At 37.6% G+C, this 288,358-nt stretch overlaps 1 protein-coding gene across 1 annotated transcript; it reads right to left on the reverse strand.

The window, feature by feature from the left end:
* Positions 1-37,929: 37,929 nt before the first annotated feature.
* LOC785503 (AP-2 complex subunit mu-like) lies at positions 37,930-236,825 on the reverse strand. The gene is given in 4 exon segments (XM_024986818.2): positions 37,930-39,322; positions 39,325-39,373; positions 236,594-236,719; positions 236,814-236,825. Coding segments are annotated over 4 exon segments (1,107 nt in total). The 3' UTR covers positions 37,930-38,402.
* Between the last annotated feature and the right edge of the window lie 51,533 nt (positions 236,826-288,358).

Consider the following 288,358-nt stretch of genomic DNA (forward strand, 5'->3'; position numbering starts at 1 on the left):
TGCTGTTTTTTTTTTTTTTCTTTTAGGCCTTGCCTCAATGCTTGCAGGATCTCATTTCCTCTGACCAGAAATTGCATGTGGATCATGGCAGTGGAAGCCTGGAATCCTTACCACTAGACTATCAGGGAACTTCAAAGATGCTCTCGCTTAACTGAGAGAATAATTTATAGCAGAAATTCTTTTTCTTTTTTTTTAATTCATGCTTTTTTTTTTTTTGGCTGCACTGCACAGTGTATGGGGTCTTAGTTTCCAGACAAGTGTTGGAACGCATGCCCCCAGCAGTGGAAGTGCAGAATCTTAACCACTAGGCCACCAGGGAAGTCCCTCAGAAACATGCATTTTTAATGTTGAGATTTAGTACAACATAATTCCAGCTATTATGCCAAAGAAGGATTCTGTTTCTTCTTTCTAAAGTCCTTTAGTACTACTTTATATGGCCCAGATCACCACAGTATGAGTATAAAACTTGCCCAAGGAGAAGTGCCTTCTTATTTTTAGTTTTTCTACTCCCCCCCACCCCCCCTCTTTCTTTTGATTCACTTTTGTCTTTATGGCGAAGGCAGAGAGGCAGATCTATTATTTCTAGGCAGGAGCTTTGCCCACAGCGGGCATGAGAGTGAATGTTCAAAGGCAGGGACAACCTGTGCTGTATGAGCATGACAGTCACCTTCAACTCTGAGTGCTTAATAAGGAGGACACAACTAGGAACATATCAAAAAACAGTCATTTGATAACTGAATATAAATGGCATTGATGGGATACTGGTTATAAAGACAGCAAAACCAGAACAATGTTGTTAGAAGTAGTAATTCAGGCTACATGAATGGCTGCTTTCTGGTCCCCTTGGAGCTCCTGAGGAGTTTAAGTGTCCACAGCGATAACTGTGTCTGTGGCCTGACCAAGATGACCTTAACACTCCCTGCAAGTTGGCTAAACTTCAAGCAGATTTCTTCTTGACTCCAGTCCCTGACATCCCTTTTCTTAGAACATTTACTTTAAACCTGTCATTGTAAACCCTTTCTCTACTCCTTTGAAATGCATATAAATCTTCTTCCAGGCTCTTGCCAGTTTTACGATCCAGGACTGAGTTTCTCAAGAAGCCTGGGAGCCATCTCTTTGAAACATATTCATTGAGGAAGATTGCACCCCTGTGTTCCTCTTTCTGTGGGAGGGTAGGGGCTTTAAAAAGAGGTACTTGCCTTGTTCCAAGTTGTAAAACAACATTATCTCCTGTCATGAAGATAAGAGAAAGTTTACTTTTCCTTTGGGAAAGCTGTTTCAGAATTGGGGAATATAGAGCTGAGAGTTCCCCGGATGCTACTATAACTGGCAGAAAAAGACATCCAGGTGAAAAAGACTTACTCTGGAAAAATACCTGTGGGATAAAGAGAACCAGACCCCCTGACAGTGCACATGCACACACATTTAGGAAAGTGGGGTAATTGCAACAGAGGCTGCTACCTGGAATAGACTCTCTTGTCTAGGAGTGCTCCAAACTGAAGAATAACCTGGAACTCCTTTTGGACAAATATACTGAACAACCTTTAATACACACCATTGGCTCTTCACCCAAAGAAGAAATCTCCACCTTTCACTCTATTTATTAAATCTTCTTGTTGGAGCACAGGGAAGTCTAGTGGAACCTCTTACACATCTGCCTTGGCCTCTCTGACACCTCAAGTCCAGGAATTTTGTCTTGTATTCCTCTGATACTGCATTGCAGAAATTTTTTGTTCTTCTGTCATTCACCTTGCCACACACTTCTCAGTCTTTACTTATTTCTTTTTGCAATAAAAGCAGTCTCTTCACTCTTCTTTATGTTGTAATTTCTATCAGTTCAGTTCAGTTCAGTTCAGTCACTCACTCGTGTCTGACTCTTTTCAACCCCATGGACTGCAGCACACCAGGCCTCCCTGTCCATCACCAACTCCCAGAGTTTACTCAAACTCATGTCCATTGAGTCTGTGATGCCATCCAACCATCTCATCCTCTGCCATCCCCTTCTCCTCCTGCCTTCAATCTTTCCCAGCATCAGGGTCTTTTCAAATGAGTCAGTTCATCGCATTAAGTGGCCAAAGTATTGGAGTTTCAGCTTCAACATCAGTCTTTCCAATAAATATTTAGGACTGATCTCCTTTAGGATGGACTGGTTGGATTTCCTTGCTGTACAAGGGACTCTCAAGAGTCTTATTCTCCAACACCACAGTTTAAAATCATCAATTCTTCAGCACTCAGCTTTCTTTATAGTCCAACTCTCATATCCATCCTGACTATTGGAAAAACCACAGCCTTGACTAAATGAACTGTTGTTGGCAAAATAATGTTTCTGCTTTTTAATATGCTGTCCAGGTTGGTCATAACTTTTCTTCCAAGGAACAAGCATCTTTTAATTTCATGACTGTCATCACCATCTGCAATGATACTGGATCCCCCCAAATAAGGTCTGTCACTGTTTCCAATTATTCACCATCTATTTGCCATGAAGTGATGGGACCAGATGCCACGACATTAGTTTTCTGAATGATGAGCTTTAAGCCAACTTTTTACTCTCCTCTTTCACTTTTATCAAGAGGCTCTTTAGTTCTTCTTCACTTTCTACCATAAGTGTGGTGTCATCTGCGTGTCTGAGTTTACTGATATTTCTCCCCAAAAATCTTTATTCCAGCTTATGGTACATCCGATCCAGAATTTTTTATAATGTACTCTGTATATAAGTTAAATAACCAGGGTGACAATATACCGCCTTGATGTACTCCTTTCCCGATTTGGAACCAATCTTTTATTTCATGTCTGGTTCTAACTGTTGCTTCTTGACCTGCATACATATTTCTCAGGAGGCACATAAGGTGTTCTGGTGTTCCCATCTCTTTCAGAATTTTCCACAGTTTATTGTGATCCACACAGTCAAAGTCTTTGGTGTAGTCAATAAAGCAGAAATAGATGTTTTTCTGGAACTCTCTTGCTTTTTCAATGAGCTAACAGATGTTGGCAATTTGATCTCTGGTTCCTCTGCCTTTTCTAAATCCAGCTTGAACATCTGGAAGTTCACAGTTCATGTAGTGTTGAAGCCTAGCTTGGAGAATTTTGAGCATTACTTTGCTAGTGTGTGAGATGAGTGCAGCTGGAAATGCACTGACTTTTCCAGTCCTGTGGCCACTACTGAGTTTTCCAAATTTGCTGGCACATTGAGCTCAGCAGTTTCACAGCATCATCTTTAGGATTTGAAATAGCTCAACTGGAATACCATCACGTTCACTAGATTTGTTCATAGTGACGCTTCCTAAGGCCCACTTAACTTCACATTCCAGGATGTCTGGCTCTAGGTGAGTGATCACACCATTGTGAATATATGGGTCATAAAGATGTTTTTTGTATAGTTCTTCTGTGTATTCTTGCCACCTCTTCTTAATATCTTCTGCTTCCCTTAGGTCCATACCATTTCTATCCTTTATTGTGCCCATCATTACATGAAAAGTTCCCTTGGTATCTCTATTTTCTTGAAGAGTTATCTAGTCTTTACCATTCTATTGTTTTCCTCTATTTTTCTGCATTGCTTATTGAGGAAGGCTTTTTTATATCTCCTACTATTCTTTGGAACTCTGTATTCAAATGGGTATATCCTTCTTTTTCCCCTTTGTCTTCTGCTTCTCTTCTTTTCATAGTTATTTGTACAGCCTTCTCAGACAACCATTTTGCCTTTTTTGCATTTCTTTTTCTTGGGGATGGTTTTGATCACTGCCTCCTGTACAATATCATGGACATGTCCATAGTTCTTCAGGCAGTGTCTGTCAGATCTAATCCCTTGAATCTATTTGTCACTTTCACTGTATACTTGTAAGGGATTTGATTTAGGTCTTACCTGAATGGTCTAGTGGTTTTTCCTACTTTCTTCAATTTAAGTCTGAATTTGGCAAAAAGGAGTTCAGGTTCTGAGCCACAGTCAGCTCCTGGTCTTGTTTTTTCTGACTGTATAGAGCTTTTCCTTCTTTGGCTGCAAAGAATATAATCAATCTGATTTCAGTACTGACCATCTGGTGATGTCCATGTGTATAGTGTTCTGTGTTGTTGGGAAAGGGTGTTTGCTATGACCAGTGCATTTTCTTGGCAAAACTCTATTAGTCTTTGCCCTGCTTTGTTCTCTATTCCACGGCCAACTTTGCCTCTTACTGGAATTCCAGTCCTCTATAATGAAAAGGACATCTTTTTGGGATGTTAGTTCTAGAAGGTCTTATAAGTCTTCATATAGCCATTCAACTTCAGCTTCTTCATCATTACTGGTTGGGTCATAGACTTGGATTACTGTGATATTGAATGGTTTGCCTTGGAAACAAACAGAAATCATTCTGTCCTTTTTGAGATTGCCTCCATATACTGCATTTTGAACTCTTTTGTTGCCTATGATGGCTATTCCATTTCTTCTAAGGGATTCTTGCCCAGAGTAGTAATTATAATGGTCATCTGAGTTAAATTCACCCATCCTAGTCCATTTTATTTTGCTGATTCCTGAAATGTCGATGTTCACTCTTGCCATCTCCTGTTTGACCATTTCCAATTTGCCTTGATTCATGGACCTAACGTTCCAGGTTCCTATGCAATATTGTTCTTTGTAGCTTCGGACTTTACTTCCATCACCAGTCACATCCACAGCTGGATGTCGGTTTTGCTTTGGCTCCATGTCTTCATTCTTTCTGGAGTCATTTCTCCACTGATCTCCAGTAGCATATTGGGCACCTACCGACCTGGGGAGTTCATCTTTCAGTGTCTTATCTTTTTGCTTTTTCATGGGGTTCTCAAGGCAAGAATATTGAAGTGGTTTGTCATTCCCTTCTCCAGTGGACCACATTTTGTCTGAAATCTCCACCATGACCCGTCCATCTTGTGTGGCTCTACACATCATGGCTCATAGTTTCATTGAGTTAAACAAGGCTGTGGTCCATGTGATCAGATTGGTTAGTTTTCAGTGATTGTTGTTTTCAGTATGGCTGCCTTCTGATGGAGAAGGATAAGAGATTTATTGAAGTTTCCTGATGGGAGAGACTGACTAAGGGGGAAACTGGGTCTTGTTCTGATGGGCGGAGCCACACTCAGAAAATCTTTAATCCAATTTTCTGTTGGAGGGTGGGGCTGTGTTCCCTCCCTGCTATTTGATTTAAGGCCAAACTATGGTGGAGATAATAAAGATAATGGGGACCTCCTTCAAAAGGTCCCAGGCATTCACTGTTACACTCAGTGCCCCCAACCCTGCAGCAGGCCAGTGCCGACTCATGCCTCCACCAGAGACTCCTGGACACTCACAGACAAGTCTGAGTCAGTCTCTTGTGGGGTCACTGCTCCTTTCTCTTGGGTCCTGGTACACACAAGGTTCCGTTTGTGGCCTCCAAGAGTCTGTTTCCCCAGTCCTGTGTAATTTCTGGCGGTTCTCTGGTGAGGTTAATGGTGACCTCCTCCTAGAGGGCTTATGCCATACCCAAGTCTACTGCACCCAGAGCCCCTGCCCCTGCAGCAGTCCACTGCTGACCCGTACCTCTTCAGGAGACATTCAAACACAGTTCTGTCTCAGTCTCTGTGGGGCTCTGGGTCCTGGTGTGCACAAATGTATGTTTGAGCCCTCTGAGCATCTCTGGTAGTTATAAGGTTTGATTCTAAATGGGATTTTGCACCTCCTGCTTTCTTTGAGTGACTTTTCCTTTGCCCTTGGGGTATCTCCTCAAAGTCGCAAAGCTGCCCCTCCAGTGTCTTCCATCTTGCTGGGGCTTCTCAGCCCTTGGATGTGGGGTATCTCCTCACAGTCACCACTCCTGAACCACACAACCACTGTTCCAGTGCCGTGCAGCAGCCACGCAGTAATTTCTATGACTATCTTCAAATTAACTATCTTGGAAAGATGCAAAGAGAGAGGAGAGACAGAAAAGAGGAAGGGGAGGAAGAATAGGCATGAGGCTGAAGTTATAAACAGACCAAAGCTTCAGATGATACCAGAGGTAGAAAGGTAAATGGGGAAGGGAGATACACACAGACTAGTGCAGGTGAGCAAGAACAAAAGCACAGACAAGGAGAATGCTAGTTCCGGAAGATGTCAGAGGCATAGTTCAATACCAGCCATCGTCAACTGGCCCCATGAGGTTTGTTAGTATTTAGACAGATTTATTGAAACTACACCTTCTTTCTTCAGTGAAAATGTAAGAGATTTGTTTTGTTTTGGACTAATCAAATCTTTGTCTCTAGTTTTTACAAGATGATTAAAAAGAGTCGAGATTCAGTCTTCAGTACTATCACGTTCAAAATTGGCAACTAAATATGTTTATTTTATGCAATACCCAGTCACAAATAGGAAAACTTCCTAATCTTACAAAGATTCACCTTCCTAAAGCCTTCCTGGCTTTTCTCCAGGATGGCATCTGCGTATGTGGAGGACAAGAAGAGTATTTTCACATTTAGAGTGGATGCTAACATTCTGATTGGTTGTGGTTGGCAAAGCTAGTTTCCAAAGCTGGCCTGAGGGGATGGTCCTTGCCCACCCTGTTGTCTCTTGTCTGATAACATTTGAGATTGAGGCATGCATCTTTCTGACTTAATCTGGTATCTTGAGTAGAGCTCAGAACTCAGAATTAATTGCTTCCTGGCTAGCTAGTGCCTGCCTCAGGTCTTGCTCACTAAATAATTCAGTTTTCACTTGGATACATGGTATCATTTAATGAAGCATCCAGTTGGATATGAAAAATGTTGCTTAATTTCGTATTCTTTGTTCAGGATTTTACTGAGTACCACAGGAACTGTGAGATTAATGAAAAAGAGTTTCTAGAGATGCAATATAAACTTTAGAAGGGATAGTTATTTCTAAGTCAGGAACCTAATTCAATTTACATGGGCACCTGAGGTTGCAAAAGAGAAAGTGTTACAAAGCTACAGCTAGAGACTTTAGGCATAGATTTTTCTTTTTTTATAGTCAGACTGCAGGGATTATCCATCTTTAGCTGCTTGTCTTTAGTGACTTAACATCTAGCCTTCATTTTTCTTAGCTATAGAATAAGTGTAATTTTAGTGCCAATTTCATAAGGTTGTAATGAGGATTACGTTATGTACAGCACTATTTTTGGTGGGAATATAGATTGGTGCAGCCATTATGAAAAGCAGTATGGAAGGTCCTCAAAAACAACAATAACAACAACAACAAAAAACAGATCTACCATGTATGCCTGTGTGCTAAGTCATTCCAGTCATCTGACTCTTTGCAACCCCATGCACTGTAGCCCACCAGGCTTCTCTGTCATGGGATTCTCCAGGCAAGAATACTGGAATGGGTTGCCATGCCCTCCTCCAGGGAATCTTCCTGACCCATGGATTAAACTAATATCTCTTATGTCTCCTGCATTGACAGACAAGTTCTTTATCACCAGTGCCAGCTGGGAAGCCCAGAACTACCATATGATCCAGGAATGTCTGGTTATTCATCAAAAGAATACAAAAAACTAATTTGAAAATCTCTCTCTCTCTCTCTCTCTCTCTCTCTCTCTATATATATATATATATATATATATATATACCCATATGTTTGTTACATTATTTATAATAGCCAAGATATGGAAGAAATCTGTCCATCAATAGATGAATGAATCAAGAAGATGTGGTACATATATCTATACAATATACATATGACTTAATATAATAGGATATCATTCAGCTATGAAAAAGAATGAAATCTTTCTATTTTCAATGACATGGATGATCCTAGAGGATATAATTCTAAAATAGTGAAATAAACCAGACAGAGAAAGACAAATATTACATGATTTCACTTGTATACACAATCTAAGAAAACAAACAACTGACTAAACATAACAAAACAGAAACAGACTCATAGATTCAGAAAAATGGTGATCACCAGAGAGGAGGAGGGTGAGGGTGGGAGAAACTGGTGAAGGGAATTAAAAGGTACAAAATTCCAGTTATAGCAAGTAAATCACAGGATATAATGTGCAACATAGTAAATATAATCAATAGTATTGCAGTAATTTCGTATAGTGACAGATTGTGGTGATCATTTTATCATGGTGATCATTTCATAGTATGTGTAAGTGTCATATCACTATGTTGTACTAGAACTTATATATGTCAACAATACTTCAAATAAAAATGAAAAAAAGATATGTATAGCAATTAGCGCCTGTTGTATTGGGAGTTATTGTTAGCTACCAAAACCATGATCTTCATCCCTGTCATTGTTACTACCTTTATTAGTATGTCTCAGCCATCAGCTGAAGGATAAAGAGCTCACAAGGATTTTCATAGTTCGACTTTCTGTGCATCCAGAGTGGTCCCATATGATTTGGTCTGGGCATTTACTTTGTGAGACCCAAATAATTAAACTAACTTTTGAAAACAGGTAGGCATTTGTTCAGAATCGTCGATGTAAAAATTAGACCCCCTCACTCTTACTGAGGTAAAATAGTTCTTTAATATCTGTCCTCATGAAGAGACGGAGAATTCAGGGCAACAATACTCGACTCAGAATGAGAAGTTGCAAATCTGAGACTCATCCTGCATCCTGTTCATGGAGCAATTTCCAGAACTTTCCTGAAACTATATTTATTTTTCAGTGAAATGACTGCCTTGCCTGCCAGACAATCAAGTGAGATAATATATTATTATGCATTTTACAACATAAAGTTCTATAAGGATTGTCAATATTCATTTAAAAATTATTCATGAAAGGCTTACTCTGTTAAACGAGCTATTTTTATGATTTTTTTTCTTCTTCGCCATAATTCCAAATTGTTAATCTTGGCTATTTGCTTGTGATGAAAGTAGGCAATAAAATATTGAGAGAAAAAAGACCCTATATTTTGAAAAGCTATGGACACATTTTTATTAACCAAAGAAATAAATTTATTACAGGAATTTATCAGCAAACCTCGTGAAGCACAGAAAACCACCTTTAAATCAGTTTTTTCATTCCTCAGTCCTAAATCTAGAGTGCACAGGAACACAAACAGGCAAAATAGGTTCCTCAGAGCTTGTTCTGTCCTAAGGGGGAATGCAAATTTGTTCTGATTTGTTTGTACTTTTCCTGGAAATCTGCATATAATGAATGTCTTAATAGTGTACCAAAGGACTCCAAGGGCCAGTCACAATAGCAGTGCTGCTATACTAAATTTTGCTTGTTTCTTTCTTGATATGTGATTTATTTAGAATCTTCGTTTTATTAAGTGATAGATTTTCTTTTATGTTGAATCTACAAGTCTTTAGCATAAAATAAAGAATAACATATATTCATTATGTACTGCAGTCATGTTTGTATTACAGAGAGCAGACTCTTAAGACATTGTATCTTAGACTGCATACACACCGTTATTATATAGCATTTGAAATACATAACTCAGTAGTTTTAAAGCTCCATGATGCTCAGGATTATTCTTCCCATATACAATTTTGCCATCTACAGTATCCTGATCAGAATCTGTATATCCAAGACTGCAGTAAGATGAGGAGTTACAATAACATATGAAGATGCTATGCATTTTTTCATTTATCTGAAAATTAAGACACATTATGAGGATTTAAAATTTTCTGGATAGTAAAGATATTTTTATAATGTAACATTATTATCAAATAATACACGGAAGTAGTTTTAAAAATTAAATTGTTTTATATAGTTTATTTTATATATATATATATATATTATTATTATGGTTTGTCTCAGGATATTGCATACAGTTCCCTGTGCTATATAGTAGAACTTTGTTGTTTATCCATTCTACATGTAATAGTTTGCACCTGCCAACCCTAAATTCCTAGTCCATTCCTCTCACATTCCCTCTCTCCCTTGGTAACTATAAGTCTGTTCTCTATGTCTGCTAGTCTGTTTCTGCTTCTAAATTAGCTGCGGGTGGTTATTTCCATGGAGCAGGAATCAAGTACTGGAAGGGGGATTTTAGGGGGAGAAGGAATCTTTCTTTCTTAAAAAATAAACTAAATTGTTTTATATAGTTTATTTTTTAAGAAATAAAGGTTCCTTCTCCCCCCAAAATCCCCCTGCCAGTGTTTGATTCCTGTTCCATGGGAATAACCACCCGCAGCTAATTTAGGTCTAGTTTAGTGGTAATTTAGTTCTCCTGTTTGTCCATATTCTTATATAATATACTTGTACTATTTAGCAGATTTTTATTCAAATGCAGTTACTTTCTACTAAGCCTGGACTGTATTCAGTTATTGATATCATCTCTTAACTTCACATTTTATGTTTTAGGTATAATAACTGTTTTCCATCGTTCAGATTTTCACTTTTAAGATATCTAAATTTTCCTTTTAGGCTATTTCATGCATCACTGGATGTTTCTTACAATTATGTTTATTATTGAAGGTTTTTCTTTTCTTATTCTGAATTGGTTCTGATTATTTCTAATTCCCCTTTTTTGTTCATTTGGGTCTCTGCATTTGATGCCAGCTTTTCTCAATTATCTGGCAATTCTTGATTATCTAATATATTAAGAATGAAGCACTGAAAAGCTGATTGGAACCTCTCAATATATGTAAAGCATTTCCCAGTGACAGGTGGCACTGCAATTTGAAAGATCTGTCAGAAAACTTTTGGACAATGTCTGATTTTCAAAACTGACAGTCTTTTGCCCTTGAGATGGTAAATTCCTCTGAGAATTCTCCAGTCTCATGCTTAAGAGGGGTAAACTTGCCAACATCCTGAGAGCAATATCAAGAAAGGACCTTTAGTCTCATGGATTGGAACATAGTCCTTTAGTAAATCTTGTGTTTCAGTGTCACTGCCAGTTGCTAGCAATACCTGTTGTCCCTGGATTCAGTTTCTTGGGTTCAATATTTCAGTAAGCTGCCAGTCTTCTGCTGGGATGAGGATAGGTTGTTTCTTTGCTGTGTGGATTGATAGAAAGGGATCTGTTAGGCTGCTGCTGCTGCTAAGTCGCTTCAGTCGTGTCCAACTCCGTGCGACCCCAGAGACGGCAGCCCACCAGGCTCCCCCGTCCCGGGATTCTCCAGGCAAAAACACTGGAGTGGGTTGCCATTTCCTTCTCCAATGCATGAAAGTGAAAAGTGAAAGTGAAGCCGCTCAGTCGTGTCTGACTCTTAGCGACCCCATGGACTGCAGCCTACCAGGCTCCTCCGCCCATGGGATTTCCAGGCAAGAGTTCTGTTAGGCTAAGTGTTTTCAATTCCATTGGCACTTTCAGAGCTATTTGGTGTGGATTATTGTTAACCCTTCTGGATTGCTCTGGTAAGGCGTCCTGTGACAGAGTTTTTCTTCACTCTCAGCTTTGGCTTCAGATTTTTTTTTTTTTTCTCCTGGTGGCTCAGCTGGTAAAGAATCTGCTGTAACCTGGGGGACTTGGGTTCAGTCCCTGGGTTGGGAATATCCCCTGGAAAAGGGAATGTCTACCCATCCCAGTATTCTGGCCTGGAAAATTACATGGGATGAATAGTCCATGGGGTTGCAAAGAAACAGACAGGACTGAGCAACTTTCACTTTTATACTTTTATTTTTCTAAGTCGGCTAACTCCTTTCCATTTCCTTCTCAGCTTCAATAACACTGCTTTGGTTGTTCTTCTTAACATTTTCATCATGAATTTAAGGGAGTTTAGATGGCAATATGAGTAAACAAGTGTTTAATAGGTCATGTTTAAACAAAAGTTCACAGCATCCTTTTTTTCATGGGATCTAAGCAAGATCATTCAGGAGGATTGTGGAAGGAAGAAATTTTCAAAAAATTTACCAGTTACATGGCAGAACTTTTGATAGTTATTTCCCATTTGAAGCATCAATTCACTATTCAATCTACCTTACTTTAATCTCCAAATATTCATATTCTGGAGAAAACTTTAGTCATGTCACTGATAGGCAGTGAATCATTATTTCTTACTGTTTTCAGAAGCTTAAAAAGTAATCTGCTCTTTCTATTCACATCACCAGATTGTTTTAGGCAATCCAAAGCATGATACTAATTATCAAGTTATTGTCTATGGACTCCAAGGGTTTTTGTTTAACTAACTTGAAGATGTATTTAAGGGATTTCCATTTCACTTGTGCTTTGACTATTTCCCCCTTTCCTAGATTATAAAGCTAGTAATCTCCTGAACCAGAAAATAAAGACTGTATTTATCTACTAATTTAAAAAGCTACTGGGAATCCCAAAGATAGAATCAAATAAAAACTTGTAGATATCATTTTTCAACTCCCATACTAAAGGAAAGATACTAAAGTTGAAGAAAAGGTAGAAGAAAGAGAAAGAAAGAAGGGAGATCAAGTTAGAAAAGCCTGAGGCCGGCAATCAGAGAGCCCCTCGGGAGTCCTATTTGCTGCTGCCTAGTGAGGACTGCTGTGGAGAGCAGCCAGAGAGCACCGACCTGCGGTGACACAGATCTGTGGGCCATGAACAGCCCCACTTGAGTGGCTTAGGGCACCCGAGAGACTCCTGAAACTGAGCTTGAGACATGGGCCAACGCACTGTAATGGATCATTCTAGACAGATAAAGTCTCTATGTAGAATTAAATTATTCTTTTCTTCTTCTTTCTGAAGAGAAAGTTGAAAAAAATGTCTTGGTTATTTTCTTACAGTAACAGATTTCAAAACTGTAGTTCATGGATTTTTACATCGGAATCATCAGTTGTGATTGTTATAATACACACCCCTCAGCCCCACCTCAGCAGAATCCTTAGAGGTAGGGCCAAGGGGTCTGTGTCTTAAAGAAATGCCTTAGGCTGGTGTTGTGCAGGCTAGAAGCCTCTACTATGATAATCTCTATTTTGAATGATTTCCCTGAGGTGAAGTGAAGTTGCTCAGTCATGTCTGACTCTTGGCGACCCCATGGACTGTAGCCTACCAGGCTCCTCTGTCCATGGGATTTTCCAGGCAAGAGTACTGGAGTGGATTGCCATTTCCTTCTCCGGGGATCTTCCCAACCCAGGGATTGAACCCGGGTCTCCCGCATTGTAGACAGATGCTTTACTGTCTGAGCCACCAGGAAAGTCCGATTTCCCTGAGGGAGAGTATTAACTCACTAATATGAATTAATGAAAAAATTTAAATGTTTATGTTGTTGTTTGGTAAACTTTGACCTACATTTGCCTTAAAGACACTTATTAACTGGTCAAACTTTAATCCCCTATACATGATCTTCATTTTATAATTATTTCTAGGTATAAATCTAGAGATAATCTTTATTTTATAATTATTTCTCGGTATAAATCTAGAATTCACCAACTGTTCACCAACCCACCCACCCATCCATCTATCCATCTCACATCAATTTGTTTATTCATGAATTTAAGAGACACTTATTGACCAAAATTATGTATTAAGCATTTGGTAGATGTTGACTACAAAAATGATCTGGGTTTAAGAAATATATACCTGGGTATGAATTCTAGATACGTTATTCATAAGCAATGTAAATTTAGGCAAGTTAATATACCTCTTTATATCAATACCCTCAACTTCACTGGGGAAATAATAATTTCTACTTTGCAGGGTAACTGTGAACAGTAGTCATATAGTGAATATAAACTATGCAGTGTGCAGTCAGTTCAGTCGCACAGTTGTGTCCGACTCTTTGCGACCCCATGGACTGCAGCAGGCCAGGCCTCCCTATCCATCACCAACTGCTGTAGCTTACTCAAACTCATGTCCATTGAGTCCGTGATACCATCCAACCATCTCATCCTCTATCATCCCCTTCTCCTCCTGCCTTCAATCTTTCCCAGCATCCGGGTCTTTTCAAATTAGTCAGTTCTTCATATCAGGTGGCCAAAGTATTTCAGTTTTACCTTCAGCATCAGTCCTTCCAATGAATATTCAGAGTTGATTACTCTTAGGATGGACTGGTTGGATCTCCTTGCTGTCCAAGGGACTCTCAAGAGTCTTCTCCAATCAGATCAGATCAGATCAGTTGCTCAGTCGTGTCCAACTCTTTGCGACCCCATGAATCGCAGCACGCCAGGCCTCCCTGTCCATCACCAACTCCCGGAGTTCACTCAGACTCATGTCCATCAAGTCAGTGATGCCATCCAGCCATCTCATCCTCTGTCGTCCCCTTCTCCTCTTGCCCCCAATCCCTCCTAGCATCAGAGTCTTTTCCAATGAGTCAACTCTTTGCATGAGGTGGCCAAAGTACTGGAGTTTCAGCTTTAGCATCATTTCTTCCAAAGAAATCCCAGGGCTGATCTCCTTCAGAATGGACTGGTTGGATCTCCTTGCAGTCCAAGGGAGTCTCAAGAGTCTTCTCCAACACCACAGTTCAAAAGCATCAATTCTTCGGTGCTCAGCCTTCTTCACAGTCCAACTCTCACATCCATACATGACCACAGGAAAAACCATAGCCTTGACTAGATGAACCTTTGTTGGCAAAGTAATGTCTCTGCTTTAGCATCAATTCTTCAGCCCTCAGCTTTCTTTATAGTCCAACTCTCACATTCATTCATGTCTACTGGAAAAACCATAGCTCTGACTAGACAGACCTTTGTTGGCAAAGTAATGTCTCTGCTTTTTAATATGCTGTCTAGGTTGCTCATAACTTTTCTTCCAAGGAGTAAGCATCTTTCAATTTCATGGTTGTAGTCAACATCTGCAGTGACTTTGGAGCCCCCCAAAATAAAGTCTGTCACTGTTTCTACTGTTCCCCCTTCTATTTGCCATGAAGTGATGGGACCAGATGCCATGATGTTCGTTTTCTGAATGTTGAGTTTTAAGCCAACTCTTTCACTCTCCTCCTTCACTTTCATCAAGAGGCTCTTTAGTTCTTTCTCACTTTCTGCCATAAGGGTGGTGTCATCTGCATATCTAAAGTTATTGATAATTCTCCTGGCAATCTTGATTCCAGCTTGTGCTTCATCCAGTCTAGCATTTCTCATGATATACTCTGCATATGAGTTAAACAACCAGGGTGACAATATACAGCCTTGATGTACTCCTTTTGAACCAGTCTGTTGTTCCATGTCCAGTTTTAATTATTGCTTCTTGACCTGCATACATATTTCTCAGGAGGCAGGTCAGCTGGTCTGGTATTCCCATCTCTTGAAGAATTTTCCACAGTTTGTTGTGATCCACACAATTAAAGGCTTTGACATAGTCAATAAAGCAGAAGTAGATGTTTTACTGGAACTTTTTTGCTTTTTCAATGATCCAGTGGATGGTGGCAATTTGATCTCTGGTTCCTCTGACTTTTCTAAACCAAGCTGAACATCAAGAAGTTCACAGTTCACAGACTATTGAAGCCTGGCTTGGAGAATTTTGAGCATTACTTTGTTAATGTGTGAGATAAGTGGAATTGTGCGGTAGTTTGAACATTCTTTGGCATCTCTTTCTTTGAGATTGAAATGAAAATTGACCTCTTCTAGTCCTGTGGCCACTGCTGAGTTTTCCAACATTGCTGGCATATTGAAAGTGCTTTCACAGAATCATCTTTTAGGATTTGAAATAGTTCAACTGGAATTCCATCACCTCCTGTAGCTTTGTTCCTAATGATGCTTCCTAAGGCCCACGTGACTTCGCATTCCAGGATGTCTGTTCTAGGTGAGTGATCACACCATCATGTTTATCTGGTATGGTTATCAAGATATTTTTTGAATGGTTCTTCTGTGTATTCTTGCCACCTCTTCTTGCAATGTGCAGTATATAATGCTAAATCTTATTTGTTGTGTTATTGCATAACCATTATTAGTATTATTCTTGTACACCTTGTATAATCTCCCTCTACAGGACTATTGGGTAAAGATTTATTGCTGACTTATCTTGAAGAGTTTAGTCTGACAGAGATTTGTTGCAGTTGTAGAGTTTGGGAGTAATTTCAAAAAGGGACACACTGTTATATTTTTACATCAGTAACAAAGTAGATATTTAGGAATAAATTTATGGACTGTTAAACAGAGTAGAATAAGAAGGGCAAAGTAATGTGTATAGTCAAGAGCACTAGAAAATGAGGGACTTTTTGGATGAGGAAATTCAAAAAGGTAAAGACTGAAGAAATTCTCTGAGCTTAAATTTCAGTATTGTTCACAATTTTTAATGTGGTGCCATGAATGTAGGCAAAGGAGAGAGTAGCTGTGAAAAGAACACTTTTCCTTAGGTAACTCGTAGCCCAGAAAGGGAAAAATCCATGAAGATCAGTAACTAAGATAGCACATGAAAAAATGTGACACTGGAAGAACACAACAAGTATTATAAAACCACAAAGCGTGGAGGGCAGTTAAATTTAGAGACTGCAGATAAAATATATGGTAAAACAAATGCACGTGCATTCCCAATACTTGCAAGGTTCAGGAAAGATGACAAATATAGACTTACACGGCAGTTGCCTGAATTTTTAAAAGTTAGAAATCAAACTTACAAATTTTATACTAGGTATGTTTCAAATTCTCACTACTAAAAACATGGACTTTCATATCAGTTTTTTTTATTTTTCTAATTTTTATTGGTGTATAATTGCTTTACAATATTATATGAGTTTCTATATACAGCCAAGTGGATCAGCTATACATATGCATGTATCTCCTATTTTCTAGATTCCCTTCTCATTTAGGTCACCACAGAGCAGAAGGTAGAGTTCCCTGTGCTGTACAGTAGGTTCTCATTAGTTATCCATTTTATACATAGGATCAATAGTGTGCTCGTGTCAATTCCAGTCTCCCAGTTCCTCCCAGGCTCCTTCCCCTCCACCCTGGGTATCTATGCCTTGGTTCTCTATGTCTGTGTCTCTATTTCTAATTTGTAAATAAGATCATCTATACCAGTTTTTGTTTTGTTTTTCAGATTCCACATATATGCATTAATATACAGTATTTTTTTTTCTTTCCGGATTACTTCACTTTATATTTCATAACTGTTTTGAAAGCCAAGTGTGAACTGAAATTCTTTTAGCTCTATTGAATTTCCTTGGAGAACTTGGTGGTACTGGGATAAAAGGATATGGGCTCAAATTCTAAAGTCCCTTTCCATTTACGATCCCAGGCTCTACCTACCATAGCAAGGGTGTATGGACTGTATTGTTGGTCTGTATTGTTCAACCTCCATCCCTTCACTATTCCCAAAAAAGTATCCGTTGGCCATCCCTGACCATGCCTTGATTTGTACATACCATTAGGTCACGACATTTGGACAAGGAATGCTTGATTTCTGGGTACACTGGATATTCTCTAAGTGTAGAAGACATGGGTTCTGTTCACAGGATGACCACACCCATGACTCTAACACATTGGACCAATGGTACAAGACCCCCTTTCTTGGACTTAAGTTCATTTTAAGCAAATGTTCCTTGAGAGACTTAAATATTGATAAGATAAATATGAGCCAAAAGAACAGACAAAAGGTCATCTGAAGGAGAAGATAAAGATTTTCTTTGAGAATTTGGAATAGTATGAACACATACATAGAGGTGAAAAAGAAAATAGTTTGTGTGAAAACAGTGAATGTGGCAAACCTCACAGGGGAAAGCTGCCTGCTCCACAGCAGACTCAGTACATAGCTAGCACATGCAGTCTCTGGATAGAGTTGCCATCAAGGATTCAGCACTTCATGCATATCTATATCCCCAGCCTAGTGCTCCTTTTGGAGGCCATTTATGGGAGACCTCTTTATGGTAGGTCTTGGCTAAAAGCCTGTTAAGACATCTCTGCCAAGACCTTCTTATAAGAAGAACGAGGGAAGCTTGAAAACATTTTATTCTGACTCAATTCTCAGTACTTTTCCACTCCTAGTCCTTGACTTCCTCAACGTCCTACAGCCCCTGGGTCCATAACATGACAAGAGCCTTCCTTTGGGGACATAGCAGCTTCCTAGGCAGAGTTCTCAGTGATATGATCCTGCCATGCTCTGCTCACCTCTCCACCTGAGTCAGTGTTCACTGATACCTCTATCCTCTGGCCTTACCCAGTGTCATGCCTTTGAGAAAAATGTTCTCATAGGGATTTCTCTGTCAGATAGTGAGAGAGTTAATTCTTAGGTAGGTTGATATGATGTCTGGGGTTCCCAAGAAGAAAGGGGTCTGGGCTTCTGACAGAGGAGATAGGAGTCTGGGGTTCTCAAGGAGGAGAAAAGGATTAACTTTTTTTTCTACGTCCTTTAGTCTTAGTCACGTAAGATATTATTTTCTTTAAGCCCAGAGCTAATTATTACAAAACAAAACAACTCATCTTAAACTCTATAACGATTATATAACAATGTGTCTTTCTTGAGGACCTGTTTCTCCTTAACCAGAACCTTCTGACTAATCCTGTTGTCTTATGTGGGAGTGGGTCTGGTAAGACCTTTCTACTATTACTTCTAATCTTGTTAATTTAAGATGTATGTTGGTGAGAGAACAAGATGGTAGAGAAGTACATGGATGTGAAATACATCTCTATTCATGGATACATCAGGAATACACCTTCAGACACAGAAGTGCATGCAAAACACCAACTGAGAGAGGACGGGAGTACCTGACCAGGGGAAAAAAAAATATAGAGAACCACACAAAACTCAGTAGGATGAAGGAACTAGGGGGAAAACAGAAGTGTTAGTAGGACTGGACCTGCCCTTGGTGGGTGGGGGAACAAAAGCAGGGGTCCGATCCCCACACTGAGGCAATTGTCTGAGTCAGAGGAGACATAATTCAGGCTAAGAGTGAAACAACTGATCTGTGGCAGCATAAAAGGAATGAGAATCAGACAGTCCTTGCTGCAGCCATACATACCGCAGAGAGGGACACAGGTCCCCTGGAGGGCGCAGCAGCTGGAAGCTGGAGTTTAAGGATTGTGGAGCAATCCCATGGCAAGGGCCATTGTTGACTGCAGAGAGACGGATCAAGGGGATGTGAGGGAGATTGTGGTGGGAAATGCCTGTGGAGGAAAGCCAGGCAGCCATGGAAGTAATGTGATACTGCTGAGTCATGCATAGAGGGTGGAGACATCACCATGACCTCTTTCTCCCCACATGCCAGCATTGGCAGCTGAACAATAGAAAGGCTGGCCAGTCAAAAGCCTGATGCACTTTTCTACAGAGTAGGACCCCACCCAGGATGCCCCTTTAAGGGCTTAATGCACGGGTCTATAGAATAGGACCCCAGCCACAGGGCCCCTCTATGTGCCTGACATGCCAAACAACAGAGAAGGAACCCAGGAAAGGGAGTCCTTTAAGTTCCTGAATTGGTGGAGCTACGGAGAAAGACTGGCCAAAGAGGCTTTCTGATTGCCAGCTACAAGAGGCTCAAAAAATGACTGATAGGGCCATAACTGCCTGCAGTGGAGGCAGTCCGTGTTCCTGCATACTTGGTGTCACCAGAGTCCACCCAAGCCAAAGAGCTGTGCCACCTTCATGTTCAATCCTCACTGGGGCAGAATTGCCCCAGGCAAAAAGAGTCTTGTGTGTGTGCATGCAGGGTCACTTTGGTTGTGTCCAAATCTTTGCAACCCTGTAGACTGTGGCTTGCCAGGCTTCTCTGTCATGGGGGCTCTCTAGTCAAGAATACTGGAGTGTATTGGCTACAGTTGCCATATCCTTCTACAGCACTATATTTCCTGTTGCCCTAGCAGGCAACACCCCTGAGTACCTGGTGCTTCCAGAACCCCTACAATCCAAGCAGCTGCACCTGGCCCTCACAGGGGCAAACGCAAGTCCTCTAGGACAACCTTAAGAGCAAACCCCAGTGGACAACCCACATGCAGAGGTGGAAATAAAACCACAATTTAAGCCCAGGAGCAGTGTGGCTAAGGAAGAAGACCCAAAACCTTTCCACCAACTGTACAAACTGTATATTAACTCCACATGATCAATTAGGCAGACTCTGTGTCTATGGAATACATAAAAGGACACTGAGAGCTCCCACAAAAGAAAATACACTAGTTCTGATAGCTGTGGATATTGGAGGCAAGAACACACAGGAGCAGGATCAGATTCAAATCTGAGCTGCCCCCACAGCAAGTCCAGAGATCCACACAGGGTTGGAGGGCATCCTAGGGAGGTGAGGACTGTGACTCCCAGGGAAGGAAAGGACTCTGACAGAAGTGACTCAAGAAAAACATCTATTACTCTTATGTTTTGATTTGTACTATAGATTCTTCTGGAATTTTCTCCCCCCCCCCACCCGTTTAGTTATGACCAAATTAGACAGCTTATAGAAAAGCAGAGACATTACTTTGCCAACAAAGCTATGTGTCAAAGCTATGGTTTTTCCAGCAGTCATGTATGGATGTGAGCGTTGGACTATAAAGAAAGCTGAGCACCAAAGAATTAATGCTTTCGAACTCTGGTGTTGGAGGAGACTCTTGAGAGTCCCTTGGACTGCAAGGAGATCCAACCAGTCCATCCTAAAGGAAATCAATCCTGAATATTCATTGGAAGGACTGATATTGAAGATGAAACTCCAATCTTTGGTTACTTGATGCAAAGAACTGACTCATTTGAAAAGACCCTGATGCTGGCAAAGATTGAAAGAGGGAGGAAAAGGGGGTGACAGAATATGATATGGTTGGATGGCATCAGGTACTCTATAGACATGAGTTTGACTAAACTCTGGTAGTTGGTGATGAACAGGGAGGCCTGGAGTGCTGCAGTCCATGGGGTCACAAAGAGTTGGGCACAACTGAGTGACTGAACTGAATTGAACTGGTGTAGTTGTCAATTTTATTCACATTATGAAATCTAATTAAGCTTTTGAGCTTTTTTTTCCCTTCAGTCACATTTTTTATTGTTGTTATGAACCTCTACCTTTGTGTTGGGTTTTTGCAGTTCTGTGGAGTTTTCCTGTTTTGTTTGTTTTTCTTTTCTTCTTTTTTTAATTTTACTTTTTAATTTTTTAAACCTATTATTTTTTCTACATTTATTTCTTTGTTTGCTTTTCCTACTGTTCTTTTCCCCTTGCAGTTAATATTTAATGTATATAAATCTTTATCTACCTCTATTTAACTTTGTATATCTATTTTGTCTACCTTTTCTTTCCTCTCAACATTATTATTAGTTTTATTTTCATTACTTTATTCCCCAATTGGCATCTTGTTTTAGTTCTATTTTCCAGTTGTTACTTTAGTTAGTTTTGTTCTTAACTGCTAGAAATAATTTTTTGTTTCCTTTGTTTGCCGGGTCAGTATACTGTACTTTATTTTTGTTAGACGATTTTGCTTTTGCTTATGGGTGTATATGTATATGTGTATATTCAGTCACGCTTTTTATTTTTCTAAACCTCTGGCTTTATGTTGAGCTTTTGAAGGTCTGTGGAGTTTTCCTTTTTTGTTTTCTTTTTTTCTTTCTTCTTCCTTTTTTTTGTCTTTTCTATAATTTTAATTTTTAATTTTTTAAACCTATTATATTTTTCTACATTTATTTCTTTGCTTGTCTTTCCTACTGTTCTTTTCCCCTTGCACTTAATCTTTAATGTATAAAAATCTTCTTCATCTACCTCTATTTAACTTTGCATATCTATTCTTTGTTTCTTTTCTTTCCTTCCTTTACTCTCAACATATTTGTTAGTTTTGTTTTCATTGCTTTATTCCCCACTTGGCACCTTGCTTTAGTTTTGTTTTCAAGTTTGTGCTTTAGTTAGTTTCGTTCCTTACTGGTAAATTTTTGATTTCCTTTGTTCTCCAGGTCAATCTCCTGTACTTTATTTTTGTTGGACTCTTTTGACTTTGCTTATGGGTATATATGTATATGTGTATATTCCATTATTTTAATTATTATTTGCCTGATTTTGTAACTGCCATTTGTCTGGGCTTCATCTTTGGTTTCTCATTTTTGGATATTTGTTTTAATCTCACTTAATGTCATAACAAACCACTTGTGAAATATTTGTTCCTGACCAGAGATCAAGCCCTGAACCTTTGGAGTAGGACCACAGACTCCAAGACCCTAGACTACCAGGGAATTAACCCTACGGAGTATCAGATAGTGAGAACTCACACAAAGGAAACCAGTTGAATACAAGACCTGGCATCACTCACACCTGCACGTCACCTGTGCAGGACACCTCATCTAAACAACAAACAAAACAAAAATACAAACCCAATCATCAGCTGACAGGATTATCACCTCACTCAGACTTGCCCAGAAGAAGAAAAACAAAGAAATGAAAACAACAACAACAAAAACCTCAGCACAAATCTCACCCTATACAAAGCTTACACAAACCACTAGACTAAATGTAGGAGGACAGAAACCAAAAGGAAGAAAGAATTTAATCTTGAAGGCTTGGAAAAGGAGATCTCAAACACAATAAGTTAAAAAAATAAATAAATAATGAAAAGGCAGAGAAATACTGTACAAATGAAGGAACAAACTAGAAACACAAAAGTCCAAATAAATTAAGAGGAAATAGGCAAACTACTTGAAAAAAAATTCAGAATAACGATAGTAAAGATGATCAAAAACCTTGAAAACAAGATGGAGAAAATGCAAGAGTCAATTAACAAAGACTTAGAAGAATTAAAGAATAAACATACAGAGACAAACAAGACAATTACTGAAAATTTCCCCAACATTGAAAAGGAAATAGTTAAACTATTGTTAGTTTAAGTAGTATGTGTCTTGGCGTGTTTCTCCTTGGGTTTATTCTGTATGAGACTCTTTGTGCCTCTTTGACTTGATTGACTATTTCCTTTAAAATAATTATTGATATATATGTTTGTATTGCCATATTTTTAAACATTTGAGGTTGATTTTGTAGATTTTTTTTTTCTGTTGTATTTCTTTACTATATAAGTCCCTTTAACATTTGTTGTAAAGCTGGTTTGGTGATACTGAATTCTCTTAACTTTTGCTTGTTTGAAAAGCTTTTTATTTCTTCATCAATTTTGAATGAGATCCTTGCTGGGTTTAGTAATCTTGGTTGTAGATTTTTCTTTTTCAATACTTTAAATATATCCTGCCATTCCCCTGTGGTTTGCAGAGTTTCTCCTGAAAGATCAGCTGTTAAGCATATAGGGTTTCCCTTGTATGTTACTTGTTTCTATTCCCTTGCTGCTTTTAATAATCTTCTCTGACCACAATGCTATGAGACTAGATGTCAATTACAAGAAAAGAAAAAAACAACTGTAATAAACAGAAACACATGGACATTAAGCTACACATTTCTAAATAATTAACAGGTTACTGAAGATGTCAAAAGAGAAATTAAAAAAATAATTCTAGAAGACAATGACAATGTAAACATGATAACTCAAAACCTATGGGATGACAAAAGCAGTTCTAAGACGGAAGTTTATAGCAATACAATCTAACCTCAAGAAACAAAAATTACATCAAATAGACAACTTAAATTTAGTAAAAAGAAATTTAAAAGCAATAGTAAAGGTTAATAAAACTAAAAGCTGTTTTTTTAAGAAAATAAATAAAATTGACAAAACTTTAGCCAGATGCATCAAGAAAAAACAGAGATGAATCAAATCAACAAAATTAGAATTGAAAAGTGAGAGGTTACAACAGACAATGCAAAAATACAAATGATTATAAGAGACTATTATGAACAACTATATGGCAATAAAATGGTTAATCTGGAAGAAATGGACAGACTCTTAGAAAAGTTCAATCTTCCAAAACTGAACCAGGAAGAAATAGAAATTATGAACAACCCAATTACAGGCACCGAAATTTAAGCTGTGATCAAAAATCTCCCAGAAATCAAAAGTCCACAATCAGATGACTTCACAGGAGAATTCTATCAAATATTTAGAGAACAGCTAATTAATGTCTATCTTTCTAAAACCCTTTCAAAAAATTGCAGAGCAAGGAACACTTCAAAACAGATTCTATAAGGCCACCATCACCCTGATACCAAAACCAGACAAAGACAACACAACAAAAGAAAACTAGAAGCCAATATCACTGATGGACATAGATGCAAAAATGCTCAACAAAATTTTTGCAAACAGAATTCAGCAACACATCAAAAAGCTCACACACCATGACCAAGTTGGGGTTTATTGCAGGGATGCAAAAATTCTTCAGTATATGCAAACCAATCAATGTAATACACCATATTAACAAATTGAAACATAAAAATTATATGATCCTCTCAATAGATGCAGGAAAAACACCTTTGACAAAATTGAGCACCCATTTATGATTAAAACTCTTCAAAAAATGGGCATATAAGGAACCTACCTCAACATAGTAAAGGCCATATATGATAAGCCTATAGCAAACATTGTTCTCAATGGTGAAAAACTGAAATCATTTCCCCTAAGATCAGGAAAAAGACAAGGGTGTCTTATTTCACTGCCATTATTCAACATAGTTCTGGAAACCTAGCTACAGCAATCAGAGAAGAAACAGAAATAAAAGGAATACAGATAGGAAAAGAAGTAAAGCTCTCACTGTTTCCAGATGACATGATACTGTACATAGAAATCACTAAAGATAGTATCAGAAAACCACTAGAGATAATCAGTGAATTTAGCAAAGTTGCAGGATACAAAATCAATATACAGAAATCACTTGGATTTCTATAAACGAGCAATGAAAAATCAGAAAGAGAAATTAAGGAATCAATCCCCTTCACCATTGCAACAACAGCAAAAAATATCTAGGAACACCTTTACCTAAGGAGACAAAAGAACTTTACACAGAAAATTATAAGACATTAATGAAAGAAATATAAAATGACACAAATAGATGGAGACATACTCCATGTTCCTGGGTAGGAAGAATCAATATTATGAAAGTGACTGTACTACCAAATGCAACCTACAGATTCAATATGATCCCTACCAAATTTCCAATGACATTTTTCATAGAACTAGAACAAAAATTTCCACAATTCATATGGAAACAGAAAAGACCCTGAATAGCCAAAACATTCTTGAGAAAGAATGAAGCTGGAGGAATCAATCTTCCTGACTTCAGATTAAACAACAAAGCTACAGTTATCAAGACAGTATGGGAGGAAAACATAAGCAGAACACTCAATGACATAAATTAAAGCAAGATCTTCTATGACCCACCTCGTAAAGTAACAAAATAAAAACTAAAGTAAACAAGGGGGACTTGATTAAACTTAAAAGCTTTTGCAGAGCAAAGGAAATTATATGCAAAGTGAAAAATAAACCCTCAGAATGGGAGAAAATAATAGCAAATGAAATAACTGATAGAGGATTAATTTCCAAAATATACAAGCAGCTCATACAACTCATTACCAGAAAAACAAACAACCCAGTCAAAAAGTGGGGAAAAGCTCTAAACAGACATTTTCCAAAGAAGACATACAGATAGCTAACAAACACATGAAAAGATGCTCAACATTGCTCATTATTAGTGAAATGCAAATCAAAACTACAATGAAATATCACCTCACACCAGTCACAATGGCCATCATCAAAAAGTCTACAAACAATAAATGCTAGAAAGGGTGTGGAGAAAAGGGAACACTCTTGCAGTGTTGATGGGAATGTAAATTGATACAGACACTATGGAAGACGGTATGGAGATTCCTTAAAAAACTAGTAATAAAGCCACCGTATGACCCAGCAATCCCACTCCTAGGCATATACTCTGAGAAAACCAAAACTGAAAAAGACACACGTATCCAATTGTTCATTGCAGCACTATTTACAATAGGTAGAACATGGAAGCAACCTAGATGTCCATCGACAGATGAATGGATAAAGAAGCTGTGGTGCATATACACAATGGAATATTACTCAGACATAAAAAGGAACACATTTGAGTCCGTTTTAATGAGGTGGATGAACCTACCACTTATTATACAGAGTGAAGTAAGTCTGAAAGAGAAAGATAAATATCATATTCTAACACATATGTACAGAATTTAGAAAAATAGTATGGGAGAATTTATTTACAGGGCAGCAATGGAGAAGCAAACAAAAAGAATAGACTTATGAGAGAGGGGAGGAGAGGATGAGATATATGGAAAGAGTAACATGGAAACTTAGATTACCATACGTAAAATAGATAGACAATGGGAATTTGCTGTGTGGCTCAGGAAACTGAAACAGGGGCTCTGTATCAACCTAGAGGGGTGGGATAGAGAGGGAGATGGGAGGGAGGTTCAAAATGGAGTGGCTATATGTATACATAAGCCTGATTCATGTTGAGGTTTGATAGAAAACAACAAAAGTCTGTAAAGCAATTATCCTTTAATAAAAAAAATTAATTAAAAAATGTACATTGTGGTAGCGGGTGTGGTAAAAATATATAAGGCCTTGACAAGACTACTGAAGGGGGCACTCTCCATCTCCCTTCTGAAGACTATGTCAGAAGCTTTCTCTTTTTCACTTTAATAAAACTGCTACACAAAAGCTCTTGTTGGTCAAGCCTGGTCCCTGGTCCCAAAGCTAACGCTTCTTCTTTGGAGATCACGAATCTGACATCATTCACCATAAGCTATCAATAGGACTAGCAATGCCCTTTGAAACTCCACTTCGCCCTTGCCTTTCTTTCTGTGGTAAAGAAAGCACTTTTTATTACTGCGTTGTTAAGACAAATTCTTTTGTGTGTTGAGAAATGTTATGTTTAAGAAGAGACAGACCATGGAGCCACCGCCCCCGGGACCGGGAGGAGGGGCCGCCTCGGCTCGGAGAGGCTGCGCGGGGGCGGGCGGCCCCGCACCGCCGCCGCCTCCTCCTCGCGCTCCGCGGCCACCCCGGAACCCGGCGAGCGCGCGCGGGGGCGAAAAAAAAAGAAAAGAAAAGAAGAGACAGACCATAAAGAAACATTAGGAACTACTGAGTTGTAGGGACTTCCCTGGCAGTCCAGTGGTTAAGACTCTGGGCTTCCAGCAGGGGGCATGGATTTGATCCCTGATTGGGGAACTGAGATCCCAAATGCCACATGATGTGGCCAAAAAAAGGAAGGTCAGGAATTACTGAGTATATACTTCCAGCAATAGCTACTTGTGACTCACACCTACTTTATTAAAAAAAAAAAAAAAAAAAATTGACTTTAGAGAAAACTCACAAAGATGTCCCCTGATAGACATTTAAAAGGAAGTTCAGTAACCAAAGGCATTTCATTTAAGTGTTAATGTAAAAGTAAGCATTATTAAAACTGTGTAAATGAATTGATCACTATCTTTGCAAAGAGAAAAAAAGTTTGTTGCTCCAAAAACAATTACATTTTTCATTTTAAGATAATTTATGCTGTGCATAGATAAATCTGCTCTTGTCTCTTTTGGGGGGTCATCAACTATAATGAAAAGGAAAAGCTCTGATTTAAATGCATAGCTTCACCTCTGTCAGAATAAATTTATGCTAATTAAAAACTTTTTGATTACAAGTAAGCACCCGACTTTCCTTATTCTTCCTTATGTTTTATTTCTCTGGCATCCCATCTGTTCTGGTTCCTCCACTTTGGTGGTATGATTAGCTTTTTTTGACTTATAACCCCACTGTTCTGCTGCTTCTGCCTCTGACTTGGAATCAGAAGTGCAGACTCAGTCATGTCTGACTCTGTGGCCTCATGCACAGTAGCATTCCAGGTTTATCTGTCCATGTAATTTTCCAGTCAAGAATACTGGAGCAGGTTGCCATTTCCTACTCTAGGGGATATTCCCGACCCTGGGATTGAACCTGCATCTCTTACATCTACTGCACTGGCAAGCAGGTTCTTTACCACTAATGCCACCTGGGAAGCCCATGAGTAAGTATAGGCTGAGCTCCTATCAAGCTAGACAGGGAAAAGGGAAGACATCCATAGGTCTGCCTAGAAAATGGAGGCATATCAGCCTTCGTGTGTGGATATCTTGATTCTAAGGGCTCCAACTAAGCTGACCCAGAGATTTAAACACACAAGATCAAGGTGCCTGGTGATATGGACCAGAGGCATAACTGAGTTTTCAAAGCCAACCTCAGAGTAAAAATGAGAAAAAGAGATAAGTTGTAAAAGAAATGAACCAAGTACATGGAATTGGGGGAAAGAAGATTTGTGGACAGGAACAGAGGAAGCTCAGGTTTTACTGGGTCTGTAATCTTTGACCAGTTCTAGATGTTCCAGTTGAGATAGGAGTGCAAAAATAAGACTAAGTTTGGTTTTCTTTAAAGCAGTGATCACAAACCCAGATGCCCACAGAAGACAGATACATGAATTAGACAAATCCTGTGGAAGAGCATTATGGTCACATTGAGTAAATGGTGAACGCTGGAAAAATGAAGAATATTCACATTATCTATTAGTAAAGACTGTGACTCAGGTGCAAGCAATCATTGCCATTTGGAAATAAGGCCCAATGTTGCTATTTACAGATTTATGAGGAGGACGTTATCTATAACAGATGAAATCTCTCATTAAAAACGTTGGCAGAAATTAAGAAAGGAAAACCAATACTCTATGTTGAGCAGAAAAACAAAGTCTGCACTTGGTTGTAGACTGCCAGTTTGAGAAATCTATTTAGATGGTATGCAGGTCTGAGTTAATACATCAGTCTGATCCTGACCATTTTGGAAAATCTCTGTGGGCATTGGCCTAATGAAGGCTCCATGATATTGAAACTTATTAAACTCTGTTGTTAGAGTAGAATGAATTTCCCCCACTTCAGTAGTTCCCAGGTGGATACAATTTTCTTAAATGCACTCCTAGCCTCTATCTATGCTGTGTTTAGTTGCTCAGTCGTGTCCGACTCTTTGTGACCCCATGGACTGTAGCCCTCCAGGCTCCTCCCTCCATGGGGATTCTCTAGGTAAGAACGCTGGAGTGGGTTGCTATGCCCTCCTCCAGGGGATCTTCCCAACCCAAGGATCGAACCCAGGTTTCCCACATTGCAGGTGGCATTGCAGGCAGGTTCTTTACCATATGAGCCACCAAGGAATCCCATGAATATTGGAATGGGTAGGTAGCCTGCCCCTTCTCCAGGGGATCTTCCTGATCCAGGAAGCAAACTGGAGTCTGCTTCATTGCAGGTCGATCCTTTACCAGCTGAGCTAACAGGGAAGCCCAAACTCTATCTGCACTATCACTCATACTGTCCCAGTGTTGTGAAGTGAAACTTGATTAGTAGTAAGGGGAGCAAGTATTTCTGCTTTATTGATTATGACAAAGCCTTTGACTGTATGGATCACAATGAACTGTGGGAAATTCTTCAAGAGATGGGAATACCAGACCACCTGACCTGCCTCTTGAGAAACCTATATGCAGGTCAGGAAGCAACAGTTAGAACTGGACATGGAACAACAGACTGGTTCCAAATAGGAAAAGGAGTACATCAAAGCTGTATATTGTCACCCTGCTTATAAAATTTACATGCAGAGTACATCATCCAGCTGGGCTGGATGAAGCACAAGCTGGAATCAAGATTGCTGGGAGAAATGTGAATAACCTCAGATATGCAGATGACACCACCCTTATGGCAGAAAGTGAAGAAGAACTAAAGAGCCTCTTGATGAAAGTTAAAGAGAAGTGAAAAAGTTAGCTTAAAGCTCAACATTCAGAAAACTAAGATCATGGCATCTGGTTCCATCACTTCATGGGAAATAGATGGGAAAACAATGGAAACAGTGGCTGACTTTATTTTTCTGGGCTTCAAAAATCACTGCAGATGGTGACTGCAGCCATGAAATTAAAAGACTCTTACTCCTTGGAAGAAAAGTTATGACCAATCTAGACAGCATATTAAAAAGCAGAGACATTACTTTGTCAACAAAGGTTCATTTAGTCAAGGCTATGGTTTTTCCAGTGGTCATGTATGGATGTGAGAATTGGACCATAAAGAAAGCTGAGCAACAAAGAGTTGATGCTTTTGGACTGTGACTCTTGAGAGTCACTTGGACTGCAAGGAGATGCAACCAGTCCATCCTAAAGGAGATCAGTCCTGGGTGTTCATTGGAAAGACTGATGTTGAAGCTGAAACTTCAATACTTGGCCACCTGATGCAAAGCGCTGACTCATTTGAAAAGACCCTGATGCTGGTAAAGATTGAGCACAGGAGAAGGGGATGACAGAGGATGAGATAGTTGGATGGCATCACCGACTTAATGGACATGGGTTTGGGTGAACTCTTGGAGTTGGTGATGGACAGGGAGGCCTGGCGTGCTGCGCTTCATGGGGTCGCAAAGAGTCGGACACGACTGAGCATCTGAACTGAACTGAAGTGGAGCAAGAACTTGATATGCATGACTCTTCCCTTCTTTTCTTCCTCCTGAGTATAATCTGCTCGTAGGGAAAGTGAGTTGATATTGTTTCTCTAGAAAGTTCTCCATCACTGAGAAAATTGCTGCACCAGGACCTGCATGGCTTGGCCAAGTGTAAATATCTTGACCGATTTGGGGATACTGTTAGAGCAAGTCTCCTTGTCCAATACAGATAAATGTTCCATCACCTGAACATTCTTCAACTTAAATTTTTGCTTTCATATGCTACTCCTTTATTTTGTTTCTCAGATGAAGTCATAAAGGGGAAGAAAGATGCTACTTATCAGCTGCCTTTTGAGAGAACTCAGTGAATGTGTGCCAATTTTGTTTTACTTGAAAATAGTGCTCTATTTGATTATCTATTAACAAATCATAGAACAGTACTTTGTTGGAAATATTAATCTTGTCCAATGTTATATATATATATATATATATATATATATATATATATTTATATTAGTACACATAAGGTTACCTGGAAATTATTGTCAAGTCTGTGATAAAAAGTGAGACCGCTAGTTTTCTGTCTGGTGTGTAAAGAATTTGGAAGTCATCATTCCCGCTTTTACAAAAGAAAAAAAATGAACAATTTGTAAAAGAACAACTCATATTCATCAGAGAATTGAGGTCACAGAGTAAATTGCCACCCTGGAAAATGTAGAGACAGATGCATACTGAGAAACACAGCCCACTAGGAGCAGAAGCCCAGGAGCAGAAGTTCACCTCTGAGGATGGTGCTAGTAGAAATATTTAAGTTGTGATTGATGAATTGCTAGAGGCTCAGAATGGACAAACTTGAGTTAGATATTCCAGGGGCCTAGTCTTAGGCCCTATAATTTCATGAGTTTTACCCTCAAGAATCCAACCAGGTTCTCAGGTGAAGGTTGGAGAAAAATCCCCTCATTTTTCTAGCACAGGGAGAAAAAAATGGCCATTTTGAAATGTACTCAGATCATTCTGTTCTTATTAACAAAAGCCTGCTTTCAAAGAAAACTATTTTGCCAGATTTTAATTCACTTAAGGTTTTATCAGAACAAACATTATCCTGTAGAGAAAGGATAGTCTTTTCAACAAATAATACAAGAACAAATGAATATTCAATTTAAAAAAAAGAATCTAGATACTTTCCACAAGAATTAACCCACAATGGATTATAGACCTAAATGTAAAATGCAAGATTATAAAACGTATAGAACATAACTCAGGAGAAAATCCTGAGTTTGGTGAAGAGTTTAATGCAATACCAAAAACACTCTGAACTAGAATACTGGCAGAGTGAGCTCCATTAAAATTAAAAACTTGTGTACAGAAGATAGTGTTAAGAGAATGAAAGGACAAGTCTTGGGTAGGGAGAAAATATTTGCAAAACACATATCTGATAAAGGACTTCAACCTAAAATATGCAAAGAACACTTAAAACTCAACAGTAACAAATCAGACAACCTGATTCTAAAAATGAGAAAGAGATCTAAACAGGCCCTGTACCACAGAAAATACATAGATGTAAATAAGCATAGGAAGAAATGCTCTTCACATGATATTTGGGAATTGCAAATTCCCTAATTTCCACCCTTTATTTTACTAAGCTAGAATCACTCTCTTATCATACCCATGAAACAAATAGGAATTTGTTTTCCTATTTTTGGAGTAAAGAAGCATGCAACCATAGCATTTCTTAATTAATTGGGCTACTCCCTTTCTTCATAATTTGGTTATTGTAGAATAATCCAAAAGGCAGCAGCACTGCAGTGTGATTATTTTCCAGAGGCCAGAGATCTAAATTGTGGTTAACCTTACTAATATTATTTCATTCTGCCTATTTAACATATATGAATAAACAAAGTAGTGTCAGCCCTGAGATTCAATCAACAGATATACCGTAACCATATATCTGTCCTCTAAAGACTAAATGAAGTAAATAATGTAATGTTATCACCACATAAGAAATGAGTATATGAAAACACTCAAAAATGTTTACCAGTGCTTATTTAAATTCTGAATTTACATTTTGTGTTAATATTAAATTCAAAAAGCTAGAATCTGAATTTCAAACTCTTAAAATAATTCAGGCATTTTCATTGCTTATCACCTGATTAACAGACAGGACAGTGTCTTTTTAGAGATATCTGCTATTGAAGGAGTTGCTATGCAAAGAAATGTATATTTTTTTTCAATTTAGGGAAATTAATCGATTTTAGTATCTACCTTTTATTATGTCCTCTTTTTTCATGAACCCAATCATGAGTCTGTAAGGATGTGGGTATTTTATTTGCAGGTAAAATAAATTATGAAATAATATTCTATTCAGAGAATTTTCTATCATAATATCATCTTTAATTTATAAATGTAATACCTCATACCATAAGAATTCTTGGCGTATTTTGTTTATATGTGAAAAACCTCCTTTTTCAAACTCCTGTGAACATATTTGTGTATGTGTATGCACACTCAGTTTCTCAGTCATGTCCAGCTTTTTGTAACCCTATGTACTGGAGCTCACCAGGCACCTCCGTTCATGGGACTTTCAGGCAAGAATATTGAAGTGGGTTGCCATTCCCTTCTCCAGGATATATGTGGATGTATGCTTTCACAAATCCACATTTGTATGTATGCTCTATTAAACACGTCAAGGACATCTGGAATACAGTGCACAATCAGTGTTAGTATTAACATATGGAATTGCTTACTACAACTGCACTGATATGACCAAATACTTATATGAAAGAAAGTTTCTACTACTAAGATATTTTTGGAGATAATTTGATAGTGTCAATAATGTGCCTTAAAATTACTCATAATTTTAGTCTAATAATTCCACTTCTAGGAATTACTCAAAGGAAATAAGCAATGATACTCAAAAAGATGTATCTGGTGAGAAATCCACTGTTGTGGAGTGATAAAAACAGACCAGGATCCTAAATAAATGGTCATATGTAATTTGATGAAATTACAAATGAATAAAAATACACTTTGGAAAAAAAGTAAGTATGATATGAAAAACTGACTTTGTAATATCATGTGGGTAAAACAAAGCTCAAATCCTTAGATAGAGTATGATCATAATTTTATCTTAAAACTTATGTATTTAAATGGTGGAAGGAAATATTATACATTATAATGTTAATAGAGAGACTCTTCTATTGCAAAATTAGAGAAACATTATATTTTAGTTTTATAACAAATTAACTAAATGAAATAGAGGGTACAAATTATTTTTTTAATTAGCACATACTTTATAGTTTTCATTACAATACCAAAGAAGGGCAATGCCAAAGAATGTTCAAACTACCATATAATTGCACTCATTTCATGGTCATTAGGTAATGCTCAAAATCGTTCAAGCTAGCTTCAACAGTACATGAACTGAGAACTTCCAGATATGCAAGCGGGACTTAGAAAAGGTAGAGGAACCAGATTTCATACTGCCAATGTCCATTGGATCATAGAGAAAGCAAGGGAATTCCAGAAAAGCATCTACTTTTGTTTAATTGACTATGCTAAAGCCTTTGACTGTATGGATCACAATAAACTGTGGAAAATTCTTAAAGAGATGGGATTACCTGACCACCTTACTCACTTCCTGAGAAACCTGTGTGCAGGTCAAGAAGCAACAGTTAGAACCAGACAGGAAATGATGGACTGGTTCCAAACTGGGAAAGGAGTATATCAAGGCTGTATATTGTCACCCTGCTTATTTAGCTTCTATACAGAGTATATCATGCAAAATACTGGGCTGGATGAATCACAAGCTGGAATCAAGATTGCAGGGAGAAATATTGACAACCTCAGATACATAGATGAAACCACCCTAATAGCAGAAAGTGAAGAGGAATTAAAGAGCTTCTTAATGAAGGTGAAAGAAGAGAGTGAAAAAGCTGGCTTAAAACTCAACATTCAAAAAAACTAAGATCATGGCATCTGGTCCCATCACTTCATGGCAAATAAATGAGGATAAAATTGAAACAGTGGCAGATTTTATTTTCTTGGGCCCCAAAATCACTGCAGATGGTGACAGCCATGAAAATAAAAGATGCTTGCCCCTTGGAAGAAAAGCTATGACCAAGCTAGACAGCATATTAAAAAGTGGAGATATCACTTTGCTGACAAATATCCATATAGTCAAAGCTATGGGTTTTCCAGTAGACATATATGGACGTGAGATTTGGACCATGAAGAAGATCGAGCACCGAAGAATTGATGTTTTGAACTGCGGTGTTGGAGAAGACTCTTGAGAGTCCCTTGGAAAGCAAAGCGATCAAACTAGTCAATCCTAAAGGAAATCAACCCTGAATTTTCATTGGAAGAACTGATGCTGAAGCTGGAGCTCCAATACGTTGGCCTCCTGATGCAAAGCATCTACTCAATGGAAAAGACCCTAATGCTGGGAAAGATTGAGAGCAACAGAAGAAAGGCAGGGCGGCGGAGGAAGAGATGGTTGGATACCGTCACTGATTCAATGGACATGAATTTGAAGAAACTCTGGGAGGTAGTAAAGAGCAGTGAAGCCTGGCATGTTTCAGTCCGTGGGGTGGCAAATAGTCAGACATGACTTAGCGACTGAACAACAGCAGCATTATAAAACCCACAAAATTAAAAGAAGTTTCAAAATCCTTGGATATTTAGAAGTAATTAGTCAAAAACTATATATATATATATAAAATAACATCTAACCATGATAGCTTTTGATGAGCAACATGAAAAATCAAGAAGGGCTGTTAAATTCATGCATGGTTTCAAAAACAGATACTGGAGATCCCATTTCATAACACATCCATGTTCCCCCTTGTTTACCAGGATGTTATTGAAAACTGATATCTGATACTTATAGAATTAAAGAATCAAGGAAATACCATGAATGGTTAAATTTGAAAGGTTTATGAACCACGCATTTTTGACATTAAAACAAAAAACACTAGAGTTTATTGCATGTTTCTTAACGTCACTTGATTAGTGTAGAGTTATGCAGAATGACTTATTAAATTTAGTAAATAATAGTTGAGCATACTATGGTTAGCTCTGTGAAGAGGTGAATGCAAATGACTCTTGCTTTGGAGAGGTTTTCACTTTAATAAGGGATTAACTTTTCTGCATTTTTCTTTGGCTATAAGGGAAAATCACACTATTTACCTACCATTGATAAATCAAATATATATATATAATATTCATATGCATATTTAGAGGTATACTTTGTATTAAATGAAGGTAATTCTTGGAAGAAGAAAATGGAATTATTGTTGTATTAGTAAACCAGATATTTGGAATTGGCATAAAAACAATATTGTGGAAATTTGGGAGAAATAAATAGGAATTGGAAGGCATAGTTCATGACTTTTTGCTGTTTACCATCTTTATGAAGAGAGACAATATGTATAGGAAGTGCTGTAAACACAATGAAAAATAATGTACATCTCAAAAATATAAAGACAGTAAGCATTTTATGTAGCCATTAAAACAGGATTAGCAAGATTGACAGTTTTTTTTCTAAAATATAATGAAACAAGAATAAAAAAAAACTGCCTAGTTCAGTGATATGTTATGCACATATTAACAATATATTCCCAGATAATTTTCTTGAATTTATGCACAAAACAGTTTTAAAAATAATTTTATGTAGAAACTAGTTGTTTGTCTTTGCAGTTTCTCTTACTTTGCTATTCTAAAAAATGAATGTACTTTATTAATTTAAAAGGTGTGCATGGTTGTAGATGAGTTACCTATAAAATATCTTGTACTAACTGGTAACTGGGAAAACAGAAGGCTTCATAAGATTTCAAGCTTAAATCTACCTCAGCAACCCTATTAAAAACCAGTTAAACTTGTCTCTCCTTTTCTGTTTCTTTTGGATGCTTTTATCCTGAGCTTCAACTCAGTCAGACCTCCCCATTTGCCTTCTCAGAAGCCTTTTCTTTCTGAGAAATAGTTCCTGAGAAAACTTAGAAATCTTTGGAAATTTCAAAACTCAAAGGTCTTGTAATTAATTCATTAACTGAGCATATTAGGGGTACAAGTGCTGTGAAAAAGTATAAAGATCTAAAGGCTTTCTTTAAATGTTTAATTGCTCTCAACTCAGTTAGTTGCTTAATTTAACTTGAAAACTATACTCTTGAAAAACATGCAGTCACTTTCAAAGAAGTATTTTAGCCTCAGACAGTTAGATAATTCACAGTAAATAGAGAAACTAACTAATTACTCATGTCTCCTCTTCATTTTAATGTGGATGTATATATAATAAATCCCCATCTTGTTCCAAAAATAACATAGACAAAGAAATCATGTTAGACCACCTGTAACTCTGATAAAATGTTGTTTAGATGTTGAAATAGGGGAAAATTGATAGAATTATAGACACTAAAGTTTTCAAGTGACCTAAGAGGGCATCTAAGTTAACTGGCTTCCTTACTGATTGGTGTCTTCCAAAAGGTTCAGGAGTTGTGGCATTGCAGTTTCTGCTTGAATACCTCTAGAGAAAGGAAACTCATTCCTGATGCAATTAGGCTTTGAAATTTCCAGAGAGAATAGTTATAAAGCTCTTGATATTCCTGAGATCTATTGTATAACCCCAAACCAGAAGTCTAGCATTTTTTTGTAAATGTAACTTTCCTCTTCATAGTTTCAAAACTGAAATCAAAATATACATCAGAGGGCCTCATTGCAACAGAGTAAAATTCAGTCCCAAAGGTAGATCGTATTTGACATTTCTGCTTTAGTGAGACTGATGTTTTCTTCTTCTTCTTTTATTTATTTATTTTTTTTAAGCAAGCAATCCGGGTTTCCCTGATAGCTCAGTTGGTAAAGAATCCACCTGCAGTGGAGGAGACCCAGGTTCGATTCCTGGGTCGGGATGATCCGCTGGAGAAGGGATAGGCTATCCACTCCAGTATTCTTGGGCTTCCTTTGTGGCTCAGCTGGTAAAGAATCTGCCTGCAATGTGGGAGACCTGGGTTCCATCCCTGGGTTGTGAAGATCCCCTGGAGAAGGGAGAGGCTACTCACTCCAGTATTCTGGCCTAGAGAATTCCATGGACAGTCCATGAGGTTGCAAAGAGTCGGACACGACTAAGCGACTGTCACTCAATACTGTTTGTAAATTTGAAATCCTGCCTTTACAGGGTACTCAGAAAATAAACCAAAAACTTTTATTTAAAAATACATTGGTAACTTTCTTAATTAAATGTTCTATACATAAATCATTGGAACCAAAGACATAAAGCTTTTAAAAAAGCATAATTGTACTAGGAGTACATATCCAATTGCCTATTAGCTCTGTTTTATATGCTAAAATCCAGGCATCTTAAATATGGTGCTCATTACATAATTTTAAATATGAAAAATGAAAAGTTAATTTTTAATGCAAAAAATTACAATGGCTATTGAATCTTACCTTTCCATTGTATGAAGTATGGTTTTGTTTCTAAGAAAATTTTAGAAACATTAAAGAAACATTTAAGAAATCAAAACTTTTAATAAATACAGTCTTTGAAGTGATTTTGCCTTCATGTTCTCCTCTATGGTTTTTAAGCTTCTGATACAAAGGAGCCCCAGTTGACTTTTCTTGGCTCCGATACCTCTTTTGATACCTCTTTTGTTGGGTTAGTATTCCTTCTAATGCATTTTGACTTTTTTTTTTTTTTTAAAGCAAAAAACAAAAAATGACTTTCTAAGTTTGGGCTCCACACTTTCCTATAGCTAACTTGAAAATTAGTCAAAATCATTTATGTGAATTAAAATCCAAATCCTGGAAAAAAATGTATGAAATATCTGAAGAAAGCCTATTTAGAATATATAAAGTACTCATACAAATTAATAATTAAAAGGTAAATAACTGATTGTCCTGAGTGTGCAAAAGAATTCTTTTTTTTTTTTTTTCCCCGTTCTACAGAGTTTATTAGGTTTATAACTGGACGAAGTCACACGTGTACAAAATGAAGCTCACACTATCCCAAAGCAGAGTAGGAATTGAGGGCTGGGGATCCGTTACTGGCCTTTGGGGGAACTCCGAGGTGAGGGGCAGCCAACCCTCCCACTCCAGAGATGTGGCCATAGGAGAGGGGAGGAGAAGGAGCCCACTTGGCTTTGGTCACAGAACTCAAGAGCCTGGCAGTGGGCTAGGACAGGCAGATGGATGGTGGAGCAGGCGCCTCTGAAACCACCCCGTTCAGGGAGCCCAGGGACTGCTCCACCAGTCCCACTTGCAATGTGGTTGGTCCAGACCTAGACTCGGGGGCTAGTGCAAAGGGCAGGCAGCAAAGCAGGAGGGAGGAGACACTGATGTGTGGTGGCCAAGGGCACCCAGACCTGTGGAAGAGGGCGGGTGGGGAGGTGGGCTAGCGGCCACCAGGCAGCTAGCAGCGGGTCTCATAAATGCCGCTGCGGCCAATGTAGCGCACCCATTTGATGACATCGTGGTCGCTGTAGTTCAGCTTCGGTTCACACACCTTCAAGTAGCGCACCTTGAGACCAGAAGGTGCGAATGGCACCTCAAAGTTCATTGAAATGGGGGGTCGAGCCCATTTCTTCTTGTCGTTGGTGGGCAGCAGCTCAATTTCAGCGCTGATTTGCGATTCCTTCAAGCCTGCCATGCGCTTGATCTTCCACACGATGGCGTTCTCACTGGCCTTATACTTGGCCTTCCCCCTCATGCAGATTACCTGCACCCCACTAGTGTTCAGTGGGGTTGGGATCCGCACCTCAATCTTCTGAGCCAGTAGTGAGGGTTTGAAGCTGGACTTAATGACCACCTTGACCTCCAGCTTGGTGCGTCCCACTTCCCGAACTAGTGGGATCACGCGAAAAGGAAGGATGATGTCCTTGGTGGTGCAATACCTCATGAGTTCAAATTCTCCATCTGGTGGGATAAAGCTGATGCTGCGTTCAGAATCAAACTTGCTGAGTCGCACACACTGGTGGAAGGTGCAGTCATCAATGGCAATTGATTGCTTCCCGCTCTTGCTTGTTTCATCAGCTGTGCCTTTGCCTTGCTTCTCAATGACGATCTTGTCATTCATTCCAAACTTGCACTCAGGCATGCCACTCAGATAGCTCTTCATCACTACCCGGCCTGACACATGGGCGCTCAGGACCTGCCCTTGCGGGGACATGAGGAGGTTCACACTCTCCAGCACATCCAGGAAGAGCTCATTCCGGCGATACTTGATGCCCTCCAGCCGCCAGCCAATCTGCCCAGTCACCTGGCTGGTGATCTGAGACTGCTCTTCTTTTGTCTGATGCTGGCTTTTGATCCCCTGCTGGGTGATGAAGGTTTCAGTGCACCTGTCTCCGAGTTCTGTGGGTAGCCAAAGTGTGCAAAAGAATTCTACAGACACTTCATAAAAGAAGATGTAAGAGTGCCCACTAAATACATAAAAATATGCTCAACATCTTCAGTCAAGAGTAAATGGATATTAAGACCACAAAAATATATCGTTATAGAAATAAACTGTACCATTTCACCCTCAAACCTGAAATATATGAGATTTCCACCTACTATACGCCCTTGCCAATATTTTGTTTTGTCAGTCTTGCCCCCAATTCTAGTCAGTCTGATCTAGTAGGTCATTACTAAATAATATTATTATACATTTTTTTTCACGTGGCAGTTTCTTATGAAGATAAACTTTTGCCTAACCCATGATTAAGCAGTTCTACCCCAGGGTATTTTTCAGGACATATGAAACAAACATATATCCACAACAAGAACTGTGCAAGATGTCCTGGAAGCCTATTCATAATACTTGAAAATGTAAACAATAACATTAATGAATAGAAGAATCATTAAATTGTACTAAAACTATTAAATGGAATACTATACAGCAATAAAAGGGAAAAGACTACAAATGCACACAATAATGTGGATGAATTTCAAGATTATTATAAATAAAAGAAGGCACTTTCTAATACTGGTGGTCCAGTATTTAGGACATCATCCTTCCTCAACAGGGGGTGTGAATTTGATTCCTAGTCCGGGAACTAAGATCTTGCTAACCACATGGCATAGCTAAAAGATGTTTTAAATGTTTAAAAAATAGAGAGGACATTGTTATTATTTTCTGCAGTGTTCCAAATATGTTCTGTTCAATATGTCCAATATCTTGAATGTTGACATACAGCTATTAAGTTGAAATGTGGTTAGTGTGATTAAGAAAATGAATTGTCAATTTGATTTAACTATAATTAATTTGAATTGAAGACTAAGTAGCTACGTGTAGCTCATGGTTGGTTACTACATAATACAACATGATTCTTTATCTTTATTTAGGTAGTGGTTAAATGGGTGCCTCCAATTGTCAAAACTAGTAAATCTTAGTCCTAATACTTTATTAAATTTACATTATATCTTACAAAAATGCAAAGAAGTTGCAAACTTTATTTGTAAATATTTTCATTTAAACAACCAGCAGAAACCAAAATTTAAAACACATAACGAAAAAAAAAAAACACATAATGACACATTTTTCAGGGAATAATCAAAAAGTTGAGAGAAATAAAATGCCGTTTATCTTCAAAATTTAAATGCATTCCAACAAACTAAAATACTTAAGGAAAGCCTTCAGATGAAACTCAGTCTCTGTCTGTCCTAGTCTTTCTTAATTTTTTTTTTAAATTTATAAGCTGAACACATAAAATGCCATCTATTTCTTCCAATGAGTGACGTATGTGATTAACTGGATTGCTTTAATTTAACAACAGATAGCTTGTGTTGGTCACCCACAGCCTCTAATCAGATTAGTTCTATGAACTCTAGCTCTCTTACTGCAATTAATTGCACCCTTTCCATGGACTCCTAAGAGAACCTAATGTGAATAGTGTCAAGAGATAAAAAGTTTGGTGAGTTTGTCTTACTTACATGTTAACAATTTAGCCTGCCAGTTTCCTGGGGGCTGGCAGAAGACATAAAGCTCACAGATCAGAGACAAAGGTCTTTATCACTTACAGCAAAGTAAGAAACATGAACTTCATTGTTGACTTGAAACAAACAGACTGTTAGATATTTCCTCAGAAAAGATTAGGCTTCTTGAGATCAGTGCATGCTATCACTGCAGTTGTGTCTGACTCTTTGCAACCCCATGAACTGAAGCCCTCCAGGCTCCTCTGTCCATTGGATTCTGGAGTGGGTTCCCACGCACTCCTCCAGGGGATCTTCACAACCCAGGGATCCAACACATGTCGCTTGTCTCCTGCATTGGCAGGTGAGTTATTTACCACTAGTGCCACCTGGGAAGATCTTTGAGATCAGTCAGTCAGTTCAGTCACTCAGTTGTGTCCGACTCTTAGGGACCCCATGGACTGCAGCACGCCAGGCCTCCCTGTCCATCACCAACTCCCAGAGCCTACTCAAACTCATGTCCATTGAGTCGGTGATGCTATACAACCATTTCATCCTCTGTCATCCTGTCCCCTTCTTCTCCTGCCTTCAACCTTTGCCAGCATCAGGGTATTTTCAATTGAGTCAGTTCTTTGCATCATGTGGCCAAAGTATTGGAGTTTCAGCTTCAACATCAGTCCTTCCAATGATTATTCAGGGCTGATTTCCTTTAAGATGGACCGATTGGATCTCCTTGCAGTCCAAGGGACTCTCAAGAGTGTTCATAACAATAGAGAATTGTAACTAAGTGTCTACAACCATGGCAAGCCTCATGCAAGTCCCCATAGGAAAGGGAAAGAGAACTCTTTAATTGAGAATAAAAAGAAGTTGGGAGTTATATTGAAGAGTCCAAGGCTTTGCACTGACAGAATCCTTACCAGGAAAGACGGGTATTTTTTTCTTTTTGTTGAGCTCTGTAATCATTAAAGCACATGAGAGCTCCCTATTCTGGTTTCCCATCTCTATTAAGTTTTGGTTTCTGTTTATTTATGTTCTATATTTCCTCTTTGTGATCAAGATCTTTCTCCAAAATTATCACCAATAAGCAGTCAGGTTTTCTAGTTTCAGAGGCCTTTTGTTTCTTAATATCAGGAATAATCCTTCTTGATTGTACTGTCTCATGTTTGAAGGTAAGTGCAATGATTGGACACCTACTAAGGTCACATTTGAGCAACAAAGAGAGGGAGGAAGAAAAAACCTAAGGCACTTTTTATGTCAATATGTTACCAAGATGCTAGTCACTGGAGATCATCTGAAGTAATATGCCATCATCAAAAGTCTGACAAGAGGTCCAGCAGATCTGTTCTGGGTATCTTGGGAAAGCTGTCTTATCAGAAGTTATCTGCTTCAGTTCTGGCAAGTCTTTACTTTTATGTCACCAGATAATATTCAGGTCCACTCAGTGTTTAAAACCTTCTTTAAAAGTGTCATGTGAATCCAAGAATATATTCCTTGGAGTTTGGCAGCACAATGATTAGTTAGTAGTACCTGATAGGGATCCTTCCAACAATATTGAAGAGAGTTCTTCTAGAGGTTTCTTGTAAAATATACAAGATCTCCAGTTGACAAGATATGACATTTAAGGTATTATGTGTCCAAAGGCTCACAGTGAAAAGATTGTTCCACCAAAAATTGTTATTTTTAGGAGACACAACATTGCAAAAGCACTGGGCACCTGTGACTACATCAAAGATTGAGAGTTTATAAATTGCAAAAGGGGGTCTGAGATTCAGAAATACCTATGGTTTTGGCTAAAGTATTTGGCACACTGCAACAAGTTTGCCAGTTGAGTCTTCATGCAGTTAGTGTGTTTAATTGAATCAGAGGGTTGAATGTGGTAAGCACAGTGAAAGCTTGAAAACCAGCTAAACAGTACAGATCTGTTGAAATGCCTGACCAGTAAAATGGTTTTCTTTACCACAATGAAATTTGAATAAAGTTTTTCAGATAGAAATAATTTCTTTTTTCTGAAAGGATTTTAGTCACAAGAGGCAATAAAGCTTATCTGTAAGGAAAGGCTTCTGTCCACTGTGAAAATATGCAGGATGTCCATTGGATGGAGGGAATTATCCAAATTCCATTTATCAAACCTTAAAATGTCCATTAGACAGTTTAAAATGTCCAGGAGCAGTACAAATAGTCTTCCCTGCGTTGGACTTAGGACAAGGGGGCAAGGGAAATAGGCACTATTTTTCAGCTTTGTAAATGTTTTCCCATCAATATTGATTTATAAAGACTATTATTTTATTAGAAAACTAATGGTTAAATGTGTATACAGTTGTGAGCAGAGGGAGTTTTAGATTCCTCACTAGTATTTTTTGTTTTGTTATTAGGTCCAAGTCAGAACTTTCTCTTTTTATCAAACCAATAGGTTTTGAATTTCTAATCTTGTTCTTTTTTCTCCCCTAAGTCTAGTTGTTGGGTCTCTCCAGGCAGTGTCTAAATCATCATTTGGGGAACTCTGCCTTTGGACCATGACAGAGGTTTGACTGCTTTTGACCCTTTTAAGGCCAACAGTCATTGAAGAAGTATCAGCAAGGTGAATTCCTTTATCTTTCAGAAACTCAAGTTTAGAATATGTGGGAAATTTAATGATAGCTAAAACAACAGGTAAAAGTATTGCATTCAATTGAATTATTGAATAGGGACATTTTTAATCTTATTTGCAGTGGAAGTAAGGAAACAATATTGCTTCCACAATATTCCAAAATCACAAGCTATTGGAAAGCATATAATTGTTATCAGTTCAGCTCAGTTCAGTTGCTCAGTCGTGTCTGACTCTTTGCCACCTCATGAATCACAACACGCCAGGCCTCCCTGTCCATCACCAAATCCCGGAGTTCACTCAGACTCATGTCCATCGAGTCAGTGATGCCATCCCGCCATCTCATCCTCTGTCGTCGCCTTCTCCTCCTGCCCCCAATCCCTCCCAGCATCAGAATCTTTTCCAATGAGTCAACTCTTCACATGAGGTGGCCAAAGTACTGGAGTTTCAGCTTCAGTATCAGTCCTTCCAATGAACACCCAGGACTGATCTCCTTTAGGATAGACTTGTTGGACCTCCTTGCAGTCCAAGAGACTCTCAAGAGTCTTCTCCAACACCACAGTTCAAAAACAACAATTTTTTGGTGCTCAACTTTCTTTCTCAACTTTGGCGTCCAACTCTCACATCCGTACATGACCACTGGAAAAACCATAGCCTTGACTAGACAGACCTTTGTTGGCAAAGTAATGTCTCTGCTTTTCAATATGCTATCGAGGTAGGTCATAACTTTTCTTCCAAGGAGTAAGCATCTTTTAATTTCATGACTGAAATCACCATCTGCAGTGATTTTGGAACCCCAAAAAATAAAGTTTGACACTGTTTCCATTGTTTCCCCCTCTATTTCCCTTGAAGTGAAGGGACCAGATGCCATGATCTTAGTTTTCTGAATGTTGAGCTTTAAGCCAACTTTTTCACTCTCCTTAGTTCCTCTTCACTTTCTGCCATAAGGGTGGTGTCATCTGCATATCTGAGGTTATTGATATTTCTCCTGGTAATCTTGATTCCAGCTTGTGCTTCTTCCAGCCCAGCGTTTCTCATGATGTACTCTGCATGTAAGTTAAATAAGCAGGATGACAATATACAGCCTTGACATATTCCTTTTCCTATTTGGAACCAGTCTGTTGTTCCATGTCCAGTTCTAACTGCTGCTTCCTGACCTGCATATAGGTTTCTCAAGAAGCAGGTCAGGTGGTCTGGTATTCCCATCTCTTTCAGAATTTTCCACAGTTTATTGTGATCCACAGTCAAAGGCTTTGGCTTAGGCAATAAAGCAGAAATAGATGTTTTTCTGGAACTCTCTTGCTTTTTCGATGATCCAGCAGATGTTGGCAATTTGATCTCCAGTTTCTCTGCCTTTGCTAAAACCAGCTTGAACATCTGGAAGTTCATGGTTCATATATTGCTGAAGCCTGGCTTGGAGAATGTTGAGCAGTACTTTACTAGCGTGTGAGATGAGTGCAAGTGTGTGGTAGTTTGAGCATTCTTTGGCCTCACCTTTCTTTGAGATTGGAATGAAAACTGACCTTTTCCAGTCCTGTGGCCACTGCTGAGTTTTCCAGATTTGCTGGCATATTGAGTGCAGCACTTTCACAGCATCATCTTTTAACATTTGAAATAGCTCAACTGGAATTCTATCACCTCCACTAGCTTTGTTCCTAGTAATGCTTCCTAAGGCCCACTTGACTTCTCAAACCAATATGTCTGACTCTAGGTGAGTAATCACACCATCATGAATATCTGGGTCATGAAGATCTTTTTTGTGTAGTTCTTCTGTGTATTCTTGCCACCTCTTCTTAATATCTTCTGCTTCTGTTAGGTCCATACCTATTCTTTCCTTTATTGTGTCCATCTTTGCCTGAAATGTTCTAGAGTTCTCTATTCTTTTTCTCCACACCCTTTCCAGCATTTACTTTTGTAGACTTTTTGATAGCAGCCATTCTTACTGGCATAAGATGATTCCTTATTGTGGTTTTAATTTCCATTTCTCTGATAATGAGTGATGTTGAGCATCTTTTCTTACATTTGCTAGTCATCTGTATGTCTTCTTTGGAGAAATGTCTGTTTAATTCTTTGGCCCGTTTTTTGATTGCATTGTTTATTTTTCTGGTATTTATCTGTGTGAGCTGCTTGTATATTTTTGAGATTAAGTCTTTGTCAGTTGCTTCATTTGCTATTATTCTCTCCCATTCTTAAAGCTGTCTTTACACCTTGGTTATAGTTTCCTTCATTGTGCTAAAGCTTTTAAGTTTAATTAGGGCCCATTTGTTTATTTTGCTTTTATTTCCATTACTCTGGGAGGTGTATCATAGAGGATCCTGCTGTGATGTATGTCAGAGAGGGTTTTGCCTGTATTTTCCTCTAGGAGTTTTATAGTTTCTGGTCTTCCATTTAGATCTTTAATCCATTTTGCGTTTATTTTTTTGAATGGTGTTAGAAAGTGTTCTAGTTTCATTCTTTTACAAGTGGTTGACCAGTTTTCCCAGTACCACTTGTTAAAGAGACTGTCTTTTCTCCACTGTTTATTTTTGCCTCCTTTGTCAAAGATAAGGTGTCCATTGGTGTGTGGATTTATCTCTGGGCTTTCTACTTTGTTTCATTGATCTACATTTCTGTCTTTGTGCCAGTACCATACTGTTTTGATCACTTGCTTTGTAGTATGATCTGAATTCAAGCAGGTAGATTCCTCCAATTCCATTCTTCTCTCTCAAGATTGCTTTGGCTTTTTGAGTTTTTTTTTGTATTTCCATACAAATTGTGAAATTAATTGTTCTAGTTCTGTGAAAAATCCCATTGGTAGCTTGATAGGGATTGCATTGAATCTATAGTTTGCTTCAGGTAGTATGCTCATTTTCACTATATTGATTCTTCTGATCCATGAAAATGCTATATTTCTCCATCTACTTGTATCATCTTTGATTTTCTTCATCACTGTTTTATAGTTTTCTGTATATAGGTCTTTTGTTTCTTTAGGTAGATTTATTTCTAAGTATTTTATGCTTTTGAGAGGAGCACCCTATGTCCAAGAGTGGTGGCTACATGGGCACAGAAGGGCCGAGAGTAGTTACTCCAGTTCAAGGTCAGAAGGGGTGGCTGTGAGGAGATACCCCTCGTCCAAGGTAAGAAGCAGTGGCTGCGCTTTGCTGCAGCAGCCCTGAAGAAATACCCCACGTCCAGGGTAAGAGAAACCCAAGTAAGATGGCAGGTGTTGCGAGAGGCATCAGAGGGCAGACACACAAACCATAATCACAGAAAACTAGTCAATCTAATCACACAGACCACAACCTTGTCTAACTCAATGAAACTAAGCCATGCCGTGTGGGGCCACCCAAGATGGGCGGGTTATAGTGGAGAGGTCTGACAGAATGTGGTCCACTGGAGAAGGGAATGGCAAACCACTTCAGTATTCTTGCCTTGAGAACCCCATGAACAGTATAAAAAGTCAAAATGATAGGATACTGAAAGAGGAACTCCCCAGGTCAGTAGATGCTCAGTATGCTATGGAGATCAGTGGAGAAATAATTCCAAAAAGAATGAAGGGGTGGAGCCAAAGCAAAAACAATACCCAGTTGTGGATGTGACTGGTGATAAAAGCAAGGTCCAATGCTGTAAAGAGCAACATTGCATAGGAACCTGGAATGTTAGGTCCATGAATCAAGCTAAATTAGAAGTAGTCAAACAGGAGATGGCAAGAGTGAACATCGACTTTCTAGGAGTCAGAGAACTAAAATGGACTGGAATGGGTGAATTTAACTCTGATGACCATTATATCTATGATTGTGGGCAGGAGTCCTTTAGAAGAAATGGAGGAGCCATCATGGTCAACAGAAGAGTCCGAAATGCAGTACTTGGATGCAATCTCAAAAACAACAGAATGATCTCTGTTCATTCCCAAGGCAAACCATTCAATATCACAGTAATCCAAGTCTATGCCCCAACCAGTAATGCTGAAGAAGCTGAAGTCGAACAGTTCTATGAAGACCTACAAGGCCTTTTAGAACTAACACCCCAAAAAGATGTCCTTTTCGTTATAGGGGACTGGAATGCAAAAGTAGGAAGTCATGAAACATCTAGGGTAACAGGCAAATTTGTCCTTGGAATACGGAATGAAGCAGGACAAAAGCTAATAGAGTTTTGCCAAGAGAATGCACTGGTCATAGCAAACACCCTCTTCCAACAACCCAAGAGAAGACTAAGCACATGGACATCACCAGATGTTCAACACTGAAATCAGACTGATTATATTCTTTGCAGCCAAAGATAGAGAAGCTCTATACAGTCAGAAAAAACAAGACCTGGAGCTGACGTGGCTCAGATCATGAAATCCTTATTGCCAAAATCAGACTTAAATTGAAGAAAGTAGGGAAAACCACTAGACCATTCAGGTGTCCTAAATCCAATCCCTTATGATTATACAGTGGAAGTGAGAAATAGATTTAAGGGCCTAGATCTGATAGATAGAATGCCTGATGAACTATGGACAGAGGTTTGGGACATTGTAGAGGAGACAGGGATCAAGACCATTCCCATAGAAAAGAAATGCAAAAAAGCAAAATGGCTGTCTGGGGAGGCCTTACAAATAGCTGTGAAAAGAGAGAAGTGAAAAGCAAAGGAAAAAAGGAAAGATATAAGCATCTGAATGCAGAGTTCCAAAGAATAGCAAGGAGAGATAAGAAAGCCTTCTTCAGCAATCAATGCAAAGAAATAGAGGAAAACAACAGAATGGGAGAGACTAGAGATCTCTTCAAGAAAATTAGAGATACCAAAGGAATATTTCATGTAAAGATGGGTTTGATAAAGGACAGAATTGGTATGGACCTAACAGAAGCAGAAGATATTAAGAAGAGGTGGCAAGAATACACAGAAGAACTGTACAAAGAAGATCTTCACGACCAAGATAATCACAATAGTGTGAACTCACACTCACTTTAGAGCCAGACATCCTGGAATGTGAAGTCAAGTGGGCCTTAGAAACCATCACTATGAACAAAGCTAGTGGAAGTGATGGAATTCCAGTTGAGCTATTTCAAATGTTAAAAGATGATGATGTGAAAGTGCTGCACTCAATATGCCAGCAAATTTGGAAAACTCAGCAGTGGCCACAGGACTGGAAAAGGTCAGTTTTCAGTCCAATCTCAAAGAAAGGCAATGCCAAAGAATGTTCAAACTACCACACAATTGCACTCATCTCACATGCTAGTAAAGTAATGCTCAGCATTCTTCAAGCCAGGCTTCAGCAATACATGAACCGTGAACTTCCAGATTTCAAGCTGGTTTTAGAAAAGGCAGAGGAACCAGAAATCAAATTGCCAACATCCGCTGGACCATGAAAAAAGCAAGAGAATTCCAGAAAAACATCTATTTATGTTTTATTGAGTATGCCAAAGCCTTTGACTGTGTGTATCACAATAAACTGTGGAAAATTCTGAAAGAGATGGAACTACCAGACCACCTGACCTGCTTCTTGAGAAACCTATATGCAGGTCAGGAAGCAGCAGTTAGAACTGGATGTGGAACAACAGACTGGTTCCAAATAGGAAAAGGAATACGTCAAGGCTGTATATTGTCACCCTGGTTATTTAACTTATATGCAGAATACATCACGAGAAACGCTGGGCTGGAAGAAGCACAAGCTGGAATCAAGATTACCAGGAGAAATATCAGTAACCTCAGATATGCAGATGACACCACCCTTATGGCAAAAGGTGAAGAGGAACTAAAAAGCCTCTTGATGAAAATGAAAGAGGAGAGTGAAAAAGTTGGCTTAAAGCTCAACATTCAGAAAATGAAGATCATGGCATCTGGTCCCTTTACTTCATGGGAAATAGATTGGGAAACAGTGGAAACAGTGACAGAATTTATTGTTTTTGGGGTGCCAAAATCACTGCAGATGGTGATTGCAGCCATGAAATTAAAAGACGCTTACTCCTTGGAAGGAAAGTTACTCAACCTAGATAGCATATTCAAAAGCAGTGACATTACTTTGTCAACAAAGGTCCATCTAGTCAAGGTTATGGTTTTTCCAGTGGTCATGTATGGATATGAGAGTTGGACTGTGAAGAAAGCTGATCGCCGAAAATTGATGCTTTTGAACTGTGGTGTTGGAGAAGACTCTTGAGAGTTCCTTGGACTGCAGGGAGATCCAACCAGTCCATCCTCAAGGAAATCAGTCCTGGGTGTTCTTTGGAAGGACTGATGCTAAAGCTAAAACTCCAATACTTGGGCCACCTCATGCGAAGAGTTGACTCATTGGAAAAGACTCTGATGATGGGAGGGATTGCAGGCAGGAGGAGAAGGGGACGACAGAGGATTAGATGGCTGGATGGCATCACCAGCTCGATGAACATGAGTTTGGTGAACTCTGGGATTTGGTGATGGACAGGGAGGCCTGGCGTGCTTCAGTCCATGGGGTCGCAAAGACTTGGACACAACTGAGAGACTGAACTCACTGATTTTATTCTTTTCATTGCAGTGGTGAGTGGGATTGTTTCCTTAATTTCTCTTTATGTTTTCTCGTTGTTAGTGTATAGGAATACAAGGGATTTCTGTATTCATTGATTAAATGCAGTAATTTTCTGGTGGTGTATTTAGGGTTTTCTATGTAGAGGATCATGTCATCAGCAAACAGTGTGTGTTTACTTCTTTTCCAATCTGGACTACATTTATTTCTTTTTTCTTCTCTGATTGCTGTGGCTAAAACTTCCAAAACTATGTTGAACTGTAGTGGTGATAGTGGATACCCTTGTCCTGTTCCTGACTTTAGGGGAAATGCTTTCAATTTTTCACCATTAAGGATAATGTTTGCTGTGGGTTTATCATATATGGCTTTCATTATGTTGAGGTATGTTCTTTCTATGCCTGCTTTCTGAGAGTTTTTTTCGTAAATGGGTGTTGAATTTTGTCAAATGCTTTCTCTACATGTATTGAGATAATCATAGGTTTTTTAATCTTTCAATTTGTTAATGTGGTGTATCACATTGATTTATTTGTGAATATTGAAGAATCCTTGCATCCTGGGATAAAGCCCATTTGGCCATAATGTATGATCATTTTAATATGTTGTTGGATTCTGTTTGCTATAATTTTGTTGAGGATTTTTTCATCTATGTTAATCAGTGATATTGGCCTGCAGTTTTCTTTTCCTGTGGCATCTTTTTCTGGTTTTGGTATTAGAGTGATGGTCACCTCATAGAATGAGTTTGAGAGTTTACCTTCCTCTGCAATTTTCTGGAACAGTTGCATATGATACGTTTTAGCTCTTTCTAAATTTTTGGTAGCATTCACCTGTGAAGCCATCTGGTCCTGGGCTTTTGTTTGTTGGAAGAGTTTTGATTTCTGTGCTTGTGATGGGTCTGTATAGATTTTCTATGTCTTCCTGGATCAGTTTTGGAACGTTATACTTTTTGCAGAATTCACCCATTTCTCCTAAGTTGTTCATTTTATTAGTATATAGCTGTTGATAGTAGTCACTTATGATCCTTGTTATTTATATGTTCTCTGTTGTTATTTCTCCATTTGCATTTCTAATTTGTTGATTTGATTCTGCTCCTTTTTTTTTCTTGATTAATCTGGCTAATAGTTTGTCTATTTTATTTATCTTCTCAAAGAACCAGCTTTTAGTTTTGATGATTTTTGTTTTAGTCTCCTTTTTTTATTTTTCAGTTATTTCTGATCTAACTTTTATGATTTCTTTCCTTCTAACCCTCAGGTTCTTTTTTCTAGTTGCTTAAGTGTAAAGTTAGGTTATTTATTTTATTTTTCTCTTGTTTCTGGTGGTAAGTTTGTATTGATATGAACCTTCCCTTTATCACTGCTTTTACTGAATTCCATAGGTTTTAGGTTATCGTGTTTTCATGTTCATTTGTTTCTATGTATGTTTTGATTTCTTCTGTGATTTGTTGGTTATACAGGAGCATGTTGTTTAGCCTCCATATATTTGTTTTTCTTTCTTTCTTTTTTTCCCTGTAGTTGACATCTAATCTGACAGCATTGTGATCAGAAAAGATGCTTGAGAAGATTTCAATTTTTTTTTTTTTTTTAAATTTACCAAGGCTAGATTTATGGCCCAGGATGTGATCTATCCTGGAGAATGTTTCATGTGCACTAGAGAAGAAGGTGAATTTCATTGTTTGGGGGTGAAATGTCCTATAGATATCAATTAGGTCTAACTGGCACATTGTATCATTTAAAGTTTGTGTTTCCTTGCTAATTTTCTGTTTAGTTGATCTATCCATAGGTGTGAGTGGAGTATTAAAGTTTCCCACTATTATGTGTTACTGTTAATTTGCCCTTTCATTCTTGTTAGCATTTGCCTTACGTGTTGAGGTGCTCCTGTGTTGGGTGCATATATATTTATAATTGTTATAACTTCTTGTTGGATTGATCCTTTGTTCATTATGTAGTGTCCTTCTTTGTCTCTTTTCACAGCCTTTATTTCAAAGGTTATTTTATCTTATATGAGCATTGCTACTCCTGCTTTCTTTTGGTCTCCATTGGCATGAAATATCTTTCTCCAGCCCTTCATTTTCAGTCTGTATGTGTCCCTTGGTTTGAGGTGGGTCTCTCATAGACAGCATATATAGGGGTCTTGTTTATGTATCCATTCAGCCAGTCTTTCTCTTTTGGTTGGATATTCAACCCATTTACATTTAAGGTAAGTATGATCCCCATTCCCTGGTGGCTCAGATGGTAGTGTCTGTCTACAATGCGGGAGACCCAGGTTCAATCCCTGGTTTGGGAAGATCCCCTGGAGAAGGAAATGGCAATCCACTCCAGTACTATTGCCTGGAAAATCCCATGGACAGAGGAGCCTGATAGGCTACAGTTCATGGGGTCGCAAAGAATCAGACACGACTGAGCGACTTCACTTTCACTTTCAATTTCATGATCCCATTGCCATTTTCTTTGTTGTTTTGGGTTTGAGTTTATAAACATTTTCTGTGTTTCTTGTCTAGAGATAATCCTTTCATATTTGTTGAAGAACTGTTCTGGTGGTGCTGAATTCTCTCAGATTTTGCTTTTCTGTAAAGCTTTTCATTTCTCCTTCGTATTTGAATGTGATCCTTGCTGGGCATAGTAATCTAGGTTGTAGACTTTTCTCTTTCATTAGTTTAAATATGTCCTGCCATTCCCTTCTGGCCTGAAGAGTTTCTATTGAAAGATCAGCTGTTATCCTTATGGGGATACCTTTGTTTGTTATCTGTTGCTTTTCCCATGCTGCTTTTAATATTTGCTCTTTTTGTTTGATCTTTATTAGTTTGATTAATATGTGTCTTGGGGTGTTTCACATTGTATTTATCCTGTTTGAGACTCTCTGGGTTTCTTGGACTTGGGTGGCTATTTCTTTCCCCATTTTAGGGACATTTTCAACTATTATCTCATCAACTATTTTCTCATGCCCTTTCTTTTTGTTTTCTTCTGGGGCTCCTGTGATTTGGATGTTGGGGTGTTTAACATTATTGCAGAGTTCTCTAAGGTTGCCCAGTTTCTTTTAATTCTTTTTTTCCTTTTCTCTCTGTTTAATTTATTTCCACCATTCTATCTTCCACCTCATTTATCCTATCTTCTTCCTGAATTATTCTACTCTTGGTTCCCTCCAGAATGCTTTTGATCTCAGTTATTTCATTATTCATTATTGATTGACTCTTCTTTATTTCTTCTAGGTCCTTGGTAAACATTTCTTGCATCTTCTCAATCCTTGTCTCTAGTTTATTTATCTGTAACTCTATTTTGCTTTCAAGATTTTGTGTCACCTTTACTATCATTATTCTGAATTCTTTTTCAGGTAGACTCCTTATCTCTTCCTCTTTTATTTGGTTTGATGCAGATTTATCATGTTCCTTTACCTGTTGAATATTCTCTTCCATTTCATTTCATTTAGATTACTGTGTTTGGGTGCCCTTTCTGTAGGCTTGAAGTTTGTGGTTCCTGTCTTTTGGAGCCTGTTCCCTTTGAGTAGGGTTGGGCTAGTGGCTTGTCAAGGTTTCCTGGTTAGGGGAGCTTGCATCTGTGTTCTGGTGGATGGAGCTGGATCTCTTCTCTCTGAAGTGCAATGAAGTGTCCAGTAGTGAATTTTAGGGTGTCTATGTTCCTGCTTTTATGGAGAATTAGCATGGTATGTATCACTCTGAAACTTGTTGATTCTTGGGTGGAGCTTGATTTCAGTGTATGTATGGAAGCTTTTGGGTGAGCTCTTGTCTATGAATGTTCCTGGAATCACGAGTTCTCTGATATTCTCAAGTTTTGGAATTAAGCCTCCTGCCTCTGGCTTTTATTCTTACAGTGGCCTCAAGACTTCTCCATCCATATAGCACATATGATAAAACATCTAGGTTAATGGTAAAACAATTCTCCACAGTAAGGGACACCAAGAGAGGTTCACGCAGTTACATGGAAAAGAGAAGAGGGAGGATAGATAGAGGTGACCAAGAGGAGAAGAGGAGGGGTCAAATGGTGAGAGAGCAATCTAGCTGGTAACCAATTCCCTAAGTTTTTTCCACAGTCTGGAACACCCAGAGAGATTCACAGAGTTACATAAAGAAGAGAAGGGGGAAGAAGGAGATAGAGGTGACCTGGGGGAGAAAAGGGAGAGTCAAAAGGGGAGAGAGCAATCAAGCCAGTAATCATACCCCTAAGTGAAAAAAAGATATTGAGATTAGATTCATGAAGTTACAAAATTGATAGCATGTGTTAGGGTTAGGGTTAGGGTTAGGGTTAGGGTTAGGGTTTAGGGTTAGGGTTAGGGTTAGGGTTAGGGTTAGGGTTAGGGTTATGTTGCCCTCTGAGATTCCAAAATTCCCCACAGACCTGCCTGTGAGAGGGTTTTCTAATGTTTGGAAACTTCTCCTCCTTCACAACTGCCTCCCTAGGACAGGTCTCCATCCCTAACTCTTCTGTCTCTCTTTTTGTCTTTTATATTTTGTCCTACTTCCTTTTGAAGAGAATGGGCTGCCTTTCTGGGTGCCTGGTGTCCTCTGCCAGCATTCAGAAGTAGTTTTGTGGAAATTGCTAAGCATTCAAATGATCTTTTGATGAATTTGTGGGAGAGAAAGTGTTCTTCTTGTCCTATTCCTCTACATCTTTGAACCATCTCCCTATTACATTTTTTAATCTAGGAAAATTTTAACCATAAAATTAACTGATAGCCTAATATTGCATGGAAATACTTTTTTTTTTTTTCAGGAAAGACTTGGTAAGTAGGAAGCTGGTGAAATGAGCAACTGCCTTTCCTTCAAGGAAAAGTCCCATAATAATACAATGGATTATTCAATAACTTGTAAATTAAGAGCCACAATAATTTGTATCTATCAGAACTGTAGATGTTGTTAATCTATCAAGAATCAAGCTACAGCCGATCCATCCATTATCAGTTTTATAAATTGGAAGTTTTATTGTAATACAGCTGTACACATTTATTTGTATTACTTGTTGTGGCTGCTTTCATGATACAACTGCAGAGATGAGTAACACACATAACGTACAGTAAGTAAGCTGGTGCCTTACAGAAAAAAACTTTGCCCACTGCAAATCCATTTATTTTTAACAATTAACTGACCAGAAGATAAGTGTGTCATGATTTTTTTAAAGTTAAGATATATGATGAAAGCATGGGCTATGCAAGGTCTGTTCAACTTTTTTCTGCAGGCCCAAAATATGGTCTCAGAAAAAAAAAAAATTCTGAGAGCTAACATTTTTACCACTATCAGTTACAGACAACACATGGCCAGGATAAGTTTAGAATGGGAAAATTTCAGATGCAACTATCAATTGTCCCCATGGTCATTAAAATTTTTCAATAATGTAATTGTAAAATGCCTAATTTAAATTATATCATGTGTTAGTAAGCAATCACATCATCCACCCTGACCTTTTCAAATACAAATATCATTTGTGTGGTTGTGCATCATGACAAATGAGAAGTAACATTAGCTATATCACTTCTGCATCTTGGTATGAGATTGTTAACCTTGCTTCAAAAGGTCATCTTGTATTTTCTTTTTAAATATGACATTTGTTTTGTCTTCATGACATAAATTTAAATAAGTTTTTATTATGCCTGTCTATCAAGAAGCCTGTTATAACATGGCTTTCTAACTCATCAAATTGAAAGTTATTTTCCTAGAAAAATTACTGCACTGATTTCTGGAAGAAATGATATAATGGATAAAAATATAGAGATAAACTTCCAATAGAAGAGTGATCTAAAATAAACTATGAGGTGTCTTCAAGTGGGAGACCTTTTATGCATACAAACCATGCCATGTACAGCAAGGACAAAGTTATATTTGCCAAAATTTTTTAATAAACATTTTTGAAAGTCTTTTCTACATTTTTTATATCATAATAGCTTGACAAATTATTCACAAAAGGCTTTTTTTCCTATAAGGCATCTACTATGTTTTTTCTACTAAATATAAATCTTCTCAAATCATCATAACATCCTCCTCTTCAAGAACAACATGAATAATACAGCATTTTCTTATGACCCAAGCAGAATTTAAAAAGGTGTATTTTTTTTTTTTTTTTTCCCTCTCTGATATGGAATGTCATCTGTAGGAGTTGCAAGGAGAAAGTAAATACCTTTTTTTTTTTTTTGTCCAGGCTCTATAAAGTACTAGTTCACTTACAACTTCTGGAAGCTCAGTTTGCTCATCTGAAAATGGATAGAATATTTATCTTGAATGCAATGGTACTGTTAATACAAAGATCAAATGGTACCTTTGAAATGAATATTATTCTCTGAAACAAAAGAAAATTGATCAAGAAGGAGTAGTGTGTCTGTAAAAACATATATTTTTCAAACAGATCATAAGATGATTAGTAGACTCTTCCACAGTCTCAACTTTATTAAGGTATTAATAAAAAAAAGTGTATACATTATGTACTGTTTGATATGTTTTGATATAGTATTACTATAAAATGATCATTGTAGTCAAGATAACACATCGTCATTTGATAAAGTTAACTTTTTTTCAAGAGCAATAAAAATTTACTCTTTTATTCTGTAAATCTCAAGTATACAATGCAGTATCATTATCTATATTCATGAGGATCTGCATTAGATCTCTGGGACTTATTCATCCTGAGTATCTGAAACTCTGTACCCTGTGACCAATATTTCTTCATTTTTCCCACCCCTCAAATGCCTGTCAACCACTATTCTGCTCTCTGCTTCTATGAATGGGCTAAGGATCCGAGTAGACATTTCTTAATAGAAGATATACAAATGGCCATCAGGTATATTAAAAAGGATTCAGAATCACTCAACACCAGGGAAATACAAACCCAAACCCATGTAAAATATCACCTCATCCCTGATAGCTCAGATGGTGAAGAATCCACCTGCAATGCAGTAGATCTGGGTTCAATCTCTGGGTTGGGAATATTCCCTGGAGAAAGGAATGGTCACCCACTCCAGTATTCTTGCCCAGAGAATCCCATGAACAGAGGAACCTGATGGGCTACAGTCCATGGGGTCACAAAGAATCAGACATGACTGAGTGATTAACACTTTCACACCTATTAGGATGGTTATTATCAAAAAGGTGAAAGATAGCAAGTGTTGCTGAGAATGCAGAAAATGGGAAAACTTGAACACTGTAGGTGGAAATGCACAATTACACAGCCATTATAAAAATACAGTATGGAGGTTCCTTAAAAAAATAAAAATTGAACAATCTTACGAACCAGAAATTTCACATCTGTGAATATCTCAGTCTATTGGGGTTTTGAAACAAAATGTCACAGACTGGATGGCTTAGAAACAGCAATTTATTTCTCACAATTCTGGAAGCTAGAAGTCTAAGATCAGAGTGGCAGTATGGAGGTCCTTCTTGTGAGTTGCAGACATTGAATTTTATCCTTGTATAAAATAAAATGGACTAGAGATCTCTGTGAGGTATCTTTCATAAGGGCACTAATTCCATTCACAGGACTCATTTCTCATGACCTAACCATCTCCCAAAGGCTCCGCCTAATAATATCATTAACTTTAAGGGTTAGGTTTTCAACAAAGGAATTTTGGGAGGGTACAAACAGGCAGATAATAGGAGAGTATATATCCAAGGGAAATGGAATCACTATCTCAAAGAGATATCTGTACTCTCACATTGACTATAGCTTATTCATTAGTGATAACATGGATGATCCTGGAGGACAATATGATGAGTGAAAGCCTGTCACAGAAAGCCAAATATGATATCATTTTTATATGGTTGACTTTTCATGACACTCATATAATTTCTGATCATCTGTTGGCATAAAGAAAATGCAAAAAATTAAAAAGCAGAATCCTTAGCCATCACATTAGCATCAGTAATTTGTATTAAGCAGATCTAGAGACTGACACAGGTCAGAGACAGATTCAAGGACTGAGTGGGGCTCATTCAGCTGCTTCTCAAAGCAGTCAAGAAAAGAAAAGAAGTCTAGGGAGTTATCAGTTCATGTGATAAATTGGAAATTTAAGATCTTAGATCTGAGGTTTATGTCTGGGCAGGGAAAATTCCAACAGGTACAATTGCTTCAAAACAACACTAGATAATTTACAATACTGAGTGAATGTGAGTTAAACAAAAGGAAAAAAAAAATCACTTTCCCTCTCTCACTCCCAGTTTATTTTCTTGTAGATCAAGAAAGCCCAAGATACCAAGTTTCTGTCTGAGGCAGTAGCATCAGAGGAGATTAGAAGTCAACAGGAGTTCCACTAGCTACAATCATTGTAATTCACATGTAGTCTCTACTGTTTTACTGATTCAGTCAAAAAAATTTACTATGCATATACTCTGAGCCAGATGCTGGATAACATCCTGGGGATATGCATTTATATAAAGAGGATTACTGTTCTCAAAGAGCTTTCAGTAAAAAGAAGAGACAAGCCAGTGCACAAAGACTATAAAATAATTCAATAGTTATTTTCATAAAGTTCTTTAAGTGGACAAAAAATGGGATACCTAATCCAGTCTTGAAAATCACACCAGAGGACGTGACACTGAAATTAGCACTCTTTCTAAAAGGGCTCAGAAATTCAATACAAGAAACACACAATACATTATTTTTTTAGTTGTATTATGCCTATATTTATTCAGTTTCAAAAAAATGGGCTATTTTTGAGCAAATATGATAATGTAAGTGTGGTGTTTGCAATCCAGCTGCCTGTACATACTGAAATAATAATGGAATTTTCGCTTGACTGTTCAGCATATTATCTGTGTACTGTTATCTTATTCTGTGTATCCAAAGCCAATCTGTAGGGATTTGTCTGGACTATAAAAAATGACATTACAATGAACTTTCCCAGAAGGCCATCAACTTAAACTCAGTATCATAAATCAAGGGAGCTGGAAATGTACCTGTGATATGTTTGAAGAGGTGTGAGGAAGACTGCAGTCTTCTCACTTGTCTAGTTTTCCACACTCACTTAACTGAGGAAATCAATGACTTAAGCTTCGACCTTTCAGCACCATCTCTGCATCAATTTATTTCAAAGGCATTCATTGGAGCACTTTACCAAGAGTTTTCTAGTGCCCTGAAATCCATTTCAAAATATCATCTGTGTGCCTATGAAGTGTGACCTAAATAATTTTGTTAAAGATTCTGGCAGACCAACTGAAGTTTCAACCTTCTGAGCACTCAGTGCACGATGGAATATTAAACATCCTCTGGCAACTAGTGTACTTTTTTGAGCAGTGAAGATTTCTCTCACAAGTAGAATTTTAGAACACATCCTACCGCAGCATTTGTTTGTATCCAACTTATATGTGTTCCTGCCCTGTTTAGGTTCAATATGCCAATTTTCCTCCTTTGTCAAACTGTTTCTGTTTATCACTGACAGTGCGGCTGTCATACCAAAATATTTCTGTGGTTGGTTAGACTCAGTTGCCAAGGTAACCATCCTGATGTGGGTTGCCTTTAGGAGTTTATCATTAGATACTTGAAAACCTTGACTGCATGTAAATAATAAAAGTAATCAAGGTAATGTGTCTTTGTGCTTCATATGGCATTTCCTAGAGACTCAATAAATAGGTGATAACGGTGACCTTCTATTCATATTTTCAGTCAGTTATTATCAAAGGTCTTAGAAGGTTACACCTATTCATCTTTAATACATTCTTGAAAGTTTTAGTTTATAAATAGGGAATTCAAGTTTAAACACTTCATTCTTAATATTTTATGTCAAATTCCATGCAAAAATAATTTTTCAAAGTATTTGACATTGGTTCAGACAATTCCAAAAGGAAAAAATAGTGATGAAATTCAGGCTTCTCCATTTTCTTTATCTTTGTTTTTACTGAATCTCTGCTCCAAACTCCTGGGTATATTAGTGATAGCATCAGCATTATTTCCTCTTTCCAAATTTCATCCTTTTTTTTTTCCTCCCAGGAAGACAGAAACACAGGCTTCAGAGTTCAGATTTATTTTGGGATACTGCTTTGTTTCGCTATTTATCTATTTGCCTATCTATCCATTCATTCATTCACTCAGTTATCTTTTCTGAGTTTCAGTTTTCTTATGTATAAAGTTAAATAGAGATTGTCCCATAAGTGGATTAGTTATAATGAATGTACACAATTTAATGGAATATCTAATACATTGCACTCATCTCACAAGCTAGTAAAATAATGCTTAAAATTCTCCAAGCTAGGCTTCAGCAACATGTGAACCGTGAACTTCCTGATGTTCAAGCTGGTTTTAGAAAAGGCAGAGGAACCAGAGACCAAATTGCCAACATCCGCTGGATCATGGAAAAAGCAAGAGAGTTCCAGAAAAACATCTATTTCTGCTTTATTGACTATGCCAAAGCCTTTGACTGTATGGATCACAATCAACTGTGGAAAATTCTGAAAGAGATGGGAATACCAGACCACCTGATCTGCCTTTTGAGAAATCTGTATGCAGGTCAGGAAGCAACAGTTAGAACTGGACATGGAACAACAGACTGGTTCCAAATAGGAAAAGGAGTACATCAAGGCAATATATTGTCACTCTGTTTATTTAACTTATATGCAGAGCACATCATGAGAAACGCTGGACTGGAAGAAACACAAGCTGGAATCAAGATTGCCGGGAGAAATATCAATAACCTCAGATATGCAGATGACACCACCCTTATGACAGAAAGTGAAGAGGAACAAAAAAGCCTCTTGATGAAAGTGAAAGTAGAGAGTGAAAAAGTGGGCTTAAAGCTCAACATTCAGAAAACGAAGATCATGGCATCCGGTCCCATCACTTCATGGGAAATAGATGGGGAAACAGTGGAAACAGTGTCAGACTTTATTTTCAGGGGCTCCAAAATCACTGCAGATGGTGATTGCAGCCATGAAATTAAAAGACTCTTAATCCTTGGAAGGAAAGTTATGACCAACCTAGATAGCATATTCAGAAGCAGAGACATCACTTTGCCAACAAAGTTTCGTCTAGTCAAGGCTATGGTTTTTCCTGTGGTCATGTATGAATATGAGAGTTGGACTGTGAAGAAGGCTGAGCACCGAAGAATTGATGCCTTTGAACTGTGGTGTTGGAGAAGAATCTTGAGAGTCCCTTGGACTGCAAGGAGATCCAACCAGTCCATTCTGAAGGAGATCAGCCCTGGGATTTCTTTGGAAGCAAAGATGCTAAAGCTGAAACTCCAGTACCTTGGCCACCTCATGCGAAGAGTTGACTCATTGGAAAAGACTCTGATGCTGGGAGGGATTGGGGGCAAGAGGAGAAGGGGACGACAGAGGATGAGATGGCTGGATGGCATCACTGGCTCGATGGACGTGAGTCTGAGTGAAGTCCGGGAGTTGGTGATGGACAGGGAGGCCTGGCGTGCTGCGATTCATGGGGTCGCAAAGAGTCGGACACGACTGAGCGACTAATCTGATATTGTTTGCTTTTAAAATAATTATAAATACTATCAACAGTGAAATTATTTATCTTTCATAAAGTATTTAATGTTTCCACGTTCTATCTTCATCAGTAAAATGGTTGGTAAAGATTGAGTTACCTCCTAAAGAGGTCCCTTAAAATGATCCTAAAAGATATCCTTGCCCTTGGAAGAGCTGCAAAACTTCTGCCCTACCGAGTTAAGAGAATTCTAGCATGACAAACTGACCATTTGGAGGTGAGGGCTTTGTTTTAAAGGGTCTTTTCTTCAGCCACAATGCACCCAGAGCATAGTACATTAAGCTGTTATTTTCTAGCAACACTTTAATAGGAGTATGGTGACTTTAAACATTGGAATGCTTAGCATACATTACAATGAAGTCCTGGGTACAAAGCATTTATTAGAAATCACCATTTGTGGGAAAAGGAAAAGATGAAAATCAGAGTTGAGCAGAGGAAGAAAGTTTAAATCTGATGTAGGTCCTACAGAGACATGGTAAACCTGCAAGAGGAGGTACACAGCAACTGTTATCTGTCATAGTTGTCTTATTTTGAGCTAAAATGACTGTGCACTTATACCCCAGCCTTCTTATGTTTCTAGTATGAACTTCCCAGGGAGTTTCAACCTCTAATGAAGCTGTTCTCTGCAGCTGAAACAGATCATAATAGAACTGACTGTTGGAAGTTCTTTGCTCACCACACTCCAATAGCAGGGCAGTCCTTTCTTGAGGAGGTTCTTGGTGGCACATGCTGTGTCTATCACACTTAGATTAACTAGCTGAGTTTGAAAAGAAGTGAACTGAGCCCCAGATTCAATGAGATAATGACAGACAATTTGCTGAGAGACTTGAAACAGATCCTACTTTTGGTGAGTTATAGCATGTATGTGTCTTTCTTACCCACTAGGGAAGCCTGGATCCCTGAATTCATAGAATTGGAGTAGTGTGGATAATGAGAAAAGAAAGAAACCTGAAAATGAAAAGATGGGAGAATCACCAGTGTGTTTCACTGATACCAGGTTAACATAATTGTTTATCTATAACACTTGGAAAGATGCAACCAATTCTTTAATTTTTTTATCTTTTCCCTGAGGAAGTGGCATTTTGTCTGGACTGAATTTCCCTTATATACACACACACACACACACACACACACACACACATATATATATTATTCTTTCATTTTGTTAACCCCATTACTTCCACTCATACAAAGGCAAAGAAAATATCTTCTTGCTGTTTGTCCTGCTGTGTTTTCTAGAATCAGGGAAATCGCCATGCAACATTGGTCATGACCAAAATGACATTGCTGCGGGGCTTACTGGCAGGTGGGGAGGCTCTGGTTATGTTGAATTACAGAAACGTCATGAAAAGTTATGGAAAAGGTTATATGTAAATACTCCTGTCCCAGCGCTCTGTGAATGCCTATATGATTGTGCTGCTGCTGCTGCTAAGTCACTTCAGTCGTGTCCGACTCTGTGCGACCCCATAGACGGCAGCCCACCAGGCTTCCCCCGTCCCTGGGATTCTCTAGGCAAGAACACTGGAGTGGGTTGGCATTTCCGTCTCCAATGCATGAAAGTGAAAAGTGAAAGTGAAGTCGCTCAGTCCTATCCGACTCTTAGCGACCCCACGGACAGCAGCCCACCAGGCTCCTGCGTCCATGGGATTTTCCAGGCAAGAGTACTGGAGTGGGGTGCCATTGCCTTCTCCGCTATATGACTGTACATGGAGCTAATTCTTTCAGCCTCTTTCCTCTCTTTGAAAAAAAGGGGATAAAAAAAAAGAAAAGAATGTGCTCCAATTTTCTCCATCCCAAATCTCTTTTTATTCTAAAAGCTTTGTTTAACCTCATGCAATACTGATGTACAGTGACTTAAAATATGGAATTATTTATCAATAAATACAAGGGAATACAAAGCATATACAACTACAAGTTACAGTACCCTGAAGAGTCATTATATAGGAATCAGCAAGCTCAAAAAAAGAAAAAAACTCAGTAGTTACACAAAATAATTTGTGCTGTCCAATATTTTGTAAAAACAGCTGAATATTTTGTTTCAATAACTTTATTTCCTTCTCAGGCATGCTGCAATGATTTTTGCTTACTATATAGCATCATTGACCCATAAAATATAGTCCTCAGGCACACAAAACTTGCTAGAATTTCTGTTCACAAAATATTGATTTGATGATTAAGCTTATTATCAGTTAAGAACTCAAGGTCTGAGCTTTAGACTTTTCATACTGGGTGGCATTTATGGTTTGAAAATCCTTGAAAATTGTCTATTTTCATTAATAAAATATAGAAATAATGTTCTGCACAGAGAAGATTAGATTTAGTCCCAAATCCCATTGCTCATAAGAGGCTAGTATTCTGTCAAATTTATGATTACATTTAAATACTTAAACTTCATTGCAGCCACTTGTCATTATTTTCATACCTGAAAAGCAAGGCTGGAAGTTATTAGGAAACAGGATTGATATGTGGTTATTTAGGAAAATGCATATTTATATATGCAATGACTACTTATGTTGATTGTTTGTTCCCCCACAGAGATGCTTATAAATGAATTTTCTAAATTTGGGTTATATTGGCCAACACAATTTAAATGACAATGTGAGGTATTCAAATGATGCTTGATTCTACAATAGTCCATCCACTAATCAGATACTCTGAATTACATGATTTAGTTTTTAACTTCCTCTGCTATTTTGTTGATAAACTTTTGCAAGCATGTATGTGATTTTTAAAACTGTCACACACCAAAAATTGAATAGAGTGATTCTCAGGTATCTTAAACACTGCAATACTGTTGTTTTTTTTTTTTTTAATTTTATTTTATTTTTAAACTTTACAAATTGTATTAGTTTTGCCAAATATCAAAATGAATCTGCCACAGGTATACATGTGTTTCCCATCCTGAACCCTCCTCCCTCCTCCCTCCCCATACCATCCCTCTGGGTCATCCCAGTGCACTAGCCCCAAGCATTCAGTGCAATACTGTTTTTAAATTTAGGAGAATTTCAACTTAAAATGTAAATTTACAACTATACATTTGAAGCCGGAGCTACATATTGAAATCATCTTGCCTGGAGAATCCCATGAACAAGAGTCTGGCAGGCTACATACAGTCCATAGATTTGCAAAAAGTCAGATAGGACTGAAGTGACTTAGCACTCATGCTTGCACACACATATTGTCTTAAAGAGCTAAAATACAAATATTTATGCTTAGATTTCTTAATATTAAATAATATAAAGTCAATTTTATTTTTTATAAGTGATTCTAAACCTTTAAAAGTTTTGTTTTTGTTAAGTCTTTATTGAATTTGTTATAATATAGCTTCTCTTTTATGTTTTGATTTTTTGGCTACAAAGCATGTGGAACCTTAGCTCCCTGACTAGGGATCAAATTTGCAGTCCCTGCATTGGAAGGTGGCATCTTAACCACTGGACTGCCAAGGAAGTCTCCTTTATGAACTGAAAAATGCTTATCATTCACACCACAATCACATAAACCTACAAAACCTGAAAAGCTACATTCCTAAACCAACATGTTAGGAGCTGCCCTTTCAATTTTGAGTCCTTAAGAACTGGAACTATGACTAAGATGCTTCTGAACCCTTGACTATAACACTGAGGATACATGTGAACTCTATTTTTGTCAGTGACTCTATTACAAAAAGTGAAAGTGGAGATTCTGAACACATCCTTTAGATTCAAAAACTATATTTGAACTCAGATTAAAATATATAACCAGTGCCCAATGGCTCTGGGTCTTGGTTGGATATTGTTTCTGTTGCTTTTAAGTTATACAGCTGACTTTCCCCTGCAACTCTAAAGATTTTTGAACATCATGGAATCCTGCATGGTCATAAGATATAGCTTATCTCTTAGAACCACATAATGCTTTCAAATATGAAATGCTGTCCAGTTGAAAATTTTCTATTTTTTATGGTTTCTATTTATTTTATTTTTAGCAATGATTATTTCTCCATCCTCTAAAGAGATGGAATTACTCTATTCTATTGTTTATTTTATGGTAGAATTTCAAAGTTGAAATGTATTTTAGGGTATATCTAGTCCCATTATTCATCAGATAAAAATAAACACTTTTTTAATAAAAGGAAAGAAATCTGTTCAGTACATTGTGAGCATTTATGCAAATGTCAACTATTTGTCATCATCATCATCCTTTATTCATAACACCATTATACTCAAGTTTTTATTAGGGTGACCACATAATTCATCACCTAAACTGGCAAATTTTGAGAATAAAACAGGGAACAATTACTAATTAAGCCATCAGATCTGTAAAAACTAGCATATTTTGCCACCCTAACTTTGCTCAACTATAGTTAATTAAAACATTTAGCACATTTCTATTCACAAGGAATTCTCAGGTACATTAGCTTTTATACCCTATGACCCTTTGGAGATTTTTAGTCAGCTAAATTTAAATGCCACTATAATATGTAAAAAAAAAAAAAAATCAAGTAGGGTCACACTGATTGAATAGGAGACTGCACACCTGGAACTCTGGAAATTTAACAACCTCTCAGAGGTATATCATGATCCCTGCGGCACCCCTATGGAAACAGGGAGCTTCACGGCCTTATTTGAAAACTGCTGCTTTAGTGGAAAGAAAGGACTTACCAAACGTCCATGAGGTGCCAAACCATGTATATTCAATTATCTGGGAACAATGGAGCTGGGGTTTAAGTCAATGTTTAATTGACTGAAAAGTTTTTTTCCATTCCTCAGAAGACAGTGTATTGTCTTTTTACATGCTTCTTATTTCAGAAAGTTCTTAATTGTCACAGCCAGGTCACCCTAAGTTACGCTACACTGGTTGCAAACAGCCTTCAGATTTCAGAGGTCCAAAAGAAGGAAACAAATGAACATTAAAAAAAGATTCTTAAAGCAAAAACATTTCTTGTTTATACTATATGTCCATTGCAGGATAGTGAGACACTACTTATTATATAGTGCCTGAGGTGCATAGACTGCTGGAAGCTCTATCTTGACCTACATTTCTGTGATCTCAAAAACAAGGAAATGAAAAATGATGAAATTTTCACTAGGTCTTAAAATTTCCACTTGAGATAACAAATGTCTTTTTTCTTTCACATTTCATTGGCCAGAAAAAGTTATATGCCCATGCCTGTTAAACAGAATGAAGATATATAATTCTTCCATTGAGAGGGTCGCCTGATAATACAGTAGGTTGACCAAGATCTTATTCAATAAAATCTAGATTCTTAAACTTTTAATTAATATTTCTTATTCTTTCCTATGAGGCCAATTATATCATAAGAGCCCTCTTATATTTAGATTTTTAAAATGTATTATGACTCACCTCCAGTATTCTTGCTTGGAAAATCCCATGGACCGAGGAGCCTGTTAGGCTGCAATCCATGACCCGCTAAGAGTCGGACACAACTGAGCGACTTCACTTTCACTTTTCACTTTCATGCATTGGAGAAGGAAATGGCAGCCCACTCCAGTGTTGTTGCCTGGAGAATCCCAGGGACGGGGGAGCCTGGTGGGCTGCTGTCTATGGAGTCGTACAGAGTCGGACACGACTGAAGTGACTTAACATAGCATAGCATGACTGACCTCCAATAGTTATCTCAAAATTTCTTCTTTTCCAAATTAAGTATTTCCAATGCTTCAACTGTTCCTGAAAAGGTACTGCTTAAAGCAATGCTTCTCAAACTTGAATGAAGGGCTTCCCTGGTGGCTCAGAGGTTAAAGCCTCTTCGATCCCTTGGTCAGGAAGATCCCCTGGAGAAGGAAATGGCAACCCACTTAAGTATTCTTGCCTGGGGAATCCCATGGACAGAGGAGCCTGGTGGGCTACAGTCCACGCGGTCGAAAAGAGTCGGACACGACTGAGCGAATGACTTAACTTAATGTTTCAACTGTTCCTGAAAAAGTACTGCTTAAAGCAGTGCTTCTCAAGCTTGAATGTGTGTTGTCATGTTTTGGAGATATTAAAATGTGGATTCTGATTCAATAGGCCTGTATAAGTCCTATAGTACGGCTTTTTTTTTTTTTTTTTTTTTTAGGCTGTCTTAACCTAGTTTTGAAGTCTTAGCTGGAGACCTGTCAGCTCCCTGTCTTGAGCAGCTAACTAAACCTACATTCCAGCCACTTCCATTACTGAACTTTTACATTCTTTTTTTATTATATACTTGAAATCCTGGTGGCTAAGTGGTAAAGATTCTGCCTTCAGTGCAGATGTGGGTTTAATCACTGGGTTGGGAAGATCCCCTGGAGGAGGAAATAGTAACCCACTCCAGTATTCTTGCCGGGGAAATTCCATGGACAGAGGAGCCTCATGGGCTACATCCAGTGGGATGACAAAGAGGTGGACACAACTGAGTGACTAAGCACACAATAATAGGTCAGGGCCAGTAATCAGATAACTAGGGGCAACTTTCTTGTCCCAGAACCTGGGAAATTATTCAAATAAGCTAATCCACAGGAAGGCCTACCCATCTTGCAATATAGAAGGTCCCCATACAGCTCTGTTGCCTTCATGTCCAACCACTATGTGACCCTGCTGGCAGCCTTCTCTCATTTGAAAACCCAGGTTACAAACAGTTCTGCTTTTCATCTATCCCAGTGTCTGTGCTGTGTCCCACTGTCAAAGAAATTTTAAATCTTACAAAACTTACTGTGTCTGTTAGTGGCTCCCATGTCTCTCTTTACCCAAATTTCCTCAGTGTTCGAATATTCAAAATATTTCCTAAAGTCTAGGAGAAGGAGGCCTAGATTCCAGCCCAGGTGTGGGCCTCCCTAAGAGCAGTAGAAACAATGAGTCACTTGAGCTGTACCCTCTGGAGTCAGCTTTCTGGTGTGCTTCTGGTCATGATCTGTGTTTGGCAGGGCTTATTTCAGGGGGTTGTCACTTCTTCAGCATCATTGTTTATGATTATTACTATTTCGAGCAGAATTTGGGTTTGTCCTGTGTTTCAGATGACCCTTATAGAAGAAAGTGTTGATTGAACTTCCTTACAGTGAAGAAATGGCACCTCCAGAGGTGTGCTACTACATCCTTTGCTGCTACTGCCAAGCAACTTAATGCTCCCAAGATCCCCAAGTATATTGTGAGTTTCACTCTTGGAAACCCACAGTAGCCAGATAGTTAAAACAAGAGGGGACTCTTGAATAAAGGAATGATTATCTCATTCCCATATTCCAGATACACCTACCAAAGTTACCCAATGTCTTAAGTAATGAAAAAATAACAAGCCAACCTACTTGAGCCACTGCTTACCAACATTTGAATTGAGTGATAGTTTGGACAAGGGGGCTTTTGTACTGTCCTAAAGAGAGGCAGTGACAGCTCCCTATCCGTAAACCCTAATCCCTGGGAGGTAAACTAGGAAGGCTTGGAACAATAGACGGCTGCCAATGAAGCAGGGAACCTACCACTTCTCTCCCATTTCCTGTAACCCCAGAGAAGGTCCATACATGACTTACTGAATAGATATAGAAACTAAAAACAGAGGCTTTAGGCTGCCAGAAGTTCAAATGGGGGAGAAAATGTGGAGTTTAAAAATAAAGAGGAAAAAACAGGATGCATGGGCAAGAAACAACAAGACAAACACACAGGTACATATATAATTAAAACAAAGACTATTGATTCAACTGAAAATCTCCAATTTACTAATAAAAATATAAATAATAAAAAAAAAGATATCAGGATATTGACTGGTTTTTGTACCTCCACAACATAGATTTTAAATTAAGGTAAACATTTGCTATAAAGTACCAATGACAAAGCTTCATATACTTAATACTGGGCCTTAAATTATAATGATACATGAGGATTCTAATAAATTTAAACATGATATCCCCTATAATCTTATGGAAAGAACTAAACATAATGAGATGAAAAAGACAGCTATGCCTCATTTTAATTATTGCCTTGGCTAAATTATCTGTAGTCATAGTAATTTTTGCCCTAATATAACCTTTCAGTTCAGTTCAGTCTCCCAGTCATGTCTGACTCTTTGCAACCCCATGGACTGCAGCACGCCAGGCTTCCCTGTCCATCACTAACTCTTGGAGCATGCTCAAACTCATGTCCATCAAGATTGGTGATGCCATTCCAACCATCTCATCCTCTGTCATCCCCTTCTCCTCATGACTTCAATCTTTCCCAGCATCAGAGTCTTTTCCAGTGAGTCAGTTCTTCACATCAGGTGGTCAAAGTATTGGAGTTTCAGCTTCAGCATCAGTCCTTCCAATGAACACCCAAGACTGATTTCCTTTAGGATGGACTGGTTGTATCTCCATGCAGTCCAAGGGACTCTCAAGAGTCCTCTCCAACATCACCATTCAAAAACATCAATTCTTGGGCACTCAGCTTTTATAATCCAACTCTCACATCTATCATGACTACTGGAAAAGCCATAGCTTTGACTAGATGGACCTCTGTTGGCAAAGTAATGTCACTGCTTTTTAAGATGCTATCTAGATTGTCACAGCTTTTCTTCCAAGGAACAAGTGTCTTTTATATTCATGGCTTCAGTCAACATCTGCAGTGATTTTGGAGCCCCCCAAAATAAGTCTGTCACTGTTACCATTGTTTCCCCATCTCTGCCATGAAATGATGGGAACAGATGCCATGATCTTAGTTTTCTGAATGTTGAGTTTTAAGCTGACTTTTTCATTCTCCTCTTTCACTTCCTTTTTTTTTTAAATTAATTTATTTTAATTGGAGGCTAATTACAATATTGTAGTGGGTTTTGCCATACACTGATATGAATCAGCCATGGGTGTACATGTGTTCCCCATCCTGAACCCCCCTCCCAGTTCCCTCCCCATCCCATCCCTCAGGGTCATCCCAGTGCACCATCCCTGAGCACCTTGTCTCATGCATCGAAACTAATAACATTGAAACATGTATATTATCACATGTGAAACAGATCCTCTCACTTTCATCAAGAGGCTCTTTGGTTCTTCTTCTCTTTTGCCATAAGGGTGGTGTCATCTGCGTATCTGAGATTATTAATATTTCTCCTGGCAGTCTTGATTCCAGCTTTGTGCTTTATCCAGCCCAACATTTTGAATAATGTACTCTGCATATAAGTTAAGTAAGCAGGGTGACAATATACAGCCTTGACCTACTCCTTTCCTAATTTGAAACCAGTCTGTTTTTCCCTGTCCAGTTCTAACTGTTGCTTCTTAAGCTTCATACAGATTTCTCAAGGGGCAGATAAGGTGGTCTGACATCTACATCTCTTTAAGAATGTTCCGCATTTTGTTGTTATTCACACAGTCACAGGCTTTTTCATAGTCAATAAAGAAGAAGTAGATGTTTTTCTGGAACTCTGCTGCTTTTTTGATGATCCGACAGGTGTTGGGAACTTGATCTCTGGTTCCTGTACCATTTCTAAATCCAAGCTGAACATCTGGAAGTTCACGGTTCACATAATGTAGAAGCCTGGCCATTACTTTGCTAGCATATAAGGTAAGTGCAATTGTGCAGTAGTTAAAACATTCCTTTGGCATTGCCTTTCTTTGGGACTGGAATGAAAACTGACCTTTTCCAGCCCTGTAGCCAGTGCTGAGTTTTCCAAATTTGCTAGCATAGTAGGTGCAGTACTTTCACAGCATCATCTTTTAGGATTTGAAATAGCTCAACTGGAAATCCATTGCCTCCACTAGCTTTTTTTGTAGTCATGCTTCCTAAGGCCCACTGGTTTCATGTTTCAAAATTTCTGGCTCTAGGTGAGTGATCACACCATCATGGTTATCTGGGTCATGAAGATCTTTTTTGTATAGCTCTTCTATGTATTCTTGCCACCTCTTCTTAATATCTTCTGTTTTTGTTAGGTCTATATCATTTCTGTCCTCTATTGTGCCCATCTTTGCATAAAATGTTCTCTTGATAGCTCTAACTTCCTTGAAGATGTATCTAGTCTTTCCCATTCTATTGTTTTCCTCTATTTCTTTGCATTGATCACTGAGGAAGGTTTTCTTATCTCTCCTTGCTATTCTTTGGAACTCTGCATTCAGATGGTTATATCTTTCCTTTTCTCCTTTGCCTTTAGCTTCTCTTTTCTCAGTTATTTGTAAGGCCTCCTCAGACAACCATTTTGCCTTTTTGCATTTTTTTTTCCTTGGGGATGGTCTTCATCACTGCCTCCTGTACAATGTCATGAACCTCCATACACAGTTCTCCTGGCACTCTATCTATTAGATCTAATCCCTTGAATCTATTTGTCACTTCACTGTGTAATTATAAAGGATTTGATTTAGGTCATACCTGGATTGTCTAGCAGTTTTCCTTACTTTCTTCAATTTAAGTCTGAATTTGGCAATAAGGAGTTCATGATCTGTGCCACAGTCAGCTCCCAATCTTGTTCTTGCTGACTGTATAGAGCTTCTCCAACTTTGGCTGCAAAGAACATAATCAATCTGGTTTCAGTATTGGCCATCGGGTAGTGTCCATGTGTAGTCTTCTTTTGTGTTGTTGGAAAAGGGTGTTTGCTATGACCAGTGTGTTCTCTTGGGAAAACTCTGTTAGCCTCTGCTCTTTTTCATTCTGTAGTCCAAGACCAAATTTGTCTGTTACTCCAGGTATCTCTTGACTTCCTACTCTTGCATCCTAGTCACCTATAATGAAAAGGACATCTTTTTTTTGGGGGGTGTTAGTTCTAGAAGGTCTTGTGGGTCTTCATAAAGCCATTCAACTTCAGGTTTTTCAGCATTACTGGCTGGGGCATAGACTTGGATTACTGTAATATTGAATGGTTTGCCTGGGAAATGAACAGAGATCATTCTGTAGTTTTTGAGATTGCACCCAAGAACTGCATTTTGGACTCTTTTGTTGACTATCAGGGCTACTCTGTTTCTTGTAAGGGATTCTTGCCCAGAGTAGTAGATATAATGGTTATATGAGTTAAATGCACCCATTCCAGTCCATTTTAGTTCCCCGATTCCTAAAATGTCAATGTGCACTCTTGCCATCTCCTGTTTGAACACTTCCAATTTACCTTGATTCATGGACCTAACATTCCAGATTCCTATGCAACATTGTTCTTTACAGCCTCAGGCTTTACTTCCATCACCAGTCACATCCACAACTGATTGTTGTTGTTATTGTTGTTTTGCTTTGGCTCCGTCTTTTCATTTTTTCTGGAGTTATTTCTCCACTCTTCTCCAGTAGCATATTGGGCAACTATCAACCTGGGGAGTTCATCTTTCAGTGTCATATCTTTTTGCTTTTTCATACTGTTTATGGTGTTCTCAAGGCAGAATACTGAAGTGGTTTGCCATTCTCTTCTCCAGTGGACCACATTTTGTCAGAACTCTCTACCATGACCCATCCATCTTGGGTTGCCCTACAGGGCATGGCTCACAATTTCAATGAGTTAGACAACTCTGTGGTCCATGTGATCAATTTGATTAGTTTTATGTGATTGTGGTTCATTATTTTTTATTATTTATAATAAAATATCCATTATTAGACATAAATACTCTGACATAGTGAATGACAAGTATAAGTTTAATAAGTCTTTTACACTTAATAACTCAACTTGATGAAATGGAACCTCATGGATTCCCTAGTTTGAATGGTTAATATAGGCTGTTACAAATTATTTTGACATATTCAAGGTGTTTCATTTGACACCCCATTGCATCTTCTTAAACATGAAAAGAATAAATGGTGCACCATGGTGAATTACTACAACCTTAATGCTGTGCACACATCTGTTAAGTTATAATACCCAATATTATTCAATTTACTAACTCTATCCAACCAACAGCTAGTAAATATTTTGCCATTCTACTATTCTTAGTCACTCAGTCATATCTGACTCTTTGCAACCCCATGGACTATAGCCCACCAGGCTCCACTGTCCATGGGTTTTCTCCAAGCAAGAATATTGAAATGGGTTGCTATGCCCCCACCTCAAGGGGATCTTCCCAATCCAGGGATCAAACCCAGGTCTCAGGTATTGTAGGCAATTCTTTACCATCTTTGCAGACAAGATCTTAACTCTATCAACCTGTCTCCAATAATATAAACATGACATTATATTGATGATATCTTCCTTTGAGAAGATTCATTTGGCACATGTATTTAAAACATACAAATCCAACATCTTTTAGTTCTTTCTGCGTTCTAGAGGCAAAGTATTCCTTATTTACAGATTTTGCTGTTATTTCACTGTGCTGCTACTTACAAACCAGCTTACCTTAAAAAGAGTCTTTAGAATTGGTCCAAGTCAAAATTAACAAGCACTCTTGTTAGCGCTCTAAGAGACTCCTTCATTATAAATACTTTAGCAGCCTTTTCTTATGCCTCCTAGAGTCTCTGGACCACTTATAATCGCCAAAATTTACCCATGGGCTTCTGATGTTAAAACCCATATTTCTCAGATTTATGTTATATACCATTAGAGTAAAAAAAAAAAAAATTCTGACCACAGATTATGCTCTTCTGTGACCCTCCATACCAATTTCCCATTATTCCTTAGGTTGTGAAAACAGCATACCACAAGCATAGCAGGGCTATTGAGGTCACCCTAACACAGGATGGAGGTAAACCTGGAGCTTCTGGTATATTCCACCTACAGGAGGAAGTAGCCTCCCATTCTGAGCCCTTGAAAGATGTCATGGTGATGGAGGAGGTCACTTTCCCCAGACAGCTTAGCTACCTGGGAAGCCTGTTTGGATAAACTGAGTGAACAACAAGGAGTCCATACACTGTCCAATAGCATTGCCATCATCATAAATGATGGAGCTCAGTAGAATGTTGCTGCTTTCCAACCCTCAACTGAGATGCCCCTGATAACTGGCCAAAGTTCAGTCATCTTAAGGCTGGGGGCCCTGGTTAGAAAATGGTTCAATCTGTACATTTCTCCAAACTCCTAGACTGTGGTTTAAGCAGAGTTTTCCCCTTCAAAGTAAGAAATTCTGGGAATCTCTTGCCTCATGGTGCAAAAAATATATAAAACAAGGTCACAAATTTCTCCACATGTAAGATCATCATACAAGGCTTTATCAGGATTCTCTTTACTCTCCTCAGAGTGTGACGTTACTAATAGTGATCAATGTTTACATTTCACTTCCCAAAATACACAACACTGGGCTCTTGAAAAAGGCATTCAGTAGAACTTCTTTTAACTTTCTGAAAGGTTCCAGGTAGCTGGTTTAAGTATAATATTTAATAGGTTTCCAAAAATACAATAATGTAAGTTAAAAAAATGAAAAAAACAAAACCCCTAAGAGTTTATTTTTGGGGGCTCCAAAATCACTGTAGATGGTGATTGCAGCCATGAAATTAAAAGACGCTTACTCCTTGGAAGGAAAGTTATGACCAACCTAGATAGCATATTCAAAAGCAGAGACATTACTTTGCCAACAAAGGTCCATCTAGTCAAGGCTATGGTTTTTCCTGTGGTCATGTATGGATATGAGAGTTGGACTGTGAAGAAGGCTGAGCGCCAAAGAATTGATGCTTTTGAACTGTGGTGTTGGAGAAGACTCTTGAGAGTCCCTTGGACTGCAAGGAGATCCAACCAGTCCATTCTGAAGGAGATCAGCCCTGGGTGTTCTTTGGAAGGAAAGATGTTAAAGCTGAAACTCCAGTACTTTGGCCACCTCATGTGAAGAGTTGACTTATTGGAAAAGACTCTGATGCTGGGAGGGATTGGGGGCAGGAGGAGAAGGGGACAACAGAGGATGAGATGGCTGGATGGCAACACCGACTCGATGGATGTGAATGTGAGTGAACTCTGGGAGTTGGTGATGGACAGGGAGGCCTGGGATGCTGCAATTCATGGGGTCCAAAGAGTCGGACACGACTCAGCGACTGAACTGAACTGAAGTAGTTCTTAATCTTTCTTAACTTGAGACTGATTCTCCTAAGGCATCTAAGAGATATTGGTACAGAGAATTCATTGCTTCTACTCCTTTGATGTGGGAAAGTAAACAAAACCTGAAGGAGGAACTCTGATGCCTCTCAAAGACAACAGAGTCCAACTGTAAGAAGAAAGACTCCTCTTCTTTCCCGGCAAGGGCTCAGCCAGTGAAAAGGCATTTACTCTACATATCTTGGAACTCTCCCAACTTCCTTTTCGTCTCTATAAAAAATGTTCTCCTTCCCTTACTTTGCAGGGATTTGCAGGTGGCTCACCATGGCTGTGGGTACCTAATTGCAATTTTCTGATGATTCTGAATAAGCCCATCATTTTTGGAGAAAGATGTGGTAGTGTATTTGTTTTTGTGAACAGATACTAGGGATTCTGTTTCCTGAGCTTATTGCTTGCTTAACCCAAATGTAAACATCACTTTACATTTTTTTTTCTCTGCTAAAGTACATACCCCTGCACTCTACTCCATCTTTAAGGAAAAAGTTTATAGAAGTTGCTATTAACTCTATCTTTCTATTTAAAAAATAAGTGGAAATTATTGCTTTCCTCAGTAGAAAACTGCCTTATATGGGTACACCTCTTGACCTCTGGGGCTTCCCTGATATCTCAATTGATGAATCTGCCTGTAATGGAGGAGACCTCAGTTCGATTCCTGGGTCAGAAAGATACTCTGGAGAAGGAATAGGCTACTCACTCTTGTATTCTGGGGCTTCCCTGGTGGCTCAGCTGGTAAAAAAAATCTGCCTGCAATGTGGGAGACCTCAGTTCGATCCCTGGGTTGGGAAGATCCCCTCGAGAAAAGAAAGGTTACCCACTCCAATATTTTGGCCTGGAGAATTCCATGGACTGTATAGACCATGGGGTCACAAGTAGTCAGACACAACTGAGTGACTTTCACTTCACTTCACTTGCTCTCTAGAGAAGAGGACCTCTCATTTCCCAGGACTTCTCCTAATTCTCTTCAGTTTGCTACCATAATGTCTTATTCTTGGTTTCAAGTGTGTTCCGTTCCCATGGTTAAAAATAATACTAAGTTTTAAATACACCTCACTAAAAGGTCAGTTCATCCTTTCCAATAATGAATCTGGGAAGCCTCTAACTTAATTTCAGGAATATACTAATACATTACTGTCATTAAAAACATATAACTCATAATTTAAACACACTTTACATCTCCACCAAGATAATGCTAAAGATTCCCAAAATTTAGATCTATTTTTAAATGTCATATAAATGGAAAACTTGGTGATGGGCTAGTCTGTAAGGACTGTTTATATTTCTACTATGTTATTCCTTTTTATAATAAAATGTTTTCTATAATATTTAGGGCAACTTAAGCCTTACACTTTAAAAGCTTCCTCTACTACATGTATGGATGTGAGAGTTGGACCGTAAGAAAGGCTGAGTGCTGAAGAATTGATGCTTTTGAACTGTGGTGTTGGAGAAGACTCTTGAGAGTCCCTTGGACTGCAAGGAGATCAAACCAGTCAATTCTAAGGAAAATCAATCCTGAATATTCATTGGAAGGACTTATGCTGAAGCTGAGGGCTTCCCTGATGGTTTAGCTGGTAAAGAACCCTCCTGCAATGCAGGAGACCCCAGTTTGATTCCTGGGTTGGGAAGATCCCCTGGAGAAGGGAAAGGCAACCCACTCCACTATTCTGGCCTGGAGAATTCCATGGACTGTATAGTCCATGGAGTCAGAAAGTCAGACATGACTGAGTGACTTTCACTCCACTTCACTTCACTTCATTTTGAAGCTGAAGTGCCAATACTTTGGCCACAGGATGTGAAGAGCTGACTCATTAGAAAAAATCCTGAAGGCCGCAAGAGAAAGGAATGACAAAGGGCAAGATGGTTGGATGGTATCCCTGACTGAACGGACTTGAGTTTGAGCAAGTTCTAGGAGATGGTGAAGGACAGGGAAGCCTGGTGTGCTACAGTCCATGGGGTGGTAAAGATTTGGACATGACTGAGCAACTGAACAATAACAGCAACAACTACTTGGGCAATTTAAACATCCTTAAAAGTCAGTCTTAAAATGAGGTTAAGACATCAACAGGTTAATTGTCATACTGTTTGCTGTTGTTGTTGTTCCTGTGTGTGCTTGACATTATTTTGACTCAGTTGTGAGGCATGGGTTAGAGACTAATGGGTTCCCCTTCCTAAGCAGTTAATTAAGTCCACATCCCATTGTGGAAAATGTCAGTTTTCACTCCAATCCTAAAGAAAGGCAATGCCAAAGAATGTTCAAACTAATGCACAATTGCACTCATATCACACACTAGCAAAGTAATGTTCAAAATTCTCCAAAGCCAAGCTTCAACAGTACATGAACCGTGAACTTCCAGATGTTTAAGCTGGATTGATGAGATGGCTGGATGGCATCACCATTTGATGGACATGAGTGTGAGCAAGATTCAGGAACTGGTGATAAGACCGGAAAGCCTGGCATGCTGTGGCCCATGGGGTCACAAAGAGTCGGACACAACTGAGCGACTGAAGTGAATTGAACTGAGAAAAGGCAGAGGAACCAGAGATCAAGTTGCCAACATGCATTGGATCATCAAAACATCAAGAGAGTTCCAGAAAAACATATACTTCTGCTTTATTGACTATGAAAAACCTTTGATTGTGTGGATAACAGCAAACTGTGGAACATACTTAAAGATATGGGAATACCAGACCACCTGACCTGCCCTCTGACAAATCTGTATGCAGGTCAAGAAGCAACAGTTAGAACCAGACATGGAACAGCAGACTGGTTTCAAATTTGGAAAAGGGTAGGTCAAGGCTGTATATTGTCACCCTGCTTATTCAACTTCTATGCAGAGTTTATTATGTGAAAATCTGACCTGGATGAAGCATAAGCTGGAATCAAGATTGCCAGGAGAAATATCAATAACCTCAGATACACCAGATGACATCACCTTTATGGCAAAAAGTGAAGAAGAACTACAGAGCCTCTTGATGAAAGTGAAAGAGGAGAGTGAACAAGTTGGCAAAAACTCAACAGTCAAAAAACTAAGATCATGGCATCTGGTCCCATCACTTCATGGCAAATAGATGGGGAAACAATGGAAACAGTGAGAGACTATTTTATTGGGCTCCAAAATCATCACAGATGGTGACTGGAGCCATGAAATTAAAAGACACTTGCTCCTTGGAAGAAAAGCTGTGATCAACCTAGATAGCATATTAAAAATCAGAGACATTACTTTGCCAACAAAGGTCCATCTACTCAAAGCTATGGTTTTTCCAGTAGTCATGATGGGTGTGAGTCTTTCTTTTCTTTATAAAGAAAGCTGAGTGCCAAAGAAGGGATGCTTTTGAACTGTGGTGTTGGAGAAGACTCTTGAGAGTCCTTTGGACTGCAAGAATATCAAAGCAGTCAATCCAAAAGGAAATCAGCCCTGAATATTCGTTGGAAGGACTAATGCTGAAGCTGAAGCTCTGATACTTTGACCACCGGATGCAAAGTAGTTACTCATTGGAAAAGACCTTGATGCCGGGGAAGATTGAAGGCATGAGGAGAAGGGGATGACAGAGGATGAGATAGTTGGATGGCATCACCGACTCAATGGACATGAGTTTGAGCAAGCTCCAGGAGTTGGTGATGGACAGGGAAGCCTGGCATACCTGGGATCCGTGGGATCACAAAGATTCTGACACAACTGAGTGGTTGAACTTAACTGACTGATATCCCAATGACTTTCATTAATAGGCTCTCAAACTCTAGGTCATTATGCATCTGCTTAATCACCCTGGGGCCAGATTTCATACAAAACAGGACAACCACTATGCCCTGGAGCCTGTGGAAATTATTCAAATAGACCAATTCCAAGGGAACCTAGCTAACTCCATGTTGCTTTTTACATATAAACTGCTCCCTACAGCTTCAGTTTTCTATGATCTCCGGTATGCAACCCTTCCTGTGGCCCTGCCTGGAGCTTTTTATCTTTGGAAATTGGAAGTAACACAGAGTTCTGCCTTCCATGTATCCCAGTGTCCCTGTGTTGTGTTCCGTAGTCAAAAGAATCCTTGACTCTTAAGAAAACAGGGCCTGAGCTTTGGAATTTTTACAAGCTCCCAGGTATGCTTTTGATGCTGATCCTATGATTTCCATAGCAGGGGTGTACAGTCTTTATTCATACTTGGTGATTTCTCTCTAATATCCCTTAACACCCAGAACTTATAGCTAAGTTGAATAATATATTATAGTTATTATCTGGCCAGGACCCACACATTATGAGAAACTTCCCCTCACCTGAACAGTTTTTCTTTTTTAAAATAGCCTAAAATCAAATTGATCTTTTTGATTGGACACTGCAAATCACTGAGTAATCTATAATTCCAACATCTTCTTTATAAATGATACCATTAAATCATACACCTCATACACCATATTTTAGCCTTTGTACTTTGTGCACTATGCATGATTTTTAAATTGAAATGAAATTTACACACAATAGATTTACCATTTTAAATTGTACAATTTGATGTCCTTTGACAATATGTACATTCACGTAACTATCACAAATATCAAAATGTAAAATATTTCCATTATAGCAAAAATTCCCTTATGCCCACTTGAAGTCAATCCTAACCCTGGTAAACATTGATTTGCTTTCTGACCCTATACTTTATCTTTTCTAGAAAGTCATATAAATGAAATCATGCAGTAGATTTATCTTCTGTAACAGGTATTAAATGTTTTTTAATGTTAATTATTATTGATTTAAAGTGATTTCTATAGAAAATGTTAGTTACAACTTGTCTGAAGTCAAACCTATTTTAATAATATGATCAAGGAGCATTGTTGAATCAAAGTAAACTTTAGGAGGCATATTAAATAGTTTCAATGTTCTGTGGAAAACTCCCACTAGATATACAAAACCTAATGCAGAATCACATGAAATATCAGGCTGGATGAAGCACAACCTGGAATCAAGATCACCAGGGAAAATATCAATAACCTCTGATATGCAAATGACACCACCCTTATGGAAAAAAAGTGAAGAGGAATTAAAGAGTCTCTTGATGAAGATGAAAGAGGAGAGTGAAAAAGTTGAGTTAAAACTCAACATTCAAAAATGAATATTATGGCATCTGGTCGCATCATTTCATGGCAAATAGATGGGGAAACAATGGAAACAGTAACACATTTTATTTTCTTGGGGTCCAAAATCACTACACATGGTCACTGCAGCCATGAAATGAAAAGACACTTGCTCCTTGGAAGAAAAGCTATGACCAACCTAGACAGCATATTAAAAAGCAATGACATTACTTTGCTGATAAAAGTCCATCTAGTCAAAGCCATGGTTTTTCCAGTAGTCATGATGGATGTGAGAGTTGGCCCATAAAGAAGGCTGAGCAGTGAAGAATTGATGCTTTTGAACTGTGGTGTTCAAGAAGACTCTAGAATCCCTAGGACTGCAAGAAGATGCAACCAGTCAATCCAAAAGGAAATCAATCCTGATTATTCATTGAAAGGACTGATGCTGAAGCTGTAGCTCCAATACTTTGGCCACCTGATTCAAAGAGCCAACTCATTAGAAAAGTCCCTGAAGCTGGAAAAGATTAAAGGCAGAAGAAGGGGACAGCATCCAACCATGAGATGATTGGATGGCATTATCAACTCAACAGACACGACTTTGAAAAAATCATTACCATCCAGGAGATGGTAAAAGACAGGGGAGACTGGTGTGCTGAGTGAAGTCCATGGGGCAATAAAGAGTGGGACACCACTGAGGGACTGAACAACACCACAATGCAGAATCAGTTTAACAAATTGGATGGCAGTTTCAAGCAATAAGCTAGAATTGGGTTTATTTTCTATCACAAGTGTATGTTTTATTAATGCTGGGTTGAGTGTTTTGAGATTTGGCCCCTTCTGGAGGAGGAGAAAGAAAAACCTATGTGTCAAGCAAGGTCAGTGACTTCTCCCCCTTAATCCCACACCCATAGGACTGAGTTTATTGAAAATTTAAAATAATAGTCACATTTGGAAGTTAGAAATTAATAAAAATTTTTTGAACTTTATACATAAAAATTTAAATCTAAAATATATATTTTACATAATTATTTTTAAATGTTTAATTTAAAATAGGCATACCATCAAAAAGGCAATAAAACAGGGACAAAAGAAGATAATTGTATTACTGCTGCTACTGCTGCTAAGTCACTTCAGTCGTGTCCGACTCTGTGTGACCCCATGGATGGCAGCCCACCAGGCTCCCCCATCCCTGGGATTCTCCAGGCAAGAACACTGGAGTGGGTTGCCATTTCCTTCTCCAATGCATGAAAATGAAAAGTGAAAGTGAAGTCTTTCAGTCGTGTCCGACTCTTTGCGACCCCATGGACTGCAGCCTACCAGGCTTCTCTGTCCATGGATTTTCCAGGCAAGAGTACTGGAGTGGGGTGCCATTGCCTTCTCCGAATTGTATTACTAATGAATAACATAACCATAGCATATGTGCTAAGGAAGAAAAGACTAACATCAGTAACATCAGGAAATATTTTCTCCAGCTTCCTTAGGCTTAAGACACAAGAAACTGTACATACATACTGTAATATAATTAGTAAATTTGCTTCTCCTCTAGGGTATTAGTAAATAATTCTGAGATGACTGTGTATAATATGATTGAAAAAATAAGCACATAATTACATTTAATGAGAGTCAGGCTTGTCAATGTTGGAGGACAAAAAGTTGCAAATAAGAAATTAGAAGGTTAAAATGAACTGATCGTGTTGCTTTAAAGTCAGAACTATAAGTATGAACTCATTCAGATAGATAGATGGTAGATGGATAGAGACTGTAGTTGTGTGTGTGCATGAGGTTACTGTACACACATATATTTTTTGAGGTCTATTCACGGAGAGGCAATGATTTCCCTGTAGCAATGAACACACTTAGCATCCAGATCTTGATTTCTAAGTTTTCTCCAATAAAAGGAATTAGGATTCTGTGATGATTAATTAGGGGCTTCCCAGGTGGCACTAGTGGTAAAAAAAATCTGCCTGCTAATGCAGGAGACAGAAGAGACATATGTTCAATCCCTGGGTCTGGAAGATGCCCTGGAGGAGAGCATGGCAACCCACTCCAGTATTCTTGCCTGGGAAATCACATGGACAGAGGGACCTCGCAGGCCACAGTCAACAAGGTGGTGCTGAATCTGACATGACAGAAGTGACTTAGCAAACACACACACACACACACACACACACAATTATTAATTATATGTGTCAAAAGTACCAGGTATTAGATCAAACATCACTCTAGAAGTCATTGTGAGGCTACCTTTTTAGGTGAGATTAACATTTAAATCAATAGACTTTAAGTAAATGAGATTACTCCTTACAGTGTGGGTGACCCTCATCCAATAAATAGAAGGTATTTAAAGAAAAAGACTGAGGTCTCTAGAAAAAGCAGTAATTCTGCAAGCAGTCTGCCTTCAGAAAACAACCCGATTAAGTGTTCTCTGGGTTTTCAACCTATGAGCCTACCCTGCAGAAATCAGATTTGTCAGATCCCACCACTGAATGAGCCAATTTCTAAAAAATTCTCTCTCTGTCTCTGTTTCTTGTCTCTGTCTGTACTTCTTTCTCTGCCTTTCTCTTGTGCTATCTATTTTTAGATGGATTTCAAAAAAAATCTAGGAGTTGACTCTACCAAAATGAAAACAACAGCATATATACACAGTAGTAAAATGTTGAAAATATTTTAAATATTAATTAAACAGTAGGTGAAGAAATAAATTATAATAAATGAATTGTATGAAATGCTATGAGGTCATTAAAAATAGTGCAAAATGAATTGACATAGATAAATGTCTAACAGATAATTTTAGGTAAAGAAAGCAAGGAAAGATCAAAATTTAGAGTGCAATATGGGTAAGAAGAGGTGGCAAGAATACACAGAAGAACTATACAAAAAAAGATCTTCATGACCCAGATAACTGCAACACTGTGATCACTCATCTAGAGCCAGAGATCCGGAATGTGAAGTCAAGTGGGCCTTAGGAAGCATCATTATGAACAAAGCTAGTGGAGGTGATGGAATTCCAGTTGAGCTATATCAAATCCTAAACGATAATGCTATGAAAGTGCTGCATGCAATATGCCAGCAAATCTGGAAAACTCAGCAGTGGCCACAGGACTGGAAAAGGTCAGTTTTCATTCCAATCCCAAAGAAAGGCAAAGTCAAAGAATGTTCAAACTACTACACAATTGCTCTCATCTTACATGCTAGTAAAGTAATGCTCAAAATTCTCCAAGCCAGGCTTCAACAGTATGTGAACTGTGAACTCCCAGATGTTCAAGTTGATTTTAGAAAAGGCAGAGGAACCAGAGATCAAATTGCCGACATCATTGAAAAAGCTAGAGAGTTTCAGAAAAACAATTACTTCTGCTTTATTGACTATGCCAAAGCCTTCAACTGTGTGGATCATGACAAACTGTGGAAAATTCTGAAAGATATGGGAATACCAGACCACCTGACCTGCCTTCTGAGAAATCTGTATGCATGTCATGAAGCAACACTTAGAACTGGACATGGAAAAACGGAGTGGTTCCAAATCGGGAAAGGAGTACATCAAGGCTGTATATTGTCACCCTGATTATTTAACTTATATCCAGAGTACATCATGAGAAACACTGGGCTGAATGAAGTACAGGCTGGCATCAAGATTGCCGGGAGAAATATCAATAACCTCAGATATACAGATGACACCACCCTTATGGCAGAAAGTGAAGAAGATCTAAAGAGCCTCTTGATGAAAGTGAAAGAGGAGAGTGAAAAAGTTGGCTGAAAGCTCAACATTCAGAAAACTAAGATCATGGCATCCAGTCCCATCACTTCATAGCAAATAGATGGGAAAACAGTGGAAACAGTGACAGACTCTATTTTGGGGGCTCCAAAATCACTGTAGATGGTGACTGCAGCCATGAAATTAAAAGATGCTTTCTCCTTGGGAGAAAAGCTAAGACCAATCTAGACAGCATGTTACAAAGCATAGACATTACTTTACCAACAAAGGCTCCTTTAGTCAAAGCTATGGTTTTTTCCAGTAGTCATGTATGGATGTAGGAAAGAGCTTCTCTTGTAGCTCAGTTGGTAAAGAATCTGCCCGCAATGCAGGAGACCTGAGTTCAATTCCTGGGTCGGGGAAATCCCCTGGAGAGGAAATGGCAACCCACGCTAGTATTCTTGCCTGGAATCCCATGGACAGAGGAGCCTGACACACTACAATCCATGGGGTTGCAAAGAGTCGGACATGACTTAGCGAGTAAACCACCACCACCATGTATGGATGTGAGAGTTAAGCTATAAAGAAAGCTGAGTGCCAAAAAATGGATGCTTTTGAACTGTGGTGTTGAAGACTCTTGAGAGTCCCTTGAACTGCATGGAAATCCAACCAGTCAACTAAGGAAATCAGTCCTGAATATTAATTGGAAGGACTGATGCTGAAGCTGAAACCCCAATACTTTGGTCACCTGATTCGAAGAACCAACTCATTGGAAAAGACCTTCATGTTGGGAAAGTTTGAAGGCAGGAGGAATAGGTGATGACAGAGAATGAGATGGTTGCATGGTTCATCCATCCATCACTGACACAATGGACATGTTTTGAATAAGCTCCAGGAGTTGGTGATGGACATGAAAGCCTGGCGTGCTGGAGTCCATGGGGTCACAAAGAGTCAGACACTACTGAGGGACAGAACTGAACTGAACTGATGGTTTTGCATTTATATACACAAATGAATTACATCAATATGAATTTAAGAAAAATTTATATAAGGACATACAAAATTAAGTTAGAAATTAAGGCCATCACACTATGAGTGAAAAGGCAATATATGTACCTACATGGAAACATAGCATATGTATGTATGCATATATGTACACATATATGTCTATATTTCTCCAGTATAGAACAACATATGAGTAAAGCTGAACTTGGGTGTCTCTTTTACATTGCATTTCTAAGCAATATTCTAGAAAACAAAAAGAAGAAAATGCTAGAAAAATGTATCTGAATACAAAGTTGTGAAGAAAAAAAATTTAACTATAAAATAAACATTTAAAAAAAAGAGTAAACTATCTATTCACCATGGAAATTAATTGTTGCCAAAATCATCCAGAGGACAATCAAATAACAGCTAAAAAGAAATTAGTAAACAGAAAAACATATTTGTAAAATTTGACAGCATTTTTATACTCTCAACACATATATGATTTTCCTTTAATACCATAAAGGTAATACATATGTATATGTATTTCTTGTAGAAAAATCAAATTAGAGCCAGAATGGATATTAAGTAAAGAAATGGAGCAAATACCTAATATAAGAAAAATAATCAAACACAATAATAGTCAAAGATATGCAAAATAAAAAAGATAAGACATGATTTTTCATCCTTAGGGAAAAATGAGACAGTTGTGAATAATAAAATTCTTGCATATGGCTTATGAGTTCAAACTGGTATTACTATTTGAAATGAAAAAACTGGCAATATAAATATGATGTCTTAAAAAGTATGAATAGCTATTAGGACTTTATTCCAAGGAAATACACACACACACACACACATAGATGCACATCAGCATTGAGTATGAAAATAAATATTTAAAAATCTAGTTCCACATATACATAAATTGGATATAAAAATAATTGCCCCTCTACAATATATATTATATGCATTCTAAGATATCATTTATATTTTAAAAATTGAAAGGCTTCATTACATTTTGAAAAATGTCTGACAGTTGATAAACAAATATTTTAACTGTGTTTACTTTAGTAATATAATAGGACAATTTTAAAACATGTTAGTTTTATTAAAACATTTTAACTGAAATTAACATGAATTATTTTAGTAATAAATAATAAATTTATATAAATCTTTAATATTTTTTAAAATGTCCAACAATGACTTTAATATATAGTTGATCTTTGAACAACATGTTTGAACTGCATAAGTTCACTATTCAATAAATATGTACTGCAATGCTACAGAATCGGCAGTTGGTTAAATTCTGGATGCAAAACTGGAAGCAAAAGTGTGGCTCCAAAGTAATATGTAGATTTTGACTCTTCTGGGTTTCAGCATCCCTAGTACCCCTCATTATTCAAAGGTCAACAAAAAATGGATTAATCTTGGTGAAGGTGTTAGTGACTCAGTCATGTCTGACTTTGAGACCCCATGGATTGTAGCCTGCCAGGATTCACTGTCCATGGAATTTCACATGCAAGAATACTGGAGTGGATACTCATTCCCTTCTCCAGGGCATCTTCCCCCACCCAGGATTTGAATCTGGGTCTCCTGCACTGCAGGCAGAGTCTTTACTGTCTGATCTGACATAATTAGGTGAGCCATTTAAAAGATGTTCTAGAAGTCAAAGGACTCTAAAACAACAGAGACTCTCTTCCTTTTTGCTACTGGCTTAAAGAAGCAAGCCTCCATGAATTCTTCAGATACAAGGTCATGAATTCTGCCAACAAGAGGAAGCAGGCTGAAGTTAGATCCTTTTCTAACTGAATTTCTAGATGAGAATATATCCTGCTAACACTTTGATTTCACTATTCTGAGATTCTGAATAGAAACTTGGGTCCAGACTTCTGACCTAAACTAACTTTGAAATAATAAATGGATATTTTCAGCTACACAGTTTGCAATAATTTGTTACCAACAAAATGAAAAGTGAATACATGCATAGGAAAAAAATGCTACAATCACAGTAGCTTTTGCTGAGTACAAGAAGTACCAGGGCAAAGTGGGATGTCATTAGTGAGAATGTAGGTAGTTAGATGGAACTTCCACTTTTTACTTCATAATTTTATATCTTTTGATGTTAATTTTGTATATGTCATTTCTTAATTTATATTTTTAAATTGATAAGCAAAAACTGAGAAAATAAGCCAATATGCACATGAACATTTATGAAAAGCCTAATTAGATGAAAACAGTTTTTCCTCATATTTCAAGAGGTAGTCCCTGTAATTGCATTTTATCAACACCCTATTATGTTAGTCGATGTCAGGACTATAGGCAGTAGACTTGTGTGAAAGATAATCAAAAGGTGTGTGAAAGATTACTGGAAACCAACAAGACACAGTGAAACACCTCTGGACTAACAAAAATAAAGAGCTATTATTTCCAGTATGGCAAGGTCACCAGAATTTAGAAGAGTTGTCCTCCGGCTGCCCAGTAGTTGCGGCCTTTGGTTGAGGCATACACCTGTAGCCCAGCAGAGAGGAAATGGATAATAGATATTTTATCGTACTCTCATTTCTTTAATAAATCTTTTAGAGTTGTCTCCATTGAATAAATTCAACCAAAAGATAGACCACAAAAGTAACTTGCAGAGGCACAATCAACATGAAAAATGGATCAGGGGAGACAAAAAGGAGAAAATTAAAGAGGAGCTATGATATTAACTCTTTACACATGTGACAACATATGCATTAAGATTTGTAAGACATATCCTCCCTTCCAAAAATATCTCATTGATTAATCTGTCATGTTTTCAGAAAGACATATCTGTAATCTTTGGAGAAAGCTTTGAAATCCTCTAAAAAAAGATATGCATGCTGCCATACATAACAGTATAAAGCAAGTATACTCCAATAAAAAATTTAAAAATTAAACTAAATTTAAAAGAGAAAAATGCATATGCTGTGAGAGCAGTATAATGTTTGAGTCTATCTTATAATTAGTGTTGTAATATTTTTTTCCTTTATTCCTCACTTAGAAGACATAGGACAGACAAATACTGATAATGTTGTTTCAGTTGAAAGATACATGAAAACTGTTAACTGTAGTGGGAGTCCTAAGCCATCAGAGATAGCATAAAGGATGGGAAGAAAAACTGCTTGTCAAAAGTGATTTCCAGGGAATTTAACTGTGTGTGGTATGTGTGTGTCTATAAAATGTCAAGGGCATAGTAGGAAAATATAATGGCACATCTTTTTATTCATTTTCTTAATTTTGTCTTTTTAAAACCAAAGGAAATATAGAATTATATCTCTGGATACAAGTCTACTAGTCTCATGAACAAGATACCTGTAAGACCTAAATTGGCATTCTACCTGAATGCATTCCTTCAGTTCTACAGTGAATCCAAAAGTTAAACCCCAGTTAATTGAATAGTTCTATTCAAGTCTTGTTCTCAAGGACTGGTTGCTCTAAAGTTAATACCCCATTGAGTAGAATAAGAAATGGCCACTATTTTCTTATGTAGTTTCAAGAAAAACACCAAATAGCCCATGTCGCATTTACCTGAAACCTAGAAACAAGTAAGGTAAATGATTGCGACTATTTTTTAGAATGCTTTATTATCTGACTTGAAATGACCATTGACTTGTTTTTGCTGTGCTGATAGTTTTTAGGTGGTGAAAAAATTAATTCTCTGAGATAGAGAATGTTTCATGAGATTGTACCTTTTTCTCTTTATTCATGCTTGTTTGGTTAGATGAGTGAGGAACTTAAATACACTATTTTTGAACAAATTAATAGTTTTGAAAACAGTTCATTTAATACTTGGGTCCTTCACAATGAAAAATACTCTTGATAAATACTATTGTTGTTGTTTTTACACATAAAAATATTTGGAAAAAATGAATTTACTTAATTTATTAGTGTACAACTTTGTCAAAAAATGAGAGCACCGTATGATGATTCATTTCAGTTCAGTTCAGTCGTTCAGCCATGTCTGACTCTTCTGATCCCATGGACTGCACGTGGGGTTGCAATGATGCTTAAATATTAAAAATTGAGACTTTTAAGATGTGCATAAATAAAACAGCTCATAAAAATAATTTGTATAAATGAAAAACATTTTATAACATACAATTAAATTTACATTTTTAGGTATATTAGGTACCTAAGTTCATATCCTAAACAGTAACATTATATATTTCTATAGTAGTCTAGGGTTTACAAGGCCACTTTCTCATATATTATCACATTTGACCATCATATCATCATAACCATATATTAAAGTATCATTATCCCTTTTACACATGTAAGAAAATTTAGCCCATGTTATATAGCTCAAAGTGGCAGAACTGAAATGCAGACATTATAAATCCATGCAAATTTGTAAAATGTTAATAGATTACATTTAACATAGATGCATTGATCATGCACATTTTGTGTGTAGCATCACTCCCTATATTTGTAGCATAACAAAGAAGCTAATCTTTGGATGATGCAGAAATGTCTTATAAAAACAAACGTAACTGGAACATGTAGCAAAGAAGCATGAAGTCTATCAGCAGCCCTACCCATTGGTCTCTGCCAAAGAAAAATCTTATCTATTATACACATTGCTAGATTTTTTCCCTTATAACTAAGGGAGGTTGATAGAGCACTGTTCAATATACCTGTTCAAAGAACATATTGAGAACATTGATGTATTTTCTTTGGGGGAATGAGTTCAGTTAAGTTCAGTCACCAGTTGTATCCAACTCTTTGCAAACCCATGGAATGCAGCACACCAGGCTTCCCTGTCCATCACCTATTCCCAGAGCTTGCTCAAACTCATGTCCATTGAGTCAGTTGGTTATGCCATCCAACCATCTTATCCTCTGTCATCTGCTTCTCCTCCTGCTTTCAGTCTTTTCCAGTATCAGGGTCTTTTCCAATGAATGAGTTCACATCAGGTGGGCAAAGTTTTGGAGATTCAGCTTCAGTCCCTCCAATGAATATTCAGGACTGATTTCCTTTAGTATGGACGAGGTGGATTTCCACACAGTCCAAGGGACTCTCAAGAGTCTTCTCCAACACCACAGTCCAAAAGCATCCATTCTTCAGCACTCAGCTGTCTTTATAGTCCAACTCTCACACCCATCATAACTACTGGAAAAACCATAGCTTTGACTAGATGGACTTTTGTTGGCAAAGTAATGTCTCTGCTTTTTAATATGCTGTCTAGGTTGGTCATAGCTTTTCTTCCAAGGAGCAAGCATCTTTTAATTTCATGGCTGTTGCACCATCTGCTGTGATTTTGGGGTCCAAAAAAATAAAGTCTTTCACTGTTTCCATTGTTTTCCTATCTATTTCCCATGAAGTGATGGGACCAGATGCCATGATCTTTGTTTTCTGAATGTTGAGTTTTTTAAGCCAACTTTTTCACTCTCCTCTTTCACTTTCATCAAGAGGCTTTTGAGTTCTTCTTCACTTTCTGCCATAAGGGTGGTGTCATCTGCATATCTGAGGTTATTGATATTTCTCCCAGCAATCTTGATTCCAGTTTGTGTTTCTTCCAGTCCAGGGTTTCTCATGATGTACTCTGCATATAAGTTAAACAATCAAGGTGAAAATATACAGCCTGACATACTCTTATCCTGATTTGGAATGAGGCTGTTTTTCCATGTCCAGTTCTAACTGTTGCTTCTTCACCTGCATACAGATTTGACAGACAGTATGTAAGGTGGTCTGGTAGTCCCATCTCTGTAAGAATGATCCACAGTTTGTTGTGATTCACACAGTCAAAGGTTTTGGCATAGGCAATAAAGCAGAATTAGATATTTCTCTGGAACTCTCTTGGTTTTTTGATCATCCAAAGGATGTTGGCAATTTGATCTCTCGTTCCCCTGCCTTTCCTAAATGGAGCTTGAACATCTGGAAGTTCATGGTTCACTTACTGTTGAAGCCTGGCTTGGAGAATTTTCAGCATTACTTTGCTAGCATGTGAGATGAGTGCAATTGTGCCATAGTTATATCATTCTTTGGCATTTCCTTTCTTTGGGATTGGAATGAAAACTGACCTTTTCCAGTCCTGTGGCCACTGCTGAGTTTTCCAGATTTGCTGGCATATTGAGTGCAGCATTTTCACATTTCACATCATCTTTTGAATTTGAAATAGCACAAATGGAATTCCATCATGTTCACTAGCTTTGTTTGTAGTGATGCTTCATAAGGCCCACTGAACTTCACATTCCAAGATGTCTGGCTCTAGGTGAGTGATCACACCATCGTGGCAATCTGGGTCATGAAGATCTTTTTTGTATGGTTCTTCTGTGTATTATTGCCACTTCTTAATATCTTCTGCTTGTGTTAGGTCCATGTGTTTTTTGGTCCTTTATTGTGCCCATCTTTGGGTGAAATGTTCTCTTTGTATCTCTAATTTTCTTGAAGACATCTCTAGTCTTTCACATTCTATTGTTTTCCTCTATTTCTTTGCATTGATCACTAAGGAAGGCTTTCTTATCTCTTCCTTGCTATTCTTTGGAAATCTGCATTCAAATGGGTATACCTTACCTTTTCTCCTTTGCCTTTTTTCACTTCTTCTCTTTTCTCAGCTATTTGTAACACCTCCTCAGACAACCATCTTTCCATTTTGCATTTATTTTTCTTGAGGACGATCTTGATCAGTGCCTCCTGTTCAGTGTCATGAACCTTCATCCATAGTTCTTCGGGCGCTCTGTATATTGGATCTAATCCCTTCAATCTATTTGTCACTTCCCCTGTATAATCATAATGGGTTTGATTTAGATCATACCTGAATGGTCTGGTGGTTTTCCCTGCTTTCTTCAATTTAAGTCTGAATTTGGCAATGAAGAGTTCATTTTCTGAGCCACAGTCAGTTCCTGGTCTTGTCTTTGCTGATTGTATAGAGCTTCTCCATCTTTTGCTGCAAAGAATATAGTCATCGTGATTTCAGTATTAACCATCAGTTGAAGTCCATATGTAGAATCTTCTCTTGTGTTGTTGGAAAAGGGTTTTTGCTATGACCAATGTGTTCTCTTGGGAAAACTCTGCTAGTCTTTGCCCTGCTTCATTTTGTACTCCAAGTTCAAATTTGTCTGTTACTTCAGGTATCTCTTGACTTCCTACTATTGCATTCTAGTCACCTATAATGAAAAGGACATATTTTTTTGGTATTAGTTCTAGAAGGTCTTGTAGGTGTTCATAGAACCATTCAACTACAGCTCCTTCAGCATTACCTGCTAGGGCATAGACTTGGATTACTCTAATATTGAATGGTTTGCCCTGGAAACAGAGATTATTTCAGACTCTTTTGTTGACTATAAGGGCTACTCCGTTTCTTCTAAGGGATTCTTGCCCACAGTAGTAGATATAATATTCAGCTGAGTTAAATTCACCCATTCCAGTCCATTTCAGTTCACTGATTCCTAAAATGTCGATGTTCACTCTTGCCGTCTCTTATTTGACCACTTCCATTTACCTTGATTCTTGGACCTAACATTCCAGATTCCTATGCAATATTGTTCTTTGCAGCATTGGACTTTACTTCCATCACTAGTCACATCTACAACTGGTGGTTTTTTTTTTTTTTTTTGGCTTTGGCTCTGTCTCTTCATTCTTTCTGGAGTTATTTCTCCACTCTTTTCCAGTAGTATATTGGGCACCTACCACTCTGGGGAGTTCATCTTTGAGTGTCATATCTTTTTCCCTTTTCATATTGTTCATGGGGTTCTCAAGGCTAGAATAGTGAAGTTATTTGCCATTCCCTTCTCCAGTGGACCACGTTTTGTCAGAACTCTCCACAGTGACCTGTCCATCTTGCGTGGCTCTCCAGGGCATGGCTCATAGTTTCACTAAGTTAGACAAGGCTGTGGTCCATGTGATCAGTTTGATTAGTTTTCTGTGATTGTGGTTTTCATTTTGTCTGCACCCTGTTGGATAAGGGTAAGAGGCTTTTGGAAGCTTCCTGATGGGAAAGACTGACAGGGGGATGCTGGGCCTTGTTTTAATGGGTACAGCCATGCTCAGTAAATCTTTAATCCAATTTTCTGTTGATGGGTGGGGGCTGTATTCCATCCCTCTTTTTTGACCTGAGACCATACTATGGTGGAGGTAATGAAGATAATGGCAATCTCCTTAAAAAGGTCCTGTGCATGCACTGCTTCACTCAGTGCCACTGACTCTGCAGCAGGCCAAAGATAACCCACGTGTCTGCCCTAGACGCCCTGACACTCATGGGCAAGTCTAGGTCAGTCTCTTGTGGGGTCACTGCTCCTTTCTCCTGGGCCTTGGTGCTCAAAAGGATTTGCTTGTGCCTTCCAAGAATCTGTTTCCCCAGTCCTGTGTAAGTTCAGGTGGCTCTATGGTGGGGTTAATGGCAACCTCCTGCAAGAGGGCTTATGCCATACCCGGGTCTGCTGCACCCAGAGCCCCTGCCCTTGCGGCAGGCCACTGCTGACCTGTACGACTGCAGGAGACACTCAAACACTCAAAGGCAGGTCTGGCTTAGTCTCTGTGGGATCTCCTGGTGTGCACAATATTTTGTTTGAGCCTTCCAAGTGCCTCTGGTGGATTTGAGGTTTGATTCTAAACGCAGCCTTGCCCCTCCTACTGTCTTGTTGGTGCTTCTTTGCCCTTGGACATGAGTTATCTTTTTTTGGTGGGATCCAGCATTCTCCTGTTGGCAGTTGTTCAGCAGCTAGTTGTAATTTTGGAGTTCCCACAGGAGAAGATGAGTGCATGTCCTTCTACTCTGCCATCTTGGGGGACTAGTACTATCCAACTTGAAAAACTAAGACTTAAGTTGCAATGGTGGAAATAGCTAAGGACATAAAGAATTAGCTTGAACGTTAGTTATTAGTATTTTTATAGTGTTCATTCTGTCAGAAGAAACCCGCAAAAGACATATCTGTCTATATCATTGGCATGAACTCGTAATATGTAATAGAAGTGAAAAGATAGGTCATTTTCTCCAGATGCACCATAGAAGATTCTGACATATCCTTTTTCACCAAGTTGAAATAAGCATTTTACTTCAACCACGGAAGCCACTTTAGGGAATTTAGGCCTATGATTATTTTGTTTTGTGGTGTAAGATAGGATTTATTCCATTCTTCTTTGTAAAATTAAGCTAATTTTCCATAAGAGGTACCCAAATGTGTTTGCTATCTATTTAAAGAAGCTTCTTATGTCTATTATAGCTAAGTTTCTTCTTAGGTTAGTCTATTTATCATCACTGAGAATTTGTTGCATGCCACTTTGTTTTTCTCTAAATATAAAATTATAAAAGAAAAACAGACATGACATATTACCTTTATATTACTGAGCTCAAACCCTGCAACTTGTAGTCTCACATAATGAATGAATCACAATTTTGAATCAAAGTGTTCCATTTCCATTGCAATATGCTGTGTGGAATAATCTATAATTTATGTAAGAGAATATGCCATCTACATATGGCATGTTGTCCTAGAAAGACCAATGCCTGTCTTATACTGCAATTTAAGTTGCTTAGAATGCGATGGTCAGTTTCTCATTTTCCTCTAGAAGCCACACAAAAATACATCCAAACTAAGTAGTATCCAAAACACAAATTGTAACCTTTGACAAATATGTATATAATTTTCCTTAGTTATATTTGTCACACCACATTTCTAGCAAATTGAACACAATTTCAAGTAAATAGCTATATAAAATTTATAAGGGAAATCCCACTCCCCCCAAAAAAAAAGTAGAAAAAAATTTTCTCTATTTTCAGGATTTCAAAATGGAAAACCAAACAATATAATTTGGCATAATTTAGAATATAAAACAATGTATGCAGCAGAGATAGTTTATTAAAAAATTTTGGGGGGGTGATGTTATTTCTTTCAAATTCTTTTTTTTCCTTTGTTCTATACAAAAGTAACTAGATGAAAAATAATATATTGTCTTATGTAGAAGCAGGACTCTTCAGCTGCTAAAATGATTCATTAACAGAAAATACAGTGTATGAAACAATGTGAGCCACTCATTCTGATTAGACTATTAAAAAAAGAAAGTCCACATGCATTCTATTTTAGTAAAGGATATTCATGGGCTCATTTAAGAAACTAATTTATTTTTTAAATTTATTTTTTATAAGAACACGTTGAGATGAATTTAATGGATAAACACTTCCTTAAATCTATCAATAAATTTTAGCAGAATATGAGACCATGCTTTTTTTAGGAGGAATGGTTTGTGACTATGGGTCAGCTATATGACAAGAACTGTGAATCTGAACATATATTCTTTGTTTAAATTAGTTTGACTAAACATTAATTTGAAATAAAAACAAAACCAAATGAAATTTTTATGAAAGTATTAATTTATGTTTCACAAAAAGTTCAACTGCCTGTCTACACAGTCATAACAGTCAGTAAGTGTTGAGCAGTGGGGTAACTACGGCTATTTTAATAGTGAATATCTAACTATACACTTTTGTCCATTTCATAGTGATATTGGGATCTTCTGCTTCTGGTTAAAAACATAGATATAGCAAGAAACCAACATTCTCTTATTCAATTTTCCACCCAACCTATGTAAATTGTAGCCCCTTACACATTGCAGGAATGAAATATGTGCTATTTCAGGTATTAAGAACACAAAATAATTTTAGCCAATTTTTAAAATAGGTGAAGTAAGTTTTGATAAGTAATATCTGAGTAGAGATGATGTTTTGAGTTTGTATCCTAACAATGGTATGAAAAATTATCCAGCTGGATCAATTTTTCCAAAGTTCAAATCTTGGTTCTGCCACTTATTGACCTTAAGTATATTAGTTTATTGACTTACAAGGGCTTTCTTGGTGGCTCAGTGGCAAAGAATCCACCTTCAATGCAGGAGACATGGGCAGGAAACACAGAATCAATCCCTGGGTCTGGAAGATCCCCAGGAGAAAGGAAATGGCAACTCACTCCAGTATTCTCACCTGGAAAATCCCAATCCACGGGGTCTGAAAAAAGAGGTGAACACGACTCGGTGACTAGACAACAACATCATCTCAGATTCCTCAAATGCACAAGGAAACAGCAATGGTGTATACCTTATATGGTTGTTGTGAGATTATCTAGATTAAAACATGTACAAAATGATTAGAACAATACCTGCATATAATCATTGCTTTGTATTAACTACTGTTATTAACCCACATTAGATGTAGTGGACATTATTACATCTTATCTAAGGTTCAGTATGTGATTTCTCAAAGTTCTTTATTTACTTTATTTTGGGGATAAATGATTATATGATACTTGAGATTTTGACTTCTGATCCTTTTATTTTTAGTTCTATTATTCAGCTTACATATTGTCAAAGTGGCAATTTTACTAGCTGCCTATTTCAGGATTTTCTTATGTGGTAAGAGCTAATAAAATATAAAAGACACTTTATAAATAAAGAAATACATGTCTTCCAGTAATTCAGTAGAGAATTGCATTTAAACATGTATAACATCATTCATCTGAGTATCTTAAAATTGCCTTACGGACAGGTATGATTCTATTTAAGGGCCAGAGAAAATGAGATCTGAAATTACTTTTTCAAAAGGTCAAAAGGCAGAAAGCTAGGAACAAAATTGGGGTTTCTGAATTTCCACTAGAGCAGCCTAATCACTAAGTCTGCCTGAGTCTTCCCAAGTCATTCTAATGACCTAGATGGTGAACAGTTAATTTTCCACACGAGTGCATTAGACACAGGGACATTTCTTCTGGCTTCTCACTATCTTTCCTACTCTGATTTCCAAAAAGCTTGTACTTCTCTGTGATGAGAAAGTTCCTTGTAAAGCTGAAATAAGCTGAGTAACTTTTCTAGTATATGGTAGATTTGTCCAGGTTTCTGCATGTCTGGTTAGAAAAAAAAAAAAAGCTTTTCAGCATTTACTATGTATTGGTTGCTATGCCAGACAAAAAGAAAACTGAGGGATGATATTTACATTAATTTCTTGCAGCATACATCTCCAACAGACCTGTTTTGATATGCCAAGGAGTTAGTAGTCTTGGAAAATCTTCACTGACAGCTCATTATTATTGACTGCTGACATTAGTTCACCAAACATTGAACACAACGTTGGAAGCTGCTGCTTGGTCCAATACAAAAAAAACAAGGATTTGATTATATAAGCTCAACTCTCACCACTCGAAGTTACCCTTCCCTTATGCAAAGCATCCCCAACTCTGTTCATCTCCAATGGGCATCCATGGTGGACTCCTTTTTCTTTGTACTTCCATCACAAGCAAGGTACAAATATATATGTTTTCTTGCATGTACCTTAAGCTTTTCCAAAATATTACATGCCCTTGCTATGTCTTTATGTTTTTATAAATCCCTTAGCTTACACGCCTTCAATTTCCCTCCTTTCAAGTTAATATCAATTCCACTTTTCTTGTCCAAACTGACTTTACATTGAGTTTTCAAATATTTTATACAATATGCTACATTTTTCTGTAATCTTCAGCAGAGGGAAATTAGAATGTTCTAATGCAGAATCAGCTGTATTCCAGTTTGAAATTTCTGCCAAATACACGGATTTAACAATATTTAAGCATAGGTTCATGAACCTCTAGATGACTTTAGATGAACTAGAGATGTGATGCAGGTTATGAACTCTAGTGAAATTGAGTGCAAAAAATAGGTGTGTACAAATACGTACTCTATATATATATATATATATATATATATATATAGTATATATGACATTTTCCAGGAAGTATTTTGTAGTTTTTTTTCATATTCTTAAAAAGAACTGAGACACAAAAGAAGAATAAAATTTTGCAAAATTACAGAGGAGCTGGCAAATGCATTTGGGAACAGTAATTATTCTAATAAAGAGGAAAGATTTTTAAAAGTGAAATGTACATAGCAGTAGTAGTACCAACTCACAAGGCTGATCAGAGAGGAGGAGCTGGAAAAATTTGCATGAGTGGAGAAGAGTAGAAAAGCATTCAAGAAAACCATTTGTATTGCATCATGAGTGTAGAGGTAAGTGTTTTAAAAGATGCATTACGGGATAAAGGTGCTAATAACTTCCATATTTATGATTATTAACTATAATACAAAATCATTCCTGTGCAAATAATTTTACATGTGTTATTTAGTGCTCACAATTCTATGAAACAGGTAATAGACTGAATTTTATTATCCCACTTTATATATAAGACAACTGATGATCAGTGAGGATAAAAAACTTGGTACTGATCAAGTAACTGATAAGTGGATGGCCAGATGTAAACCTTAATCATTAAAAACTGACTAATTGGTGCTGGTTGGAGCAGATGGTTGATTCTAAGATAACAACAGAAACGAGATTCTGTATGAAAAACAATAAATTGGCACATGAATAAAATCCTATTAATCTTTCATTTAAATTTAGATACAGTTTGTTAGTAAGACTCCACATTTTCAATGATTCCTTGGTCTGCAACTACTAAAAAAATCTCCTTTTACAACTTATTTCAATAAAGTTGCCATTTAGTACTCTATTTTAATATTTGTTTTTCCATTTCAGATGATGAAACAGGTTCTTCAACAATGGGATTTATGCTAGCTATAGTCTTCTTTACTATGCAGTTACTTTATAAGATATCCTTCTTATAATGCTAATTAAAGTTCTGCAAAAAGATGAAAAATGCTGTAGTTCATTTTGACTAAGAGCAGATATTAACACCTTTCACTTTGTGATTATGTATCTTGTTCTTACTAAACTATAAAAAGGCTTCTTTCCTTTTTCAAATTTAATGAAATGAATTAGAGACAAGTTTCTGACCTTTCAAAAAAGAATCTTACTAGAACATTGAGCCAAAAAGCAACTTGAGAAATTAAGCAATTACTAAGCATTATTCTTTGCCTTGGACTTTGATCAATGAGAACAGAATGGGCAGCTGTCATAGATATAGCTGGAGCTGAAATGAGGAATTTGTACTTCTAGTGACTCAACAGAATATTTGTGTGTTGGGTGAACCGGAAGAAATCGTGGCAGTCTTACAAGAAATTCTAAGAAATAAACCAGATGCTTGAATACCTACATAGACCATACTTTTTAAAAACTAAATCTGTCAAAATTTAGATCATATACTAATAGATTCAGAATAGAAAATTCTAATGCTCCAGATTATTTAAAATATATTTATCTTCATTGTGATGAACAAACAAGCAAAATCCCAGGAATGATTAAAAAATAATAATAATAAAAAAAGCAAACCCTCTCAGCACATAGGGAATAGAGGGAGTGTAGCCAATGTAATAAAGGCCAAATATGACAAACCCACAGGTAACATACACTCAGGAGTGAAAAGCTGAAAGTTTTTCCTCTAAGATCAGAAACAGTACAAAGATGTTTACTCTGAATACTTTTATTCACATGATATTTCCCTGGTAGCTCAGACAGTAAAGAATCTGCCTTCAATGCGGGAGATGCTGGTTCTATTCCTGGGTCAGGAAGATCCCCTGGAGAATGGCATGTCTACCCACTCCAGTATTCTTGCCTGGAGAATTCCATGGACAGAGGAATCTGGCAGGCTACAGTCCATGGGATCACAAAGAGTCAGACATGACTGAACAACTAACACTTTCATTGCAAATCCCAGTCACAACATTTAGGCAAAAATAATAAATAAAAGACATCCATATTGGAAAGAAATAAGAAACTGTCATTATTTGCAATTGACATGATACTATATATAGTAAGCCTTAAAGACCCCATCAAAAAACTTATCTAATAAGTAATCCCCTTAAAGTTTCAGGATAAAAAGTTAATGTACAGAAACTTACTACATTTCTATACTCTAATAACAAACTATCAGAAAGAAAAAATTCAAGAAAACAATCCAATTTAGAATCATATTTAAAAGAATCAAATACCTTAGAATAAATGTAACCAAGGAAGCAAAATACTTGTACTAGGAAAGCTGTAAGACACTGATAAAAGAAAATGAAGACAATACAAATAAATGGAAAGAAAGCAGCAGCATCCTGTGCTAATGGGTTGGAAGAATTAATTTTTTACTATGATCATATTATTCAAAAGCAGTCTGAAGATTTAATGCAATCTTCATAAAATTCCAATAGCACTTTTCACAGATACATAACACATATTTCTAAAATTTATATAAAACCACAAAAGGCCACAAATGGCCAAAGAAATATTAATAAAGAAGAGTAAAGCTGGATGCATCATGCACCCTAACTTCATAAACTATACTACAAATTTATAATAATCAAAACAGTATGTTTTGGGCATAAAAACAGACACATGGATCAATGAAACAAGAGGAAAGTTTTGCAAATCATATATCTTACAATGGGTTAATATCCAAAATATATAAAGAACTCAACCCAGTAGCAAAAACAATAGACAATTTGATTTTAAAAGTTGTTTTTGTTTTTTTGTTTTGTTTTTTTTTTCCCAAAGAAGACATACACGTGGTTAACAGGCACATGAAAAGTTGTGTAACATCAGTAATCATCAGTTCAGTTCAGTTCAGTCACTGAGTCATGCCCGACTCTTTTCCACCCCGTGAACCACAGCATGCCAGGCCTCCCTGTTCATCACCAACTTCCAGAGTCTACCCAAACTCATGTCCATTGAGTCGGTGATGCCATCCAACCATCTCATCCGCTGTCATCCCCTTCTCCTCCTGCCCTCAATCTTTCCCAGCATCAGGGTCTCTTCAAATGAGTCAGCTCTTTGCATCAGGTGGCCAAAGTATTGGAGTCTCAGCTTCAACATCAGTCCTTTCAATGAACACCCAGGACTGATCTCCTTTAGGATGGACTGATTAGCCATCATCAGGGAAATACAAATTAAAACCACAATAAGTTATTGCTTCACACTTGCTAAAATGGCTGTTATCAAAAGACAAGAAATGACAAGTGTTGGAGAGAGTGAGAAGAAAGGGAACACTCATACACTGCTGTTGGGAATGTAAACTGATGTAAAGAGGAAATGGTATGGAGTTCCCTCCAGAAATTAAAAATAGAAAAATAGGATTTATCTGAAGCACCTAAAAATACAACTTTGAAAAACTACATATCCCTATGCTCATTATAACATTTTTTCACAATAGCTAAGATATGGAAACATCTAGGTATCTATAGGTGGATGAATGGATAAAGAAGATGTGATACATACATATACAGACACACATGATTGAATGCTGTTCAGCTGTAAAAAAGAAGGAAATCTGCTATTTGTGAACTTAAGAAACAGACAAACAAAACAAAACAAAACTCATACACACAGAAAACAGATTTGTGATTCCCAGAGGAGAATGAAGTTAGAGGGGTGAAGAGAGTCAATTGCATGATGACAAATGGTAAATAGACATACTGTGGTGATCATGTTGCAGTGTATACAAGAATCAAATTATTACTTTGTATACCTGAAACTAATATAATGCTATATACAAATTTAAAAAAACACAGGACTTTAATTGTAGATGACTTTTACATATCATTATTATTATTTTTTTTTTTTACATATCATTATTTTATAGAAACATCATTTGTGGTATTACCCAAAAGCACTCTCCTGTAGAATATCGTCTTAGGTTTTTTCAAACTTTTCAAACTAACCAATGGTTCAATGCACTGAAAATATTGAGTCATTTCTAGCTTTTCCTAACCCAAATGAGCAGACCAGTTAACCACAATTAGTAGGTAGTGATGAGATTTATATGGTTCAAGATTTTTTACTGTAAAATCCTTCAGGGATTAAAAAAAAAAAGCATGTTACTTCTAAATTTATAAGATTTTATACAAATGACAAGATATATTAGGTGTTTATTTTTACCTACTAGCTTTTTAAAGTTTTTTTTTTTTTTAATGTGGACCATTTTTTATTGAGACTGACCCTTAGTAAAATTCTTCTTTATTGGCCTTAAATCTAGTCCATATAATTTTCTTTACACTTTACTGGGAAAATATTAATATTATAAATTGTGCATACTAAATATTGTCTTTAGGTAAGCCATACTACAATCTTTAAGCAGCTTGCTCAAACATATATAATAGCTTTAAAAAAAAAATGAATCCTGAAACCACTTGTCAAGCTGTGAGAGAAATTTTCTTCTAAAATTACTCCATCTTGATGATTCAAGCTGTAACTAAAGAGTTAGAGGCTTCCTTATTAATACTTTCTTTAAAGAAAAGTGAAAAAAAGTGAAATAATAATTGGACATTACTAGAATCTCTTAATCTATACCAGGAGAAGTGATAAAAAGATCAAGAACCCTTTGGAAGATATTCTATTGATGACAAAAAACTTTCTCCGTATCTCTAAAGATGTAGTGGGTAAAATTAGTGGGACAGTTACCTGTTTTTGTGAATAAAACTTTATTGGAATATGACCACGCCCATCATTTACATATTGTCTAAGGCTGCTTTCATGCTACCGTAGGTAGCAGCGCTAAACATTTACAACAGAGATCTACCGACCTGTGAAGATTAAAACATCCTGGCCTTTTACAGAAAAAATAATAATAACTTTAAAAAGAGTTACTGATCCTTTATGTAAAGATTTAGAATTCAGACCTACTTAGATGTTTGTAAAAGAAAAAATAAATGATCTCTAGCTTCACAAACAATGGGTTAAACACAAACAATGGATTGAAGTCACTGCAGTAATGTTACCTGAATATTTGGCAAGTGTTTTTGGAGAAGAAAATAAGATGGTAGAATAACACTTTTGGTTCCTAGGTTTCATGGTATCATAAAATTTCTGCCTCATAGTCTATTTTAAAATAACCAAAAGTGAAAGTGAAGTTGCTCAGCCATGTCCGACTCTTTGTGATCACATGGACTGTAGCCTACCAGGCTCCTCCATCCATGGGATTTTCCAGGTAAGAGTACTGTAGTGGGTTGCCATTTTCTTCTCCATCTCCAGGGGATCGTCCCAACCCAGGGATGGAACCTGGGTCTCCTGCATTGCAGGCAGATGCTTTATCGTTTGAACCACCAGGGAAGCCCAAAATAAGGCTTGTGCTAAAGGAGACAGTACTCATTTTGACAATAACCTGATCCAGTTCTAACAGTTTAGGGATTGATCCTTTTCATGTTGCTTTTGTTTTCTCCTGAGAGATCTTACGGAGAAGGCAATGGCAAGCCACTCCAGTGTTCTTGCCTGGAGAATCCCAGGGACGGCAGAGCCTGGTGGGCTGCCGTCTATGGGGTCGCACAGAGTCGGACACGACTGAAGCGACTTAGCAGTAGCAGCAGCAAGAGATCTTAATGCCTAAAACAAGAAGAGATTTGTCTTTCCAGATATTTATACCACATTACTTATTTTTCTCTTTCTTTCTCTCTTTGCCTTTCTCTTTTTTTTCTTCATTTTTATTTTCTGTGTGTTTACTTCCATATTCATTATTTTACTTAGCAAGTTAAACAGCATCTTAGGAATAGACTCTTTGAAATGATGCAAGCTACTGCATAATAAAATTGTGTGTGTATGTTCTGGTTCATTCAAGCAACTTAAATTTATTCATGTTCAATCCATTTGGTAGTTAATCATGTGAGGTGTTATAATACCTCTCTAGATAATAACTAATTATTTTAATATGATAATGCCTAGTAAGATTACTTGATATTTTTAAAATCTAGCACTGTAGATTACAATGAAATGTTAATTAGGTTTCAGAATAAATCAATTCTCTGAGATACTTTGGTCTGTTAGAAACAATAAGACCAATGTATCCTGTATAATGAATCTCTGTATAAGTAAGACTAATGCATTGCTGTATAAGTAGCTCAAAAAACTGTTAGGTATAAATGTGATGATCATCATGGTCCTCAAATTCCAAGAACTATGACACTTAAATAACTAACGTAACATAGCAACCACTTGAGCAGCACAAAATTTGGTTGTCATAAATTCAGCTTATATTATTTTATTAATAGTGGCCTAAACTTTTATGGTTTTTTCAGTGGTCATGTATGGATGTGAGAGTTGGACTGTGAAGAAAGCTGAGCACTGAAGAATTGATGCTTTTGAACTGTGGTGTTGGAGAAGACTCTCGAGAGTCCCTTGGACTGCAAGGAGATCCAACCAGTCCATTCTGAAGGAGATCAGCCCTGGGATTTCTTTGGAGGGAATGATGCTGAAGCTGAAACTCCAGTACTTTGGCCACCTCATGCAAAGAGTTGACTCATTGGAAAAGACTCTGATGCTGGGAGGGATTGGGGGCAGGAGGAGAAGGGCACGGCAGAGGATGAGATGGCTGGATGGCATCACTGACTGATGGACGTGAGTCTGAGTGAACTCCGGGAGTTGGTGATGGACAGGGAGGCCTGGTGTGCTGCGATTCATGGGGTCCCAAAGAGTTGGACACGACTGAGCGACTGAACTGAACTGAACTGAACTGAAAACGTTTATGTGATTCATTTGCCAAAATGGAACTTTAGAATTAAATGAAGTTATTAAAGACAAATGAATATTTAATATGTAAACAGTCTGTAGAGCACACCCCAATATATATTTATATTTGTTATACATATATACATATTTCCTTATCATCCTCCAGGAAACACTTTTTCCTGAGTGATATGAGATAGTTTGTCTAATTTCTATCCTTTTGATCAACTGAATTATCTCAGCAGGGATGTAAAATATTTTTTCATTTGCCTCTATCTGCTCTTACTCAAACATTTACTGCCTCCCAAAGGAAATTCAGATACTTAATTTGGACTCCTTACAGTTTATTTTCTATCAGATATACCTTTTGACCAGTGACTGTTAATACCATGTGTTTTCATGTTACTGAACTTAGTAAATAAATACAGTGATATTTAAATGGTTTCCAAATGGTAGGACGCCTCATAGTGAATTGACACTTTTATGGATAATAATTATAATCTGGACAAAATATAAAACCAGATATTTAAAAGCACTGAAGAATAAACAAATGAAGGCAGAAATTAGAGGGAATCTGACCACTTAGAAAAAGGTACTGCATCAGGTACTTTTGCATTTACATGGCTTAATGCCTTAAGATATAACCCAGAATTCACAATGAGAGAAGGCTGGGATTAATAAAAGAGAAAACACAGATAATACAAGTAGCTGGAGTTTGTCAGAGACAGAGTTGTAGTGTACTAGCATAGCTGTAGAATATAGATGGGGAAGAAAAGACAGACCCACAGAGGGAGTCCCATAATCAGTTTATGTACGTGTGCTCAGTCATTTCAGTTGTGTCTGACTCTGCAACAGAAAGGACGGTAGTCTGCCAGGATCCTCTCCCCATGAGATTCTCCAAGCAAGAATACTGGAGTGGATTATCACAGCCTCCTCTAGGGGATCTTGCTGACCCAGGAATCCACCCCACATCACTTATGTCTCCTGCATTGGCAGGCAGATTCTTTACCACTAACGCCACCTGGGAAGCCCCATTAAATCTTCAGATGACCCTAAATGACACTAAATCCTCAGATGACCCTAAAGCATTCATTTATCCAAGTGAAAGTCACAACTGACAGTCTCAAAGAACAAAATTTTGCAGCTGCTGTTGTTTCACATGATTGTCAGTTTGGAGTTTGAGTTTGTGAAAGTAAATTCCATGCTGCTAACAAATATCAAAAATTTTCAGAGGTAGATAAAAAAGACAGGGTCTCTGCAACATATTATCCATAATGTACAATATAAAGTCTAAGATTATTGAGAATGCAAAAACTAGGAAATACAATCTATTTTCTATAGATGAACCTGATGCTATTATTAGTAGAGAAGGGCCTTAAAATATTGATAAATATTAGCAAAAGCATAAAAAGAAAATATTTTAATGAACAAAAATACAGAGAAAACTCAGCAGAAGATAAAAATGCAAAATATCAAATTAGAAATTATAGTACAGAAAATTGCAATAACTAAAATTATAAAAACAATTCTGTGTGGGCTTGACAACACTTTACAGAGAGCAGAAAAGGAATAAAAATAAAGATATATTAATAGAAGTTATATAACATAAAACCCAGAGGAATTAAAAAAAATAAACCATGGAAAAATATATAGTGGCTAGCATAGAGTGATTGTTATTACAGATTGACAGCAAATAAAAAATGGCACCAAAAAAGTAAAAGCTAATACATTTCTAAATTTAGCAAAAAGAAAGAAAGAAAAATCAACTTCAAATCAAATAATTTTTTCAAAACACAAGCAGGATCAAACAAACAAATATAAAAAGGGCTCTGCTTGATCAAAGTGCTGAAAAATGAAAATAAATAGAAAATCTTGGACACAGAGAAGAGTACACATTAGAAACAGAAAATTATAATACAAATAATAGCTGACTTCTCATCAGAAAAAAGTAAAAGTAAAGACTAAGAGATCAACAAGTTTAAAATGCAGAAAGTGGAAAGAAAAAAAAAAAAAAACCCTCGTCATAATCCTATAGCCAGTAAAAATGTCCTTCAAAAATTAAAAGAAAATATGTTTTCAGATAAACAAAAATGGAGAGGTATCACCAGCAAATATTTTATTCAAGGAATGCTAAAGAAAGTCCTTCAGACTGAAAATGAACGACTCCAGGTGTAAACTCATAGCTACATAAAGGAATGAAAGGCAAGATCCCATTTGATGAAGAGGAAAGCAAATCTTCAAAGAGTTAAAACATGTAGTTGGTGTTAACTTGATTAGCATGGGCAGAACCAGAATTCATGGCATGAATATATGACCACAGGACTTGAGCTTTTACTTATGAAGTCTCTATCTTGCTCTCCTCTTGTTTTCACTATCCCTTATGGTATATACTCAGTTCATAGTTCACACAACACAGACACAAGCACACACAATTCAATAACTGAAATTAATGTCACAGTAGAAAATCAATTCAACTCACTTTGTGTGTCATTTAACAAAAGTGTTATGTATTAGAAATTGCAGATTAATGAGTTAGAATATAATCTCTTTAAGGGAGTGTTTGGTTTTAGCAACATTTAGATGCTGAAAATAGAAATCTGGATCAAGATTAAAAAGTAGTAAGTTTCTGCTCTCCCTTGCAGTTGGCCCTATTTCACATGGCTTGTCCCTGAATATTCTAATATATAAGAATCATCTCCAAGGCCAAGTGTGGAAGGTGGGGAATTGGGTCTGTAAATTGACTTCTGGTGAGTTGGTGTCTTGATTACTATTCACCATTGTTTAGTTTATAAATGCTTTTCAATTGTAATGCTTTTCATTATGCTCAAGTTTATAGCAATAAGTAATTTTTGGAAATGTGTTTATGGGGCACAGTCAAGATCCATAACCAAGTGTAGTTTACCCTCTGGGTGCCCACTGTATTAAGAATAAATAATAAATCCCACTCCATTTAGCAATTGTAGTTAAGTAGACAGACTGGATACAAATTAGAAACAAAGTGGAGGAATAAAACACAAAGACCAAAAAACACACAAAAAATGATATACACGCAGTCCTGTAATTAGGCCCATAGACACTGAAAATAAATGTAGATATGGCTGTTTATCTAAAAAAAGACACAATTACTAGCTGATTAGTCTCCTTCTTTCCTTTCATTTTTTGTATTTCTTCCCCTTAGAGTCAAGTTCTATAGAAGAAGCCCCTGAAAGGGTCATGTAAATTCAGATGAGTTATTAAGTAATCGCTCTCAAGGAAGCTTGGTAAGGAGTGGGGGAGATAAGATGGGGAAAGATAGAAACAAAACTAAGCAAATTATCAATTTTATGTCCTGACTTCAGCTTAAGTGAAACAATGATTTGGACTGCCAGATACCATCCATGCAGGCTTTCCCAAGGCTACAAAGACACTATTATTGTGTTTGGGAGGTAACTTATCCTTAATGGGATAACTCAGGTATTTTTCAAAATCTTCTACACAAGAATCCTCAACCATTTAGTTAATACTGCTAGCCATTCTTAGCATGTGTCACTGAATTTTTATGACAAAATCCACCTCCCATTAAAATTGATAATGTAAAGGTAAAGACATGTTTTTTTTCATGAAAAAAAAAAATAGTATAAAATTCATAAAAGCAAGAGTAGAGTTCCCTCTTTAGATCATGACTTACTGGAAAAACAAAGATCTGATGCCACTAAACTGGTTTTATCATACATATAAGCAACGAGTGAGCTATTTTAACTTATTTTTAGCTTGTTTTGTACATAATTTAAAAGATCATATTAACAAATAGAAAATTCTATTTGTTTACCTTCATAATTATGGATACATGTAAATACAAATATTAAAAATGTAAGTAAATAAAACCACATCAATATCAATATAAATCACAAATTATAATCTATCTCAAAAATATCTGGAGAGAAATCAAGTATATTTTGCTGACAGAATATATCATTGTTTATTTTATAAGACAGAGGATGAGATGAGGGATGACAGAGGATGAGGTGGTTGGATGGCATCACCAATTCAATGGACATGAGTTTGAGCAAGCTCCGGGAGTTGCTGATGGACAGGGAAGCCTGGCGTGCTGCAGTCCATGGAGTCGCAAAAAGTCAGACATGACTGAGCAACTGAACTGAACTGAACTGGTTTTATAAGACAATATAAAATTAGAGTTAAAAGAACTTAATTGTAGAGCATTTTAAAACTTTTATTCAATAGAAGTATAATATTATCTTGACTGAGATTCAGAAAGGAGAGTAATAGGAATCAGTCTCTGCCATTTAAATCAAAATAACGTGTCAAGATAAGCCAATTTCAATTCTTTGAGAAAAGCATTTGAAGACTGATTAGGATTACAATAAGTTTCCTACTTATTCATTGGAAAGACTTATTATTTGGAAAGACTGATGCTAAAGCTGAAACATCAATACTTTGGCCACCTGATGCGAAGAACTCACTCATTGGAAAAGACCCTGATTCTGGGAAAGATTGAAGGCAGGAGGAGAAGAGGATTCCCTACATATAAATGAGTTCCATTCCAATAGCATGTTCATAAATCCAATTTATTCGTAAGTCCAGCAAAGTTAGCTTAGATACCCAACTAACACAATCAGCTATTCAGTGCTATACTATAATAGGTTTACAATAATTTTCACACAAATAATACATAAAAACAGACATACAAAATAAAGAAAATATTTTTAATTTTACAGTACTAACCTTGAAAAGTACAGTAGTGCCAGCTACAATACTACTGCTTTTACGCTTGCTTCTGGACATCCTGGAGAGGGAAATGGCACCCCACTCCACTACTCTTGCCTGGAAAATCCCACGGATGGAGGAGCCTGACAGACTACAGTCCGTGGGTTCGTAAAGAGTTGGACACGACTGAGCGACTTCACTTTCATTTTCTGGACATCCTTGGGGTAAAATAAAGATATTGTTCTACTGTACTCTATACAGTATGGTAAAGTACACCAAACCACAACCACTTGTAGAGAATGCATGCACAATGCCATGTACACCAGATACAGGAACAAACTTAAATGACTGAACACGTGAATGCACGTTTGCATCTTTGAAATTTTGCAACTGGAAGTTTTGTTAGGAGACTTACTGTAGTTTCTGATTAACTTAAAACATTCTATAACAATGAATTTGAGATTTACCTTTTATATAATGGGAAATATCAAAGGTAGATGAATGCTATGGCTGAACTAATATTTCTAAAATAACTCTGAGTTGTGAGTGAAGATTGAACTGTATAGGAAATAGAAAAAAAGCAAGGAAAAAAAAATTAGGAAACTATTCAGTAGGTCATGGAATAGTTCTGGATCAAGCAGTGATCCTGAACATGAGGACAATGAGATGGATTACTTCCCTCATTTCATTTTTGCAAGTCTTTAATTTATGACCTCTCTGAAAATTTCTTATGGGAAGAAAAAATAAATCACTCTTTTCTAAGTTCTATAATATCTAGTTTGCTTGTTTCTTTTTTCTTTTTTTTGCTTGTTTCAATAGAACAGGAGATATAGTATTCTTCTTATAACCTCAAATAATTAATCTGTTGCCTGAAACTGTTGGTTCTCAAAAAAAATGGTTTTGAATGAATGAATGCATGACTGAATGAGAAAACTTGTACTTCAGTGTGATTTAATGTGTGATTTTATGCCAATTTCTTAACTATTTTGTTTTGTTAAAATTTCTACTCTATTAAAGGAGAAAAGAAAAATAATACCAATATCACAGACATTTCATGGAAAACTATAATTTTCTAAACTATAAAATAGTTTGAAATGTTTAATCTTATTCCCTATTATTACGGTGCTTTTGTTGTAAGTAATGTTATGTTTGGCTTCCCAGGTGGCTCAGGAGTAAAGAATTTCACAGGTAAAGACTGCCAATTGTAAAGATGCAGATTTGATACTTGAGTTGGGAAGGTGCCCTGGAAAAGGATATGGCAACTCATTCCAGTAGTCTTGCCTGGGAAATCACATCGACAGAGGAGCCTGGAAGAATACAATCCATGGAGTTGCAAAAGAGTCAGACAGATTTCAGTCAGTTCAGTTCAGTCGCTCAGTGGTGTCCGACTCTTTGCAACCCCATGAATCGCAGCAAGCCAGGCCTCCCTGTCCATCACCAACTCCCGGAGTTCACCCAGACTCACGTCCATCTAGTCAGCGATGCCATCCAGACATCTCATCCTCTGTCGTCCCCTTCTCCTCCTGCCCCCAATCCCTCCCAGCATCAGAGTCTTTTCCAATGAGTCAACTCTTTGCATGAGATGGCCAAAGTACTGGAGTTTCAGCTTCAGCATCATTCCCTCCAAAGAAATCCCAGGGCTGATCTCCTTCAGAATGGACTGGATGGATCTCCTTGCAGTCCAAGGGACTCTCAAGAGTCTTCTCCAACACCACAGTTCAAAAGCATCAATTCTTTGGCACTCAGCCTTCTTCACAGTCCAACTCTTACATCCATACATGACCACAGAAAAAACCATAGCCTTGTCTAGATGAACCTTTGTTGGCAAAGTAATGTCTTTGCTTTTGAATATGCTATCTAGGTTGGTCATAACTTTCCTTCCAAGGAGTAAGCGTCTTTTAATTTCATGGCTGCAGTCACCATCTGCAGTGATTTTGGAGCCCAGAAAAATAAAGTCTGACACTGTTTCCACTGTTTCCCCATCTATTTCCCATAAAGTGATGGGGCCAGATGCCATGATCTTCATTTTCTGAATGTTGAGCTTTAAGCCAACTTTTTTACTCTCCACTTTCACTTTCATCAAGAGGCTTTTGGGTTCCTCTTCACTTTCTGCCATAAGGGTGGTGTCATCTGCATATTTGAGGTTATTGATATTTGTCAGAGCAATCTTGACTCCAGCTTGTGCTTCCTCCAGTCCAGCATTTCTCGTGATGTACTCTGCATATAAGTTAAATAAGCAGGGTGACAATATACAGCCTTGACGTACTTCTTTTTCCTATTTGGAACCAGTCTGTTGTTCCATGTCCAGTTCTAACTGTTGCTTCCTGACCTGCATACAAATTTCTCAAGAGGCAGATCAGGTTGTCTGGTATTCCCATCTCATGAAGAATTTTCCACAGTTTATTGTGATCCACACAGTCAAAGGCTTTGGCATAGTCAATAAAGCAGAAGTAGATGTTTTTCTGGAACTCTCTTGCTTTTTCCATGATCCAGTGGATGTTGGCAATTTGATCTCTGGTTCCTCTGACTTTTATAAAATCAGCTTGAACATCAAGAAGTTCACGGTTCACATATTGCTGAAACCTGGCTTGGAGAATTTTGAGCATTACTTTACTAGCATGTGAGATGAGTGCAATTGTGTGGTAGTTTGAGCATTCTTTGGCATTGCCTTTCTTTGGGATTGGCATGAAAACTGACCTTTTCCAGTCCTGTGGCCAAGTGCTGAGTTTTCCAAATTTGCTGGCATATTGAGTGCAGCACTTTCACAGCATCTTCTTTCAGGATTTGAAATAGCTCAACTGGAATGCCATCACCTCCACTAGCTTTGTTCATAGCGATGCTTTCTAAGGCCCACTTGACTTCACATTCCAGGATGTCTGGCTCTAGGTCAGTGATCACACCATCGTGATTATGTGGGTCGTGAAGATCTTTTTTGTACAGTTCTTCTTGCCATCTCTTCTTAATATCTTCTGCTTCTGTTAGGTCTATACCATTTCTGTCCTTTATTGAGCCCATCTTTGCATGAAATGTTCCCTTGGTATCTCTTATTTTCTTGAAGAGATCTCTCGTCTTTCCCATTCTGTTGTTTCCCTCTATTTCTTTGCATTGATCGCTGAGGAAGGCTTTCTTATCTCTTCTTGCTATTCTTTGGAACTCTGCTTTCAGATGTTAATATCTTTCCTTTTCTCCTTTGCTTTTTGCTTCTCTTCTTTTCACAGCTATTTGTAAGGCTTCCCCAGACAGCCATATTGCTTTTTTGCATTTCTTTTCCATGGGGATGGTCTTGATCTCTGTCTCCTGTACAATGTCACGAACCTCATTCCATAGTTCATCAGGCACTCTATCTATCAGATGTAGGCCCTTATATCTATTTCTCACTTCCACTGTATAATCATAAGGGATTTGATTTAGGTCATACCTGAATGGTCTAGTGGTTTTCCCTACTTTCTTCAATTTAAGTCTGAATTTGGCAATAAGGAGTTCATGATCTGAACCACAGTCAGCTCCTGGTCTTGTTTTTGCTGACTGTATAGAGCTTCTCCATCTTTGGCTACAAAGAATATAATCAATCTGATTTCGGTGTTGACCATCTGGTGATATCCATATATAGAATCTTCTCTTGTGTTGTTGGAAGAGCGTGTTTGTTATGACCAGTGCATTTTCTTGGCAAAACTCTATTAGTCTTTGTCCTGCTTCATTCCGTAGTCCAAGGCTAAATTTGCCTGTTACTCCAGGTGTTTCTTGACTTCCTACTTTTGCATTCCAGTCCTCTATAATGAAAAGGACATCTTTTTTGGGATGTTATTTCTAAAAGGTTTTGTAGGTCTTCATAGAACCATTCAACTTCAGCTTCTTCAGCGTTACTGGTCGGGGCATAGACTTGGATTACTGTGATATTGAATGGTTTGCCTTGGAAACGAACAGAGATCATTCTGTTGTTTTTGAGATTGCATCCAAGTATTGCATTTCGGACTCTTTTGTTGACCATGATGGCTACTCCATTTCTTCTGAGGGGTTCCTGCCCGCAGTAGTAGATATAATGGTCATCTGAGTTAAATTACCATTCCAGTCCATTTGAGTTCACTGATTCCTAGAATGTCAACATTCACTCTTGCTGTCTCTTGTTTGACCACTTCCAATTTGCCTTGATTCATGGACCTGACATTGCAGGTTCCTATGCAATATTGCTCTTTACAGCATCGGACCTTGCTTCTATCACCAGTCTTATCCACAACTGGGTATTGTTTTTGCTTTGGCTCCATCCCTTCCATCTTTCTGGAGTTATTTCTCCACTGATCTCCAGTAGCATATTGGGCACCTACTGACCTGGGTAGTTCCTCTTTCAGTATCCTATCATTTTGCCTTTTCATACTGTTCATGGGGTTCTCAAGGCAAGAATACTGAAGTGGTTTGCCATTCCCTTCACCAGTGGACCACATTCTGTCAGACAGAGTTTGCAAGTAAATAGCAACAATGGGATTATGCTTGTAGGATTTTATTTTTTAAAGTTCTTTAGTTTTGCTATATCCTGAGAGTTGTTTTTCTTAGTTCCTACATGTATATACTTATTTATAGAACAAAATACTGTACCAAAATAAGTAAGAAGTAGAGACTGAAATTTAGAAGTTTCATAATGCAAAATAAGTATTCTCTTTTTACATACATAAAAATATATCTTGTATATCTTGTCTAATTTAAAAGCTACATGAACTTTAGCTTGCATATTTTTAAACCCAGAAAGTAGCTTGATAGGTAACTGGAAGCCATTAATTAGATTTTTTGAGCTTATTACCATTTAATTGTAGCTTTTCACAAATTCACTCAAGTTGTCTATATCTCAGGTTTGTTAATTTTAAAAGGGAAAAAAAAATCCTTGAATTATTCTGGTTTAACAAAGAAATGGGAAATGTAACATATGGACTTTAGAATTTATTTAAAAAATTCCATTACAAGGAGAACTGATGGAATGTGTATTCCTGTTCAACTCCTCAATCTCATTAAAAAAAAAAACAACACTCAATTCGATTAGTCAAAAACTCTTATAGAGTTTTCAAGACATTAACTACCTCTTTAAAAGCACATCATTTCTTAAATGAAAAGTAGTCAGATACATTCTGACTTCCTCTTGAAACTGCGGTAAGCTAAAAAACATTTTTTGACACAATGAGAAATATTAAAAAAAAATTTAAGAAACTTGGGTCAAACTTAAATATCACCATATCTCTCTGACTTGTCAGGAATATAAAGGATGAAAATGTTCAGATTTTATTTTACTTAAAAATAACAATGCTTTACCACTTAAAATCTTCTCTCTTTTACTCTATATCATTTTAGGGAATAACAGAATCTCAGAATTGGAAGGGGCAGTAAGGTCGCCTATCCAGTGCTTCTTCCAATGGCTTAACCCCCTTAACTGCAGTTCACTCAAATGTTGGCTTATTCTCTATCTACTTCCCTACACAAATTATTTCAATTTGGAAAACCTCTACTGGCTAACTATTGCTTATCTTGACTCAATTATTTCCCATAAACATTTTATATTCTGAGTTTAAATAAAGCAAGAACAAAGGAAAACACCTACAGCTGCAGGGCAGAATGCATCCTTGTGTCACATAGTGAAAGAAACACAAACACAATGAGAAACAAAGAATGAAGTATCCCAGAGGGGCCATCGCTTGTAGTGCTTTCAAAGTCCAAATCTAATAAGAGGCTTTGCAATGTAAAAAAGGTGTCAGCAAGGAAACATTTAGTATGTGATTCTAGTATGTAGTTCATATAAAACCAAGTAGAAAGCACCACCCTCCATATGCAATACATAGATAGAAAATAAATAAAGGCACTTAAATAGAGACATAGCAATCTGTATGTTTAAAGTTCTATTGATTTATATTTCATTTCAATGTTACAGCTATTATAATAGAGATCACCCGAGAGAACACAATGACATTTGAATTGCTTTAAAATATATACTTATCTGGACTAGGACTCTCACAGTCCATTCCTTCATCTTCCAATCTCATCATATAAAGCAAATATCAATGAATAATTTAGAATAAGCAGAGTTCCAGAGAGAAAGATAGGAATGTATGGAAATGGGTAGTAAGTCACCAGGATCTGAATTCTAGGCCTGTGCAATGAAAATGTTAAGTGCTGGTAGTGGTTACAGTTTTTAGGGGATTAAAGAACTTAGCATGTTCCCCAGGTAAAGATTCTTGGACCACAAGAAAAGGCAGGGAGAAGGAGATATCTACAAACTGGTTTGAGATGCAGAATTTTATTCATATGATTAACTGAGGGAGAGCTCTCTGGAGAAAGGAAGTGAGATAACTTAATAGAGAAGGGGAAAATACTTAGGCAAGAACATATTCTCATTTAGATAACAACTTCAATCTAAACCAATAGGGACTCAGGAGTATAAATTGCTTCAAAGATCTGATCAGACTACAAGGACAGAGGTTGGCATTTGCTACCCTCCCTGTCTCAGGCTATCATTAGCTTAGGGCTACCCTGGGGCACACTGAGAGTTGGACGTAAATTCCATGCAAAACATAGAGCATTTTAGACAAAGCCAAAAATATATTAGCTGCAGGGAGAATGATGTGGAGTCTTAAAGTATTGAACTAGAAATGCTCAGATACGTCCTGCTGAAATTCAGTGTTAGTGATTTGACCTTCAATTCTAGTGGGCAGGGCTCAAAAAAGTGTTTGCTGTTTACAGATCAGATCAGTCACTGAGTCGTGTCCGACTCTTTGCGACCCCATGAATTGCAGCATGCCAGGCCTCCCTGTCCATCACCAATTCCCGGAGTTCACTCAGACTCACTTCCATCGAGTCAGTGATGCCATCCAGCCATCTCATCCTCTGTCATCCCCTTCTCCTCTTGCCTCCAATCCCTCCCAGCATCAGTCTTTTCCAATGAGTCAGATCTTCACATGAGGTGGCCAAAGTACTGGAGTTTCAGCTTTAGCATCATTTCTTCCAAAAAAATCCCAGGGCTGATCTCCTTTAGGATGGACTGGTTGGATCTCCTTGCAGTCCAAGGGACTCTCAAGAGTCTTCTCCAACACCACACTTCAAAAGCATCAATTCTTTGGCGCTCAGCCTTCTTCACAGTCCAACTCTCACATCCATACATGACCACAGAAAAAACCATAGCCTTGACTAGACGAACCTTTGTTGGCAAAGTAATGTCTCTGCTTTTGAATATGCTATCTAGGTTCGTCATAACTTTGCTTCCAAGGAGTAAGTGTCTTTTAATTTCAAGTGTTCTTCAAATATGTATAATTTTGGAGAGATGAAACTACACTGAGTCTGGCAATTTTAGAAACCTCTTAATCTATCATATTTAATGCATATTAAAACATTGCTTTATTTTTTACAAAATTGTTTCTCACAGGATACTTGAAGACCACATATCTAATAGAAATATTTCTCCTCAGTCTAGTGATCTCTGAGATGTGCCATAATGCTCACTTCTTAGTGCATTTGACAGAGTTTCAGGTTAATCTGGACCACAATCTTTTCATGCTGTACCAATTATTTTAAATTTTAAGTATTACAATGTAAAAACTATTAAAACTGGGAGAGGCCTAAGGATTACTATATCAGAATTAATTTAGTTGCAAGAATTACAAGTGATAGAAAGGCAAATTCAACTGGCTTGAAAATAAAAGTCATGCATTGGTGTAAAAGCAGGGAGGATTTTACATCAAGTTTTACACAGAAGACTATTATATGAAGAAGACAATTTTTATGTAATTCTTTTAGTCTTGCCTTTCTTTGTGCTTTAGCTTTCTTCTCCAGGTGCCTTCATTTTGATGGTGTCACAAACAAACCAACAGGCTCAAAATGGAGTCACTTATGCTAAGCCCCACATTACCAAACTGAAACTTACATAGTTTTGGCTCTCTCAGAAATGGAATCTTCAACCAGTCAGGAATTGCCTGATCAGCACTAGTTAGGTAATCTGCCTAATGGACCCCTGCCTTAAAGGAAAAGTGACTTTGCCACAACCAATCTACTTTTTGCTTGTATAACTTCCTTGTTCCTCCTCCATTCTGCTTATAAAATATCTTTTGTTATGTACAGTTCTTCAGGGCTCATTTCCATCTCCTAGATTTGATGCTGCTTGATTCACAAGTCACTGAATAAAGCCAATAAGACCCTTAAAATTTACTCAGTTGAACTCTGTTTTTAAACAGTGGCAAAAGTATCTGACACAAATCCCTGCCCTACATGCATATACTGTGGTGGTGGTGGTTTAGTTGCTAAGTCATGTCCAACTCTTGCAACCCCATGGACTGTAGCCCACCAGGCTCCACTGTCCATGGGATTTTTTCAAGGCAAGAATATTGGAATGGGTTGCCATTTCCTTCTCCAGGGGATCTTCCTGACCCAGGGATTGAACCTGAGTCTCCTGCATCACAAGTGTATTTTTTATTATCTAAGCCTATACCCTCCAACAAAGAGAATGTCCCTTTTCTCTAAAATTCCAAGCAATATGTTAAATATTGGTTTGCTTGAGTTTTATGCCCATACTCATGACCAAGAAAGATGAATATACTGATGGTTTTGAAAGAATAACAGGCCATGCCTCTTGAGCCAGGAGTGGGGGCAACTTCCCCATAACTATGTGGATTGTCAAAGAGATGCCTGGAGTTATTGGAAAAGGGAAAGAAAAAATGGAAATGAGGAGACAAGCACAGGTCTGCTATAATTATCTGGTACACTCTTTTATTTGTGGGTCAGTATATAGAGTAAAAGCAGAACTAGACATTCAATGAGAAAGACCTTCAGTTCTCTCACTCTCAATCCAGTGCTCTTTCTATAACACCAGTTTCATCACACTATATTTCTTCCAAGCTTTTCTAACAAAATTACAAGGAATTTTCAATTAGATTTATAAAATGGTAATAAGGAATGCATTCTTTTCTATATTGTGTTACTCATTTTCTTGTGTTACTCATTTTCTTGTGTTAATCACAGCTCTACTTTAGAATCATCTGTTAACAGAGTTCTAAAGAAATGAAGACACCTGGGACTCATTGCAATAGAATCCAATTAAAGTGATTCAGGTTTCAGTACAAATGCTTGTATTATTCAAAGCACTCTACAAATGATGCACAGGTCAGGCAAAAAACTTCTCTGTTTTTGAATATTATTAAAACACAGGTACTTTTATAGAGAGATAAGACTCATCTACTGTTAAAGTATGGATCAATTCCCTTGAGATGAGTGTTTTATTCAGGAATTATATACTCTCAATTTTTGATTCAGCTCACAGAGAAGTCATATAGAATAGTTACCACTGACCAGCATATTATCAGCTTCAAGGAAGATATTCTTGGCCATCACTCACTTATCCATAATGCCTCACTCTTCAAAACCAAGTTTAGAGAAAAGTTATTTCTTTCTAATAATATTTCTCTCTATATATAATGTGGAAAGTAATTTATAAGATCATAGACTTGAAACAGAATACTTCTACAGTGGAAATTCCTTTTTTAAATTTTCACTGTGTAATCATTCTGTGTAAAAGTCACAACTGCTATAAAATCATGAAACATTAAAACTCAAAACCAAAGCTCTATTCTACAATATACTGGATTCTAAAATAAAGAATTTATTTTGAGTATGATTGAAGGCTATAATAAACTATTATTGTTAATTGTAAACTTAATATCCTTAGCATTATTTTTGTTTAAAATTAACATAGTAAAGTCTAACATTTTAAATAGTTATAAAAGAAGAACAAAATATTTCATATTAAAGTATATTGAGCTACTATAGAAGGGGAAAAATTGTGCTTATCCGAGCACAACTGTTCAAAATAAAACCAATAACTTCTGATAAATTAAAAGCTGTATACAAAACATATTATATTATGATTAAATTTTTTTTGTTTTGGTTAGCCAACTGCTATAGATAAAGTAAAAGGAACTAAATCTTCTGAAAAATTTTGAAATAATAATAAAAAGAATACTTCATTAATAAACACCAATTTCTTAACTGGAAAGAAAAATCAATTTTTAAAAAGATACTCTTAGTAATTAGAAGGTATTTTTTAAAAAATATTTTCTTTAGTGTAAGTCTAAGTTGATGCTATGAGTGATTTAAAGAACTCACTCATATAGGCAAATGCAAAATTCTGTTTATCAGAAGTTACACAGTAAGAGCAAATCTATTTATGAATATGAACATTCTTCAAAATTTTGGATACATGAAAGCTTTATCTATGTGGTTTTTAGTATATTTAAATCATTTATGATAATTTTGAAGATCTGGTAAATCATAATTTTTCTGGTGTATCACTATCTTTAGTCTTTGCAACATGCCTATTTTAATTTTTACTTTTTAAAATAACAAATAGTGCATTAAAGACTATACATATATTCAATTTATCAAGTTATTTCAAATTTTTCCATTTTCACAGTTATTCATTCCATTAATACAGGCTTTCCTAAAAATAACATTGAGGAAAATTATACACATATGTATATATATATAGTTCAAAAACAGTCATTCCCTAAAAATGATAAAGGGAACAAATAGACAAACAGAATCACTGTATAGAATAGACTATTTCAAGTACCCTTAGTATGTATAAATAAAATATTTTCCTATAAATAAAATATAGAAGTAAAACTCAATGGCTAAGAGGTAGATTACTCAACAAATTGAGTTGAGAGAATTGAGTAGGTATATGATAATCAATTAACATCAGTCAGTTAAAATTCACAGTTAATATCATGCACTTCACAAACCAAATGAATGGGAAAATTTAAGATGGAAAAAGAAGTTTATGTAAGCATTAATAATGGCATTTTCTAGATGTTGGTAAAATAAAAAAAATAGAAGCTAAATATAATGATTTATTCATGAGTAGTAATTATTAAAATAAAAGCAAAGGCAAGATATATATTTTCATAAACTTTTAATACTTTTGTACAGAAAATAAGTATCAGTTCAGTTCAGTTCAGTCGCTCAGTCGTGTCCAACTCTTTGTGACCCCATGAATCACAGCACGCCAGGCCTCCCTGCCCATCACCAACTCCCAGAGTTCACTCAAACTCATGTCCATCGAGTCGGTAAGCCACCAAACTCATGTCCATCGAGTCAGTGATGCCATCCAGCCATCTCATCCTCTGTCGTCCCCTTCTCCTCCTGCCCCCAATCTCTCCCACCATCAGGGTCTTTTCCAATGAGTCAACTTTTCGCATGAGGTGGCCAAAGTATTGGAATTTCAGCTTCAACATCAGTCCTTCCAATGAACACCCAGGACCAATCTCCTTTAGGATGGACTGGTTGGATCTCCTTGCAGTCCAAGGGACTCTCAAGAGTCTTCTCCAAAACCACAGTTCAAAAGCATCAATTCTTTGATGCTTAGAAACAAATATTTGATTTAGCTATAATTGTTAAAACATTTAGGTACATATAGAAAGAAAATATTCAAGGTAAAAATAATCAAAGGTTCTAAAATTTTTCAACTGATACACAAGTTGAAATAAACTATATAATATATTGTGATTATTTCGTCCTTCTCATCTATGAAGCTATTCTCTATTAACTCTCAAAACCTCATTAAATAATTGTATTTTTATTCATGCTTTCAATTAATATGTGGGTGGCAGTAATTTTTGTATTTCCAGCTGTGAAGTTTCCTTTGTACTTCAAATTGAACATGGATATAAACAAGCACACTTGAAACTTGTTCTTTTTTCCCAGTTTTCAAAGGCAACTGACACTTAACACAGCCAAATAAATTCTATGATGCTTTTACTCACTAAACTAGTCCTCCTTATCTGTGTCCATCTCTTGATAAAATTCAGGAAAAAGTCATTCCTGGCTCAATCCTTTTCTTCATCCTGAATGTCCAAGACCTTACCACTCCCTTAAAATGTACCTCCAAATTTTTCCATCACTTATGTCAAATATTTTTTACTTTGTTTCCACAAAACCATATAGGCTTCCTTCCAATCAATTTTCCATATAAAAATAATGTCATTGTTTAAGTCACATCAGATAAAACTATGCTGTATTTAAAAATATTTCAATGGCTTATCATCTAGATCCAAGAAAAGGATTAAGTACCATCTAATTTTTTAATTTTTGTTTTCTTTTGTTTAACATTGACCTACCTAACTCTTCAGAAGCATGAGCATCAAAATTGTCAAATCTCTTTCTCTCTCTCTCTGCATCAAGTGCCCTGGTCTTGCTGCCAGGGAACAAAGCTTTCTCCTGCCAGAGTGCCTCTATATACACTTTTCTTCCAAGAATACTTCTCTGTCCTTCTATAACTTATCACCTTGTACTCTGCTTTATAGCACCTACCATAGATGTAATTTTACATTTATTCCTAAAATATTTGTTTCATTTCCATCTTCCTCATTCTATTGTAAATTTCAGAAACAGAGAGTCCATACCACATCTGTCTGTTAATTGTATCTCCAGTATCTAATACGGTTTCTGGCAAAAGATAGAGCAACAAACTTTTGAACAATCTACAAGTAAATAAAGTGTAATTTGTATACAACAATAAAATTACAAATAATTGAATTCCATTCCATAAAAGGACAATACAATTATTACTTACAGATATTGCTGGTGGGAGAAAAACATATCACATTTCTAGAAACACAATCCTTAAGAATGTTCACAAAATTTATGCTAATAATTTTATTTTATATATTATAATTTTTAGAATAAAAAAAGATGGTACAACTTCCTAATTAGTTGAAGAAAAAAATTAGAAATCTAAAATGGAAAAATTCGGAAGATGGGCAAAGACGCAAATGTATATACACACATATTCACATAGAAAAATAAATCTTCCCAACATTAGATACTATAATGAAATTAATAAGAACACTCTAAAGTTTTTAAAAGTCTTTAAATAAAAACTTTATGCTGCTGCTGCTAAGTCACTTCAGTCCTGTCCGACTCTGTGCGACCCCAGAGACGGAAGCCCACCAGGCTCCCCCGTCCTTGGGATTCTACAGGCAAGAACACTGGAGTGGATTGCCATTTCCTTCTCCAATGAATGAAAGTGAAAAGTGAAAAGGAAGTCGCTCAGTCCTGTCCGACTCCAAGCGACCCCATGGACTACAGCCCACCAGGCTCCTCCATCCATGGGCTTCTCCAGGCAAAAGTACTGGAGTGGAGTGCCATTGCCTTCTCCGAAAAACTTTATGAGTAAAGTGAAAAAGTACTAAAAGTTTTAGATTTTTTAAAAGTACAAAGTAAAATGTATAATTTATAATATTAAGTCCAAATGAATGCTGCTGCTGCTGCTGCTAAATCACTTCAGTCGTGTCCGACTCTGTGTGACGCTGTAGACAGCAGCCCACCAGGCTCCCCCACCCCTGGGATTCTCCAGGCAAGAACACTGGAGTGGGTTGACATTTCCTTCTCCAATGCATGAAAGTGAAAAGTGAAAGTGAAGTCGCTCAGTCGTGCCTGACTCTTTGTGACCCACCGGAATGCAGCCTACCAGGCTCCTCCATCCATGGGATTTTCCAGGCAAGAGTACTGGAGTGGGTTGCCATGAATGCAGTGTAGAGTAATGTAGTATAAGACACACCACTTTTAGAAGCAGCCTCATAATGTAATGGTGGATGTGTTCTTCACTGGGCAAAACCATCTTTGAATGGTTAGGGTTAGGGTTAGGGTTAAGCCAAATGTCAGTGTAGTCATGTATTTGTCGTATGATATTTGTACGTGTTATCTAACCTTTTTGATTATAATATCCCTGATTTGTATAAAGGGAATAATGATACCTACTTCATAAGGTTTGTGTCAATCAAATATCATAAAAAAGAAAAAAGCCACCTTATGCATTTCAAGAGAGGAGGTTTTGAATATTTAAACTCTTGGAGAGTCTGAGGAAATGAAGGTCAGGGAAGCCACCATCATCAGTGTCAATTAACATCACAGAAATAGATGATTACCAGGAGTTCAGCCCAAAACTCTGGCACATTTTAGGAGCTCTGGGCAAACTTCTCCAGATGTACTCAGACTGAAACAATGATACACGCTCTCAAGAAGTTTATCTAAACGGTGCCTTGAACCTTCAGAGATCACACCAGATCAGTCACTTAGTCATGTCCGACTCTTTGCGACCCCATGAATGACAGCACGCCAGGCCTCCCTGTCCATCACCAACTCCCGGAGTTCACTCAGACTCACGTCCATCAAGTCAGTGATGCCATCCAGCTATCTCATCCTCTGTCGTCCCCTTCTCCTCCTGCCCCCAATCCCTCCCAGCATCAGAGTCTTTTCCAATGAGTCAACTCTTTGCATGAGGTGGCCAAAGTACTGGAGTTTCAGCTTTAGCATCATTCCCTCCAAAGAAATGCCAGGGCTGATCTCCTTCAGAATGAACTGGTTGGATCTCCTTGCAGTCCAAGGGACTCTCAAGAGTCTTCTCCAACACCACAGTTCAAAAGCATCAATTCTTCAGCGCTCAGTTTTCTTCACAGTCCAATTCTCACATCCATACATGACCACAGGAAAAACCATAGCCTTGACTAGCCGGGCCTTTGTTAGCAAAGTAACATCTCTGCTTTTGAATATTCTATCTAGGTTGATCATAACTTTCCTTCCAAGGAGTAAGCATTTTTTAATTTCATGGCTGCAGTCACCAGCTGTAGTGATTATGGAGCCCAGAAAAATAAATCTGACACTGTTTCCCCATCTATTTCCCATGAAGTGGTGGGACCGGATGCTGTGATCTTCGTTTTCTGAATCTTGAGCTTTAAGCCAACTTTTTCACTCTCCTCTTTCACTTTCATCAAGAGGCCTTTGAGTTCCTCTTCACTTTCTGCCATAAGGGTGGTGTCATCTGCATATCTGAATTTACTGATATTTCTCCCAGCAATTTTGATTCCAGTTTGTGTTTCTTCCAGTCCAGCACTTCTCATGATGTACTCTGCATATAAGTTAAATAAACAGGGTGACAATATACAGCCTTGACGAACTCCATTTCCTATTTGGAACCAGTCTGTTGTTCCATGTCCAGTTCTAACAGTTGCTTCCTGACCTGCATACAAATTTTTCAAGAGGCAGATCAGGTGGTCTGGTATTCCCATCTCTTGAAGAATTTTCCACAGTTTGTTGTGATCCACACAGCCAAAGGCTTTGGCATAGTCAATAAAGCAGAAATAGATGTTTTTCTGGAACTCTCTTGCTTTTTCTATGACCAGCAGATGTTGGCAATTTGATCCCTGGTTCCTCTGCCTTTTCTAAAACCAGCTTGAACATCAGGAAGTTCACGGTTCACATATTGCTGAAGCCTGGCTTGGAGAATGTTGAGCATTACTTTACTAGCGTGTGAGATGGGTGCAATTGTGCGGTAGTTTGAGCATTCTTTGGCATTGCCTTTCTTTGGGATTGGACTGAAAACTGACCTTTTCCAGTCCTGTGGCCACTGCTGAGTTTTCCAAATTTGCTGGCCTATTGAGTGTAGCACTTTCACAGCATCATCTTTCAGGATTTGGAATAGTTCAACTGGAATTCCATCACCTCCACTAGCTTTGTTCGTAGCGATGCTTTCTAAGGCCCACTTGACTTCACATTCCAGGATATCTCGCTCTAGGTCAGTGATCACACCATCGTGATTATGTGGGTCGTGAAGATCTTTTTTGTACAGTTCTTCTTGCCATCTCTTCTTAATATCTTCTGCTTCTGTTAGATCCATACCATTTCTGTCCTTTATTGAGCTCATCTTTGCATGAAATGTTCCTTTGGAATCTCTGATTTTCTTGAAGAGATCTCTAGTCTTTCCCATTCTGTTGTTTTCCTCTATTTCTTTGCATTGATCACTGAAGAAGGCTTTCTTATCTCTTCTTGCTATTCTTTGGAACTCTACATTCAGATGTTTATATCTTTCCTTTTCTCCTTTGCTTTTTGCTTCTCTTCTTTTCACAACTATTTGTAAGGCCTCCCCAGACAGCCATTTTGCTTTTTTGCATTTCTTTTCTATGGGAATGGTCTTGACCCCTGTCTCCTGTGCAATGTCACAAACCATTCCATAAGTCATCAGGCACTCTATCTATCAGATCTAGGCCCTTAAATCTATTTCTCACTTCCACTGTATAATCATAAGGGATTTGATTTAGGTCATACCTGAATGGTCTAGTGATTTTCCCACTTTCTTCAATTTCAGTCTGAATTTGGCAATAAGGAGTTCATGGTCTGAGCCACAATCAGCTCCTGGTCGTGTTTTTGCTGACTGTATAGAGCTTCTCCATCTTTGGCTGCAAAGAATATAATCAATCTGATTTGGGTGTTGACCATCTGGTGATGTCCATGTATAGAGTCTTTTCCTGTGTTGTTGGAAGAGGGTGTTTGTTATGACCAGTGCATTTTCTTGGCAAAACTCTATTAGTCTTTGCCCTGCTTCATTCCATAGTCCAAGGCCAAATTTGCCTGTTACTCCAGGTGTTTCTTGACTCCCTACCTTTGCATTCCAGTCCCCTATAATGAAAAGGACATCCTTTTGGGGTGTTATTTCTAAAAGGTTTTGTAGGTCTTCATAGAACCATTCAACTTCAGCTTCTTCAGCGTTACTGGTTGGGGCATAGACTTGGATTACTGTGATATTGAATGGTTTGCCTTGGAAATGAACAGAGATCATTCTGTCATTTTTGAGATTGCATCCAGGTATTGCATTTAGGGCTCTTTTGTTGACCATGATGGCTACTCCATTTCTTCTGAGGGATTCCTGCCTGCAGTAGTAGATATAATGGTCATATGAGTTAAATTCACCATTCCAGTCCATTTGAGTTCGCTGATTCCTAGAATGTCAACATTCACTCTTGCCGTCTCTTGTTTGACCACTTCCAATTTGCCTTGATTCATGGACCTGACATTCCAGGTTCCTATGCAATATTGCTCTTTACAGCATCAGACCTTGCTTCTATCACCAGTCACATCCACAGCTGGGTATTCTTTTTGCTTTGGCTCCATCCTTTCATTCTTTCTGGAGTTATTTTTCCACTGATCGCATGTAGCATATTGGGCACCTACTGAACTGGGGAGTTTCTCTTTCAGTATCCTATCATTTTGCCTTTTCATACTGTTCATGGGGTTCTCAAGGCAAGAATACTGAAGTGGTTTGCCATGTCTTTCTCCAGTGTACCACATTCTGTCAAATCTCTCCAACATGACCCGCCCGTCTTGGGTTGCCCCACGGGCATGGCTTAGTTTCATTGAGTTAGACAAGGCTGTGGTCCTCGTGTGATTAGATTGACTAGTTTTCTGTGAGTATGGTTTCAGTGTGTTTGCCCTCTGATGCCCTCTTGCAACACATACCGTCTTACTTGGGTTTTTCTTACCTTGGGTGTGGAGTAGCTCTTCACGGCTGCTCCAGCAAAGCACAGCCATTGCTCCTTACCTTGGATGAGGGGTATCTCCTCACCACCACTCTTCCTGACCTTCAATGTGGGATAGCTATTCTAGGCCCTCCTGCACCCGTGCAGCCACTGCTCCTTGGACTTGGGGTTGGTCCTGCCGGCCACCACCCCTGGCCTCAGTCGTGCAGTTGCTCCTCCCCACCACCGCCCTTGGCCTTGGGCTTAGGGGTAGCTCCTCCTGCCCGTCACCCCTGGCTTCGGGCTTGGGGCATGGGGTATCTCCTCCCGGCCGTCGCCCCTGACCTCAGACATGGGGTCTCTGAAAAATAACAGTCTGTCTTTTTTGCTTTTTAGGATTTCTCACTTCAGATGGGATTTATCACTCCAGACACTAGGTCAGAAACACACATGTAAGTGAATTCTATAAAACTTGGTTCCTATTAATTCTTGAAGCTGAGGAGAATTTAGACAGTGTCAATGGTGCTGATGCTAATTATAAGATAACTCAGAACTGGTCCTTGAGATATTATTAATAAAATGCAACATATTTAGTATCTCTTATAGAATATATTTAATAAGTGGTGGCTATTACCAAGAGATAAAGATCTAATGTATTATATTCTCCCAAAGTAACCTAATATATACTTGTTAAGTATATACTTTGAAAGACTTCCAAAATCTATTCTAACATTTACTGACACTTCTAGACTAGTTCTGTATGCCAATTTTTTTCAGTCTTTAAACAAATAGGTAATTTGGACCTATAGGAAAAATTGTCCCAGTTATGATTTGGGAGTGCTTTCATATATTAAAATGCAAGTTTTACTCTTTCAATATATTATAACCACCATTTCTAAATCATAAAAGGAAAAAAAAAGAAAGACCTTTTAAGTATGTTGAACTTTAGTAGGAAACTGCATATTATGGTTACATTTATAATGTCTGACAAAAGTTGAAGAAGATGCTTTAAATTCAGTGTTCCCTAATTTTTTCAATATTCTTAACAGCCCATTTATTCTTCTGTACCATGAGAATTACATTAATACCAATACATCAAATTATTTCACGGAAGTGTTTAAAGTGCTTTTAAAATAAAGGCTGACTTCAACTTTTTTAGAGAGATTGCAGCTGACATTGAAAAACTAGAATAGAACAGATAATAGACTTCTTTACATAGCACAAATATCTTTAGTGATCCTCTGTAATCAGCAATTTAATTGTAACCTGAACTTCAGATGATATCCAAAGCCCTATATTCAACTTACAAAGAATAAATTGAATTCAAATTAATGAATTATTGAAGCTCACAGAATGACAAAATTATGTTTTTGCTTAACTTTTGAACAAATTAATATTAGCCACAACTTATAATATGAAATGACAGAGTTTTAGGTATACTAATTTAATGTACAGAGCACCTTATGAGGTATGTGCTATCATGATCCTATCTTTTATATTGATGAGGGAACTTAATCAAAGGGAACAGAAATAATTTACCAAAGTGTAAAAAGCAATAACTAAGAAATGTACAGGAACTAAGAACTGTGTGGAGGCTGTTTGATTCTAGAACCATCCAACCTAAATAGTGTGCTTCCAAATGATATCAAAGCCCCAATTTCTAATTATTCATGTGAATATACTTAGGATATATTTGCAGAGTATAAATCAATAATTCTATGACCTGAGAACTGTCAAAAGTACTATATTTTTAAGACATCCTTTAGTTCTGCTTTATTGACTATGCTAAAGCCTTTGACTGTGTGAATCACAATAAACTGGAAAATTCTAGAAGAGAAGGAAATGCTAGACCACCTGACCTGCCTCTTGAGAAATCTGTATGCAGGTCAAGAAGCAACAGTTAGAACTGGACATGGAACAACAGACTGGTTCCAAAAGGGAAAGGAAGTATGTCAAGGTTGCATATTGTCACCCAATTTATTTAACTTATATGCAGAGTACATCATGAGAAACTCTGGGCTGGATGAAGCACAAGCTGGAATCATGATTGCCGGGAAAAATATCAATAGCCTCAGATACACCAATGACACCACCCTTATGGCAGAAAGTGAAGAGGAACTAAAGAGCCTCTTGATAGAAATGAAATAGGAGAGTGAAAAAGTTGGCTTAAAGCTCACCATTCAGAAAACTAAGATCATGGCATCTGGTCCCATCACTTCATGGCAAATAGATGGGGAAACAGTGGAAACAGTGGGTGATTTTATTTTTCTGGGCTCCAAAATCACTGCAGATGGTGATTGCAGCCATGAAATTAAAAGACGCTTACTCCTTGGAAGGAAAGTTATGACCAACCTAGACAGCGTATTAAAAGGCAGAGACATTACTTTGTTAACAAAGGTCCATCTAGTCAAGGCTATGGTTTTTCCAGTGGTCATGTATGGATGTGAAAGTTGGACTATAAAGAAAGCTGAGCGCTGAAGAATTGATACTTTCGAACTGTGGTGTTGGAGAAGACTCTTGAGAGTCCCTCGGACTGCAATGAGATGCAACCAGTCCATCCTAAAGGAGATCAGTCCTGGGTGTTCATTGGAAGGACTGATGTTGAAGCTGAAATTCTAATACTTTGGCCACATTATGTGAAGAACTGACTCATTGGAAAAGACCCTGGGAAAGATTGAAGGAGGGAGAAGAAGGGGACAACAGAGGATGAGATGGTTGGATGGCATCACTGACTCAATGGAAATGAGTTTGGGTAAACTCCGGGAGTTGGTGATGGACAGGGAGGCCTGGCGTGCTGCAGTTCCTGGAATTGCAAAGAGCTGGACACGACTGAGCAACTGAACTGAACTAAAGAAAATCTTTAGTATCTTAAGTATCTCTAGTATTCTTATGTTAAAATTAATATAAATTCTCCTTTAAATATCAGTGAGTTGTAAAATGGGGAAAAGAACAGGATCTGGGTGAGAGAATGCTGTTTTACTGATAGAACTCCTTTATTTTAGACAGTTTAAGGACTCATTATCAAAGGAGGAATCAAAGATGACTTCAAACTCTTGATTTTTAGATACACTGTGGCATTGTCTAGCTGATAGCCTACTCTTGGCACAATGAAATTCCTTAGGAGCTGTGGATAAGTTACTGGATCTCTGTAATCCTCAATATCAACAAACTCCAAACTATTTAAATTCACCTATTATCAACTGGAATACACTGGAGGTAATTTCTTACAAAACCAGAGAAAAATTTTGTACAACATCTATGACAATTGTAAGGATTATAAAAAGTTCTTTTTTGTGAGCAGAAAAAAATGATTATTCTTTTTGTTGGTATTCAAACTTATATAGAAAACAAACAAACAAACGTGACATGATGAGCAGCTGCCGTGTCAGGTTAAAGCAAACTTCACCATCTGATATTCAACTTGTATTATACATAGCACTATTATTAAATGGCAAATTATAGCATAGGTTAATTAGGGTTACCAAACTCTTGCATAACTTTTGGAAATAAAGTGCTAAAATATTGAGATAACTGTTTCAAACCAATATATCAAAAAACTTTAAGATACTTTTTTCATTTTTTAAGTTCATTAATGGAATCACACAATCCCAGAAAACTAACCAAACTGATCACATGGATCACAGCCTTGTTTAATTCAATGAAAATATGCTCCATGATGCATGTAGGACCACCCAAGACAGATGGGTTATGGTGGAGAGTTCTTACAAAATATGGTCCCCTGGAGAAGGGAATAGGAAATCACTTCAGCATTCTTGCCCTGAGAACCCCATGAACAGTCTGAGAAGCTGGAATAGTATAAGAACAGTATCGCAAGCTGGAACCAAGATTGCTGGGAGAAATAGGAACAACCTCATATATACAGATGACACCACCCTTATGGCAGAAAGTGAAGAAGAACTAAAGAGCCACTTGATGAAGCTGAAAGAGGAGAGTGAAAAGCTGGCTTAAAAGTCAACATTCAGGGGAGGAGGAGCCAAGATGGCGGAGGAGTAGGACGGGGAGAACACTTTCTCCCCCACAAATTCATCAAAAGAGCATTTAAACATTGAGTAAATTCCACAAAACAACTTTTGAATGCCAGCAGAGGACATCAGGCACCCAGAAAAGCAACCCAACTCTTCGAAAGGAGGTAGGAAAAAATATTAAAGGCAAAAAAAAGAGACAAAAGAGGGAGGGATGGAGTTCCGTCCCGGGAAGGGAATCTTAAAAAGAGAGAAGTTTCCAAACACCAGGAAACCTTCTCACTGCCGAATCTGTGCGGAGCTTTGGAAGCACAGAGGGCAACATAACAGGGAGAAAAATAAATAAACAATTAAAACTCGCAGATTGAGAGCCCTACAGTAACTCCCCCAGCGGAGAAGCAGCGCAGACGCCTGCATCCGCCATTAGCAAGCAGGGGCTGGGCAGGGAGGCGCGGCGTGGGCTGCATCGCTGAGAGTAAGAATCTGGCCTGAATACCCTGAGCGCTACCTGAGCGAAATAATTTGGGCTAGCAAACCAGACTGTGGGATATCTACCACGTGAAAAGCCAGCCCTAACCTAAGACCGCCAGGCCCGCGCACGGAACAAAGGACTGAACAGAGATAGCCGGCTGCAGACCTTCCCCCTCCGGTGACAGGCAGCCAGAGCCGGAAGGGGGCAATCGCAGCCCCAGAGAGACATTATCTATAAAACTGTAAGCAGGCTTCTTTGCTAACTAAAACTTCTTGGGGGTCTGGACGGTCAACATCTGCCTGAGAAGGTGCGCCGGTTTTACACCCAGATAACCGAGTGGTGGGGAGGCGATAAGTCACAGCATTGGCGCTCACCAAACACCTCATCACCTGAGCTGCTTGGACCTGGGAAGAGCACAAAACGCAGGCCCAACTGAGTCTGCGCCTCTGGGGACTACCCGAGTGCCTGAACCTGAGCGGCTTGGACCTGGGAGGTGCATGCAGCCCAGGACCGGCCTCGGATTGTTCCTGGCGGAACAACCTAGAGTCCGAGCAGTGTGGACAGGGAGGCTACACGCGCCGTGAGCGGGGGCAGACCCAGGGTGGCTGAGGCACTGCGAGCCCACGCCAGTGTTATTTGTTTGCAGCATCCCTCCCTCCCCACAGCGCGACTGAACAAGTAAGCCTAAAAAAAAAAAAAAGTGTCCTCCACAGTGCCCTTTGTGTCAGGGTGGAAACCAGATACTGAAGAGACTAGCAAACAGAAGAAGATATAACAGAGGGAAACGCCTTGGAAGCTACAGGCAATAGATCAAAACCCTGTGGTTACTACGGACTACATAGGAAGGGGCCTATAGATCTTGAGAAATATAAGTCTGACCAAGGAACTAGCCAAAAATGAACTGAACCCACAACACCCACAAAAAAAGTCCTAGATATATTTTTATTATTTTTACGATCATTCTTTCTTTTTTTTTAATTAAAAAAAGAAAATTTTTAAGTCCTCTATTGTTCCTTTAATTTTCACTTTTATAACCTATTACTTTGCAAAAAAAAAAAGACCCTATTTTTTTCTTCTTCAGCAAACTTCATATATATATATTTTATAATTTTTTGACCTTGTTTTTTTTTGTTTGTTTTTTTTTGTTTTTGTTTTTTTCTTCTTTTCTTTAACATTGTATTTTTGAAATTCCAAACTCTACTCTAGATTTTTAATTTTCGCTTTCTGGTATATGTTATCAATTTTGTACCTATAGTTTTTTTTTATATAATTTCTGTGACTTTTTTTTTCTTTTCTTCTTTTCTTCTTCTCTGTTTCTTTCTCTTCTTCTTTTATATAACATTGTATATCTGAAATTCCAAACTCTACTCTAGATTTTTAATTTATGCTTTTTGGTATTTGATATCAATTTTGTACCTGTATTTTCTTTATAATTCTTGTGACATTGTTTGTATTTGTTTGTTTGTTTTCTCTTTTTATTTTTCTTCTTTTTTTTTTAACATTGTATTTTTGAAATTCCAAACTCGACTCTAGATTTTTAATTTTTGCTTTCTGATATTAGTTATCAATTTTGTACCTGTACTTTCTTTATAATTTTCACGACCTTGTTTGTTTTTGTTTGTTCGTTTTTTCTCTTTCTTTTCCTTCTTCTTTTCTTTAACATCATATTTCTGAAATTCCAAACTCTACTCTAGATTTTTAATTTTTGCTTTTTGGTATTAGTTATCAATTTTGTACCTGTACTTTCTTTATAATTTTCACGACCTTGTTTGTTTTTGTTTGTTCGTTTTTTCTCTCTTTCTTTTCCTTCTTCTTTTCTTTAACATCGTATTTTTGAAATTCCAAACTCTACTCTAGATTTTTAATTTTTGCTTTTATGTATTTGTTACCAATTTTGTACCTTTAAGGACCCAATCTTCAGGACCCATTTTTCACTAGGGAGAGAGATTACTGGCTTGACTGCTCTCTCTCCCTTTGGACTCTACTTTTTCTCCACCAGGTCGCCTGTGTCTCCTCCCTAACCCCTCTCTACTCTACCCAACTCTGTGAATTTCTGTATGTTCCAGACGGTGGAGAACACTTAGGGAACTGATTACTGGCTGGATCTGTCTCCCTCCTTTTCATTCCCCCCTTTTATCCTTCTGGCCACCTCTGTCACCTTCCTCCTTCTTCTCTTCTCTGTATAACTCCGTGAACATCTCTGAGTGGTCCAGTTGTGGAGTGCACATAAGGAAGTGACTACTGGCTAGCCCACTCTCTCCACTCTTGATTCACCTCATCTCATTTGGGTCACCTCTAACTCCCTCCTCCCTCTTCTCTTCTCCATGTAACCCTGTGAACCTCTCTGAGTGACCCTCACCATAGAGAAACTTTTCATCTTTAATGTAGATGTTTTATCAATGGTGCTGTATAGAAGGAGAAGTTTTGAAACTACTGTAAAAATAAGACCAATAACCGGAAGCAGGAGACTTAAGTCCAAACCCTGACTCCAGGGAACTCCTGACTCCAAGGAACATTAATTGACAGGAGCTCATCAAATGCCTCCATACCGACACTGAAACCAAGCACCACACAAGGGCCAATAAGTTCCAGGGCAAGACATACCAAGCAAATTCTCCAGCAACAAAGGAACACAGCCCTGAGCTTCAAGATACAGGCTGCCCAAAGTCACCCCAAAACTATAGACATCTCATAACTCATTACTGGACATTTCATTGCACTCCAGAGAGAAGAAATACAGCTCCACCCACCAGAACACCGACACAAGCTTCCCTAACCAGGAAACCTTGACAAGCCACCTGTACAAACCCACACACAGTGAGGAAACGCCACAATAAAGAGAACTCCACAAACTGCCAGAATACAGAAAGGACACCCCAAACTCAGCAATTTAAACAAGATGAAGAGACAGAGGAATACTCAGCAGATAAAGGAACAGGATAAATGCCCACCAAACCAAACAAAAGAGGAAGAGATAGGGAATCTACCTGATAAAGAATTCCGAATAATGATAGTGAAATTGATCCAAAATCTTGAAACTAAAATGGAATCACAGATAAATAGCCTGGAGACAAGGATTGAGAAGATGCAAGAAAGGTTTAACAAGGACCTAGAAGAAATAAAAAAGAGTCAATACATAATGAATAATGCAATAAATGAAATTAAAAACACTCTGGAGGCAACAAATAGTAGATTAACAGAGGCAGAAGATAGGATTAGTGAATTAGAAGATAGAATGGTAGAAATAAATGAATCAGAGAGGATAAAAGAAAAACGAATTAAAAGAAATGAGAACAATCTCAGAGACCTCCAGGACAATATTAAACGCTACAACATTCGAATCATAGGGGTTCCAGAAGAAGAAGACAAAAAGAAAGACCATGAGAAAATACTTGAGGAGATAATAGTGGAAAACTTCCCTAAAATGGGGAAGGAAATAATCACCCAAGTCCAAGAAACCCAGAGAGTCCCAAACAGGATAAACCCAAGGAGAAACACCCCAAGACACATATTAATCAAATTAACAAAGATCAAACACAAAGAACAAATATTAAAAGCAGCAAGGGAAAAACAACAAATAACACACAAGGGAATTCCCATAAGGATAACAGCTGATCTTTCAATAGAAACTCTTCAAGCCAGGAGGGAATGGCAAGACATACTTAAAATGATGAAAGAAAACAACCTACAGCCCAGATTATTGTACCCAGCAAGGATTTCATTCAAGTATGAAGGAGAAATCAAAAGCTTTTCAGACAAGCAAAAGCTGAGAGAATTCTGCACCACCAAACCAGCTCTCCAACAAATACTAAAGGATATTCTCTAGACAGGAAACACAAAAACGGTATATAAACTTGAACCCAAAACAATAAAGTAAATGGCAACGGGATCATACTTCTCAGTAATTACCTTAAACGTAAATGGGTTGAATGCCCCAACCAAAAGACAAAGACTGGCTGAATGGATACAAAAACAAGACCCCTACATATATTGTCTACAAGAGACCCACCTCAAAACAGGGGACACATACAGACTGAAAGTAAAGGGCTGGAAAAAGATTTCCCATGCAAATAGGGACCGAAAGAAAGCAGGAGTAGCAATACTCATATCAGATAAAATAGACTTTAACACAAAGGCTGTGAAAAGAGACAAAGAAGGTCACTACATAATGATCAAAGGATCAATCCAAGAAGAAGATATAACAATTATAAATATATATGCACCCAACACGGAAGCACCACAGGACGTAAGACAAATGCTAACAAGTATGAAAGGAGAAATTAACAATAACACAATAATAGTGGGAGACTTTAATACCCCACTCACACCTATGGATAGATCAACTAAACAGAAAATTAACAAGGAAACACAAACTTTAAACAAAACAATAGGCCAGTTAGACCTAATTGATATCTATAGGACATTTCATCCCAAAACAATGAATTTCACCTTTTTCTCAAAAGCACATGGAACCTTCTCCAGGATAGATCACATCCTGGGCCATAAAGCTAGCCTTGGTAAATTCAAAAAAATAGAAATCATTCCAAGCATCTTTTCTGACCACAATGCAGTAAGATTAGATCTCAATTGCAGGAGAAAAACGATTAAAAATTCCAACATATGGAGGCTGAACAACACGCTGCTGAAAACCAACAAATCACAGAAGAAATCAAAAAAGAAATCAAAATTTGCATAGAAATGAATGAAAATGAAAACACAACAACCCAAAACCTGTGGGACACGGTAAAAGCAGTCCTAAGGGGAAAGTTCATAGCAATACAGGCACACCTCAAGAAACAAGAAAAAAGTCAAATAAATAACCTAACTCTACACCTAAAGCAACTAGAAAGGAAGAAATGAAGAACCCCAGGGTTAGTAGAAGGAAAGAAATCTTAAAAATTAGAGCAGAAATAAATGCAAAAGAAACAAAAGAGACCATAGCAAAAATCAACAAAACCAAAAGCTGGTTCTTTGAAAGGATAATAAAATTGACAAACCATTAGCCAGACTCATCAAGAAACAAAGGGAGAAAAATCAAATCAACAAAATTAGAGACGAAAATGGAGAGATCACAACAGACAACACAGAAATACAAAGGATTATAAGAGACTACTATCAACAATTATATGCCAATAATGGACAACGTGGAAGAAACGGACAAATTCTTAGAAAAGTACAACTTTCCAAAACTGGACCAGGAAGAAATAGAAAATCTTAACAGACCCATCACAAGCACGGAAATTGAAACTGTAATCAAAAATCTTCCAGCAAACAAAAGCCCCGGTCCAGACGGCTTCACAGCTGAATTCTACCAAAAATTTAGAGAAGAGCTAACACCTATCCTGCTCAAACTCTTCCAGAAAATTGCAGAGGAAGGTAAACTTCCAAACTCATTCTATGAGGCCACCATCACCCTAATACCAAAACCTGACAAAGATCCCACAAAAAAAGAAAACTACAGGCCAATATCACTGATAAACATAGATGCAAAAATCCTTAACAAAATTCTAGCAATCAGAATCCAACAACACATTAAAAAGATCATATACCATGACCAAGTGGGCTTTATCCCAGGGATGCAAGGATTCTTCAATATCCGCAAATAAATCAGTGTAATACACCACATTAACAAATTGAAAAATAAAAACCATATGATTATCTCAATAGATGCAGAGAAAGCCTTTGACAAAATTCAACACCCATTTATGATAAAAACTCTCCAGAAAGCAGGAATAGAAGGAACATACCTCAACATAATAAAAGCTATATATGACAAACCCACAGCAAAGATTATCCTTAATGGTGAAAAATTGAAAGCATTTCCTCTAAAGTCAGGAACAAGACAAGGGTGCCCACTTTCACCATTACTATTCAACATAGTTTTGGAAGTTTTGGCCACAGCAATCAGAGCAGAAAAAGAAATAAAAGGAATCCAAATTGGAAAAGAAGAAGTAAAACTCTCACTATTTGCAGATGACATGATCCTCTACATAGAAAACCCTAAAGGTTCCACCGGAAAATTACTAGAAATAATCAGTGACTATAGTAAAGTTGTAGGATATAAAATCAACACACAGAAATCCCTTGCATTCCTATACACTAATAATGAGAAAACAGAAAGAGAAATTAAGGAAACAATTCCATTCACCATTGCAACGAAAAGAATAAAATACTTAGGAATATATCTACCTAAAGAAACTAAAGACCTATATATAGAAAACTATAAAACACTGGTGAAAGAAATCAAAGAGGACACTAATAGATGGAGAAATATACCATGTTCATGGATTGGAAGAATCAATATAGTGAAAATGAGTATACTACCCAAAGCAATTTATAGATTCAATGCAATCCCTATCAAGCTACCAACAGTATTCTTCACAGAGCTAGAACAAATAATTTCACAATTTGTATGGAAATACAAAAAACCTCGAATAGCCAAAGCGATCTTGAGAAAGAAGAATGGAACTGGAGGAATCAACCTACCTGACTTCAGGCTCTACTACAAAGCCACAGTTATCAAGACAGTATGGTACTGGCACAAAGACAGAAATATTGATCAATGGAATAAAATGGAAAGCCCAGAAATAAATCCACGCACATATGGACACCTTATCTTTGACAAAGGAGGCAAGAATATACAATGGATTAAAGACAATCTCTTTAACAAGTGGTGCTGGGAAATCTGGTCAACCACTTGTAAAAGAATGAAACTAGATCACTTTCTAACACCATACACAAAAATAAACTCAAAATGGATTAAAGATCTAAACATAAGACAAGAAACTATAAAACTCCTAGAGGAGAACATAGGCAAAACACTCTCCGACATACATCACAGCAGGATCCTCTATGACCCACCTCCCAGAATATTGGAAATAAAAGCAAAAATAAACAAATGGGACCTAATTAACCTTAAAAGCTTCTGCACATCAAAGGAAACTATTAGCAAGGTGAAAAGACAGCCTTCAGAATGGGAGAAAATAATAGCAAATGAAGCATCTGACAAACAACTAATCTCAAAAATATACAAGCAACTCCTACAGCTCAACCCCAGAAAAATAAATGACCCAATCAAAAAATGGGCCAAAGAACTAAATAGACATTTCTCCAAAGAAGACATACAGATGGCTAACAAACACATGAAAAGATGCTCAACATCACTCATTATCAGAGAAATGCAAATCAAGACCACTATGAGGTACCATTTCACGCCAGTCAGAATGGCTGCGATCCAAAAGTCTACAAATAATAAATGCTGGAGAGGGTGTGGAGGAAAGGGAACCCTCTTACACTGTTGGTGGGAATGCAAACTAGTACAGCCACTATGGAGAACAGTGTGGAGATTCCTTAAAAAACTGGAAATAGAACTGCCTTATGATCCAGAAATCCCAATGCTGGGCATACACACTGAGGAAACCAGAAGGGAAAGAGACACGTGTACCCCAATGTTCATCGCAGCACTGTTTATAATAGCCAGGACATGGAAGCAACCTAGGTGTCCATCAGCAGATGAATGGATAAGAAAGCTGTGGTACATATACACAATGGAGTATTACTCAGCCATTAAAAAGAATACATTTGAATCAGTTCTAATGAGGTGGATGAAACTGGAGCCTATTATACAGAGTGAAGTAAGCCAGAAGGAAAAACATAAATACAGTATACTAATGCATATATATGGAATTTAGAAAGATGGTAACACTAACCCGGTGTACGAGACAGCAAAAGAGACACTGATGTATAGAACAGTCTTATGGACTCTGTGGCAGAGGGAGAGGGTGGGAAGAATTGGGAGAATGGCATTGAAACATGTAAAATATCATGTAAGAAACGAGTTGCCAGTCCAGGTTCGATGCACGATACTGGATGCTTGGGGCTAGTGCACTGGGACGACCCAGAGGGATGGTATGGGGAGGGAGGAGGGAGGAGGGGTCAGGATGGGGAACACATGTATACCTGTGGCGGATTCATTTTGATATTTGGCAAAACTAATACAATTATGTAAAGTTTAAAAATAAAATAAAATTAGAAAAAAAAAAAGTCAACATTCATAAAACTAAGATTATGGGAACTGGGCCCATCACTTCATGGCAAATAGATGGGGAAACAATGGAAATAGTGACATACTTTACTTTCTTGGGCTACAAAATCACTACAGACAGTGACTGCTGCCAAGATATGAGAAGATGCATGTTCCTTGGAAGAAAAGCTATGACATACCTAGACAGTGTATTAAAATGCAGGGATATTACTTTCTGAATAAAGGTCCATATAGTCAAAGCTATGGTTTTTCCAGTAGTCTGTATGAATGTGAGAGCTGGAATGCAAAGAAAGCTGAGTGCTGAAGAACTGATGCTTTTAAAGGGTGGTGTTGGAGAAGACTCTTGAGTCCCTTGGACTGCAAGTAGCCCTCATACTCAACAAAAGAGTCTGAAATGCAGTACTTGGATGCAATCTCAAAAATGACAGAATGATCTCTATTCATTTCCAAGGCATCACAGTAATCCAAATCTATGCCCCAACAGGTAACCTGAAGAAGCTGAACAATTCTCTGGAGAGTACAAGACCTTCTAGCAATAACACTCGAAAAAGAGGTCCTTTTCATTATAGGTGACTGGAATGCAAAAGTAGGAAGTCAAGAGATACCTGGAGTAACAGGCAAATTTGGCTTAGGAGTACAAAATGAAGCAGGGCAAAGGCTAACAGACTTTTGCCAAGAAAACCCACTGATCATAGAAAACACCCTCTTCCAACAACATAAGAGAAGACTCTACACGTACATCACCAGATGGTCAATACTGAAATCACATTGATTATATATTTCTTGCAGCCAAAGAAGGAGAAGCTCTATGCTGCTGCTGCTGCTAAGTCACTTCAGTCGTGTCTGACTCTGTGTGACCCCTGAGACGGCAGCTCACCAGGCCCCCCTGTCCCTGGGATTCTCCAGGCAAGAACACTGGAGTGGGTTGTCATTTCCTTCTCCAATGCATGAAAGTGAAAAGTGAAAGTGAAGTCACTCAGTCGTGTCCGACTCTTAGCTACCCCATGGACTGCAGCCTACCAGGCTCCTCTGCCCATGGGATTTCCCAGGCAAGAGTACTGGAGTGGGGTGCCATTGCCTTCTCCAGGAGAAGCTCTATACAGTCAACAAAAATAAGACCAGGAGCTAACTGTGGCTCAGATCATGAACTCCTTATTGCCATATTCAGACTTAAATTGAAGAAAGTATGGAAAACCACTAGACAATTCAGGTATGACCTAAATCAAATCTCTTATGATTATAGAGTAGAAATGACAAATAGATTCAATAGACCAGATCTGATCAACAGAGTGCCTGAAGAACTATGGACGGAGGTTCATGACATTGCACAGGAGGCATTGATCAAGACCATCCCCCGAGAAAAAGAAATGCAAAAAGACAAAATGATTCTCTGAGCAAGCTTTACAAATAGCTGAGAAAAAAAGAGAAGTGAAAGGCAAAGGAGAAAAGGAAATATATACCCATTTGAATGCAGAGTTTGAAAGAAGAGCAAGGAGAGATAAGAAAGCTTTCCTCAGTGATCAATGCAAAGAAATAGAGGAAAACAACATGGGAAAGAATAAAGACATCTTCAAGAAATTTAGAGATACTGAGGGAACACTTCATAGAAAGATGGGCATAATAAAGGATAGAAATGGTATGGACCTAAGAGAAGCAGAAGTTATTAAGAAGAAGTGGCAAGAATACACAGAAAAACTGTACAAAAAAGATTTTCAGACCCAGATAACCATGATGGTGTGATCACTCAGCTAGAGTCAGATATCCTGGAGTGTGAAGTCAAGTGGGTCCTAGGAAGCATCACTATGAACAAAGCTAGGGGAGGTGATGGAATTCCAGTTGAGCTATTTCAAATCCTAAAAGATGATGCTGTTAAAGTGCTGCACTCAACATGTCAGCAAATTTGGAAAGTTCAGCAATGGCCACAAGACTGGAAAAAGTCAGTCTTTTTCATTCCAATCCCAAAAAAAGGCAATGCCAAAGAATGTTCAAACTACTGCAAAATTTCTCCCATCTCACACACTAGCTAGCAAAGTAAAGCTCAAAATTGTCCAAGCCGGGCTTCAACATTATGTGAACCATGGTCTCTCAGATGTTCAAGCTGGATTTAGAAAAGGCAGAGAAACCAGAGATCAAATTGCCAACATGTCCCAGATCATCAAAAAGCAAGAAAGTTCCAGAAAAATATCTACTTCTGCTTTATTGACTATGCTAAATCCTTTGACTGTGTGTATATCAACAAACTGAAAAATTCTTAAAGAGATTTGAATACCAGACCACCTGATCTACCTCCTGAGAAATCTGTATGTAGGTCAAGAAGCAACAGTTAGAATTGTAGGTGGAGCAACAAACTGATTCCAAATCAGGAAAGGAGTACGTCAAGGCTATATATTGTCACCCTGCTTGCTTAACTTATATGCAGAGTACATTATGCAAAATGCTGGGCAGGATGAAGCACAAGCTGAAATCAAGACTGCCAGGAGAAATATCAATAACTTCAGATACACAGATGACACCACCCTTATGGCAAAAATAAAAGAAAAACTAAAGAGCCTCTTAATGAAAGTGAAAGAGGAGAGTGAAAAAGTTGGCTTAAAACTGGATATTCAGAAAACTAAGATCATGGCATCTGGTCCCATCACTTCATGGCAAATAGATGGGGAAACAATGGAAACAGTGAGAAACTTATTTTGAGGGGCTCCAAAATCACTACAGATGGTGACTGTAGCCATGAAATTAAAAGACACTTACTCCTTGGAAAGAAAGTTATGACCAACCTAGACAGCATATTAAAAAGCAGAGATGTTACTTTGTCAACAAAGGTCTGCATAGTCAAGGCTATGGTTTTTCCAGTGGTCAAGTATGGATGTGAGAGTTGGACTATAAAGAAAGCTGAGCACTGAAGAATTGATGCTTTTGAACTTTGGTGTTGGAGAAGACTCTTGAGAGTCCCTTGGATTGCAAGGAGATCCAACCAGTCCATCCTAAAGGAGATCAGTGCTGGGTGTTCTTTGGAGGGAATGATGCTAAAGCTGAAACTCCAATACTTTGGCCACCTGTTGCAAAGAACTGACTCATTTGAAAAGACGCTGATGCTGGGAAAGATTGAGGGCAGGAGGAGAAGAGGACGACAGAGGATGAGATGGTTGGATGGCATCACCGACTCAATGGACATGGGTTTGGGTGGACTCCGGGAGCTGGTGATGGACAGGGAGGCCTGGAGTGCTGTGATTCATGGGGTTGCAAAGAGTCGGACATGACTGAATGACTGAATTGAATTGAACATATACTGGTATGTTGGTCAAGTTTTTCACTTTTCTAAAATATAAAACTATATGTATATGTTTATATAATATCTGTAGAAGTTATTCCTAAGAAAAACACTTTGAGAATTAAAGATTTAATTTAGAAATTTTAGAATTTGGCAAAAAAATACATTATAGCACAATAATACAAAACATCGTCCACTGGAGAAGGGAATGGCAAACCACTTCAGCATTCTTGCCTTGAGAAGACCATGAATAGTATGAAAAGGCAAAAAGACATGACACTGAAACATAAGCCCCTCAGGTTGGTAGGTGTCCAATATAATGGAGTAGAGCAGAATAATAGCTACAGAATGAATGATGAGGCTTAGCCAAATCAGAAACAGTGTCCTTTTGTAGATGTGTCTGGTGGTGAAAGCAAATTCCAATGCTGTAAAGAACAATACTGCATAAGAACCTGGAATGTTAGGTCCATGGATCAAGGTAAATTGGATGTGGTCAAACAGGAAATGGCAAGAGTGGACATCAACATTTTAGGAATCAGTGAGTTAAGATGGACAGGAATGGACAAATTTAATTCAGTTAACCATTATATCTATTACTGTGGGCAAGAATACCTTAGAAGAAATGGAGTAGCGCTCAGAGTCAACAAAAGAGTCTGAAATGCACTACTTGGGTACAATATCAAAAATGATAGAATGATCTCAGCTTGTTTCCAAGCGAAACCATTCAACATCATAGTAATCCAAGTCTATGCCCCAACCAGCAATGCCAAAGACCTGAAGTTGAATGATTTTATTAAGATCTATAAGACCTTCTAGAACTAAAACAACAACAAAAAAGATGTCCTTTTCATCATCGGGTACTGGAATGCAAAAGTAGGAAGTCAAGAGATACCTGAAGCAACAGGCAAGTTTGGCCTTGGGCTACAAAATGAAGCAGGGCAAAAGCTAGCAGAATTTTGCCAAGAGAATGCACTGGTCATAACAAAACACCCTCTTCCAACAACAAAAAAGATGACTCTACACATGGACATCACTAAAATCAGATTGATTATATTCTTTGTAGCTGGAGATGGAGAAGTTCTATACAGTCAGCAAAAATAAGACCTGGAACTAAATGTGGCTCAGATCATCAGCTCCTTTATTGCAAAATGCAGGTTCAGATTAAAGAAAGTAGGGAAAGCCAATAAGCTATACAGGTGTGACCTAAACCAAATCCCTTATGATTATATGGTGGAGGTGACAAATGGATTGAAGGATTAGATATGATGGAGTGCCTGAAGCACTATGGATGTATGTACGTAACATCATAACCATCCCCAGGAAAAAGAAATGTAAGAAGGCAAAGCGGTTGTCTAAGGAGGCCTTACAAAGAAGAGCAGTGAAAGGCAAGGAAGAAACGGAAAGATATAACCAACAGAATGCAGAGTTCCAAAGAAGAGCAAGGAGAGATAAGAAAGCCTTCTTAAGTGAACAATGTAAAGAAATAGGGGAAAATAGAATGAAAAAGACTAGAGATCTCCTTAAGAAAATTGGAGATACAAAGAGAACATTTCATGCAAAGATGGGCACAATAAAAGACAGAAATGGCAAGGACCTAACAGAAGCAGAAGAGATTAAGAAGAGGTGGCAAGAATACACAGAAGAACTATACAAAGAAGATCTTAATGACTTGTATAACCATGATGGTGTGGTCATTCACCTAGAGCCAGATACCCTGAAATGTGTAGTCAAGTGGGCCTTAGGAAGCAGTATTACAAACAAAGCTAGTAGAGGTGATGGAATTCCAGCTGAGCTATTTCAAATCCTAAAAGATGATGCTGTTAAAGTGTTACACTCAATACGCCAGCAAATTTGGAAAACTCAGCAGTGGCCATAGGACTGGAAAAAGTCAAATTTCATTCCAATCTCAAATGAGGGCAATTCCAAAGAATGTTCAAACTACTGCACAATTACACTTATTTCACATGCTAGCAAGGTAATGTAGAGAAGACAATGGCACCCCACTCCAGTACTCTTGCCTGGAAAATCCCATAGACAGAGGAGCCTGGCGGGCTGCAGTCCATGGGGTCACTAAAAGTCGAACACGACTGAGCGACTTCACTTTCACTTTTCACTTTCATGCATTGGAGAAGGAAATGGGAACCCACTCCAGTGTTCTTGCCTGGAGAATCCCAGGGACGGAGGAGCTTGGTGGGCTGCCATCTATGGGGTTGCAGTGTCAGACACAACTGAAGCGACTTAGCAGCAGCAGTAGCAACAGCGAGGTAATGCTCAAAATCCTTCAAGCTAAGCTTCAACTGTATGTGAACTGAGAACTTCCAGATGTACAAGCTGAATTTAGAAAAGCAGAAGAATCAAAGATTAAATTGCCAACCTATACTGCATCACAGGAAAAGATAGGGAATCCAAAAAAATCATCTACTTCTGTTCCGTTTACTATGCAAAAGCCCTTGACTCTGTGAATCACAACAAACTGTGACAAGTAAAAGTGTTAGTCACTCAGTTGTATCCAAGTCTTTGTGACCCCATGGACTGTTGCCAACTAGGTAATTCTGTCCATGGAATTCTCTAGGCAAGAATACTGGAGTGGGTTGCCATTTCCCTCCCAGGGGATCTTCCTGACCCAGGGACTGAACCCAGGTCTCCTGTATTGCAGGCAGACTCTTTACTGACTGAGCCACCAGGGAAGACAACAAACTGTGGAAAATTCTTAAAGAGATGGGAATACCAGTCCACTTTACCTGCCCCCTGAGAAACCTGTATACAGGGCAAGAAGCAACAGTTAGAACCAGACATGGAACACTGCACTGGTTCATAATTGGGAAAGGAGTATGTCAAGGCTGTCACTCTGCATTTTTAGCTTATATGCAGAGTGCATCATGGGAAATGCCAGTCTGGATGAATCACAAGCTGGAATCATGGTTGCTGGGAGAAATATCAACAACCTCAGATATGCATATGAAACCACTATAAAGGCAAAAGAAAAGAGGAACTAAAAATCTCTTGATAAAGGTGAAAGAGGAGAGTGAAAAAGCTAGCTTAAAACTCAACATTCAAAAAACTAAGATCATGGCATCTGCTCCCATCACTTCCTAGCAAATACATGTGGAAAAAATGGAAACAGTGACCAATTAAATTTTCTTGGGCTCAAAAATCACTGTGGTTGTTGACTGCAGCCATGAAATTAAAAGAAGCTTGCTCCTTGGAAGAAATGCTGTAACAAACTTAGCATATTAAAAGAAGAGACATCATTTTACGGACAAAGGTCCATATAGTGGAAGTTATGGTTTTTCCAAAAGTCAGGTACCAATGTGAGAGTTGGACCATGAGGAAGACTGACCACCAAAGAATTGATTCTTTTGGATTGTGGTGCTGGAGAAGTCTCTTGAGAGTCCCTTGAACTGTAAGGAAATCAACCCCAAATATTCACTGAAAGGACTGATGCTGAACCTTGACGCTCCAATACTTTGACCCCTTGATGCTAATGGGCAACTCATTGGAAAAAACAGAACTTTACGCTGGAAAAGATTGAGGGCAAGAGGAGAAGGGAGCAACAGAGAATGAGATGGTTGGATGGCATCACTGACTCAATGGACATGAGCTTGAGCAAACTCTGGGAGCTAGTGAAAGATGGGGACGCCTGGTGTGCTACGGTTCATGGGTCCACAGAGAGTCAGACAGGACTTGGAGACTGAGCAACAATAAGAATAATTAGATTCTGAGATAATTTTTCCAGGATGTGGATTAATCCAATGGGATATGTCATAACTTATAATGCTATAGATGTATTATCTGACAGATTAGTATCAAAAGAATAATGAATGTATTGTATCTGTAGGATTTCTTCTCACTCTCAGGTTACAGTTCAGACTTTTGGGGATAACTTTCTGAGAAAAATCCAAGAATTAGAATGATTTTCTAAACATACTACAGAAGCAAAAAAAAAAAAATCATTAGACCCAAGTTAGAACTTCATATTGTTATTGATAGAAGACTTTGATGCTTCCAGGAATATTTGATATATATCAGTAGTTGTAAGTGGAGAGACCTACTCATGATTATTGAATGAGTCTCAATAAATAAATATATATTGGCTGGTCAGATTGCAATCTGTGTTCTATATTTTAACTAACACCCAATGCTGGCTTTCAGAGTCTTCCAGAATTGCTGCTCCCTTCTGTTCATTATAAATGTTATAAAATTTCTAAAATATAGGAGAAAGAAGTAGAGCATAGCATAGATTTCATATAATTGCAACCACAGAAATAAAATAAAATAAAGTTATTGAAAAAAAACAAAGTACAAGTGCCCCCTGCTATCAGAAAGTAGAGTTTTCCTAAGAAACCTCTCATAAGCTGAAATAGTGTAAAGATGCAATTACTACCTTTGGAGTCATATTGTTAATGGATGCAAAAAATAAATCCAGACAAAAAACAAATGCTCCGAGACATAGGTCAAAGTTATGGCATCTTGATGATGAGATGCTGTTGTATCAATAGTTTCCAGGAAGTAGCTTAGAGAAGCTTCTCTGGATTTTTTTTTGTTAATGAAAACAAGTACTAAGGTTGATCAAGAGTAAAGTGGTGTAAAGTGAACTCTCAAAACAAGGTGGATACCTGTGATACCTGTAATGTTTACATTCAATTTAAATAGTTTATCACTGTGACTTTAATTATATTTAAAAATTTCCATAATTTCTAAACTATTTACAGCATTACAAGTTGATATATACCTCCTTCCTGTTATTCAAAAATTTGAATACAAAAGAGAGTTTTGCCCTTTATTAAGACTAAGTAAATTATATTTGAGTTTGGTGGGCTTCTCCTTTTCACCCTCATTTCTCTCTATCTCCTCTACTGTCGATTCAACTTTATTAAAGATATAGCTTATATAATAAAATTCATTTAAGATAATTAAATCAATGTTTTGAAAAAAAAGTGCCAAATTATCATTGATATAACCACTCAAACAACCAATATCCAATGAAGATAGAGAATATTAATTTATATTAAAAAAAGTTCTCAAATGCTCAAAGGGAAAAGGTGTGTATGAAAATCTTCAGGCTACTGTGAGGCTTTTCCTTTCTCTCCCAATGATGTGAGAAACCAAAGAAAGCCTTGAGCAGAGTGGCAATTTCATTAACTTAATTGAGGGTTAATATAAGCAGGATGAATGAAATATCATAATGTATCCTTCTAGTTTATGTGATTAAAAACTTGCTTTGTATTGGAAGAGAAAATTTGCTGGGAATGTGTAAAGATAATAAACACAATATTCATGGAAATGCTAATTAAAGCTCTGCCTATAGACATTTTAAAACCTTTGTAAACAGAATAATTAAATGAGATTCAAGGAAAGAATTCAAATATTTTACTGGTTTTTTTCCCCCCACGCACACACCCTTCTCATTTTTTTAAAGTTCACTTTCCTCTAGACTGCATTTTTCCTTTCCATTTTGGCTAACTTTAATTTTTAGAATAAATTCCAATTTTTTAATATTTCTGTTTAAATCTGCTATATAATCAGACTATCACACATTTAAGGTATTTTCTCACTGTTTATATGATAGTATTATTTGAATTTCCATGCTTCTTGATACCGCAGCTTTATGTTTGTTGACTAGGACTTAGGACCTAACAACACTAAGTCACCATAAAATCCTTTGAAGATGAACCCAGGGTACTAGATACTAGACTTGAGCAGAAAGTGCTTTTGTGATTATGGCTATACAAAGGAAAATGGAGATTTAGGAAAAATGTTTAAATTTATATTAGATAATTATCTTGTAAATATTTAAGGCAAATATAAATCATTCAGTATTTGTATAATACCCTCTCCTTCATTTACTGTAAGACATAGCAAGGTTTAACTTGCAGACTTATTCAGGATAAAATATTAAGAATTCATCTTTTGAAATGCTTTGTATATATATCACGTATATTCATTTGTTCATTCTACAAACATGTTGAACAAACTTATTAGTTTTTTCCAATTTACTATTTGATTTAATTCTCACATTAAACATGAAGCACTAAAGACACATTTTAAAGTTTGCTTAAGGTCACAAAAAAATCATGTTATGCAAAAATCTTCAAACAACAAGGATTCAACAATAGTCTATTTCTCCAACTCTAATTTCAGCACTTTCCTTTATTCTGAGGGCTCTTAGTAAGTCTATTATAAATGCAATTAAATTAGATTATATTATTTAATGCACAGATCATCTTAAAGAGTCTTAAATTTTTAAGTTTGTTAAGAATGATGTTTGTCTTATTAAACTTGATTATACAACCAGTGTTGTTCTTATGCAAGTTTAATAGTAAAAATACGCAGGATAACTTTTATATGTATGTAGGATTCTAGTTCTCCCACAGGTATTTCCAATTCCAACACAAACTTTTATTACCCTCTGACTTTGAGCAAGTTGTGTAAGCTTTAAGGGAAACTAACTGTAGAAGAAGGCCATGGATAGGATATTTAAAATTGGGTTCTACATTTAGAGGTTGTGGGTAGGTGCTATATCAATGAAAAGATGTCATTAATGTCATTCAAAATATGATATCAATATAGAAATAATGATTTAAAGCCTCTAACCTTAAATTGTTTTACTTTCTGTGGTCTCTTTAGGATTTTTTTTTTTTTTTAAACACATAATGCATTACCATGGAAAAAATTCCAAATGTTTTTTCCTGATACTCCATTTCTCGGTAGTAAATTCTATTTTAAGAAAAAGAATATGCTATCTTCAAAGAATGGCTACAAAATTTATTTTATTCACATTTGTTTTACATTTTAAAACCTTGTGAATAATTTACTTCTCCATCCAAATAATTATTCAGTGTATATTTATATGCTGGACTCTGTGCCAAGTCCTGAGTATTAAACAATGTATATCTCAGCCTCTGTCCTATGAGTGATTAAACACAGCATACATAAAAATACTTTTAAAATGTCCAAATGACATTTGCATCTAGTGCAGAGATTTTAACAGAATAAAATGAAAAACAGTTGTGGAATTTTAGGCAATCAGTATTCTTCACTCTTCTGATAATTTGGGAGAAAAATACAATAAAGCTACACCTTATTCTGTAATTAAGAAGCTTTATTTCTGGCCAAGAAAAACTAACTGGTATTGAAAACAACAAACAACTATAAAACAGACAACATGAGGTAACTGCTTTTAGGCATTGGAAAATAGGTCAACCTACGCTGTGATCCTCGATAAAAGAGAACTCACAAGGTGAATCCTACTGGTCAGGTTCTCTGCCAAGGAAAGTTTTCTTACCAACTGCTGCAATCTTGCTGCACTTAGATGGTAAATATCAGAGGTCAGTATTGCTGAAGGGGCTGCAATGGTACGGGCGGGGGTGGGCAGGGGGGGCGGTAAGCATGGAGGAGAGGAGAAAATGGCACAAAGACTGGGCCCCAAAAGAATGCATGAGGGGTTCACGTAGGAATATTTTGCTGAAAATTGAATTTCACAAGTTCAGCGTGAAACCATGTAAAAGGTAATCCAGAACACATGCTGTGGGTGAGAGTAGATTAGAGATATTCAAAGTTGAACAGTGCTGCTGCTGCTAAGTCGCTTCAGTCGTGTCCGACTCTGTGCGACCCCATAGACGGCAGCCCACCAGGCTCCGCGGTCCATGGGATTCTCCAAGCAAGAACACTGGAGTGAGTTACCATTTCCTTCTCCAATGCATGAAAGTGAAAAGTGAAAGTGAAGTCGCTCAGTCGTGTCTGATTCCTAGCGACCCCATGGACTGCAGCCCACCAGGCTCCTCCATCCATGGGATTTTCCAGGCAAGAGTACTGGAGTGGGGTGCCATTGCCTTCTCTGGTGAACAGTGCTAAAAGACATTAAATTTCTATCCCAGTCAGAGAGAAGAGACCTCTATACAAGGCATTCCTGGAAGAGAACAGAAAAGGAGAGCAAGAGTAAGGAGTACAACCCTTCTCTCAGAACCCCTGTCCCTGGTGCCTAAAACCCTGCCTCACAGGGATGCTGTGAGGATTAAATAAGGGATTATTGGAGCAGTTTCAGAAAAGTATTAGAATAATACTAAGTCAATACAAGACAGAGAAAGACAAATATCATGATAATAGTTTAGGTGTGGAATTAAAAATAATAATAAATTTATTTACAAAACAGAAAGAGACTCACAGACTTAGAGAACAAATTTACGGTCACTGGGGGAGGGAAAGAGTAGGGAGAGGAGGATAGATTGTGAATTTGGATTGACATGTATATACCACTATTGTTAAATAGATAACCAACAAGAACCTACTTTATAGCACAGGGAATTCTGCAGAGTATCCTATAATAACCTAAATGGGAAAAGAATTTGAAAAAGAATAGACACAAGCATATGTATACCTGAATCATTTGTACACTTTGCTGTACATATGAAACTACCACAACACTGTTAATCAACTATATTCGAACATGAAAGAAAAATTTAAAAATAAAGCAAAAAAAAAAAGTGCTTCCTGTCAATTTTATCATACATTGGTGTGAAAGTGTAATCTGAAAGAGAAAAATTGCCCTTCTTTTGTATGGATCACAAGCGGTTTTGTCACATCAGATTCACTTAGACTTCTCAATTTTACTTTGGCTTTTGGGACTCCTAAGGGTACTGGTGTCTGCCAATGCAGGAGACCCAATGTGGTTTCAATACCAGGATCAGGAAGATCCCCTGGAGGAGGGCACATCGGTGCACTCCAGTATTCTTGTCTGGAGAATCCCATGGACAGAGGAGCTGGCAGGTCATAAAGAGTCAGACACAACTGAAGCAATTTAGCATGCACACGTCTGTCAGCAGAGACAAAGCCAGGTGCAAAGTACCTAGATTCTAGGACCTGAAATTGGCAAGACTTGTCAGTTACATCTTGAATGTAGGCCAGAGTAGAAGTGGTCCTTTTCATGGGAGGCTATGGGATTAGTTTTAATATATGTAAGACATTGCTTGAGGCTAGAGATCCCACCATAACAAAAAGGGAGGGAAAAAAAAAAGGGGAGGAAAGTCTTGGAAATATGGATTATAAATATTAATGTGACTAGATTTTAAACGAAAGCTATGTATCCTAGTGAAACATATTCCAAGAATTTTTTTTAAAGTATTATTGGATTTTGAGACATGCATCGCCCCCCCACCCCCCACCCCCGATACACACACATTATGACCTCTGCTGCCCAAAGTATATTTTGGCCTAGACTTTTAAACAAATACTTTATAAATATATCTATTAAGTTCCAAATTATGCAGATACAATAAAGGAAATTTGGAAGACAAAACTGGAGTTATGGGATTATAAAGCAAAGCACAGTTCTGTAATCCAGTATACCTGTAACATTTTGTAGCAAATTTTGTTTCTTCTAAAACTGGTTCTCTCTTGTATGTAATCTGAGGTTTAGGGAGGCAAAATTCCTCTTTGAAGCCACTAGGGGAGCATTTATTCCACCACACAAAAGGCATTAATTCTTCCTTTCTTGACCTAAAAGAGTGAAAGCAGTTTGCAGAAGCAGCCAATTTACAAGCCCCTCAGGCTCAGAGCAAATCTGACTTCTTTGCTAGAGCCCTGAAGCTCACTTTTAATTATGGACCTTGAGAAAATGTAGTTTGCAACGCTGAATTAGCAATCTCTTCCTTAGATTTGCTGTGCGGTGTAATTCCCAGTCACTTCTTTATTGGCTCCACATACAATTGGAAATCTTGTAGAGACTTCTCTGTGTTTAAGCACAGTACAGCTAGCTTTCTTCCTCTGTCATGCATCAGGGCTTGTTTCCATAGCAGCCACTTTGGGGAAAGAAAGGGGCTTACATGATACTCCTTTTGTAAGTGAAATCTGAAGAATAAAGCATTAATGTTCATTTGCACAAGAACAAGTATTGCTTGGATACATTTTCTGTAAAAGATAGGGACTATGTTCTCTTTACATAAAAAGGTGTTAAGCCATTTAACAAAGGCTTTTACTAGAGCTGTACTCAAACTCAACTCTATTTCCCTGCCAACATTACAATCCTAGGAGGGCACTTATTAGTCTACAAAGGTGCAGAGAATCTTAACCAATGTCATGCATTTATATTTACTTTTTACACTGGAGTCCTTTATATCTCCCCAAAGTTCTTCCTTAAAAAGTAAAAATCAGAATTGCAAAAGAAAAGCCTATTACTTTTGCAATAATTAGTCTATGAAGATTATCCTTTTGTAGCATGAAGTCAAGAGTGTGAGTATGGAAGACAGATTGCAGTGACATTATCAGCTGTTTTGCTCAACTATATGGAATTTGAGTGACTGCTTAAACTCCATAATTTTGAGGTCTCAGACTTTGAACTTCTAGTATGCTAACTCTGAAACACAATTCATTAAGAAACGATGCAACAAGCTATGGCCAAATAAACAAAAACCGAGGCTAAATCATGGTTTTCACAACTCTACTGTGATTTACTCTCAATTTGTGGAGCGATTGCTTTCTATGAAACTGCTAACAAAGCTGAATTATTTTCCCCTATTTTTATGGCTAAAAACAAGATCTCTAACCTCTCCCATATAGAAATCTCTAAAATTAAATTCTTCTCCAAGGTCTATACCTATAAATCTTAAATGACTACCAATAACCACAGGCACATCAAAAATTGTCAGGATCATTATAATGCTTACTATTTTTTTCTTACACTCCCTCTCTAAGCAATGGTTTTGTCATAGAGATTCCTAAACCAGAAAGTTTTGAACTTCTCAGACCTTGTGTCCACCTAATTGCCACAACATTATAGATCTCACCATATCTAACTGATAACTCAAATTTTTATCTTGACTTCCACTGTCTCATTTAAGCTCCTATTACAAAAATAAACAAACAACAATACCCCTTTAACTGCTGTCCCTGACTTTAGCAATATTATTGGCTTCAAATTCATTCTCCACTCTATTTTAATGACCTTTATAAAATGCAAAACTGATAATGTCACTCCTTTGCTTTGGATACTTTAGTAGCTTCATTAAAAAACAAACAAACAAACAAAAACAGTGATAGGAGGTATCAGTTCAGATCACAAAATATATAATCTATTCATAATTTCAGCTGTGAACATAAGTAAACACAATACCAGGAAAGAAAAAGAAAAAAAGTCCAAACAGAACAGAAATATTGAGGAAAAATTCCTACAAAATTATTTGATAATCAATGAGATTTAAGGAAAACAAATAAGATTCAATATAGATAATCCATTAATAGAATTTGTTGCACTAAAACACTAAAGAGAAAACTGATACTACAATCTCAAAAGATGCAAAAAAGCATTCCTTAATGTTCAATGTTTACATTAAACATATTAGAAAATAAAAAAGTAAAAATATTACCATCATTTAAATAGAGAATCTCAAGTAGTCTTTGAAACCACTACAAGCACTAATAAAGTGAATTTAACAAGATCAGAGGATTCTTTCATATTGCATGGATGCTCAGTCATGTCTGACTCCTTGTGAGCCCTTGGACTCCTCTGTCCATGGGATTTTCCAGACAAGAATATTGGAATGTGTTGCCACTTCCTTCTCCAGACGATCTTGTAGCAAACAATTTAAAAATAAAATAAAGAAAACAATTCAATTTACATTAATACCTAGAAACACAAAATGCATGGAACTATATTGCAGAAAAGACATCATTGACTTCTTCACAAGTATATTTGGAGAAATATTTTTAAAGAGCTAAATAAGTGAGAGATATATCATGTTTATAGATCGGAAGACTCAGTATTTCCTAAGATGTCAAGTTTCTTCGACAGTTTCAAATATCCATCAAAATTACACAGGATTTTTCAGTAGAAATTTTCTTTGTGTGTGTGTGTGCTTTCTTTTTTTATTATAAGTTTATTTGTTTTAACTGGAGGCTAATTACTTTGCAGTATTGTATTGGTTTTGCCATACATCAACATGAATCCACCAGGGGTATACACATGTTCCCCATCCTGAACCCCCCTCCTACCTCCCTCCCCGTACCATCCCTCAGTGTGGAGATTCCTTAAAAAACTGGAAATAGAGCTGCCTTATGACCCAGCAATCCCACTGCTGGGCATACACACTGAGGAAACCAGAATTGAAAGAGACACGTGTACCCCAATGTGCAGTAGAAATTTTCAAACGTTTTAAAAAATGTATAAGAATATGAAAAGACCTAGAGAATAATGAAAATAGTTTTTTTTTTTTTTAATGAAAAAGTGGAAGGATTTATCTTAATTGATTTAAAGACTTAATGATATGGCTTCCTGGAGGCTCAGACTAAAGAATCTGCCTGCAATGCTGGAGACCTGGTTTTGATCCCTGGGTTGGGAAGATCCCCTGGAGAAGGGCATGGCCACCCACTCCAGTATCCTTGCCTGGAGAATCCCCATGGACAGTGGAGTCCATGGGGTCACAAAGAGTTGGACACGACTGAGCGACTAAGCACAGCACTTAATGATACATGAATTAAAACACTTTAATATTGGTATACACATATATAGATCAATGTAATAGTAAAGAGAATCCAAAAACACTTGCCAAAGCAATTAAATGGGAAAAGAAAAGTGTTTTAACAAATGGTTCTGGGTTTCCTGAGTATACTTTTGGAAGTAATTGAGTATTTAACTTTACAAAATACATTTTATATAATAAAATAAACTTAATTAGATAATAATTCATATCTTGAACTAGAACTAATAATAAAATCTAAAACTATGAAGCTATGAAAAAAAGTATTGTTTTTCACAAGTTGGTTATTTCTGTAATAGATGGATATTTTTGTTTTTGTGTTTTGCAACCTTGCTAACTCTCATATTAGTACAAATATTATTGACATTATGGCTTGGAAACTCACATTGTACCCTCTCTTTCTATGTTATCACCTTACTGTTGACAAAGCATTCCAACATGTTGTTATACAAGAGAGAAATTTGATTATAAGCACCTTTGCTTAATGGAGAAGGAAATGGCACCCCACTCCAGTACTCTTGCCTGGAAAATTCCATGGATGGAGGAGCCTGGTGTGCTGCAGTCCATGGGGTCACAAAGAGTCAGACATGACTGAGTGACTTCACTTTCTTTCTTTCTATAGTTCCTTTTGGAGAAAGAAATGGCAACCTGCTCCAGTGTGCTTGCCTGGAGAATCACATGGACAGAGGGGCCTGGAGGGCTGCAGTCTATGGAGTTGCAAAGAGTTGGACTCGACTAAGCAACTAACACACACACACACACACACACACACACCCCCTTTGCTTTATATCTAAACTTAAAAGAATGTCTCAAGTTTTAGCATTAACTGTAGTTTTCATTGGAGATTTTGATTAAAAAAAAAAAAATCTGTCTCAGAGTCCATTTACCTGTTTATGAAATAGCCACACCAGTCCTCTCATGTGTGTGATTTGCATGGTTTATCATTTTTCATCCATCACATTCAACTTTTCTGTGTTTCAATATTTGAAATCTGTCTCGTCTAGGAAGCGTATGGACTTCTCTGGGGGCTCAGTGCTAAAGAATCTGCCTGCTGATGTAGGAGACATAGGTTCAATCTCTAGTCAGGAATATCCCCTGGAGAAGGAACCCACTGGCAACCCACTCCAGTAGCCTTGCCTGGGCAATCCCATGGACAGAGGAGTCTGGTGGGCTACAGGCCATGAGGTCACAAAAGGAACAGCAACTGAACAAGAAAAACAGGAAGCATATAGGAAGGTTTGGTTATTATTGAATACAACCCATGAATCCTTCCAGTTGGAATGTTTAGATAATTATCATTTGATATGTGATGACGATGTGGTTGAATTTGAGCATACCATTTTATTCTTTGTGTTCTGTCTGCCCTACTTGTTTTCTAATCATTGTCATTGTCAGTCCACTGTTTCCCTTTTCCTGGCTCTTTTTGGCTTACATTTTCCTATTTATCCCTAATACATGTATTTTCAGTTTAGCTTTCTTTGTCATACCTAACTTCCAGGAACTATTTGAAGTTAGTATTCATCACTTTACATAAAGTGTGGAAAGCTTAGGGATAAGTAGATTCTTTTCTCTGATCAACCCTTATGTTACAGTTTTCATGTATAGATATGTTAAAATCTAGGCAATACTATATGCTTTTAAAGATTTATATTAATTTTAAGAACTTAAGAAGGAAAATGCTTAGTATTTTTTATTTATCCAAATATTCACAATTACTGTCGGGCTTCCCTCTTAAAGTTCCACATTGTCCACTGGCTCTAGTTCCTTTCAGCATAAAGAATCCTTTAGCATCTTTTGTATACAGCTGGCCTCTTTATATTTGATTTCATTAGTTATCCCAGGTGGCTCAGATGGTAAAGCATCTGCCCACAATGCGGGAGACCCGGGTTCAATCCCTGGGTCGGGAAGATCCCCTGGAGAAGGAAATGGCAACCCACTCCAGTACTCATGCCTGGTTCCATGGATGGAGAAGCCTGGTGGGCTATAGTACATGGGGTTGCAAAGAGTCGGATCGACTGAATTACTTCACTTTCATTTTCATTAGTTATCCTTTATCTAAACATGTTCTTATTTCCCATTTACATAAGAGTATTTTCATAAGATATAGAATTCTGTGATTTCATTTTCTTCTTTTAAAAATGTTTCACTGTTTCAACTGACACTTGTTTCACTGTCATTCAGTGTTTCTGATGAGAAATAAAATCATTTGAAACACTACTCCCATGTGTTATGCATTCTGTCATTTTTATCTGTCTGCTTTCAATGTTTTCCTTTATGTTTTGTAACTTTTATTATATGTTTAGGGGAGATTTTCTTTGAATTTATTGTGTTCGTTCACTGATATTTTTAGAACACACCATAGCAACAGGGAATAGATATTCCTCTGAAGTTTGCCTTTAATATTTACCAACATAAATCCCATTTGGAACACAAACTTTAAGAAATTTAAAAGAATAGAAATCATGTAGTGTGTATTTTATACAATATTAGGTGCTTTAAGTTAAAAACCAATAACAAATATAATGGGAAAACTCCTAATTAATTAATATTAATATTAAAATTTCTAAATATTTCATGGGTTAAAAAGAAATTTTCAAAATAAGTTTAAAAAGTTTTTAAGATATTTAAAATAAAAATGCAACACACTGTGTGTAGAATTTAGCTTAAGTATTGCTTAGAGGAAATTTTTCAGAGGTATTTTTTGTTCCATTTATTATTTTAGAAAATAAATGCTCAAATAAATAATTTAAGGTGTCATTTTAAGAAACTAGAGAAATAATAGAAAATTAAATCCAAAGCAATTAGAATTTAAACGTTGAGATGAAATAAATTAAAACAGAGAAAGAAGAGACCACTAAAACTTATTAAAAAAAAAAAAAACTGTTCAATTTACAATAACAAATCTGTACAATTAAAGAAACTCTAACCAAGAGTTTCTTTTAAGGAAGCAAAAAATAGAAAAGATACAATTACCAATATCAGAAATAAAAGAGGATATAATGCAGACTACACAGACATTAAAAGTAAAAGATGTGCTAGTTTACTGTTGTAATAAATTACCACAAATTTACTAGCTTAAAATAATAGAAATTGACCTTCTCACATATCTAGAGATCAGTTCTGTTAAGTCACTCAGTCTTTTCGGGCACTTTGCAACCCCATGGACTGCAACACGGCAAACTTCCCTGTCCATTACCAACTCCTGGAGCTTACTCAAACTCATGTTCATTGACCCAATGATGATATCCAAACATCTCATTCTCTGTTGTCCTCTTCTCTGCCCACCTTCAATCTTTCCCTGCATCAGGGACTTTTCAGATGACTCAGTTCTTTGCATCAGGTGGCCAAACTATCAGAGTTTAAATTTCAGCATCAGTCCTTCCAATGCATTTTCAGGACTGATTTCCTTTAGGATGGACTGGTTGGATCCCCTTGCTGTCGAAGGGACACTTAACAGTCTTCTCCAACACCATAGTTCAAAAGCATCAATTCTTCAGTGCTCAGCTTTCTTTATAGTCCAAATTTCACATCTATACATGACTACTGGAAAAACCATAGCTTTGACTAGATGGACCATTGTTCGCAACGTAATGTCTCTGCTTTTTAATACACTGTCTAGGTTGGTCATGTTTTTTCTTTAAAGGACAAAGTGTCTTTTAATTTCATGGCTGCAATCACCATCTGCAGTGATTTTGGAGCCCAAAAAGTTAAAGTCCACCACTCTTTCCATTGTTTCCCCATCTATTTGCCATGAAGTGATGGGACCGTTGCCATGATCTTAGTTTTCTGAATCTTGAGTTTTAAGCCAACTTTTTCACTCTCTTCTTTCACTTTCATCAAGAGGTTCTTTAGTTCTTCTTCACTTTCTGCCATAAGGGTGGTGTCATCTGCATATCTGAGGTTATTGACATTTCTCCGGGCAATCTTGATTCCAGCTTGTGCTTCATCCAGCCCAGAGTTTATCATGATGTATTCTGCATGTAAGTTAAATAAGCAGTGTGACAACGTACAGCCTTGACATACTCCTTTCCCAATTTGGAACCAGTCTGTTGTTCTATGTCCCATTCTAACTGTTGCTTCTTGATCTGCATATAGATTTCTCAGGAGGCAGGTCAGGTGGTCTGGTATTCCCATCTCTTGAAGAATTTCCCACAGTTTGCTGTGATCCACACAGTTAAAGGCTTTGACTTATTCAATGATGCAGAAGTAGATGTTTTTCTGGAACTCTCCTGCTTTTTATAGGAATCAATGGATGTTGGCAATCTCTGGTTCCTCTGCCTTTTCTAAAACCAGCTTGAATATCTGGGAGTCACGGTTCATGTACTGTTGAAACCTGGCTTGGAGAATTTTGAGCATTACTTTACTAGTGTGTGAGATGAGTGCAATTGTGTGGTAGTTTGAGCATTCTTTGGCATTGCCTTTCTTTGGGAGTGGAATGAAAACTGACCTTTTCTAGCCCTGTGGCTACTGCTGAATTTTCCAAATTTGCTGGAATATTTAGGGTAGCACTTTCACAGCATCATCTTTCAGGATTTGAAGTAGCTCAGCTCGAATTCCATCACCTCCACTAGCTTTGTTCGTAGTGATGCTTCCTAAGGCCCACTTGACTTCACATTCCAGGATGTCTGGGTCTAGGTGAGTGATCACACCATCGTGATCATCTGGGTCGTGAAGATCTTTTTTGTACAGTTCATCTGTGTATTCTTGCCACCTCTTCTTAATATCTTCTGCTTCTGTTAAGTCCATACCATTTCTGTCCTTTATTGTGCCCATCTTTGCATGAAAAGTTCTCTTGGTATATTTGATCTATAATCAGAGAGCAAGCAGATTTCATTCCTTCTGGGGACTCCAAGAAGGCACTGTTCCCTTACTTTTCCTACCTTCTACTTGTTGCCTGCATTTCTCTGGCTCCTCCTTCCATTTTCATATTTCCTTTTCTCCTTCTTACAATCATATTGCCTCCAATTATGACTCTCTTGCCCATCCCCCCTTTCTCTTGAGAGGCTTTAAGATTACATTGGACCCATCTGGATAATCCAGCATTGTTAAAAAGTCAATTTTTCTATGTGATGGTAGCATATACTCAGAGTATGAGAATTAGCATGTGGACATTTGGGGAGGGGAACATTAGTCTGTCCATTAAATTAGAGATTGCCAGACAACTCTATGCTCATACTCTACACATAGCTAAAAATAATTTCACAAATGATATAAATTGTTAAAACTTATGCAGAAGACATAGATAACCTGAATAGCCTCATGTCTACTTTAAGAAAATGGGATTTCTAGTAGAAAAATATTTCTGTCAAATAACTTCAGGCCCAGATATTTTCAATGGAGAAATCTTTCAAACATTTAAGAAGCAGTAATATCACATCCTTACACAATACCTTTCAGAAAAAAAGGAGGGACTATTTTCCAAGAAATTTCATGAGGTTAGCACTTCATTAACATAAAAATCCACATGGAAACGACATGGACACCCACCAGGATCATCTGTCCATAGAATTTTCTAGGCAAGTATACTGGAGTGGGTTGCCATTTCCTTCTCCAGGGGGTCTTCCAGGCTCAGGAATTGAGCCCACATTTCTTGAGTCTCCTGCATTGGCAGGCAGATTCTTTATCACTGTGCCACCTGAGAAATCCCATGGAAATCACAAGAATAGAAAAAATATAAAGCAATAATATTCATGAACACAGATTCAAAAATCTTTAGCAAAGTGTTAATATATCTATTCTGCTGCTGCTAAGTCGCTTCAGTCGTGTCCAACTCTGTGCGACCCCATAGACAGCAGCCCATTAGGCTCCACCGTCCCTGGGATTCTCCAGGCAAGAACACTGGAGCAGGTTGCCATTTCCTTCTCCAACGCATAAAAATGAAAAGTCAAAGTGAAGTCGCTTAGTCATGTCTGACTCTTAGCAACCCCATGGATTGCAGCCTACCAGGCTCCTCCGTCCATGGGATTTTCCAGGCAAGAGTACTGGAGTGTGATGCCATTGCCTTCTCCGATATCTGTTCTAGTAACCTATAAAAAGAATAATCTTGAAAAAACAGTGTTTCTCAAGAATGCAATTCATCATGTAAGAAAAGAAAATGATATGATCATCTTCATGACACAGAAGCACTTGGAAAAATTTAATATTCACTAAAAAAAAAGCAAAACTCATATCCAGCATTGCATTAAAACTTTTAACTAGTGCAATAAGGCAATACAAAGAAGCAAAATGCATCCAGATTAGAAAGGAAGAAATAAAACTCTTTCAATTCACATATGATATTATCTACAATGAAAATCCATGAATCTACAATAAATTTACAGAAGCTATATGTGAAGTTTTCAAGCTACAAAAATCTCAATTGCATTTCTATATACTAGCAATAAAGCATTGAATCCAAATTATAAAACAAATATCATTTACAAAAATTGAACAAAATTTCTATGTGATCTGTATACTGAAAAATAGAAAATACTGATGAAAGACAATCAACAAGGCCTAAATATGTAATAATTTTAATGGGTTTTAAGATTCAGTATGGTTATATTTAATTCAATCCTAGTCAGAATAGCAGAAGCTTTGTTTTTAATTTTAGATCTCATTTAAATTCTACAGAAAGGCAAAACAATTTTAATGCACTTGAAGGACTCATAATAAAAACTTTGAAGACTCACTATAAAGCTATACTAATCAAGACAGTATTGAGGTTTGAATTAAAGTATGTCCTTCTACAGAGTATTTTCCTCTGTTTCTGTCTTGGACTTGATAGTACTACCAATTAGAAGTTTCTTTATAATTTTTAGTTTGGGTTTGGGATCATCAAGGTAACTGGATTTTAATCTCAAATCCAGAAATGCAAATTTTTAGTTCAAAAGTTTTACAGTACTATTTTTTCCTGCTCCTCCCAGAACCAAACCTGGGACATGCATACATCTTCATTGTCAAGCTCCTCTCACAGAGGACTTTGTGCCCCTGGAGTCTTAGCTCCATTTGGACTCCCCAAACTTTCAATCTGCTCATAGCCTTGACTTCATTATTTGACCTTTTTATCTTTTCTTGGTAAACCCCAGTCTCTACATAGCCTGAGACTAGTAGATAAACTCAAGAAAATATACTGTTTTTCAAATCACTTTATCCCTATGGATTAATGAGTTTTAGGGGGAAAAAATGGCTTCCAAAAATTGCATTAATTTTGCATCATCTCAATTTTAAATACATATATTACAACAATTCTGAGGGTTATATTAGAGAGATTTCACTATATTTCCAGTTAATTATGTTACTAGGAACGGAGTTTGAACCCTTACATTTAGGAAAGCTATAATTCTTCTAATGCATATTATGTAAGGGGAGGTGTAGAAATGTGTAGGTGTGTTTGTGTGTGTGTGTGTAAAATAATCTTCAACAGTTTTATTTTTATATTGTGTTCTAAAAATCAGATGGCATTCATTTATTGTTAACTTAGGACATGGATTTTACACTCTACGAAATAACCTTGTCAATATTTTTGACTATAAAACATTAAATAAAGATGATAGAATAATCTTACCATTGTTCATCAAAGCAGTTACTTTTTATTTTTTCAAATTGCTTATTAACACTTCAATAAAATCAAGCAGTTGGAATACAAAATTCTCTATTCCTGAATTGAGTTTTATTTTAAAAAGCTTTTATACTTGTTAGAAAATACTAGTCATAAATATTATTTTGGAAAATTGCCTCATATAATGTTGATGAAGAATAAGGAATGTTTCTATTCATTCAAGTAATGGGGGCAAATGTATGTGTCATTTGAAACCAAATGTGTCATTTTATCAAACATAAATGTGTGAGAATTTAAAAAATATATTTTTAAGACATATATTTCTGTTTCAGGAAAAAAGTTAATGAAGTATAATTTAGCATGAAAAGAAGAGTTGTTCATTAATAATTCATGTCAGAGAAAGAGGTGCCTAGGAGTGTTAAAATAGTTTGAGAGGAACAATGGATTAGCTTGGGGATTTGTCTTGAAATTTAATTAACATATTAAGTGTATCTTATTTACTGGTACATTTATCTGGAACAGTGGTGAACTCAATTTGACAAGCATCATATATTTCAGTCAACAAAATCTAAGACTTTTTTTCAATAAGAAATGACATTGTAACATATTAAAATGGCACACATGTACAACTTGTTTGGAAAATATTTATCTCGTTATTTAGTTTCAAATGTAAGAAATACATACATTTTAAAAGCAAGAGTTTTACTTACAATATGCTAAGCACTGTAACTTTCCTCTTGTGTTCTTTCAAGTTCTAGAAAGTCCTCAAGCTTGGTATGATATTCAGACAAACCTCTCTGTCTTCCAAGGTCAGAACTTTGGGTCTGGAGCTTGAGAAAACGGCAGTTTCTCATCACTTCCAACTTCATCCAGGACTTCTTTTTCTTTGGTTACTTTTTGTCATTTAGCACTCACTGGTTTGCTTCTTACGTTCAGACTACATTTCTTACTCCTTCATTGGCTCATCTTTTCCATCAATAGAAGTATTCTTGAAATTTTCACTCCTCTTTTTGATTCTCATTCCCTTGACTGTTTCTAATATTACATTTTGGAAGATACTCCCCCTGTATCTCTATACTTACCTCTAACAATAAAATTCACCTAACCAGAATAGTGTTTTCTTAAACTAAGAATTCAAAACTAAACTCATCCCCCTACTTTCAAAATTTGTTCCACTTCACTGTTCCTAATCTTAATTCATTATTTCATGTTCATGAACCTATTCTGGATATATTAATCAAAAGTAATATCACTTTAAGAAATATCCTAAGACATCCCTTATATTTGGAATCTTAAAATAAATGATACAAATGAACTTATTTATGAAACAGAAACAGATTCAAAGACCTGGAGGACAAAGTTAGGTTGCCAGCAGGGAAGGATGGGGGAAGAGATATTTAGGGAGTTTGGGATTGACATGCACACTCTGCTATATGTATGCTGCTGCTGCTGCTAAGTCGCTTCAGTCGTGCCCGACTCTGTGCGACCCCAGAGACAGCAGCCCACCAGGCTCCCCTGTCCCTGGGATTCTCCAGGCAAGAACACTGGAGTGGGTTGCCATTTCCTTCTCCAATGCATGAAAGGGAAAAGTGAAAGTGAAGTCGCTCAGTCGTGTCCGACTCCTAGCGACCCCATGGACTGCAGCCTACCAGGCTCCTCCATCCATGGGATTTTCCAGGCAAGAGTACTGGAGTGGGGTGCCATTGCCTTCTCCGTGCTATATGTATACCTATGTCTGATTCATGTTGAGGTATGACAGAAAACAACAAAATTCTGTAAAGCAATTATCATTCAATTAAAAAATAAATACATTTATTATATAAATAAATAAAAATAAAATGGATAACCAACATGGATCTACAGTATAGCAGAGGGGATTCTGCTCAATGTTATGTGTCATTCTGGGTGGGAGGAGAGCTTGGGGAAGAATGGATACATATATATGTATGGCTGAGTTGCTTGGCTGTCCACCTGAAACTATTATAATATTGTTAATTTGTTCTACTCCAGTAAAAAAAAAGTTAAAAAATTTAAAAAAAAGTATTGGTAATATCACTTCATCCTGAACCTAATCAACACTCAATGAAGAATTATTTTGCACTCATGTCATATCTCCTATTAACTTTAGGCTTCATATTACAAGAATTATTTACATCCACATCACAACCAGACTACCTGACCTCTTGAGAAATTTGTATGCAGGTCAGGAAGCAACAGTTAGAACTGGACATGGAACAACAGACTGGTTCCAAATAGGAAAAGGATACGGCAAGGCTGTATATTGTCACCCTGCTTATTTAATTTATATGCAGAGTACATCATGAGAAACACTGGGCTGGAGGAAGCACAAGCTGGAATCAAGATTGCCGGGAGAAATATCAATAACCTCAGATATGCAGATAACACCACCCTTATGGCAGAAAGTGAAGAGGAATTAAAAAGCCTCTTGATGAAGGTGAAAGAGGAGAGTGAAAAAGTTGGCTTAAAGCTCAACATTCAGAAAACGAAGATCGTGGTATCCGGCTCCATCACTCATGGGAAATAGATGGGGAAACAGTGGAATCAGTGTCAGACTTTATTTTTCTGGGCTCCAAAATCACTACAGATGGTGACTGCAGCTATGAAATTAAAAGACGCTTACTCCTTGGAAGGAAAGTTATGACCAACCTAGAAATCATATTCAAAAGCAGAGACATTACTTTGCCAACAAAGGTCCGTCTAGTCAAGGCTATTGTTTTTCCTGTGGTCATGTATGGATGTGAGAGTTGGACTGTGAAGAAAGCTGAGTGCCAAAGAATTGATGCTTTTGAAGTGTGGTGTTGGAGAAGACTCTTGAGAGTCCCTTGGACTGCAAGGAGATCCAACCAGTCCATTCTGAAGGAGATCAGCCCTGGGATTTCTTTGGAAGGAGTGATGCTAAAGCTGAAACGCCAGTACTTTGGCCACCTCGTGCGAAGAGTTGACTCATTGGCAAAGACTGTGATGCTGGGAGGGATTGGGGGCAGGAGGAGAAGGGGACGGCAGAGAATGAGATGGCTGGATGGCATCGCTGACTCGATGGACATGAGTCTGAGTGAACTCCGGGAGTTGGTGATGGACAGGGAGGCCTGCCGTGCTGGGATTCATGGGGTCTCAAAGAGTCACACACGACTGAGCGACTGAACTGAACTGAACTGACATCACCTAGAAGAGTAGCTTAAATGCAGAAGAGATAAATTAAAACATGTATCTTTTAGGAAGGAGCACTTGCTTATGAAAGGTTCCTGTAGCTGTTTCTAAATTGTGTGCTTTTTACCTCTTTTTTAGAATTGTTAATTGTTTCAGATGCTTTATAGTAAAAAAAAGAAAACAGCATAGCTTTAGTGAAACACTTGATAGGAAATTTTATTTTTTGTACTTTTCCCCCAACTTTATTAAGATATAATTGATATACAGCATTGTATGAGTTTACTGTGTATGGCATAATGGTTGGATAGCATCTACTCCTGCCCAACTAGGAAGTCTAAACAGAAATCTGGGAGCCACAGAGTCCATCCTGCAGCTGTGCTCTTTCAAGGAACTAGCAATTCTTGCACTTTATTACTCACTCTGAAATAACAGGTGTAAAGCTGGAAGCAGAATGTATATTTCCTGGCTATTACTAGGAATTAGTTTGATAGTCTGTAGAAGTTCAATGATACATACTGACTGGTCTCTATCATCTAATGATTTGAGTTTTCCCATTTATTGTAATTAAAAGCATTCGACTATGGCATAGCTTCAAGTGGGAAATCAGCTTAAAATTTATCCCCACATAACCCTTTATTAATAATAGCATCATAGATACCTATTTACACTGGTATTGAGAAAGATTTGTTGAGTTGGTTTCATGTATGATGTGTTTCCTGCCCATAGCATCAGTATATTTAAATAATTTGCTAAATTCATTCACAGGGATTTTTAAACTGACAAACAATATCAGTCTTATTTCCAAGTCTGACTTCATACCTCTCCTGCTCTTTCTTTTTATGTTAGTATGGCTAAATACTGAAACCTGGCACTTAGCATCAAATTACAGGGGCTCAAACCTGTACTATATTCTGGAGTCCTGTATTCTCATTCCAGCCTGGCTGACAAGAAGAAGTGAGGGCTAAAACAGTCATCCTGCTCTGTGTCTGGTTGTCCTATCTTTAAAATAAGGGGTTGGGTTTATATTATCTCTCAATTGCATTCAAACTCAAAATTCTACAATCATTTTTAATTGTTAAAAGCCATATTCAAATTTCCAGCTTAATCTCTTAGGATCTCATTTGAAACTATAATCAAAATCTCAACAAGGTAGTAAGTTCAAAAAATCTCCTCTATCAGGGAACATGAGAGAGAGTGGTTTATCATAGTCACAGTGAATATTGCAACCCTTTTCCAGTTGGGTGCAAGCCACCAAATAAACTGATTTTGCTCAGCCATGGCCAGTGCTGACTCAGGCCTTAGTACAGCTACCAAGTATCCATGCACATGTAAGTTATGGTTTAGATCTAGTACAATTATTAAATGCCTTTGAAAGTGATGATGATGAGCCATTTCAAGAGGCCAATGCAATTCATCCCTGGAAGAGCTTACAAAGCAAAATTTAATGTTCCTTACTTTCAGTCCTTATCAAAACTGAGTTTTAAATCTATGTATAATTAGAAGCAAGTCTTTGATTTTTTTTTTATAACAATAGCCTATTTAGGGATTAATTTAGTGCTATCTGTGCAGAGGATGAGATGGCTGGATGGCATCACTGACTCAATGGACATGAGTTTGGGTGAACTCCAGGAGTTGGTGATAGACATGGAGGCCTGGCGTGCTGCAATTCATGGGTTCGCAAAGAGTCGGATGTGACTGAGCGATTGAACTGAACTGAAGTGATGAAGAGATGAGAAGATTTTTGATAAACACATTTCTATATTCATTGCAAGCTCTCCAAACTTCCTTTATAAAAAGCTGTGTACACTCTGCTGTAAGATGACAGGATTGGGGGAGATTAAATATGGTCTGATAATTTAATTGAAATAACTATTGAGAATGAATGAAAAACACCTGTTGCTAGAGGAAATAAACAACAACAAATCCTTGCTGAACTTTTTAGACAAACTAGAGAAAATCAGAAAGACTCTTTATTCAGTGATATGGGATGAGTGTATCAAATGGGAGATCTGTTGTCAGAATTTAGGCACTAAGAATTACTGCTGAACTAATGTTATTTATTAGGACTTGTGTCCTGATCCTTTACCTGACTTATCAGAATGTTGTGAGAATCCACCAAGATAAAAGAATATAAACTATATACACCCCGAAACACTAGTCAAAAAATATCAGCTGTCATTTGGGAAACATGGAAATCAGATGACTTCAAATAAGAATCTGAATGTCTGATTTTTTTTAGAAAGTCTAGGGTATCAGGAGAACATGTTTTGTTTGTTTGTTTTTCCTGCATGGAAAAACTATACTAGAGTTGAACAGCTGGTTTGGCACTTCAGTTTACATTTGCAAATTACATTATTTACTTTACATCACATATTTTACATTATGCCATACTACCAACCACAAGCTAGCTTTAGCCTTTTGCCCCTGGACCTTTATATATTTGTTCAAGTGATGCCCAGGATAAGTACTCCTGGTAATTTTAATTATTTAAAAGCTTATCAAATTACATATTTTGAAATATTTGAAAATAACCCTAAGTATCCCCATGCCACTGTTAAAATCTCCATAGTCAATCAAACTAGAAGTTTTTACCCTTCATAAAGTCACTAATTCCATTTTCTTTTTTCACTTAGTGTTAGTTGCCCAGTTGTGTCTGACTCTGAAATTCTATGGGCTGTAGCCCACCAGGCTCTTCTGTCCATGGGATTCTCCAGGCAAAAATACTGGAGTGGGTTACCATGCCCTTCTCCAGGGAGTCTTCCCAACCCAGGGATTGAACATGGGTCTCCCACATTGCAGTCAGATTCTCTGCCATCTGAGCCACCAGGGAAGCTCCGCTGTCCATGGAATTCTCTAGGCAAGAATACTGGAGTGGATTGCTATGCCATTCTCCAGGGGATCTTATACCCAGGGGTTAAGCCCAGATCTCCAGCAATGCAAGAAGATTTTTTATCATTTGAGCTACCCGGGAAGCCAGTTAAAAAAGACAGAGGCTGCGCGGTGCTGGAGCAGTGAGCAGCTGAGAGGAGATACCCCATGTCCAAGGTCAGGAGCAGTGGCTGTGAGGAGATACCCCACGTCCAAGGTCAAAGAAACCCCAGTAAGACGGTAGGCACTGGAGCGGCTGTGAGGAGATACCCCTCCTCCAAGGGCAAAGGAGAAGCGCCAGTAAGATGGTAGGAGGGGTGAATTCACATTCAGAATCAAACCCCATTCCTGCCAGAGACACTCAGAGGGCTCAAACAAACCTTGTGCACACCAGGACCCAGGAACCCCACAGTGACTGAGACAGAACTATATTTGAGCATCTCCTGTGGAGGTATGGGGCAGCAATGGTCTGCTGCAGGGACAGGGGCTCTGGGTGTGGGTATGGCATAAGTATTCTTGGAGGAGGTTGCCACCAACCCCACCATGGAGCTGCCAGAACTTATACAGGACTGGGAAATAGACTCTTGGAGGACACAACAGAATCTTGTGCAGCAGAACCCAGAAGAAAGGAACAGTGACCCTACAGGAGACTTGATTGTGTGTGTCCAGGCGCCTCCAGCAAAGGCATGGGGTTGGGGGCCCAGACTATAGCAGTGCACGCTTGGGATCTTTTGAGGGAGGTCACCATTATCTTCATTACCTCCACCATAGTTTGGCCCCAGGTAAATAGCAGGTGTGGGGGCGGGGGGTGGGGGCCAGCTCCACCCATCAACAGAAATTGGATTAAGGATTTACTGAGCATGGCCCCACCCATCAGAACAAGACCCAGTTTCCCCCTCAGTCAGTCTATCCCATCAGGAAACTTCCATAAACCTCATATCCTTCTCCATCAGAGGACAGACTGAAAACTACAATAACAGAAAACTAACCAATTTAATCACATGGACCACAGCCTTGTCTAAGTCAATGAAACTATGAGCCATGACATGTAGGGCCACCCAAGAAGATGTGTCATGGTGGGCAGTTCTGACAAAATGTGGTCCTCTGGAGAAGGGAATGGCAAACCACTTCAGTATTCCTCTCTAGAGAACCCCATGAACAGTATGAAAAGGCAAAAAAATACAATACTGAAAGATGAACTCCCCACCTATTTGTGCCCAATATGCTACTGGAGATGAGTGGAGAGATAATTACAAAAAAAAATGAAGAGGCAGAGACAAAGCGGAAACAGCACACAGTTGTGGATGTAACTGGTGATGGAAGCAAGGTCCAATGCTGTAAAGACCAAAATTGCATAGGAACCTGGAATGTTAGGTCCATGAATCAAGGCAAATTGGACATGATTAAACAGGCGATGGCAAGAGTGATCATTGACATTCTAGGAATCAGTGAACTAAAATGGACTGGAATGGCTGAATTTAACTCAGATGACCATTATATCTACTAGTGTGGGCAAGAATCTCTAAGAAGAAATGGAGTAGCCATCATAGTCAACAAAAGAGTTCAAAATGCAGTACTTTGATGCAGTCTCAAAAACGACAGAATGATCTCTGTTCAATTCCAAGGCAAACCATTCAATATCATGGTAATCCAAGCCTATGCCCCAACCAGTAACACTGAAGAAGCTGAAGTTGAACGGTTATATGAAGACCTACAAGACCTTCTAGAATAAACACCCCAAAAAGATGCCCTTTTCATTATAGGGGACTGGAATGCAAAAGTAGGAAGTCAAGAAACACCTGGAATAAGAGGTAAATTTAGCCTTGGGGTAAAGAATGAAGCAGGGCAAAGGTTAATAGAGCTCTGCCAAGAGAACACACTGGTCATAGCAAACACTGTTTTCCAACAACACAAGACAAGACTCTACACATGAGCATCACCAAATGGTCAACACCGAAATCAGATTGATTATATTTTTTTCAGCCAAAGATGGAGAAGCTCTATACTGTCAGCAAAAACAAGATTGGGAGCTGACTATGGCTCAGATCATAAACTCCTTATTGTCAATTTTCAGACTTAAATTGAAGAAAGTAGGGAAAACCACTAGACCATTCAAGTATGACCTAAATAAAATCCCTAACGATTATACAGTGGAAGAGAGAAACAGATTTAAGGGACTAGATCTGATAGACAGAGTGCCTGGTGAACTATGGATACAGGTTCATGACATTGTACAGGAGACAGGGAGCAAGATCATTCCCAAGAAAAAGAAATGCAGAAGAGTAAAATGGCTGTCTGAGGAGGCCTTACAAATAGCAGAGAAAAGAAGAGAAGCAAGAAGCAAAGGAGAAAAGGAAAGATATACCCATTTAAATGCAGAGTTCTAAAGAATAGCAAGGAGAGATAAGAAAGCCTTCCTCAGTTATCAGTGCAAAGAAATAGAGGAAAACAACAGAATGGGAAAGACTAAAGATCTCTTCAAGAAAATTAAAGACACCAAGGGAATATTTCATGCAAAGATGGGCTCAATAAAGGACAGAAATGGTATGGACTTAACAGAAACAGAAGATATTAATAGGTGGCAAGAATACACAGAACTGTACAAAAATGATCTTCATGCCCCAGATAATCATGATGGTGATCAATCTAGAGCCAGACATCCTAGAATGTGAAGTCAATTGAGCCTTAAGAATCATCACTAAAAATAAAGCTAGTGAAGGTGATGGAATTCCAGTTGAGCTATTTCAAATCCTAAAAGATGATGCTGTGAACATGTTGCACTCAATATGCCAGCAAATTTGGAAAATTCAGCAGTGGCCACAGGACTGGAAAAGGTCAGTTTTCATTTCAATACCAAAGAAAGGCAATGCCAAATATTTCTCAAACTGCGGCACAATTGCACTCATCTCACACGCTAGCAAAGTAGTGCTCAAAATTCCCCAAGACAGGCTTCAAAAATACATGAACCATGAACTTCCAGATAGTCAAGCTGATTTTAGAAGAGGCAGAGGAACCAGAGTTCAAATTGCCAACATCTGCTGGATCATTGAAAAAGCAAGAGAGTTCCAGAAAAACATCTATTTCTGCTTTATTGACTATGCCAAAGCCTTTGACTGTGTGGATCACGATAAACTGTGGAAAATTTTGAAAGAGATGGGAATACCAGACCACCAGACCTGCTTCCTGAGAAAGCTGTACAAGGTTTAAAAGCAAGTTAGAACTGGACATGGAACAACAGACTGGTTCCAAATAGGAAAAGGAATAGGTCAAGGTTGTATATTGTCACCGTGCCTCTTAAGCCTATATATAGAGTACATCATGAGAAACCCTGGGCTGGAAGAAGCACAAGCTGGAATCAAGATTGCTGGGAGAAATATCAATAACCTCAGATATGCCAATAATACCACCCTTATGGCAGAAAGTGAAGAAGAACTAAAGAGCCCCTTGATGAAAGTGAAAGAAGAGAGTGGAAAAAGTTGGCTTAAAGCTCAACATTCAGAAAATGAAGATCATGGTATCCAGTCCCATCATTTCATGGCAAATAGATTGAGAAACAGTGGAAACAGTGGCTGACTTTATTCTTTGGGCTCCAAAATCACTGCAGATGCTCACTGCAGCCATGAATTTAAAAGCCTCTTACTCTTTGGAAGGAAAGTATGACCAACCTAGACAGCATATTAAAAAGCAGAGACATTACTTTGCCAAGAAAGGTCCACCTATCAAGGCTATGGTTTTCCCAGTAGTCATGTATGGATGTGAGAGTTGGAATGTGAAGAAAGCTGAGCACTGAAGAATTGATGCTTTTGAACTGTGGTGTTGGAGAAAACCCTTGAGAGTCCCTTGGACTGCCAGCAGATCCAACCAGTCCATCGTCAAGGAAATCAGTCCTGAATATTCATTGGAAGGACTGACTTTGAAGCTGAAACTCCAGTATTTTGGCAACCTGATGCGAAGAACTGACTCATTTGAAAAGACTCTGATGTTGGGAAATATTGAAGGCAGGAGGAGAAGGGGACCACAGAGGATGCTATGGTTGGATGGAATCACTGACTCAATGGACATGAGTTTGAGTAAACTCTGGGAGTTGGTGATGGATATGGAGGCCTGGCATGCTGCAGTCCATGGGGTTTCAAAGAGTAGGACATGACTGAGTGACGAAACTGAACTTCCCTCTGTTAATGATGAGATTGCTAGAAAAACACAGTTTTTAAAAAATGTTCTGAGACAAATTATTATACTCAGTTACTGGAGACTTAATGAATGTTTGGGACATTCTGACTTGAATTTTTATTTTAAGTTGTTTCTGCGACTTCTTGAAAAGATAAACCAACAACATTATTCTTTATACTACTTCAGCTGGCTCTGAGTGTGTACATGCGTATGTGTGCTTCATGCATGCTGGCTGGTGATTTTCACTATTTTGGGAGATTATCAGTTACTACTGTTTCAAGTATGTTTTCCCCCCATCAATTCTCACCTCTCTAATACTTCAATTACATGTATGCGTGACCTTTCTTCTTCTTCTTTTTTTTTTTTTTTTTCCTTTTATGTGTTCCCTTTCCCGTTGTCTGTCTAGGCTTAGATACATCATACTGACGTATCTTACAGCTCTTCAATTCTTAATTCAGCTCTGCAACATTGCTGTTAAACTAATCAGTAAAGTTCTTAATTTTAGATACTAACTTTTCATATATTTTCAAATTGCTTCTCTTTTTACAATTCCAAATTGTATAGTAAAATTTCATCCTGTTTTGTAAGTTCTTCCACATATGATTTATATTGGTTTTATAATTTGTTTGGTAATTCCCTTATTTGAATCTCTTGAGGATCTGTTTCTATTGTCTCTGTTTGCCCCTCTCCCTTTTCTGTCTTCGGAGCAGGCAATGGCACCCCACTCCAGAACTTTTGCCTAGAAAATCCCATGGAAGGAGGAGCCTGGTAGGCTGAAGTCCATGGGGTCGCTAGTCGGACACGACTGAGCGACTTCACTTTCATTTTTCACTTTCATGCCTTGGAGAAGGAAATGGCAACCCACTCCAGTGTTCTTGCCTGGAGAATCCCAGGGACGGGGAAGCCTGGTGGGCTGTCGTCTATGGGGTCGCATAGTCGGACACGACTGAGGCGACTTAGCAGCACCAGCAGCAGTTTTCTGTCTTCAATCATTATGTGACTTCTATTTTGAGTAGTTATTTCATACTGGATCACAAGATCAGATCAGTTGCTCAGTCACGTAGGACTCTTTGCGACCCCATGAATTCCAGCACGCCAGGCCTCCCTGCCCATCACCAACTCCCGGAGTTCACTCAAACTCACGTCCATCAAGTCAGTGATGCCATCCAGCCATCTCATCCTCTGTCATCCCCTTCTCCTCTTGCCCCCAATCCCTCCCAACATCAGAGTCTTTGCCAATGAGTCAACTCTTCGTATGAGGTGGCCAAAGTACTGGAGTTTCAGCTTTAGCATCATTCCTTCCAAAGAAATCCCAGGGCTGATCTCCTTCAGAATGGACTGGTTGGGTCTCCTTGCAGTCCAAGGGACTCTCAAGAGTCTTCTCCAACACCACACTTCAAAAGCATCAATTCTTTGGCGCTCAGCCTTCTTCACAGTCCAAGTCTCACATCCATACATGACCACAGGAAAAACCATAGCCTTGATTAGACGGACCTTTGTTGGCAAAGTAATGTCTCTGCTTTTGAATATGCTATCTAGGTTGGTCATAACTTTCCTTCCAGTGAGTAAGCATCTTTTAATTTCATGGCTGCAATCACCATCTGTAGTGATTTTGGAGCCCAGACAAATAAAGTCTGACACTGTTTCCACTGTTTCCCCATCTCTTTCCCATGAGTGATGGGGCCGGATGCCATGATCTTCGTTTTCTGAATGTTGAGCTTTAAGCCAACTTTTTCACTCTCCACTTTCACTTTCATCAAGACGCTTTTGAGTTCCTCTTCACTTTCTGCCATAAGGATGGTGTCGTCTGCATCTGAGGTTATTGATATTTTACTCGGCAATCTTGATTCCAGCTTGTATTTCTTCCAGTCCAGCATTTCTCATGATGTACTCTGCATATAAGTTAAATAAGCAGGGTGACAATATACAGCCTTGATGTACTCCTTTTCCTATTTGGAACCAGTCTGTTGTTCCATGTCCAGTTCTAACTGTTGCTTCCTGACCTGCATACAAATTTCTCAAGAGGCAGATCAGGTGGTCTGGTATTCCCATCTCTTGAAGAATTTTCCACAGTTGATTGTGATCCGCATAGTCAAAGGCTTTGGCATAGTCAATAAAGCAGAAATAGATGTTTTTCTGGAACTCTCTTGCTTTTTCCACGATCCAGCAAATGTTGGCAATTTGATCTCTGGTTCCTCTGCCTTTTCTAAAACCAGCTTGAACATCAGGAAGTTCACGGTTCACATGTTGCTGAAGCCTGGCTTGGAGAATTTTGAGCATTACTTTACTAGCGTGTGAGATGAGTGCAATTGTGCAGTAGTTTGAGCATTCTTTGGCATTGCCTTTCTTTGGGATTGGAATGAAAACTGACCTTTTCCAGTCCTGTGGCCACTGTTGAGTTTTCCAAATTTGCTGGCATATTGAGTGCAGCACTTTCACAGCATCATCTTTCAGGATTTGGAATAGTTAAACTGGAATTCCATCACCTCCACTAGCTTCGTTTGTAGTGATGCTTTCTAAGGCCCACTTGACTTCACATTCCAGGATGTCTGGCTCTAAGTCAGTGATCACACCATCATGATTATCTGGGTCATGAAGATTTTTTTTGTACAGTTCTCTGTGAATTCTTGCCATCTCTTCTTAATAACCTCTGCTTCTGTTAGGTCCATACCATTTCTGTCCTTTATCGAGCCCATCTTTGCATGAAATTTTCCTTTGGTATCTCTGATTTTCTTGAAGAGATCCCTAGTTTTTCCCATTCTGTTGCTTTCCTCTATTTCTTTGCATTGATCACTGAAGAAGGCTTTCTGGATCACAAGCATTGCACATAAAATATATAAATGTAATTTTAGTATCTGGGTGATCACATTTTCCCCAGAGAATTTTTGCTTTTGCTTTTGCATTCAGCTAGCAGAAGAATTCCAGGAATCTAGGATTCTTATAATTCAATTAGACGTTTAAATGATTGCAAGCTTGGCCACTGTTAATGGTCTAGTTGTAGCTTACTCTTTCTTCCAGAGAAGCCTTCTTTGGTATTCCAATCAGAAGACTGGAATATTTATGGAATCCTGCCTCCTTGAATTGCCCTTATCTTCTACTTCGGTCACTTCAATCTCATAAGATGGGGAAACTCTGCTTATATTTCCGTCTCCTCCACACCATTTTCACAATTGGTAGGACTCTGAAATAAAATTTCTTCTGAAATAAAAGTGAAATAATTATGGCCAGGCCTGTATTCTAGATGTTCCCCATGTTCCTGATCTCCTCCCTATAACTGCCTACTGCCTTGGAAAGATGAATCTGCCAGGCAGAAATTCTCTAAGTATATTTTTTAATGTTTTATTTAACATGAAGTAAATGCTTGTTATTTACTTCATCTTAAAGAAAACACCTTGGAAGGAAAGTTATGACCAACCTAGATAGCATATTCAAAAGCAGAGACATTACTTTGCCAACAAAGGTCCGTCTAGTCAAGGCTATGGTTTTTCCTGTGGTCATGTATGGATGTGAGAGTTGGACTGTGAAGAAAGCTGAGCGCCGAAGAATTGATGCTTTTGAAGTGTGGTGTTGGAGAAGACTCTTGAGAGTCCCTTGGACGGCAAGGAGATCCAACCAGTCTATTCTGAAGGAGATCAGCCCTGGGATTTCTTTGGAAAGAATGATACTAAAGCTGAAACTCCAGTACTTTGGCCACCTCATGCGAAGAGTTGACTCACTGGAAAAGACTCTGATGCTGGGAGGGATTGGGGGCAAGAGGAGAAGGGGACGACAGAGGATGAGATGGCTGGATAGCATCACTGATTCGATGGACGTGAGTCTGAGTGAACTCTGGGAGTTGGTGATGGACAGGGAGGCCTGGCGTGCTGCGATTCATGGGGTCACAAAGAATCAGACATGACTGAGCAGCTGAACTGAACTGAACTGAACTGAAAGAAAACACCCAGCATTGGAGTATGTTAACAAATATCAACATTTTTATCAAATTCTTTCTGTTCCATAACCATATTAACATAATCATCCTAATAATTTTTCAGCTAGTATAGCACAATTGGTTAAAATTGAAGATGTATTAATTAAAATTAATTTTAAAAATAAGACTACTGTAAAATGTGTTATGGTTCAAATGAAAAATGCTTTTTAAAAAAATGTGTCTTTGGAGATAAATTTCTCTCACAAAAGTACCTCCTCAAAATAGGACAAATCAAATTTTAATGTTGATTCTTTTCTTGGTGACCATTGGAGGAAAAGATTTGCCTAAATTTGAAAATGCAGATCCATTGTTAAGCCAAAAATTAATATATTAATAGATGTTGGAAGTGGTAAAATGCAGAATTAGCAGTAGATAAAATTCAACCAATACATTATATAGATATAAAAGTACTATCACGATATGCTAGATATGAGAATAACATGTAACTTTAATATGGGAACACAAGGAAATATTATGCAAAACAGAATGAAAATCATGGAATTTATATCCAATGAATATACGATGCAGAATTTAAACAAAAAATAAACATAAAGGAGAGAGGTCCTAAATTTGGTGTTAAATTAATAAAGATGGAAAACATAGGTAGAGGAGAGACTCACTGAAGCAAAAAAAAAAAAAAAAAAAGTACAACTATTTGCCTCTCTTGAATAAAGTAAATCTGAAGTTATTATTTTTAAATATGTGAGACTAGGCAAACACAGAAACTAGTATAACTTATTGTAACCTTAGAATGTATTAAGCAATAAATTTTCACTTGGTAGAGTAAGTTCTGATTTTAGAGATTAAACTCTCAATGAACTTCAATTAAAATGATCTTTGGGAGATCCATATCTATATATCATTTGTTTTTTTCCATAATATGTTAAACTATGATTTTATAGCAATGAGTAGATAAAAGCAGACATGAGTGTACAAATAAGAATAGCTACAAATTCTCAACATTAACAAAATAAAAATGCAATGCAACAGCACTTTAAAATATCTGGAAGGGGGGAAATTTTGAACCAAGGAAACTGACTTTGGCAAATAAAAATTTAAAAGCCATTTATCTGAGATTCCTTAAATAGTTGAGTATATACAAGGTAGAAGCTTTCACTTTAGCAATTTCTGGATGCTGTTTCAGCTATTCAGAAAAAAAAAAAAAGTCTTCAAAGATTTTAATCAGAAAAAAACTTATTTTCAATTCAAGTTTGTTTTTAAAGCCACATAAAAATAAAGTAAAATTTGAAAAGAAACATATGTAATCCATAAATTCAATTATTTAAGAAACGAATCATTAAAAATTAAAAAAAAAAATCTAGTAACAGGGGCCTTTAACAATCAGATCAGATCAGATCAGATCAATCACTCAGTCGTGTCCGACTCTTTGTGACCCCATGAATCGCAGCACGCCAGGCCTCCCTGTCCATCACCAACTCCAGGAGTTCACTCAGACTCACGTCCATCAAGTCAATGATGCCATCCAGCCATCTCATCCTTGGCCCTCCCCTTCTCCTCCTGCCCCCAATCCCTCCCAGCATCAGAGTCTTTGCCAATGAGTCAACTCTTCGTATGAGGTGGCCAAAGTACTGGAGTTTCAGCTTTAGCATCATTCCTTCCAAAGAAATCCAGGGGCTGATCTCCTTCAGAATGGACTGGTTGGATCTCCTTGCAGTCCAAGGGACTCTCAAGAGTCTTCTCCAACACCACACTTCAAAAGCATCAATTCTTCGGCGCTCAGCCTTCTTCACAGTCCAACTCTCACATCCATACATGACCACAGGAAAAACCATAGCCTTGACTAGACGAACCTTTGTTGGCAAAGTAATGTCTCTGCTTTTGAATATGCTATCTAGGTTGGTCATAACTTTCCTTCCAAAGAGTAAGCGTCTTTTAATTTCATGGCTGCAGTCACCATGTGTAGTGATTTTGGAGCCCAGAAAAATAAAATCTGATACTGTTTCCACTGTTTCCCCATCTATATCCCATGAAGTGATGGGACCGGATGCCATGATCTTCATTTTCTGAAGGTTAGTAAGGCAATTATACTTAAAAACAAAAGGTGGCTAAAATAGCCCATTGAAACAATTTTTTGTAGTATGTAAGATGTGTAACTTTAACATAAATTTTAATGATATTGAAAATTATATGCTGGAAAATCTGAAATTTTCTTCCCTCCCTCTCTCTTTTCCTTCTCTGTATTTCATTTTCCTATCCTTTACTTTTTTACCCTCTCTGTCTCTAATATCTTTTCAACTTTCTTTCCTTTTACTAACTTCCAATGAAAGAAAAAAAAATAGAAAAGGCCTACTCAGGCTATAGAATTTAAAAAGATAGTTTAGAGATAATTTTAAAAATAATATGTGATATTTTCAATGCAGATTAAAAATATTATTGCAATCTTAAACAGATCATTCTTTTTTTCTTAATGAGAAGACCATGAACTCCCATTAATAAGAGGTAGGAGTGAAATGTCAAAACACTTAAAGGAAATACAAACAGTTACATCTTTCTCTGGTTCCTTTAGACTATGAGGAAAACATTGACTTGCGCATATTATACACAAATTGATCACCATTCCAAATTATGTTCTTCTTCAATAGACTGAATCACAGGGAGGAAACCCATTCAAGTTTAATTCTCACTGAAACCAAGCTGGTGGAAAATTGATTCTCTTTAAAAAGGTATGAATGTTGTGAATCTTTAAAAGGTCTGAATGTTACCCTTGCAGACTTTCCCTTGATTAGGATCAAAAGATTAGAGTGGCCAAACATATTCAGCGGAAGTAAACTCATGCATAAAGTAGAAGAGAAAACTGAAATAAAAAATAAACACTGTTGCAAAAATGTTGATCTCATGGTTGTAGGATCCATGAAGGAAAACAGGGCTTGATCTAAAATAATTTTTTATTCCTCAACCATAATAACTCACACACATGCTGGTTGAGATAAAACAGTTTTTGATTGCTACACAGAAACCACCAGTGCTGATTTTTCTAGGCAATATAAAGGAAAACACACTTAGATGTTTCCTATGATCTTTTCATCTACCTCAGTCAATGCTGATACTTGAATCCTTTCTCAGTAGTCTCCCCCAAACACTTTTCATTTGATTTTATTTGTTAAGCACAAAACAAAGTGAAAGGAAATTTCTGCTTACTGGAAATGGCTTACAAATCAAAATAACTTTCACAACCCTAAAGAATATGTACAAAAAAGACAATTTGATATACAATTATGACTGAATTAATTGGTCTCCTTACTCAATGGAAAATGCAAAGTGCAAAACTCATAGGCAAGATAAGGCATATCTATTATGTTATTTTATCTGCAACATAACTTTGGAGGAGCTATGCAGTTCAGATCAGTTCAGTCCCTCAGTCATGTCCGACTCTTTGCAACCCCATGAATCGCAGCACGCCAGGCCTCCCTGTCCATCACCAACTCCAGGAGTTCACTCAGACTCACGTCCATCAAGTCAATGATGCCATCCAGCCATCTCATCCTTGGCCCTCCCCTTCTCCTCCTGCCCCCAATCCCTCCCAGCATCAGAGTCTTTGCCAATGAGTCAACTCTTTGCAGGAGGTGGCCAAAGTACTGGAGTTTCAGCTTTAGCATCATTCCTTCCAAAGAAATCCCAGGGCTGATCTCCTTCAGAAGGGCCTGGTTGGATCTCCTTGCAGTCCAAGGGACTCTCAAGAGTCTTCTCCAACACTACAGTTCAAAAGCATCAATTCTTTGGCGTTTAGCCTTCTTCACAGTCCAACTCTCACATCCATACCTGACCCCAGGAAAAACCATAGCCTTGACTAGATGAACTTTTGTTGGCAAAGTAATGTCTCTGCTTTTGAATATGCTATCTAGGTTGGTCATAATTTTCCTTCCAAGGAGTAAGCATCTTTTAATTTCATGGCTGCAGTCACCATCTGTAGTGATTTTGGAGCCCAGAAAAATAAAGTCTGACACTGTTTCCACTGTTTCCCCATCTATTTCCCATGAAGTGATAGAACCGGATGCCATGATCTTCGTTTTCTGAATGTTGCACTTTAAGCCGACTTTTTCACTCTCCACTTTCACTTTCATCAAGAGGCTTTTGAGTTCCTCTTCACTTTCTGCCACAAGGGTGGTGTCATCTGCATATCTGAGGTTATTGATATTTCTCCCGGCAATCTTGATTCCAGCTTGTGCTTCTTCCAGTCCAGCATTTCTCATGATGTACTCTGCTTAGAAGTTAAATAAGCAGGGTGACAATATACAGCCTTGAGGTACTCCTTTTCCTATTTGGAACCAGTCTGTTGTTCCATGTCCAGTTCTAACTGTCGCTTCCTAACCTGCATACAAATTTCTCAAGAGGCAGATCAGGTGGTCTGGTATTCCCATCTCTTTCAGAATTTTCCATAGCTTATTGTGATCCACACAGTCAAAGGCTTTGGCATAGTCAAGAAAGCAGCAATAGATGTTTTTCTGGAACTCTCTTGCTTTTTCCATGATCCAGCAGATGTTGGCAATTTGATCTCTGGTTCCTTGGCCTTTTCTAAAACCAGCTTGAACATCAAGAAGTTCATGGTTCACATGTTGCTGAAGCCTGGCTTAGAGAATTTTGAGCATTACTTTACTAGTGTGTGAGATGAGTGCAAGTGTGTGGTAGTTTGAGCATTCTTTGGCATTGCCTTTCTTTGGAGGAGCTATTAATCTCTTTCAACTTAAGTTTTCTAATTACTAACAGGGGAATAATATTATTTTTCTGTTGTACAGAGTTGTTATGAGTATGTAATGAGGTAAGTATAAAAGTATGTAAAGTGCTTAGGCTATCATATGCATAAAATATATTTTAATTTTCAATAACTGTTTGATTAATGATTTTAATACATTTAATTTAAATTATTAAAATCCCCAAATACACAAAAGTAAAAATCTGAAAGTATTTGTTTTGAGTTTTATCATTATGTACTTTTAATAAAAATAAAAATTATTATATGTTCATTATACAAAATTCAAACAATATAAAATGAAAAGCATAATAAAATGAAATAAATATATGTCACAATACAGAAATTGGTGCTATTTACTTAAGATGAATGTTATTACAAACAGAAAGAGATGGAGATTGAAGTTTGTATGATTGGAAGAAAGCTTCTGATGCTAAGTCACTTCAGTCATCTCTGACTCTGTGCAACCCCATAGACGGCAGCCCACCAGGCTCTCCCATTCCTGGGATTCTCCAGGCAAGAACACTGGAGTGGGTTGCCATTTTCTGAGTTTAAAATCTAGGTCAGCCAACAACAGAGCCTAAGTTTTGTCTTCAAAGAAAGTGTATTTTCTATTTGTTATTTCTGAGGAAATGTGGTCTTATGTTTCCAAGTTGTGACTTTCATCTTTATTTTACACTGTAATATAGCTATTGGTACTTCTGACGTCAATCACTGAGTTTGTTTTATAGCCCATTATTTTCGGTTACTTGTGTTGTTTTATATCTTAATAAAAGAAATTTCACATCTTTAAACTGCTATTTTTCTCTTGAAGCCAACAAACCTGATACTCTTAAAATTTAAACACTTTCTGAACCAGTTCCTTGTAAAGATTCAATTTAAGTATTAGTCACCAAGCCAAGAGTATGCCTCATTTTATATTGTATTCACTAGTATGGATGATGTCTTCTCAGCATTGTGTATAATAGAAAAAAAGCAAAAACAAAAAAGCACATATACTTCCCTAAATCCTATAACAGATAGTTCTACTTTGTTATGCTTCTATAAAACCTGTGGAATTGCTCTGAACATTTTGAGAGCTTTTAAAACCCCCCTTATTGTGTGGTCAATGTGTCACAATATCATAATTTAAGATTAAACTGGTTGTAGATTTTCTACTGATGCCATGTTCTGAACAGACACAAGAGAAGAGATTGATCTGATTAGGTTGTTTTGTAAACTCATCACAACTCAACAAGTTTGACCAAAACTAATGATGATTGTTGACTATAATCTAATTACTACATATAGTACACATATATGTACACATACACGTACACACACACACACACACATCTAAATTTAGATATGTTCCATGTCTAAATTTAGCTATATGTGTGTGTGTATCTAATGTAGATTATATGTACATGCTTTTGTGCTTAGATGTTCAGTTGTGTTCAGCTCTGCAACCCCATGGACTATAGCCCACCAGGCTTTTCTGTCCATGGAATTTTCCAGGTAAGAATTCAAGGGTGGGTTGCCATTTCCTTCTCTGAGGGATCTTCCTGACCCAGGTCGGACCCCAAGTCTCTTGTGACTCTTTTGTAGGCAGGCAGGTTCTTTATCACTGCATATGCAGGAAGCCTGTTAGATTACATATATATGTGTAAGTCGCTCAGTCGTGTCCTACTCTTTATGACTCCAGGGACTATATAGTCCATGGAATTCTCCAGGCCAGAATACTGGAATGGGTAGCCTTTCCCTTCTCCAGAGGATCTTCACAACCCGGGGATAGAACCCAGGTCTTCTGCATTGCAGGCAGATTTTTTACCAACTGAGATACCAGGGATGCCCAAGAATACTGAAGTGGGTAGCCTGGCCCTTCTCCAGTGGATCTTCCTGACCCAGAAATCAAACCAGGGTCTCCTGCATTGCAGGTGGATTCTTTACCAACTGAGCTATCAGGGAAGCCCTGATATATAGGTGCTTTTTCGCTCTGTCATGTCCAATTCTTTGAGACCCCATAGACTATAGCTCACCAGTCTCCTCTGTCCATGGGATCCTCCAAGCAAGAATACTGGAGTGAGTTGCCATTTCCTTCTCCAGGGCATCTTCCCAACCCAGGGATCAAACCCAGGTCTCCTGCTTTGCAGGCAAATTCTTTACGGTCTGAGCCACCAGGGAAGCCCTATGTATAATTATTATTCACATAATATATACATATATATCCTTGGCCATCTTATATATGTCTGTGAAGTGAAGTGAAGTGAAGTCTCTCAGTCGTGTCCGACTCTTTGCAACCCCATGGACTGTAGCCTACCAGGCTCCTCCATCCATGGGATTCTCCAGGCAAGAGTACTGGAGTGAGTTGCCATTTCCTTCTCCAGGGGATCTTCCCAACCCAGGGATTGAACCCAGGCTTCCTGCATTGTAGGCAGACACTTTACCGTCTGAGCCACCAGGGAAGTTCATATATGTCTGTAATCATATTATTTAAATTTTATTAATAGAAATGTAAGGCATCTAAAAGCAAACCAATCAAATTCTCTCAAGGTTGGTGAGGTCCAAAGAAACACTTCCATATGGTCAAGGGTCATGGTTAGTTAGTGGCACAACTAGGATAAAAATTCAGTGAATACTTTAACATCCAACCAAGCCTTCCTCTTCTCCTTCTTGGTTTACTGACCTAACTACTCATTTTCTTTCCTTATTTTTTAGGCCCAGACAAAACTCTTAATCAACATATATTGATTGATTGATCACCATGAACTGTGCTAGTGCTATTTTCTCATGTAGTTCTAGTTATTGAGATTTCTTTTTCATCCTATTAAGGAGTCATTGTATATTACCTTTAAAACAACCCCACACAAGCTTTTAATTTTTATTCACTAACAAAATTCTGTGACTATATAGAAATCATTTTTGCTAAAGATAATCAATAATTTTTTCGAACAGGACAAAAAGATAAACTCTGATGCCAATTCTGAGTTGGATTTCTGCTAAAGTTCAAATGTTTTTGGTATTAACATCCTTAAGTAAATATTATCTAATACACCTATGAGGCCTTCCAAACCACTGGAAAATTTTGCTAAAATGCTGAAATTAAAATGTTTATTATAAGTCTGTGTTAAAGATTTAATCTCATATAGGACAAAGCTGCTTTTGGAAAAATTATCTTAAAATAAGAGTCATTTTCATTATTCAAAGGGAATTTTGCCAACCTCTCATAGATTTTTAGTATTTCTTCACTAGAAAACATTTTAAAATTAGTGTCATGTATATATTATGTAATACATATATATATATGCAGGCATAAATAAATGTACATATATAGAGATACATAAATATAAATATATGGAAACTGAGTGCCTCTAAAACCAAGTTCCTCTGCCGAGTTTATGATTAACTTCTATATCCAAAACTTTGCTTCCTTGTCCTGTACTTGTTTATCCTCAAGACTGAGGAGTATCAAAGTAAACAGGAGACTGTAACTAAGTAGGACCCTGCCCTGTCTTCCCAGGTCAAAAACTCCCATGCCCTCCACCTGTCTCTTGTTTGTAGATAAACTGTAGCTTCCTAAGGCCTTCCTCAAGTTCCAAAGACAAACTTAATCAAAGAAGTAAGAAAATGCAGAAACAATGGGAAACAGTCAAGCAAGACAAGATAAGGGTTTAACTGCAAAAGAGAGTCAATGACTTACCTCCTTCTCAAGGGCTATAGATAGTATTGAGTCTGTACATTGAGCTCTTTGGCAGATACAGAAATCTCCACCAGGGAGAAGAAGTAAATTGCATGCTGACCATAGCAGGTAGACCCCAGACTGATTTGGAACCAAAAGGCTGATGACCTTGACCCCAATTACTACCAACAGATTAAAAGAATGTCTATAAGCTGGTCTCACACCCCACAACCCTCTCTCTCACCTTGTCTTTAAAAACCTTTTCCTGAAAACCATCTAGGAGTATTAACCACCTGTATTTCTTGTTTGGTCTTGCAATAAATGCTGCTTTTTCCTTTAACACAATACAATGTCAGTAGATTGATTTTGTTTCACATTGGCAAGTGCATAAAAGTTTGGTTCAGCAACAGATTCATCTAATAAATTTAAATTTTTTCAACTGATAAAGACACCTTGGAAAAAGTATGCATTATCAAAATATTGTCATCATTATCATTATTATAATCATGAAAGGTTTGACTTATGGTAAACTCAGCAAATCTCAGCTTAAGTTTTTGTAACATCAATAAATGTAGAATTGGGAAGAGAGATACACAGTTGATTCTCATGAGCCATTATGAGTGGCTCCAAAAAAATACTTTATATAAATCACAACTTAACTGTAAATATTATATCAGCTTACTTAAATACATAAATTTTCATGCTGTACACAAGAATTATTTGAATTGTTTCTTAAAGTCCTTACAATACAGTGTACTCAAATTTAGCTTCTGAAAAGAGAAGGTGGTATGCTCTCCCATACTTGTATCTGCTAAGTTAAGGAGATATACATAATAAGATGTTAAGCAAACCTTATTTATTGTCAGTAGAAATATGTACTGTTTTGCTGTTAGATGTAAACTATAATGTGAATGCTGAATGTCTATTAATTAGATGCTCCTGTAAAAGTAGTAAGGGTGAATAGAAACAAAAAAGAACCTGGAAGAAAAGATGAATTAAGATACAAATGGTCATTATTTAATTCACATAAGAATGTACCTTTCACACTAAATTGAATTTTTTTTTCTTGATGAATAAATGGAAGATTTCTGCAGTCAATGGTGACATTGCTTTCAATTCCATATAATACTATCTTTGAGTTGATATTTTTAGAACAATAGTTATCAAAGGGAAGTTTCTCATCCCCAAATTTCACCTTTCAGACCCTTTCAGGCAGTCCAGAAAATCCTTTACTTAACAATTAGCAATACTAAGATATTATTTGCTTTCACTGTGTAGATGTTTCTACTGATGGTACAAAAGCAGCGGTGTGTAAATAGCTGATGTCTTAACATAACTCAAGGCAGTGGGGCCAAAATGTACAAAAAGTCATTATAACTTTACATGCTACACACACAGAAAAAAAAGAAAAATTGCTTTCACCTAAAATATCTTTGAAAATGATTAACTTTATTAAATACAAAACAGTAAGTATATATACATACATTTATATATGAAAAAGGTGAAACTGAAAGTGTTAGTTGCTCAGTCATGTCCGACTCTTTGTGACCCCATGGACTGTAGCCTGTCAGGCTCCTCTGTCCATGGAATTTTCCAGGCAAGAATACTGGAGTGGGTAGCCATTCCCTTCTCCAGAGGATCTCCCCAACACAGGGATCCAACCAGCCTCCTGCATTGCAGGAACATTTTTTAAGGTGTGAGACACCAGGGGAGTGCATACTTATATATAGTTAATATCTAATATAGGTTATATATACATATATGTGTGTGTATGTATGTCTATATATATAGACAGAGAGAGAAAAAAAGGAGAGGGAGACATCACAGTGTATAGCTATCCTAAATACGAAGAAAGTATAAGCCCAACAAATTCTTTTTGAATGATTTGATGGGCTTATTGCCACAAACTGGACTATTTACAAAATGACAAAATCTTTTACTTCTTCTAGAGTCACTGTTATGAATTTATTTATGCATGAGTTTTAAGACTTCAGTTTTCCTTCATGCATGATGGAGTAAGTTGAGGCTCATAATATGCTAATGGCCAATGTAACGATTTATAAACTAGATTTCTACAATTCACTGAAATAAATAGTAAATGAAATATTAGAACATTCTGGGCACACTGTCAGAAAACAATTTTATATATTGAATTTATTTGGTGGTTTCCACTGAGTGGAAATCTACATGGTACATTAGATTCTTTTAACACAAATAAGTTTATAGGGATTGTGATAGGGATTGTGAAGCAATAACTTTGACTGAACTGATCAGTCTCTAGAACAAGACTTAAAATACATGAGGATTAACTATCTTTTCTCTCAGATTGGTTAAAATGGTAAAAGAGTTTGAGAGGGTAACAGGTAGGAAGGCCAGGGATATCCAAATGGAGGAAATAGGCTGCAAGTGTCAGACATTTTTATCTCTCTCTTAACTGGCAGGAAGAAACAAACTAGTGTTACATTTTTTTTTCCCCTTCTCTATACAGATTTAAAAAGAGGTTTCTCTTAAAATTCAGGTGCATAATGACACCTGGTTCCACCTGAACTTAACTTTTCTCAAACCTTGAGCTAACCAATGCATATTTCTTATGGAAATGATTGTCTCAGGCTTAATGTACTGTGCATTTACCCAAGACTGTCTTCAAGTCCATTCCGCCTAAAGGCTCAGAATTGACTTGACAAACCAGTATGTTACACTCATACTTTGGTCTCTTAATCTATGTTAATGAAACTATGTATTTGTATGGGAATCTGTCTTTCTTCAAGATTCATGTCAATCATTTTATGGCCTGGGATGACTCCCCTGATGCCAAGATTATCTCAAAATGCATCCTGTGGGTGAGGGGCCTGGTGCCATTCTCTGAGTTTTGAGAAATTTCCTTTCTTTAATTAGCAGACTGCTAGTAGCTATATAACATCCAGCTGGGGCTTCCCTGGTGGCTCAGAGGGTAAAGTGTCTGCCTGCAATGCAGGAGACCTGGCTTCATTCCCTGGGTTGGGAAGATTCCCTGGAGAAGGAAATGGCAACCCACTCCAGTACTCTTGCCTGGAGAATCCCATGGACAGAGGAGCCTGGTAGGCTATAGTCCATGGGGTTGCAAAGAGTCGGACACGATTGAACAACTTCTCTTAACTTAAAGACTAGCAGGGGGGTATTCTTTCTGTCCCCTTCTGATGTCTATGTCAGAAGCTTTCTCTATCTCTTTTATACTTTAATAAAACTTTACTACACAAAAGCTCTGAGTGATCAAGATCAAGTGTCTCTGACCCCAGATTGAATTCTTCTCCTCCGGAGGCCAAGAACCCCGGCGTCTTTCGTGGTTCAGCAACAACCTTTCAGGGTTATGCATAGAACTTGATTAGAATTCAATGAGAATATTAACATAATTTATTGTAAAACTTTACTATATCACTCTTCTTATCCAAATTGATGCTAATATAGGATAAACATTAATTCAACAAATATTTATTGTATATGACCCAATTAGTGGACTAGATGGTGGAACTTGAAATTAGAATTTAAGAGAAACAGTGTCCATAATGTAAACATAAAAGAATATCTGACTTTTTTATTTATTAATTTAAGGGCAAAAATATACAGAACTACAAAAATTTCAAACCCTACTGGTTTTATTTCTTTACAGAATTAACTGAAGAATTTTAAGGAAAACATTAGTAGCACTAGCATGTTACTTTTTTTTTATGACCTATTTGTTCATGGTTATGAAAATTTATGATTAAAGTTGAAAATAAAATTCCAGGTGAAATTTAGAAAACAAACCCACATAACTTTATCAGTCATTTTATTTCTATCCCTGGAAGGCAGATAGTCCAAATAGGTTAAACTGATGGGGCCAGGGGGCTCCTAAGCTGGCACTGGACATATGAATACAGGCTTTGGAATTCTTGTCAACATTAGTGTCACTTAGTTCTAAATACCAGATCAGGCAAACAGTCACAAGAGTTGTAAAATTATTGAAGGTGTGGGGGAAGGTCCAAGAATAGGCATTCATAGAGCCAATGGAATTTAAGTTGGATGAACACATGCTGACCCACTCCTTGTATGCCCCTGAATACCCTAAACCCATGCTAGGAAGAGATATCTTACATATATTGGAGGCTTCCATCCACCTACTGAGAAAAAAACTAGAGACTGGTCTCCTGGACAAAGGCACAAAATGCTAATGCTAATGATTGAGGACAGACCTTCCCAGATAGAGCAAGTTGACCTCCCTGGAAAAAATTCTGAGGTCTGGGGCTGTGGACAGGTAAAATGAACGATAGTCCATCCAAAACCTGGAAATTGTAAATTTTTGGTCTCTAAGTTGCATCCAACTCTTTGTGAGCCCATGGACTGCAGCATGCCAGGCTTCCCTGTTCTTGACTATCTTCCTGAGTTTGCTCAGACTCATGTGCATTTATTCAGTACTGCATCCAACCATCTCATCCTCTGTTTTCTCCTTCTCCTCCTACCCTTAATCCTTCCCAGCATCAGAGTCTTTTCCAATGAGTCGGCTGTTCATATCAGGTGGCCAAAATATTGGAAATACATGACCCAACAGAAAATAGTATCCTTCTATCTCAGGGGTGGGGACCTTCCCTGGTGGCTCAGTGGCAAAGAATTAGCCTGACAATGCAAGAGACAAGGGTTTTGATCCCTGGGTTGGGAAGATCCCCTGTAGAAGGAAATGGTTACCTACTCCAGTACTCTTACCAGGGAAATCCCCTGAACAGAGGAGCCTGGCAGGCTATAGTTCATGGGGTCTCAAAAGAATCAGACACAGCTAAGGGACTAAAGAACAGCAACCCTTCTGTCAGGAAGCCATGTTGGGCACTGACTCAACTGACCAGAGTCATATTACACCATGGCCCTCAGCCTGCAATGAACCAGTGAAGTTGCTCAGTCATGTCCAACTCTTTGCGACCCCATAGACTGTAGCCTACCAGGCTCCTCCATCCATGGAATTTTTCAGGCAAGAGTACTGGAGTGGGTTGCCATTGCCTTCTCCAGGGATCTTCCTGACCCAGGGATAGAACCCAGGTCTCCCGCATTACGGGCAGACACTTTACCATCTGAGCCCCCAGGGAAGCACTAAGTATTTAATTATAGTTCCTTCATAGCTGAAGAATACACTAATTTACCAGCTACTAATGTCTTCTCGTGTCCAACTCTTTACAGTTCCATGGACTGTAGTCTGCCAGGCTTCTCTGTCCATGAAATTCTCCAGGCAGGAATACTGGAATGGGTTGCCATTTCCTTCAGCCTGCAATAGCCCCATTTAACCAATGAGGAAACCTAACCAGGGGAATACCAGATAGTATAGGACCTCAGAGAAGTCAGCAAAGCTGGAGGGTATACATCCAGTGGTTTCTAATTCCTACACCCTACTGGCTATTCTTTCATCCCCCAGAATCTGGTATTATATATGAGATTTAAAAATGCCTTCTGTTTTCCACTAGCCTCAGAGTCACCACAAGCTTTTGCCTTTGTGTGACAGAACCCAAACACACAATAAGAATTTTGTGCTGGGAAGTCCTGCCCCAAGAGTTCAAAATTCCCCCACTGTCTTTGGGGGAATACTTAGCTAATGACCTAAAAGATTTACATCTGGAGTGGGGATCCCTCCTCTCATATGTAAATGACATTCTGATGGCCAGTTCTACTAAGGAAGGTTCAGACTTAAAGTAGTGTAAGTACCCTGAATCACCTAGCCAATAAAGGAGATAATGTGCCCAAGATAAAGGCTGAAATATCACAAACTAGGGTGACCATGGATGGAGGAGCCTGGAAGGCTGCAGTCCATGGGGTCGCTAAGTGTCGGGCATGACTGAGCGACTTCACGTTCACTTTTCCCTTTCATGCATTGGAGAAGGAAATGGCAACCCACTCCAGTGTTCTTGCCTGGAGAATCCCAGGGACGGCGGAGCCTGGAGGGCTGCCATCTATGGGGTTGCACAGAATCGGACACGACTGAAGTGACTTAGCAGCAGCAGCAGCAGCAGCAGCAGGGTGACCCACCTAGGCTTCATTCTCAGAGAAGGTCAGAGAAGCCTACCCCAGAGAAGGAAAGAAGCCACTTGCAGACTCATCCCTTCTAAAACTAGAAGACAGCTTAGAGGTTTCCTGGGGATGGCCAAGTTTTGCCACATCTGGATCCCTAACTGGAGGATAGCTAGCCCTCTGTAAGAAAATTTGAAAGAATGATGAACAGAATCCATAATGTGAAGGGCCTTTCAAAAAAAAAAAAAAAAATCAATTACTTTAGGCCCCCTGTCCTGGCCCTCCCAGATTTGCTAAACCCTTTGACCTTTAAATTCAAGAGAGAAAGGGAGTAGCCCTTGGGTCTTCACTCAAAAAAAAAAAAGAAAGAAAGAAAGCATAAAAACACAAGGACACCCTACTTGCTTGCTTATTTCTCTAAACAATTCAAACCGCTAAGGGATGACTTCCTTGCCTACAGGCATTGCAGCTGTTACAACTCTGCTAAAGGAGGCTGAAATGTTAACATTTGGTCAGTTGGTGGTTTAATCACCAAGTCATGTCCAACTCTTGTGACCCATGGACTGTAGCTTGTCAGGATGCTCTGTCCTCGGGATTTCCCAGGCAAGAATAGTAAAGTGGATTTCCTTCTCATTTCCTTCTCCAGTGGATCTTCCCTGACCCAAGGATAGAACCCTGGCCTCCTGCATTGCAGATGGATTCTTTACTGACTGAAGTACCAGGGTCAGCTATTCAGCATATAGACTCCACGTCAAGTTCAGTCTTTAGTAAGTTCTAAGGGAATATGACTCTCCCCTGGATACTTGATTCAAGCTCAGGCTATCCTTTTAGACAGCACAGTGGCTGCCATAAAAACAACTTGTCACACATTAAATCCTGCCACCTTGCTACCCTCAAAAACGAGGCCCTGGAGCATGACTGTATAGAAACCACAGACATAATCTATTCCAATTGCCCCAACCTAAAAGTTGGGTCTCTTTGAAACACCAAAGAGGAATGGTTCACAGACAGAAGCAGTTTTAGGAGAGGGAAAATGATGTAGGATATGCAGTAAGCTCCCAGACCAAAGTCATAGAAGCAAGAAGTCTACCCCAGGGACTTCTGTCTAAAAGCTGGAGCTGATAGTCCTCACTTGAGCATTATATTATGCTTACTGTGGAGAATAAACATGGCCTGCACGCACTGAAGCTCTTAGAAGCTTTGCAGATTCTAAATGTGACAGTAATTCATCATAGGGGTCACCAAAAGCGGGGTGCAGAGATAATAAAGAGAAACACAAGGTGGACACAACTGCCAAAAGGGTTGCCCTGGAACCAGTAACTTGGTACCTATCCCTCATATTGAAGGCGAGATCTGTTCAGTCATTCCTCAATCTACACAAAGGAAGCTTTAGACAAGACCCAAGAATGGGGCTTCAGTGGAGATCTGGGAGGTCCTGAGTGAATAGTTACTGAACACGGACACTACTTTGAGCCAGCTGCCCTTGTCAAATCTTCAAGGAGGCTCATCAAGGAAACTGGCTACAGCTGGGAAGCCTTATATAATTTGTTAGTTGAGGTCATGGTAATTGCTGGCATAAAACACAACAACTCCAACATGAGAAGCCCCCAGATAAGGCCCATTCAGACCAGAGGGACATATCCTGAGAGGACTGGCAGATCGACTTCATTCTCATCCCTAGAATACTAGACAATTTTAGGTATCTCTTGGTGCTAGCAGTAACATTTTCTGGGAGGATAAAAGCATTTGCAGCTAGAATTGAAATGGCAGCTAAAAGAAATAATCCCCAGGTTTGGGCTTGCAGGATTCCTACAAATTGTTAATGATTCAGCATTTGTGTCTCCAGTGACATAGGGGCTAATGAGTGTCCTGGGCATAAACTGGACCTTGTATTTGTCCTGGAAACCCTAATCACAAGGGAAAGTAAAGAAATCCAATCAAGTGGAGCCCTAGAACACAGATGCAGAACCCAGAACCAAGGTCACCTTCTTAAGCGTTCCACTATAACCAGTGCTGACCTCCTCTGCTCCCTGATGACCCATACTGGCCAGCTTCCTGACCCCAAATTAGGCCAAAATACCCATTCCGGTGCTCACTCTATAGCAGCTTAACGTTTTACCTGATGCTACCCTTCCAGCAGGAATTTTCTTTGTCTTGAAGCTATAAAAATTGGCTACTAACCCACGAAAACCCTCAGCTCTTCCCTAGCCTGCTGTGCTTGCAGCACCCTCATTATCTCTGCTCTTTGTTCTTAATAAACTCACTCCTTTCTGAAATACTCTGTGTCTGAGAATTCTTTTCCAACCCACACTTAGACTGCCACAAGTCATACCTTGAAATAGTCCTTAGACAGCGATGTCAGGAAACTCAGGAAAATTGGATTAACTAGCTTCTGAATACTCTGCCTTGCATGCAGTTAGCACGAAGGGGTTAAAGCTAAGTTCTTTCCAACTCATGTGTGGTAGATCCATTCCCCAAGCCTGAGAAAAGGGACACTTATCCTCCTTGAAACGGAACAACTCAGGATTGCCCTTCAGGTAGGAGAAACATGAACGCTCTCATGGAATATGATAACTGGGTGTGAGCAGCACCAACTTGGCTTCACATCTCTTCAGTCAGGAAACTGGATGAAGGCAGAAACCTGGAAAGTCAGCCTGCAAGACCAGCTCACGCCTCAGTGGAGCAGACACTCAGTAATCCTAACCGTACACTCTGCCCTGAAGCTGCAAGGGGTCTCTCTTTGGGTGCTTCACACTTGAGTGAAGAACATCCCAACCTCCTGAGAAAAATCTAGGGCAACAGAAGCCCTTGACTACTCTCTCTACCCTGGAGCTTCTCTTCCGAGCAAACAACTAAAATGTGATCAGGGAGATTCGGGCCACAGCAATGAGCCTCCATATTAGCACACATTTTCTTCTATGAACAAAAGACCTAGAAACCTGAGTTTTTAGGAAAATTTTGACACATACCCTTACTCTACTACTAATACTTGGTCCATGAATATTAAATTGTCCACTGTCCTTTGTCTCCAGAAGGTTAAGGAAATGTTGATTTCTCTGTGATACACTCAGGGCTGAGACCTAATAATAATCAAGCACATAAAGGCAGCTGGGAGAAGTTCTGTTCCTCTACCTATAGCTATGATAATATCCCAAATCTGCAAAAAGCAGTTACAATAAACAGACCTGAATCCCTTAAGGAAGAGGAGCAGGACAAGGCAGAGGAGGTAAAATGCATTAATAATTCCTGGGGAAACAAATAGAATCAGGCTAATAAAATCTAAACTGTTTCCTTCTTTTCTTCTGTGCTTTGTCTAGTTTCACTTGTTTGTAGGGTGCAGCTTGCAGAAGCCTGGCCCCCCAGTGCTGCGGAACAGAGTTCTAGTGAGTAATGCTGGCACTAACTCTTCAGAGGGCAGGAGCTCGGAGACAAGCTGCACCCAACTTGGCACTACGTGTGATCTGATGTGGAGGATCTGGAGCCAAGAGCACCCCAGGTGCACCCAGTACACCAGGGAACTGGGGCTCTGCAGGAACTCCAAGCCCTCCCTGAGGAGAAGAACCCTATAAAGTAGTCCCACCCACTGCATCTCAGAGAGAGGCTGTCCTCAAGAGCTCAAGTTACAATTGCTCTCCATTCTCTTTTTTTAAAAAATACTTTTTATTGGAGTAATAGTGCATTTATAATGTTGTTAGTTTCAGGTGTACAGTGAAGTGAATCAGTTATACATACCCATATGTGTGTGTGCTAAGTCACTTTAGTCGCATCCAACTCTGTGGGACGCTATGGACTGTAGCCCACCAGGGTCCTTTGTCCATGGGATTCTCCAGGCAATAATACTGGAGTAGGTTGCCATGCTCCCCCCCAGGGGATCTTCCCAACCCAGGGATCAAATCTGCACCTCTTGTGTCTCCTGCATTGCAGGTGTGTTCTTTACCACTAGTGCCAACTGGGAAGCCCGCATATACATGTATCCACTCTTTTTTAGACTTTTAAATTTTTTTTGTTTTTTTGCCCATGTAAGTCATTATAGAGTACTGAGTAGGGTTCCATGTGCTATACAGTAGGTCCTTATTAGGCATCTATTTTACATACAGTAGTGTGCATATCTCAATTCCAATCTCCCAATTTCATCCCAAATGGTGCATCCCAATATTCCCCAACTCTAACCCTCTCTTCATTCTTTGATCAAGAATAAAACTTTCCTTTGCTTCTGAACTGAACTCAATATCATTTTTTTGGTTCAAATGACACCAGGCAAGAGGACCCTTGTTGGGGCCCCACTTGAAAGAGCTAGTAGTGAAAAGAATGTGGCATCTGAGGCGTCACCTCAGGATGCCTGTTTGATGTGTGAGACTGTACAACATGAAAATGCTGGATCTTTTGTTTTTTTTAAAAAAAAAAAATTCAAAATAACGGTAGAACATTAAATATTGGGCCCTTCTAATCATGAGGAACTCTGCAATTTCATAGGTCACTCATCCATGAAATGGTCCCATGTTTTCATTGTGTGTGTGTGTGGTATTTGATATCAATTTTGTACCTGAATTTTCTTTATGATTTTTGCGACATTGTTTGTTTTTGTTTGTTTGTTTTCTCTCTTTATGCTTCTTCTTCCTTTTTTTTAACATTGTATTTTTGAAATTCCAAACTCTACTCTAGATTTTTAATTTTTGCTTTTTGGTATCAGTTATCAATTTTGTACCTATATTTTCTTTATAATTTTCGCGACCTTGTTTGTTTTTCTTTGTTCGTTTTTTCTCTCTTTCTTTTCCTTATTCTTTTCTTTAACATCGCATTTTTGAAATTCCAAACTCTACTCTAGATTTTTAATTTTTGCTTTTATGTATTTGTTACCAATTTCATACCTTTAAGAACCCAATCTTCTGGACCCATTTTTCACTAGGGAGAGAGATTACTGGCTTGACTGCTTTCTCTCCCTTTGGACTCTCCTTTTTCTCCACCAGGTCGCCTGTGTCTCCTCCCTAACCCCTCTCTACTCTACCCAACTCTGTGAATTTCTGTGTGTTCCAGACGGTGGAGAACACTTAGGGAACTGATTACTGGCTGGATCTGTCTCCCTCCTTTTCATTCCCCCCTTTTATCCTTCGGGCCACCACTGTCTCCTTCCTCCTTCTTCTCTTCTCTGTATAACTCCGTGAACATCTCTGAGTGGTCCAGTTGTGGAGTGCACATAAGGAAGTGACTACTGGCTAGCCCCCTCTCTCCACTATTGATTCCACCTCATCTCATTTGGGTCACCTCTAACTCCCTCCTCCCTCTTCTCTTCTCCATGTAACGCTGTGAACCTCTCTGAGTGACCCTCACAATAGAGAAACTTTTCATCTTTAACATAGATGTTTTATCAATGGTGCTGTATAGAAGGAGAAGTTTTGAAACTTCTGTAAAAATAAGACCAATCAATAACTGGAAGCAGGAGGCTTAAGTCCAAACCCTAACTCCAGGGAACTCCTGACTCCAAGGAACATTAATTGACAGGAGCTCATCAAATGCCTCCAAACCGACACTGAAACCAAGCACCACACAAGGGCCAACAAGTTCCAGGGCAAGACATACCAAGCAAATTCTTCAGCAACAAAGGAACACAGCCCTGAGCTTCAAAATACAAGCTGCCCAAAGTCACCCCAAAACCATAGACATCTCATAACTCATTACTGGACATTTCATTGCACTCCTGAGAGAAGAAATACAGCTCCACCCACCAGAACACTGACACAAGCTTCCCTAACCAGGAAACCTTGACAAGCCACCTGTACAAACCCACACACAACGAGGAAAAGCCACAATAAAGAGAACTCCACAAACTGCCAGAATACAGAAAGGACACCCCAAACTCAGCAATTTAAACAAGATGAAGAGACAGAGGAATACCCAGCAGATAAAGGAACAGGATAAATGCCCACCAAACCAAACAAAAGAGGAAGAGATAGGGAATCTACCCGATAAAGAATTCCGAGTAATGATAGTGAAATTGATCCAAAATCTTGAAATTAAAATGGAATCACAAATAAATAGCCTGGAGACAAAGATTGAGAAGATGAAAGAAAGGTTTAACAAGGATGTAGAAGAAATAAAAAAGAGTCAATATATAATGAATAATGCAATAAATGAAATTAAAAACACTCTGGAGGCAACAAATAGTAGAATAACAGAGGCAGAAGATAGGATTAGTGAATTAGAAGATAGAATGGTAGAAATAAATGAATCAGAGAGGATAAAAGAAAAACGAATTAAAAGAAATGAGGACAATCTCAGAGACCTCCAAGACAATATTAAATGCTACAACATTCGAATCATAGGGGTTCCAGAAGAAGAAGACAAAAAGAAAGACCATGAGAAAATACTTGAGGAGATAATAGTGGAAAACTTCCCTAAAATGGGGAAGGAAATAATCACCCAAGTCCAAGAAACCCAGAGAGTCCCAAACAGGATAAACCCAAGGCGAAACACCCCAAGACACATATTAATCAAATTAACAAAGATCAAACACAAAGAACAAATATTAAAAGCAGCAAGGGAAAAACAACAAATAACACAAAAGGGAATTCCCATAAGGATAACAGCTGATCTTTCAATAGAAACTCTTCTAGCCAGGAGGGAATGGCAAGATATACTTAAAATGATGAAAGAAAATAACCTACAGCCCAGATTATTGTACCCAGCAAGGATTTCATTCAAGTATGAAGGAGAAATCAAAAGCTTTTCAGACAAGCAAAAACTGAGAGAATTCTGCACCACCAAACCAGCTCTCCAACAAATACTAAAGGATATTCTCTAGACAGGAAACACAAAAACGGTGTATAAATTCGAACCCCAAACAATAAAGTAAATGGCAACGGGATCATACTTATCAGTAATTACCTTAAACGTAAATGGGTTGAATGCCCCAACCAAAAGACAAAGACTGGCTGAATGGATACAAAAACAAGACCCCTACATATGTTGTCTACAGGAGACCCACCTCAAAACAGGGGACACATACAGACTGAAAGTGAAGGGCTGGAAAAAGATTTTCCATGCAAATAGGGACCAAAAGAAAGCAGGAGTAGCAATACTCATATCAGATAAAATAGACTTTAAAACAAAGGCTGTGAAAAGAGACAAAGATGGTCACTACATAATGATCAAAGGATCAATCCAAGAAGAAGATATAACAATTATAAATATATATGCACCCAACACAGGAGCACCGCAGTATGTAAGACAAATGCTAACAAGTATGAAAGGAGAAATTAACAATAACACAATAATAGTGGGAGACTTTAATACCCCACTCACACCTATGGATAGATCAACTAAACAGAAAATTAACAAGGAAACACAAACTTTAAACAAAACAATAGACCAGTTAGACCTAATTGATATCTATAGGACATTTCATCCCAAAACAATGAATTTCACCTTTTTCTCAAAAGCACATGGAACCTTCTCCAGGATAGATCACATCCTGGGCCATAAATCTAGCCTTGGTAAATTCAAAAAAATAGAAATCATTCCAAGCATCTTTTCTGACCACAATGCAATAAGATTAGATCTCAATTACAAGAGAAAAACTATTAAAAATTCCAACATATGGAGGCTGAACAACACGCTGCTGAATAACCAACAAATCACAGAAGAAATCAAAAAAGAAATCAAAATTTGCATAGAAATGAATGAAAATGAAAACACAACAACACAAAACCTGTGAGACACTGTAAAAGCAGTCCTAAGGGGAAAGTTCATAGCAATACAGGCACACCTCAAGAAACAAGAAAAACGTCAAATAAATAATCTAACTCTACACCTAAAGCAACTAGAAAAGGAAGAAATGAAGAACCCCAGGGTTAGTAGAAGGAAAGAAATCTTAAAAATTAGGGCAGAAATAAATGCAAAAGAAACAAAAGAGACCATAGCAAAAATCAACAAAACCAAAAGCTGGTTCTTTGAAAGGATTAATAAAATTGACAAACCATTAGCCAGACTCATCAAGAAACAAAGGGAGAAAAATCAAATCAATAAAATTAGAAATGAAAATGGAGAGATCACAACAGACAACACAGAAATACAAAGGATCATAAGAAACTACTATCAACAATTATATGCCAATAAAATGGACAACGAGGAAGAAATGGACAAATTCTTAGAAAAGTACAACTTTCCAAAACTCAACCAGAAGAAATGGAAAATCTTAACAGACCCATCACAAGCACGGAAATTGAAACTGTAATCAAAAATCTTCCAGCAAACAAAAGCCCAGGTCCAGACAGCTTCACAGCTGAATTCTACCAAAAATTTAGAGAAGAGCTAACACCTATCCTGCTCAAACTCTTCCAGAACATTGCAGAGGAAGGTAAACTTCCAAACTCATTCTATGAGGCCACCATCACCCTAATACCAAAACCTGACAAAGATCCCACAAAAAAAGAAAACTACAGGCCAATATCACTGATGAACATAGATGCAAAAATCCTTAACAAAATTCTAGCAATCAGAATCCAACAACACATTAAAAAGATCATACACCATGACCAAGTGGGCTTTATCCCAGGGATGCAAGGATTCTTCAATATCCGCAAATCAATCAATGTAACACACCACATTAACAAATTGAAAAATAAAAACCATATGATTATCTCAATAGATGCAGAGAAAGCCTTTGACAAAATTCAACACCTATTTATGATAAAAACTCTCCATAAAGCAGGAATAGAAGGAACATACCTCAACATAATAAAAGCTATTTATGAAAAACCCACAGCAAACATTATCCTCAATGGTGAAAAATTGAAAGCATTTCCTCTAAAGTCAGGACCAAGACAAGGGTGCCCACTTTCACCATTACTATTCAACACAGTTTTGGAAGTTTTGGCCACAGCAATCAAAGAAGAAAAAGAAATAAAAGGAATCCAAATTGGAAAAGAAGAAGTAAAACTCTCACTATTTGCAGATGACATGATCCTCTACATAGAAAACCCTAAAGACTCCACCAGAAAATTACTAGAACTAATCAATGACTATAGTAAAGTTGCAGGATATAAAATCAACACACAGAAATCCCTTGTATTCCTATACACTAAGAATGAGAAAACAGAAAGAGAAATTAAGGAAACAATTCCATTCACCATTGCAACGAAAAGAATAAAATACTTAGGAATATATCTACCTAAAGAAACTAAAGACCTATATATAGAAAACTATAAAACACTGGTGAAAGAAATCAAAGAGGACACTAATAGATGGAGAAATATACCATGTTCATGGATTGGAAGAATCAATATAGTGAAAATGAGTATACTACCCAAAGCAATTTATAGATTCAATGCAATCCCTATCAAGCTACCAACAGTATTCTTCACAGAGCTAGAACAAATAATTTCACAATTTGTATGGAAATACAAAAAACCTTGAATAGCCAAAGCGATCTTGAGAAAGAAGAATGGAAGTGGAGGAATCAATCTACCTGACTTCAGGCTCTACTACAAAGCCACAGTTATGAAGACAGTATGGTACTGGCACAAAGACAGAAATATAGATCAATGGAACAAAATAGAAAGCCCAGAGATAAATCCACGCACATATGGACACCTTATCTTTGACAAAGGAGGCAAGAATATACAATGGATTAAAGACAATCTCTTTAACAAGTGGTGCTGGGAAATCTGGTCAACCACTTGTAAAAGAATGAAACTAGAATACTTTCTAACACCATACACAAAAATAAACTCAAAATGGATTAAAGATCTCAACGTAAGACCAGAAACTATAAAACTCCTAGAGGAGAACATAGGCAAAACACTCTCTGACATACATCACAGCAGGATCCTTTATGACCCACTTCCCAGAATATTGGAAATAAAAACAAAAATAAACAAATGGGACCTAATTAACCTTAAAAGCTTCTGCACAACAAAGGAAACTATTAGCAAGGTGAAAAGACAGCCTTCAGAATGGGAGAAAATAATAGCAAATGAAGCAACGGACAAACAACTAATCTCAAAAATATACAAGCAACTCCTACAGCTCAACTCCAGAAAAATAAATGACCCAATCAAAAAATGGGCCAAAGAACTAAATAGACATTTCTCCAAATAAAACATACAGATGGATAACAAACACATGAAAAGATGTTCAACATCACTCATTATCAGAGAAATGCAAATCAAAACCACTATGAGGTACCATTTCACACCAGTCAGAATGGCTGCGATCCAAAAGTCTACAAATAATAAATGCTGGAGAGGGTGTGGAGAAAAGGGAACCCTCTTACACTGTTGGTGGGAATGCAAACTAGTACAGCCACTATGGAGAACAGTGTGGAGATTCCTTAAAAAACTGGAAATAGAACTGCCTTATGACCCAGCAATCCCACTGCTGGGCATACACACTGAGGAAACCAGAAGGGAAAGAGACACGTGTACCCCAATGTTTATCGCAGCACTGTTTATAATAGCCAGGACATGGAAGCAACCTAGATGCCCATCAGCAGATGAATGGATAAGAAAGCAGTGGTACATATACACAATGGAGTATTACTCAGCCATTAAAAAGAATTCATTTGAATCAGTTCTAATGAGGTGGATGAAACTGGAGCCCATTATAGAGAGTGAAGTAAGCCAGAAGGAAAAACACCAATACAGTATACTAATGCATATATATGGAATTTAGAAAGATGGTAACAATAACCCTGTGTACGAGACAGCAAAAGAGACACTGATGTATAGAACAGTCTTATGGACTCTATGGGAGAGGGAGAGGGTGGGATGATTTGGGAGAACGGCATTGAAACATGTAAAATATCATGTATGAAACGAGATGCCAGTCCAGGTTTGATGCAAGATACTGGATGCTTGGGGCTAGAGCACTGGGATGACCCAGAGGGATGGTATGGGGAGGGAGGAGGGAGGAGGGTTCAGGATGGGGAACACATGTATACCTGTGGTGGATTCATTTTGATATTTGGCAAAACTAATACAATTATGTAAAGTTTAAAAATAAAATTAAATTAAAAAAAATAAAATTAAATTTAAAAAAAAGGAAGAAAATTGGGTCATTTGTGGAGATGTGGATAGGCCTAGAGAGTGGCATACAGAATAAAGTAAGTTCGAAAGAGAAACTTAAATATGGTGTATTAATTTGTCTATGCGGAATCTAGGAAAACAGTATAGATGATCTTATTTGCAAAGCAGAAATAGAAACACAGACATAGAAAGCAAATATATGGATACCAAGGGGAAAGAGAGGGGTGGGAGAAATTGGGAAATTGGGATTGACCCATATACACTATTGATACTATGTATAAAATAAACAATGGATGAGAATCTACTGTATAGCACAGGGAACTCTATTTAAAACACTGTGGTGACTTGAATGGGAAGGAAGTCCAAAAAGGAGGAGATATATGTATATGTATGGCTTATTCATTTTGATATTCAGCAGAAACTAACACAACATTGTAAAGCAAATATATGCTGTGTTATGCTTAGTTGCCCAGGCATGTCTGACTGTTTGCCACCCCATGGACTGTAGCCTTCCAGGCTCCTTTGTCCACGAGAATTCTCCAGACAAGAATACTGGAGTGGGTTGCCATGCCCTCCTCCAGGGGATCTTTCCAACCCAGGGATCAAACCCAGGTCACCTGCATTGCAGGTATTCTCAAATTAAAATTAATTAAAAATGAAGTAAAAAACAGACTGCAGGCTAGGATTTGCAGATCCCTGTTCCTGGACTATCAAATTACTCAGTTAAAAAAAAAAAAAAAAACTTAGAATTTACAACACAGTTGTGAAAATTTCTCACAATCTGTCAGCTTTTTTTAAATCATGAAAAACAAATTATCAAATAATAAAATATAAACTTTGAAGTTTTTTTTAAAAAAAATTTGATAGAGGATTTTTTAAAAGGATTATCCCAAAATGAGGGCAAAGAAAATAACCAAAATCTATATTTTCTTCATGACAGGCATTTTGGCTTAGACACGATTTAGAAAATGACTTTAGCAGAGAAGAAATTGGTATAATGAATTAGTACATTAACACTAAGAGCAGTAAGTTCATGACTAAACTGTTATTTCTCTTGCTATTTGAAAAACTTGCCACTTACAAAACTAGCTTAGGGCTTAATTTTTGAGGTAAATGGTAAAAGGATTTAATTCCATGGCTTCCACTGACATTAATGGAATCCATTCATCTATTCTACCATGCTTAGAAATTCACACTTTAAGGCTTATATGGACAACTCTGAGTAAAAATGATGTGCTGTGAGCTTGCCTCAGGAAAAAAAAAAAATCAGACACAAACTGAATTCACTAACTCTCTGATTATTATTAAAATAATTTCCATGAAAATTTAATGTATTAATTTGTATTCAGAGTCTACATTTCCAGGACATAGTTTCTCCTTAGACTTCTTCAAACTCAGATGAAAGAAAGTTGAGTGAAATTCTCTTTCCTACTGCTGCTGCTGCTAAGTCGCTTCAGTCATGTCCGACTCTGTGAGACCCCACAGACGGCAGCCCACCAGACTACCCCGTCCCTGGGATTCTCCAGGCAAGAACACTGCAGCGGGTTGCCATTTCCTTCTCCAATGCATGCAAGTGAAAAGTGAAAGTGAAGTCGCTCAGTCGTGTTCTGAGTCTTGGCGACCCCATGGACTGCAGCCTACCAGGCTCCTTCGTCCATGGGATTTTCCAGGCAAGAGTACTGGAGTGGGGTGCCATTGCCTTCTCCTCTTTCGTACTAATCCCTCAGTAATAAGCATTGCTTCTTCCCCTTAAAGAACAATACACATACAAAATTTAAGATACCATCCGATTTTAGATAACTAATTTCTTTACTGTGTCAATTACATAGTAATTGATGCTTTTGAACTGTGATGTTGAAGAAGACGCTTGAGAGTGTCTTGGACTGCAAGGAGATCCAACCAATCCATCCTAAAGGACATCAGTCCTGAATATTCACTGGAAGGACTGATGCTGAAGCTGAAGCTCCAATATTTTGGCCACCTGATGCGAAGAACTGACTCATTTGAAAAGACTCTGATGTTGGGAAATATTGAAGGCAGGAGGAGAAGGGGACGACAGAGGATGAGATGGTTGGGGTATCATCAACTGGATGAACATGAGTTTGAGTTGTTCCAGGAGTTGGTGATGGACAGGGAAGCCTGGTGTGCTGCATTCGATGGCGTCTCAAAGAGTCAGACATGACTGAGTGACTGAACAGAACTGAACTGATGTCAATTACAACAAATGTGTGTCAGAAATATCTTGAACTATAAATATTTTAAATCCATTACTGCATTTTAAAATTAAATTTCTGAATTCATATCAAATCAGCAATATATTAACATAATTTCAAATCAAGTAGGTATTATCAATAGAGTAGGTATTATAAATATTATAAATGGAGATCTAATAGGTGAATGAACAAAAAATCCATACCTCTGAACTAACACATAGGGTATCATTGAAATTGTGCCTTTTTAACAATATTAAAGTTGAGGAAAAGTAGCCATAGTAGATTGTTATTATTTGTAAATATCAACCCCCTTCATTTGAAAGTATCATACCTACCATTGACATGTCTTTTGTAGGGCCTCTTAAGTAAATGGTATACTTCTCTATGCAGTTGATATTGGGCATAATCACGTAATTGACTTTGGCCAGTAGTCATGAATCATGTGACACACACAACATTTATGTAGAAACATTAAAACTCACTATGCTTCTACCACCCGTCTTGCACTTTTCCTGTGCTATGAAATCAACATGTGCAGTATCAAGGTTGCTGGAATTGCAAATCATACCTGCAACCAATCCATAGAACATGATGTATTATATGGGTGAAAAATACACTTTACTGGACACTGAAAATATGAAGTTATTTGTTACTGAATCATAACACAAAAAATACTTACTGGGTTCATCACCACTTTAATAGGTAAGATATTTCCATGGCATGAACCACTAAAATCATGTAAAGTTATTAGTAATATTAATAATAATGCCAATTATTATTTTCTCATATTTGTTTACTCTAGGATTTCCCTAGGATCAAATAGAGGACTCTCATATTGCTACTCAATATTCCCTTTAATAAGTTAAAAATCATGTTTTCTCCTGCCATTATTGTACAGGGTCTCTATCTTCAAAAATGTGTCTCAGTTTTAAAATAGTGCCTTAGATTGGTAGCTATTCTGATATATAAATGTCCTTCCAGAAAGAAAAAGTATTTTATAACAATATTAAAAATATTGACATTTATCATAAAAGAAACATATCCCCGTGCAGATAGTTCTGATCCTTATTTTGTACTTATATTTATAAAACAATTGTCATAAACTCTCTATTTTATAACACAGGCCTTAGAAAATCCACTTTTCTTATCCTATTTATAGAGAAAGATATGGAAGTTAGATAACTAAATGACTTGTTAAAGGTTAAGAGTTAGATCGAGTTGTCATACACAGTATTTTAGTACCATGCCCAGAATTACATCTCCAGATCACTATTCAGTCATGTCCATGTACAATTCTTTATTTGCCATTAGCAATTTTGTTTCTGATTGTTAAGTTTTAAAAACATTAATTTATTTATTTGAGAACACTTAACATGAGATTATTGGAGAAGGAAATGGCAACCCACTCCAGTGTTCTTGCCTGCAGAATCTCAGGGATGGGGGAGCCTGGTGGGCTGCTGTCTACGGGGTCGCACAGAGTCGGACACGACTGAAGCGACTTAGCAGCAGCAGCAACATGAGATTTACCCTCTTAGATTTTTTAAATGTATAATATAGTATTGTTATCTATAGGCGCAATGTTGTATAACAGATTTCACCTATTCAACTAAAATTTAATTCATATCAATTGACAACTTCTGTTTCTCCTTAGCTTCAGTCCCTAAAAACCAGCATTCTATTATTTGCTTAAATGGGTTTAACTACTTTAGATGTCACATAAGTGAATCATGCAGTGTTTGTCCTTCTGTGAATCTCTTATTTTACTTAGAATAATGCCCTTAAGGTTCATCCATGCTGTTTTACACTTGACTGAGGTCAAGGAACTATTTCCCCATTTTATTTTGGGAGTTTTATGGTTTTAAACCTTAAGTTTGCCTTTAATTCATTTTGAGTTGATGTTTGTGTATGGTGTAAGGCATGGGTGTAATTTCATTCTTTTGTATGTGAGTGTACACTGTTCCCCATATCATTTCTTGAAAAGACTACACTTCCACATTTTTATTCCTGACACACTTGTCAAAAGTTAGTTGCGTGTATACCTATGGGTTTACTTCTGAGCCGTTTAGTGTGTCCCTTTGGTCTATGTCTGCTGTTATAACATTGCCATTCCGTTTGGATTACTATAGCTTTGTGATACAATTTGGAATCAGGAAGTAATATTTCCAGCTTTGTTTTTCTTTCTCAGGATCGCTTTGGATATTTGAGGTCTTTTGTGGTTACATTTAAATTTTAGGATTTTTCTATATCTGTGAAAAATGCCATTAGAAATTTGATAGGGATTGTTTTGAATCTGTAAAACACTTTCAGTATTAAAACCATTTTAAAACCATTTTAACAAAATTAATTCTACCAATTCATGAATGAGTGATAGTCAGTCATTTGTGTCTAACCCTTTGTGACCCCATGGACTATAACCTGCCAGGTTCTTCTGTCCATGGAGTTCTCCAGGCAAGAATACTAGAGTGGGTTCCCATTTCCTCCTCCAAATTCATGAATAAGGAGATACATAATTCATTTATTATGTCTTCTTCAGTTTCCTTCATTAAAATTTTGTAGTTTTCAGCGTGTGGATCTTTTACATTTTTGAGTAAACTTGTTCCTAAGTAATTTATTCTTTATGCTAGTGTAAATGAGATTGTTTTCTTAATTTATTTTTTGGATAAAGGAAAGGATTTTATTGACTATGAGGGAAAGCAACATCCTTGAAATGCCAATATGAATTAATCAAGGGAAAAGTATTGGAAGGCTAGGAATAGAAAGGACAAAACTTATAAAAAGAAAGATGGAAGGCCACCAAGGCAAATTTCATTATTTTAACACCTCACTTAAGGGTAAACTATCTTAATAGTAATAATAATCATGCCCACTATCTATGTATTTAGTTCAGATCAGTCACTCAGTCACGTCTGACTCTTTGTGACCCTATGGACTGTGGCAAGCTAGGCCTCACTGTCCATCACCAACTCCCAAAGGTGACTCAAATTCATGTCCATTGAGTCAGTGATGCCATCCAACCATCTCATCCTCTGTCAACCCCTTCTCCTCCTGCCTTCAATCTTTCCCAGCATGAGGGTATTTTCCAGTGAATCAGTTCTTTGCATCAGGTGGCCAAAGTATTGGAGTTTCAGTTTTAACATCAGTCTTTTCAATGAACATCCAGGGCTGATTTCCTTTAGGATGGACTGGTTGGATCTCCTTGCAGTCCAAGAAACTCTCAAGAGTCTTCTACAACACCACAGTTCAAAAGCATCAGTTCTTCAGCACTCAGCTTTCTTTATAGTCCAACTCTCACATCCATACATGACTACTGGAAAAAACATAGCCTTGACTGGACGGACCTTTGTTGGCAAAGTAATGTCTCTGCTTTTTAACATGCTGTCTAGGTTGGTCATAACTTTTCTTCCAAGGAGTAAGAGTCTTTTTATTTCATGGCTGCAGTCACCATCTGCAGTGGTTTTGGAGCCCAAGAAAATAAAGTCTATCACTGTTTCCACTGTTACTCCATCTATTTGCCATGAAGTGATGGGACCAGACGCCATGATCTTCGTTTTCTGAATGTTGAGCTTTAAGCCAACTTGTTCACTCTCCTCTTTCACTTTCATCAAGAGGCTCTTTAGTTCTTTTTTGTTTTCTGCCATAAGGGTGGTGTCATCTGCATATCTGAGGTTATTGATATTTCTCCCAGCAACCTTGATTCCAGCTTGTGCTTTATCCAGCCCAGTGTTTCTCATGATGTACTCTGCATATAAGTTACATAAGCTGTGACAATATACAGCCTTGATGAACTCCTTTTCCTATTTGGAACCAGTCTGTTGTTCCATGTCCAATTCTAAACTGTTGCTTCCTGACCTGCATACAGATTTCTCAAGAGGCAGGTCAGGTGTTCTGGCATTCCCATCTCCTTCAGAATTTTCCACGGTTTATTGTGATGCACACAAAGGCTTTGGCATAGTCAATAAAGCAGAAATAGATGTTTTTCTGGAACTCTGGCTTTTTCAATGATCCAGCAGATGTTGGCAATTTGATCTGTGGTTCCTCTGCCTTTTCTAAAATCAGCTTGAACATCTGGAAGTTCATGGTTCATGTATTGTTGAAGCCTGGCTTGGAGAATTTGAGCATTAATTTGCTAGCATGTGAGATGAGTGCAAATGTGTGGTAGTTTGATCATTCTTTGGCATTGCCTTTCTTAGGGATTGGAATGAAAACTGACCTTTTCCAGTCCTGTGGCCACTGCTGAGCTTTCCAAATTTTCTGGCATATTGAGTGGAGCACTTTGACGGCTTCATCTTTTAGGATTTGAAATAGCTCAATTGGAATTCCATCACCTCCGCTAGCTTTGTTCATAGTGATGTTTCTTAAGGCCTACTTGACTTCACATTCCAGGATGTCTGGCTCTCAGTGAGTGATCACACCATCATGATTATCTGCATCGTGATTATTTGTGTATTAGGTACTGTTATAACAGTATTTCACATCTCTATTAATCTATCTAACTATGCATCATTATTAACACAATGCTATTTATGGAAAAATTAAAATGAAAAATTTAAATACATTTAATAAATGGTATTTTTTAATATACTTAATATGCTTTAGAAAGAAGTTTCAAAAATAAATTTTTCTAAATTTCTGTAGGTAAATACCAGAAAGCAATGTCCTACAAATTATATGCTTTGGAAATATATCCAAGTTTTCTCTGCCTCTCTGACCCTGTCTTATTTTCTATTTTACTTCATTTAATGTAAATTATCAGCATATTTTCACTCAAATAAACAAGTTATTTTTTAAATGTCCGCCAATAGAGGACAAACAAGATGTGGTACATATACACAATAGACTGTTACTCAGACATGAAAAAGAACAAAATAATATTATTTGCAACAACATGAATGGACCCAGAGATTTTCATACTGAGTGAATTAAGTCAAAAAGAGAGAGACAAATATCATATGGTATCACTTATTTGTGGAATCTAACAAAAGGATACAAATGAAACTATCTACAAAACAGACATGGAATTACAGATGTAGAAGACAATCATAGTTCTCAGGGGGCGAGGGGATGGGGAGGGATAAGCTGGGAGACTGGGACTGACATATATACACTACTAGATATAAAACAGGTAACTAATAAGAACTTACTCTATAGCACAGGTAACTGTACTCAATAACCTGCAATAGCCTATATGGAAAAAAAAATCTAAAAAGATGTGGATATATGTGTATATATAACTGATTTACTTTGCTGTACACGTGAAACTAATACAACATTGTAAATCAACTATAATAATTGTTTTTAACATAGTACTTTTTAATGTAAAAGGGCAAGTAATAAGTTTTTATAAGTGTTACAGCTATGTACTTACTTTCAATCCATGGCTAACTTAAAACTAACTACATTTTTTTTTTCCCTATAAGCTTTAACTGAAGAACTATATAACAATTATTTTAGATTAAGGCTACTTCTAAGCCTAACTTCATGTCAGAAAACAATCACAAATGCAACCAAGCAATTGGACACACAGACCACAGGAACTGCAGAAAGAAAACTGAGTAACTCCACTGTTCATAATACTGTCTGAGACATACATCTCCATGACATTTTCTTGAGCGAAGTAAGGTTCCCTAGAGACATGAGCTTTTATAAATACATTAAAATACCTTGCAAGCTGCTGCCTCCATGTTCAAATACTGTCTCTGTATTCCTGGAGGCTTGCAGTATATTTTTTTATCTGACCTCCAGATGCTTTAATAATTTTTGACATTTTCAAATACAAAAATCAAGCTTCAACTTTTATTTTACAATTTAGAAGTAACTTAATGACTTTATTTTCTTTAAGGAACTTCTTTGTTTGTCCAAATGGCCCCTGAATGGTAACTGTGGATTATTTTATACATTATCTGGATTTCATATGATTATATCTCTGCAGTTGGCATATATGTTTATCTTTCATTGTCACTGTCTTTTAAACAAATGTCTCTGATTATTATAGATAGATAAACAAATGACAGGTTACATGGTGGAGGTGAAGAGAGCATGATTTTTTTTCACAATGTGCTTACAACATGTTACATTATGCCTTATTGTTGTTCTATTCTTAAATTTTACTAAATCATTGAACAGTATTTTCACCAGAGGAAAAGAGCAGTTCACAAGCTTTTGTTTAGTTATCCTGCTGTAACACAATTTTACTCAAAACTATTTTACAGAGTGTGGTACAGTTTAACTGTGATTCCTTTAAATAATCCACCTTGTATTGTGGTTTAAAATGCAAAACTGGATCAAAAGTGTGCTTTAATTTTATGTAATCATGTGTAAAAAAGCAAGTGATTACAATGAAATCAAATATATAAAAAGGATGGCTATTCTATGTGTTAAAGCACAGAAATACATATTTAGTGTTTAAGGGGCCTAATTTACTGTTTTTAAAGAAAATTACTAAAATCACTAAGCCAAGAGTGTCCATTGAAATGCTCACCTACATGGTAGCAGATGAAAGGTTGGTATACATTCATTTTATGACTTTGTAATTTTTAAAACATAAACCTCTGTAAACTCCTATGTTCTTTTTGACACAGACTATTGAAAATTATATATAATTCATCATCTTCCATTTAGGCACAATTGTGATTCTATGCAATGATGGTAATGTAAAGTAAGCCCAATTTCAACATCTAAATGTGTATATTTTAATACATTATTAATAGTTTCATTGAGATATAATTTACATACCATACATTTTTTCCATTTGAAAAATGTAGCTGACAAACTTAGATTTGGGGCATTTTCTGTTGGCTATTTTTCCCCCTGTGAATTAACATATTTTTCCTGTTTCTTTGGATATCTTATAATTTTTTTTTTTGAAAATTGGACAATTTTGTAACATATTTTAACCAGTCTAGTGTCAGATCCCTTCACCAGAGGTTTGTTCATGGATAAATCTTCCCTCAGTATTTATCTTCATGTTGTTATTTGTCTTACTCCTTGATTAAATTTATTTCTAAGCATTTTCTTATGTGTGATATATTTTGGGGGGCTTATTTTCTTTATTTTTTTCTGATATTTGCTGTTGATGTATAATCAACTGCTTTCTGTACAATAATTTTGTATCCTGTAACTTTACTAAATATATTGATTAGGTCTAGCAATTTTTTGCTTTAAGATTTTAGGATTTTCTATATGTAAGATCATGGCATCTGAGTGCATGCATGCTCAACTGCTTGATTGTTCCCAACCCTTTATGATCCCATGGACTGTAGCCTGCCAGAATCCTCTGTCAATGGGGTATTCCAGGCAAGAATACTGAAGTGGGTTGCCATTTCCTACCCCAGGGGATCTTTCTGACTCAGGGATTGAGCTCATGTCTCCAGTGGCTCTTGCACTGCAGGCACAGTCTTTACCACTGAGCCACCTGGGAAGCCTCATTGCCTCTGCCAGTAAAAACAATTATATTTTTCCTTTTCTATTTGGTTGTCATTTATTTTATCTTCTTTCCTAATTGCTCTAACTAGAACTTAGTACTATGTTGAATAGGAATAGTAAGACTGGGCACATTTATCTTCTTCCTTACCTAGGGTCAGTGTACTATAGAGCAACAAAATACAAGGGGATCAATGATCAATGTAGAAGACCAAATCTATAAAAAAATATTTTAATCAAATAGTTAATCCAGACAAGAAGTTTTACTATCATATTGGTTAATGACTCATTCTTATTAATGTTAATAAAAATTCATAAACTGCAGGTAGAGTGAAAAGCAGATGATCCACCTGAAGAAAAAAAAATTCAGAACATTATGTAACATTTCATTCATTCCTGTGGAAATGGGTATATTATCATGCAAGTTAGGATATCAATTTAATCACAGGTAACAGTTTTTCCCCTTCCCAGGTTCCTGCTAATAGATAAAATATATACTATGATTTTTTTAGAATACTTGCCCTTACTCCTTACTCAGTAATTTCATAAGGAAGGAAGAATGACTCAGCTGATCAGTAAGGTTTGGAAAACAAATGACCCTGTTAATCTAGTCCTTTCTGATCTCTATTTTTCTAGATACTTTTCTGGGAGGCAGAAATATTCTCCTCTTTTTTAGGCTCATAGATCAGGTGGCTTATTGGTAAATAGTCCACCTGCCAATGTCGGAGATGCAGGTTTGATCCGTGGTTGGGAAGATCCCCTGGAGAAGGAAATGGCAGTCCACTCCAGTATTTTTGCCTGACAAATGTATGGACAGTGGAGCCTGACAGGCTACAATCCCTGGGGTCAAAAAAGTGTCAGATACAACTTAGTGACTTAACAGCAACAACAAAAAGATTAGGTTCTGTGTTTTGTTAACTGGAGTATAATTGCTTTACAATATTGTGTTAGTTCTGCTGCATAATGAAGTGAATTGTATGTATACATATATCCCCTCCCTCTTAAATTCCTATCCTACCCATCTAGGTCATCACATAGGACCTGTTGAGCTCCCTGTGCTTTATAGAGATTCCTGCTAGCTATCTATGTTACACATGGTAGTGTAATTCTGACTTTCAGCACCGGGAGAGAAAACAAGGCAGTCCATTTAGTGGGGTTTTAGCTTCACAAAGGGGGCTCCAAGGAAAGCTCTGAATTCTAGAAAACTTTGAAGTGATGACAGACTCAAGCAATATTTTCCCACTTGGTTTACCAGCAATAGTGGTAATATTTTGATCCTCCTTTGAACTCTATGCCTATTTTTCAAGTGAGTCAGAATGTGAATACCAATTCAGAGAGATCTTCATATCGCTTCAAGGAAACTTGTTGGCAAAACTAAGATTTATCTGTCTCCAGAACATAATTCAATGATGTTTACATCAGTTAAAATATGACAGGGTGAAAAAAAAATCCACCTTTGACCCTCTTTCATTTTATTTTTATGTATTTCATATAGTTTATTTCAACATGCTTATTTCTTTTGGCATGTTTCTGACAGTTTTCTTCTGCTTTATGCTTACGGGGGAGTTTTCTTTAGTTGATGTATGTTGAGTTTTGTTTTTTTGATAACTGTTAGTCTTTTCCTGATTTTTTTCCCTTATGATGTGGGGAGAGTCCATTAAAATTCTTGATTCTCTCCTCTAAATGTATAACAAGATCAAGGTAAATACTTTCATGGATTTTGTTTGTTTGTTCCTACTGTGAATGGAAAAGTTATAGTTCTTGACTTTTCCATTCTATTTTGCTTTTCAGGACATTTTCTTATGTTGTTTTTCTTTTCCCTTAACCACTCAATCACCAAAAGATGCTTCTAATTTCCCCTTTCCACCCTTTTTTTCCTGTTCAAGAAGCTACAATATTTTAAGATTGCATATACTATTAATTACCTTTCCTGTTATCTGTCACATCTTCCATGACATTTGTTTTCATATTTTTTTTCTTTTTTTTAAAATTTTATTTTATTTTTAAACTTTACAATATTGTATTTGTTTTGCCAAATATCGAAATGAATCCGCCACAGGTATACCCACGTTCCCCATACTGAACCCTCCTCCCTCCTCCCTCCCCTACCCTCCCTCTGGGTCGTCCCAGTGCACCAGCCCCAAGCATCCAGTACCGTGCATCGAACCTGGACTGGTGACTCGTTTCATACATGATATTATACATGTTTCAATGCCATTCTCCCAAATCTCCTCACTCTCTCCCTCTCCCACAGAGTCCATAAGACTGATCTATACATCGGTGTCTCTTTTGCTGTCTCGTACACAGGGTTATTGTTACCATCTTTCTAAATTCCATATATATGTGTTAGTATACTGTATTGGTGTTTTTCTTTCTGACTTACTTCACTCTGTATAATAGGTTCCAGTTTTATCCATCTCATTAGAACTGATTCAAATGTATTCTTTTTAATGGCTGAGTAATACTCCATTGTGTATATGTACCACTGCTTTCTTATCCATTCATCTGCTGATGGGCATCTAGGTTGCTTCCATGTCCTGGCTATTATAAACAGTGCTGCGATGAACATTGGGGTACACGTGTCTCTTTCCCTTCTGGTTTCCTCAGTGTGTATGCCCAGCAGTGGGATTGCTGGATCATAAGGCAGTTCTATTTCCAGTTTTTTAAGGAATCTCCACACTGTTCTCCATAGTGGCTGTACTAGTTTGCATTCCCACCACAGTGTAAGAGGGTTCCCTTTTCTCCACACCCTCTCCAGCATTTATTGCTTGTAGACTTTTGGATTGCAGCCATTCTGACTGGCGTGAAATGGTACCTCATAGTGGTTTTGATCTGCATTTCTCTGATAATGAGTGATGTTGAGCATCTTTTCATGTGTTTGTTAGCCATCTGTATGTCTTCTTTGGAGAAATGTCTATTTAGTTCTTTGGCCCATTTTTTGATTGGGTCATTTATTTTTCTGGAGTTGAGCTGTAGGAGTTGCTTGTATATTTTTGAGATTAGTTGTTTGTCCGTTGCTTCATTTGCTATTATTTTCTCCCATTCTGAAGGCTGTCTTTTCACCTTGCTAATAGTTTCCTTTGTTGTGCAGAAGCTTTTAAGTTTAATTAGGTCCCATTTGTTTATTTTTGCTTTTATTTCCAATATTCTGGGAGGCGGGTCATAGAGGATCCTGCTGTGATGTATGTCGGAGAGTGTTTTGCCTATGTTCTCCTCTAGGAGTTTTATAGTTTCTGGTCTTACGTCTAGATCTTTAATCCATTTTGAGTTTATTTTTGTGTAAGGTGTTAGAAAGTGTTCTAGTTTCATTCTTTTACAAGTGGTTGACCAGATTTCCCAGCACCACTTGTTAAAGAGATTGTCTTTAATCCATTGTATATTCTTGCCTCCTTTGTCAATGAATTAGTCTTCCTGACAGTAGTTTTATATCATACATATGTCATATGTCCCGTTGCTTACTTCCTTCTTATTTACTCCCTGCATATTTTTCATTCTGTCTTTGCTTACCTCAAAGACTGGCACTGGGTGGAAGCTTTAGGGAAAACATGCCAGAAGTTGGCATTTTCCCTACATTCACTTTGAGGTAATTTGGTGTTTGAGCATGCTTGGTCTTGAAGTTATACTGAGCTTTTTTGGTAGTGTTATATTTTTTCCTCCTGTTCTCTGTTTTTGGAGAAAATAATTTGATGCAGGGAGTTAGGCAGTCAGCATGGTCTTCAGCTATTTGGAAGACTTTATATGATAACAGTTCATATATGAATGCTTAAAAATAAAAATTTATTAAGGAAAAGGAGTTAAGAAACTTAAGATTAGTTAAAAAGGGGTAAAAATTGTACTTATTGAACAAGTCAAGGCAGTACTATTCTTAGAATTGTTATATAGCTTCTATTTTTCAATAGTGTTAGAATGTCTCAAAAATTTTCCAAATACAAAAAACTACAAAAGCTTTAAAATACTAATGAAGTGTCTTTCTGTTAGAAGATGCTTAAGAGAAATAGCTGGAGGAAACTCTATCAAGTCTAATATATTTATTAAGAAGCAACCACAATAGACCAAGTGTATTAGATTGCCCCCAAAATGAACATTTAATTTCCTATAACCAAATCCCTGACTAATAAATTAGCTACAAATTGCAAATTGTATGAGCTAAAACTGGGTGAGACAGCTATCTCAATTCTGGGGGAGGAGGGGAAAGACCACAAAATAGCAATGGTCTTTTAGAAACACCATTATCCATTTGTCTACTCAAAAGATCTCAATTCCAATGGGAGAAATGATACTCTACTCTTTACAGTATTCATTACAGTATTCAGATAGAGAACATTTACCCCCATCCCAAGACTGTGGCGTTTTATATGGTTTGAAAAACACCAGGGGAAGAGAAAAGGGAAAAATGAAAATTAGATGCTAAATAGAAACAAAGATTGATGGATAATTTACTCTAAAAAGATTCAGACACATGGTAATCATTTGTAGCTTATGGTTATAAACACACTGTTGCTCTCTTTGTAAAAGTATAGGAATTTCTTTCAAAATTCCAGATTTAAATCTTTTAAAACAATTAATACTTAAATAAGTCCTTCATTATGCAGATAGATAGAAGTGAGGTACAAAGATGACTACAATTACATAATATCCACCTTTTTTTTAGAAAAAAATGGAAGTGGTGTGGCCCTGTTTTTGCCTTCAGGAGTCCATAAGATATGGACACAGAATTATAACAAGGTAAAATGAAACAGATATAGTGACAGAGACAAATATGTTATGGAAACACAAAGGAGAGATACAATAATATCAGGTAGTGAGATGGTCTTTATACAAGTGTCTTGAAACAGACACTTAACAATGCATTAATTTTTAAAAAGTAGAAGCATGACTGAAGTAAGATTAGAAAGAAGGGGTAGCATGAGCAAATTTACAGAAGCAGGAAATTTTCAAGTAATAATGATTAGTTTAAATTGGCTAAGTATAGGAGAGCTTCAGTAGCTTGACAAACAATTTCTATGCATTCTTGTAGGGGCTTAGTTGACAGGTTAATGTACTTGTATTATGATTTAGGCAATATGATTAGTGTTAAGTTTTGTCAGAGTTTTGCCTGGAGAATTTACTCCATTTTTCCCTTTATAAATATTTATTCACTCATTGTTTCAATTAGTGCATTATGAGTATCTCTTATGTGTTAAACTTTACTCTACATGATGGGCAGCAAATCTGGAAAACTCAGCACTGGCCACAACACTGGAAAAGGTCAGTTTTCATTCTAATCCCAAAGAAGGGCAATGCCAAAGAATGTTCAAACTACCACAAATTGCTCATTTCACATGCTAGCAAGGTAATGTTCAAAATTCCCCAAGCTAGATTTCAACAGTAGGCAGAGGAATCAGAGATCAAATTGCCAATATCCATTGGCTCATAGAAAAAGCAAGAGAATTCCAGAAAAACAGCTACTTCTGTTTCACTGACTATGTGAAAGTTTGACTGTGTGGATCACAACTAACTGTGGAAAATTCTTAAAGAGATAGGAATACCAGACCACCTTACCTGCCTCCTGAGAAATCTGTATGCAGGTCAAGAAGAAAGAGTGAGAACCAGACATGGAACAACAGACTGGTTCCAAATTGGGAAAGGAGTACGTCAAGGCTGAATGTTGTCACCCTGCTTATTTAACTTATATGCAGAGTACATTAGGTGAAATTCTGGGTTGGATGAATCCCAAGCTAGAATCAAGATTGCCAGGAGAAATATCAATAACCTCAGATAGGTACATGAAACCACACTTATGGCAGAAAACCAACATGAGAGCCTCTTGATGAAAGTGAAAGAGGAGAGTCAAAGAGCTGGCTTAAAACTCAACATTCAAAAAACGAAGATCATGGCACCTGGTAACATTACTTCATGGCAAATAGATGGGGAAACAATGGAAACAGTGATAGACTTTATTTTCTTGGGCTCCAAAATCACTGCAGATTGTGACTGCAGCTATGAAATTAAAAGACACTTGCTCCTTAGAAGAAAAGCTATGACAAACCTAGACAGTGTATTAAAAAGCAGAGACATTACTTTGCTGACAAAGTTCCATATAGTCAAAGCTATGTTTTTACCAGCAGTTGTGTATGGATGTGAGAGTTGGACCATAAAGAAGACTGAGTGCTGAAAAATGGATGTTTTTCAACTGTGGTGTTGGAGAAGACTCTTGAAAATCCATTGGACTGCAAGGAGATCAAACCAGTCAGGCCAAAAGGAAATCAGTCCTGAATATTCATTGGAAGGACTGATGCTGAAGCTGAAGCACCAATACTCTGGCCACCTGATGCAAAGAACCAGTTTATTAGAAGAGACTCTGATGCTGGGAAAGATTGGAGGCAGGAGGAGAAGGAGATGACAGGGGATAAGATGGTTGCATGGCATCACAGACTCATTGGACATGCGTTTGAGCAAGCTCTGGGAGATGGTTAAGGACAGGGAAGCCAGGTGTTCTGCAGTTCACGGGGTTGCAAAGAGCTGGGCATGACTGAGTGACTGAACAACAACAACACAATGGACATAGAGTAATAAGCAAGATAATAGATGCTCTGGTTTTTAGCCAGGTTTGCCTTTGAGTTGAAGAAGTTGTATTTTTAATGGTAAATACATAACTTAAGAAACTGGGGTAAGGGCAATAATGCTTCCCTGGTTTCTCAGTGGTAAAGAACCCCACCCCCACCCCCACCCCCACCCCCAATGTGAAAGATGGGGATTGGATCCCTGAGTCAGGAAAGTCCCCTGGAAAAGGAAATGGCAACCCCTTCCAGTATTCTTTCCTGGAAAAGTCCCATGGACAGAGAGACTGGCAGGCTACAGTCCATAGGGTCATAAGAGAGTTGGACAGGACTTAGCAACTAAACAGAGCAACAAAGGGCAGTAACAAAAGTAAAACCTGACAATTAAAAAGCTGTTGCCTGATTGGGTGTCTTAACTCTATTCACATGGCAGATGCTCTTCATGGCCTGCCCTGGTCCCCTCTGCTGCTGATCTGGTGATAGAGCCTTTGCATGCTTTTAAAATCCCAAATGATCCACAGGACTGAATAACACTTTCACTGTCACTAGTCCACTTGCCTATCTCTCTGTTTGCTCTCCTAAGAGTATCCTTGTTGTTTAGTTGCTTAGTTGCTATGTCATGTCTGACTCTTTGTGACCCCATGGACCCCATATAGCCTGCCAGGCTCCCCTGTCCATGGAATTTCCCAAGTAAGAATACTAGAGTGGGTTGCCATTTCCTTCTCCAGAGCATCCTTAAATATTATCAAACTCTATTGAACCTTTGTTCAAGAAAGCCAGAAGTGCAATGAAAGGAGAGAAGTTCACTTCCCTAAGATAAGTGACAAGATTAATGGATCAATGCCACAGTCTTCTTTCTCTGTATTGAAACAATTCTGAGGCACAGTCTAGATGTTTCCTTGGAGCAGGAGGATCAAAGCAGATCTAAATATATTTCCAACAGTGATAATCAACACAATAACCTACTTTCAACTGGCTTCTCTCCCTTCCATTTTTCACTTTATTTGCTCCATCATTCTTTCTCCTTGGGATGACTTTCCATACATGATCTGCACCAAAGATATTTAGATAGGATGATTATAGAGGGAGGCATCTCTGAAAAAATTAAGTAACCATGCAAAGATTCAGTGAAAAACAATTGACAGGGAAAAAATAGAAATTCAAAAGCCCTGAGGCAGGGATGAAGAAGAAAGGAAAGGTAAAAATGATGAAAGTAGAATAAATAATTATGAATAAGTTATTAATTACTATAAAAGTACATGCCATCAGCTTGTGTTGTGTAATTTATCATAATTAATAATTTTTGTGAGCAATCATGTTTAGTGTTCAGAATTCTAAAGCTCTTTAAACCACAAATTTTTTAGAAAATTATTTTCTCTTGTCACAGGCTTAATTGTGCCATTAAGACTTCCCAGAGCAAAAATCATTGTGGATGTGAGAAATTTAAAAACTTGAGTTAAAGTGGTGCCTATGATGGCACCTATGATCATGAACCCTGTGTTTTACTGCACCTTTTAGTTATGGTTTCCTAATCTCTCTGGAAAGGAGATCTTTATTGTCTCTCAGGCAATACTTGTCTCCAATATTTATGCCTTTCTTGTTCCCAAGGAATAATTTTTTCAAACTCACATACCCCAAATTCCAGCCTCAAATCCCATGGTCTCAGGAAAAGGCATTTGGTAGTATTTATAAAAATGGAAATGTAATTGATTGTTATGGAAATGCTGAGCTAATATTAATTAACATTTTTCTAAAAATTATTTTAACTCTAGAAAAAGATCTAGGGAAGTGGGATATAGAATGGACATATTTAATGGAATTTGTAAGAGTAGAGATAAAAGGGCTTTGTGTGTGAGGAGGAAGCTGATGAAGGCAGCAAGCAGTGGGTGCAAATAGCAAAGTGCCCACAGAGGAGTAAAGCATCATCTTAAGTAGAAATTATGGCTCTGAATGGCAGGACAGGAAAACCATATGAGTGACAGGTCACTGATTTTAAAATGTAGTCCCCACGTCATTTTATCTGGAGTGATTGCAGAGTTTGATCAAATCACAGGATGCATTCATGGATCAGACTATGACCTCTAATGTCTCTCCATCTCTAAGATTTTCCTAATTTGTTTTTTGCTGGGCTTATTGCATTCAAGAAAATCCTTCAACAGAAATATTCGGGGTTGATGACTAACACTGGATAAAGCGGTGATTAGGTTAGCAGTCACTTCAAGAGGGTTAGTATAATTTCATTTCACTCAAAAATAAAAGGATAAACTATCACACTAAGAGAACTTCTGATGAAATTTTAAGCTTTTTTCTTTTAGTAATGGTATATCTGGTATAATGTCAGTACTCTTTTTCATTCTTTACATAAGGGTTTCAGAATATCTCATAATTTCAATGAAATACTTGTCAATTCATTTTTGTTGAAGATAATATATACACTAAGAGAAAGTATTTTTCAGATTTTTCTATTACTGAACATATTCAAAGCCCAGCTGTTTTTATGATCATAAAATGCTTACTTCTGGTGCCCAGATGCAGACAAGCATTATCACAAGAGGTGTATGCTCTCTCTCACTGAACAGATGTAGGAAGAAAATCCAATTATCTAGGCTTACTTATTCTTTGTTTTCTTTATTTAATTCTAATTTTCATAAAAAGATCTTTTCATCTTTCATTATTTTCCTGTATTGAACCACCAGTTCCCTCCCTCCCCACTGCCTCTTTTTTCTTAATAGGTGCTTGTGTTGGTTAAGTCACTAAGTTCTGTCCGGCTCTTGCGACCCCATGGTGAGGCCCTCCAAACTCCTCTGTCCATGGGATTTCCCAGGCAAGAATACTGGAGTGAGTTGCCATTTCCTTATCCAGGGGCTCACTATTCAGTAATGGCAATTCTCTTAGATATAAGAAAATGTTCATCAGTAAAAAAGACAGTGACAATGAGGCAATAGAGCACAGTGGCCGGGAATATGGATTTTGGATTTATAAAAATTAGGGTTTAGACATGTGTCTCTTACTAGATGATCTTGTATTAATATCTGTGATCCTATCTCTTAATCAAAAAAATAGAAACAATTACATCTACCTTATGAAATCATTATGAAGATAAAATAATTCTTATAAAATACTTAGCATGCTGTCTGACACATAGCAAACTTAAAACGGGTCATAAATGACAAATATTGTTAAAAGTAGGATGTAAACATATCTCTCTATATATCCATGATTCTCTCAAAGCCTGAAAAATTTGAACAAGTAATTTTAATATTACTTCTACTGTATGCAAGAGAGTTAAAATCCTCTAAGACTAAAAGTTATTGTCCAACATAATGATTCTTCACATTTTCTTATTTATTGCCTGAAAAAAATGTTTAAGTCTCCCAGTCATCCTGAGAAAGGCTAGCATTTTATTAATATTTGGAAGTGCTGTGCAGCTATTTATGTTCTCATTATTTGTACCTCTAATACAATAAAAATTGAGGAGAGATATTTTTACACTGAATTGTCTATGCACTGGCATTTGTTTCTTATTGACACTAATTTAAACCACTAAATCTGGGCAAATTATAGCTGAATATGATCCATACCAAGAATATATAAATTAAGACAATACTAATACATAAGGTATGGTTGTTTCTATACTGCCTAGGAAAGATCAACCAACCAGAGTTCATATCTATTAACCAGCCTTTCATACTGACCAGCTAACTGTATTTGTGAGATAAATTATACACAGGACAGCTGAAGTGCAGATGTATACATTTTCAGGTTTAAATTATATACTATAACTAGTAGGAAGACTATCCTATCATAGTACAAGACGCAGTGTGTGTGAGGGGTGGGGAGGGTATTTGTGTGTTTGGCAAGTGGGATTAATGAAAATGGGTGGTGGTGGTTTAGTTGCTCTTAATTGTCTTTAAATCCAAATTAGGCATTATAAGTTCCTAGCTGAAACAGAGGTGATTATATATTATATTTATTCCCTCAAAACAGTTTACTAACAAGGCCTTCGAAGAAGATGTTTTTCTCTGTCTATCTGTTTTCAAAAGAATAAAGAAATGATTACACTAGTTTTCTCTGGAGTTTATAAAATATAACCATATATTGTCTAGTATTTAACCTTGATTGTTGAGTGGTCCCCCTAAATTAGAAAAAACAACACAAATAGGAAAATTTATGACCATCAGTATGAAAAGTTTTCACCTATTTTTTCTAAGAGAGATTACTCAATACATCATAATGGTATGAAGCATATGTATTCAAGTAATATTTCATAAGTTTAAATATGAATTCACAAACTTTGAATAATTGTGTAGGAAATTAAAAATGTCTATCAATTCTTTTCTTATAAAAATGGGCCAAAGAACTAAACAAACATTTCTCCAAAGCAGACATATAGATGGCTAACAAATACATGAAAAGATGCTCAACATCATTCATTATCAGAGAAATGCAAATCAAAACCACAATGAGGTACCATTTCACGCCAGTCAGTATGGCTGCTATCCAAAAATCTACAAACAATAAATGCTGGAGAGGGTGTGGAGAAAAGGGAAGCTTCTTACCCTGTTGGTGGGAATGCAAACTAGTACAGCCACTATGGAAAACAATGTGGAGATAAAAAACTGGAAATAGAACTGCTGTATGACCCAGCAATCCCACTGCTGGGCATAAACACCAAAGAAACCAGAAATGAAATAGACACATGTATCCCAATGTTTGTCGCAGCACTGTTTATAATAGCCAGGACATGGAAGCAACCTAGATATCCATCAGCAGACAAATGGATGAGAAAGAGGTAGTACATAAACACAATGGAATATTAAGTTCAGTTCAGTCGCTCAGTCGTGTCCGACTCTTTGCGACCCCATGAATCGCAGCATGCCTGGCCTCCCTGTCCATCACCAACTCCTGGAGTTCACTCAGACTCACGTCCATCGAGTCAGTGATGCTATCCAGCCATCTCATCCTCTGTGTGCCCTTCTCCTCCTGCCCCCAATCCCTCCCAGCATCAGAGTCTTTTCCAGTGAGTCAGCTCTTCCCATGAGGTGGCCAAAGTACTGGAGTTTCAGCTTTAGCATCATTCCTTCCAAAGAAATCCCAGGGCTGATCTCCTTCAGAATGGACTGGTTGGATCTCCTTGCAGTCCGAGGGACTCTCAGGAGTCTTCTCCAACACCACAGTTCAAAAGCATCAATTCTTCGGCGCTCAGCCTTCTTCACAGTCCAAATCTCACATCCATACATGACCACTGGAAAAACAATAGCCTTGACTAGACGGACCTTTGTTGGCAATTACTCAGCCATTAAAAAGAATACATTTGAACCCGTTCTAATGGGGTAGATGAAACTGCAGCCTATTATACAGAGTGAAGTAAGCCAGAAAGAAAATCACCAATACAGTATACTAACGCCTATAAATGGAGTTTAGAAAGCTGGTAACAATAACCCTATATGCGAGACAGCAAAAGAGACACATATGTATAGAAAAGTCTATTGGACTCTGTGGGAGAAGGCAAGGGTTGGATGATCTGAGAAAATAGTATTGAAACATGCATATTATCATATGTGAAACAGATCACCAGTTCAGGTTTGATGCATGAGACAGGCTGCTCAGGGCTGGTGCACTTGGGATGACCCTGAGGGATGGGATGGGGAGGGAAGTGGGAGGGGGGTTGAGGATGGGGAACACATGTAAACCCATGGCTAATTCATGTCAATGTATGGCAAAAACCACTACAATATTGTAAAGTAATTAGCCTACAATTAAAACAAATAAATAAAAATACATAAAGTTATCTAATATGTTGGTATACAGTTGTTCATCAGTTCAGTTCAGTACAGTTCAGTCGCTCAGTTGTGTCCGACTCTTTGCGACCCCATGAATCGCAGCACGCCAGGCCTCCCTGTCCATCACCAACTCCCGGAGTTCACTCAGACTCATGTCCATGGAGTCAGTGATGCCATCCCACCATCTCATCCTCTGTCGTCCCCTTCTCCTCCTGCCCCCAATCCCTCCCAGCATCACAGTCTTTTCCAATGAGTCAAGTCTTCTCATGAGGTGGCCAAAGTACTGGAGTTTCAGCTTTAGCATCATTCCTTCCAAAGTAATCCCAGGACTGGTCCCCTTTAGGATGGACTGGTTGGATCTCCTTGCAGTCCAAGGGACTCTCAAGAGTTTTCTCACATCACAGTTCAGAAGCATCCATTCTTCAGCGCTCAGCTTTCTTCACAGTCCAACTCTCACATCCATACATGACCACTGGAAAAACCATAGCCTTGACTAGACGGACCTTTGTTGGCAAAGTAATGTCTCTGCTTTTGAATATGCTATCTAGGTTGGTCATAACTTTGCTTCCAAGGAGTAAGCGTCTTTTAATTTCATGGTTGCAGTCCCCATCTGTAGTGATTTTGGAGCCCCCCAAAATAAAGTCTAACACTGTTTCCACTGTTTCCCCATCTATTTCCCATGAAGTGATGGGACCAAATGCCATGATCTTAGTTTTCTGAATGTTGAGCTTTAAGCCAACTTTTTCACTCTCTTCTTTCACTCTCATCAAGAGGCTTTTTAGTTCCTCTTCACTTTCTGCCATAAGTGTGGTGTCATCTGCATATCTGAGGTTATTAATATTTCTGCCGGCAATCTTGATTCCAGCTTGTGCTTCTTCCAGCCCAGCGTTTCTCATGATGTACTCTGCATACAAGTTAAATAAGCAGGGTGACAATATACAGTCTCGAATACTCCTTTTCCTATTTGGATAGTTGTTCATAGTAGCCCCTAATGAACTGTTATATTCACAACTCTTCTGATACCAAATGTGTGGGAGTTTACCATTCATATGCAAGAAGGAAGGAAGGGAGAAGGGCAAAGCACAGAAGTGGAGAAACAGATAGCAGAGTAACAGAGAGGGAGGGAAAGAGTGGAAGAGAAGTTCCCCAGGGGCTGGGCACTGGGTCTATAGATCAGCCTCTGAGCTCCAGCCCCACAGTCACTAGAGGCACTGTCCTCTGCCTGCCTGGCCAGAGCCTGATCAGCATGTACTGGGTCTTCCCCCATCACAGGCTGCTGTGGGCAGAATAGTGTCCCCTTAAATGGTATGTCAAAGTCCTAATGCCTGGTAATAACCTAATGCCTGGATATAACCTTATTTGGAAATAGGGTCTTTGTAGATGTAATTAAGACCCCTGGGATAAGATCATCCTGGATTTAAGGTGTGACCGAAAGTCAATGATTGACGTCATTGTAAGAGAAAGGAGATGGTGAAAAAGGAAAAAAAAAAAAAAAGATAGATATTACAAACATGTCTTTCCAAGACTTTGTTTTCCAATATTCAAAGATCTGATACACATTAAAAATAAAAATCCCTAATTTGCTAAGTGAAAAAGACTATAATTTGCATGCATATACATAGTTTTAAACAAAGTTATTTGACATCTTCCTAAGATATCTGTGTACTCTCTGAGGTTGTCACATTAGTAAATATCCAAGCACCTTTAAACAAGTGCAGCTGACCCAGATTTGTTCCTTTCTTAATACATGAACATCTGACATTCTATCACTTACAAGAATATTCATTCCCAAAGTAGGTCTATTTCTTTCATTTAAAATGTTTAATGTACATAGTACTGTCTGCACATTTCTTAAGTAGATGACAAGACCATCATGCCAGAAAATTCCTCTGCTGTCATTGCCCAGTTTTTCAGTAATCTTTTTTATTTTCTCCAGAAGCATACAGAGGGAGCCTAACACTGCCTCATTAGTGCTATAGTGCCCCTTTTAATTTCCACTGAGATTTTTACTTTCCTTCAGCATGTTTTGTTTTCTCCAAATTTGATTTAATCTCTTGGATTTTAAGTTAGCACTTCTGTGCACATATTGCATGAAGGTCTCAGTGTTTGAGACAGGAACCAGAGGATCAAATATTTAGTAAATGACTAAAAACTCATACTTTGAGGAAAAAAATCATTAAAATAATATACAGTGAAAACAGCAATGAATTTATATGGCAGAATTTCTCAATCAATTCTTTAATCATTCATCCAGTTGTTCATTTATAAATAAACATATACTGAGCCTAAATTTCATTTGTATCAATGAAACTATAAATATTTTTCAATCCCCACAGGCTTTCAAAATGGTTTTCTAGCTACCTGGAATTTTTTTTTTTAATTAATTTATTTTAGTTGTAGGCTAATTACTTCACAATATTGTAGTGATTTTTGCCATACACTGACATGAATCAGCCATGGGTGTACATGTGTTCCCCATCCTCAAACCCCCTCCCACCTCCCTCCCCATCCGATCCCTCAAGGTTATCCCAGTGCACCAACCCTGAACATTCTGTCTCATGCATCACACCTGGACTGGTGATCTATTTCACATATTATAGAATACATGTTTCAATGCTATTCTCTCAAAGCATCCCACCCTCACCTTCTCCCACAGAGTCAAAAAGTCTGTTCTTTAAATCTATGCTTCTATTGCTGTGTTGCATATAGAGTCATCATTACCATCTTTCTAAATTCCATATATATGCATTAATATACTGTATTGGTGTTTTCCTTTCTGATTTACTTCACTCTGTATAATAGGCTCCAGTTTCATCAAACTCATTAGAACGGATTCAAATGCATACTTTTTAATGGCTGAGTAATATCCCATTGTGTATATGTACCACAGCTTTCTTATCCATTTGTCTGCTGATGGACATCTAGTTGCTTCCATGTCCTGACTATTGTAAGCAGTGCTGTGATGAACATTGGGGTACACGTGTCTCTTTCAATCCTGGTTTCCTCGCCAAGCAGTGGGAATGCTGGGTCATATGGCAGTTCTATTTCCCGTATTTTAAGGAATCTCCAGACTGTTCTCCATAGTGGCTGTACTAGTTTGCATTCCCACCAACAGGGTAAGAGGGTTCCCTTTTCTCCGCATTGTTTCCAGCATTTATTGTTGGTAGAGTTTTTGATAGCAGCCATTCTGACAGGCTTGACATGGTATCTCATTGTGGTTTTGATTAACATTTCTCTGATAATGAGCGATGTTGAGCATCTTTTCATGTGTTTGTTAGCCATCTGTGTTTCTTCTTTGGAAAAATGTCTGTTTAGTTCTTTGGCCCATTTTCTGATTGGGTCATTTATTTTCCTGGAATTGAGCTGCATGAGCTGCTTGTATATTTTTGAGATTAATTTTTTGTGAGCTGCTTATTTTGCTATTTTCTCACATTCTGAAGGATGTGTTTTCACGTTGCTTATAGTTTTCTTCATTGTGTAAAAGCTTTTAAGTTTAATTAGGTCCCATTTGTTTATTTTTGCTTTTATTTCCATTACCCTGGGAGGTGTGTCATAGAGGATCTTGCTGTGACTTATGTCAGAGTGTTTTGCCTACGTTTTCCTCTAGGATTTTATAGTTTCTGATTTTACACTTAGATCTTTAATCCATTTTGAGTTTAATTTTGTGTATGGTGTTAGAAAGTGCTCTAGTTTCATTCTTTTACAGGCAGTTGCCCAGTTTTCCCAGCACCACTTGTTAAAGAGATTGTCTTTTCTCCACTGTATATTTTTGCCTTCTTTTCAAAGGTAAGGTGTCCATTGGAGCGTGGATTAATCTCTGTGCTTTCTATTTTGTTCCATTGATTTATATTTCTGTCTTTGTTACAGTACCATACTGTCTTGATGACTGTAGCTTTGTAGTATAGTCTGAAGTAAGGCAGATGGTTTCCTCCAGTTCCATTCTTCTCTTTAAAGATTGCTGTGGCTATTTGAGGTTTTTTTGTGTTTCCATACAAATTGTGAAATTATTTGTTCTAGTTCTGTGAAAAATGCCGTTGGTAGCTTGATACGGATTGCATTGAATCTATAGATTGCTTTGGGTGGTATACTCATTTTCACTATATTGATTTTTCCGATCCATGAACATGGTATATTTTCCCATCTATGTGTGTCATCTTTGATTTCTTTCATCAGTGTTTTATAGTTTTCTATATATAAGTCTTTTGTTTCCTTAGGTAGATTATTCCTAAGTATTTTATTCTTTTTATTGCAATGGTGAATGGAGTTGTTTCTTAAATAATTTCTCTTTCTGTTTTCTCATTGTTAGTGTATAGGAATGCAAGGGATTTCTGCGTGTTAATTTTATATCCTGCACTTTACTATATTCATTGATTAGCTCTAGTAATTTTCTGGTGGAGTCTTTAGAGTTTTGTATGTAGAGGATCATGTCATCTGCCAACAGTTAGACTTTTACTTCTTCTTTTCCAATCTGGATTCCTTTTATTTCTTTTTCTTCTTTGACTGCTGTGGCTAAAACTTCCAAAACTATGTGAAACAGTAGTGGTGAGATGGGCAACCTTGTCTTGTTCCTGACTTTAGAGGAAATGCTTTCAATTTTTCACAATTGAGGATAATGTTTGCTGTGGGTTTATCATATATGGCTTTTATGTTGAGGTATGTTCCTTCTACACATGGACATCACTAGATGGTCAACACTGAAATCAGATTGATTATATTCTCTTTACAGACAAAGATGGAGAAGCTCTATACAGTCAACAAAAACAAGACCAGGAGCTGACTATGGCTCAGATCATGAAATCCTTATTGCCAAATTTAGACTTAGATTGAAGAAAGTAGGGAAAACCACTAGACCATTCAGGTAAGACCTAAATCAAATCCCTTATGATTATACAGAGGAAGTGAGAAATAGATTTAAGGGATTAGATCTGATAGACAGAGTTCCTGACGGACTATGGATGGAGGTTCATGACATTGTACAGGAGACAGGGATCAAGACAATCCCCAAGAAAAAGAAAAGCAAAAAAGAAAAATGGCTGTCTATTTCACAAATAGCTGTGAAAAGAAGAGAAGCCAAAAGCAAAGGAGAAAAGTAAAGATATAAGTATCTGAATGCAGAGTTCCAAAGAATAGTAAGGAGAGATAAAGCCTTCCTCAGTGATCAATGCAAAGAAATAGAGTAAAACAACAGAATGGGAAAGACTGGAGATCTCTTCAAGAAAATTAGAGATACCAAGGGAACATCTCATGCAAAGGTGGGCTCGATAAAGGTATGGACCTAACAGAAGCAGAAGATATTAAGAAGAGGTGGCAAGAACACCCAGGAAAAAGAAAGAAAGAAAGAAAGAAAGAAAATCACTCAGTCGTGTCCGACTCTGCGACCCCATGGACTGTAGCTTACCAGGCTCCTCTGACCATGGGATTTTCCAGGCAAGAGTACTGGAGTGGGTTGCCATTTCCTTCTCCAATACAAAAAAGATATTCATGATCCAGATAATCACAATGATGTGATCACTTACCTAGAGCTAGACATCCTGGAATGTGAAGTCAAGTGGGCCTTAGAAAGACATCACTATGAATAAAGCTAGTGGAGGTGATGAAATTCCAGTGGAACTATTTCAAATCCAGAAAGATGATGCTGTGAAGGTGCTGCACTCAATATGCCAGCAAATTTGGAAAACTCAGCAGTGGCCACAGGACTGGAAAAGGTGAGTTTTCATTCCAATCCCAAAGAAAGGCAATGCCAAAGAATGCTTAAACTACTGCACAGTTGCACTCATCTCACACACTAGTAAAGGAATGATCAAAATTCTCCAAGCCAGGCTTCAGCAATACGTGAACCATGAACTTCCAGATGTTCAAGCTGGTTTTAGAAAAGGCAGAGGAACCAGAGATCAAATTGCCAACATCTGCTGGATCATCAAAAAAGCAAGAAATTTCCAGAAAAACATCTACTTCTGCTTTATTGACTATGCCAAAGCCTTTGACTGTGTAGATCACAACAAACTGTGGAAAATTCTGAAAGAGATGGGCATACCAGACCACCTGATCTACCTCTTGAGAAAACTATATGTAGGTCAAGAAACCACAGTTAGAATTGGACATGGAACAACAGACTGGTTCCAAATAGGAAAAGGAGTACGTCAAGGCTGTATATTGTCACCCTGCTTATTTAACTTATATGCAGAGTACATCATGAGAAACGCTGGGCTGGAAGAAGTACAAGCTGGAATCAAGATTGCCGAGAGAAATATCTATAACCTCAGATATGCAGATGACACCACCCTTATGGCAGAAAGAGAAACTAAAGAGCCTCTTGATGAAAGTGAAAGAAGAGAGTGAACAAGTTGGCTTAAAACTCAACATTCAGAAAACAAAGATCATGGCATCTGGTCCCATCACTTCATGGCAAATAGATGGGGAAACAGTGGAAACAGTGTCAGACTTTATTTTGGGGGGGCTCCAAAATCACTGCAGATGGTGACTGCAGCCATGAAGTTAAAAGACGCTTACTCCTTGGAAGGAAAGTTATGACCAACCTAAATAGCATATTGAAAAGCAGAGACATCACTTTGCCAACAAAGGTCCATCTAGTCAAGGCTATGGTTTTACAGTGGTCGTGTATGGATGAGAGAGTTGGACTGTGAAGAAAGCTGAGTGCCAAAGTTTGCCTTCCTCTGCCATTTTCTGGAGGAGTTTGTGTGTGATAGGTGTTAGTTCTTTCTAAATATTTGGTAGAATTCAGTTGCGAAGCCTTCTGGTCCTGGGCTTTTTTTGTTGGAAGATTTTGATTAGAGTTTCAATTTCCGTGCTTGTGATGGGTTTGTTAAGATTTTCTATTTCTTCCTGGTTCAGTTTTGGAAAGTTGTACTTTTCTAAGAATTTGTCCATTTCCTCCAAGTTGTCCATTTTATTAGCATATAATTGCTGATAGTAGTCTCTTATGATCCCTTGTATTTCAGTGTTGTCTGTTGTGATTTCTCCTTTTTCATTTCTAATTCAGTTGATTTGATTCTTTTTCTTCTTCTTCTTCTTTTTTTTCTTTTTTTGATGAATCTGGCTAATATTTTGTCTATTTTATTTATCTTCTCAAAGAACCAGCTTTTAGCTTTGTTGATTTTGGCTATGGTCTCCTTTGTTTCTTTTCCATTTATTTCTGCCCTAATTTTTATGATTTCTTTCCTTCTACTCACTCTGGGCTTCTTCATTTCTTCTTTTTCTAGTTGCTTTAGGTGTAGAGTTAGGTTATTTATTTGATTTTTCTCTTGTTTCTTGAGGTAAGCTAGTATTGTTACAAACCTTCCCCTTAGCACTGCTTTTAATGAATTCCATAGGTTTTGGGTTGTTGTGTTTTTCATTTTCATTCGTTTCTATGCTTATTTTATTTTTTGATTTATTCTGTGATTTGTTGGTTATTCAGAAGCGTGTTGTTTAGCCTCCATATTTTTGAATTTTTAATAGTTCTTTTTTTTCCTATAGTTGATATCTAATCTTACCACATTGTGATCAGAAAGAGGCTTGAAATTATTTCAAATTTTTTGAATTTACCACAGCTATATTTATGGCTCAGGATGTGATCTATCCTGGAGAAGGTTCTGTCTGCAATTGAGAAAAATGTGAAATTCATTGCTTTGGGGTTAAATGTCCTATAGATATCAATTAGGTCTAACAGATCTATTGTATCATTTCTTTTTCTTTTTTTTTTCAGTTTAATTTAATTTAATTTTTATTTTTTAACTTTTCAATATTGTATTGGTTTTGCCATATATCAAAATGAATCCACCACAGGCATACATGTGTTCCCCATCCTGAACCCTCCTCCCTCCTCCCTCCCCATACCATCCCTCTGGGTCATCCCAGTGCACCAGCCCCAAGCATCCAGTATTGTGCATCGAACCTGGACTGGTGACTCGTTTCATATATGATATTATACATGTTTCAATGCCATTCGCCTAAATCATCCCACCCTCTCCCACTCCCACAGAGTCCAAAAGACTGTTCTATACATCAGTGTCTCTTTTGCTGTCTCGTATACAGGGTTATTGTTGCCATCGTTCTACGTTCCATATATATGCGTTAGTATACTGTATTGGTGTTTTTCTTTCTGGCTTACTTCACTCTGTATAATATTGTATCATTTAAAGTTTATGTTTCCTTGCTAATTTTCTGTTTGGTTGATCTATCCATAGGTGTAAGTGGGGTATTAGAGTCTCCCACTATTATTGTGTTATTCTTAATGTCCCCTTTCATATTTGTTGGCATTTGTCTTACATATTGTGGTACTCCTATGTTGGGTGCATATATAATTGTTATATCTTCTTGGATTGATCCTTTGATCATTATGTAGTGTCCTTCTTTGTCTCTTTTATTGTCCTTTACTTCAAAGTGTTTTTTAACTGATATGAGTATTGCTACTCCTGCTTTCTTTTGGTCTCCATTTGAGTGAAATATCTTTTCCAGCCCTTCGCTTTCAGTCTGTATGTGTTTCCTGTTTTGAGGTGGGTCTCTTGTAGACAGCATATATAGGGGTCTTATTTTTGTATCCATTCAGCCAGTCTTTCTCTTTTGATTGGGCATTAAACCCATTTGCATTTAAGGTAATTATTGATAAGCATGATCCCATTGCTATTTACTTTGTTGTTTTGGATTCAAGTATATGAACCTTTTCTTTGTTTCCTGTCTAGAGAAGATCCTTTAGCATTTGTTGAAGAGCTGGTTTGTTGGTGTTGAATTTTCTCAGCTTTTGCTTGTCTGTAAAGCTTTTGATTTCTCCTTCATACTTGAATGAGATCCTTGCTGGGTACAGTAATCTGGGTTGTAAGTTTTTCTTTTTCATCACTTTAAGTATGTTCTGCCGTTCCCTTCTGGTCTGAAGAGTCTATTGAAAGATCAGCTGGTATCCTTACGGGAATCCCCTTGTGTGTTATTTGTTGTTTTTCCCTTGCTGCTTTTAATATTTGTTCTCTGTGTTTGATCTTCGTTAATTTGATTAATATGTGTCTTGGGGTGTTTTGCCTTGTTTTTATCCTGTTTGGGACTCTCTGGGTTTCTTGGGCTTGGGTGGCTAGTTCCTTTGCCATTTTATGGAAGTTTTCATCTATTATCTCCTCAAGTATTTTCTCATGGCCTTTCTTTTTGTCTTCTTCTTCTTGGACTCCTATGATTCAAATGTTGGTGCATTTAACATTGTCCCAGAATTCTCTGAAGTTGTCCTGATTTCTTTTCATTCTTTTTTCTTTTTTCCTCTCTGCTTCATTTATTTCAACCATTCTATCTTCCACCTCACTTATCCTATCTTCTGTCTCAGCTATTCTACTGTTGGTTCCCTCCAGAGTGCTTTTGATCTCAGTTATTGCATTATTCGTTATTGATTAACTCTTTTTTACTTCTTTTAGGTCCTTGTTAAACATTTCTTGCATCTTCTCATTCCTTGTCTCCAGACTATTTATCTGTAACTCCATTTTGTTTTCAAGATTTTTGATCATTTTTACTATCATTATTCTGAATTATTTTTCAGGTAGACTACCTATCTATTCCTCTTTTGTTTGGTTTGGTGTGCATTTATCATGTTCCTTTACCTGATGAATATTTTTCTGCCTTTTCATTTTGTTTAGATTTCTGTGTTTGGGATGGCCTTTCTGTATATTGGAAGTTTGTGACTCCTCTTTACTGTGGAGGTTCCTCCCTGTGGGTGGGGTTGGATGGGTGGCTTTTCAAGGTTTCCTGGTTAGGGAAGCTTACGTTTTTGTTCTGGTAGGTGGAGCTGGATCTCTTTTTTCTGGAGTGCAATGAAGTGTCCAGTAGTGAGTTTTGAGGTGACTATGGGTTTTGTGTGACTTTTGGCCACCTGTATTTGAATATCCAGGGCTATGTTCCTGCATTGTTGGGGAATTAGCTTGGTATGTCTTGCTCTGAAACTTGTTGGCTCTTGGGTAGAGCTTGGTGGAATTTTAGAAACAACTTTTTATTTTTCTCCCAATTTTCTCTTTCTGTCTTACATACACACACACACACACACACACACACACACACACACATGCACACACAGACAGAAATATATACACATAGTCATATGCATATAGTTTCTATGCACATATTTTTATGTATTGAAGAAGGCGATGGCAACCCACTCCAGTACTCTTGCCTGGAAAATCCCATGGATGGAGGAGCCTGGTAGGCTGCAGTCCATGGGGTTGTGAAGAGTCGGGCATGACTAAACGACTTCACTTTCACTTTTCAGAAAGAAATGGAAACCCACTCCTGTGTTCTTGCCTGGAGAATCCCAGGGACAGAGGAGCCTGGTAGGCTGCAGTCTATGGGGTCACACAGAGTCAGACACAACTGAAGTGACTTAGCAGCAGCAGCAGCAGTGTATGTATGAAGCACACTTTAAGAAACAGTAAAACTTTTGTTAAATAGAATAAGTATCTAGGATAGAAATTTATTGAATTGTAAATAAATAATATTTAACTATTAATGTTTTTCAAAAATAAAGCACATAAGTTACTTTATATTGGGAGTATGATGCTTAGTGATTTTTCATGATTCTATTGACTCCTAAGACTCCAAAATGCCTTTATCATAACTTTAAAAACTCTGATTTTGAAATTCACTGAGCATTTCTTTATAATAATGAGTCAAAAATAGGCATAGTCAGAAGTTACTTCATTTAAAAGTGATTTTCTATAGAGATATACATTTTAAATATGTTAGTTTAAGCCTCATTAAATTAAGATGGGAATTTCAGTGAAGACCAGAAATTATCAATATGTTTATACTAAAGATAAATAAAGTGGAAAGAAATTCAATGCAAAACTCTTGTGTAGACTTTATATATATATATATATATATATATATATATATATATAATATATGATTATACATACAAACACACACACCCATAAAACAAAAATTCAGAGGATGAAAGTTAATCATGTGCAAAACCAATTAGAGAGATTCCTACTTATCTTAGATATCATTCCTTGCATAGGCAGTCAAGCCATCTACATGGTGAAAGTAATACATTAATGACTGCTTGTCATATGAGTGATCTTGACTAGGAAAGATTGATAGGCTTAATGAAACTTAATAACTAAAAAATTTCAAACGTGTCTGTTTAGAGTGTTGTCTTTTGATTCTAAGGCCATCTTCCGTGTCTAGATACATATGACTGTAATTGTAAACCATGGCTGCTAAATTCAGAAGTGATAGAAAATACTCTAGGGTTTTGATATCCTTCATCAAACAGGATTAAAAGACTTGAAATTCTGTCTGCTGACCTGATATCTTTGAGTGTCATGCATGGGTATTCACTCAGTCATGTCTGATTCTTTGTGACCCTTTGGACTGTAGTCCACCACGGTCCTCTGTCCTTGGTATTTTTCAGGCAAGAATACTTTAGTGGCTTTCCATATTCTCCTTCAGGGGATATTCCAGACCCAGGGATCAAACTCAGGTCTCCTGCATCTCCAGCTTTGCAGGCTGATTCTTTTAGTGCTGAGCCATGAGAGAAGCCCTATCTTTGAGTCTCACAGGCCCCTAAAGACCAGATGTAAGTTATCTTGCTTTTTCCAGATATGCTCCACTTTTATTGGAAAGACTTCCTGCCCAGCTAGTACTCTAAGCAGTCAGGCCAGCTATGCTATACATAATCCTCAACACAGGGGATTTCAGTTCCTTGCCAGCCCACTGAATTAACTCATCCTCCTGTCATTACAAGCTCTGCAACACACAGCTCTGCTGTCTCACTCTGCTCTTAATGGTTCCACATGGTGCCTGGTGCCCTCTTCTGTTGGGCTGAGTATATACGACTAACAAACTCCCATCAGTCTCATTCATCCAGTATCAGGTGTCATGAGTTTAGCTATGTACTACTATGTAGGGTAGGGAGTCCCTCCTTAACCAATGGAGTGAATAAGAGATAATCAGAATATAAGCAACCAGTTTGTCAAACAGTAGACTAACTCCTTAGTTCGTCCATCATACAACCACATAGACAATTTTTTTCTAAAATATGTTTCAAATTATTCTTCATATATTAGACTAAATGAGAAATTATAAATTATTTATTCATATTGATTGCATACTTTTTTTACTTATAACTTCTACTTCAAAGAGCATTTGTGGTTGCTTGTACAGTGCTGTACAAGATATGTAAATAAATAAAAATCATCTCTCAAAATTAAAGGAAGAAATTAGATCATTAAAGGGGCTTTAAATAATATACATTTATATATTTGATTGAAAAAAAAATAATAAAGGGGCATAATCTTCTGTCAATATAGCAAACAAACTATTTTAAAAAATCCTAGAAAAGAGCACCTGCAAGGTTATAGATAAAGAAGAAAAACTATAATGTTATGTTGAGATGAGGGTAAAGTAAGAAAATTCCTTACAGAAGGAAAATTACAAGAAAGCACAAATCTAGAGAGGCAAGCAAGAACTGAAGCTGGCATCCACCCTTGTCTAGCAACCCTGAATTTGGTTTTTAATGGGCATTTATACAGCATGATACAAAGCTTGACACAAGCACAGTGAAAGACAGCACCAAAGACTCTGAAATCTATGGTCTTAAAAGATAACACTTAACATGTGCAGTAGGGTAAATTCTATTTGTTTAGGAGGGAAATTAACAGATTTTTTTTTCCTCAGCCTTGGCTCTTGGTAGGAAATCAACACACATACACCACACACACACACACACACACACACCCCTACACCACAGACACACAGACATTCATTAAAACAAAAATTCTAGGATGACTTAAGAAGTACAACCTTGCCCTTATATGGATTTGAAGTTATAATTTACATTAATTCTTGACATTAAAACACAAAATACATAACTGAGTTGGTGTTAATCCCAGATAGGAGGCGCCTCGGCTGGAAGGGAAGTCAGAGGGTCCGGCCGCGCGGGAAGAGCCCCGGGACGACGGGCACCTGGAGAGGAGCGCGCGGGCCTGGAGGCAGCCTGTCTCACCACGCCTTCCTGAGGGACTGGAGACTTAGTGTTCCGAACCGGGTCGGGAAGCGGCCGTTTGTCCTTCCCCCAAATGCCCAGGAAACGGCCCTTCTCTGCACCCACCCGCGCCCGGGCAAATCTTCTCTGGAAAAACACAATATGACATAAACTTCAATCTGCACCCTTAAAGCATGAACTCAAAAACACCACACAACACAATTCATCCTGAGCATCAAACCTGGACTGGCATCTCGTTTCATACATGATATTTTACATGTTTCAATGCTATTCTCCCAAATTTTCCCACCCTCTCCCTCTCCCTCAGAGTCCATAAAACTGTTCTATACATCACTGTCTCTTTTGCTGTCTCCTACACAGGGTTATTGTTACCATCTTTCTAAATTCCATATATATACTAACGCATATATATGGAATTTAGAAACAAAACCAAGAAGAAACAAAAAGCTACAGAAGAAGATTCTTAAAGACAAACAATGGAACTATTAGATGTAAAGTGTAGTAAGTGTTTTAATAAATAAAAAGAAATTTTCTGTTATCACATTGTAAGGAGCTACAAAAAACAGCCATAACATTTGAGAAAGGAATATGTAAAACTTTTAGAAACTAGGAATGCAAGAATTGGCATTAGAAATGGACTGAAATAGGACTAGATCCTTCAAGTTTAAGACAGGTAATCTGAGAGCTACAAAGAGCAATAATTTTGAACACTTTGCACTTTCACTCATTTTTTTTCTTTTTTATTCTGAAAATATGCTCTGGTAAAAAGTAAACATGTATGCTGTAACATTTTTGCTATTTTAAATATAAATTTCAGTAGCATTAGTTATATTACATTGTTGTACAACTATCACTATCATCATCTACAGAAAAATCTCCATTTTTTCAAACCCAAACTCTATTACCTATTAAATGTAACTCCCTATTCCCCCCTCCTCTTGACTCCAGACGACCACTATTTTATTTTCTATCTCTAGGAATTCGACTACTCTAGCTACCTCTGGCTTATTCCACTTAGCATAATGCCTTTGAGATCTTTCCATGCTGTAGCTTGTGTCAGTATTTCATTCCTTTTTAAGGCCAAATAACATTCAATTTATGTATGTCCCGCATTTAGATTATCCATTCATCCTTTGATGTATATTTGCATAGTTTCCACATATGGCTATTGTGAAGCATTCTGCTATGAATAGTGTTGTACCACTATCTGAGTCATGTTTTTAATTCTTTTGGTTACATACCTGAGAGTGGAATTGCTAGATAGTATTATGCTATAATTCTGTGTTTAACTTTTTGTATAATCATTATAAAGAAAAAGTAATTTTAAAAAAAGAAATTTTCCATAGCAATTATGCTATAATTCAAATAAATGTGTGCAAAAATTTATATGCAAAAGTTACACATTTTATTGAAAGACCTTAGAGATTGTGTAAATAAATAAATAAATAAAAGGACATCCTATATTTTCAGATAGGAAGACTTGAAATTGAAAATATTAATTTTGTCAAAATAAACTTGTTAATAGTTTGTGGGATCTTAGTTCCCTTACCAAAGATCAAACCCAGGCCATCAGGGAACGCATTGAGTCCTAACCACTGGATCACCAGAAAATTCCAAAAATTGTATGATTAATTTTTAGAAACTTGAGAAGTTAATTTCAAAAAATTATATTCAAGCATGAAAAGCAAAGTATAAATAAGATATTCCTAAAGAAGATTAAGATTTCCTCACCCCAATCATGGTTTTTATAATGCTATACTAATCGTGCATTGTACGTTTTTAAACTTCAATTTTTCTGCTGCCTCAATATCCTCACAAACAGGTGTGATCATCCTGTTAGCGACCAGATGCACCAAATGTAATAAAACTGGTCCCTGCCACAAGCTCTCCTTCTTGCCCTTGCCTGACTGACCCAGTGACGTGCAAACAAATCAGTGGAATTCCCTCATGTCTTTTACTTACTCCACACAATCTCCTATAAGGGAACTTACCCATAGGCACTGCTCTCTCTGCTTCCCTCACAGCTTGATTGAGACTGCTTCTTTAATGCTTTCCCCTATATGAGAACCACTCTTGGAGTGCAGTGACTCTGCTTGGCTAGGACCTTTGACTATAATAAGCCTTTTTTTTTTTTTTTTCTCCTGTGCTTCTTCAGTTTACCCCTTGTAAGTGTACCTGATTGACCATCACCTCAAAGAACAGAAAAAAAGAACTTGTGTTAGTGAAGTAGGAATAGAACACTCTGTGATGAAACTAAATAAAAAGCTAGGAAATGAAACTGTGCCTACATGGAGATTTTATATATTATCAGGCACCATTGCCAAATAGTAGTAAGAGACTTAAAATAAAATACATAATGCTGTGAGATTTAATTATACATATAATAAGAAAAGATGATCCCTACTTTAAATCATAAACAACAGTGATTCAATATAGATCAAAGAATCGTATATGAAAAGCAAAAGACAAATTGTACTGGAAAATATAAAGCTTTTTTTTTTTTTGAAGAGGAATATAATTTTCAAAAACAGACAAAAAGTTCAAGCCAGAAAAAAATAGACTTAAAAGTAACAATTTTATGGAAGGAAAAAAAGCTATAGCTTTTTGCATCAACATGAATAATTTTAAAACATAACATTAAAAAAAGCAAAATAAGGCCATTCATACACGTTTCAAAAGGAGAAAAAATAAACTATATGTTTTCCAAATAACATATAAATTGTGAAGAGAATTCACAATTCTCAATTCACAATACTGTAAATTGTGAAGAGAACCAAGAGAATGAAGGGAGTAAAGAAAGCTAGTGGAAGTCGCTCAGTCGTGTCTGACGCTTTGCTATCCCATGGACTGTACCTTGCTGGGGTCCCCATGGAATTCCCTCCATGGAATTCTCCAAGCCAGAATACTGGAGTGGGTAGCTGTTCCTTTCTCCAGGGGCTCTTCCCAACCCAGGAATCGAACCGGGGTCTCTTGCATTGCAGGCCCATTCTTTACCAGCTGAGCTACCAGGGAGCCCAGGGAATGCACACTGCTGCTGCTGCTGCTAAGTCACTTCAGTCTTGTCCGACTCTGTGCGACCCCATAGACGGCAGCCCACCAGGCTTCCCCATCCCTGGGATTCTCCAGGCAAGAACACTGGAGTGGGTTGCCATTTCCTTCTCCAATGCATGAAAGTAAAAAGTGAAAGTGAAGTCGCTCAGTTGTATCCGACTCTAGTGACCCCATGGACTGCAGCCTACCAGGCTCCTCCGTCCATGGGATTTTCCAGGCAAGAGTACTGGAGTGGGGTGCCATTGCATTCTCGGAAAAGATGATTCAGGAGATTTCAAAGCCATTAGTCATTTTTTCCTTGTTATGTTAGGCAGTGGTTACACAGATGTTACATTTATTCTTATATCTTAAACTCTACACATACATTATATATAACTTTTTAAAAGGCACTGCTCTTTAAGAAGTTTTAAGTATACAGAAACTTGGAAAGTTTGTACAGAGTCTATGTGTAAAAAAAGCTGAGTGCCGAAGAATTGATGCTTTTGAACTGTGGTGTTAGAGAAGACTCTTGAGAATCCCTTGCACTGCAAGGAGGTCAAAACCAGTCAATCCTAAAGGAAATCATTCCTAAATAGTCATTGGAAGGACTGATGCTGAAGCTGAAACTCCAATATTTTGTCTACCTGATGTGAAGAACTGACTCATTTGAAAAGACCCTGATGCTGGGAAAGATTGAAGGCAGGAGGAGAAGGGGATGACAGAGGATGAGATGTTTGGATGGCATCACTGACTCCGACATGAGTTTGAGTAAGCTCCCGGAGTTGGTGATGGACAGGGAAGCCTGGCGTGCTGCAGTCCATGGGGTCACAAAGAGTCGGACACAACTGAGCGGCTGAACTGAACTGAACTGATGTGTATTGACTTTCCCCTATTATCTACATTTTTCATTAGTGTGGTATATTTGTTGCAATGAATGAACCAGTACTAATATACTAACATGAGCTTGAGTCCATACTTTATTCAAATGTTCTTTCTTTTTACATAGAGTTCTTTTGCTATTTTAGGATCCCATCCAGAATGAGATATCAAATTTAGTAATCATTCTCATTAGGATACTCCTAGCAGTAACAGTTTCTCGGGCTGTCCTTGTTTTCGATCACTGTGATATTTTTGAGGAATACTGGTTAGATATTTGGCAGAATGTCTCTCAATTGGGATTTATTTGGCATACTTATTATGATTAGATTGGGGTTATGTGTTTTGGGGACAAAGACCACAGAGGTAGGTGCCATTTTCATTATATCAGGAGGACCAACTAATAACACGACATCACTTCTGATGTTAGTTTGGACCACTCTACATTTTTTTAAATAAATACTTGTTCAGTGTTACCTCCCTTTGCACTCATTTTACATGTTAACAAGGTAGTCCCTGAAGCTAGGCTTCAACAGTACGTGAACCGAGAACTTTCAGATATACAAGCTGGATTTAGAAAAGGCAGAGGGATCAGAGATCAAATTGCCAACATCTGTTGGATCATAGAAAAGGCAAGGGCATTCCAGCAAAACATATACATTTTCTTCACTGGCTATGCTAAACCCTCTGACTGTGTGGATCACAACAAACTGTGGAAAATTCTTAAAGACATGGGAATATCAGACAACCTTATCTGCTTCCTGAGAAACCGGTGTGTAGGTCAAGCAGCAACAGTTAGAACCGGACATAGAACAATGGACTGGTTCCAAATTGGGAAAGGAGTACATCAAGGCTATATATTATCATCCTGCTTATTTAACTTACATGCAGAGTTGCTGCTGCTGCTAAGTTGCTTCAGTCGTGTCCGACTCTGTGTGACCCCATAGACGGCAGCACACCAGGCTTCCCCATCCCTGGGATTCTCCAGGCAAGAACACTAGAGTGGGTTGCCATTTCCTTCTCCAATGCGTGAAAGTGAAAAGGAAGCCACTCAGTCGTGCCCGACTCTTCGCAACCCCATGGACTGCAGCCTACCAGGCTCCTCTGTCCATGGGATTTTCCAGGCAAAAGTACTGAAGTGGCATGCCATTGCCTTCTCACATATGCAGAGTACATTATGAGAAATGCCAGGCTGGATGAATCACAAGCTGAAATCAAGATTGCTGGGAGAAATATCAATAACCTCAGATATGCAGATGATACAACTCTAATGATGGAAAGTGAAGAGGAACTAAAGAGCCTCTTGATGAATGTGAAAGAGAAGAGTGAAGAAGCTGGCTTAAATCTCAACATTCAGAAAACGAAGATCATGGCATCTGGCCCCATCATCCCATGGCAAATAGATGGGGGAAAATGGAAGCAGTGACAGAGTTTCTTTTCTTGGGCTCCAAAATCACTGCAGATGGCAACTGCAGCCATGAAAATTAAAAGATGCTTGCTCCTTGGAAGAAAAACTATGACCAACCTAGACAGAGTATTAAAAGCAGAGACATCATTTTGCCGACAAAGGTCTGTATAGTCAAAGCTATTTTTTTTTTCCAGTATCATGTATGGATGTGAGAGTTGGACCATAAAGAAGGATGAATGCCAAAAAATTGATGCTTTCAAACTGTGGTGCTGGAGAAGACTCTTGAGAGTCCCTTGGACTGCAAGGAGGTCAAACCAGTCAATCCTAAAGGAAATTAGTCCTGAATATTCATTGGAAGGACTGATGCTGAAGCTGAAACTCCAATATTTTGGCTACCTGATGTGAAGAACTGACTCATTTTAAAAGACCCTGATGCTGGTAAAAATTCAGGGCAGGAGGAGAAGGGGGAAACAGAGGATGAGATGATTAAATGACATCATTGACTCAATGGACATGAGTTTGAGCAAACTGGGAAATAGTGAAGGACAGGGAAGCCTGGTAGCTGCAGTTCGTGGGGTCACAAAGAGTTGGACATCAATGAGCAACTGAAAAACACAACACCTCTAGTAGACTCCTCTATCTTCCTTTGAAACATATGAAAAACAACATAAAGAATTTAAGACTTCCTACTTTTTCTCCCTATCAACTATCTTTAATTTAGATGGATAAAAAACATTCATGTGTGGCACTTTCTGACATCACTGATTTTGGCTTTACAGAAAGATTTCAGGTTTGTAAATTCAGCCTTTGTTCTCTCATATCAGGTTTAATTTTCCCTGTTGTGCCCTATATTTTAGGGAAGAAATACTGGGTTTCATTCTCCTCTAACTTTCACATTACTTTACGAGAAAACATGATCAGTCCTCTAACAGATTCATTCCATTTTTTTCCCCAGAAAAATTCTCTTTGATAGCCTAAGAAAGTGATAATTTCAACAGACACAGGGTTGGTTTTCTTCCCTCATTCCTGACATGCATATTCTTCTGTGGTACACGGTTATGTCTCCAAATATAGGTTAAGGCTTCCATGGGAGGAAAATTAAATTCATTTTTTCTTACCATGCTTCTAGATTATGGCACTTAGATTGCTTAAATCCACGATTGATTGATAAGCTGTTCTACTTTTCAAAATAAATATTTTAATACATGCTAAGTTCTCTTTTGATACTGGAACTTCCATTCAAAAATTCAATAAGGAATTTAAGTTGCAATATTGCTGTGTTATACTCAGTTAAGTAATTTTTTTTTTTCAGAAGAAAAAACTAAGGAAAAGAGGTCAACCCATTTTCTTAAAGGTAATGCTATATAATAGTTTAAATAGGATTAACCTCAGTTTTTTCCTGTTTTCTTCTCTTTATAGTAACTTAGATTTTGTGCAAAAAATAAAGCAAGAAATGTTGTCTTAACAATACAAACTGTACCTGGTGTTCATATACTGCCTCAAATTTATTTAGCAAAACTGAAAAATCAGAAAAGAACTCCAAAGGTCATTCCAACCCTCTTATCCACTATATATGATTTGCACCTTTGCTATGAATTTCAATCAATAGTATTTCAGACTGCCTTGGGCAGGGTGACAGAAGGGACTGCACCAGGGAGAAAGGAAGAGTAAGGGGAAGGTCATAGCAAGGTAGCAGGGTATACTTTTACAAATCACATGTTACATTTTGTATCATCATCCCATCAAACACAGCTTAATGTTTGACAACTTGCACCATACTGTTTGAAAGTTCCTTGTAAACCCATCATTCCAGGATATTTGACATAAGCATAAGCACTCTTTTCATCTTTTTTCATGTGTCAGAACCTACCATATCCTGATAAAATGTATCCTTGTGACCAACTCTGAAATAACTTTTTATCTTCCTTTCCTGTTTACAGGACTGAGAGAGGGCCAATACACTCTGATCTCCACTACTGCTTCTGTTCTAGAAATTTATTCTGAAAACATAAACCAACATTTAAAAAAAATCCATCATCATTCCTCATCTTCTTTATCACTGTGTTTTGAACTCCAGCTCATTCTTCTGTCTTCTTAATTTTTTTGCTCCTTGAAACATGTATCTCCAAATAAGTGTGTGTGTGTATATATATATATATCCTTATATATATATATATTTCCTTATATATATGGAAATATATGTATATTTCCATATATATTATATATATTTAAATATTATATATACAATATTTTAATGTGTTCACTAAAGAGCCACAAAACACCTAGCTTTATGGTACTAGATTTAATTCAATTATAAAGACTACTACATTACGTCCAATATACCCATGCTGCTCCCATTCCTTTTGATTTTCCCTGCTCCATACCAGGTTTCCAAATTATCTCTCTTTCTCTTACAAGCAGATTTTTTAAATAATATTTTCACTGTTAATCAATTGTGTTTCCTTAATTCACTTTCACAAAGCATATACAATTTAGTACTTTTCAATCTAAACTCTGCTACTTCATGGAACCTGTTCTCACAATAGTTTCTAGCCTCATACTTTCCAGATTCAATGACCTTTTCTCAATAATAAAATCTAACCAGGCTATGCAATGTTATGCTACAGTCACAAATCACTTCCTGAATCTCAGGGATGTAGCACAATTTTTTTTTTCTCATATGTTGAAAAACAGGTATAAATTGCCATTTCTGGTCCTTCTGCTCTCTTGAATAGTTCTTCAAGCACTGATTCAAAGGTTCAGGCTAATTCTATGCAGTGATTTCTCCATCTTTATTTTTTTTTAATAAAAATAAATTTTGTAATGAATATCACTCCCTGGAAATACATTTTCAAAATTCAAAAAGTGGCATTAATATGGTTATAGATAGGTTTTCAGTGAAGGTGGGCTAGGCTAACAGCTAGGATCCCATCTTTCCTTAAAATGCAGAATTAAATATAAAAGGAACACACAATGGAGAAATAAGGACAGTCTCTTCAGTAAGTGGTGTTGGGAAAACTGGTCATTGACTTCTAGAGATGGGGAAACTGAAATTCAAGAAGACTTGCTGGGCACCAGGGCATCGTCTGGACCAGCCTCTCACCCTCCTGACGTGGCGGGTGCTCATCCACTTCCTGATGTGCAGCACAGCCATAACCCAGCCTGCAGGGGTGCATTGGATCATCCAGACCTTGCCCCTGAATAGAGGTTCCCAAGGCCAGCCTGCCTCTCAGGGACTGAAACAGCCTGCTGGACTCGAGGTTGGGATGGCAGTTGAGTGTTGCCAAATGAATGGGAGGGGAGAATAGAGCAGGCTATGAATGAAGTCCAAGGTTCCACCGTCTTGGTGGGAAATGTGTTGTCATAGACTCCAAACGTTCATGACATACACTCAATCTGAGGTCTGTGGCTCAGACTTCAGCCTTTCAGGCAGTCATGTGGGTGACCCTGACTTGAGCAGACACAGTTCTGTGGCCCTGCCATTAGCTGTCACATCCCTGTTGGCGAAAAAAGTAGCTGGACTGAAGGACAGATGAGGTCAGATCACACCCCGAGGAGCCGGTGCACCAGGGGTGCTTTTGTGTTCCTTCCATTTTATTACAGTTTCCAAGTGTCTAGTTAGGAAGGGTGAAGTTGACCCCATTTTTTGTGGTGGAATCCAGATAGGGGCAAGGTAGGAATTTTTCTTAGGGTAGGCGTGTCTAGAGACAGCTTTTTCATTGAACTTGCATCTTCAAACTCATGCCCTTCCATGAACTTCACTTAATGAACACATCTTCAGGAATGACAGAGGTTTGTATATATCTGCTGTTTCACATGTCTACTATCTGTTCTGTCTATTAGAGTGTTTGGGGGCGGGGGGTGCAAATTTGTTGCTTTCATTGTTCATTTTGTACTTGCACGTGTATTTCAGCCCTCCTCATATTGTCTGTGACAATAATTTCCTAACAAATTAGGTTTCAGTTCACTTCAGTTACTCAGTTGTGTCCAGCTGTTTGTGAACCCATGGACTGCAGCACACCAGACATCCCAGTCCTTCACCAACTCCCAGAGATTACTCAAAGTCATCTCCATTGAGTTGGTGATGCTATCCAGCCTCTCATCCTCTGTCATCCCCTTCTCCTCCCACCATCAGTCTTTCCCAGCATCAGGGTTATTCAAAAGAGTCAGTTCTTCTCATCAGGTGGCCAAAGTATTGGAGTTTCAGCTTCAGCAACAGTCCTTCCAGTGAATATTCAGGACTGATTTCCTTTAGGATGGACTGGTTGGATCTCTTTGCTGTCCAAAGGACTCTCAAGAGCCTTTTCCAACACCACAGTTCAAAAGCATCAATCCTTTGGTGCTCAGCTTTCTTTACAGTCCAACTCTCACATCCATACATGACTACTGGAAAAACCATAGCTTTGACTAGATGGACCTTTGTTGGCAAAGTAATGTCTCTGCTTTTTAATATGCTGTTTAAGTTGGTCATAACTTTTCTTCCTAGGAGCAAGTGTCTTTTAATTTCCTGGCTGTAGTCACAATTGGCAGTGGTTTTGGACTCCAAAACAATAAGGTTTCTCACTGTATCCACCGTTTCCCTATCTATATGCCATGGAGTGATGGGACCATATGCCATGATCTTTGTTTTTTTAAATGGTCAGTTTCAAGCCAGCTTTTTCTCTCTCTTTTACCTTCATAAAGAGGCTCTTCAGTTCCTCTTTGCTTTCTGTCATAAGGGTGGTGTCCTCTGCATATCTGAGATTATTGATATTTCTCTCAGCAATCTTGATTCCAGCTTGTGCTTCATCCACTCCAGCATTTCTCATGATGTACTTTCCATATCAGTTAAATAAGGAGAATAATAATAAATAGCCTTGACTTACTCCTTTTCAAATTTGGAATCAGTCTGCATTCCATGTCCAGGTCACACTCTTGCTTCTTGACCTAAATACAGATTTCTCAGGAGGCAGGTCAGGTGCTCTGGTATTCCCATCTCTTGAAGAATTTTAGACATTTTGTTGTGTTCCACACAAAGGCTTTGGTGTCAATTAAGCAGAAGTAGATGTTTTTCTGGAACTCTCTTGCTTTTCTGATGATCCAAGGGATGCTGGAAATTTTATCTCTGGTTCCTCTGCCTTTTCTAAATACAGCTGGAACATCTGGAAGTTCACAATTCATTTACTTTTTACCTGACCTGGAGATTTTTTAGCATTGTGTTGCTAACATGTGAGATGAGTGCAACTGTGTGGTAGTTTGAGCATTCTTTGGCATTGACTTTCTTTGGGATTGGAATGAAAACTGACCTCTTCCAGTCCTGTGGCCACTGCTGAGTTTTCCAAATTTGCTGACATATTGAGTGCAGCACTTTCACGGCATCATCTTTTAGAATTTGAAATAGCTCAACTGGAATTCCATCACCTCCACTTGCTTTATTCATAGTGATGCTTTCTTTTTTTTTTTTAATTTTATTTTTTAACTTCACAATATTGTATTGGTTTTGCCATATATCAACATGAATCCACCACAGGTATACATGTGTTCCCCATCCTGAACCCTCCTCCCTCCTCCCTCCCCATACCATCCCTCTGGGTTGTCCCAGTGCACCAGCCCCAAGCATCCAGTATCGTGCATCGAACCTGGACTGGCGACTCGTTTCATATTTGATATTATACATGTTTCAATGCCATTCACCTAAATCATCCCACCCTTTCCCTCTCCCACAGAGTCCAAAAGACTGTTCTATACATCAATGTCTCTTTTGCTGTCTTGTACACAGGGTTATTGTTACCATCTTTCTAAATTCCATATATATGCATTAGTATACTGTACTGGGGAGAAGGCAATGGCACCCCACTCCAGTACTCTTGCCTGGAAAATCCATGGATGGAGAAGCCTGGTGGGCTGCAGTCCATGGGGTTGCTAAGAGTCGGACACGACTGAGTGACTTCACTTTCACTTTTTACTTTCATGCATTGGAGAAGGAAATGGCAACCCACTCCAGTATTCTTGCCTGGAGAATCCCAGGGACAGAGGAGCCTAATGGGCTACTGTCTATGAGGTCGCACAGAGTCGGACACGATGGAAAGCGACTTAGCAGCATACTGTATTGGTGTTTTTCTTTCTGGCTTACTTCACTCTGTATAATAGGCTGCAGTTTCATCCACCTCATTAGAACTGATTCAAATGTATTCTTTTTAATGGCTGAGTAATACTCCATTGTGTGTATGTACCACTGCTTTCTTATCCATTCATCTGCTGATGGACATCTAGGTTGCTTCCATGTCCTGGCTATTATAAACAGTACTGCGATGAACATTGGGGTACACTTGTCTCTTTCAATTCTGGTTTCTTCAGTGTGTATGCCCAACAGTGAGATTTCTGGATCATAAGGCAGTTCTATTTCCAGTTTTTTAAGGAATCTCCACACTGTTCTCCATAGTGGCTGTACTAGTTTGCATTCCCACCAACAGTGTAAGAGGGTTCCCTTTTCTCCACACCCTCTCCAGCATTCATTGCTTGTAGACTTTTGGATCACAGTCATTCTGACTAGCGTGAAATGGTACCTCATTGTGGTTTTGATTTGCATTTCTCTGATAATGAGTGATGTTGAGCATCTTTTCATGTGTTTGGTAGCCATCTGTATGTCTTCTTTAGAGAAATGTCTATTTAGTTCTTTGGCTCATTTTTTGATTGGGCCATTTATTTTTCTTGAATTGAGCTGTAGGAGTTGCTTGTATATTTTTGAGATTAGTTGTTTGTCAGTTGCTTCATTTGCTATTATTTGCTCCCATTCTGAAGGCTGTCTTTTCACCTTGCTTATAGTTTCCTTTGTTGTGCAGAAGCTTTTAAGTTTAACTAGGTCCCATTTGTTTATTTTTGCTTTTATTTCCAATATTCTGAGAGGATCCTGCTGTGATGTATGTCGGAGAGTGTTTTGCCTATGTTCTCCTCTAGGAGTTTTATAGTTTCTGGTCTTACGTTTAGATCTTTAATCCATTTTGAGTTTATTTTTGTGTATGGTGTTAGAGAGTGTTCTGGTTTCATTCTTTTACAAATGGTTGACCAGTTTTCCCAGCACCACTTGTTAGAGATTGTCTTTTCTCCATTGTATATTCTTGCCTTTTTGTCAAAGATAAGGTGTCCATATGTGTATAGATTTATCTCTGGGCTTTTTATTTTGTTCCATTGGTCTATATTTCTGTCTTTGTGCCAATAGCATACTGTCTTGATGACTGTGGCTTTGTAGTAGAGCTTGAAGTCAGGCAGATTGATTCCTCCAGGTCCATTTTTTCTTTCTCCAGATTGCTTTGGCTATTTGAGGTTTTTTGTATTTCCATATAAACTGTAAAAGTATTTGTTCTAGCTCTGTGCAGAATACCATTGGTAGCTTGATAGGGATTGTATTGAATCTATAAATTGCTTTGGGTAGTATACTCATTTTCACTATATTGATTCTTCCAATCCATGAACATGGTATATTTCTCCATCTATTAGTGTCCTCTTTGATTTCTTTCACCAGTGTTTTATAGTTTTCTATATATAGGTCTTTAGTTTCTTTAGGTAGATATATTCCCAAGTATTTTATTCTTTTCGTTGCAATGGTGAATGGAATTGTTTCCTTAATTTCTCTTTATTTTCTCATTATTAGTGTATAGGAATGCAAGGAATCTGTGTGTTGATTTTATATCCTGCAACTTTACTATAATCATTGATTAGTTCTAGTAATTTTCTGATGGAATCTTTAGGGTTTTCTATGTAGAGGATCATGTCATCTGCAAACAGCGAGAGTTTTACTTCTTCTTTTCCAATTTGGATTCCTTTTATTTCTTTTTCTGCTCTGATTGCTGTGGCCACAACTTCCAAAACTATGTTGAATAGTAATGGTGAAAGTGGGCACCCTTGTCTTGGTCCTGACTTTAGAGGAAATGCTTTCAATTTTTCACCATTGAGGATAATGTTTGCTGTGGGTTTGTCATATATAGCTTTAATTATGTTGAGGTATGTTCCTTCTATTCCTGCTTTATGGAGAGTTTTTATCATAAATGGATGTTGAATTTTGTCAAAGGCTTTCTCTGCATCTATTGAGATAATCATATGGTTTTTATTTTTCAATTTGTTAATGTGGTGTATTACATTGATTGATTTGCAGATATTGAAGAATCCTTGCATCCCTGGGATAAAGCCCACTTGGTCATGGTGTATGATCTTTTTAATGTGTTTTGGATTCTGATTGCTAGAATTTTGTTAAGGACTTGTGCATCTATGTTCATCAGTGATATTGGCCTGTAGTTTTCTTTTTTTGTGTGGCATCTTTGTCAGGTTTTGGTATTAGGGTGATGGTGGCCTCATAGAATGAGTTTGGAAGTTTACCTTCCTCTGCAATTTTCTGGAAGAGTTTGAGTAGGATAGGTGTCAGCTCTTATCTAAGTTTTTGGTAGAATTCACCTGTGAAGCCGTCTGGACCTGGGCTTTTGTTTGCTGGAAGATTTCTGATTATAGTTTCAATTTCTGTGCTTGTGATGGGTCTGTTAAGATTTTCTGTTTCTTCCTGGTCGAGTTTTGGAAAGTTGTACTTTTCTAAGAATTTTTCGATTTCTTCCCCGTTGTCCATTTAGGCATATAATTGCTGATAGTAGTCTCTTATGATCCTTTGTATTTCTGTGTTGTCTGTTGTGATCTCTCCATTTTCGTTTCTAATTTTATTGATTTGATTTTTCTCCCTTTGTTTCTTGGTGAGTCTGGCTAATGGTTTGTCAATTTTATTTATCCTCTCAAAGAACCAGCTTTTGGCTTTGTTGATTTTTGCCATGGTCTCTTTTGTTTCTTTTGCATTTATTTCTGCCCTAATTTTTAAGATTTCTTTCCTTCTACTAACCCTGGGGTTCTTCATTTCTTCCTTTTCTAGTTGCTTTAGGTGTAGAGTTAGGTTATTTATTTGACTTTTGTCTTGTTTCTTGAGGTATGCCTGTATTGCTATAAACTTTCCCCTTAGGACTGCTTTTACAGTGTCCTACAGGTTTTGGGTTGTTGTGTTTTCATTTTCATTCATTTCTATGAAAATTTTGATTTCGTTTTTGATTTCTTCTGTGATTTGTTGGTTATTCAGCAGCGTGTTATTCAGCTTCCATATGTTGGAATTTTTAATAGTTTTTCTCCTGTATTTGAGATCTAATCTTACTGCATTGTGGTCAGAAAAGATGCTTGGAATGATTTCAATTTTTTTGAATTTACCAAGGCTAGATTTATGGCCCAGGATGTGATCTATCCTGGAGAAGGTTCCATGTGCGCTTGAGAAAAAGGTGAAATTCATTGTTTTTGGATGAAATGTCCTATAGATATCAATTAGGTCTAACTGGTCTATTGTTTTGTTTAAAGTTTGTGTTTCCTTGTTAATTTTCTGTTTAGTTGATCTATCCATAGGTGTGAGTGGGGTATTAAAGTCTCCCACTATTATTATGTTATTGTTAATTTCTCCTTTCATACTTGTTAGCATTTGTCTTACATATTGTGGTGCTCCTGTGTTGGGTGCATATATATTTATAATTGTTATATCTTCTTCTTGGATTGATCCTTTGATCATTATGTAGTGACCTTCTTTCTCTCTTTTTACCCCCTTTGTTTTAAAGTCTATTTTATCTGATATGAGTATTCCTACTCCTGCTTTCTTTTGGTCTCTATTTGCATGGAAAATCTTTTTCCAGCCCTTCACTTTCAGTCTGTATGTGTCCCTTATTTAGAGGTGGGTCTCTTGTAGACAACATATACAGGGTTCTTGTTTTTGTATCCATTCAACAGTCTTTGTCTTTTGGTTGGGGCATTCAATCCATTTACGTTTAAGGTAATTATTGATAAGTATGATCCCATTGCCATTTACTTTATTGTTTTGGGTTCGAATTTATACACCCTTTTTGTGTTTCCTGTCTAGAGAATATCCTTTAGTATTTGTTGGAGAGCTGGTTTGGTGGTGCTGAATTCTCTCAGCTTTTGCTTGTCTGTAAGGCTTTTGATTTCTCCTTCATATTTGAATGAGATCCTTGCTGGGTACAATAATCTGGGCTGTAGGTTATTTTCTTTCATCACTTTAAGTATGTATTGCCATTCCCTCCTGGCTAGAAGAGTTTCTATTGAAAGATCAGCTGTTATCCTTATGGGAATTCCCTTGTTGTTATTTGTTGTTTTTCCCTTGCTGCTTTTAATATTTGTTCTTTGTGTTTGATCTTTATTAATTTGATTAATATGTGTCTTGGGGTGTTTCACCTTGGGTTTATCCTGTTTGGGACTCTTGGGGTTTCTTGGACTTGAGTGATTATTTCCTTCCCCATTTTAGGGAAGTTTTCAACTATTATCTCCTCAAGTATTTTCTCATGGTCTTTCTTTTTGTCTTCTTCTTCTGGGACTCCTATGATTCGAATGTTGGAGCATTTAATATTGTCCTGGAGGTCTCTGAGATTGTCCTCATTTCTTTTAATTTGTTTTTTCTTTTTTCCTCTCTGATTCATTTATTTCTACCATTCTATCTTCTAATTCACTAATTCTATCTTCTGCCTCTGTTATTCTGCTATTTGTTGCCTCCAGAGTGTTTTTGATCTCATTTATTGCATTATTCATTATATATTGACTCTTTTTTATTTCTTCTACATCCTTGTTAAACATTTCTTGCATCTTCTCAATCCTTGTCTCCAGGCTATTTATCTGTGATTCTATTTTTATTTCAAGATTTTGGATCAATTTCCCTATCATTATTCAGAATTCTTTATCAGGTAGATTCCCTATATCTTCTTATTTTGTTTGGTTTGGTGGGCATTTATCCTGTTCCTTTACCTGCTGGGTATTCCTCTGTCTCTTCATCTTGTTTATATTGCTGAGTTTGGGGTGTCCTTTCTGTATTCTGTCAGTTTGTGGAGTTCTTTTTATTGTGGAGTGTTTTTGCTGTGTGTGGCTTTGTACAGGTGGCTTGTCAAGGTTTCTTGGTTAGGGAAGCTTGTGTCAGTGTTCTGGTGGGTGGAGCTAGATTTCTTCTCTCTGGAGTGCAATGAAGTGTCTAGTAATGAATTATGAGATGTCTATGGTTTTGTAGTAACTTTGGGCAGCCTGTATATTGTAGCTCAGGGCTGTGTTCCTGTGTTGCTGGAGAATTTGCTTGGTATGTCTTGCCCTGGAACTTGTTGGCCCTTGTGTGGTGCTTGGTTTCAGTGTAGGTATGGAGGTGTTTGATGAACTCTTGTCAATTAATGTTCCCTGGAGTCAGGGTTTGGACTTAAGCCTCCTGCTTTCAGTTATCCGTCTTATTTTTACAGTAGTCTCAAAACTTCTCCTTCTATACAGCACCATTGATAAAAACCTCTAGGTTAAAGATGAAAAGTTTTTCCACTGTGAGGGTCACCCAGAGAGTTTCACAGAGTTACATGGAGAAAAGAAGAGGGAGAAGGGAGTTAGAGGTGACCCGAATGAGATGAGGTGGAATCAATAGAGGAGAGAGCAGGCTAGCCAGTAATCACTTCCTTATGTGCACTCCACAACTGGACCACTCAGAGATGTTCACGGAGTTATACAAAGAAGAGAAGAGGGAGGAAGGAGACAGAGGTGGCCAGGAAGATAAAAGGGGGGAATGAAAGGGAGAGAGACAGATCCAGCCAGGAATCAGTTCCCTAAGTGTTCTCCACCATCCGGAACACACAGAAATTCACAGAGTTGGGTAGAGTAGAGAGGGGTTAGGGAGGAGACACAGGCGACCTGGTGGAGAAAAAGGAGGGTCCAAAGGGGGAGAGAGCAGTCAAGCCAGTAATCTTGCTCCCAAGCAAAAAATGGGTACTGAAGATTGGGTTCTTAAAGGTACAAAATTGGTAACAAATACCTAAAAGCAAAAATTAAAAATCTAGAGTTTGGAATTTCAAAAATACAATGTTAAAGAAAAGAAGAAGGAAAAGAAAGAGAGAAAAAGAAAAAAAAAAAAAAAACCAACAAAGTCACAAAAATTATAAAGAAAATATAGGTACAAAATTGATAACAAATACCAAAAAGCATAAATTAAAAATCCAGAGTGGAGTTTGGAATTTCAGAAATACAATGTTAAAGAAAAGAAGAAGAGAAAGAAAGAGAGAAAAAAAAAAGTCACAAAAATTATAAAAAAAAAATATAGGTACAAAATTGATAACAAGTACCAAAAATCTAAAATTAAAAATCTAGAGTAGAGTTTGGAATTTCAAAAATACAATGTTAAAGAAAAGAAAAAAAAAAAAAAGAAAGAAAGAGAAAAAAAAAACAAGGTCAAAAAAATATAAAATATATATATATATATGAAGTTTGCTTTTAAAAAAAATTAGGGTCTTTTTTTTTTTCTTGCAAAGTAATAGGTTATAAAAGTGAAAATTAAAGGAGTAATAGAGGACTTAAATTTTTTTTAAAGATTAAAAAAAAAAGAAAGAAAGAAAGGAAAAATGATCATAAAAATAGTAAAAATATATCTAGGACTTTCTCTGGTGTTGTTGTGGGTATTGTGGGGTCAGTTCATTTTTGGCTAGTTCCTTGGTCCGGCTTATATTTCTCAAGATCTATAGGCCCCTTCCTATGTAGTCAGTACTAACGAAAGGGTTTTAATCTATTGCCTGTCGCTTCCAAGGCGGTTCCCTCTGTTATAGCTGCTTCTGTTTGCTGGTCTCTTCAGTGTCTGATTTCTGCCCTGACACAAAGGGGACGGTGGTGGACACTTTTTTTTTTTTAGGCTCACTTTTTCAGTCGTGCTGTGGGGAGGGAGGGATGCTGCAAACAACATTGGCGTGTGCTCCGCCAGGAACCATCTGAGGCCAGCCCTGGGCTGCCTGCACCTCCCAGTGCCTGCTCAGGTTCAGGCACTCGGGTAGTCCTCAGAGGCGCAGACTCGGTTGGGCCTGCGTTTGGTGCCCTTCCCAGGTCCGAGCAGCTCAGGTGATGAGGTGTTTGGCGAGCATGGTTGCTGCGACTTATTGCCTCCCTGCCGATCGGTGTTCTGGGTGTACAACAGGCGCACCTTCTCAGGCGGATGTTGACCGTCCACAACCCAAGAAGTCTTAGAAAAGAAGCCTGCTTACAGTTTTGTAGATAATGTCTCTCTGGGGCTGCGATTGCCCACTTCCGGCTCTGACTGTCTGTCACCGGAGGGGGATGGTCTGCAGCCGGCTATCTCTGTTCAGCCCTTTGTTCTGTGCGCCAGCCTGGCGGTGTCTTAGGTAGGGCTGGCTTTCTGCGTGTTAGCTATCCCACAGTCTGGTTTGCTAGCCCAAATTAGTTTGCTCAGATAGGGCTCGGGGCATTCAGGCCAGATCCTTACTGTAAGCGATGCAGCCCGCTCCTCCCTGCCCAGCCCCCACTTGCTAGTGGCAGGTACAGGCATCTGTGCTGCTTCTCTGATGGGGGAGTTACCGTTGGGCTCGTAATCTGTGGGTTTTAATTGTTTATTTATTTTTCCTCCCTGTTATGTTGCCCTCTGTGCTTCCAAGGCTTGGCACAGACTCGGCAGTGAGAGTGTTTCCTGGTGTTTGGAAACTTCTCTCTTTTTAAGACTCCCTTCCTGGGACGGAGCTCCATCCCTCCCTCTTTTGTCTCTTTTTTTGTCTTTTATATTTTTTCCTACCTCCTTTCGAAGACAATGGGTTGCTTTTCTGGGTGCCTGATGTCCTCTGCCAGCATTCAGAAGTTGTTTTGTGGAATTTACTCGGCGTTTAAATGTTCTTTTGATGAATTTGTGGGGGAGAAAGTGGTCTCCCCGTCCTATTCCTCCGCCATCTTACCTCCTCCTCTCCATCTTTAGATATGCCTCAAGTGCTGCCCTGATATCTTCCAGCTGTTTTATTTGAGAAGAATGGGAAGTGGGGACAGAATAGGAAGCACGTAAGGTCAAACATGTCAAATCAATACAGCAGCTTTTAATTTCTTGGACCCATTACTTTTACTCTAGTACCAAGAACTAGGTACACGATACTAGGTAGATTGCAAGAGGATTGAGAAATGGAATTTATCCCTATGCCCACAAGAAGGAAAGCCTGTCTCTCTCATAGTCTTTCTTCCAAAGCATTTCCTACTGTGGCTCTTATCATATCACATAACAGTTATAGTGTATTGTTGATTTGCCCCATAATTTTTAAATTTATGAAGGTGGGAGACAAAAAACTAAACGTTTATATTCCTGGAGCCTATAACGGTATATGTGTCTCATGTTAGTCATACAGAAATTGCTAGTCAAAGGAATGGATTAATAACCAATGCTCCTTTGTACAATATTAGTATTTAAAGCTGAAGGCTACTCTATGTTTCTTACTTCTGTCTTACCTTTTTGGTTCCTTTTCAACATCTTGATATGTTCTGTATTGTTTATTTCTCTAGAGGTCCATATACTTTCCTCTTTATAAAAATGAAAGTCTCCAATATGTTCCCAAAGGCCAACTTTTCTAATAACCCTATTCCAACTGCTACATATATCTTTTTACTTACTCAAATATTTCAAAATCCTTTATATACTTCTGTATGTCCAGTCCTATATCTCTAATCACCAGTCTGAATATCCACTATATATTCCTTTCTACTTAATCTTTAACATATCTAAGGCATAATTAATTTCCTTCCCACAGCTGTTCTCTTTTTAGTTTCTTATTTTGTTAATAGAAGCATTAAATAAATGGAAGTATGGTTTTAAAACTATCGAAGCTAGATATACAAGAAGCATGTACTTAGGTGGAGACATTTTATTCTTCACATTTTCTTAGGTAAAACAGTAATTTATTTGAAAAGAATGGGTGGAAGTTAAAATCTCAGGATATTTTTAAATTCAAAAAAGTACTTACTAAACTCTATGTATGAAATCAGGCAAGAAATGTTTTATTTCTGAGTTGAGGAGGAGAAAGAAAATGAGAATGCTTGATAAAAAGTAAAAAGTAATCTGCTGTGATATAACTGATATTCAGTTCAATATTTAAAAGTAAAACAAACTATTGCAGTGTGTATTGTTTGTGTGTGTGTTTGAAATTATGAAGGATTCAGTTTAATATTAAGTCATCATTCTGGGTCATACACAGCTATCTGGGGAGTCAGGATGCAAGACATAGAAAAGCTAAAATAATGTTAAGTTTGTCTTTCTAAATATGCAATGTACCTTCTTGACATGGGTGCGGGGAAGGCATGCATAGTCTTAGGTTGTATCCTTGACTCCTAAATGAGCAGAGCAGTTAAATCTCTCAGAGTCATTTCATACAAACATTGGCCACAATGTCCAATATATAAAGCAATTTCAAGATGAAGATATATGCCCATGATGGACTAGGAAGACAATCATCTTTTATTTTTGCCTCTCTGAATAATTATTCTAATTATTTATTATGGCATGGGTCATTACAGTGACGGGAGGGAATTAAGTTTGTAAGAGTTTAGAGAATATATCATAATATGTAAATAGAGTATAATTTAATTTGGGGTATAGTTTTTGCCTCTATCTGGGTTTGTGATATCTTACTGTTTACCGCTAATGTCTACTCTGTCTCTGGTCATATGATTCTAAAATCCACAGCTTCTAGAGATTATCCTAGAGGCAGTGACACCAAAACCTTTATTTTTCCAGTTATTTTTTTTCCCATAAACTCTGATGAAGCTAAATTGTGCTATGAAACATTTCAATATATTGCTGACACAATCACTGAAGCTCTCAATCGTTTCTATTTTCTTCTTGGATTCTTAAAGAATCAGCTTATAAGTACCTAGTCTCTGGGGCATTTCCTCTGGCATATTTTTCCACAAGATTATTTTTTATTAAATAGCAATTACTAAAATAATTATTTAATAGAAATGCTATTAATAAAATAGTAATAATTTCAACAGAATTTGATGGCTACCTTTACAGTGTCAGTAAGTCTTTTGTGGAAATTTTGAAAATATTTTTTGCATATGTTTTTCCTTATTTTCCTTTAAAGATAAAAAGGTAAAACTATGTCTTGCATGTATGTCTTATTTAACAATAATTTCAGTTAACTTTATTTTTGTATTTTCAAATATTTATTTTTAAATTTAGTTATCAAAGAAATAGAATTTTCATGAGTCCATGGCTTTGTTTGCTACTGTTAAGATAGTCATGGTGAAATAAAAAACAAACAAAAACTACAAGTTGGAAATCTGAGCTAAAATTCTGCTTCTGCAACCTGCTACTCACATGGTAGTAAGCCTCTAACCTTCTATTTTTGTTCTTTATTCACATACAATGAGACTATAAATATCTAACTCATAGAAATATATTAAAAGTGTCAAATGATTGTATATATGAGAACATGTGCCTTAGTAACTGACATGTATTAGTTACTCAAAATCCATTCATTATATATTCCTTCATTCATTTATCCATTCACCTATTCATTTCTACAATGACACAGCAGAATTTCAACCTGAGAACATTACTTTATAACAAAAGTTAAGATTAATAAAGGTACATTCAATATTTTACATCATCACCCAGAATCCAGTTTTTGTAAAACCCACAATAAAGTGTTGTGTGAGTTTCTGGTGTATAGCAAACTGAAGCAGCTATATGTATACCTATATCCCCTGTGTGTCCCGCAGCACCTTGAGTAGAGTTTCCTGTGCTATACAGCTGGTTCTCATTGGTATGGTGGTGGTGCTCAGTCGTCTTGACTCTTTGCGACTCCATGGACTCTAGTTGCCCAGGCTCCTCTGTCCATGGGATTTTTCCAGGCAAAATTTCAGGAGTGGGTTACCATTTCCTACTCCAGGAGACCTTCCCAACACAGGGATTGAACCTGTATTTCTTGCATTTTCTGCATTGTCAGGTAGATTTTTTACCACTGGCGCCACCTGGGAAGCCCTCTCTTTAGTTCCCTATTTTATATACAGTAGTGTATATGTGTCAATCCCGTTCTCCCAACTCATCTCACCCTCACTTCCCCCCTTGATGTCTATACATTTGTTCTCTAAGTCTGTGTCTCTATTTCTGCTTTGCAAACAGGATCATCTATAACATTTTTCGAGATTCCACATATATGTACTAATATATGGTATTTGATTTTCTCTTTTGGACTTAACTTCACTTTGCATGACAGTCTGTTCATGCCTTTGCCAAGTAAAACCGTTAACTTTCTTTTTTCAACTTTTCCTTCTCTCCTGACATAATTGTTTATTTCTTTGGGTTTCCCATCTCAGTAATTAATAATAGTATACCCAAAATGGCTTAAACAAATACTAAGAGCCAGCCTCAATTTATCTATTTTACTAACTCTTACCACAATAAATCATCATCATATCCCTTTAATTTTCATCAAAATATGTAACACATCGGTTCCCTGTCTCTGTCTCCACTATTGCCATCCTGACTTAAGCTTCCATCATCTCTCCCTTGAAATATGTGACAGCCTCTAATTTGTTTTCCTGGTTCTATGCTCATTCTTTAAATTGCAGCAACAAGAATGACAATTATAAAATACAATTCAAACTGCTTTGCTATTGTCAGAATATAACCCATGTAAAGCCGTTAGCATAGTGTCTCGTATATCCTAGGCCTTAAATAAGTGTTAGTTCTCCTTTCTCTCTTGTTGTTTTCTATGCACTTTGATCTTTGCACACATGCTGTTCTCCAAGAATGCTCTTAAGTATCTTCTTGGTGAAGCTTTACCTGAACCACTTGCTGATTTTACTCAATGTGAAGTTTATTCCTCCTTTTCTGTGCCACCTTGGCTGGGTGCATGAGGTGTGTTATAGAGTTAGTGACAATGGTTTGCAATTTAGAACAGAAATATTAGATATAAATGATAATATGCATGTGATTACTGTAACGGAAAATAAATTCTTGACAGATTTTTGCATCCTCATGCTTTCTGATATATATGAACATTTCTTTAAGTGAATAAGAATTTTTATAAGCTTAGGAATACAGTGGAAGAGTTTATTTTCTTAACTAGGGAACAGTAGACAGCATAAAAAAAAAAAAAAAAAGTTTAAAACCAGAGAGAAGAGGCTGGGAGAGATAGAACATAAGATAATTATTTTATCAGTATATTACATGTATTTAACTTTGAAATATAGTCAATTAATTATGAAAATGTTGAGTATGCTTAATATTCTTTGCTTAAATCAAAAGGAGAAATTGCATGATTTAAAAAAGATATCCTAGGATACATTATATAAATAGGCAAAGATATCTATTAATAGAGAAACTTCTCTATTTGGATAATCACATTCATGTATAGTATGATATATGAAGTGCATATTTCAAGGAATATGCAGTATTTAATTGATATTCAAGTGTTAACATTGAAGTGTTAACAATCTAGCTTCATTCAATTTCAGCAAACTGAGAATAGAAAGTTCTAGAGAAGTTATGAAAAAAATATAACCAACATAAGGTCTACTATTTAAAAAATGCTTTAAAAAATCTATTTCAGTTGTTGTATTTTACAAATATTTTGATCTAAATTACAGTAACTTTGAGATGACCATAGGAAGCATATTTAATTATACATAATTTAATTATCATACAATATTAATTAGATAATTTTTTCTAAGAACTGTGGGAAGTCAAAAGCCCCTCAGTGCCAATTAAAATGATCACTTGATAAGCTTATTATGTTTTAAATTATTATACTTGATGTTAGTTTCAGGCATTTAATAATGATTCAATATTTTATGCTTTATAATATAATCAGCACAGTAAGTACAGTTACCATCCATCACCATACAAAGTTATTGACTATACTCCCTATGTGTATATTACATCCCAGTGAAGCTTGTACCCCTTAATCTTCTTCACCTTTTTCCTCTGTCCATCCACCCTCCCTTCTGGCAACTACCACCTTGTTCTATAACTCCTTTTTTGTTTTGTTTGTCCATTTGTTTTGTTTTTTTAGAATCCACCCTGAGGCAAAACCATAAACTATTCTTCCTTTTATGTCTGACTTATTCTATTTAGCATGGTACCTTCAAGGTCCATCCATGCTGTCTTAAGAGGTGGCAAGAATACACAGAACTGTACAAAAAAGATCTTCACGACCCAGATAATCATGAAGGTGTGATCACTCACACTCACCTACAGCCAGACATCCTGGAATGTGAAGTCATCCTTAGGAAGCATCACTACGAACAAAGCTAGTGAAGGCAATGGAATTCCAGTTGAGCTATTTCAAATCCTAAAAGATGATGCTGTGAAAGTCCCACACTCAATATGACAGCAAATCTGGAAAACTCAGCAGTGGCCACAGGACTGGAAAAGGTCAGTTTTCATTCCAATCCCAAAGAAAGGCAATGCCAAAGAATGCTCAAACTACCACACAATTGCACTCATCTCACATGCTAGTAAAGTAATGCTCAAAATTCTCCAAGCCAGGCTTCAGCAATACATGAACAAGAACTTCCTGATGTTCAAGCTGGTTTTAGAAAAAGCAGAGGAACCAGAGATCAAATTGCCAACATCCACTAGATCATCGAAAAAGCAAGAGAGTTCCAGAAAAACATCTATTTCTGCTTTATTGACTGGGTGGATCACAATAAACTGTGGAAAATTCTTCAAGAGATGGGAATACCAGACCACCTGACCTGCCTCTTGAGAAATCTGTATGCACGTCAGGAAGCAACAGTTAGAACTGGACATGGAATAACAGACTGTTTCCAAACAGGAAAAGGAGTTCTTCAAGGCTGTATATTGTCACCGTGCTTATGTAACCTCTATGCAGAGTACATCATGAGAAACACTGGGCTGGAAGAAGCACAAGCTGGAATCAAGATTGCCGGGAGAAATATCAATAACCTCAGATATGCAGATGACACCACCCTTATGGCAGAAAGTGAAGAGGAACTAAAGAGCCTCTTGATGAAAGTGAAAGAGGAGAATGAAAAAGTTGGCTTAAAGCTCAACATTCAAAAAACTAAGATCATGGCATCTGGTCCCATCACTTCATGGCAAATAGTTGGGGAAACAGTGGAAACAGTGCCTGACTTTATTTTGGGGGGGGCTCCAAAATCACTGCAGATGGTGATTGCAGTCATGAAATTAAATGACGTTTGCTCCTTGGAAGGAAAGTTATGACCAGCCTAGACAGCATATTCAAAAGCAGAGACATTACTTTGCCAACAAAGGTCCATCTAGTCAAGGCTATGGCTTTTCCAATAGTCATGTATGGATGTGAGAGTTGGGCTATAAAGAAAGCTGAGCACTGAAAAATTGATGCTTTTGAACTGTGGTGTTGGAGAATACTCTTGAGAGTCCCTTGGACTGCAAGGAAATCCAATCAGTCCATCCTAAAGGAGATCAGTCCTGGGTGTTCTGATGTTGAAGCTAAAACTCCAATAATTTGGCCACCTAATGTGGAGAGCTGACTCATTTGAAAAGACTCTGATGCTGGGAAAGATTGAGGGCAGGAGGAGAAGGGGATGTCAGAGGATGAGATGGTTGGATGGTATCACCAACACAATGGACATGGGTTTGGGTGGACTCTGGGAGTTGGTGATGGAAAGGGAGGCCTGGTGTGCTGTGGTTTATGGGTTGCAAAGAGTTGGACACAACTCAGCAACTGAATTGAACTGAACTGATTCCTTTTTCTGACTGAGTAGTATTCCATTGTGGTGTGCATGCATTTATATTACATATATTCTTCATTCAATCTCCTATCAATGAACACATAATTTGCTTCCATATCTTAGAAATATACATAGTGCTTCAATGAACACAGAAGTTATATACATTTTCAAAGGAGAGATTTCTTCCTTTAAATAAAAATCCAGAAATTAAATTGCTAGATCTGATGGTTGTTCTATTTTAGCTTTATGAGGATACTCCCAAAAAATAAAAATCCAGTTACATATGACTTTGCATGTGAATTCTACAAAATATTTATATGAGCCAATACCTATCATTCTCAAGCTGTTCCAAAAAAAACTGAAGAGGAAAAACCATTTCCAAACTCATTTTATGAGTGTAGCATTACCCCAGTACCAAGATCAGACAGACACCACAAAAAGATAAATTACTAGCCAATAATTCTGATGGACATAGATGTAAAAATCTTCTAACAAAATGTAACAAACCAAATTTAACAGTGTATTAAAAGGATCATGTACTATAATCAATTGCATTCATACTAGGGATGCAGGGATTTTTTTATATCTGTAAATCAATCAACATGACACATCTCATTAATAAAACAGAGGATAATGATCATATGATTATCTCAATAGATACTGAAAAAAAAAATTGGTAAAATTCAACATCTGTTTACGACAAAAACTCTGAACAAAATAGGTATAGAGGGAACACCATGTGTCTGACTCTTTGCAAACCCATAGAACTCAGGGGATTCCATGTGGGCTATAGTCCATGGGTCACAAAGAGTCCAACTCGACTTAATGACTAAACAACAATGGACTGTAGCCTGCCAAGCTCCTTCTGTCCATGGGATTTCCCAGGCAAGAATACTGTAGTGGGTTGCCATTTCCTTCTCCAGGGGATCTTTCCAGCTCAGGGGTGAACTCTCATCTGCTGCTTTGGCAGGTGGGTTCTTTACCACTGAGCCACCAGGGAAGTACAGCTAACACCATACATAATGGTAACAAGCTGATAGCTTTTCCTCTAAGACTAAGTATAAGACAAGGATGCTCACTTTTGCCACTTGCATTCAACATGGTGTTGCAAGATTTATCCTTAGCCAGAGTCGGACACGACTGAGCGACTTCACTTTCACTTTCATGCATTGGAGAGGGAAATGGCAACCCACTCCAGTGTTCTTGCCTGGAGAATCCCAGGGATGAGGGAACCTGGTGTCTATGGGGTCACACAGAGTCGGACACGACTGAAGTGACTTAGCAGCAGGCAAGAAAAGTAATAAAAGCCATCCAAATTAGAAAGAAGTAAAATTGTCACTATTTGTGCATAAGATGATATCATACATAGATAACCCCAAAGACTCCACCAGAAAACTACTAGAACTAATTAATTCAATAAAGTGGCAAGGTACAAAATTAAGGTACAGAAATCTGTTGCATTTCTAAATACTCACAATAAACTATCAGAAATAAATTTTTTAATTACTAACAATTGCATAAGAAAAAATAAAATATCTAGGAATAAATTTAACCAAGGAGGTATAAGACATGCATTCTGAAAACTATAGGACACTAAAGGAAAAACCGAAGATTGTAAGGTAAGGGAGTTAGAGAAGGCGAGGTTCAGAATAAGAATGAGACCGGCACTTTACAGGAACAGATCACCTTTACTGAGGTGAGAAGGGGCAGCAGTCAGATTAGTGAGTTGCTGCACTTACCCAAGAAGAGTTAAGTATATATAGGCATGTATGTGGAAAGTTACTATCTTAAGGGGGCCTGTTTTCTCTAGGTTGTTTGGAGTAGTTATCTCTTAAATAGCTAGGGCAATAAATTTTGGAGATCGGCCAGAGGCTGGAACAGTTGGGAGCTGGGCATAACCAACCTTAATGTTCATTTTTTTCTTCGAGTGAGAGAGTTCTTTGTTTCGCGTAGAATGGTGGGGAGGACCTGGAGGGAAGTTTTAACTCCAGGCTATTTTAAGCCATGTAACTTTCCTTCAAAGATGATACAGAAATGGAAAGCTATACTGTGCTTACCTATTGAAAATAATTAATATTGTTAAAATGTCTATTGTACCCAAATCAATCTATAGATTCAATGCAATCCCTATTAAAGAACCAATGGCATCCCACCCCCCATAGGATTAGACCAAATAATCCCAATATTTGTATGAGAACCACAAAATATCTGGAATAGCTAAAGCAATCATTAGAAAGAAGAATAATGCCACAAATATCATGATTCCTGATTTCTAAGTCTCCTACAGAGTTATAGTAACCAAAACAAGTTGGTACTGACACAGGAAGATATACATAGCTCAGTGGGACAGAACGGCGAGCCCAGAAATAAATCTCCACTTATATGGTTAATTAAACAATGTCAAAGGAAGTAAAAATATAGAATGGAGCCTATTATACAGAGTGAAGTAAGCCAGAAGGAAAAACATAAATACAGTATACTAACGCATATATATGGAATTTAGAAAGATGGTAACAATAACCCGGTGTACGAGACAGCAAAAGAGACACTGATGTATAGAACAGTCTTATGGACTCTGTGGGAGAGGGAGAGGGTGGGAAGATTTGGGAGAATGGCATTGAAACATGTAAAATATCATGTAAGAAACGAGTTGCCAGTCCAGGTTCGATGCACGATACTGGATGCTTGGGGCTAGTGCACTGGGACGACCCAGAGGGATGGTATGGGGAGGGAGGAGGGAGGAGGGTTCAGGATGGGGAACACATGTATACCTGTGGCGGATTCATTTTGATATTTGGCAAAACTAATACAATTATGTAAAGTTTAAAAATAAAATAAAATTAGAAAAAAAATATAGAATGGTGAAAGTCAGTCTTTTCAATACATTCAGTTCAGTTTACTCGCTCATTCATGTCCAACTCTTTGCGACCCCATGTACCACAGCACTCCAGGCCTCCCTGTCATTCACCAACTCCTGGAGTTTACTCAAACTCATGTGATTGAGTCAGTGATGACATCCAACCATCTCATCCTCTGTTATCCCCTTCTTCTCCTGCCTTCTGTCTTTCCTAGCATCGGGATCTTTTCAAATGAGTCAGCTCGTCTCATCAGGTGGCCAAAGTATAGGAGTTTCAGCTTCAACATCAATCCTTCCAATGAACATTCAGGACTGATTTACTTTAGGATGGATTGGTTGGATCTCTTGCAGGCCAAGGGACTCTCAAGAGTCTTCTCCAATATCACAATTCAAAAGCATTGATTCTTCAGTGCTTATCTTTCTTTATAGTCCAACTCTCACATCCATACCTGACTACTGGAAAAACCATAGCATTGAATAGATGGACCTTTGTTGGCAAAGTAATGTCTCTGCTTCTTAATATGCTGTCTAGGTTGGTCATAACTTTCCTTCCAAGGAGTAAGCGTCTTTTAATTTCATGGCTGCAGTCACCATCTGCAATGATTTTGGAGCCCAGAAAAATAAAGTCAGCCACTGTTTCCCCTGTTTCTCCATCTATTTGCCATGAAGAGATGGAACCAGATGCCATGATCTCAGTTTTATGAACGTTGAGCTCTAAGCCAACTTTTTCACTTTCCTCTTTCACTTTCATCAAGAGGCTCTTTAGTTCTTCTTTGCTTTCTGCCATAATGGTGGCGTCATCTGCATATTTGAGGTTATTGATATTTCTCCTGGCAATCTTGATTCCAGCTTGTGCTTCTTCCAGCCCAGTGTTTCTCATGATGTACTCTGCTGCTGCTAAATTGCTTCAGTCATGTCCGACTCTGTGCAACCACATAGACAGAAGCCCACCAGGCTCTTCTGTCCCTGGGATTCTCCAGGCAAGAATACTGGAGTGGGTTGCCATTTCCTTCTCCAATGCATGAAAATGAAAAGTGAAAGTGAAGTCATTCAGTGCTATCTCACTCTTAGTGACCCCATGGACTGTAGCCTACGAGGCTCCTCCATCCATGGGATTTTCCAGGCAAGAGTACTGGAGTGAGTTGCCATTGCCTTCTCCTGATGTACTCTACATATAAGTTAAATAAGCAGGGTGACAATATACAGCCTTGACGTACTCCTTTTCCTATTTGGAACCAGTCTGTAGTTCCAAGTCCAATTCTAACTGTTGCTTCTTGATCATCATAAAGATTTCTCAAGAGGCAGGTTAGGTGGTCTAGTATCCCCATCTTTTTCAGAATTTTCCACAGTTTATTGTGCTTCACACAGTAAAGGCTTTGAAATACTCAATAAGCAGAAATACATGTTTTTCTGGAACTCTCTTGCTTTTTCAATGATCCAGCAGATATTGGCAATTTGATCTCTGGATCCTCTGCCTTTGCTAAAACCAGCTTGAACATCTGGAAGTTCATCGTTCACATATTGGTGAAGCCTGGCTTGGAGAATTTTGAGCATTACTTTACTAGCATGTGAGATGAGTGCAATTGTGTGGTAGTTTGAGCATTCTTTGGCATTGCCTTTCTTTGGGATTAGAATGACAACTGACCTTTTCCAGTCCTGTGGCCACTGCTGAGTTTTCCAAATTTGCTGGCATATTGAGCGCAGCATTTTCACAGCATCATCGTTTAGGATTTGAAATAGCTCAACTGGAATTCCATTGCCTCTACTAGCTTTGTTCATAGTGATGCTTCCTAAGGCCCACCTGACTTCACATTCCAGGATGTCTGGCTTTAGTTGAATGTGAGTGATTACACCATCATGATTATCTGGGTTGTGGAGATCTTTTTTGTACAGTTCTTCTGTGTATTCTTGTCACTTCTTGATATCTTCTGCTTCTGTTAGGTCCATACCATTTCTGTCCTTTATTGAGCCCTTCTTTACATGAAATATTCCCTTGATATCTCTAATTTTTTGGAAGAGATCTCTAGTCTTTCCCATTCTATTGTTTTGCTCTATTTCTTTGTACTGATCACTGAGGAGGGCTTTCTTATCTCTCCTTGCTATTCTTTCAATAAATAGTTTTTGAAAAACTGGACGGGCACATGCAAAAGAATGAAACTGGAGAACTTTCTTACACCACATACAAAAATAAATTCAAAATGGATTAAAACATATATTAAAATCTGAATCTATAAAACTTCTAGGTGAAAACATAAGTAGTAACCTGTTTGACATTATTCTTAACAATACTTTTCTACATCTGTCTCCTTTGACAAGAACATCAAAAGCAAAAATAAGCAAATGAGATTGAATCAGACTAAAAAGCTTTTGAACAGTCACCAACAAACAAAAATTCATCCTATTGAGTGGGAGAATGCATTTCCATTAAGGAGTTAATATCAAAATATATAAAGAACTCACCCAACTAAAAATCAAAACAAACTATCTGCTTTAAGACACTATTTTCTATAGAATACACAGAATAAAGGTCTTTATAGAATAAAGGCCAGCAGACATCTGAAAAAAAAAAAAAAAAAAACAAATGCTCAGACATTAAATATCAGAGAAATGCAAATCAGAACCACTTTGAAATATCACCTATACCTGTCAAATGGCTATGATCAATAAGTTAACAAATAACAGGTGATGGTGAGAATGTAAAAGAAAGGAACCCTTCTGCACTCTTAGTGGGATTGTAAATTGTACAGTCACTATGGAAAACAGTATTGAGTTTCCTCCAAAAATTCCAAATAAAGATACCATATGATCCAGCAATTCCACTTCTGGGTATTTTTTCAAGGAAAATAAAAATACTAATTTGAAAATACACATGCACCTCAGCATTCATTGTGGCATTATTGACATAGTAAATTATGGAAGCAATTTTACATCTACTGATAGATGAATAAATAAAGCAGATGTATATGCATACAACAGAATACTTCTCAGCCACAAAAATAATAAAATCATGACATTTGAGACAACATGTATAGACCAAGATTGTATGTGAAATGAGTCATTTGGAGAAAAACAAATACTTTGTGATATAACTTATGTGAAAAATCTAAAAAAAAAAATATTGCAAATAGAAAAACAAAAAAGAAAATAGAAACCGTCATAGAAAAAAAGAACAAACTTGTGGTTGCCAGAGAGGAGACAAGGGGGAAGGCAAATAGATGAAGTTAATGAAGAGGTACAAACTTCCAGTTACAAAATAAAGTCATAGTAGGGTGAATATAGTCAATAATATTGTTGTAATTTTGCAAGAGATAATAATTAGACTTATCATGGTGACTATTTTTAAATGTACATAAATATTGAATTACCATAATACACTTGAAACCAACATGAAATTGTAAGTCAATTATACTTCACTAAAAACAAAAGAAGAAAATTTGGATAAACATAGATTTTATTATTTTGAATTCCTACATCAAGAACACTTATTGTATGACTACAAACATTAATATAATTACCATTATCAATGTATTGTTTACATGTGTAGTTTTGGAGATATTTAAGAGCTTGTGCTTTCCAGAGAGGAAAATTAAAATTAAAATTTTATACATCGGTGTCTCTTTTGCTGTCTCGTACACAGGGTTATTGTTACCATCTTTCTAAATTCCATATATATGCATTAGTATACTGTATTGGTGTTTTTCTTTCTGGCTTACTTCACTCTGTATAGTAAGTTCCAGAAACGAGTCGCCAGTCCAGGTCTGATGCATGGTACTGGATGCTTGGGGCTGGTGCACTGGGACGACCCAGAGGGAGGGGAGGGGAGGGAGGAGGGAGGAGGGAGGTGGGAGGAGGGAGGAGGGTTCAGGATGGGGAACGCGGGTATACCTGTGGCGGATTCATTTCGATATTTGGCAAAACTAATACAATATTGTAAAGTTTAAAAATAAAATAAAATTTAAAAAATAAATAAAAAATAAAAATAAATAAAAAATAAAAATAAATAAAATTAAAATTTTAATTAAAAATGGTTAAAATTGCGTATTGTCATTTTCGTTCTTCATAATTTCAGTACTTTGCATTAATGCCAGTGTTATTGTATTTACTACATGTATAGCATTTTATAATAGTGTTTATTTCTTACCACATCGTTTTTATTTTCCTTGTCTGACAATCACATTTCTTTCATCATCTGTTGACATATCTTTCTTTCCCTGTCTTTACTTCTTGAATTTTATTAAATGTACAAAGATGCTCTCTGAAGTTACTTTTTAATTCCTTGCCATAACATAGTTTTAAAAATATTATTTTTTGTCTGTTGACATATTTTTTCTTTGTGTTGAGACATCTGTTCATGAACCTTGCAAAGAATTTTACTCTATTTGCTCATGTGTCCTTGTATCATGTATGCTTGTCTACTATTTTATTTTACTTAGGTTTCCTATTTTCCTAAGAAAGTTGATGAATTCTTAATGAATCTGCTTAAATGTATTTTTTGCTGTTTAGAAAACTGTTTATTGATGCAGTGATATGGTAACCCATTGACAGAGAGGTGGTAACTAATCTAAAATGAAAACTTTATGTCGTCGTAGTTAATTATTGTACTTAGCAGAATCTTTTACCCAGAAATCAGTTACCACATGGCTGGGATACATTCCTGATGCAAAAAGAACTTTTATGTACTTTTTTTTTTATATACATACACTACTCCCTTCATTACTATCCTAATTTTTTTTTCATTTTCTGATACAATCTTTTTCTAAAACTATTTCGGCTATTTGGGATAGTCCTCCTAGTGTCAAGACTCTTACAAATTCAGTCCACAATTGCATTTGTTGTTATTGCTTTTTTGCTAGTAGCAAAAAAAGCATTTTACTTAACTACATTTTTTATTTTCTCAAAATCACATATATCGAATATTATTCCAAGGAGTCCATAATTTTAGACTATTGTCTAAATCATCATTAAATATGTTAATATAATATATATATAAACTATTATATATAATATAATATATTATAAACTATATAATAATAGTTTCAGATGTCAGGTTCTTTCACAGTCTAAAAATGTTCACTTTCTAAGGTCTGATAAACTAAATTCTAGATTTTATTGACCATCCTTAGGTTAGTAGTAGTAGTGAATCAAAATACTTGAATGATAAAAGTCATGATACTTGATTGGAAAATTAGTAAATTCAAATTTTGAGGGCCTTAGATACTAAAATAATTTAATTTTAAATTAATGACAGGAAAACTATTTAGATACTTAATATTGAGTGATAGTTTAAAATTTTTATTATACTTATATAAAATACTCAGAATATGTGTAATTTTATTAAATTGACATAATTCTAACTAGGTGACAGAGGATGAGATGATTAGATAGCATTACTGATTCCATGGACATGAAGTTGAGCAAACTAAGTGGAGGAGTTTGGGGTGACACAGTCCGTGTGGTCACAAAAAATCAGCCATGACTTAGTGACTGAACAACAGCAACAGTAAGATTATAGAATTTTAATGTGGACTATCCTCATTCTCACCTGCATTGTGCCTTTAAGGAGTTAGACTACTGATTTGCCAAAAAAAAAAAAAGTCCTTAAACTGAAAGTGTTCAATCTTAAGAGCACAATAGGCCATTAAGATAGAAATAATTGAATATTTAAAATAGCTTTTATAATAGTAAAGAAAAGAATTTCTGCATAGTGCAGAACTCTTTATGACACAATTGCATTATTATTTAATGCAGTCATTTTACTAATATGGATAAGAAAAACACGTTCTCTGTTTAGTAAAACATGAATGCTATTGTGATATATTCCACTATTTGTAAATTTATTTTAATTAAAATACTATCTTCATAGTTAAATTGTGCTTTTTAGTGAAACAATGACAACTTTCCAAATCATAGATCAATCTGATTATAGTCCTCTTCTCTTTACTACCTCTGAAGTTACCAGTATTCTTATGCAAATATCTTAACAGGATGGAAATATTCTTTAAAGCAACTGAGAAAGATTTATTTAAGGAAAGGAAGAGGAATTCATCAGAATATAACTTTAAACTATTAAAAAATTATAAAACACTTAGAGCAGGATGAACAATGATTAAGCTAGTTTTTCAGAGATGCAGATTTCAAATCACACTCTAACATGGAGACGTCTCCTCCTGATATAAATACTGAGGCACAATGAGGCCATGTAAATGTGCTCAAACATAGAATAGTGGATGAATAAAAGAATGAAAATTCAAATTCAAGTAGCTTGGCTGGATTAGCTCCACTCTGCTGTGCTTAAATCTGTAAGGGAATTTATCAGTAGAAATTGTAATGATAAAAATAGATGTGTCATAATTTAGCGTTTTAGCCATCTATTCATTAATTCAAGTTGGGTGTATATATTTTAATGCTACATGTCAAGGAAACACTGGGAGCATTAAATGGCTAGCTAAGAGCTGATTTAATATGATATAAGATTTCAATAAATTGAAAAATTTAAAGGTAGGAAAAATGTGGACATACATTATGATTCCAAGCTGAAGTACTATAAAAAGGATATTCAATTATAGTAGAGTACTATTATGAGTCTAGGGGGAAAAAAAATTCATTTCAGAATGAGGATAGGAACATTTCAGAATCATCAGTGGATCTCAGAATAGATTGATTGAAAATCATTTTCCTTAAGTAGTACATCTTTCTATGGGTTACTCTGGCCACAAGAACAATAAAAAATGTAAATTTTATGTAGCTCTTGATCTAGACATAACCAGTTTTGAGTACTCACTTGTAAGTTGTTTGATTGGACTGTCAGCAAGTCATATTTTGTCTTTGGTACGGCAAAGTGATATGTGACTTTAAAACACTATGGCCCTGAAAAGCTAAAAAAAATATCAGCTAGAAATTATTAAATCTAATTTATATGTGGCACTGTTAAGTTAAAAAAAAAATCTTGTCTTCATTTAAGCTTGTGACTGTAGATTAAGCTCTGTCACCAAGAAACCACCGACATGGGGCATTTCTTTGTCATATTCCACCTGACCTTATTTGTACTCCAAATTGAATTGAAAATAAAAATTACTCCATATATTCACCCTAACAGAATGACTTTAAAAATGGTATCTAATCAAAATACATAAGTGGATGGATGAGTAAATTAATGACTATCTGTACAGAACAATGCTACAAGCCAAGGAGCCACTGAGAGCATCATTTTCTGTATTCGTCTGTGGTGATGATAGCATGTTTTAGAGTCAAAGTGCTTTCTGCCTGAGGATGGAGAGAAGGTCAATTTCCTGCTTATGGTTCATTCCAACACCAGGGAGAATTTGAGATTGAAAAGGCAGTGTTTCCTATCACAAACATACAGTATCTGTGAGACTTTGGGAAATTACTCTAACTCTGGGTCTCAATTTTCTAATTTTTATATTAAAGTATTTCTCAGGTTTGAGATGAGAAATGACTGAAAACAATGTCTATAAAGTGAAAAGCATAGTTTTACCTCATAGTAAGCACTGATTGAATATTGGCTTTTTTGGGTACTCTTAATATTGTGCTAATGAGAATGCCTGACCTGAAAGTGAAAGTGAAGTCACTCAGTCATGTCCAACTCTTTGAGACCCCATCTGTAGCCTGCCAGGCTCCTCTGTCAATGGGATTTTCCAGACAAGAATACTGCAGCGGTTTACCATTGCCTGACATGTAATAGAGAGTAAATGATCAGTATCATTATTAAAATACTCAGTAAACAACATAATATGTGAAGAAAAATCTGTTATTGAGTAGAGTTTTCTGTCTGATGTGGACTTTAGGAACATTCTAGCCCAATTTCTTCATTTTATAAAAATGACTATTAAAACTTTAAAACTTGAAGTAGTTTACCCAATCTCACTCAAACTGTTATAACCCACAATCTAGTTTGTCTAATTTCCAAGCAAGAATCTATTTACTAAATTTTGTTCCTTCCTTAATGTATGATGCTATATTTTTTAATTTAGAGACTATAAAGCACTGTTTAAACCATTTATAACAATGCTCCTGCTGCTGCTAAGTCACTTCAGTCGTATCCGACTCTGTGCGACCCCATAGATGGCAGCCCACCAGGCTCCCCCATGCCTGGGATTCTCCAGGCAAGAACACTGACTGGCTCCAAAATGACATGCAATCCATGTTTGCTGAACTGAACTGACCTAATAAACTGATGTGTCTCAGAATCTATAAATTTATTAATCTAGATTTATTTATCAACTAACTCCTGGAGATTACAGTTTTATTAACCTGATAAAGGCAAATGCATTTTAATAATAAGAAATGGGTAGGAAAGACTTAATCTCTGGAAATTTGTAAAGTCACAGTGCGGGAAAGTAGATTCCCCATTGGCATGGTGTAAGGTGTTAGGGCACCTGAGATGACAGGGGAATGTCAGAAAGACTTACTTGAGATAAACGCTACCAAAAGCATAGATTGATGATGGTTTGCCTATGTGTACAGTTCCTGAATTATAGGTTAGAGGAGTGGAAGTTGGTACAAGTTGCATTTATCTTAGTCATGCCATAGTGACATGGCACATAGGCTGGGGTGTGGGGGCAGCGTTAAGTACCATGATTTTTAAGAAAATTTAGTTCCAGATCATTTTGACATAATCATAAAAGGATTTCTTATGTTTCTTCACTTTTCATTGTATTGGGATCATGAAGACTACCCCCATATTCAGTGACTCACTAGAAGAGTTCTTAGGACTCAGCAAATTATTGCATTGACATGTATCAAGATTCCACACTCTCAGAAAGAAAGCAGGCCTTCAGTTTGTACAAACTGTATAGTCTCAATGAGATATTCTTTTAATTTAGGGAAAACTTTGTATCAGTGTAGAGAACTGTTTATAGTTGATGCTCCCAGATACTTGACTGCCAGCCAAGTGTCAATCTTGCAAGCAGGCCTTCTAATGACAGCAGTCCCAGATCTGCAATGTTGACTCTATTGCACAGTCATGAACAGACTCAGCTTTTGTTCTGGAACATATTTTTAAACACAGTTGTACAATCAACAACCTTGGAAGATGGAGATAAAGTCTCCATCCAGGGCAAAGGTTTGGTGGGTTTACTTGCAGGCCATTATAAAAGATTGGGGTTTCCTGTGGTTGGAAGTCCTCAACTTCATAAAGTTACACTGTATGCAGCATCCACATGGGTCATCCTATATTGCCATTAAAAGTTCTGATAGGCAAAAAGAACCCACGTGAACATGATGTAAGAAATTGCTAAACAGAAATCCCAATGAAATGGAGTTGGAAGACCAAAATAGGAATGTTACACCATGTGATGATAGCAGAACCCAAAAGGAAGAAGAAAGATACAACTTCTTTCCTAGAAAAGACTCAACCAATAAAAAACCATAGGTTCTTTGTTAACTATAGGCCCACCTCCCCAAATTGTATTTTCTCTCTATAAAAGTATTTCCTTACCTTGCCTTGCAGGGACTTCTATGGAATTCATCATGGTTGCAGACCCCAAATTTTAATTCCATACTGAGCCCACATACATCCATCTTGTTGGAGTAATATCTGGCTGTCTATTTGTATCAGGTCAATATCTTGGTGGTCCATTCTGGGACCAGAGAAAACTGCTGATGTGAACAAGCAGGTGCCACATCCAAAACTGACCCAATTGTTGCTCATTGCTTTTCTTGCCAACCCTGGAGTTTGAAGGTTACTTCTATTTTCTGGATCTGAACTCATGCCCTCTTTGCATTTGAAGATCTCCTGATTTAATTTGTGATCTACTTATAGATTTCATCTTTCTGATTAAGGCCTTGTTCAATATGAGACTACTCCTTTGGCAGTTCAGTCTGATCCTGAGGTCAGACCATTTCAAAGCATGAAGCTGCTTTAAATGAAACTATGCCCATCTGGCCTTCAGCCTATTTCTTCAGAAAGGTTGACTTCAGTCAGGCTTCTCTGAAACCAAACTATTTCCTTAGGATTGATTGGAATTGGCTTGCAAGCTGTTTGAATTGAGCAATTTGCAAATGAGCAGTTTGCAGTTATTCTTTACTCTAGAAAACAGCTCTAGAAAATGTGATCCCAATTATATAAGATTTGTGACTCACTCGTAGAGGGATTCTGGCTGATTTTATGCTTAAAAACCTTGATCCCTCTTCATGTGAATGTCTAAGTACATGAACCAATCTGACCAAAGGCAGTTCAAAATATCAATGGACATTATACTGAATTTTGAACTCTCCAAACTTAATTTCCTTAAACAGAATAGCTAGAAAATTTACAAAACCCTGTGGAATGCTTATTTTGATTAGTATTTTGAGGCTTTTAAGAATTATCAGGAGTCTAAAAAGTGCATCTCTGAAAAATAAGATTTTAAATTAACTGAGGCAAACAAACAATTAAAGAAAGCAAAATGGTTCCCAAAGCCTCAGGTTCTTCTTCCTTGGCTTCATTGTCTCAGTATCCACCTCAAGTGCAATCATTTTCCATCCTTCTACACCACCCATGCCTGTACTCTACCTTCAGTTCCCCCATATTAATTACCGTGCCAAACTTCTCCATTTCTATAAAGCTCTCCTCACTCCCTTTTCCTCTGAACTGGTCAAAACCTATCCCTTTAAAATTAAGTTTTCTGAGTATCCTGCAGCTAAAGCCTTCGTTCCTTATATTCTCAGGACTAAAGCTGAACTGTGAGCCATAGTCAAAGATTTCCTCAAAGTAACCTTAGATCTTCACAGAATTGCTGAGGGATTTAATACAGTCAACCTTTGAACAACATAGGTTTGAGCTCATGTGTTGACTTATAAGATTTTTTTTTTTTTCAGTAATAAATAGTACAGTATTATGGGATCTATTTGAATATGAATTCATTTGACTATGCTGTGAAAGTGCAGATATGGAGAAACCCATGTATAAGTCAGAGAAACTGTGTATAAGTCAACTTGGTTTCTTTGAGTTATATAAGTTAGTTCATTTTACTTGTCAGTGGAGACCAGGTCCAGAATTGGATGAAAACCATGAAAACTGGGAAAATTCTGAAGCTTCTCTAGAATTACAACTGGCAGACAAACACTACTAATTATATGATAAGGCTTGGGCATTTTCTAGGCAACTTATGGAGCAGTTCGTAGTGTTTTGTGAAAGACTGTTGGCTGGAACAAATTTAGCTTGCACACAAAATCTAATTGTCCTGTTTAAGACTTTTACAATCGATTCCAGATGGTCTTTAAAGAAAATTCTTCAGATATCAATTTTACTTGAGCAGTTTTTAACTTTATTTATTAATGGGTTGAACCAAGTCCTTTTCCTTCTAGTGAAAAAAGACCAATATAGAATGATAAACTATGTCTACTCCAGGTTTAGTTAATCTGATAAATCGGCTCTTGAGTACTCTAGATGAGTCACCTCATAGGAAGACTGCCAAACTCTTAACCTTCAACTTCATCAAATGAAGGCTCCTAAATAAAACCAAAACCTTCTTAGTTTCTGCTATTATTGGAAAGAGCCAGGTCATTAGAAAAAAGATTATTACAGATCTACATTCTTTATGCATCTTCATTCCTCTAACCAGCCCTCCAGTGTCTCTCCGATTGTCAATGATGGGACTCCAAGGAACTACAGGGGCTCCTCCCAATCCTCCTGTTATTGGGTTGGAAAACATTTTTCCAGATTAGGCATGGATCTCTTTCAGTCCTAATTGATACATGAGTCAATCTCTTGATTTTCAATCCTACTACTATAAAACAGCTTTTATCTTGAAGTATTAAAATAATTCAAATAATGGGGATATCTAATGAACCTCAAGAGATTCCTGTCTCTGAACCTACCTTCTTTTATTTAGACACTTTGAGATATACCCACTTTCTTCTCCTTACTTTTAGCTCCTATCCATTTACTAGGCCAAGACGTCTTAGAGAACTATGACACCAGACTTTCCTTCTCTCCAAAGGGAAAAATAATTCTTTAATTTGATAATTATCATCAAAGTAACTGGCCAGGTGAATTAAATGATCTTTAAACATCTCTGATGGTACTTGAGCATATCTTGGGAACATTGATTATTTGATGTTGAATAAGCTGCCAGTTTCTTATGGGAAAAATCTCTAACTGATGTTGCTAAAATATACAGCATACATTTCATCAGAATTCAAATAGACCCCTCAGACCTCTTCTGTGAATTAATCAATACTCTATAAGTATTGATTATTGATTATTATTCCTTACTTAGGAAGACCCACAAGGCATAAAGTCCATAATAGAAGATCATGGGACTCAAGACCTCATTATTCTTGTACCAGAACCTGTAACACATTTTTCCAGTAACAAAACCTAAGGGCTAAGGATGGAGGCTAGTCCACCACCTCTAAGCAATAAACAAATATTGTTATCCCTTAATACCCTGTTTTTCTTAACATCCCTACGTTACTAAGATCCATTCCCAGCAGAAGTAAGTTCTTTACTGTAGTTGATTTATACAGTACATTATTTAGAACTCCACATGAAGCTAGTCAATGATGATTTTTAGTGTTGTTGTTGTTTTTGCCTTCGCTTGGGAAGAAAAACAATTCATGTGGACAGTAATGCCTCAGAGTTATACTGAGAGTCCCTCTTATTTCTCACAAATCCTGAAGGCTGGTCTGGAAGATATAAAGTTCCCTAGGGCTCTACTTTGTTGCAATATGTGGATGATTTGTTTCATTTCTCTCCTTCTCAAGCCTCCTCAAAGGAAAACAACCACCACTTGCTAAAGTTTTTAGCCTTCAAAGGACAGGAGGTCACTAAAGAAAAATTGCACTTTGCCCAAACACTGGTTTTCTGTTCAGAATAAGGGTTGCACCTAGATCCAAATAGATTTTATGACATCCTAACTTTCTCAAAGGGGTTCCCAGGTGGTGCTACTAGTAACAAACCCGCCTGCCAATGCAGGAGACAAGAGACATGGGTCCAATCCTTGAGTCTGGAAAATCCTGTGGAAAAGGGCACAGCAACCCATTCCAGTATTCTTGCCTGGAAAATCCCATGGACTGAGGAGCCTGGCAGGCTTCAGAATCCATAGGGTCTCAAAGAGTCAGACACCACTAAAGCAATTTATTACACACACACAACTTTCTCAAAACCCGAAAGTCAGGGCCAACTGTGAGGTTTCCTCAGGCTAGTTATTGGTGAAATTGGATTCCAAAATTTTCCTTTATGAACAAACCTCTACATTATAACATACACACACACACACACACACACCCCAACTCCAACCCAGTCTTGTGAAAAGAAATGGACCACAAAGATTTCACAACCATAAAGAAGAGTTCGATAAATTCTGTCCTTGGGCGTTCTGGTGATCAGATTTCCTTTTTTCATGAAAAAGAAACAATTTCTTCAGGGTGCTCACCCAAAAACATGGAGACCACTATCAGTCAATAGAATATTTTGGCCAGCAATTGGCCCCTATGGCATGGGGATAGCCACCTTGTCTTGGAGCAATTATGGCCACTGCCCTTTTAGGTAAAGCCACCTAGAAAATTGGTTGTATTCCCTCTAACAATTTATGTCCTTCATGCAGTGTAAGTTCTCTTGAATTCTCATCTCACTCAACATTTCTCAGTTGGCCACCTCATCTCTCATAAAGCCTTTTTGTTAACTGCCCTAATATGAGCCTTTTTATGTTATAATAACCTTAACCCAAACACTCTTTTCTCCTTCATCACAGAGAACTCCCTCATGACTGCTTAATTCTAATGGATCACCTCCTGACTACTCATAATCATCTATAGGAAATTAAACTGGCTAACATTGATGTCTCATGGTTCACTGATGGTTCTTACTTAGAAGGTGACAAGAGCAAATTATGTCATGGGTATACTATAACAACTCCTTTTGATGTTCTTGAGGTGACAACTTTACCTAAGGTTACTTCAACTCAACATACTGAATTATATGCTTTTACAAAAGGCAGAGGAACCAGAGATCAAACTGCCAACATCTGTTGGATCATAGAAAAAGAAAGAGAATTCCAGAGAAACATCTACTTCTGCTTCATTGAATACACTAAAGCCCTTGACTGTGTCACAACAAACTGTGGAAAATTCTTAATGAGGTGGGACTAGAAGATGGCAGAGAAATAAGATGGGGAGAGCACTTTCTCCCCTACAAATTCATCAAAAGATCATTTGAATGCTGAGCAACTTCCACAAAAAACTTCTGAACACTGGCAGAGGACTCCAGGCACCCAAAAAACCAGCCCATTCTCTTTGAAAGGAGGTAGGACAAAATATAAAAGACAAAAAGAGAGACAAAAGAGTTAGGGACAGAGACCCATCCTGGGGAAGGAGTCATGAAGGAAGAGAAGTTTCCAAACAGTAGGAGACCCTCTCACATGTGGGTCTGTGGGGAGTTTTGGAATCTCAGAGACAACATAATCGGGAGGAAAAATAAATAAATAAAACAAAACCCACAGAATATGCACCTAACTGCAACTGCCAGCAATGAAGTACCCCAGACACTGGTGTCCACCACCAGCAGGTGGGGGCTGGACAGGAAGGCGTGGGCTGTGTAATCAGTGCTTGGGGTAAGGACTGGGCCTGAATGTATGAGGACAATCTGAGGGAATTAACATGAGATAGCAACCCAAACTGTGGGATCCCCAGAAAGAAAAAAAAGAGAACTTTCCTTCAAAAGACTCTAAGGAACAGCCTGGCCCGCTCACAGAACAAAGGATTGAGCAAATACCACAGGAGAGATAGTTTGCTGTGAACAGGCTCCTCCCCACCACTGGAGGCAGAGATGCAGGTGTGCAATAGCCAGAGCTGGAAGGCAAGGGGCAGTCTTGGCCCCAGGATCCCAGGATGGTTGACATCTGCAGGGAGGGTCACAGCCTGAGATCAGCTCCCCAGAGGAGACACACGGTACACCTGAAATGGTGCCCTTGCGGCACACCTGGGAAACCAAGCGGCCTGGCCTGGGGAGGTGATTAAGATGACAAGCCCACCTGGGACAATGTGCTCACCAAGCACCTGGTTGCCCGAGCTTCCCGGACCTGAGAAAGGCAAAAACGTGTGCCCAACCGAGTCTGTGCCCTTGCAGAGTACCCAAGAACCTGAACCTGAGCAGCTTAGACCTGGGAAGTGCATGAAATGCAGGGCCCACTTTGGGCAGTGCCCCTGCAGAGCATCCTGGAGCCTGGGCAGTGTAGACCTGGAAAGTACACGCCACTGTGAGCTGGGGAAAACCCAGTGTGGTTCACACACTGCGAGCACTCCCCACACACACCAGTGATATTTGTTTGCAGTGTCCCTCTCTCCCCACAATACAACTGAATTTGTGAGCCTAAATAAGTGACCACCTTCACCACCTTGTGTCAGGGCATAAATTAGACACTGAAGATACTTGATAGCTGCTGTTGCTGCTGCTAAGTCGCTTCAGTCATGTCCAACTCTGTGAGACCCCATAGACTGCAGCCCACCAGGCTTCCCCGTCCCTGGGATTCTCCAGGCAAGAACACTGGAGTGGGTTGCCATTTCCTTCTCCAGTGCATGAAAGTGAAAAGAAAGTGAAGTTGCTCAGTTATGTCCAACTCTAGCGACTCCATGGACTGCAGCCTACCAGGCTCCTCTGTCCATGGGATTTTTAGGCAAAAGTACTGGAGAGGGGTTGCCTTCTCCGACTTGATAGCAGAGAAAGCCAAAATAAGCAAAGAGGGAACTCTGGAAGTGACAGGTGCAACAGATTAAACCCTGTAGTTAACATTGACTAAGCACTGGCGGTTGCTTGAGTGGAGAAGACAAATTTCATGTATATATGAAGCAAATTTCATATACATACATATATATATATATATAATAATTTTGTAATTGATTTTTGTTTTGTATTTTTAACATTGTTTTTTGAGAGTCTAACCTCTACTCTAGATTTTTAATATTTGTTTTTTTGGTATTTGTTATCAACTTTGTGCCTTTAAGAATCTAATCTTAAGTATCCATTTTGGCTTAGAGGTATGATTACTGGTTTGATTGCTCTCTCCCCTTTTGATTCTCCCTTTTTTCTTCCAAGTCACTGCTATCTCCTCCCTCCTCCTTCTCTTCTCTACCTAACTCTTTGAATCTCTCTGGGTATTCCAGATTGTGGAGAAGACTTAGGGAACTGATTCCTGGCTAGATTTGTCTCTCCCCTTTTTGACTCCCCCTCTTCTCCTCCTGGTCACCTCTATCTCCCACTTCCCTCTTCTCTTCTCCACATAACTCTGTAAACTTGCTGTGTCCCTTGCTGTGGAGAATTGTTTCACCATTAACTTAGATGTTTTATCATCTGTGCTGTATGAATGGAGAAGTCTTGAGGCTACTGTAAGAATAAGACTGAAAGCCAGAGGCAGGAGGCTTAACTCCAAAACATGAGAACATCAGAGAACTCCTGATTCCAGGGAACATTCATAGACAAGAGCTCACCAAAAGGCTCCATACCTACACTGAAACAGAGCTCTACCCAAGAGCCAACAAGTTCCAGAGCAAGACATACCATACTAATTCTCTATCAAAGCAGAAACACATCCCTGAGCATTAAAAGACAGGCTATCCAAAGCCATGTCATACCCATAGACACCACAAAACCCAGCACAGGACACTTCTTTGCATTTCAAACAGAAGAGATCCAGCTCCACCCACCAGAACACAGACACAAGCTCCCCTAACTGGGAAACCTTGACAAGCCACTAGTCCAACCCCACCCAACAAAGAGGAACCACAAACTTCCAGCCTATCGAAAGAGTACCCCAAACACAGCAATCTAAATGAAATGCAAATGCAGAGAATATTCAGCAGGTAAAGGAACATGATAAATGCCCACCAAACCATACAAAAGAGGAGGGGATAGGGAGTCTACCTGAAAAAGAATCCAGAATAATAATAATAAAGATGATCCAAAAATCTTGAAAATAAAATGGAGTTACAGATAAAAAGACTAGAGATAAGGATTGAGAAGACTTGTTAAACATAAGAAATGTTTAACAAGGACATAGAAGAAATAAAGAAGGGTCAGGGAACAATGAATAATGCAATAACTGAGAACAAAAGCACTCTGGAGAGAACCAACAGTAGAATAATTCAGGCAGAAGATAGGATAAGTGAGGTGGAAGATAAAATGGTAGAAATAAATGAAGCAGAGAGGAAAAAAGAATTAAAAGAAACCAAGACAACCTCAGAGACCTCTGGGACAATGTTAAATGCCCCAAGATTTGAATCACAGGAGTCCTAGAAGAAGAAGACAAAAAGAAAGTGCATGAGACAATACTTAAGGAGATAACAGTTGAAAAATTCCCTAAAATGGTGAAGGAAATAGCCATCCAAGTCCGAGAAACCCAGAGAGTTCCAAACAGGTTAAACCTAAGGTGAAACACCCCAAGACACATATTAATCAAACTAACGAAGATCAAATACAAAGAATAAATATTAAAAGCAGCAAGGGGAAAGCAACAAATAACAAACAAAGGGATCCCCATAAGGCTAACAGCTGATCTTTCAATAGAAATTCTTCAGGCCAGAAGGGAATGGCAGGACATAGTTAAACTGATGAAAGAGAAGAGTCTACGACCTAGATTACTATACTGAGCAAGGGTTTGATTTCAAATATGAAGGAGAAATCAACATCTGTATAGACAAGCAAAAGATGAGAGAATTCAGCATCCCCATACCAGCCAAATTCAAACATGACTCATCTTTCTGACCCTGGCAGCATAACTGAGGCAGCTGGGGAAGCACATGGCTAGGAAGTCCCTTTACAGAACTTCGGGGAGAAATCACCACCTCGGAGCTGACACGAGTCTGTACCTTCTCTGGGATTCTCTCATGGTGGTGGGAGAATGAGAGCCGGGACTCCCCTCAAGAGCCTGGGCACTTGCTCAGAGCTGTGGAGCAGTGTGAGGCTCTTCCGGAGAAATCCTTTCCCTCTCTCTTCACAGGTGTCACACCTGTGCAGTCTGAAAAATTCCCCCTTCCTCCAGTCCCCTTCCCCCTAATTTTTCATAGCATTTTTGCAAGAGAGTTCCAGAAAAACATCTATTTCTGCTTTATTGACTATGCCAAAGCCTTTGACTGTGAGGATCACAATAAACTGTGGGAAATTCTGAAAGAGATGGGAATACCAGAGCACCTGACCTGCCTCTTGAGAAACCTATATGCAGGTCAGGAAGCAACAGTTAGAAGTGGACATGGAACAACAGACTGGTTCCAAATAGGAAAAAGAGTATGTCAAGGCTGTATATTGTCACCCTGCTTATTTAACTTTTATGCAGAGTACATCATGAGAAACACTGGGCTGGAAGAAGCACAAGCTGGAATCAAGATTGCCAGGAGAAATATTAATAACCTCAGATATGCAGATGACATCACCCTTATGGCAGAAAGTGAAGAGGAACTCAAAAGCCTCTTGATGAAAGTGAAAGAGGAGAGTGAAAAAGTTGGCTTAGAGCTCAATATTCAGAAAATGAAGATCATGGCATCTGGTCCCATCACTTCATGGGAAATAGATGGGGAAACAGTGGAAACAGTGTCAGACTTTATTTTGGGGGGCTCCAAAATCACTGCAGATAGTGACTGCAACCATGAAATTAAAAGACGCTTATTCCTTGAAAGGAAAGTTATGACCAACCTAGATAGCATAATCAAAAGCAGAGACATTACTTTGCCAACAAAGATTCGTCTAGTCAAGGCTATGGTTTTTCCAGTAGTCATGCATGGATGTGAGAGTTGGACTGTGAAGAAAGCTGAGCACCAAAGAATTAATGCTTTTGAACTGTGGTGTTGGAGAAGACTCTTGAGAGTCCCTTGGACTGCAAGGAGATCCAACCATTGCATTCTAAAAGAGATCAGTCCTGGGTGTTCTTTGGAAGGAATGATGCTAAAGCTGAAACTCCAGTACTTTGGCCACCTCATGCGAAGAGTTGACTCATTGGAAAAAACTCTGATGCTGGGAGGGATTGGGGGCAGGAGGAGAAGGGGACGACAGAGGATGAGATGGCTGGATGGCATCACCGACTTGATGGATGTGAGTTTGAGTGAACTCCAGGAAGGGGCTGGTGATGGACAGGGAGGCCTGGTGTGCTGCAAATCATGGGGTCCCAAAAATTCAGACACGCCTGAGTGACTGAACTGAACTGAACATCTATCCTACTCAAACTTTTTCAGAAAATTGCAGAGGAAGGTAACTGTCAAACTCATTCTATAATGCCACCATCACCCTAATTCCAAAACCAGAAAAAGATGCCCCCCCCAAAAAAAAAAGAAAGAAAGAAAACTACAGACCAATATCACTGATGAACATAGATGCAAAAATCCTCAACAAAATTCTAGCAAACAGAATCCAACAACATATTAAAAAGATCATGCATCCTGACCAAGTAAGTTTTATCCCAGGGATGCAAGGATTCTTCAATATTCGCAAATCAATCAATGTGAAATACCACATTAACAAATTGAAAGAGAAAAACCATATGATTATCTCAATCGATGCAGAGAAAACATTTGACAAAATTTAACACCCATTTATGATAATTCCAGAAAGTAGGTATAGAAGGAACATACCTTAACATAATGAAAGCCATATATGATAAACCCACAGCAAACATTATCCTCAATGGTGAAAAATTGAAAGCATTTCCCCTAAAGTCATGAATAAGATAAGGGTGCCCACTCTCACCACTGCTATTCAACATCATTTTGGAAGTTTTAGGCACAGCAGTCAGAGAAGAAAAAGAAATAAAAGAAATCCCGATTGGAAAAGAAGAAGTAAACTCTCACTGTTTGCAGATGACATGATCCTCTACATAGAAAACCCTAAAGACACCACCAGAAAATTACTACAGCTCATCAATGAATATAGTAAAGTTGTAGGATATAAAATTAATACACAAAAAATCTCTTGCATTCCTATACAATAACAATGAGAAAAAAGAAAGAAATTAAGGAAACAATCCCCTTCACCATTGTGATGAAAATAATAAAATACTTAGGAATAAATCTACCTAAAGAAACAAAGACCTATATATAGGAAACTATAAAATACTGATGGAAGAAATCAAAGATGACAGAAATAGATAGAGAAGTATAACATGTTCATGGGACAGAAGAATCAATATAATGAAAATGAGCATATTACCCAAAGCATCTATAGATTCAATGCAATCCCTATAAGCTACCAATGGTAGTTTTCACAGAACTAGAAAAAATAATTTCACAATTTGTATGGAAACACCAAAAGCCTTGAATAGCCAAAGCAATCTTCAGAGAGAAGAATGGAACTGGAGGAATCAATCTGCCTGACTTCAGACTATACAACAAAGCTACAGTCATCAATACAGTATGATACTGGCACAAAGACAGAAACATAGATCAATGGAACAAAATGGTAAGCCCAGAGATAAATCCACACACCTATGGACACCTTATCTTTGACAAAGGAGGTAAAAATATGCAATGGAGAAAAGACAATCTCTTTAACAAATGTTGCTGGGAAAACTGGGCAACTACCTGTAAAAGGATGAAACTGGAACAATTTCTAACACCATACACAAAAATAAACCCAAAATGGATTAAAGATCTAAATGTAAGACCAGAAACTATAAAACTCCTAGAGGAAAACATAGGCAAAACACTCTGACATAAATCACGGCAAGATCCTCTATGACACACCTCCTAGAATAATGGAAATAAAAGCAAAAATAAACAAATGGGACCTAATTAAACTTAAAAGCTTTTGTACAACAAAGAAAACTATAAGCTAGATGAAAAGACAGCCTTCAGAATGGGAGAAAATAATAGCAAATGAAACAACTGACAAACAACTAATCTCAAAAATATATAAGCAACTCCTGCAGCTCAATTCCAGAAAAATAAACAATGCAATAAAAAAAATGGGCCAAAGAGCTAACAAAACAGTTCTCCAAAGAAGACATACTGATGGCCAGCAAACACATGAAACAATGCTCAACATCACTCATTATCAGAGAAATGCAAATCAAAACACAGTGAGTTGCCATCTCATGCCAGTAAGAATGGGTGCTATCAAAAAGTCTACAAACAATAAATGCTGGAGAGGGTGTGGAGAAAAGGGAACCCTCTTACCCTGTTGGTGGAATGCAAACTAGTATAGCCACTATGGAGAACATTGTGGAGATTCCTTAAAAAACTGGAGATAGAATTCCTATATGACCCAGCAACCCCACTGCTGGATACACACACTGGGGTAAACAGAATAGAAAGAGACACGTGTACTCCAACGTTCATTGCAGTACTGTTTACAATAGCTAGGACATGGAAGCAACCTAGGTGTCCATAGGCAGATGAATGGATAAAAAATTTGTGGTACACATACACAATGGAATATTACTCAGTTATTAAAAATAACAGTTTTGAATCAATTCTAATGAGGTGGATGAAACTGGAGCCTATTATACAGAGTGAAGTAATTCAGAAAGAAAAGCACAAATTCAATATATTAATGCATATATATGGAATTTAGAAAGATGGTAGGGATGACACTATATGTGAGACAGCAAAAGAAACACAGATTCAAAGAACAGAGTTTTGGACTCTGTGGAAGAAGGTGACAGTGGGATGATTTGAGAGAATAGCTTTGAAATATGTATATTACCATATGTGAAATAGATGACCAGTGCAAGTTTGATGCATGAAATAGGGCACTCAAAGCTGGTGCACACAGACAACCCAGAGAGATGGGATGGGGAGGGAAGTTGGCAGAGTATTTGGGATGGGAGACACATGTAAACCTGTGGCTGATGCATGTAAATGTATGGCAAAACCACCACAATACTGTAAATTATTTAGTCTCCAATTAACATTAATTAATTTTTAAAAATGTAATAGTCTTTTATGGAGCAAGACCTAATGGTAATTTTTAATATAACAAATTGCGCCATGAACCTTCAAAAGGAACAAGAGAGTTTTTCTAAATTTATCTTATATGTTAGCCTCTTTCTTTACTTTTTGTTTTTAATAAAACATATTTCAATTCATTGATTTTGTGGGATACAGTTTGTAAGAAAATTTAGTTTGTTAGGGAATAGATAGTGATTTGCTCAGTTATTTAAAATGCTATTTTAGATTTTTTTGTTGTTGTTTCTTTATAGACTTGGCAAGTATCCATCTTCAGAAAGATGTCAGGTACCTTATAATATATCTTATGTAAGTCTTTGCCATTAAGAAAGGTTTAGAATTAAGATAAAATAGAAGAAACATAAGATGACAGTGTCATCATCACACACCTCATGAAACCTTTCAGTAAGAGAAGTATAACCATTCTAACCTGTCAAAGATTTCCTCACAATAAGGATTTCTACATTATAAGGCTCTTAGCCATTTAAATAATACAACTTTCAGACACATTTTCCAACAGTCTGTAAGTGAAAACCATATATGAATATTAAAAGTAATGTCAACTCATGAAAGTATACCCAGAATATTTACATAAATTTTCCTTTTGTTAACTCAATCCCCAGGCATCTAATTGCTTTAATATATAATTTCAAACAAACCTACCTCATATATTACTTTCTTAATAATTTTTTTATTATAATGCCTCTTTTAAAAAGTATACTGCTTTTGGAGAACAACTTAAAAATAGGAGATGAATATTAAGAGGTACAAACTTTCAGTTGCAAAATAAATGAATCATGGGTATATAATGTATAGTGTGGGAAATATACGCAGTAACTATGTAATATCTTAGGATAGTGACAGATCATAGCTAGCTTATTGTGGTGAACATTTTGTAATATACAGACATATTGAATCACTAGGTTGTGTAACAGAAACTAACATAGTGCTGTAGGTCAAATAGAGTTCAAAAAGAAACAAACTCATAGAAAAAGGCATCAGGTTTGTGGTTAGCAGAGGTGGGGGATGGGGAAAAGAGAATTGAATAAATGCCGTCAAGAGAGAAGGCAATGGCACCCCACTCTAATACTCTTGCCTGGAGAACCCCAGGGACAGAGGAGCCTGGTAGGCTGCAGTCCATGGGGTTGCAAAGAGTCAGACACGACTGAGCAACTTCACTTTCACTTTCCTGAATTGGAGAAGGAAA

Source organism: Bos taurus, chromosome 28 (genome assembly GCF_002263795.3).
Source record: "Bos taurus isolate L1 Dominette 01449 registration number 42190680 breed Hereford chromosome 28, ARS-UCD2.0, whole genome shotgun sequence".
Taxonomy (NCBI): domain Eukaryota; kingdom Metazoa; phylum Chordata; class Mammalia; order Artiodactyla; family Bovidae; genus Bos; species Bos taurus.